The 287,568-nt window shown below is 48.6% G+C and overlaps 2 long non-coding RNA genes across 4 annotated transcripts; both read left to right on the forward strand.

The window, feature by feature from the left end:
• The first annotated feature begins 3,884 nt into the window (after nucleotides 1-3,884).
• Nucleotides 3,885-238,430, forward strand: LOC110598538 (uncharacterized). 3 transcript variants are annotated; one of them, XR_002484390.3, is made up of 8 exons: nucleotides 3,885-4,138; nucleotides 5,741-5,976; nucleotides 90,445-90,492; nucleotides 164,389-164,550; nucleotides 176,335-176,434; nucleotides 195,854-196,514; nucleotides 199,568-199,681; nucleotides 234,851-238,430. It is a non-coding gene; the product is annotated as an uncharacterized LOC110598538 (long non-coding RNA). The 3 variants fall into 3 exon arrangements; XR_013425489.1 differs by lacking the exon at nucleotides 195,854-196,514 and having other exon boundaries at nucleotides 234,851-235,149; nucleotides 237,361-238,430; XR_002484391.3 differs by lacking the exon at nucleotides 195,854-196,514.
• LOC110598539 (uncharacterized) lies at nucleotides 104,403-114,189 on the forward strand. Its single transcript, XR_002484392.3, has 3 exons — nucleotides 104,403-105,597; nucleotides 105,930-106,012; nucleotides 107,023-114,189. It is a non-coding gene; the product is annotated as an uncharacterized LOC110598539 (long non-coding RNA).
• Nucleotides 238,431-287,568: the final 49,138 nt, after the last annotated feature.

The raw sequence follows: 287,568 nt of genomic DNA on the forward strand, positions 1-287,568 counted from the left end.
CAGTTTGTGTCCTGAGAAATTTGCTGAAAGGCACACAGATCTCGTGAGGTCATGTTGTCCAAGATATGCTTGTCCTCCATCTCACTGGACGCTGCATAAAAAGCCCTCTATGTTACTTCTTTTTCACGTGATGCTGGGGATCAAACCCAGAACCTTATGCGTGCTAAGCACGTGCCCAACCACTGAGCTCCACCCCACCTCCCTCCTAAGTGACTTCTAACTCATTTTTCAATAGAAGTGATTTTAATTCCTGGCCCCCAGCATCACATGAAGGGAGTTCTTTGTGTTTGTTATGAATCTGTGGATAAAACTTTCACACATGATATATGATTCTACTTGTGGCTACTTCTGTTTCATCCAGTAAGATATCTGATCCTAAACTATTGCAGAGAAAATGAACTGGATAACTCAAAACACTTTTACTAAAATAACTTCTCTTCTAGGGAAAATCTGAAGTTGCCTTTTCATTCTTCAAGTTGACTGCCCTCCCTCGCTTTAGGAAGAACATACAGGAGAGGTATTCAACTTGGGTTGAGTTCTAAGAAGCTAAGCTTGGACATAGGATTGGGGGCAAGTACTGGGGTCTCTCTGGGATGTGATTCCGGTAGCACCAGCAGTGAAGAGAGAAGGGAAGTGGGTAGGGAAGAGAGGACTGAGAAGGGGAAGGAGGGAAGAAAGGGGCGGGGAGAGGGAAGAGGGGAGGGAAGGAGGAAGGAAACCAGCAAGCCCACAGTGTTCCTTAGAGAGAAGTCACTGCTGTAGGTAACTAAAACTCAAAGCTGAGTCTGTGGGATGCCCTTGACTGTTGTCCCACCTCCCAGTGAGAAACCTATCTTAGGTTGATTGAGGTCCATTCCATTTTCCAGCCCATCCTCTGCATCAGCAACAAGGGGTCTAGAGCCAGAGGAACCCCTAGACAGAGAGGGGAGAGACACGCAGTCAGATGGCCTTGGCGTAAAGTAGGAAGGAAGCCTTGAGGCTCCAGTGCTGTCAATACAGAGCAGATACACCGGCTTCTCAACTATCCATCTTGGAGCACAGATGGTGTTAACTTAAAAAAAAAAAAGTTTAAAATGTGGCATCCAAGCAAGGGCGGCATCCTTTTAAAAGGTAGCCTGAGTAGGCCACGCACTGGTCCACCCAGGAGTGGGCACTGCTATAGAGACAGGAGCTCTGTCCAGCTAAAGACTTGGGCCCTCCATTTTGCTCCCAAGCGGGCTGGGAAAGAGGGAGTCTGCAACACAGTAACAGGAGTATCTCACCCGCAGGAGCGTCGAGAAAGCCGAAGGCGGCCGTCATTTTCACCTAGCAAACGACCCTTATTTCTTGAGAAAAGAGAAACAGTAAATATTTTCAAAGGGTCAGCAATGGTTTCATAGGTTCTCCTGGTGCACCGTAAGTCGGCTACTGGATGTTATTTAGAAGTTAGAAATTATCCTGGTTACTTGACCCTCTCAACTCCAGTACTTCGAGGGGCAGCGGAAAAGCATCGTCTCCAAGTACTGACTTTTCATCATTTTCCACGCGGATCCCTGACGATAGGAGAAGGGAAGGGTTTGTCCGGGGGAGGGTAGACTTCTCCTAAAAAGAGAATTCTGGAAGTCATCTTAATTAAACAAAGAGGAAAAAGCGCCAGACAGGAGTGGGTGGGGGCTGTTTTCTCTGTGTGGTTGGCTGTGGTGCGTTCGAGATTCCCAACCTAAGATGAGCTCCTGCGCTTCCAGTAGGAGAGCTGCTGTCCCAGAGACGGTGCCGGGGAGGAGGCGGCGCAGGTGTCCCGGCTCCCGCAGGTGAGGAGGTGCGGGGTCCCAGTGGGTCCCAGGTTCCGGCGCCGCGGCCTGGTGACGGCTCACGGGGAGCCTGGGGCGGATCGCGGCGCGCAGCTACTCGGCCCGACGGGTGCGGCCCGCGCTCCAACTCCTCCTGCGCCCTCGGCTTCACGCAGCAGCCCGAGCCGCCGCCCTCCGCCTTCCTAGCGGCTGCTCCTTTATCTCTTTGCCACCGTTTCTCTCCGATCCCTCGGCCTAACACTGAGCGCGTCCGAACTGAATAAAACCAAAATAACAATAAAACAAAACTCCTTCTTTTGAGGGAGCTCAGGAAAGCGCGCGCTCCGCGGCCCTAGCATTGGGGACCGACCCGCACGCGGGCTGGGACCGAAGGCGCAAGGGTGGAGGGCATCTTTGGTCCCGGGAGGCGATGATCCGGGTTTCTTGGGGCCCGGGAGCCGCGCGCGTAAACTCTGGGGGAAGTTGGTTACAAAGTTTCCGAGCGCGGCGTGGGCTGGTGCGAGGGAAGCACTGGGCGGGGTGCGCACGCCCAGAGGCCAGGACAGAAGCGCTCCTCGCGCTGTCTTTGTTCTACTCTGGGTAGAGACCTGGCGGGGAGTCGCTGGGCGAGACCCACACCCGCGACATTCCAGACCCAGCGGGAGCCCTTTGCTCCCCGCCCTTGGCATTCCCCCAGCCCAAGCCGGAACACAGCTTCCAAGTCCCCAGGCTTCCCTTTACCCCAACTCTCTGTCCCCAAACTTCACCAGCCCGCTAAGAACTCCAGGGTGGGACTGGGCAAGCAAAGAGGCTGGAAGCCAAGGTGCGCACTGGGTCCTCCGCCAGCCGCCGGGTGGGTGTTCCTTTTGGAATTTTTTTTTCCCCTTTGCCCCAGAAACTGCCTCCCCTGGAGGCCCCCTTTCTCTCCCATTTCTCCCACCTCGCTGCTTTCTTCTTAAATTCTAATGAGATCTAGAAGGAAAATTAGCACTGCCTCCCAGTCAGTCACTCAGCGAGCCAAAGCTGGGGCCCACAGTTGGGCTGAGGTCGAGGGTGGGGGATGACGAAGATGGGGGTCCCCAGTTCCGGAGGTCAAGCAAAAGACTTGGAGAAGGGTGGGGAGTTGTTCCAGGTCCGAGACACCTGATTTTGTTCGGGACAAGGCAGCGGAGGAGGGGATGGTAAGAGGGGATACTGAACTGGGCATTGCCAGTACCAGAGGATGTAAAATGGGGAGGCAGTTAGGTACCCCGAGTTAGGTCTTCTGGGGCGAGGACTAGGTAGTGGGTAGGGAAGGTCACGGGTGCAGAGCGCTTTGCTCTAGGGTCGGAGGAGCGCGGGTATCCTGAGAACCTTCTTTCTTTGGCAGTTTGAGATAGGAAGGGATTTGGGGTCTGAGCGGGTGGGCGCGATGCTGGAGCTGGAAATCCGCCCTTGGGCCCCTGGACCGAGTTGTACAGCGCCTGCAGCAACAGGTAGCCCAAAGAGGTGGGTGAAGGTCCCGCCGGACCCCCAAGCTGGCCTTTGTCCTGCTGATTCGAGGGCGCTCCAAGGGGCCGGCGTGGGTGGCTAGGGGTGGGCGAGGGAGGGAAGGAGGAGAGTTTTCTATCACTTGGAGCCCCTTCGACTTGTTTGGTGTGCTGGGTGGAGGAGGGTGAATCCAGTGGAGGATCGAGGATGGAGAGGCTCGCGTGCGCCCCACCTCTGATTGTGTAAGCGCCTTTATCTTCTAGGGTTGACCCTCGACCCTCCGCATTTTGTCTCTTGAGATGATGAAAAACTGACGGAAACTCGATGCCAAAGTGGATCTTTCACACTGATTGGCAGGGAAAGTGCAAACAAAGAGGTGCATCTCCCGGAAACAATGATTTTGGAGACCCCCCTCCCTCCGTAGACTTGGGCGCGTTGGGAAGCTGGGGGTGGGAAAAAGGGTTGGCGGGGTGGGTACCGGACCCGCTTTTTCTGAGAAAAAAGTTTGGAGCGAGGTGGAGGGAAGACGGGGTCGGGCAGACTGGCTAGCGACGGGGGACTGAGCAGCCCCGGCTCGCCGCGAAGGTTCCCTAGCCGGGCGGGAGATGCGGGAGAGGGAGGGGGCGGGGAGGGAGGGGAGGGAGAGGAAGAAGGGGTGAGAGGGAGAAACCTGCCGCCGCTCGCCGCCTCTTTGTCTGCTCCGGGACTGGGAACAAAAGGGGGAACTCTGATGAACTCTCTCTCCTCCCCTCTCCCCCGGACGCCCGGGTATCTCCCTCTCGCAACTTTGCCTACGCGACTTTCTCTGCTGTCAGGCCACAAAAAAAGTGTCCTAGAGCCTCGCCGACTGCAACAAGGGAAACCACGTCTCTCCAAAGTGCGACCAAGTGGGGAAGAAGGTGAGTGGAGACTGTCGTCTTGTTTACCTCCCGGCCCCTCGCTCGCCCGGCTCCCGCCGGGCACGGTGTAGGCTAGTGGCAAAGTTTGGCCAGGGCACTCGGTACCCCCGTTTCTCCTTCCCTTCTCTTTTGTTCTGTAACGAACTTCCATGGATTGTGCTACTTCATTTTGTGTTTCCAATGGGCAAAACTCAAGCAGGCATTTCCCTCTTGTGCTTCTGCCCTGAAGAGCTGGGGGTGGGGTGGGAGGAGGGTATCCAGAGAGGGGGCACGGGCTCACTTTCTCCCAGTGGCGCACTTACGCGAGGCGCAAAGGCTCATATTGGCGGGGACCAGACCAGTCTCACCCCCCACTCCAGCCTCGATTTTGCTCCTTGAAAAAAGAAGAGGGGCGGATTGGGGGTCATTTCTTCACCCGTTTTATAACTTAACTCTCTGCGGAGCGCTCCCAGTCTTCCACGCACGACACAAAAAGGTTGTAACAATAGAGTGCAGAAGAGGTTTGGTGTCAGGGGCCGCACTGGCACTGTGGTCTCTGCGGTCCAGGGCGTTCCAATAAACAGACGAGAGTTTGGAAAGTTTTCCTGGGGGCCGGGGTGGGGGGGAGGAAGCCCCAGCTCCAGACTGTCAAGAGATGCCGGGATGGAGGGAGGGGATGGGGCCTGGACCACTAGTTGGAGCCGCCATCCTCTGGGCCCCTTTCAGTTTCAGGACCCACCCTGAGTGACCCCTGCTGTCTTTGGGACCCGTCCTCAACTCTCGCTGTGCATACCCCTCCCACTTCAGTGTTCTAGCCTGGAAGGGGGCCCCCGAGTCCCAGGAGCTCCCCCGACCCAGCCCTGCGCTCCGCCTTTTGTGTTTTAACCTTTTGTTTCTACCGGCCACGCCCGCCCAAAAGAGGGATGGTTGTTCCAGCTCCTGCGGGCAGCGCACTTCCCTCGTTCACGGCGAAGGGAGACTCCCTCACTTTGTTCCCCAAGTCGCTTCACTTTGGAAGGTTTCTAGGTTGGTTCTTGCCTCAGATGGAGAGGACTCTCGAAAACTAGCCTACGTCTTCATTTGATCTAGGATCTCTTTCCCTGTGCTTCCCACTTCACTACAAAAGCTGCTGGTCTTTTCACTTGGTTACTACTGCAAGAGGCATCTCGGAGACCTAGGTTGGGGGTTTGCTGGAAGTGAGCCAATGTTTGCTCTAGCTGTTGGGACGCCTTTAAATATTATGAGGTGTATTGGTTCTGCAAGACAAATTTAGGCAGTTATCCTCAGGTGTGTTTTGTGGGTTGGGTCCAAGTAGGGAGCTAATTTATCACCTTCTCCACTTTCCTCCCTCTTCTGTTCCCAGTGCTGGAGGCTTTCTTTGGACTTTTGGATGTGTTCACCCTTGACAGACAAATGAAACGTCAGACCGAAGGCACTGCTAATAACACTCAAACACAGTCTTTTAACTTGTTCAAGTTATGATTTCTTGTGGTGCTAGAGTCGCGCACCAGTGAGTTTTCATGTCAACGACTGAGCTATATTAAGGGACAGCTGCTTTTGTCTGGAAACTGAGTGTAAAGAGAGAGACTTGGAAGCTGACCTTGATTCGTTTTAATTGTGCAGGTGTGATTCTTGTGAGCCTCTAAAAGCATCATGCAGTGGCTGGGGGACCTCTGGAGTTGACCTTCGGTGTCCTGCAGCGTTCTCACTGGATCTATCAGGGGGCCACCTGGATCGCCAGTGCATCAGATCCTTCCTGGATTGGAGTTGCTTCAGAGTTACCCTGTTGGGATTTGGGGCAATGCCTTCCTCCTGTGGATTACTACACCCTGGTGACTGGGAGTCCTCCACCTGGAAAGGTTTGTTCTCACTCTGTGAGCCCTTCCTCTGGGGGTTGAGAGGTCGGCCTGCAGAGAATGGTCTCCCTGTTTTGATCTGTGGCCTCATCAAAGTGGTTTACAACTTCAGATTTCCTTGTTTGGAACTGGTTTTTATTGATCCTTTTTCACTTGCAATGACGATCTGAGTACTTCTGATGAAATTTTATTAACTTTACAATGTGTTCTTTAACATTTGCACATATAATGAATGTGAGTTTATGGCCACTAAGGAGATTTAGCCACGGGTCCAGCAGGCAAATGCCCTGTTTTATTTATGGTTGATTTTCTTCATAAATATCATAGTGGGTGTTTCTCTGTTAGACGAACTTACATGGTAAGCATTATTTATTTTCACTTTGACACTTCATTTTGGTACATGAAATCCAAAAGTGGCCAAAACTAAATGAAATTTTAATAACAAGGAGTCGATGTAAAGTACAGGTTCTATCAGAAAAAAGAAAAAAACTTTGACTAGTGACTGAACCAGTAGATTTGATTGACCTTCACTTTTAGGTTTTATAGTGGCTACCAAGTTTTATATTCTTTCTTTTAAATCTCACAATTTGTTTATTTATTTATTTTATATCTGTGAGAATGCAGTAACGCAAAAAGTTAGTTCTGATATAGTGTTTACTGTCTTTGTTTAAGTGATGGTTTGCTTTAGAAAATGAGAGTTTTCTTTCCATGGTCTGGTCAAAGGAATTACTTAAAACATTTTTATCCTGATATGAGTTAAAAAAGTATTGTGATTTTCTTATTTCGAGTTGTATAAACTTAGCTCCTCGGCCATCCAGAACTTCAGTTTATGATCTCTAAAATGAAGGTTTAGTTAATCTTTACGAAATCTTCTTTGTTGATTGCTTCTATAATTAAGACACATCCTCTCCTGTGAAGTTTATTTTCCAATTGTTGAACAACAGAGGTGCCGACATGGAAACCTTAGTGAGAATTAGTCATAATTATTTTGTATGAATGCTCAGCTACAGGAAGATAACTTTGGGAAACCTACTTTACATTTTCTGTAAAGAATACCTTAGCAAAGTGTGCCCAATGGAATTTCCCTTTATGTGTTTTTACTAAAAGCTTACCTGCTGGAATCTTCTTTTGAGGTGGAGAGTACAGTTTTACTTCCCAGCAGGTGTTTCACCTACCAATATCTGAAGTGGGTATATTTGAATTCGTCTCTAATGGTAGGCCAGGCTTGGTCTCAGAGGCTTAGACAGACTTTGGAATGAAACAGAAGGGACCTGGGAGCCCAGCCTAGGCAATCAGTGTGTACCTTGGCCAGGTTCCTTGATTTCCTTGGGTCTCGGCTTTCTCACTTGTAAAATGAGTATCCTAACACCTATCTCATAGAGTTGTTGAGGGGATTATTATTTTTTGAAAAACACATATGTAAGAAAACACTTTGCGGTGAGGGCTGAGCATCTATAAAATATAATGAAAGATACTGTTATTAGCTTTCACAGTGAATTAGTGATGTTTCAATTCATCAGATTTTCTTTCTTAATTGTCCCACAAACTTCAAACCACATTAACCAGAAATATTCACAGTCAATTTGGACAGTTTGCATGTATTTTAATTAATTTTTCTCTGAACATATATCCTGTCAACTTTTTTATCCAACTCAAAGCCTGTTCATTGAGTTCATCAAACACTCTTGAACTCATCTCCACTACGTGTAAGTAGCCGAAGGTCAGGGCTTCCTCTCAGACCTTGTGGCCATTTTGTTCCCCTACAGGAGAACCTGCAAATTGAGATAATGGCGACTTTCTAGCACTGGTTTACTCCAGTTTACTCAAATACACTATTTCCATTGCTATTGATGAACAAACTTAGGGATAGACTTAACAATTTTATTTATTCACTTGTCAGCCAAAATATAAAGTAATGGCTGAGTTATCAATACTTCTTGATAAGGAGCCCAAGAAGTATTGCTGTGTGTTTTCTAATATTAGTCTTTACTGAATGGTCTTTCTGTAAATAAAAAACAAAAACAAAAAACTCGTGATTAATATGAATGGTACTTGGAAGACTAGTGTATCATTCTGAAATGAAGTTCCAAGTTGCAAATTCCTTTTCTAGATCTGTAATTTACCTAGACGTATTGTTTTCTCTGAGTGATTATTTAGGTTGAAGATTATATTCATTTTACCTTCACAAAGTTTCTGTCAGGTATATTCAAGTATTGCCTCTTCACATTTGTAATCTGCTAGCAGACACTTGCCTAGAGATGATAGTGTTAAAATTTTTTCAAAACATGGACTCGATCACTATCAACATAGGAAAAGATCTTTTGAAAAAAGTCATGTCCAAAACTTTGTTGAAAGCATTTCTTTGACATTAGAAAGTTATATGTTACTCACATAGCAACTGCTAACATAACAGCTTGTAATGTCAGAGTTTAAAATGATGAATTCATTAAGATTCGTCTTTATGTTGTTAATTGTTTAGTTATAAACAAATATACTTAATAACTTTATAATAGATATCAAATTTTATGGTTTTAGATATTTAACACGGCTCATCAACTTGGAATAGTTTAAATTACTGTGATCAGAGTGATCCACCAAGGTGTTTTCAATAAACTTTCACAGGAAGAAAGTCTGATCGTGTAGTTGTGCCTTCAAGAAGTGATGACTATGATACATGCTAAGGATCTTATAAGTTAATAAGAAGCATTTCTTTAACTTTGACTTTCACAATAAGTCTCAGAGGTGATTCTCTGGGTCCTTAGTTGTGTTCTGATTTCTACTTACTTATTTGCTATGAGTTTTTTAAGTTACTTGTTTGTGTTCGAATTTATTTTGTTTTCTCCTCATAGCCTCAAATTTGTCGGTTTCTTAAATGCCAGCCGTCTCTGAGAACTGGGATGATATTTCTGCCTATTATTACTCATTAAAGACATAAGTGTTTAGAACTATATCGATCATGATGTAGGAAACCTACCTTGTTCATTCATCCTCTCTTCATTGATTTTTTTTTTCTGAGCTTAGCCTTAAACTTGCAATTCTCCTGCCTCAGCCTCTCTAGTCACTAGGATTATAGGCATGTGCCACCATCCCAGTTTCATGAATTCTTTTAGGTACTGTTTCTGCAGAGCTCTCGATGTGCCAAGCATTGCTCTAAACATTGGGACCCATAAGTAAACAAAATAAGTAATACCCCCTGCATTCTTAGAGCTTGTACTGGAGACAGTCAGCCCTGTGTTCCCAGGTGACACACTATTGAGGAAAATGGAGCAGGGAAAGGAGACGGGAGCAGGAAGGGAGCAGGAAGGGCAGTTTTCAGTAAGATGGTGAGGGTTGAGCTTCTGGGGAAGGTGGCGCAGAGAAGTGACGTGAAGAAGCAGAGGAAGGAGCTCCAGGCATCAGGGAGAGGAGCCTCAGATGGAGGGAAGGACAAGAGGAAGACTTAACAGGGGACCGCGGGAGGCCAGCTGGCTGGAGTGGGTGAGCGCAGGGTGGAAAGAGGGATGCACTGCAGACAGCAGGGGTCTTGAGGCCAGGCCTGTGGAGTTGACGCCAAGGTTGGTGAGATGCCATTGTCGGGTCTGGACAGTGAATGACCTGATGTAACTCGTGTGTGACAGGGAGACTCTGGCTGGTGGGTGGAGACCAGAACAGAGGTGAGCAAAGGCGAGAGCGGAGACCCCAGTGAGAGGCCATGGTGGTGTGGACCGGGTAAAGGCAGCGTGGAGCAGCGAGGAGTCGGATTCTGAATGCATTTTACAGTTCAGGCCGGAGGAGGTTTTTCTAGTGCCTTGGGTGGGAAGAGAGAGAGAGTTAAAGTCTTGCATGATTCCAAGATTTTTGGCTCAAGTCCCTGGACAGACCGAAAGCCTTTAACAAAGAGGAGTGGGCTTGCAGGCTGGGAGACCAGGAGCTCGGCCGGAACACCTTGGGACTAAGACACTTTTTAAGCGTTTAAGCCATTCGCTAGTCATTGGGGTTTCAGGGAAGTGATCTAGAGGTGCGGCTTTGTGAGTTGGAAGCAATTAAATGGCATTAAAGCCATGAGCCTGGGTGAGATGGGGGGGGACCAGGGGGGAGAGAACAGAGGTGTCAGGGCCTGGGCTTCCAGGGGAGAGGGTGCAGAGAGCAAGGGGAAGGGGCTCCCCCTGGGGAGGAAGCCCGGGGAAGAAGGGGCTTCCCAGGGGAAGGAGGAGGGTGCTGCTGAGCCCGGGAGTGGAGGAGAAGCCAGGACCCATCTTTGGCTGTAGTGTCCTGGAGGGCCTGGCTGGGTGAACTCTGATAACGCAGAGAGCCTGTCCTCGCTCTCAAAGGGATGGTCCATTAGGAACCTTTAAAACGTCTGTTCTAACTCAAATGCGCTGGTACTTTATAATTGATGGAGGTCCTTTCAAACGTCTTATTGCAGGACAGCCTCACAGCAGCCCAAGGGAGATGGGAGGCTCCGTATTTTATCTCATAGGAGAAGAAATCAAGACTCAAAAGTGCCGTGACTTGTCCAAAGTCACCCGAATGTGAGCTAGAGCTGTATTTCGGCTTCAAACCCTTTGTCATTCACAAAAGGGGTCATAGTGACAAGGCACCCAGTTCCCACGCAGTGACTGACGGAGAAGGTGATACACACCGAGTACAGAATTAAAACCGGAGGGGGTCACTATCTGCTGGGGTCAGGGAAGATGGATTTGGAATTAAACAGATGCATAGCTTTTCCTGTTTTCGGTTTTTGCAGTACTAGGGATTGAATTCAGGGCAAGCACTCGACCACTGAGCTACGTCTCCAGCCTTTTACTTATTTATTTATTTATATTTTGAGGCAGGGTCTTGCTAAGTTGCCCAGGCTGACCTTGAACTTGTGATCTCTTTGCTTTAGCCTCCCAAGTTGTTTCGATTGTAGGTGTGGACCTCCTGTGCCCAGCGGAGACGCATAGATAGCCTTTTGGAAGAATATTCTAGGTTTGGAAAATGCAATGTGTGCTATAGGTGTAATCCCACTCCTGAAATCCCAGTGACTGAGGCAGGAGGATCACAAACTTGAGGTCAACGTCAGCAATTTAGCAAGACCCTAGTTTCAAAATAAATAAAAGGGTTTGGGGGGATGTGGCTCAGTGGTAGAGCACCCCTGGGGTTAATCCCTGGTCCCCCAAAGAAAATAACAAGACAAACAGGAAAATAAAAAAGAGAAAAAAATGTCATGTGCAAAAGCCTGGGGGTATGAAGCACACTGGGGGTATAATCCGGTATGGCTGGTATCTGGGTTCTATGCAGGGTGCTGAAACCATTTGCTTCAGGCTTAACATGAAGAGGAGTGGGCGGAGATAGGCTGAGTGACAAGCACCAGTCCAAGCTTGGATTGAAGTTGCCTAGGTAGCATCTTAAGTGTGCCTCAGAACCCCTAATAGCTAATCACAATGTAGTTAGAAATGCTTGAACACACACATCATCACACATGTGTATTTTTAAGATTATATTCTTTGTCCAAAATTAGAGGTGCATCCGAAACACACAACGCTGAGCAGGCTGTGGTGAGGCGATTCTCGTCTGTATGCGTCAGATGCAACTCACAGTGGCTTAGAAAATAAGGATTTTATTTTTCTTTTGGGTTTCTCACTAGAGGAACTCAGAGTGGGACTAACGACGTTCACAACTCAGCAAACTCATGGTTTCGGGGTAGTTGGCACCCTGAGATGGGAGGGGTGAGTCGATATCTTGGAGGTGTTTCAAGCACATAATTCAGGGATTCTGTGATTTGGGGGGTAAGTGTGCAAAGTTGGGCAGCCGTCACCATTTTTGGATCTTTTCACACCCTAAGCCTTTAAGGAACCACCAGTCTTCCGAGTTGGCCCATTCCTGGCATGGCAAGCACTCTGCAGCCACTGCCTCTAGATCAGCTGTCCCTGGTGTCCACCTGAGTGTACCCACACAGTGGCTTTTTGTCTGGCTGCTTTGCTTACCATTGGATTTACGAGGTCCCTCCACATGGTAGCATGTACTGGCCCCTTGGTCCTTTGTAGTGTCTGGTGGTATTCCATGGTAGAGATGTGCCCCTTGGGTGACCTGGTCATCAGGTACTGGTCGTGGGGATTGTTTCTGTTAGCTATCATCAAAAGTACTGCTGTGAACACTCATGCATTAGTCTGGACCTATGCTTTCATTTCTCTTGGGTGATACCTAGGAATTGAACTTGCTGGTTGATGTGATGATTTTTTTAAATATTTATGTTTTAGTTTTAGGTGGACATAGTATCTTTATTTTATTTTTATGTGGTGCTGAGGATCGAACCCAGTGCCTCATGCATGCTAGGTGAGCGCTCTATCACTTGAGCCCCAGCCCCAGCCCTGGTATGGTCATTTTTATTAAGCTTTTAAGAAACTGCCTGTCCTCCAAGTTGGAAATACCATGTTACAGCTTTTTGAGGGCCCCAGTTTCTCCACATCTTGGCCTTTTGTATATTTTTATGAGTGAGAACACCTTTCAGAGAAACCCCAAGATGATTTCCTGAGAACTATAGTAGCCCAAGACAACTGGTCATGGCCAAGGGGATCCTCAGAAAGGCCTGGATTGATGGGCTAGCTCCCTGGCCTGGGAAGCACCCATACTGTGCCAAGTGTCAGAACGAAGTTAGAGAGGACAGCCCCCAGCCGTCCACAGGCTGTGGGGTGGGGAGAGATGTATTATTGATGTAAAAATACAAAATAGAGCCTTGTGCTATGTGTACACAATCATGGCTTTAAAAACCAGCCAGAAACGCAAACCAAAGTCATTGATCTTATGGGGACCCAGGTTATTCAAGTATCCTCTGCTTATTACATTAAGAATTTCTGAAAACTAACCTGTATAAGTGAACAGCAGAACCTGCCCAGCCTGGCCACGCAGGCAGCTGCTAAGCCCAGCATTCCTTTGCCATGAGGCAAATGTAACTTTTCTGGCATTCTGCAACAGTGTTTCATAATCTTGAAGAAGTGTAAACTCACAGCCACTAAATCCTTGGCTTAAGATACAGAAAGATGCTGAGACTGGGTTAAGTGTTGGGCAATTTGGCAACAACTGGGGGAAAGTATTTGAGCATGGATAAAAAATAATGTATTTTCATACTCCTATCCTTATTCTTTTATGTTAAAAAAATACATGTTTTAGTCTAGGACTATGGCTCAGTAGTAGAGCCCTTGCTTATTAACGTGTGTGAGGCCCGGGGTTGGGGGGAGGGGAAGATTATGAGATGTAAGGATTCTCCAGAGATAGAAAATAGTGATGCTTTTTTTTCTCCCCTGCTGGAAAATCCCAGAACATGTGGGTCAACACATTTATGATCAGTGGGATGATGTCCCAAGAGATACATGTAGAGAAGTCTCTGAAAATCGGAAGCAACAATCAAACAAACAAAAAACACAAAAAACTTTATGTTTAGGATACACCAATAAATCATTGTAGTAATTTAGGCTTAGCATCAGATCACTGTGGGGTCTTGAAATGGGTTTCTGGCACACTCGGGCTTTAAAAAAAATTCGGAATAAATACTATATGATGTCAGGCTTGGGATGTGGCTCAAGCAGTAACGCGCTCGCATGGCATCCGCGGGGCGCTGGGTTCGATCCTCAGCACCACATAAAAATAAAGATGTTGATTCCACTGAAAACTGAAAAATAAATATTAAAAAATTCTCTCTTTAAAAAAATACTATATGATGTCAGAAAAGTAGTAATCATTACATAAACTTTGATTTTTGCAACAATGTCTTATTCACGATCTTATTTGGTTCTTCCTGGAATCCCATGTATTAAGTGTTAGTAATATTCTCATTTTACAGGTGATGAAATGGAGGTTCAGAGAAATGTCTGGTTCACGTGGTCAAACGGGTAAATGGCACAATGCCCATCTGTCGACTGCGCTAGATTAGGGATATACAGTGTCCACCAGGAAGGGAGAAAGGTCCCCTTGAAGCACCGACTCCACCTGACCCTTTGTCTGGTTCCATGTTGATCAGATTTCCTCTTATTCTGCAAATACTGTGGATATATTTTGAGGCCTAACTATTTAATCAGGCTTAAAAAGAGGAGGTCTACTCTGCTGGATTTGTGGATTCCTGAGAGGGCAGGTTGCAGGCAGCCTGTGGGTGGGAAGGTGTCATTATTTGTAAGGAACTCTGGGAGCATGATTTGTAACAATGTTCATCCAGTCCTCATTCTACAGCAAAATAAAAATGATTCGGGGATCATCCTTTCTCCTCCCCCCAAGTCAGGTTCCAAAGAAGAGCTGTGGACAGGCTCACAATTCCTCAGTTGAAACTCTTAATTGAAGACTTCTCTTTGGCTCTAGCCTGGTTTTGCCCTGGCTTGGTCCTCCCTGCCCCTCTCTGTCTCTCCCTTGCTCTCTCCCTCTCCCACACAGATAGTACTCTCCAAGGTCTTACCTGTCCAGTACGGGGTTTCTAAAAACCTAGAGCAGAACTGGGCCATGATGGGCCTCCTGCTTTGTCCCCAATTCCTTGGATCTGGGTCACTGCTCTAGTTTAGCGAATCCTACGGTGGTGCGGTGTCTTGGATCGGAAGACTTCTTGAGCCAAGAGAACTTGAACCTCCCTCAGTAGGCCACCCCAGAACTTACGTGGCCAGTGTATTTGCCTTGCTGTGCGTCATTGAGGTTCAAGGTGGCTTGGACCTGGGTCTGTGCAGCTCCTGGCTGGCTTGAAGGGTGGCCTCTAGGTGTTAGAGCAAGTGAGCCAGCCTAGTAGGGTGCTTTATGCAGCTCCTTCCACGCTCCTTCATTGGGGTGCACGGGGTGAGAGAAAAGTCTGAAAACTCAAGACACCCCAGAGTGTCGGTCGGTTCTTTGCTCTCAGGCTCTGTGTGGCAACCCTGGGTGTCTGCTCCTTCTTTTATTCCTTGCCATGAATTGACATTCGGGGGAGCTGTCCTTCCTGTCTGTGTCCTCCTCTGGAGAAGTGTCATATACCACCGGCACTGCCAGGACACTAGTTCCTAAGACGGGTGTGGAATGGAGCAGCCATGAGGGCTGGCACAGTTGCTCATGGGACAACTGTGCTGGAATTATTCCCACTACGTTGGGCCACAGCAATTAGAAGAAAAGAGACGGTAATGTAACCCAAAGCTACAAGCATGTGTGCTGGGCCTCTTTTATTTTACTTTTTGCAGATTGGTATAGTTCAAAGGACAAACAAAATTCACTTGCTGTCATTCTGTCTTTAGGGTAAAGAAACCTTGGTCCTATCGTAACAGGTTTCCAGCATGTGTCTCAGTGTGAGAATTTGGGTGAAAGTTCATGGAATGTTTTTCTTCAAAAACTTCTGTCCATTTCTGCTCAACTCCATAGCCCAATTCAAAATTCCCACTTTTCCATCATCATTAAACTGTGGTACCTAAATATATTGCATCGGTTTCTAGCCAAATGGCAGGAGGAGTGTATTCGTGCAGCAAGCCAACAGACAAGGGCAAGAAGCATCTTGTTGTCAGGATCCCGATGCCAGGACCTGTCTCAGGGCGCATCTCCTGAGCCCCTGGGGCTTGTGCATGCCGAGGCTCTCGAACAGGGGTCTCCCCTGAACACAGGAGGCAATGCAGGTGCCCAGAAAAGGGGATCCGAGGGTGCGTGCAGACTACAAGGTGGGCTCCGTCCTGTTTTCCGACTGGGGTCTGCATCAGTGCCGCCGCCCCTTCCCTGCTGACTGGTCACGCAGTCTCTCGCCTTGTGTCCTCCGAGGCACACCCTGGCCTTCCGGTCCTTCCATTGCTTTTCCACCCAGAATATCTCTGCTGTTCCTATCCAGATGCTGCTTCTTGTCCTTGGTTTTTAATCTTCTTTCAACCTCACTCTTAGGGTCGGTCACCTCCGTGGATCCTGGCCAACCCCAGGGATCTCGGATTCCGCCTCCCCTTCTTATGGAACCATCTTGGATCCTAACATGTTGCTAAAATCCAAAGTCACCCAGCATCAAAACCCCAAACCCAAACTCTTTATTGCTGTCACTTCTGCCCTTCTGTAGGGCGTTGGTTGCTCTGATTCGCCGTGTGGGTGCCATTGAAACATGGTCCTATACCCAGCAGATCTTCTCTCAAAAGCACTGAGCTGTGCTGAGACCCTCTTCCCATCCAACGCATCTCAGTGTTTGTGCTGAGACCGTCTTCACGTCAGATGTATCTCAGTGTTTGTGCTGAGCCTTTGAAAACTGGTCATGGAGGAGTAACTGTGTGGTGGGTCTCTATTAAGCAGACTGCTTGATGAGCCCACAGGAGGGATGGGAACAGCTGGGTGGTGCAGGCTGGCCTTGCTGACAGACCTGGAGTGACTGAAGGACAGTAGAATGCTTTGTTTCGAGTTGCTTAAACCCAGAACAAACAATATTTTATTGTGAACCTAATTTATAAGCAGCTGGCGATGGAAACCCCATTGCTTGTGAAATGGCCTGGGAATCGGGAGCCCAGGGGACAGAAGGAGAGTGTTCCCTCTGTGCTCTTATTTTGAATTTTGAATCAAGCAACTGTATTTATCTAGTTGATACAGGATGATGAAAAGAAGGGAGGGAGGGAGGGAGGAAAGACATTACTAACTATAGGGAATGATACATCAATTAAATGGTGTTTCTCAGTGCCATGCTTATGTCGAGCACTTTGTGCGGATCTTGGGAGATGAAAGTATCTGGTAAAGGGAGCTCTTCAGAGATCCCACCTGCTAGTAGTCTTGGGGGACACGGCCTCTACACCCGTCAGCAGCCCCAGAGAGCAGGGATTGTTACCCACATCTGCACGCGGGCACATGGCAGCTGTGGATGTGGAGCTGGGATTTGAACCCCGCTGCACCTGGCCCCAGACACCCTGCCATGCTGACCCTGCCACAGAGCTGTGCATGGGAATCTGTGAGCTCTCCTCTGGGACCCACCACCTGGTGACAACATTCCCCTGATGACACTGTCTGCATGTCCCAGTGTCTTGCTCCTGTTCTTCTGTGTCCTCCTCCTTTGTTTGGCCATTCAGAGCCGATGGCTCTCTGAGGTTGCCCTTCTTCCCTCTTTCCTTCCGTCCCTCCATCCTTCCCTCCTGTCATCCTCCTTCACATACCATCAAGAACCTTGGTGGGTTAGGACTGGACCCGATGCAGCAGATACAAGGCTGAGCAAAACCAGGCCTGGCTCCTGCATGATGTCACTTAAGGGGACAAGGGGCTTGTCACAAACATATGTGGATTCTTTGAGAATTGACCAGGCCCTCTGAGCCTGGCCCTGAGATGTCTGGTCCTAAAGTTTAACTTTCTTAAAAAAACCTTTTGAATATGGAATCATGCTTTCTGCTAAGTTTTATTTTGTCTGGTTTTGTGAGGATGCTCATTAATAGAACTTTACAGAACCAACCTCTCAATAAACATATTTGGGAAATAATGACTGAATATTTCTTTCATGATTTCATGAACAATCTGAAACTGTGGTTTAATGTATAATCCACCATAAAATTTTTTATATATATATATATATTTTTTTTTTTGAGGGGGGTACCAAGGATTAAACTCAGAGCACTCGGCCACATCCCCAGCCCTATTTTGTATTTTATTTAGAGACAGGGTCTCACAGAGTTGCTTAGTGCCTCACTTTTACTGAGGCTGGCTTTGAACCCACGGTGATCCTCCTGCCTAGCCTCCCGAGCCGCTGGGACTGCAGGTGTGCGCCACCGTGCCTGGTGTACAAAATAATATTTGACTTTTTAAAAGATTTTGATGCTAGTCGTTGAAGCCAGGATCTTGTGTGTTAGGCTCATCTGCCTCTGAGCCACGTCCCCAGCCCTTATATTTTTGATTTTAAAGGGAGAGGGCAGAGGGGAGGAGTTTTAGGCCTTGTGTGGATCCTAAAATACTTTGGAGCAGCAGAGAGCTTCCTGTCTTTCAGGTCTCACAGGGTAGCTGCTCTGTTGGCTGAGCAGAGACAGGCCCCAGACCAACAAGAACACCATGAAGCAATAGCAACAACAAGCCGTGTAGAGTCATGATAGCTGGGACAGACGTGGGAAGCAGAACAATAAAGACAGCATGGCGGGGGGGACCAAGGAAAACAGCCCGAATGACGGCTTCAGCCAGGCTGAGAGTCTGAGAGGAGCTGAGCGGAGCCTCACAGCCCCACAGGACCACGCGCCTGAGCTCGGGTAGAGAGTGCTTGACAACACGCCTGTTGGCACCAAGTTTTGCTCCGCTTTGCTGGGTTTTCAGTTTTTAACTGTCTGGCTGGAAGCCCCACCTTCCCAGGAGGGGGCAGAGCTGCGTTGGGTAAGCCCTCCCCCACCCCCCAGGATGATCAGGTTCTCAGTCCTGGGACCTGTCACTGTTACCAAAGAAGGAGAATCTTGTCTTTGCACCAGTGCTTAAGGTTCTTGCCCTGGGGACATTGTCCTGGGTTTTCTAGGTGGGCCTTCAATCCAATCACAAATGTCCTTAGAAGAGAGGGGCGGGAGCAGGTGTGAGGACAGAGGCAGAGGTGGCAGTGATGTGGCCACAAGCCAAGGAGTGCCACGGAGTGCCACAGAGCCCCCACAAGCCACAAGTGGCAAGGAACACCTTCTTCCCTGAGCGTGGCCCTGCTGACACCAGGAGCCATGACACCTCTGCTGATTTAAGCCCCACAGCCTGGGATCATGCGTCACAGCAGCCCTGAGGAAGTCATCCAGGCCGCAGCCTTGCTGGGGGCCTTCCGCTATGCTCGCTTCTACGCCCTCGGACCCTCCACCATGAGTGTTGGAACTCACTTCTTCATGGGTTCAGAAATTCAGAGCCTGGAGATTAGTATTTGGAGTTTTATTGGAAGGCAGAGAGACAGCGTGATATTGGCATTTATTTGCAAAAGAAGAAATTAGTACCCCTGAGGCTTAGTACCTTATGAGTTTATTGCCACTTGAAGCTTGGATTTACACTGCGTTTTAATGTAGCAATTCCTTTGCTGTGCTAGAATATTAATAAAACTACCAGGAAAGCCTCATCTCGCAGAACAAGACGAGCAAGTCCGTCAGGGCAGGGTTTGATGTCTTAATTAGATACTACCTCGGTGCCTGCTCTCTCTCCTGATCTGACAGTATCTAAATGACAGCGTTCTGGGATTTCTGGATCCAAGCCGAGATGTCTTCTGCTCAAATCTTCCATGAAATGTAATTTTGAAGCTGTGAGCTTGGTTCTTACTCAAGCAGAACCCTTGGTGTATTTACTGGGGCTTCAGCTGGATGGGAACTGTGGGATCTTATTCTTTGGGAAGTATAAACAGTTTGTTTTTATGTATGAGGAAGCCACAGAGAAGTATCTGGGATTTTGGCTTAGTAGCTTGGTCGGGTGGTGAGTATTTTTTTCTTTCTAATAGTATGACATTCTTACAGGATTTTATTTTCTCCTGTAGATTCACAGGGTCTCTGCAGACCATTTATTTAGGAGGCTCAGTTACTTTGTAAACTCCAACTTGGAGTTAAAATAAATTGCTAGAACATTTTACCAGTATTGTTTAAACTAACGACAAAGGCCAGGGAAATCACATACCATGCAGCTTTGTGGTCAACGTGTTGATGATTTTGTTTCTGTTTTTCTATAGAGCATAGCTAGGTTGTTTTTTTTTTTATTTTTACAGATTTACAGTGAGATTTATTTTTTGTTAGTATTTATATTTTTGCCCTTTTCCACATCCAAATATTGGTAACACTACTAGATTTTGCAAAATCTAGTCACTTCATTGTTTTTAGTAATAAAGTGTAGCTGGTACCCACAATAATATGGCTAATGTGCAGCCACTTTGGCTATGCACGTGGGTGGGGCGAGGATCTGATTTGAAAGAGACCTTTCCCCCGATGGAATTGAACTTGTGTTTGACCTTATTTTCTGATTAAGGTTAGATTTGACATTAGGGAGTTTAGCTATAAGGCTCCTCACCTCCATGTCCAATTAATGGCATCCTTGGTTGAGGTTAGCACCAAACCCTTTCTCTCTGCAGTACTTTGATATGTCCCAGTGCCATTTACTTTGGTTACCAATAGCTGCAGCCCTATTAATTACTGAAGAATTAAGTGGGGTGATTCCAGCATTGTCTAAAATATTTTTTATGAAATTCTCTAGAGACAGGTCCATGCGACAAACCTCATATTATTTCACCCCAAATGTAGTAATTGCTCAATAAATTATTATTTGCTGAATGAATCCATGGTTGAATAATGATTAAAGTCAACAAGTTTTGATGTCATCAAGGGCTTACCTAGTAATCTGAGTGTCCTGGGGTCTTGTGTCAATATAATAATGAATCTGTTCTTACCTAGGCTCTGCACTCGCCAGGCAAGTGCTCAGCCACCGAGCTACATCTCAAGCCCCTAATAACCAACCTTGTGTTCCACAGAAGCGTATTCTTAAACAGTTTATTTATGTGTCCTGCAGAAATGTGACCCGAGCTATAAATCTGAACCACGTTATGTGGTTTTAAATTTTCTAATAGCCTCATTAAAAATGAACACGGGTGAAATTATTTTTAATTATATGTTTTATTTAACTCAGTGTACTGAAAACGTCATTTTAACATGTCATCAAGATAAAGATGCTGGTATGTGTTCTTGATACTTCAATATATTTTGTACTCGGGCTACAGCTTCATTTGGCCTAGCCTCATTTCACATGCTCTATAGCCACCTACGTTTAGTGGCTACTGTGTGGACAGCCCACATTTATACCGTCTGGAGGCTCCTATTTTAAGTAATTAGTTTTGCTAGCTAGATGTAAAACTCAGATTTTAGAAGCCATTGAGTGTGGTACATGGATTGTCCCATCAGTGTGCAACTAAAACAAAAATTACACAATTAAAAATTCATTGTTGGCTGGGTGTGGTGGTGCACACCTATAATCCTAGTGGCTTGGGGGGCAGAGGCAGGAGGATCTCAAGTTGAAAGCCAGCCTCAGCAACTTAGTGAGGCCCTAAGCAACTTAGTAAGACCCTGATTCAAAATAAAAATTAAAAGGGCTGGGGATGTGGTTCAGGGGTTAAGCACCCTGGGTTCAATCCTTGTACCAAAAAAAAAAAAAAAAAAAAAAGAAAAGAAACCCACCGTTTGTTTGGATATTATGTAAAGAACATAATACCCTCTAAGTTTGGGGGGCCAGGCAAACTTTCATTGCTCTGAGATTCAGATGTCTCTCTGGTACCTTTGTTGGAACAAGGTTCTTATCCTCTCCGAAGCCTCAGTTTCCTTTTCTGTGGGATGGGAATAATGTTTGTCTCTAAGTATAGAGAGAACATTTGCCAAGGGCTTGAAGCATTGAGTACTCGTTATTAACTGTAATGAACGTTTTATTTAGAATTTTCTTTTACACGCAAAACTATAGAAAAAAAAAAACTGGCTGATTTCCCCTCTATGTATGCTACAAGACGTTTTGTAATATTTTCCCCCCAAAGGCTACCTGCTCTTGCTGTGGCAGGACTTGCTGTGGTTGTTTGATGGAAATGAGGTAATGGACACTGTGAATCAGTCCGCGCTGTCTGCCTCAGGTGGCTTCTGCACAGGGGCCGTGGAGGATGCTAGGGACGAGAAGCCTGGCACTGACAGGTAGGAAAGGCCCGGCAAGGCTCAGTTAAGTTCTTGGAGGTACTGAACAGAATTCAGAGACTCCATTAGTGCGTTTCCATGAAGCATCTGTCAATGTAAAGCCAGATGGAGCATCCAGAGTGGAAAGGTGACCCTGGAGGGGACATGATACAGATATCGTCTGGGCCACGCATTCTGCCTAAGGCTCATCCAGCCCTCTGCTCTCTTCTGATTTTATATATATTTGGCAATATAAGGTTTACGATAGGAAAATGCCGTTAGCCATTGTGGTTTGCCTTGGTTTGGGGAAGGGTGAAACAAATAAATATGAAGTCACTGAAGACAGTCAGCCCACGTGACTGTGGCCTACCAAAGCTCCGAGGCTTGGTGGAACCCGGGTTTTCCTGTCTTTAGGGGGTGCACCTTCTTACAGAGTTTTTGCACAATTGAAGTACCTTTCTTTACTTGATTCTAAGTAAGACGATCTTCATGATGAAGGACTGGTGAGCAGAGGTCTGTGGTTGGGCACCCAGTTGCTGTAGCTTTCACCAATAATTCGGCAATGTTCTCATCTTCCTTTAGTTTTGGAAAAACACTTATCATGGAAAGATTAATAATTTCAATAAAATTTAACAATTCCCTGACAGATTTAGGGAGAAATTATGATTATTGAGGCTGGTGTTGACTAAGGTTCTCCTGCTGTTATTTTTTTTTTTTAAATAAAACCTTTGCCTGATTAATGTCAAATCTCGGTCCACACACAGCACTTGGGAGCCTGAGGCCGGAGGACCACTTGAGGCCAGGATTTGAGAGCAGCTTGGGCAACATGGTGTAACTGTCGGACAGAAATAGACATTCGTGTAAAAGAAGAAACTCTCTTAAGTGTTGCCCTGAACATTTTTTTGGTATTTAGTGATGGTACGATGGTGAGTCTAGACTACCCTGAATTCAAGTACTCGTTCCTTTGAATCTTTGGTTGTTCAAATCTTAGATTTGGCTTATCTTTGAATAGGGAACAGTTGGCAAGCTTAAGGAATTTTCTGTGGAGGAAATCTCCCTGGGTTGCTTTTGCTATGAAGTTAAGGTGGTGTGTGTGTGTGTGTGTGTGTGCGCGTGCACGCGCAGAGCTGGGATTGAACACAGGGAGTCACACATGGTAGGCGAGCACTCTGCCACACCCCCAGCCCTTTGGGTACTTTATTTTGAGGCAGGGTCTTGCTAAGTTTCCCAGGCTGGCCTAGAACTTGGGATCCTCCTGCACCAGCCCCTCAGGTAGCTTAGATTATGACAGGGCACTTTTGCATCTTTCCTTGGTCATAGCCGACCTTACTGGAGGTGTTTGAAAGTCGTTCCTGTTGAGAACACGTTCTGTCTGAGTTGTGTGTAGGAGTGTTGATGGTGCATGCATGTCCCTGGCACCAACCCAGGGACACAGCACTCTACCAGACACTGAGTCTGATTTGGCATCGCCCTGGATTTCTGAAAAGGAGTCCATCTCTGAAGAACCTCTGGGTCACGTGTTCTCTCGTGTTGGAATCAGAAGGGTGAACTGGATGGGTGCAAATTTTCTCTCCCTTGGAAATAAACTCACGCAGGTTCTTGTGAATAGAGAAGCAGTTGCAAAGCTGTAGACATCATCTCCAGCTCAAGACAAGTGAGTTTATTTGGGGGACGAAGAAGTAGGAAAAGTAAGGGGCTGGGGGTGTGACAGCTCAGTGGTAGACCACTCGCCTAGCACGTGTGAGGCACTGGGTTCGATCCTCAGTACCACATATAAATAATTAAAGTAAAGGTATTGTGTCCACCCACAACTAAAAAAAATATTAAAAACAAGAAGTAGGAAAGTTAAAAAGCTGGTGAATTGCAAATAGAGGGGTTTGCTATTTCGTATCTACATGTAAATACAGTTTTTCCTTTATTGTGTTTTTAGAAAAACGTAAGTGGAGTAAACCACTTTTCATCTGGTAATTGTATGTTTGGAACCTCTTTTGGCTTTTCTGTGACAATGACTGGGGATAAAGTAATTTTCTCATCACCAAAGAAGCAAAAAGGCAGGTCTAGTTAGTGCTTGTGGACCTAGGAAATATTTATTATATGAAACATGTTCGACTCCTGGTTCAAATGGAAATCCCGGGGTACCAAGATTCCTTCATGTCTCATGAGGAGCCTACTCAGTTTCTTTTCTCAAGGATTTTTATTTTTGTATTCTGATCAATCATAGATTTGAGATTTTTTTATACTAAATGACAATAATGAATGCCAGTTTTTTTCTTTTGCTTGGAGATACTTGGTTTACTCAACAAATTAATGGTTCATTCTTGAAAATAACCGTGAGTGCAGAACCCTGGGCACTGCTGTATACTGAGTGGTCAAGTTGTATTCATTGGCTCTTAAAAGCTCAGGTAGAAAGCCTGGAGGGTAGGATAGACAAATATGTGGCATGAAGGATTTCAAATCTCTTTCTTGGAAATGGGGTGACTGTCAGCTTACTTATTGGTTGAATCTCTCTTTGGGAATGAAGCGATGGCTGATCTGCTTATTGGTCATCGTGCGCTGTCTCAGCGTCTGAGTTGATGCTCACCGAGCTCAGGGCTCCAGAGGTGGCTCGTCCCAGCCCAGGGGATGAGAGGGAACGAGGGGTCTCTTTCTGCTGAAGCGGAGTGACAGACCTTTCCCCGGCTCCATGGGTGGGGACCCTCACTGGCTAATTTGCAGGGAAACTGTGCAGCAGAAACAGACTGGGGTCACTCTGGGGCCCTCGGGGTGGCTCAGGGCACTCATGGGGCACGCTAGGTGGCTGCAGTCAGGTCAAGCTCAGTTCGTACATTTGCTCCCAGGGAAAGTGGAGTCGATTTTAAGGAATATTTCAGAATAGTCACACAAGTTTTCTCGTAAGTCTCAGTTCATCTACCTTGGCACGACTTGGCCAAATTCATATATATATATATTTTATATATATTTATATATTTATTTATTATTTTTTGGTATTGGGAATTGAACTCAGGGACACTGGACCACTGAGCCACGTCCTCCGTGGTCCTATTTTGTATTTTATTTAGAGACAGAGTCTCACTGAGTTGCTTAGCGCCTCACAATTGCTGAGGCTGGCTTTGAACTCACGATCCTCCTGTCTCAGCCTCCCGAGCCGCTGGGATGACAGGCATGTGCCACTGCTCCTGGCTCCCATATTTTTAAGCATCGTCTCACCCGTGTGGAGTGTGCTGTAAATGTCGTAGTGTTCCGGTGTGCTAAGGTGTTCGTACTCACCACGGCACGCAGTGAAGTCACTTACCCTCCACGAGTTGTGGGGTTTTCCTGGACTCCTTATTGCCTTGGGGAAGACCCTGGCTTCTTGAAGGTCATTTCTGGACTATGTTACTGTTGTCATCTGCTCCATGTTCCCCTGGATAGAAATTCTGTAGCAAGGGTGCTGGCTTAATTTCGGTGATATTTGATTAGACGTAACTTAATTAAAAAGACAGTGGTGAAGTTAAGTCCGACTGAGGATCCAGGATGAGGTGCTGGTGTACCCCGCTGTCTATCAGTGCTCCTGTGGGCTCCTGGCCGGTGATTGAAAGGCTCTGAGTGTGCAGCGCCGCTCCCAGCACTGGAAGTGTGCACCCTGCAGGCAATTTGGATTCTAGCGTGCTGTTTGGGTGGTGTCTAGGAATGTCTGAAGTCCTGTGATTCTGCCCAGGTGGCTACTGAGTGTTAAAAACATATGCCCACCAACATTTTAAAGGCTGCAGAGTGGATGCCTCATTTGTCATTTTAAAACTGAGCGTGCAGACCTGTAAGGGTCCCTCGTTAATTACAGGGCTTGACATTTCTAGGACTCACCGAGGAAGATGCAGCTGGCTGTGAATCACGTCTGCCCGTGCTGAAGCTGCAAGCTTCTGTTTTATGGCACCCAAGATCAAGTTCAATGGAGCAGTCGCTTGGCTCAGCACCGGGATTTTTTTTTTTTTTTTTTTTTTTTGCCTCTATCAACTTGCTGATGCAGCATTTGTATAATAAAAATGGACCTCTGCCCCTCTTGGAAGCGCTTTAAATTTAGACGAATTTATGTTTTATCAAAAGGTTAATCTTGACAAATTATTGTAAATTATTTCCGGAAGGTCTCTCGACAGGTGCAGCTGAATTAATTCTGGACACTTAGGAAAGCTGGGCAGTGTTTTCTGTGGCTGAAGTTGGACTAGGAGACGAGGATGCTCAATAAACCGCCAGGATGAGTCCTTGGTCCTGCCGCGCAGATAAACGATGTTCACGGGAGGTTGGGGTGGAACTTGATACCGCTCGCTCCAGGACTCCACTTTCTAGGGTCATCCATTTTCCCTTCCCGTCTTTGTGGCCCGCCCCTGTTCATTCTTCCTTCCTTCCTTTTTCTGTTTTTGGTGGGAAGGTAAATCCTCTATTCATTTATCCTGTGGACAGAAGTTTTCTTTGTGTTTTCATGACAGGCATTTCTCATACCCATTGTTCTAGAAGCAAGACGACTTTTTCCTCTGACTCTCTGGTCACATGGAGGCAGAAAGAAGATGAAACCAAAGTGGGGCTGGGGGGAGGGCTGTGAGTTGGCGGTTCCAACCGACCAGCCGCAAACAGAAGAGTAAAAAAGTCTGAGTGCACACCTGCAGGATGGGGCTTGATAAACGACACAGGTAAATTCAGCCCTGTGGATGCTGCCCTGCCCTGGGAGCTGATACTCTGAGGATGTGCGCGCGCGCGCGCACACACACACACACACACACACACACACACACACACACACGGCAGCAAAGCACCAACCAGTGCATTTGTTTCTTACCTTTCCGCAGCGCGTGAGCTGCTGGGGCTGCAGTAACAGAACCACAGACTGGGTGGCTCCGACAACAGAGATCAATTTTCTCTGGTTCTGGTGGCTGAAGGCCAAGATCAAGGTGTTGGTAGGGTTGGTTCCTCGCAGGGCTTTGAGGGAAGGGGCTTTTCCTCGCCTCTCCCTGGATTGCAGAGCGCCATTTTCCGTCTTCTCATGGTCTTTCCTCTGCATAACTGTGTCCGGATTTCCTCTTCTGGCAAAGGAACCTGTCACCCTGGATCATGGCCCCCTGTGGGTCCTACAAGAAGCTACTGACCTCTTTAGAGAGTCTCGGGGCCTGGGGATGTGGCTCCGGGTAGAGTGGTTGCCTCGCTGGTACAGGACCTGGGTTTGGTCACTGCAAACAGGCTTCCAGTTGCAGTTCCATCTGGAGGCCCTGGGAGCCGTCTTGAGCCTGTGACCTGATGGGCCCAGTCCATCCCCTGCACTCACCTCTGGTGTTAACCGCCAGCCCTCTCTTCTCATTTCCTGCGGCTGTTCTTCTAAACCTGTAGGAAGACAGCATTGCAGGGTTCTGCTCTTTCTCTTAGACTGCTCCACGCTGAGGATGTGGAAACTGCTTTTAGGATTTCTCAAAAATGTGGCAGCTCTCTGGTGGCCGTCCCTCCTCCGTGAGCCAGATTCGCTGACCTCCCTTGTTGTCTTCCGGTGTCCCCCTTGGCCTGGTTTCTCGTGGTGGATGCTGGGGATGAATCCAGAGCACGGTTCCTCCGACCTCCCCTCTGGACTTCTCCCCTTTTCTATCTTTCACTTTGGGACAGGGTCTCACCGAGTTCCTCCGCTGGCCTCCAACTTGCCAGGTTCCTGTGTCAGCCTCCTGAGCTGCTGGGATCACAGGGGTGAGCCTCGGTTTGTCGTGGAACAGAACAGTGAGTGGAAAAGGAGAAAGGGCCCATGCAGCAGCCAGTCGGTGCTGATAGAGGCCTCTGCATCTTGAACACCGTCCATCACTCCGTCACAGCACGTGCCTGCGGAGTTCAGAACTCCGGGGTGTAAAAAGATATTGTCATTCCTTGGGAATATTGTTTCCTGAACTTAGAGTTAATATGCACAGAGGAAAGCACTCCCCCGCTGAGCGGACTGTTCAACCAGTTACGGAGAAGGGAGCTCTATGGGTTAAGAATGTTGACAGGTCACCTGTGCCTCCTGGTCACTGTTCTCTCAAAGGTGAGTCCCATCAAGACCATTAACCCCCCACACAGAAGTTTCATGATTCTTCCCTGGAATTGTGCTCCGTGGACTGTGCTCCGTGGACTGTGCTCCGTGGACTGTGCTCCGTGGACTGCTGGTGTTTGGCTTCTTTTACTCAACATTTTGCACATGGGGTTTGATCATATCGCTGGGTGTAGCAAGCGGTAGTTTCTCATTGTCACGTGGTGCTCTTTTTGTTTCTGGTACCAAGGATGGAACTCAGGGGCACCAGTCACTGAGCCACACCCCCAGCCCTATTGTGTATTTTATTGAGAGACAGGGTCTCACTGAGTTCCTTAGCACCTTGCTTTTGCTGAGGCTGGCTTTGAACTCATGAACCTCAGCCTCCCAAGCCACTGGGATTACAGGGGTGCGCCACAGCGCCTGGCCTATGTGTGTATTTAAATACACCGCCCCGTGTTTATCTGCTCTGCAACTGGTGAACATTTGGGTTCTTTCTGGTTGCTGATTATTAGGAGTAGAGCTGCTAAGAACGCTAGTTTCGTACAGACACAGTTTTTTAAAACGATTAAGAAATATTAAATTGGCAAGTAAGAATGGTGTTTATTCAATGCGTGTGGCATGATGAATTGATGGATGCAGATGTTGTGACTTCCTGGTGACGTGCCTCTCGTGAACATATGTGTGCATTTCTCTTGTGAAAGGGAGCTGCTGGGCCATGGAGCACTAGTCAGCGTTAGTAGATGTGCCAGAGAGTTTTCCAAAAGCGCCTGCTGCGATTCCCCCCTGGCCAGCAGTGCCTGGAAGGCCCCTGTGTCACTGCAGCTGGGACCATTTTGAAGTCACCTCTCAGAGTAAGAGTGGGATCTCATTGTGGCTGTGTCCTATATTCCCATGCAGACAAGTGGATTTGGGTATCTCTCCGTCTGTTTTACCATTCACGTGTCCTGATCCTGATCCTGGTTTTTGAGTAACCACGGGCACCACACTGTCCCTGACATCCCCAGATTCAGGGACACACAACCTGGCGCTGGGGCAAAGGGTGGCTTGGCTTTGGACAATGGAGGTCTCCACTTACCATGGGAATCCTTGTTCACTCTCTCAAGGGTCAGAATCTGGACAGTTAATTTATAGTCACCCTGTTTATCGTCATCACCTTTTCTGCAGGACTCAATGCTTCTCTGTCTGTCACTCACTCATTTATTCTGTGATGGCCGAGGGCTGACTCTGTGCCAGGTTGTAGAATCCAAAACTGGGGATGGAGAGATGCAAGAGGCATCTCTGCCGCTGCAGTCCCAGTGCTGAGGAAGGAACGGGCCAAGGCAGGGTTTTGAGGACTCAGTCCCAGCTCTGCACTCAGGACCCTGACCTCCAGTGGAGCTGGATTTCTGCAGGACGTCTGTGCTGATGAGATGACCTGTTGGACCCCATAGCCGAGGTCGATCTTTCAGATATGCTGCCAAGAGTGACCCAGCATCCGGTGGGTTCCCAATCTCTCAGAGAACTGGTGGTCGGTTTCCCTCCCTCTCTGTGAAATGCAGCTGGGTATCCTCGGGGGTTCCGTCCCAGGACCCCATCAGATACCATAATCCATGATCTCAAATCCCTGGTGCAAAATGCTGAAGCATTTCCATGCAACTTACCAACTCTTGATGTCCAACCATCTCTAAATTATTTATAATACCTAATACAGCAGAAAAGCCATTACATTAAATATTTGTTACATTAAATTGTTTAGAGAATCATGACAAGAAAAGAGTCTGAGCAAGTTTAGTACAGACACAGTTTCTTTTTTTTCCCCAGAATACTTTGGATCCGCAGGGTGGATCTGTGGCTGTGGACCTTGGGCCCGACTGTGCATGTCCCTTGGGCATCCGTTGTCCTGGGACTTAACCTGAGCTGCCTATTTGTGGTCTCAGCATTCTGCCGTCATTAGCTTCCTACGTCACGTTTGGGGCAGAAGCAGGGAGTATTGGAATGGTGACGGTAAGGGAATCTCGTCAGGTGGAGACGAATGTCTTTAGAGAGACTCTTCTGGTCCTTTGTCCTCTGGCTCGTCTGGCCGTGGGAAGGAGGCCAGTCACCCAGCAGAGCACCCTGCTTTGCCTAGCTGTGCCTGTTGTCACCTCTGCCCAGGTGCCCAGCTGTCACTCTGTGCCCTCCCTGTGGCAGACCGTCAACGCCGTCTTGGAGTTGCCTGCTCACTCGTCCACTCTCCAGGCTAGATCAGCTCAAGATCCCTGGCATCCGGCGCGCGCCTGACACACGGCTGTCCTGGTTGGTGAAAGCCTTTTGAATGAATGAAAATAAGCAAATAATAGTAGACCCCCCCCCACACACACACACACTCAGTCCCTCCGTCTTCTTTCCACGTGTGACGATACACCAAGAACCTGTATGTGGTGTCACGGAGCTGGGTGCTGGGTCATCTGAAAACAGACGTGACAGCTACTCCGAGGGCTTCCTGCTGGGGCCGGGTGAGGGGAGACAGCCCTGCGGGAATCACTGGGAACTGTTTGGTTACAAACTGAGATCATGGGATGCACAAACCTGACCCTGTTCTGGGGGACTGGGAAAGCTTCCTAAAAGAAAAGTGCCTTTAAGATGAGATCTTAAGGATGAACCAAAATGAACTATGGCTGGAGGTAAGAGACAGGAAAGTGTTTCAGGCTGAGGTAATGTCTGTGCAAAGGCACTGTGGCAGGAGGAGGCACAGTATGCTGGACCACTGAAGTTTCCAGAAAAGATAGTCCTGGGGAGGCAGGCCAGGCCCAGGATGCTCATGGCCTGGTGCCCTCTGTGAAGGTGCTGTAGGTTATGGGGGAAGATTTGCACTTTGTAAGGATTATCACTATGCGAAGAACTAGGTCATTATTTTGCAGATGTAAATAAAGAGAAAGAATCCAACCTGCATCCATATTTGACTACATAACTTGTATCTCACAGCAACCAAATAGCAGAAGAGAAGCTTCTAGAAGTGCTCCCGTTCTCCATGAGGAGGAGTATGATCAGTTTCAGTCCTTAATGAACTCATGTGTCTGAGCAGTAATTATCAATAGGTGGTGATTTTTTCAAAAGAGAAACAGACCAGATTCTCGGAAGCACGTTCCTACCACCATGGGGTACAGTTATCAGAAAGTTCAGTCCTGAACCTGACCAAGCTCAAGAACCAGAGTCGCGTGTTTTCAGGAAATTGAGGTGAGATAAATGTGCTGCCCACATCAGGAGGTGCACTCAGTAAATCCAGGTCCTGGGAAACTGGGGGACAAACACTCAGATTAGATCAACAATTGTTTAGCATCCAAACAAGGAAATAACCATAGAGGGAGGAGCGAGGTGGAGGGGGGCGCGTCAGTTAAGAGACTCCCACAACGTGTGGGCCCCTTGGCGATTCCGATTTGGACCCACGGAGTGCTCTGCAAAGCATTTAGGATACAACGGGGACAGCTCCAACCGTGGCCTGGTATTTGGTGACATTAAGGGATCTTCACTGATTATTCTTAAGTGTGAGGGTGTTATTTAGATCATGTTTCACAACAACAGCGAGGAGTCTGCAGTTTAGAAGTCCATTTGGTCCTGAGCAGGCGGTTGTCGAAGCTGAACGGTGGGTGGGTCCGGGGGAGCTCATTTTCTTCCCTTTTCTGCTTTTGTGTGTCGTTGACATTTTTCATTTTAAAGAGTTTGGAAGTTATAGGGAAAGAAGTGATCACTGTGGGTTTGACCCTCCCCACCCCAGAATCCTCCGTATGCTTCCGCTCAACTTTATCAGCTGGTCACATTTTATTGTACTAATATGCTAAAGAGCTTATTTTTAATATCTTAACATATTAGCACATTTTAACAACCACCAGACTGACTGATTTTTTGATAAACATGTTGATATTGGGAAATTTGAATATCTAGGAGAAACTCAGTGAAGACAGCTAGTAGTACCAATAGTCACCCGGTCTTGGAGAGAGCTGTAGTTAATATTTTGGGGTATCCAATCTCATTAGAAACATATGCATATAAAAATAATTTTATCATAAACTGATGAGCCCCTTGATTCTTTTTTTTTTTAAAGTTTAATGTGACCATTTCTCAAGGTATTAGTTCTTTTATAAGCAAATTTCAGTGACTACTTAGTATTATTATTTTTTCTTTCTTTCTTTTTTTTGGTTAATATTTTGTTTTAGTTGTAGTTGGACACAATTCCTTTATTTTTTATTTTTTCATGTGGTGCTGAGGATCAAAGCCAGTGCCTGCTCATGCTAAGCGAGCACTCTACCGCTGAGCCACAACCCCAGCCCATGACTATTTAGTATTATATCAGACAAATATTTATAGCAAAATTTATTTAATCAATTCCTCCTGTTTAACATTCTTTTTTAAAATTTAGTATATAAACAATGCTGCAGTGAGTAGCCACATATATGGGTTGTGTGTGTATATATATATATATTCATATATGGATATCTTTTGTGCCTCCTGATCCTATATTTCCTCAGAGTAAATACACAGTTAAATTACAGGGCCACTGAGCACGTATTTTTGTAGTAATTTTATAGCCTTTGAAGCGTCGTCCCTGACTCGCATCCCCACGAGCTGGCTCTAAGCGTGCTTGTTCACTCTGTGCCCCACCAACTCCGAATATCATCTGTAAAAATTTTTAGATACTTTGTTGATAAAAAATGGCATGAAATAATTTTTATTGTTATTTTTTTATGATTACCATTGAGCCTGAATATTTCCCCCCTCTTTTATTTTTCACTAGTCTTGCAGTTCCTAGACATATCTTATACATTTTTCTATTTGTATACGCTATCTATTCTCTATCTATTAAAGATGTTCACTTTGGGAGTCATTAGCAACAATAGACCCCATGTGCTTTCTGATACATAGATTTATACACACACACACACACAGACAAAAAAAACATGTATACACATATAATGTCTATATACTAATATATATACATACAATGTCTCTGCATATTTACATTATAGATACTAATATACGTGTATATATATATATACACACACACACACACCCACACGCACGTTAGTCTGTTTGCTTATGAATTTTCCTTTGTGTTACCATCTTTTCTGTTTCAGCATGACTGTCTTTATCTGCTTTTTCTTCCCTATTGTTGGCTTCTTTTACTTCTGCATGTCATTTGGATCTATTGCTTAGAACAGGGATTCGCATTATCTTTCAAGGAGGGACCAGTCATCCCAGAAACTGAACAATTCTTGCGACCTCTCTTGTGTGTTAACATCTTCTCCCGTGGGTTTTCAGTACCACTTCAGTGCCTGCCGTCTGTAGTCTTTATGAGTACAGCACACGATTTAAAATCCATGGGTTGTTTCAGACCTAAGCACCTGCCTGGCCCATTGTACTTGGTGATGTTAGGGTGCATCGGCATCGGCTCTCAAAGACGTAAGGGCTTTGGGGCTGGGATTGTGGCTCAGCGGTAGAGCGCTTGCCTAGCAGGGGCAGGACCTGGGTTCGATTCTCAGCACCACATAAAAATAAAGACATTGTGTTGTGTCCATCTACACCTAAAACATACATAAATAAATAAAAGATGTAAGGGTTTTGTCTAGATGTGGTCTACACATCCCCTGGTGGGCTTGATTTCTAACTGGTAGCCACAAAGCATACGTATCGCCTGAGCTACACTTTTATTTCCTATTTCTTCTCCTCAAGCAGGATTCTGACCACCTAGTGTTGTGTATTGCTTTTTAAGACAAGAAACAGCTCTGTGGAGATCTCTGAATTAGGCACACGAACCTCGATTTTGTCATTATCTGGCTGGGCAAAGGCTGTACCATGGAGCTGCCTCCCTGGCTCCAGATCTGCATTTCTAAAGGCACAAGAAGGCCTCAAAACCAAGCCTCCTAATCTGCGTTCTAGAGGAGGGTGGAAATCAGAATGTAAAAGGAACCCTAGGAAGTAAAACGTTATTAAAAGTGAAAACTAAATATATTTTGTGTTTCCTCCTCCTCTCGCCGGGCATGGGCTCCGTTTGGCATTTCATTGTTCAGACTATCGGCTTTGTGTCCCCAGTCTATCAGGCACGATTAGAATAGAGCATGACCTCGCTCTGCAGGGACACGCCACCTTCTATTTCAGACGTTAGTCTTCACACTTCTGAGGGGGAGGACGCAGTTTTATTTTAGGTTTATTTTGATAACAGATGACCCAACCTGAGTATTTTGAACCTGGTCACGTCATTTTCACAGAAGCGGTTTCTTTTCTCCTGACGTAAGAGGTCACTTAAGTCTGAAATGAAGCCTGCAACGCAACTTGAAGTCGAAAATGCTTTTGATTATGGGAAAGGATGGGATATCAATGACTTTGGGAAACCAGGCCACCATCGAGCAGAGTGGTGTGGGGGGTTCTGGGCTTCGTTAGTGGCTCTTGGTTTATGCCACTGTGTATCTAACCACAGGGCTTTCAGAAGCAACTGGACTTGCAGAAATAGCTCATGAAGTCATTTTCTATTTAAATGGTCTGCACTTTTTAGAATAAATACTCTTTAACTAGGACGATATTAATGTATGTCTTTGACAGCGACTGCATTGATAAGGCAGCCTCTGCAAACACTTTTGTCAACCATCCAAGTATGGGCCTCTTATGACAGATTGTTGTGTGTCTGAAGGAGCTATTGTGTCAACAATGGGCATCATAATGAGTCTAAAAATCTGACTCAATGGAACAAATGCATTTTAATGGCATGCCTTTTACTTTAAAAGGATGTACCAAAATAGAGAGAGAGTCTGAAAGCAGGGCATTATTGCATAATGAAAGACTAATATATGGGCAGTTCTTGCTAAAGAACTGGGAATGAAAATCAACTTAGCGGGGACAAAACCTCTTCCATCAGCAAACCACAGATGCAGGGGCAGAGATGCAGGAGCGAGTGGGGCACACAGCTCCCTTCCTGGGTGCTCGAACCTCCTCCAAGCAGCACGTTCTGGCCTCCCTGGGTCACATTTGCTCTGTTTACTAAAAGACCACAGAAGCAATTTAGGAATAAACGGTTTCATTTGACATTTAAATATTACCTGTTAAGCTGGGTATGGTGGTCAGGCACATGCTTGTGATCCCCATGGCTTGGGAGGCTGAGGCAGGAGGATCACAGTTCAAGGCCAGCCTCAGCCACTTAACAAGGTCCTAAGCAATTTAGGGAGACCCTGTCTCTAAACAAAATATTTTAAAAAGGGCTGGGGATGTGACTTGGTGGTTAAGCACCCCTGGGTTCAATCCCCAGTACCCACCCCCCCAAAAAAAAGACCTTTTAAGTGTGCTATTGAGGGAGACAAGAGCAAGTTAGAGATGGAGCTTGTTTAGGAGAGTGCTTGAGGGGTATCGTTTTAGAACCAGGGCCCCAGCTTTTCACATCTAAGGTAAAAGCTACATAATGATAACAATTTCATTGGATATCGACAGCCCTGCACTTCTGGAATTGATTTCCAAGGGCTGAATATTGTTTATATTGTCTGTAAGAGAACTAGAAATTTGTGGAATTGTAATGTGGTACATCTTCTGCATTTATATTACTCTGTTCATCAGGTGCTTCTCCCAAGGCCGCGGAAACCCTGCAACCCTGTATGCAAATACTTCTGCCCTGAAAATACTGGGCGAGTGATGTCAACCTTGGGGCTATTTCTTCTTTCAGTTTTTTTGGTACTGGGGATTGACCCCAAGGGTGCTCTCCACTGAGGCACATCTTCAGCACTCTTATTTTTATTTATTTATTTTTATATTTTTAGTTGTAGACGGACACAACACCTGTTTTTTTTTTTTAATTTAGTTTTTTATGTAGTACTGAGGATTGAACCCAGTGCCTCACACATATTAGGCCAATGCTCTACCACTGAGCCACATCCCCAGCCTCTTTTTTTTTTTTTTTTTTTAGAGACAGGGTTTTGCTAAGCTGCCCAGAATGGCCTTGAACTTGTGACTCTCCCGAGTAGCTGAAACTTTAGGCACGCACCACTGCACCTGCCTGTGATGATCCACATGATTTTTTAATGTGAGATTTGCTGGCTAAAAACAGCAACAACCGTTTCACCCCAGGCCTCTTGGGAGGCTGGACCCCTTGGCAGGTGGAAGAGAGGGAACTGGAAGGGGACTGGCACGTGGCCCTGGGTTGTCCCCGCACACTGCTGGCTCTGACTGCCCGCCGCTGTTCCGTGCTCTGTCCCTCAGATGCATCCTCTTGGCGGCCGGCAGCCTGGCCCAGGCAGAGATGCCTTTAGAAGGAACACTGTGTGACCTGCAGTCTCTGTGGGTGCAGGCTGAGAAGAGATGAACAGCCGTAAGAGTTGGATGAGCCCTGCCAACTGAGCGGGGAGGTAGGGTTGGTGATGGTGGCCTCTGGGTCCTGTGGCATGAAGCATCTGGGTGGCTTGAGGAGTGACACAGAGCAGGAGCTCGGGGATCCGGAGCACACATTTCCTAGTCTCCCAGGCTGAAGGCAATAAGACCCCCCTCGCTCGGGAAGGTGACATGGAACAGCTACTTGGGTGCGAGTGACACGTCCTTAGAGCGCTGCTCTGGGCAGTCCCTCAGACCACGTCACATGGACCTTCCGTTGTGTGCCTCCGGCTGCCCGTGACACAGTGCTGGCCCGGAGCACAGGTGGCTGAGGCTCCATGAGCCCCCAGACTCCGGACGCTGGTGGGTGAAGGAAAGGAGTCACAGAACTGTCCCCTCTCTGCTGTGAGTTCCTGACCTCCAGGCCCCTCTGTGTCCTGTCCCCACTGAAAGAGCCCTGGAATGCCCACACAGCACAAAGAGGACATTCTTTCAGTTGGCTCAAGAGAAAGAGGGGCAGAGGTTACCTAGAGAACAGGGGAAGCCGAGCTTTGGGGCTGAGGTGGGCGGAGCGGTCTGATGGGGAGGGTGGCCCCCGCGGAGAGGTCAGGCTCCTGCCTTGCAGAGGCCCAGGAGCAAGCGTCCTCTCCCGGAATCCCAGTCTGCATGGCAGGGGACAGAAAGGGGTCCTTTGTGTTTGGGCAAACTGTGCATTCCAGAGGCTGACGGGGAGGAGGCCGATTTGTGAGTGATGGAGGGGACCTTCTAGGGGAGGCAGCTTGAGGAAGAGGGAGCAGGGCCAGGGGGGAGGGAGGCGAGGCAGATGCCAGCGGGGACTGCAGCGTCTGGTGCCCAGTGCAGCTGTGGATACAGTAGGCGCCTCATACCTACTCACTGAGTGAATACTTGGTGGCAGTCTTTGGGGCGTTATTTGCTCCATGTGTCTTAGTAACGAAGTATTTTGAAGGAGTCTTACAACTCTCCTGCACCATCTGAGGGCCCCAGCAGCGAGTGGCAGCGTCCCTCCAGAGTGACCCAGAGTGACGCTCACACCAGCAAGGAGCCTGGGTGCTTGAAAATGTGCCGAGGCCCGTTTTCTACTTTGGGTTTTCCTCCTTAGAGGAGATTTCAAAGTGCCCTTGGAGCGGCTGGCCAGAGGAACCGCTGCCGGTGACCGAAGGCCAGCCCTGCCCACGTCTCGCTTAGACAAAGATGGAAAAGTGCGTCTGGGCCTCGCCACCCCCTCCCGGGCCAAAACCACTCACTGGCACCAGAAACTTGTCTCTGTATTTTTGAAGTATCGCAGCCTGTAATTCTCTGCACTAAATTTGCCCGTGTTGACATTGGCAGCAGTCTGAAGCCCTGCAGAACCACCGTGTGACCCAGGAGGGTGGCTTCAGGGTGGAGGCATCCCAGCGCCATGCTCCTTCAGGAGACCTGGGCACACCTGCCAAGCACCCGCTGGCTAGCCTTTGCTGAGATAAGTTTGCCGAACAGTGGACATCACTGGCACAGTGAGGGAGAAACTGGGGACAGGACACGTGGGAAACATGAACTCACAGTTGGCAAGCGCAGGGTGAACCCAGTGCGGTGTCAGGCTCTCTCCTGTGTTTGGGGCTGTGGGTGCGAATCAGGTGGCCACTCTTTAGGGACACGCGGAGTGAACTTCACTCTTCTCTGAGGGAAGTCAGAGCATGGAAAGCAACAAGTTCAGGAGTGGCTTATTTTTTGGGTACCTCTGTGCAAGCCCCTCACATTACCTTTCTCACTAAATGCTCTGGAAATCTCTGGGAGAATTTTTTAGTTGTGGAGACTCAAGTTTTGAGGGTTTGGTTGTCTTGCCAAGGGCCATTTTGACTCTAAACCAGAGAGCCTCTGGCTAGTACATCCCAGGCGCTCCTCCCGATTCTGATGGAATCCACCATGCTCCAGGCCAAGGGGAGAGCTGCGACTCAGTGTATTAAATCCTCCCAGATTCTGTCTCTGCACCTGTTTCTCACTGATGCCTTCAATGGCGGGCTACATCAGTGACTGGGCCACAGTGTTCTCTCTACATGTAGGTCTTGCTTGGAAAAAAAAATCTTTGTTTTTCCTGAGTCCATGGTCAAAAAGTCAATTCTCATAGATAACAAATAAATTAGCCTGATGTCAAAAGAAAACACTTGTTTTATTCTGGGAAAGAAACCTCGGAACTTAAGCCTAAATTTTATTTAAATTATTAAAAATGACATAATTTTTTAGCAGTCATTTCTTCTCAATGTATTGTTTTTTTATTTAAGAATTCAGAGATTGATATTATCTCAGGCGGTCGCATTTCTCTGCTTGAATACTGAATAGCTAGCTATCTGTTTGACAAATTGCATGTTTTGAGTAACTAATAAAATGGCAATATTCACTAGCAAAAAACATTTATCAAGGGTACTACTCATTTCTACTACTCTTACATGTATCTTTGTCCATTAAAAAAATATATATTTTAGGGCTGGGGTTGTGGCTCAGTGGTAGAGCGCTCGCCTAGCGTGTGCGAGGCCCTGGGTTCTATCCTCAGCACCACATATAAATAAATAAATAAATAAAATAAAGGTATTATGTCCAACTACACTTGAAAAATAAATATTTAAAAAATATTTTATTCTAGTAAGAACAATTTACACGAGATCTACCATCTGAAGAAGTTTTGAAGTGCAGGATGCGGTAGCTAGAGGTACAGAGCCATACAAGCAGATCCCTGGAATTCATTCATCTTGCTTAACTGAAGTTTTTATAGCTGCTGCTCAGTAGCTCCCCATTTCTTCCCTCTCTGTCCCCCGGTGACCCCCAATCCACCCCGCATCTCTGAATTTCAACACTGTAGGTGCCTCCGTGAGTGGGATCTGTGGCTTCTGTCTTTGCCTGCCCTAGTTTACTTCCTTCATGGTCTCAGGTCTGTCCATGTTGCTGAATACGGCAGAATCCTTCTTTTTAAAGATATGCACGTATCCACACGGGTCCTCTTTCCTCTGTCCGTTCACCTGTGGGTGACATTTGGGTTGTTTCCACATCTTGGCTGGAGCATGGGAGTGACTCTTGGGCTGCTGGTATGTCTTCGCAATCCTGATTTCGGTTCCTTCGGGTGAATCTCCAGGAGTTGGACTGCAGGTCCCGTGGGAGTTGTGTTTACGCTTTGAAGCTCCTCCGTGTTGGTGTCCACAGTGGCCACCCCAGCTCACATCCCTCCAACAGTGCCCAGGGTTCCACTTCCTCCACAGCCCCACCAACACCTATCTTTCCTTGTCTGAGGATCGCCTCCCTAACGAGCATGACGTGATAGCTCGTTGTGGTTTTTTGATTTGTGTTTTGCATTTCCTGGATGACCAGTGGCATCAGGCAAAAGGCACAGCAGACCAAACGTTCAGCAGAGTGCAAAGGCAGTCCCTGGAATTTGGAAAAGATATTTGCAAACCACACATCTGATAAGGCATTGCTCACCAAAAGAGTTAAGGAACTCCCACAATTCAATGGCCAAAAACCCAACGACAAAGTAAACTGCAAACCCGATTAAAAAATGGGCTAAGGACTTGAACAGACATTTCTTCCAAGATGCACAAATGACCAGCAGGTGTAGGAGAAAATACTCAGCGTCTCCATAATTTCTCTAAAATCTCTTTTTTTTTTCCTTCTTGTACCAGAAATGGAACCCAAAGGCACTCAACCTCTGAGCCACATCCCCAGCCCTTTTTATTCTAATTTTGAGAAAGGGTCTTGCTAAGTTGCTTAGGGCCTCACTAAGTAGTTGAGGCTGGCTTTGAACTTGTGATCCTCCTGCCTCAGCCTCCTGAGCCCTCTAAAATCTTACTACCTGTCCTTAGGTGCACAGTCACAGAATTGGAAGGCGCTTCCTTCACAATCAAGTTGGGCATGCCTGCCTTTCCCTGGAGGCCATGATGCACATTTAATATCAACTACTCCTTTAAAATACACAGTTTTATGTGCATTTTAAAGTGGCAGCTCTTTTGTACCCCACGACTGCTTCACATGAAGAGAAAAGGAACTGTCTTGCTCATCCACCACTGCAAGACGAAGAGTGTGTGTGTGTGTATGTGTGTGAGTGTGTGTGTTTACTGTGCGTGCGTGTGTGTGCACGCTCTTGCCACCAGCGTGGATCCGGCACATGCGTGTGAGCTGGTGTGCTCGGGAGTGAGGAATTCCCTGTGGCTGGAGGATTGCTTCACATGCCTCCTGCACATCTCAGTTTGTCTGGGGACTGCTGCTCAGAACTCTGCCATCTGTAGGGGGTGGGAACCCAGTCTCAGTCCTGAAGAATTCATCTGTTAATTTTCTTTTCTCTCCGACTTGATGACACCATTGTGGTCGCTTCTCCTCCCTTTCCAATCAATAACATCTCATTTCCATTATGACATTTTCGGTTGACTGCAGGGGTGGCAAGCTGTCACACTTTCAGTTTGGAGATGGGATGGCTGGGAAATCAAAGTATCCAGACGGGCTTCCATCTTCCCTGGGGCCCACGAGGCGGGAGCTCACCTCTATCTGCCCACAACCCAGGCCCTGCCGCCAGGTCACAGGTAAGGCCCTGGAGCTCGGGCCTGCTCCTTCCCCCTCTTTAGTGCTGCGTCTGGGCTTCACATTTGAGAGAACGTTGGGGGATCTTGGAAGCAGAGTCTTAGTCCTGTTTGGATATCAGGAAAGAGGTATTTGACCATCGGTAGAAACCACCGAGAATTTTCTCTGCTGCTCTTCTTTGCCTAATTGTGAGAATGACTGGATTGGGGCCACCAGCTGGTCTTTTGGCAAATAGAAGAAATTTCCTGAAGGGTAATTTCCTCTGGGTCTCTTAGAGGTTTCGGTGCTTTGTTTGATCTCTAACCGAAACACTTTTCTGGATGTGGGGTGTGAGTTGGGCCAGTGTTTCCTGCCTTTTACCAGAGCACTTCAGATTTGGGAAAAAACTGAGTGGCCTGTGTTAGAAGGTGGTATGGGACCTCCCTTGTCGAGACATTTAGATGTTAGGGGAACGTGTCCTGGGGTGGAGCAGGAGTGTGGTCTGAGATTGGCCTGGTGAGATTGTGCAGCCTGGGCCTCCAGTTCCAGCAATCTCCGTGGGCCACTGTCCCCAACCGCGGGGTCTCTGGGGTGTCCTCAGAGCTGGGTCTGGGTACGTGGGACTTCCTCTCTCCTTTCCCGCAGGTGTCTGTCTTGGGCCAGTGTGAGCCATGGTGGCTCAGGCTGGGAACAAAGTGGGGAGCAGTGGAAGCTCAACACTTGGACACTCAACAGATTGCTGTTCAGGGAGGTGTGTCCCTGCACTTTGAGTTAAAATGCACATGGGGGGCTTATCTCCTCTGGCAAGGTGCAGTAGGAGACTATGAGACCTTTTTTTAATGACAAAGAAAAACCCTCAGGTGGAGGTTTGGCCTCAAGGAGCAGATGGAACTGATTTCAGCGGTAGGAACTGAGCTAGTCTTGTGGACGTCCATTTCTTCCTTCTGTCTCTTTCTCCTCTGCTTTCCCCTGCTCCTACCTCCTTCAAGGTCATCCTGTCAACCTTAGGCTTTCCTAACATTTGTGTGTGTGTATGTACATCTTTGTGTGTGTGCTGGGGACTGGACCCGGGGCCTTGTGCATGGGAGGCAAGCCTCTCCCCGCTGAGCCACACCCCCAGCCTGTACGTTCCTCTTAATATACATGTAGCCTGTGCACTGTATGGGTTTCCTATGGCTGCTGTAACAAAGTGCCACAACAGAGAGGCACTCCCTCCCAGTCTGAGCACTCCGTGGCTTGTGGCCGTAGTGCTCCGGTCTTCAGGACCAGCATCTTTAGATCTCTGCCTCTCGGTCCCTTGCCCTCTGCCATGTAGCTTATCTTCTCTGGAGCTGCTGTTGAATTGACTGCCCCTGTCCTGGTGGTGGGAGGTGGGGTTACAAGAGGTGGTTGAGCCGTCAAGTTTCCACCTGCTTGGTTATTGCAAGTGGGTTGTTATAAAGTGGGGCTGCCCCTGCTGTTTGTCCCTTTCTTCCGGGGTTCCTGTGGGTGTTGGTGAGTTAGTACCTAGAGACCCCTCAGAATAGGCTGGTGGGCAAGTCTGGGGTTCATCCCCCGGCTATGCCGACTCCCGAGTCTGGGGAAACTTGGCCTCCCCACCTCTCCCCTCCCTCTGGCCTCCCCTCCTCTCCCCTCCCTCTGGCCTCCCCACCTCTCCCCTCCCTCTGGCCTCCCCAGCTCTCCCCTCCCTCTGTGGCCTCCCCACCTCTCCCCTCCCTCTGGCCTCCCCTCCTCTCCCCTCCCTCTGTGGCCTCCCCTCCTCTCCCCTCCCTCTGTGGCCTCCCCTCCTCTCCCCTCCCTCTGGCCTCCCCTCCTCTCCCCTCCCTCTGGCCTCCCCACCTCTCCCCTCCCTCTGTGGCCTCCCCACCTCTCCCCTCCCTCTGGCCTCCCCACCTCTCCCCTCCCTCTGTGGCCTCCCCACCTCTCCCCTCCCTCTGGCCTCCCCACCTCTCCCCTCCCTCTGTGGCCTCCCCACCTCTCCCCTCCCTCTGTGGCCTCCCCACCTCTCCCCTCCCTCTGTGGCCTCCCCACCTCTCCCCTCCCTCTGTGGCCTCCTGCTTCCCAACCCTCTCTCACCTTCCTCTCCCCCCAGCATCCTGCCTACTTATTAAAACAGCTGCAAGGAAGAGAGGGTGGGTTTTGCACCTCTGGTGAGCATGTGTGGCTAGAAAGACTAACGTTCACCTCAGTGAGAAGCGGGCTGGGGGGACCTGCAGCTGCCTGGCCCTGCAGCCTGAGGAAGCTGACCCCCTGAGCTGCCTGCCCCAGGCCTGGTGCCAGCTGGAGAGTCAGCAGAGGTGTCCAGGGCGGAAGTCTGTAAGACAGATTCTACTTGGTGACCTCAAAGAAATTCATCTTCGTTTTGTGGAGAAACCTTGCTGTCGATTCCAGAACTTTCTATCTATATTTGAGTGCACGAACATGTGTTCATATTCTAAAGTCCTTTACTACAGACTTGCTAAATTTAACTGGTGTGTGTTGTTCATCCTAGGGGGTGTTTTAGTACCACACCTTTAAATGTTCTCAGGAAACACAGTGCAACGTTTCTGAATCATCTCTCCTTTTTACGAGTTCTCGTTTCTCTAAACTCCTGACACAGGTGATCTAAGCAGTGCTCTGGCACACCAATATGGCTGCACAAGGTCTGGCTCACGGCTTTTGTTTTCACCTGGTTTCGGGTGACAAAGTCCTACATGCTTTAAAAAAAACAATTTTTTAATCATCTAAAATTAGGGAGACACTGAGGTCTGCAGTCACATCCAGAGCTGAAAATATAAAAAGTGAAGCTACCAGGGCAGCCCTTGGAGTAGGCCAGTGGACGGAGGCCTTCTTTTTGAGATGAGTGGAGATGTCACTGGGGAGGGCAGTGGATTTCTCTGGGAGGCCGGGAGGCGGTCACTTGGTCCCAGAACCGACTGAGAGATGTCTCCTTGGCCTCCCCAGACCTAGAGGGAAGTTCAGGCTCGGCTGGTGTCGGCCCTGTTTGCTGTCCCCGTCCTTTTTCCTGCATTTGATGTGGAGCTGGTGAGGGCAGATCAATAATTCATATCATGGCGTCAGCCTCCTCAGAAACCCAGGCAAGTCTCCTCCAGGTCTGGAGCCAGAATCTTTCTGGATTAAGCCCCGAATCATTATGAATATAAAACTCGGGTGGAGCTCCTGCCTGGGGTGTGTGCACTGCTAGATTCTGAAGCAGAATGATTTGAGGGTCTCTTTACTAGTTCCTCTTTTGGGGTCTAATGCAGATTGCATGGAGGAAATGGGAAGTTCTAGGTCTTTTTTTTTTTTTTTAAACAACCATGACTAAGTGTCTCTTATGGGTCTGATAAAATTCAGTAGACAAAATAAGTGGTGTCTGGAGCGTCAGTTTTCTAATCTGTAAAATTTGGATGTACACAGACGATTCCAGCTTTGAATTCTCTTCTTTGAGAACTCGTGTGTAACGTATCATATTTATGGGACTAAACTTAACCTGCCTTCTTGCCTCTTTTTGGTTTATCAGTCACAGAGTTTTTTTTTTTTATCAGCCTACACTCTGCCAATCCAAACCTTGTCATAGCCACAGTGCGGCAAGATCTGATGTCCCATTATTATTTCTATCACGGGAGGACGCTTCAGCTGGATGGATCTATCATAGCCGTTGGTACGCTGGTGAGCCCCCATATCCATCAGAAGAAAATCCATCACACTTCTGGCTACTTTCTCCTCTCCAAGAAAATGATCTTTAAGAGAATGACAAGTAATATAGACTTTACCGTTCTTAAGGCATTGGAGAAGCTGCATCTGAAATAAAATCAATACATGATGCAGTAGTTTATTTACATTTAAAATATTGAATGGCAAAGCGTTTTATCCAAGATTTTGGTATCAGACACACATCCCAGACCTCGATGCAGTGGAAGGCACATGCGATGGGAATACAGGTGCCCGGTACCTGGTTGTGCTGGGTTAACCCCTCTGTCTAGCTCCACTCGCAGACCAGGTAGACTCTTGAGCACTCAAGTGCGGACGTTAGAGTTGGGACCTTTAGGGACTTGGTGTGTTTGTGTAAATTCCATCCAATAATCTCCTTTTAAATGACAGTAGGGAGAGCCTGAGCTGGCTGTGCCCCGAGTGTGTGCACTTGGTGAAACCTTTTCCTCTCTGGGCTTAGTCCCCACACGCCCATACTCTATGCAAAGTGAGATCCAACACTCTGTTTTATAGGTAGGGCTATAAATTATGTAGTGATTTTGCATCTTTTTAGAAATTTTCTTTTTTTAAAAAAAAGTTCTGTAGCAGTTTATATAGCGTGAAAATGGCTGGTCCTTGAAACTTAGTTTAATTGGCCAATAAAACCAGATGGGGACTGAGGCTTTTGCTTGGTATAAATTACTTTATATACAGCTTTCTTGTGTATTTGTTTGGGAAGGGTTTGTTTCATTTTTTGTTTGATGCTGGGGATTGAACCCAGGGCCTTTCACATCTAGTACTGACTGACACTCCCCAGCCCCTGCTTTCTGTATTTCTTAATTTCTTCTGGATCATTTGTTTACTTTTTCCTTTTTATTAGAGCTGACTGGTTATACATAGTGACTGGGTTGGTCCCGACAAACACTCACATGCATGGGAATCGACTGCAGTTCACGATCCCCCATTTTGTATTGGCTGATTTTTAAGAATTGAAATCTTTATAGAAGGCCACCACTTTCATTAAGATTTAAAACCCTACTGTGAAATTATGCTATGCAATCTTGATTTAAACCAAAAAGAGGCAAGAACGCTGGTTATCAGCCACAGTTTTTTTTTTTAAATCAGCCTATACTCTTCCATCCAAACCCTGTAATAGCCACAGTGTGGCAAGATCTGATGTCCTATTATTATTTCTTTCCTAAATGTTAGACACGTGATCATGCCCACCTCTGCTCTGTGTGGTCTTCAGTCCTGGCCTCCTCCAGCCTTGCTAGTGTAGCCCAGCGGCCTCTGTCCTGAGGTGAGGTGGTGCAGTGGTGTGACCTGCCCCAGCCCATGCATGGTCTCCAGGGCCAGCGTGCGGACACAGGGCCTGGGGAGGTGTGTGGCCTTGTCATGAGAGGTGTCAGCTCCCTCCTGCCGTGTGGTGCCCTTCCTGTGTCACCTCAGTGGGGGGCCCTTGTCAGGTGCCAGCACCATGCTCCTGGCCTTGTACCTTCCAGAGCCAGGAGCCAACTCGCTCTCTGTTCTTTAGGTAGCGCCCAGTCCCAGGTGTCATGGCAACAGGGAATGGACTGGGGATCGCAGTCCCAGGTGGGCCGGACCCACTGGCCCGTGGCCCTCCTGTGGGGCAGCAGGCCCTGGGGCTCCCCTGCGCGTCCTGTCCTTCATCCTGCTCTGGAAGGGTCCTGGATCGGCCACCTTTTATGTCTGTGACGGTTTCCCGCCCAGCCGCGTGGCCTCCTTCAACTCCCAGCGCCCTTGCTCTGTGTGGTCACGGGGCTCACGGCCACCATCACGGCGCAGGCTTCCACGGTGCTCTTCCCCCTTTGATCACTCCGGTGCGAGCTTCCACAGAGACTCTCCCCGGCTTCCTCAAAGCCTTCTGAATCGAGGCTGCCACATTCAACGTGACTTTGTTGAAGGTGGAGGAGAGCAGAGAGCTGAGCGCAGAGGGTCGCCTCCAGCCAGCTGTGTTGGGGGGGGTTGTTATTGGAATGCACAGGCCCAGGCCATCCGTGAGGCCTCTGGACTCAGAGAGAAGCAAGAGTATTCCTTCCTTCACCTCCTCGGTCGAGATCTGTCCCTTCTCAGGATGACTGACGGGAAGAATACCCGTCCTCTTCAAGGAGAGCCCTGGGTTCGCCGCAGAGCTGTTAGCCTGACTGCAGCTCCAGCCAGACACCCCAGTAACGCAGGCCTCCGTGGGGCTTTAGCTCTGAGTGTCCACGTCGAACGTTCAGGGATGTTGATCAGGAGACCTCAGGAGCTGTGTGTGATTCTCTGTGGGGGTGCACTTGGCATTGGGGAGCAGATCTGAGCCCTCATCAGCTTATTACAGCAGTCCAGCACGTGGAGAACACCTCTGGTGTCCCCCGCCAGGCCATTGCTTCAAGTCTGCACCCATCTCGTGGAGCGTCCATGGTCTCATCTAGGAGGAGCTTTGCTTCAGTCCTTGCTCTGTCAGCAAACAGAAGTCCCTTTGTGTCTTCCTGTCACACATCTGTTGCTTCCTGTCTTTGAAGGGCTGCTTGGTGGCAGTTGTCTCTGGGGAGTACTTTGCTGTCAGTACCCTGTTGTCCAGATCCCCACGGCATGGCCTCCGTAGACTCTCCATCTCCTAAGAGGTCTTTGCATAATTAAACTGCACATTGGGTCAGTTTTCTAGGAGAAGGAATAATCTCTACAAAAGGGTATTTAGTTTCTACAAAGAGAGACTTTTCTCCCAAGGAGTAGCCACGTCGTTGCACTATGTATCATACTCTCAAAGAGATTTGAACAACCTCAAAGCCAAGATGATAGTTGGTCTAAATTCTTGCTGCTCTTTTGTAGTGCTGGGGATTGAGCCCAGGACCTTGGCATGTTAGAAAAGTGCTCTGCCACTGAGCCGCGCCCCCAGTTCTTTGTATGTGATTTTATTTTATTTATTTATTTTTTTAAGAGAGAGTAACAGAGGAGAGAGAGAGAGAGAGAGAATTTTTTTAATATTTATTTTTTAGTTCTCGGCGGACACAACATCTTTGTTGGTATGTGGTGCTGAGGATCGAACCCGGGCTGCACGCATGCCAGGAGAGCGCGCTACCGCTTGAGCCACATCCCCAGCCCTGTATGTGATTTTATTTTGAGTCGGGGTCTTGCTCAATTGCCCAGGCTGGCTTTGAACTTGACATCCTCCTGCTTCAGCCTCCTGAATCATGGGGTCCCAGGCGTGCGCCCCCATGGCTGGCATAGCTGGTGTATGTTCTGGAAATCACGCACACTCCCATCTCCCAGCAGCCTTTGCAAGGTGGAAGTTTTCATGGGGACTTGGAGCCTGGCTGGGGGTGGCTTTCCTGTCCTGTCCTGTCCTGTCCTGTTGTTCTAGCTATCTCAACTGTCTCCTGTTATTCTTGGAGCCCAGGCATCCACCCTGGCACCATGTGGGGTTCTCCAGGTCCCTCTCAGTTCCCTGGACGCTCTCCGTCCTGGACTCTCAGGGCAGCTGGTCCGCCTGGCAGTGCCTGGACTAAAGGTTTGAGACTCACGGCTCCTATAGGCAGCGCAGGATGCTCAGTCCAGCCGGGCCTGGTGTGTGGAGGTGGGACAAAGTCATTCATAGGGGGACTGCAGCTTTGGGACTTGGGGACGAAGGCACAGTCTAGAGGCCTCTGCTGCCCGCCTGTGAGCGCAGTGTTTTAGTGTGGGACCAGGTTGCTCTTTGCCATCATGAACTGCTCTTCTGTCTCGTGAGGCTCCCCTTGCCAGGGGCGTGTGCTAGGGCTTGAGAGCAACCAGCTGGACGGTTTCCAAGCCCATTCCTCAAAGAAAACCCAAGGGTGAGGAATTTGGGCCACCGACGTAGCAGGTTGTCCATTTTCTGGGGAATGGAGTGGCCAGGACTCTTACTCCATCTCACACTGTTCCTCAGGGGGCGGTCCGTGCCAGGGAAGATGCTCTTCAGGATTTCCATCCTGAGTGTTGCCCACCTCTGCTCTCCAGGCCAATGTGTCTCTCTTTTCATTGGTATTTTCTAGAAATTTTCATTGACATTTTCTAGAAATTCTAGACTCAAGTTCTGAACTGCACACGTAACTTTGCGGATTTCTAGAAATGTGGATTTTTTTTTTTTTTAATGTGCTGGGGATTTAATCTAGGGGTGCTCTGCCACCAAACTATGTCCCCAATCTTTTTGTTTTTTTGTTTTGAGGCAGGATGTCACTAAGTTGCTCAGGCTGGACTTGTGATCCTCCTGTCTCTCAGCCTCCCGAGTTGCCGGGGTTACGGGCATGGCTCCGACCCCCCAGCTACAAATGTGGATTATATAAATGTATGACTCATGATCATTTGGTTATTATCAGGGAATTCTAGCTAGCTCTGTGTGTCCCTGGGCTGGGGCTACAGCTTGGTGAAAGGGGCTCGTGTGTGCCAGGCATAGGACTCTGGGTTCAATCCTAGCACCGCTCCCACGTGCAAATTTAAGAACAGTCTTTCCCCAGCTTGTTAGCCAGCCTTCCATCACTGTGACAGAACACCTGGGAAAAAACCAATTTAGGGGAAGAAAGGCTTCTCTGGACGGAATGGTGCAGAGGTCTCAGTCCGGGATCACTGGGGCCTGTTCCTTTGGCAAAGCAGAACTTCACAGAGGGAGGGTGGTGGAGCCTCAGTTCATGGCGCGGGAAGCAGGGAGGAACCGGCGGGGTCAAGGGATAACTCCCCCGGACCGGCACCCTCAAGAGGTTCCCACTTCCTGTTTCCTCCTCCTCTCGATAGTCCACTGAACTGTGGGTCCATCAGTGGATTAATCCACTGATGAGGTGGATTAATCCATTGATGGATTAATGATCTTGATCTGATCCCTTTCCCAATCCCCACCCAGGACTTTGCTGCGCTGCGGACCAAACCTTCAACACATGAGCCTTTGGAGCACCCTCCAGATCCAAACCATAGCACCCACTGACTTTCAGAGTGTGAAGCTTCACATAAATTAAGCATAAAACTTGGAAGGATCTAATAGAATTTAAGATGAAAGGCTCTTTCGAGTTTCACGTCAACTTTTAAGTTGCCAGTTATTTTATTATAAAGGACCTGATGGGCCCCTTCAGCACTGTGACGTGTCCTCCTTTGAACCGGATTAGAGTGTTTTGCAACCTTTATCGACACCTTAGTGGAAACCACAGAAGATGTCAAGACATCTAGAAGTCCAAGGCTGGGCACCAGTGCCTCAAACAAAAACTTCACCAAAGCACCCAGGGTTGAGGCCCAGCACGGGTCCCGACGGCCAAAGGCGGAGGCAACGTGGGTTTCTCTTCTGTGCAGTGCAGACTCAGCACAGGGCTGGCCACGCCACCATGATCAACACTCAGAGGACACTCAGTAGCTCCAGGAACTGGGGCCAGGACTGCCACTGGGTCCTGAAAACTCTGCACTGTCCCCTTTTCTTGGAACATAGATTACGAGTGTACTGATCCCAGGTAATCGGGTGAGGAGGGAGTGAAATTGAGCGAGGGACCAAGTTACAAAGTGGCTCACCACAGCCTTGGTCTTCTAGATCCCTCACGGCTGGCCCCTGGCCTCTGGGTAGATGTTTTCTCACGTTCTCTTCTTCCTCAGTTGTACTTTGTCAGGGTGAGGGGATGGTTGGTACCTCGTGTTGCGAGATCTCCCAGACAACGCTTGGGGTGGAGCAGAGAGTCAAGAGCCAGAACCTAAAGGGGCCTGTCACCTCACGGGTCCTGTGCGGTCATCTCCTGAGCGTGCCGACCCGGGCTGGAGAGTCTGGGTGATTGGCACATGGTGACCCAGCTGGTGGCAGCAGAGTAGGCCCCCCCCCCCGGGTTCTTTTCACCCAGAGTGATGCTTAGCCACGTCTCATGCCTGTGCCTGGACTTGTGTGCATCCGTGTGTCGCAACTCCAAGTGCACCCAGATCAACAATGTTCCTCCCCTTGAGGAACACGAGTTACAGCAGGGATTCCGGCTCTTCCTCTTGGGGTTCTTTTGCGTTTTTAATACACGTGATGTAGCATATGCTAGGAGTCTGTGAGGCATTTTCAAATGTAAACCGTTGAATTGTCTCAAGTACATGTGTTGATTTGTGTTCAGAACAAATGCCATTCCTGCCCCTTCAAGTGTGCGAGGCTTGGGTGTGAGTTGGATTTGGTGCCCAGTGTGTGGGTCCCTCTATTCAGAAATCTGTTGTGTGTGTAGTTAACAAAGGTTCAGGGGAAAACCCCTTTCTGAAAGTTTGGCCGAGGTCCTAGGGTGCGGTGTGCCTTTGCCAAGTGTTGGGGCTCTGTCGTGTGTCTCGTGTCCCTAGCTCCTCCCTGGCCTCCTTCAGCTGACCAGGCCAAAGGAAGAGGATTTCTTCTTGGCTGTCGGGGATTTTAGTATGGCAAAATACTTTTTAATAATTTAAAGAGGTTATTGTAAAATGCATACAATCTAAAACCCGCAGTCATAACCATTTTTAAGCGTATAAAATGCATTCAGGCCGCTGGGCTGCCGTACCCCCTCCGTCTCCCCATTTCTCTTCCTCTTATGAAGCTGAAGCTCCACATGGTCAAATATTTCATACATACAAATAAGTCTCTAAGGTGAGGATAGTAAAATTCTTATGGTAGAAGGTGTAATTGTGACTTATCAGTGGTTTATAGTCTCCATTTTTTCAACATTTCAGCATCTTCAAGTACCGGTGATGTGGTGCTTTATTGTAAATATTCTCATTTAATATTCAAAACTCACGTGAGGTAGGCACTGATATTGCCATTTGGTAAATAAAGAAATTGCAGTAGGAAAGAAGAAAGGTAGTGAAGGCGCTGGGGTCCTTGCTTAGTGCTTAGTTTCAATCCTGTGCCCCTTATTCTGCATTTCAAAAGACTGTGATGAATGTGTACTGGGTCGGTCTGTCTGTCTAATCCATTTTGTGGGCATGGGTATGTGTCAGGAGGGAGAATTTCTAGAGTTTTCTTGTGAATCATGGGTCTTGCCCTAACAACAGAGTCTTGTTCATCACGGTGGCATCTCGAGGGATCGGGGATTATTGTGTTTCCCCGGAACACTTAGTGGATGCAGCAGATGTCTATTCAAATATTATTTTAAAAAATGCCTGGGATTGTATTTAAATTGCTTCAATTATTCACTAATTAAATTGCAGATCGTTTCTCCCGGGGATTTTGCACTCGGCTGAGTTTCTTTATTGTTTGTGTTGGACAATGACACAAAGAATCTTTGGCCCTGTAGCATCCTGAAAAATCCTGCGGAATGGGCTAAATAAGTCCACAGTCGTCCCACAACACACTTATTTTTAATACTACCATTTTTTTTCCTTTTTTTTTTCCTGGCAAGACCAAACTTGGACAGATAGTAGGCTTTTGTTTATTTTCATTTCTGTATTTGATTCCGGCCCTTAGATACCTGGAGAGGTCACAGACACAGTGGAGGCCCATGTGTTCTGTGGAAGGGATCGGCGACTTTGCTCTGCCTGGGTTTTACCATGAACAGCACAATGGAATTCAGGCATTTAAAACCACATGTGTGTCTCTCTCATGTGGCCGCCCCAACTGGAGCCTTTAATTGGTCCTTCCAAGAGGCTGGACCCTGCGGTGCCCCAGGAGGACTTCACCCAGAGTTCTTATCATGGCTGATAAGGACTTTACCAAACTTCTCTCCCACGTGCTATTTTCATTTACAGAGAGAGGGGAGGAGAAAACAAAGCTGGGGAAAAGGAAAGAAGCCAGAAATTCAGTATTTCTGCAGACCAAAGGCTTGTCACAATGGACCCTGGGTATTTTTAAACAGGAATGCTTGCTTGCTCTTGGGATGTAAATTAATTGTATATCCCCCCAACCTTTTTTTTTTTTTTTTTTTTTTAAAAAAAGCCCAACAATTTTGAGCTAATATTGACCCTTGTCCACAGTCATGAAGACGTTTCTCAGAATAAGTAAATTCCTAACTCTTGAGAGCATGGCTTTGGGGCACCAGCCATCTCTGCTCAGCCGCTCACAGCCTGGTGAGGAAGGTGTTCTCCCCACTTTGCAGACATGGAAGGAGAGGCTGGGGAGGAGAGAGAGCTGCTCAGTGGTAGGCCTAGGATCACATCCTTTCTGTGATACGAGTGCTCAGAATTTTCAAAAAGCAGTGTTCCATTTTTTCAGGGTTATTCCTGATATGGGTAATCTTTGGCCCAGGGGACTAATGTAGGAGGAGCCCAATCACATGGGTGTGAGCCGCAGACTCAGAGGAGATGGAAACACTGAGCTCCCGCCCCAGCGTGCTAACATTGGCAGAGCCCCAGGGAGAGGCTGGAGGAGGACCAGCATCCTGGGTGGGAAGCTGAATGCGTTTCCAAACCAAGTGCCTCGGAGTGACCCTGTTGGTGAGGAAGAGTCTGTCCGTAACTTGGATCGCGGGAGGAAGCGTTAGACAGGTTTGAAGCCACCAGGAGACTCCCACGTGAAGCTGTGGAGGAGGCGTGCAGTGGGACGAGGTGAAGGTTGCTGGGCCCAGGGGAGAAGACCGCGTGGACCCTGCAGCCACCGAGCCTGACCAGAGACTCCCCTGGGCCTGCCTCCATCCAGGTGCCAGCAGAGCAGATGTCCCTCCCCTGATGGCGAAATCCATCCCACTGCCGGGGGTGGCATCAGGTAGATTGCAGCCCAAGTCACATGGGGGCTCTGCACGTGCAAATCCCTGTGGTGACAGCCCCGAACCACAGAAGCGACAGAGGTCGAGGCCCATTGTGGTCTTAAGTGTCCAGTGCAGCCAAGCCAGCCTCCTCCCCCCTGGAGTCCAGGTGCTTCTCTTCACAGACTCCCCTTTGCTGGGGGGCACAGATTCTCTCTTTGATCCTGGACGGAGGGTAGCTTCCTTCCTCCCGTGGTTGCCCGTGTGGGTTCCAGCAGATGGTGGGGAGGGACCCCCCGGGGTTCTCTGTCGCCCTGGGGCGGGGCTGAGGTTTTCAGTGGCCGTCTGTAGGACGGTGGCGAAACTCGGGCCTGGAAGGTGGTTTCTAGGTCAGTAGGAAGGAGGCCTGGCTGCTTGTTTCTGAAGGTCAAGTCACAGTGACCTAGTTTTTTTTTTTCCTTCTTGGGGATCCAAGCTTTTCAGGCATGAATTATCTGGAGGCCTTTTCTCTTTTTCCTTGCTGCTGCCTCTGCTGGAGTCTTGGGGTTCTGACTCTGGCCTGGTGTGTGATGTGCATCTTGTGGTCATATTTTAAGCTAAAAGCATTTTGCCTCGTTTGACTGGGCAAATGAAAATGGCGTCACGTCGATCTAGGAAGGGGTGTCCCTCACTGGACTAGTGGAGGGTCTCATTTGGAGGTGTGAGAGAGGCTGAGGGGCCCTCTTTTGAGGATTTCTTGAAAGCCATCCTCAAGGGAAAAAAAATCCATATAATTGCATACACACAAGATTTTTTTCCCAGTAATTCCAAATTACGATTCATCCTCAAACTTTTCATTATAAACCCTGTGTTTGAAATATCAATGGTCAGTGTGGATTATGGCTGTGCCTGTGGTCCCCAAGAGGTGGACATTTGAAGTCCCATGACTCCATGGAAGGTGTCTTGACTTCTGTGTGAGCTGCAGGGACCATCGCTGGCCTAACGGAGGGAGACACATCGAGTTTGAGAGAATGCATCGTGGGGACGATGGATCGGTAAAAAATGAGGCTAAAGAAACGTTAAAAAGACAACAAAAGGCTGTCGTGTTTGACTGTTTTCTACAAAATTTGGAGACTGCACACAACCTGAAAACGTGCATTCAATGCATCGAAGACAAATGGAGGTAAATATTCACAGCTTAGACCTTGAGAACGAGAGGGGGGTGGCCCTGGAGGCCGCGGCCACCTCCTGGTGAGGTGTGTTCAGGGAACTCCTCTATGTGAGTAAATAATGGGCTCAGGGTGCAGGGGGCCAGTCCTGCTCAGTGGCTCCCGCAAGCAGGTGACTTTGGGGCCTGAGCTGCAGCTGGAAGTTATCATGTGGCCCGGGGCATCTGGGCGCTGGGCCTCCCAGCCAGAGAGGAAGCCCGAGGGGTCCCAAGGCCCCGGGGCTCCTCCTGCAGGCAGAAGCTCCTCAGCCCTGCACTGCCCTGGTCACCACCCGAGCCGCAGCCAGGCCGCCCTGTACAGGAGCACATGCCCATCTCATCATGCCAGCAATATGTAGGGAGAGCCGCGGCCTCAGCCTCTTGGGTCTCACGATCCATCTGTGTCTGCGACTCACATGACATCCAGAAGTAATGGCGCGGGCGGGTTCCATTCTTTCTCTACACTGAAGACAATGATGTCAAGGCCTGGGGTCTTCTCCAGCATGAGCTGGGAGCCCTCTTACTACGGACACGCTGTGGCTTAACTATGGCCTCCCTACGTTATGTGCTGGGAACTCAGTCCCCAAATTCATATGCACTGGGAGGTAATTGGAAATAGATGACATCATGAGAGCCAAGTCCCCATGAGGGCATTTGTGGCTTTATTAAGTGAGGAAACGAGACTGACTCCGGCTCTGGCTCTGCCTGGCTTTGTGATGCCCCTCACCACACTCTGGCGGCCAGCACAGGCCAGCAGCATGTCCCTGAACTCCTGCCTCTAGAACCACAAGCTAAATGAACCTCCGCTCCTTACAGATACCCAGCCTGTGGTACTCAGTTACAGCAACAGAAAGCACACCAAGACTCGAGGCCAGCCGTGCAGGGTGCTGGTATTCAGCAAATAGTCACTGGGCAAATGTTAAAAAGGCCAGAGAGCCAGAGTTACTTAAAACCTCTAAACTGCCTCTTTTGGGTTATTTCCAACTCCGGAGCAAGTTGGAGCAACAGCTCAAGGTTACGTTGCCAGAGTCTGAATCATTTGCTTATCATTATGACAACTAGTTTTGTAACTTACCCTCAGACTAGGTAGCAAGTTAATTATAGTCCTTGGGTCTTTGGTTCTCTGTTTTGATTTTTAATGCTCTATAGAATAAAGATGGGTGGAGTTTTAGGCTCATTCTGATCATTTCAATGTTTGGCCTTCATCGGGTACAGGGATGGCTATTCATTAAATAACCACCGTTCATTGATCACCATGTTATGGGGATGATTTTCTGCACGGAGGAAATATGGGTATGATATGTGCTTGTAAGAGCTCTCAGCTGGTGGGAGGTGGATACAGAGAGTAGTTGGAACCTCTAATGTGTTGAGGGGCCTGAGACTTCAGAAAACGGCCGGTCAAGGGAGGGACTAACGTATTCTGCTTGGGGGTTGGGAAAGGCCTGAGGTCCAGACAGAGGGTGCTGGGCACCAGACAGGGTGAGGAATGAGACCGGAGAGGTGGCATTCCGAGGGAGGGGCCTGTGGGAAGCAGAGGAGGGCCTGGATCCTTGCCCAGGGCACAGGGGCCAGGGAGCAGGCGGAGGTGAGGTGGAGAGCTGCGGGGACAGGATCGTTGGATTCTCTCTCCTGGCGTTGGGTGCACTTGAAGGGGTAAAAGCAAGTTCTGACTCCTGCTTGTTTTATAGTAAATATCTAAACCCAGATCTCAGGTCTTGCTGAGGCAGGAGCCTGGGGTAAATGGTAAACAGAGACTATAATTGGCCAGAGGAACTATTTCATCACCCTTATTCTTCAAGTTATCAAGGAAGCTGAAACATGCAAAATTCACTGTAGGGCAGGGGTGACTTCAGATGAGCATAGAATCGCCACAGTGCAACGTGGCAAGATCTTCTTGAATTGATTTGAGAGAAGTGGGTGAACTTGGTTTCTCTCATTTTACTCTTTTGGCCTGAGAATCTGTAGAACTAATGGTGCCCTCAGAGCTGTCTTCTCTGAACTGGCATTGTATGGGGCTGACATCTGGACCAGTGGCTGGTAGTATAAATAACAGAGGAGCAACAGCAGAAAGGATCCAGACACCGGATCTAGGCCACCGTGCACTTGGTGAGGGAGGTCTAGTCAGACCCAGCACTCACGTGACCTGCAGGACTGGATTTGTGGGGGGTTATCTAACCCAGACTTAGAGGGAGAACTGGGAGAAAGCGGCATCTCAGCAGAGATTTGAGGAGTTAGGGAAAGTCCAAAGAAGAGGGGAGGGGACTAGCCCAGGGAGGCTGTCACCTGTGTCACAGGGTGTGTGCGTGTGTGCGTGTGTGTGCGAGTGTGTGCGTGCGTGTGTGTGTGTGTGTGTGTGTGTGTGTGTGTGTGTTAGAAGCAGCTAGCCTGGCTGTGGTGTGGGGCTTGAGCAGAAGCGGGAAGTTGGCTGGAATGCTGTGTCGATCCTGGTCCTACTGTAGCACCACTCAGGTGTTCAGAGCTGATCCTGATGCACAGGGTGTGGTGGTGCACACCTGTGGTCCCAGTGACTAGGGAGGCTGAGGCAGGAGGATTGCAAGTTTGAGTCCAGCCTTGGCAACATAGGGAGACCTTGTCTTAAAAATAACAAGGGCCTGGCGTTGTAGTTGAGTGCTCTTAAGCAGTCCTGGGTTCAGTCCCCTGTGTGTGTGTGTCTCTGTGTGTGTGTGTGTGTGTGTGTGTGTGTGTGTGTGTGTGTGTATAGACCTATATAAATCCTAATGCTTCCTAGAAGGATCAGTGTCTCCTCGATGGGAGGAAGGAAGCAGGTAGACTGGTGAGGAGGTTTCTGTCCTACCTGTGTGGGAGTACCCCACACAGGGGACTGGCCACGGCGGGCAGACTGGAGCTGGAGGTCTGGGGAGTGGTAAGAAGGGGATTCCAATCCTTGGGCTGACAGATGCAATACTTCTTTATGGCGTCAGACATTGTTTGATCTAAGAAACCTGGAAATCCCTGCTAGCCCCTCGGCATATGGGAGCCCTGGAGAGAGAGGAGGAATGGATGGGTGGATGCGCTCCTGGTTTGACTCTTCTGTCTTCGACTCTCCAGGCCCTTCCTGTGGCTCATTAACTGGAAGGAGACCTGGATCCTATCATCTTCTCATTTTCAGAGAATGAGGGAGATGTCGGGCTTTCTTGGAGCAGGTGGCTTTCAGCCTTTGGACAGAAGCACTTGAGGGTCCACCCTGAGTTGACCAGTGTTGTTGGACAGCCACCAGAAGCCACCTAAGACTCTCAGGTGCAGGCCACCGGCACTTAGATTTTCACGCCCATCATTTAGAGCCAAGTGGTCTCCAGTGGTTCCCAGCTGCTAGGATCTCAAGGCCGTGTCCTCTGGCGTTTCCAAATTTTTAAAATCGAAAACAAAATCTCTTATAGAAAAGTTCATTTGATTTGTTGCTGAATTCCTAGATTTTTTTCATTCTGATCATGTCATCTAGATCATTCGTGGAAAAAAATGCAGCCCAAGATACCACAGGGCTCGGGCCTTTTAATTTTAATGTTTTAAATATAAAATAACAAAATTGTCTGCGCTCCGTTAAAGAGAATGCAGAGGAATTTTAATTTGATTATCATTCCCAGTTTTCCCAGGCTTTCATAGGCCAGGACTTTGTTTGAACAGCTGTACTCTGGTAAATCTCAGTAACAAATGAATCAGGAGTGATTCTGTGTAGCAAGTCAGATGAAAGGGACTTCCTTAGAAAGATGGGTCATGAAAAGAAGGAAGAAAGAAAAACTAGCCACAATTTGAGACATGTAACCACAAGTTTTCTAAAGATAGAGCAATAGCTCCAAGAATTCTTTTCTAATAATCTTATAATATGCTGTCATTAATAATAAAAATATATCTTGTATCTTTTGATATTTTTATACAGAGGAAAAAGTTGCAATAAAAGTCAATAGGGAAAGGGAAACTGCTAAAAATTAGGAAGCATTAAAAATGGAAACAGAGCAGGGCAGTCAATTTCCTGTCCTCTGTAGGTGAGTTATCATGTGCTCGGGAAGCAGGGAGGGACTTGAGGTGTCTGCCATCAATCACAAAAGGTCAGATCAACCCTGGGAAAAGAGATTCTCGGGAGCTGAGGAGCAGTAGAAGGGCTGTTAGCGCTCACCATCTCACCTGGATAAGTTGGCAAGTGTATAGTGAAGCTGAACTCGGTTCCGGGAAGCATTGATTCGCCCAACTGGATAAACAACAACTGCATTGGCTAATCTAATTAATCAAACTCTACTTCTGTTTTCCAGAGGAGATTCACAGGCAGTAAAGTAAATTAAATCAACATTTCTCCCCCCTCCCCACTTACTAAAAATGAACTTTATTTCCTTGGGTAAATCAGTCATTTAAATTCCCAAGGTTGTCCTCCAGTAGTGGGCTGGCTGGAAGCAATTGTATGGATGTAAAATTGTGTGTAGATTGCATACCAGTTCTGAACGTCATGTCTTGTCTCTACCAGCAAAGCCAATATGAATAAAATGGGTTTTTAACAAGTTATTCTCAGAAATAGTGGCTTGTAGGTGTCGATGTGCAGATCGGGGAACCTGTGTTGGAATGAATTTCTTATGGATCCAAACTATGTTGACGGAAAGAAATAATGACTTTGGGCAAACATCCTGGAAAATTAAGGATACTTAAGGTTTGGAAGTGGTTGCAATTGTGGAAATGCAGTTGCAGGAGTAGTAAGATTCCAGTTTGGTGGTCTGCAGGGCTGGTACTCAGTGTTGGGTGTTCCTAATGCTAGATCACTAGAATGAGATTCAGTTTCCGATGGCACCTCTATGACATATAGGAAGAACTTCACGTACACACCTTCACAGAAATACCACGCCTGGGGAGCGGTGAAGGGCAGCGTAGACGGGGATGGCATCCAATCAAAAGATCACAAAGCGGTGATTGACAGGCTTCCTGTGAGAAAGGGAAAACACAGGGGACGTCCTGGGTGGCATGCTCCGGGAGTCGGGGCTGCTCCCCCAGGGCTGCGGCCTCTTTAGAAGCATGAGGTCGTGGTCAGAGGCAGCCTGCTAGCAGGCCCCGAGACCTCACCAGTGCTCGGTGCTGCCTGGTTCCTGTGCTCTTCACTGTGTCACCAAAGGGCACACTTCCTAGGGAGGATCCTGGGGCGGCTGTTTCTAGCAGGTTCTTGGTGCTTTTCCTGGAGCCCTGGCCTCCGGGATCCCAGGGTCTCCAGGGTCCCCAGGATTTCCTCTCGTCACTTCTCTCCTGTGGGGCTTCCTGCCACTCTCTTGGCCTTGATCGCCCTTGAATATTATGCTCAAAATTCATTTAATCTTCATTCAAATGGAAAGGAAGACCTGGGCCCCGTCACATCGCGCCCTGAATGGTCCTGGATGGTGGGCAGCCGTTTGGCGGATGAAGTGGTTCTTGGAGTGGCTCCTCTTTCCTGAGGACAAGCCTGACTGCCACTGTCATTTCTCCATGGTCACCTCTGGTTCACTTCCCAGGCAGGGCTGAGCGTGTAGACTGACTCTCTGTCCTAGGCCCGCCTCTGCCGTCTGGTCGATGCTGGGAGTGTTTGGACACAGGGCTTGTCCTCGGGCGGGCTGTGGAACCTCCTGTCGTCAGGGCTGCTCCTGGCTGAAGGCGGTGGGTTTCCAGGTAGAGGGAGCGGGGCTGGCCTAGGCAAATCTTTGCAGTTTCCTTCTGAGCCCTGAGTCCTCAGTTGACACGGTTGGGCGTGGTAGGGCAGCCGTCTCAAGTGGAGGACAGAAAAGCAGTTTCTTTTTGATATATTCTCTATTTATTTTTTGTGTGTGTGTGGCGTGGGGGTTGAACCCAGGGCCATTTGCATGCAAGGCGAGCACTCTCCCAGCTGAGCCACATCCCCGGCCCTCTTTTTGATATTTTAAATCCACTGCTTCCAAACTGTTCTGTGGTCAAATATGCTCAAGACCGAAAGAAAGCTTTTGACCAAGTTTATCACGGATGCCATCGCGTAGTCGGCCACACTGGTTTCTGGGAATCCATTTTGTGATGATTAAATTATCCTTAATATTCCTTAATCATCCTTAATATTCAGGTTCAGGAGTTATTTCAGGAGATGCAGGTGAAGACAGCAGATGTCCCCTCTAGTCCTGTGGTGACAGAGCCTGCCCTGAGTCATTCTTGAGAGCTTACCACTGGGCTCGTGACGTCCTCCCCGGCCTCCCTCTCCGCTGCCCAGTGATTAGCACAGGTGAGCAGTGCAGGGGAGTCCCGAGCACAGTGTCCAGGCCCGTGTCATGTGACGCCTTACATCACACCCTCTGTGCTCTTTCCTGGTGACTTGTGTGTCATACGTGGGTTGGGTCAGCCATCGGCTGTCCTTCGTGCCCGCTGTGCTCCGATCCCGTGGATCTGGGTGGCGTGTGGACGGCAGATTCCTGTGTATTTTATGGATTTGGGCAACCTGCCCGGATACTGTAAGTTTATTTTCCTAAGATTATGGATCCAGGAAGGGCAGCCCAAGGGCGTCCACGCAGGTTTCCTCAGTGCAGATCTGCTGTTTCCACCAGTAGACCAGTACAGCCAGAGGGCTACTGGGGGAGTCCACGGCCTGCTGTGCTCCTCTGTGGAACCACTGGACCTGCGGGAATGTCAGGACCGTCTTCACCTGTTTGAAAGCCTTCCCTGCAATGAAGTCTTGGTCCTGCTCTGAAACTTCTTAGGTCGGACTTCAAAGGTATTCTTATGTCTACTTTTATTTTGGCTTTCATAAGGCGATTTCTTTTCATGCCACGCAGGACGAGTCGTGGACTAGCCATGCCTTCTGTGCTGGCCTCTGCCCACTGGTTTGGCTCATTTTATCAGCTTCTTCTCCATCTGTGCCTCTTGCCACGCTAACTCTGGTTGGTCCTGTCTACCGCAGGGCCTTTGCCTAGATACCATCCCATTTCCCCAAAGCTCTGCTTGGTTGCATCTTATGCGTCTTGGAGGACTCTTCTAAAGAGAATGAGGGTCATGAAGTGAGTGTTGGCCCTGGGGTCCCTCGTTGCAAGCAGCAGAAACAGACTGATGAAGACAAGATGGAGTCTGTTGAGTGGCCATTGAGAAGGTCATGGTCGCTCTGAGAACCACAGCCGTGGCAGGAAACTGCCACCTCCCGCGGTGCCCTGCTGAGCGATGGCGGCTGTGGTTTGCGCTGCTGCCAGGAAATCCTCTTTCTTGAGACTGCTCTAGCCCCAGCGCCATTCTGCTCTGGGAACGCAGCCTTGCGGCCATCATTGGGCCTCCGAACTGGACATCTAAGCTGCGTCCTTCCAGGAGAGTCAGATCTGTACTGCGTCCTTCTGCAAACTGCCCACGTGCCGGTGGAATGTTGTGCCAGGCTAACCTGATCGGGGATGCTACTGTCACCTGGGGCCCGCAGAAGTGTTTCCTAAATTCTGTGCTGAGAAAGGAGATGCATTCGCTGAGATTTACCCACCTCCATCAACATGTTCAGAGAGTGCTGGTCAGCAGGGGACTCGGCCCACCTCGCCTGCCCTGAGCCACCTCACAGGGCTGCCCTGAGGACGAATTAAGGCAGTTTATGGTACACTGCTGGGTGCATGGTCCAGAGATGTAGGTGTAAACTAATATTATTCTGGTTTGATTCACGTCTTTGGCCAAAGCATAAAATACAATGCTCAATAAGTTGGCCCGTCTCCAATTCCCTCAGCCTGGTTTGAGAACATGAAGGCTATTCTGCTCCCTCCCCACGGAGGCATTGTGACAACCCAGAAGGAACAGGCAGAGAAAGCTCTCAGATACCTGCGACCCTCATGAATTTCCATCATCCCCACATTTTTATTCTGTAATAGAAACTCTCAAAATGATGCCAAGAAATCGTAGGTTTAAAAATCTGAGTGGGATTCTGGCTCCTTCTGGTTGGTTTCTGAGTCTCAAGGCTTTGTCCTAATCTGCGTTTCACCCTGGCCCCAGGAACACAGCCCTCTTGTTCAGGAGCAGACAATGGGCTCATTCAGCTCTCGGGTCCTCTGCGTGGTTGCTCCGCCGTGGCCGGTGGTGGCTTTCCCAGAGGTATTGTTATCTTGGGGAAAAAACATTAGAGGTGACAACTGAATTTGAGCCGGAGGACAGCGTGGTGTGGAAGGTGCTGGTGTCGATGTGCAAGCCACACGGTGCACGTCACTCACCCACTCGGTGACTGAGGTCCACCCCCACGGCCAGCCTTCCTCCTTGGAAGGGGCGAGGTCAACCTCTCTGTAATTTCAGAGGAGCCACGGCCGTGGGAGGCCTTTTTCCTTTTGACAAACGTTTCCCTGTGTAATGGATCTGAATTCTAAGTGATGCTTAACTTGCGTGCTCCTTGTTTCATCCCCTGCCCCCGCCCTGGTTTTTTGGTAAATATCAAACTAAAATGGCACATTGCTGGTGAAACTGAAGCAGGACCCAGCACTGCAGTCTGAGCTATAATTCTCCCACTTCCATCTCTACCATTTGAAACCGCGTCTTATTCAAGAATGTGGAGAATTCCACTGCAGGTGTTTGCAGACGCTTTATTGCTTAAGAGATCCTTCAGACCGGATTCCACCCACCTGTATTTCCAAAAGGCTCCTGTTGAGTTTGAAGGAATTTCCCCTCAATACCCTCCGATGCTTCTTCAGCATCTTTTCAACCTTTTAAAATTTCCTGTGCACACACGTGGGCACCCACGTTTCCTCATTCACACTTCACCTAGACAGGGTGATTATTTCAGGATGTCGGGAGTCTGGAGTCTACAGTGTGGCTTGCTGAGGGCTGAGTCTAGAAGCAGAGATTCGATTAAAATGAGCCTGTAGTGAACAGAGCTTATTTGGGGTAAACAGAGCACCCTAGGAAGTAGAGTCATTTGGTGATTCAAAATTTAACTTGATTATCTGAAACGTTTAAGTCTGTGTATGACCTGTAGACGTTTTCCCAGCTGCAAAAATTCCAGTTTCGACTTCCCCAGTACACAGCCACGCCCTGCCCCTCTAAGCACAGGAGCTGTGTGTTGTGGGAGAGGCTGAGGGGTGCTGAGGGACACACGGAGAAGTCAGGGCTGGAGCTGTTGCTTTAATTGGCCATGTGGAAGGAACTGGAAGCGTCCCCTTGGTCCTCAAAGGAGTTCTAGGTGACTGGGGGGTGCCTGGCAATGGCCTTTAATTTTATTGACTCACTAAATTCTTAGATTACTCTCAACCATTTGATATTGACAAACCATAAAATTCTTATGGAACCTGCTTGGTAGTGTCTTATAAAGAATTATCTTGTTAATAAGCTCAGCATCATTTGGAATTCAAGTTTAATTAAAATGGAAAAGTAAATGGTGATGTAAAGATTTTTCCTCATTTACGTTTTACATCCTTGTATTATTGTGTCTTGGCCTCTTTTCTCAATTCAAAGACGGGTTTTATTTTAAACCTGTTTTTCTTTTTTTTGCAAGGTGAATGTTTACAGAATCTGTTGTAATGTGTCCTCTGCTATTAGCTTTTGCTTGAAATAAATCTATTTTTTTTTAAATTGGAGAGATTGGGAGGGAATTCTGAGGCAGATTCTGAGGGAGGCCAAAGTGAAAAATCTATGTTATCCAGGGACTTTAGATTTTAGGATCCTGTTTAAAGATAATGATTGTTTATGGATGCTTTAAAGACTTCTCATAAGGGTTGCCCGATAACAGATTAGTTATCAGAGGGAGGTTTGAAAGGCCCTTTGAAATCGCCTGGGTGACAATCCTACCTCATGGTACCAGACAACTCCTTTGAGGGTGGCTTTTCCCATTGGAAAACCAGAAGAGGTTTTGCTTTTATTAAACGGAAAGCAATACGTACACAGACAGATAATCAAATTCAACAGAAGAAGTACACGGGTTGTATTTGTGATGGACTCCAAGTTGTCATCTTTCAGCCTTTGTGGGTTTCAGGGTTTTTCTGAAGTAAGATCTGTAAGATGCAGAGCAGCACTCTGCCGCTCCTACAGAGTTACCAAGTGCACCCAGTTGGACCTCAATTTGGGGGCCTTCCTCTCTTCTCTCTTTGCTCTCCGATACTCCGGTGCAAAGCTTGATGTCGCCATGCTTGGTCGTTAAGAGAACTTGGGATTGAAATAGATGTTGTAGGGCATGTGACATTCCTGCAAAACCTTTGTTATACACAGTCACCCTAAAAGAACAGGGCAAAAGCAGTGGGTTGTTCGGGGGTCAAGGCTGGAAACCCAGAGGCAGATACTGCTGTCTGGGTGAGCAGGAGTTTACGGCTGCCCTCTCCAGTCCAAGCCCCCTGGGCTCACAAAGGAGATTCACGCTCTGTTGCTTTACAAAAGCTATTCGGGCAGGCACTTCTTTTTCCCCCCAACTAGCTTTTAAGTGCTCCTGGGGCCCTCGGGCCTATTCACAGAGGCCTCTTAGATTATGAATGCATAAGCCTTAGTGATTTTGGAGTTCTGAAGGAGGAAGCACTAACCAGTGCATCATCAAAAGACAATTCTGCTAATAGAATGTACAAATACATTTTAGGGTATCACAGATTCACCCGCTTCTAGTAGTGAGGAGAAGTCTTGCAACACTTGGGAAGCACTTATTTTGTCCTAGCATGGATAGGGTGGTTGGTATTGATTTTAAATTTGCATTCAAATAGTGGAAGCAACCGTGTGGGGCCTGTAACTTCCGAGAGCAGCAGAAATGATTTTAGTACTTAATGGCTTGACAAAATATACAAGACATTTGATGAATACGCAAGTCGGTTATTTCAAGCCTTAGAGAGCCCCAGTTCTCTCGGATTCAGCAGTTGTGTGGATCATGCAGTTTGTTTCCCTTTTCCGTTATAATCTTTGAAAATAAGAAATTGTGGTTGTGATTGTTGTAAGCACACTGAGTCTCTTAATACAGTTTGAATACTTGAGTTGTTTCCAGGGGTATTCAACGTAACCTAAATCCAGCTCGGGTCCCTTCATGGGAGGGTGGAAACACTCACTGGCAATTGGTTAGAACCGAATTTAACCTGTGGTGCTCTGGTTCTCTCTTCCCTTCAACTTTCATCAGGTATTTAATGGCCCACCAGATGATTTATTTTAGAATTGGCCTACTTTTTTTTTTCTTGGCCTCGATGCCTGTGGGCAAATGTAAACATGCCTCTGAATTAGCAAACCTGGGATCTCTGTTTCAGTTAATAGCCACAACAGGGAATCCAGGGACTTTGATTTCCCTCCTTTTCTAGATTGGCTGCGGGTATAAGATGGTAGAACCAGGAGTGGGAAGGAAGGGGGAGGTTCTGGGGCCGCGTTTAACTTCAAATGGTTATATTAATCTAAAAGGAACGTGTGTTTTTGGTAGGAAGTACAGAACAGGAGATCCGTCCTTCTTCCACTCACCCATCAGAACGTGAATGTGTTGTACCTTGATTTCAGTCCTCTGCTTTTTTGGAATATTGGTTACATGAAAATGGTACATGAATTTCTGAGATAAAGCCTGGGGAGGTGAGTCTGCGCATCTTCCGTCTGTCCGGTGGCTTTATGTTCCCGTCAGGCCTCCTTACTTTGCCCCCAACCATGCAACTTTTCCTGTTGAAGTTTCTTTTGAAATAAACAATTACTCGGGTCAGGACGGACCCAGTCTGTGGGTCCGTTTCTCATCACCCCGACTTCTCGTTTCTCATGTTCTCGCCCTCTGACTTCGTCGCACCTGTGCGTCCTCACTCACGACTGTTGGATTGTGCACATTTCATTCAGAACTTTACACGGGATGGCCCGTTTCTCCTGGCGTTTGGAGGCCATCACCTGCGTCGTGAGGTGAGCAGCTCAGAGCCTCCCCGTCACCGCCGCCCAGTGCTCCTGGGTACGAAGGTGCTTCCCATCAGCACCCGTTCCCGCGTCAGTCCCCGAGAGCGGCTGCAGCCTCGCCCAGGTCTCTTGGGTCCTTCCTGATGCTCCGTCCAGCTCCAGCTGCTGTCCCCTGCTTCTGTGCCCGAGGGGGCCCCTCTCATTCCTCTGCAGAAAGCTGAGCTGCCAGTGCACATTGCAGAAGGCCGCACGTGCCCTTGGGAGCGGCTCTGCCCGGTGGCTCTGCCCGGCGGCTCTGGGGAGCTGGGGTGTGCCTGCCTGGCCCCTCCGACCCTGCAGTGCCATGGCTTCCCCCGCGATGCCACTCCAGCCACCACCCGGGGTTGGCCTAGTAGTGCATCCCTGATGGCTGCCTCCCACTCCCCTTCCAGCGTCCTGGTCACTATTAGCTTAGGGCCTGTCTGCTTCAGAGGGGAGATAGACCAAGTCAGGCTGTTCGCAGTCTGAACCACTTCAAAGGCTGCTGCGGTGGACAGTCGTAGATCCTGGTCCTGGGGGCGAGTGGATCTCTGGGGTACAGGCCAGGTGGAAGGCCTGGGTTGTGGAACACACACACATTCAACTTTGTTCAACAATACTGGCTTGTTTTCCAAAGTGCTTGGATCAAGTGTTCATGCACAGTGAATAAATATTCCCATTATTTAATATCCTTGCTGATTTACCTTTGCTGTTGTGGTAAGCATAGAGTTTCTCAGGGCTCTCATTTGTACTCCTGGGTAATTAATGAGATTGAATACCTTTATATATTTTATTTGATCTACTTGTTTTTCTTCTGTGAAACCCATTTGCACTTTCATTATTTCCTCTGTACTTTGTTATTTGTACAAACTCTTTATTCTAGTCTTAGTATTTTATGTGCTCTGTGGATATTTCTTCCCTTTGACACACCAGGGATGGAACCCAGGGGTGCTTAGCCACTGAGCCACATCCCCAGACCTTGGTATTTTAAATTTAGAGACAGGGTCTCACTAAGTTGCTTGGGGCCTCGAGAGTTGATGAGGCTGTCTTGCAGACCTCTTGCCTCGGCCTCCTGAGCCACCGACATGACAGGCATGAGCCACCCATGTCTGGCCCAACAAACACTTTAGAAGAACAAGCATTATTATTATTTTGGAGACGGGGGTACACTATATTGCCCAGGTTGGTCTTGAGCTCCCAGGCTCAAGGGATCCTCCTGTCTCACCCTCCTGAGTGGCTGGGACTCTAGTGTAGGCCATGGTGCCCGGCTTCATGACACACATTAATTTAAAATAGGTGAGTTCCACTAGGAGCCTTCATAGTTTCACGATGAAGTCTGACGCTCCCTGTAGGTTGGTCTTGTGTGCCACTTTAACTGGAATGCTTAGGTCATTCGCGTTTCCTGAAGCTTTCCGAATGGTTGGGCTTAAAGTCTGCCATCTCCTTGTTTATTTTCTCCTCCTTCCCTCCTGTCCCCTGTCTCCTCCTCCTCCTCCTGATGCATTTAATACTATGTACACAGAAGCAAAAACCCCAGTGCATTAATCCAGTTAGTCGTGTTTTTATCATGTAGACAGCGGAGGATTCCTTCCTGGGCTGGGATTGCCAGATGTGCCGTGGATAACTGGAATACAGGGTTCCCGACAATATGCATGTGGGCAGGACTTCTATGGCGGTGAGTCTGGGAGGGTGGGTTTGAAATACAGAGCCACTTTCAGCCTGCGCGCGACCCTGTTTGCTAACAAGGTGGTTCTTGAAAAGCCACGTAACCAGCCTAGCATGTTTCAAAGTCCCAAACCTTTTCATGGGATACCTTCCTTTGAAGATGAGGTGAGAGGAGTGAGGGGCAGTCTTCAGAACATCTGTGGATGCAGCTCAGGCCTGCCATCCCCCTGTTGTCACCCGGGGTGCCCCGTGCGGGAGGCCCAGGCCCTGCTCACTCGGTTTCAGCAAACAAGGAGAGGCCCTGCTCAACTCCCCTGGATTAATTTCTCTACAGGTTCAGCAAACTTCACTTTGGTTTTTTTGAAAATGTAATTGAAATTACACAAGAAAGCTTTATCAGTTGACCTGAGTCTTTCTTTCAGCAGCTCAGTGTGGAAAGAGTTTTCCTGGTGTTTACAAGATGAGGTGGTGTGAGGTCACTAGAATGCTGTTTGCCTTCCTGGAGCTGTTTCTGTGGCCGTTCATGTGCTGCCGGCTGAGCTTTGTTTGGGGTGTGCGATACCGTAAGTGTGCACTTCCTGGTCTGTGCCTCTTGAGCCCCGTGTGACTCCAGATAGTGTAGATGGTGTAGTGTAGAATAGTTCTTGTGCCTTTCATAAAAGTCTTTTAATATGTGAGACCCCCAAATGGGTGTTAGACGCCATCCACAGCTGCCTCAACGGGGATGGATAAGTAGGAGAACCTGAAGCACTCAGTTTGCTCTCACCAGCTAGGCCAGCCTGGTAGTCACATAACATGGAGAGCCACTCACAGAATATCAGGATCATCTGGAGCTGAGGAGGTCGGGCTGTTTGAGAACAATGCCTGTTTCCTTGGGGGTGGGGGAGACTGAGACGGTGGAAAAGGTCAAGGACCATAAAATCCAAGTTGACAGGGTCATAGCCAATCTCATGGCTTGTTGAAGGTCAAGTCTCAGGTCTGTCTTTATGCAACCCCCGTCAGTCAGAGACTTCACTTAAGAAAGACCAAAGGCTTAGAAATGGTTAGAGAGGTAAATTCTATGCCATCTGTGTTTTGCTACCATGTAAAATCATTTGGGAATAAAAGAGGTGGCTGTGGGTTTGCCCTGTTTTTCCAATTCCTTGGGGGAAAGGGCAGGTAGGAACCGAGGTCCAGGCAGGGTTCTGTGAACTGTGTAGCATGATCACAGTCCTGTGCTGGGGGGAGGGCTATCCCCAATCCCTACACAAGAAAAGCCAGATTAAGAGAGGTCGGGCGTGCGCTCCACACACACACACACAGAGCGATTCAGAGGGAGAACTGAAGCCCTGTCTCTGCTTTTGCAAGTCAGTCCTCACCTCTCCACCCTGACAGAGCTAATTGCCTCAGATGTTTATTCAACCCAGTTGAAGGAGAGCGAGAATTTAGTACCTGAGACTTGGCACATAGTTTTGCAGGGGAAGTGAGAGTAAGAGGATTTCGCCTGTCATGGAATATTTCACTCATTCATGAGACTTTTAATAGGAATCGCTGTGCCAGGCCTTGTTCTAGATACGGGTGATCCCCAGCCCTGAACAAGACAGATGCAGCGTCTGCCCCCTGGGAATGACCAATTATGAAATTGCTGTGTAAACTGGCTTCATCCGCACGCAAGCATTTATTTGAAAACTAAGGGCAAAAATGGAACTTTTAACCATTTCTGTTACTTACTGCTACCACCGGCATTCACAGGAGCAAAATAGATAAATCCAGGAAAAGGTCTTTCTTTGCGAATCTCTAAACACGCAGATAATGAAAATAAAATGCAGTGGAGTCTCATTATTCTAATAGTTGTATAAAGTCCCTGTGAACACGGAGTTAGTGAAACTGCTCCTCAGGGAATCCAGGCTTGGATTTCTCTGAAACTCTAGCTGCAAATTTGTTTTTGGTACTGGGAGTGAACCCAGAGGCACTTAACCACGGAGACACATCCCAGCCCTTTTTATTTTTTTTCTTTTAAATTTTGAGACAAGGTCTCATAAAGTTGCTTAGGAGGCTGGCCTCAAACTTTTGATCCTCCTGCCTTGGTCTCCCAGATCTCTGGGATTACGGGTGTGCATCACCACCACACTCATCTTGGCAGCAAGAATTTTGTCTACTGATCAATATATAACCTAGTTTTATGTATATTTTTTTTTAAAATAAGGTTTACATTTAATATCTTAATATACATTTAAGATACATATGTTTTATTTAATATACATCATCAATTCATTAGCATTGAACTTGTGGCCAGTGGCACTGTAACTAGGGCCTAAAAATTTATCTAACACAGGCATTTCTCTGTAAGGAACACCCATGTTCCTGCACTCAGGGACATTAGACAGCTTCGGCACTACATGTGAGCCATTTAAAGAGTGAACTCACCAACAAAAAGCACCAAAATGTAAAACAGCACTAAAAAAAAAAAAAATCACTAGGCAGACCACAGGAAGGACAGTGTGAGAGCTGAAATAAGGCCAGGCTGTGTCCTGTTCCATCTCTGCTGGGAATGTGTAGGGGGGACTCAAAACTGTCATCGCTCTGAGTGTGAGTGAAGTGTTGCAAGAGCACTGTGCATGTAGATTGGGGTTAGAGATCAGTCCTAGGCAGGTGCATCTGCAGTACAAAACCTGTGAATGATGGAGACTGCTCTAAGCAACAGCACCGCTTTCAGTAAAAAGTGGAATTACCAAGAAAAATATTGAATAATGCCCTGCAGGGTGGAGGTGGGTGCTGCCGATGGGGTCAGGCAGGGTGTCTGGGAAGAGACCTTCTTGGAGCCCGGCTCTGAATCACCAGCCGTCTGTCCCGGCAGCTCCAGGGGCAGGGCGTCTGAAGTGGGGACCCGCAGGGCAAAGGCCCCGAGGCAGGTCACGTGGATGCCTGGGATGGGGAGGGGGTGCAGGCTGGTCACTGGGGCCTCACAGGCGGGGCCAGGGCTTATTCTAAGTGTGCTGGATGACCACCATGTGAGTGTGGCCTGTGGCTGGCTTTGGGAACAGGAAGTCAGGTTCTCTTCACTTCTGCCCTGGCACCAGGGTCCCCCGCAGCCCCCACCATTGCCCTTCCTTGTTTTCCCAGCAAATCCCCCGGGTCCTTCCCTCCGTGAGGCTCTGCACAGCGACCACCGCCTGGCAGGTCTTCCCCCACGCGCGGGCGCTGCCTGGCTTGGGTTGGTGGTGCCTCTTGGTGGACATGTCTGTCAGTGTCGTGCCAGGAAACCCGGTTCCTCGCCATCCTCGCTGGGTGGAAGGTGGCTTATGACTCCTCTCGGTGTCCTGGATATGGCAGCCCCGCGATGGGTGGGGGCGCCCAGCTTCTGTGTGCTGGAAGGATCTCATCAGCCTGGGACCCCCATCAGGAAGGAGGATGGGCTGTGAGCGGGTGCCATCGTTCGGGGGGACACCTGCAGGCTGGGGAGCGCAGAGAAGGCTCCGCCTGCGTGTTTTCTAATGAGGAGTAGCAGGACAGCCGGAGCACCCCTTATCTGAAATGCCTGGCCTATCTGTAAGAAGATATCCTGGGGGTGGAAGACAAGTCTCCATGTGAAATCCGTTTGTTTTGCGCACACTTACCCACACAGCCTTCGGGTCATTTCTACGGTGTTGTCAGTGCACCTGAGGTCAGCTGTGGACCTTCCCACTTGTGAGCTCATGTCCATGTTCAGATTCACATGTCGGAGCAGGTGCATTTGACTCAACCTGCACCTGCCAGGAGACAAAGGACCAGGCCAGAGGAGCTTTTACAGTCCTTGGTGACTCTCAGTGTCTATGGTTTCATGGAGCTGTGTCGGCAGCTCGAACCCTGCAGGATGGGGCAAGGTGAACAGAAAGGCACTGGACTTGACCACCTGGTGGCCCGTCGGTCACCCGGCACTGCTGCTGTGTGCCAGCCATGCCTCGTTAACCAGCAGGTTGCTTCCCTTCCTTCTGTTTCTTTTAATTCTGGTCAAGGCCAAGGGTTGGGCATGGGCTTCATTCCTCCTCCTGCTTTGGTTAAAAACAGACTGCAGAAGAGTTTTTTTGATTTCATAGAACACCATTTCTGTGCTGTATTTGTTAAGTGTCCTTCAGCCAGTTGGGTGGAGGTGGGAAAATTAAATGTGCCTTTTCCAATATCCTCTGGATTTTTAATGAGCTGTGATGCGTCTTGTCACTTTTTTCTGCCCATAGCTATTGTTTCCAGTCACCATGTTCTAGAATTCTTTTCTTTTCTGCAGGAAAGTGATTGATTTCTTTTACTTTTCAAGATGGCTTCCATTTGTCTGAATGCACGATCCAGATTTAGTATAATACAGGGTTTATGAGACACCTTTTTTTTTTTTTTAAATTGAAAAGCCATGGAATCAATATATCCAGTGATATAGCTGTGACATATTTCTCTGAGAAGGAACATGTTACCACAAAGACTGGGCTTCTTTCCTTTGGGGGAAGTTTTCAAATGTATCAGTGTTTTAAAAATCGTCTTTGTGTTATCCAAATGTGTGGGAGAATGATTTTTTTTTTAGGGAGAAAAAAATGTGTTCTAAATAAATCTTAGGCGATTTTTTTAATAGTGAATTTCATATTATGAGTCCTTTTATTTTTTAACAAGCTGAATGTTTTTACTAAACACTGTGAAAACACAATTATAAGCTACTGTGTCAGGAAAGAGGAGTTCTTAGAACAGTGAATTGTTCTGTAGCTCTGTGAGAGCACTAAGTCTGCATACTAACAGTCCTTTAAACATAATGAAGGACAGAAGTGGAGATTTTAACTCTTTGATTGCCAGCTTTTGACACCATCAACTGTGGTTGAATTTAGTGGGATCAGATAATTGACTAATTTTGCAAAACATCTTTAAAATATGAGACAATAGCTGATTCTAGTTAAAATTCTCCTTCTATACAAACACTACAGTTCAGTTGTGGCAAGCACCTTGATGGATTTGTGCTCCGGTTTTTCAACCCTGGACGGTAGAGTCCAGACCCCTGAAACAGCAGCGCTGATTGAAGAGCCGGTGTCTGTGGATAGCCCTGCCTCACGGGATGTTTGAGAAAAGAGCTGCCCTGGGTATGGGGGGGGGGGGGACAGCTCCGGACCATGGACTAGATGGGAAACCGTGGCCCTGTCCTCACCCTGCTATCCTCCACATACCACCCATCACAACGTCACAGCCCAAGGCCACGTCATACTGAGGACGGGGGAGCATCTGAGAATACGCAGTAGTAATCGCGTCACTCCACGATCAGTTCAGATCCATACGTGATCTGTTAGAGAACTTCTGCTGTCAACATTGTGTCTTTACCCACAGAAGACCGCAGACCTTTGTTGCTGTGGAAGAAGACGGGCAAACCCTATTGTTCTTTTCTTTTTTTTCTTTTTTTTTAATGGTGCTGGGCATTGGACTTAGGCCTCGTGCATGCTAAGCAGGTCCTCTTCCAGTGTGTTACACCCCCTTGTCCCTGTTTCTTTCTTTAAATAAAATGCAGTGTCTGGGTTGGGGCCTGAGTGATATGTGACTTTACGGAAAACACATAAAAAAAGTCGCATCTGGCCTTGAGGGTTTCAATTTGAGAATCTAAGGGAGGCTGCTTAAAAGATTGTGTGGAGTGAAATGGATCCTTATCTTCCATGTGCCACCCATGGTCACGGCAGGAGTGTGTCTCTCACACACGGACATGGACACCCTCTGTGGCTGGCGCTGTGCAGGCCAGGACGGAGCCCTTGACCTTCCTCTTGAGATGCAGACGAGGTTTCCTCGTATCATCCTTTCCTAGATTCCTGGAAGGCTCAAGCCTGCTTCCTCCCCACCCATGTCAAGAGGTCATTGACTGTCCAGCCGTCTTCTGGACACCTGTTGCCTTGCCTCCGTCTCCCACGGAACCTGTCACCTCCTGCCATCTCGGCCTTCTTCGTTGTCTTCTGCTCTGTTTAAACATAAACCGTCGCCTCCTTCTCATGGTTTTCACAGAATGAAACCAAATCACACAAGTATGGGTTTGGCAGCGGTTTGACCAGAGCGAGGGCCTGAGGACCACAGTGACCCCGCTGATTGACAGCTGCAGGCTGAACGTCCCTGTGTCTTGGTTTAAGGCTGTCTTTTCTCCTAGACTTGGCTTTGCTAATTGCCTGGGTTTTCCCTCTGTCCTGTTTATCTCTCCCTCTCGCCCCTTTGTTCTCGAATTTCCACACCATTTTGCAGAGAGGTTCAGCCACAGAGTTTGTTGGCTTTCTCTCCTCCTCCCCTTGCCCTCAAGTGGCTCATAAAGATATTTTCCTAAATAATGTCAGCTCCTCCCCAAAAGCGACTCTGAGATCAGCGATAATAATACTTATTCTCCCCACAATAAATAAACTGGACGTGCAGAATACTCTCTAGTTTTAAGATTAGCTCTCTTTCTCTCTCTTGGAGTGTATCTGTTGGTTGATTTTTTTTTTTTTTTGGTTTTATATTACAGCAGGCTTTGATGACTTTGACCATCTGTGCCTGGGGGAGGAGGGTACTGGTGCTCACTGACCCAGCTGCAACGTGGGAGAGTCGTTCTGGCTACTTCTCATGCTTTTCCACATTATGGCACACGTCAAATGTTTGTAAGGGACACTTGCAAGGGTGAATGGATAAGATTGCTAGTGGCCAAAGATGGCTGGCCCAGGGATTCCCTCCAGCTCTGGCCACTCTGACTCTCTCCAGCCAGTGCAGAACCAAGGGGGTAAATATGGAAGTGCACCTGGAACCATTGAGTAGCCACCTGTTGGGATGCTTTGGAATACAGTAGCCCCGTGCAAGCCAAGGTAAACCAAAGCAGCTCCCCATCTGCTTGGGCCCTATTATTTCCAACTGTGGAACTCTACAATTCACAAAGCCAAAGCCCTGTTTTGTAATATTAAAATTACTAGATTTTATTCCATCGTGATAGTTCTAAATAGACCATATTATCAATGCAGCCTGTGAGTGCACTTGTGTGTTGCTATTTTAACCCTGCACTCATGGCTCATTTTAATGAGCTGGATAATTCAAGGGGGCTTTGGAACATCTGTGGGAAAAGTCACCTGAGCATGTGGGTGGTTGATGCCGAAGCTCACTCTCAATGGTGTGGTGTGCAGTCATTTCTACGTTTCACTCACTTGTCCATTCTAGAAGTTTGGGCTGAGTTTCTGGTATATGATAAGTAGAAAGAAAAAAAAAAGCAAGTGATAAGTTGTCCTTCTGGGAACCTGGAACTCAAACCTGGCCTCAAACCTGGCCTCAAATGGGGAGACACTGGCTGGATATTGGAAGCACTGATGTCAGGGATGACAAAGTTCATGGTTGATTGCTGAGGCTTAGAGCAGGGGTTCCTCACCTAGGTGCTCAGGGTGAGGGGGCACAGTTAGCTAGTGAAGCATGACTTGAGCCCATCTTCCAAAGATGTGTAGGACTTGGAATAGCTAGAAGTACCCCAGGTGTGGCTTCTGGCAGAGCATGGTTTACTATGAAAAAGAGCTTGTTTGAGGATTATCTTCCAGAACATGGGAAAGCAGGAGGACAAAGACTTTTTTTTTCTAGGTAAAGTTTTATTTTTAATTTTGGAAGTGCTGGGGATTAAAACCAGGGGTACTCTACCACTAAGCTCTATTCCAAACCCTTTTTATTTTATTTTGAGATGGGCCTTGCTAAGTTGCTAAGGCTGACCTACACTTGCAATCCTCCTGCCTCAGCCTTCTTAGTCACTTGGATTACAGGCCTGCGCCACGGCACCCAGCAAAATTATATATATTTTTAGTAAAAAGAGAATAGGGAAGAGATGATCAACCAATGCTGGCATAATTCGAGTATAAAGCATTCCAGCATAATTTACTCACTAACTGTTGGCAAAGGGTTGCATTTTAGCTGTTCAGATGGGTGGTTATTGTTCTAATAATGAAGAACAAGTGTCTCTAAATTGTTGTCTGCTGAGAGAACAAAAATAAGAGCAAATATGCATTTTTAAGTTCCTGTAAATATTTTATTTGTTCACAGCCAGTACCTCTATTGAAAGGAAACTCTTTAGCTACTTCTGGGAGGTTTTATCTTGTTAGATGTGCTGTAAGTTCTGATTGGTGACACCAGAACTAAGTTGTCCCTTCCATCCTAATCCCAACCTGGAGCAACTGGTGCACAGGTTATTTGTTTTCTTTTGTTCTCAGAATTACTTTCAGGTCTGCCCTAGAAATGACCTGAAACTGAGTTTTGGCTTCTCCTGGGCTTGGGGGTCCAGACTCTTTTAAATCCCTAGAAAGAAATGCCTAAATTCGGGTTGGTTCTTTCCTGAATATGCTTCTCAGAATAAATTCATGAGTTTTGAAAATTATTTTACATGGGAAAGTTGTTCAAGAGTTGCATTGTGTACATGGCAGTGGGGGTGGGTAGGGAACAAAAAAAAATCTCTTATATTTTTCTCTTTTTAATCAGTAGGAAAGTTAAAAATAGGGGAGAACCTTTTACCGATTTTAAGGAAATGGACTCATACCGGTTAAGGAGGTCGAACTTGCTTCGGAAGAGTTGCAGTGCGTTTTGTAGCCGTAAATCATTTCTTGTGCTATTGGCCAGTTCCAAAAATCCAAATCAGTCACACGAAAGCCAGTTATTCAGTTTATTAATCCATTGTTCACAACATTGGCCACTCATTCATTATTCACTCAATCTGGTTGCTCTTCCGGTGGTCCTCGCCTGCTCACTGACGGGGTAGGACAGCTCGGGAGGGCGAGGGCTCTGGTATGGAAAGGGGGCATTTCCATGAACAAACGGGTCCATATGTTTTAGTTCTTCTGTTAGCTGCTTGGGTCTGCTTGGCAGATAAGGGGGTGGCGTGATGTGCCCCTCACTTCTTTCTTTCAGGGAGAGAAACAGAGTCAGAATTTATTTTTCAGGAGATCTGGACAATAGATTGTTGACTGTGTCCTTCTGTTAGAACTTCCTTTCTGGATTGTGTAGACACTGACTTATTCAGCCACACTGGTGCCCGTGTGCTGAGTACCCTGTCTTCCTGCTGCTTGCCGGATCCCACCTATCCATGATCTGTGATCGTCTGGCTCCTCCTCATTCTTAGGCATAGAATTTGGTGGAACGCAGTGGATGTTTCCTCATTTGTTTAAAGAGTTTCCTTTAAAACGTGTAGCAAGACTGAGCCAGGCACAGTGGCACACGCCTGTAATCCCAGTGCCCTGGGAGGCTGAGGCAGTTCGAGGCCAGCCTCAGCAACTTAGCAAGACTCTGTCTCAAAAAAAAAAAAAAAAAAAAAAAGAGCTGAGGATGCGACTGGGTGTTAAAGTGCCCAGGTCCAATCCCCAGGACCAAATAAATAAATGAAAAGCAGCAAACCTGATCAGTTCTCCTAACTAAGTTAAACTTAGAGAAGGCATTTAGTGTTTGATTTATTTAAAGCATTCCACAAACTCACGAAGGGGTCTCAGGTTTGCAAATGAGGTAAAACGGGACGTTTTTCACATTGAACGTCTGAAGCGAACGTCACATGAAGCCATGACCGGAGAGGCCATACTGTGGCTGTGTGAAGGCCCAGGCAGCTGGGGCTTGTGGTCATCCTTATGGGTACCCCATGGAGGAGACTGGCCTCCGTTGCCTCTGTCCTGTGTGCCTTCAGCACCGAGTGTGTGCTCCATGGTCAAGGATCACTTCCCTGCTGCTTGCATGCCAGAGCACCCTGCAGGTGTGGGGGTGTCCAGGGACCAGAGGAAGCTGCCCGCCTGGGCATCTTTTATTTAGGAAGTATCACGGCGAGTAGACCGGAGCCACTACTCCTCGCTTCCAAGACCTCAGCCCTGGTTTTCTTCCGGCAACCAACGACCTTGACCTCTAGGTCTGCCTACTTGTAGTCAAGTGTGGCTTCATGAGGTGATGGGCTGTGTGAAACACGTCCTTGGGCGATTCTGTCACGTGAACCTCATGGAGTGCAGTTGCGCAAAGTCAGGTCTGTAGCCTGCCACGCACCTGGGCCACGTGGTGTAGCCACCACTGTATGCATGGTCTGTCCTGGACTGGAAGCTGTGGTGTGGCATGACTGTAGAAAGGTTTGATTCTTAAAGATAATATTGATCTGAATGAGAAATTTCAAACTTATCTGTTCAACTTTACATCAGCATCTTTATGTAAAATAAGTGGAAGATCAATTTTTGTGCAATGAGAATAATATATATGTATTTTGGTCTTTAAGATGAGTGACAACTGTTGTAACAAAATAGATTTAGTAGAAAATCAAATTGCCAAGAAGAAAATGTCGTGTGTATCATCCAGTTGGGAGTTTATGAAAAGTCAGTCCCTTTTGTCATCTAAGAAATAAAGCCTCCTCCAGACGCAGACTTTCTCTTAGCTCGGGAATCACGGGAATCACGGGAATCACGCAGTGGGAGAGGACCTTTTTTGTTCAAGGCTCCCTGGCCCAGCCTGCTCTTTTGCTCTGAGTCCACCTGGCTGGGATCTGTGTGACAGCATTGGCGGGCTGCATGCGACCTTGTAGGGCGTGACTCCTATTCCTTTCAAAGGGAAGGAAAGTGGGTCAAAGATAAAAGTTTAATTTCTCTTAAGTAGAGGAACTGGAGAAAACTATGAAGGACCTACCTGAACTTGGATGTTTCCCTGGGATTTGTAGCTAAGTAATTTAAAACAGAAGGGCTTATTTTGAAGTATAGAATATCAGCACTCAGATAAACTGGTAAAATAGAAAGCCTCCTGAAGAGAATGGAGAATTTTACACCATGCCCCCAGGCAATCGTCAGCCCAAACAAACCGTGGAGAGAGAGGAAGGGGAGCTAGCTCGGATCCAGTGGGAGAGGGGGAAATTGGAGAATTATGTGCACTTGGTACAATTCTCCGGGGACTGCTTGGTAGACTGTCTTAGGGCACTTACCCCCAGCTGCAGGAAGCCCAGAACTCCCTGTCACAGTGAGGCTTCCCCCTGATTTTGGCCCAGCTCCCACAATGTCCTATTGTCTTTCTGAGCCAGCTTCATTTCCTGGGGAAGACACAGCTCCTTGAAGACTCGGTTAATTCAAGAGAGAAATGGCCTAAATATTGCATGTCATCAAATGGTTTTGTTTTAGACTCATTTCTTCCCATCATGGTTTTGTGGGAGGTTTATGCAGAAATACCATTTTGACTTCTCTTTCCTGCATTCCTTACACAGAAAAAGGCCACCTTCAATTTATTGTTTTTGTCTAATTCTGGTGTGCTTAAGAATTCCGTCATTTGTCCAGGGATAATCTATGAAGCACCTACTAAGTGCCCGGCACATTATTATGGATTAATCTGACATCGTTTTCAATCCTTTCCAATCATTTATTTGATTTATTTATTTATTTATTTATTTTCAGTCCTGAGAATCAAACCCAGGGCCTCCTGCATACTAGGCAAATGCTCTACCAGGGAGCTACATCCCTAACCTCATTTGTTTTTTAAAGATGCTTATTAATAGAATTTTAGGGTGGAGTTTTTCCTTTACCAGTTGCTTGTTTATTTTAAGGGGAGTTACATAGCTTTCCTTGCCCCATGCCAGCCACCCTTCACACTGTTAAAGGTGCTGCTATGGAATTAAAATGGATGGCTCTCCTGGTTCTGGCCAAACCCCGGCCCAGTGGCTCTCTGATAGTATCGGCTTCTAGTGAACAGAATAAATCTACGGGAAAGTGCTTGTTTCAGGGAGAGAAACAGAGTCAGAATTTATTTTTCAGGAGATCTGCTTGGAGAATGTGTCCCAGGCCTGCTGTGTCCCTGTGTGAGGACCTCCCCAGAGTTATCACTCTTTCCTGTTTGATTTTCCCAAAGGTAGGAAGGGTGGACTTGGGTAGACTTGGAATGTTTTGTGATCATGAAAAAAATAATTCACAGAATTATTATCATCATTTACCTGCTGCATGCGATCACCTGTCTGGCTCCAGCCACTTGGCACAGACAGGCCCGGCAGAGTCTTGCTCTTGGTTAGGGTAAATCGAGGCAGCCCTGAAGTCCTGGGCCTGCCCTTTGCCACGAGAAGTTGTCTGCATGAAATTGGGTTCATATGAAGCAGCTCAGCTTTCGGATGTTAACGGAGGAGCTCACCTTGACTTCCAGCAGCAGTGCACGTCACTGCAGCTTGTGCAATGCACCCTGTCCTAATACTCCCTCCTCCTGGCTTCTCCCCTCCCAGGGATCGCCTTCTCCGCCTGTGTCCAACCTCCTTCTCTCTGCTCATATTTCATTCTCCCAGGATCTGTAGAGTGTCCAAGTTCTCACAGCTCACTTAGAAATGCACCGAGTCCAGAGGGGCCCGTGCTGACTTTTCCTTGGTCTCAGGAATTTCAAATTTACAGACTCGCACCGGGAGAGGAGGGAGAGGGGGAGAAAGAGGAAGGGCCCACCTCCAGCAGAGGAAGGGGCTGCTGCTTTTTCTGCAGGAGGTTGTCCCCTTCAGGCTCTCTGTCACTGTCTGGAGGTGAACTCTGAGCAGAGTGGCGCAGAGATAAATCAGCTTGAATCCGGGGCAGTGAGACAGGAGTTTGGCCAGCGCCCTGTGACAGCTTGTGGTCAAGGGAGAATATGTAAATTCACCGAATTCCCAGGCATTTCAGCCCTAGAAGAGGAGGATGGGGGCATCCAAGAGTCTTGACCTTCCCCTGAGGCTGAATCACAGCTAGTGCTTGTTTTCACCAACGCAGTTTGAGTCTCATACTTGGAAATAATGCTGAAATTTAAAAAAAAAAAAAAAAAAAGACCAAAAAACCTCTCCACTCTTACCATATTCTGATGGGAAATTTGTGGAAGGCGAAAGTCTAATCTGAAAGCAAACATTGCTTTAAATAAATCTGTGCAGCGTCATTTAATAGTGTTTATAACTCGAGCATCGAGGGTCTGGTCCTAGTAACCCACAGGGGAAGGCGTCCCAGGGCCTCCTTTCCAATCTGGCTCTGACTCAGAGTGTATCTGGACTAAGTTTTCCGTCTGAAAGTCGGTGGCATTGTTTAGACTCGGTGTGAATAAACACAGCCATAAACTTCCCCTTCAGGTGAGGTTTGTGTCTCAATCTGGATGGTGGCCTGTCCCCGAAGCCTTTCCTGCAAGGGGGTCACAGAATTCCATTTTGCAGTGTCTTCTGGAGGCCCTACTGTGTGTTGGGTCTCACTGTGTTCTTTTAAGGAGAATGATAATAATAATAAAGAAAACCGCCCCAGACAGAGTTGTCGCCCTTTATGGGAAGGGAGTCAGGTACACATGAATGAAGACACTCATGGAAGAAAATCTCAAACATCTATGGCAGAATGTCATGATGTCACCTGTCACATTCAGCTCCAGCAGATATTATGTGCTTGGTTGTCAAGAAGAAGAAGAAGAAACCTGGGCTTTAGTTGTTATGGGAAGGATTGGTGGAATAAACTGGACCTAGATGGTCCTTGCAGAATGTGTTCCCTCTTGGGTTGCAGGTTTGAAGAGGGGAACCCAGAAAATTTGCAGGGAGCTTCTCATTGAGGGACTGTGCGTGACTGTAGGGGTGCTACATCCATCCCGGCCACCCTAGGCTGGGTCCTGGGTATGGAGTCCCCAGGTTGGGCAGCCCTGCCTCAAACTCTGATCTGTTTCTCCAATAGGATCTACAAATTTCATGATTTTTTTTCTTTGTGTGCATGACATGAATAATCATTAGTAGCACTCAGATTTTATTCGGAAGGTGAGGGGTCTAAAAGCAGGGTCCCCGAGAGGGGTCATTGAGAGATCTTGGTGTGTGAGCTTCCAGAAGAGAGGATTAAGGACAAACATGATCGATGTTTTTAAACCTTGAAAAGACATTTTTTTTAAATATATATTTTTTTAGTTGCCAATGGATTTTTTTACTTTATTTTTTAGTCTATATGTGGTGCTGAGGATCGAACCCAGGGCTTCACACATGCCAGGCAAGCAAGCGCTCTCCCACTGAGCCACAACCCCAGGCCAAATTTTTTTTTTTAATAGAAAAAAATCACTGTAGACCAACCTAAGACACAGAATTGGGCCTGTTGAGTCACCATGTAAGACTCCAGATCAAGTAGAGCTTCCTGACCATGAAACTGCTCAACAGCTCTGCTCTTCCGAGGAGCGAGTCCTGCTTCCCCGGAGGGAGGCACTCAAGAGAAGACGGACGTCTGCAGGGCCGGCTGGGGTGGCAGGGTCACACCCAGGAGGCGCCAAGGTTCTTTTCCACTTGAGGCACCTTGGTCACTGAGTCTGTGTCCAGGGAATCCAGGCAGAAATCCGCGACTTTCTGGGAGCAGGCAGTTGTACATGAACAGACGTGGCGCAGGGGCTGTGAGCTGGGGGTGCACGAGGTGTGACAGAGACCTGGAATGTTCTGCGGGACAGTAGGGACCATCCTGCTTCCCGTCCTGGAGAAGGGCCCTGGCAGCCAGGGCTTGAGGAAGTGCCAGAAGCTGCAGGAGGGAGAGATTCCAGGCCCTGGAGGACCTCGGTTCTTCTGGGAAACAGAAGGAAAGAGCAGAATTGAAGGGAAGAACCAATATGGGTTTCCTCCAGATGGGCCCTGAGATAGAATCCTCCCAATTATTAATGCACGGGTCGGTTCAGTTAGCAGACCGGAATCAAGAATTTACACCTGGGTCTTTCACTTCAGCTGACCAGTGGCCTGAGAAGAGTCGTGGACATTCCTTATACGCTAATTTTCCTGCAGGATTAGCCGCGTTTGAGAAGATGTTCACAATACAGTCTGACTGCCCCCCCCCCCGCGCCCCACCCCATGCAGAGTGCCTTGTGTTCACACCACACTATGATTATTCTTATTCTTGAGGTTACTGTTCTCCATTGCGAGGTGCATGCAGTTTCGTGTTTCCTATCTTAAGGATATTTTTTGTCTTGCAGCAGCATTCTGAAAGTGGCTTTCTTTCTTGGGGGATGTTCTTTGAAAGATTGGCAAATCATTCAAGAATTTGTTTTAATATCACTCCACCAAGGGAAGGTGAAAAATAAATAATATTCAGGATTATCACTCCTATTTCCTAGCCTGAGCTAATATGTGGAATATACTGAAAACACTTGGGCCTCTTCTATTTATAAAGGGCCATAATGGTTTTAGATTGGTGCCGTCCTGAGGTACTGGTTTTTCTTTTTTTTTTTTTTTTCCTATGGAATTCTCTGAACAGGCCTTTCCTGAAAAGAATACATTAAGACTGTCAGAATGATTCTTTTCAGCAGATTAAGCCTTGCAGATGCCCTTTGTTGAGGGGGAAAATGCATTATTCTGAAAGTCCTTCTGATCTTTAGGAAGACTGAAAATTTCAAATGCTCTTCCACCATTTGAACTTCCCTACAAGAAGAAAATCCCAGATATTTTTATTTTCTGGGTTATAAAAATTCAGACTTTGTTGTATTTCAAAATGTGAAGAGATGAGTCTTAAGGAAAAATTAACTTTTTATATATTCATGAAAGATGACCCCCCCCCCAGCTACTCTTGAAAAGCAAAAACCAGAGCGCCCCATTTCTGTTTTTCAGTGAGCTCTCTTTTGTACCTGGACAGTCCCTTAGATGAAGTGATGTGCACGTAAGGTGAAACTGTCCTGGATTATCATCACTTACCGTGTGTCAGTGACGTGGTCCGGGGATTCGGGGAGCTATGGTCAGCAGTGTCCTAAAGGGGACCCCAGTATCTCAGGGACAAAAGCAGCTTCCGTGCATGACAGGAGGAAGAGGGGACATTGCTCAGGAGGGGCTGTTTGGAGATCCCTGCTGGCCCACCGGCCGATGGTGCCCGAGAGGACTCTCTTTGATTTATAGGAGCTTATAACATGTGCTGCGCTTTGTCCCCAAAGCCACAGACCTGCTGTTAACAGGGCATGCACCCTGAGTTTTTCTGGTGGTCAAATTTATAAAAACCCAACACTAATCTCTCTGGGTGGCTTCTCAAAGACGGAGTCTGTGAACTCCGCTCGGACAATGTCTAGTGGAGGGCCACATGTTGACAAGGCTCAGAAATGTCTTTGTTGCTGTTGGTGAATGAAGGACAAGGGTTCCTGGAAGAGCCTGGGGAGCTGCGGGTTTGTTTTCATGATAGATAGGAGGAGAGCTCGCAGATGGGGAGGGGAAAGATAGTCGGGTGGGTCAAGGACACGTTTTGGCAGAAGCTACTGTGACGCTTTATGAAAAAGAGGAAAAAATAAATAGCTCCGGTTCTTTGCAGTGGTGCCCTGGCCCTCTGCTGGGAGACGCATTCACGACGGAAGGTGTCCAGGACTTCCCTGTGGGGAGGGTGCATTCTTGGTGGCTGGGCATTCTGAGCCTGGCTGCCGGCCCCCGCCCCCATCTGTTCAGTCCCTCCCCTTCCTCTCCCTCCCCACTCCTTCCCCCCTCTTCCTTCCTTCCTCAATACTATTCAAACGCCGGCTTCTCTTCCAGGCCAGGCAGATCTCATTCTTTTCCTTCCTGTAGCTGGAAGCCGTTCAGGGCAGGTGGAAAATCATCCCACTTTCATTAGGAGCCAAGTGGATTCTCGAGTGGACAGGCTACAGAAAGTAGTTTCTAATGTGCACTTTGCATATTTGAAGTAGTATCAGATACAGAGAACATCCTGTCTAAAGAAGGAGCCGTTTTATTAGTGTAGCTGTTACTGTATTAAAACCTGTATTTTTTTTTTTTTTGGTTGGGAAGGTGTCTCAGTTTGGGCAGGAAAAGATGGAGTGTGGATTGCAGAATGCATCAGTGATATTGTGAAATAATCCTTCAAGTTGCAAGGAAAGTGAAGTACCACTCTCAGATGGGTCTTTGCAACGGAACTAAAACTCTATTCTGCACGAATGTACCTTTGAAAAGTTAATTAAGGACTGAGAGGCCTTTTGTTGCCGGTCAGCGGTTAACCTGATTCTGGTTTGTATAGAAAAAAAAGGCTTCCAATTGAAGGAAGAAAAGATAGACTTTGTTATGGTTTTAAAAAAGATTTTTGCTTGCAAAAATCATTAGATTTTAATGTCCTTATTGCTGTAGTTTGAATATATTCCCCCAAAGTTCATGTGTGGGAAATGAATCCCCAAATTGATATATTCTTGGTGTTTGGAGGTGAAGTCTGGTGGAGGTGATTGGGATGGAAAGTCATGAGGCGTGGCCCCCTCCATGCCATTAGGGGCCTTTTAAGGAGCGGAGGAGCCCCAAGCTGGCATACCTGCTACCTCGCCACTTGCTGCCCGCTGCCACGGGATGCAGCATGAGGCCCTCACCAGATGCTTAGAGACACCAACACTGTGCTCTTGGAGCCTCCAGAACCATGAGCCAAATAAACCTCCCTTCTTTAAAACTTACCCAGTCTGTGGTATTCAGTCATAGCAACAGAAAACAGACTGAGGCCCTTGTTTTAAAAATGCTTTTCTTTGTCATGTGCTTCCCAGAGCTGTGGCCAGTGGGCACTCTCTATCTGTGTGGAGCAGCATGTACACTGCCCAGCGCGTCTTTGTGTAACGTGAAGCCTCTTGCCTGCACTCTGTCCCTGTCTCCAGTGCAGTGCTTCTTAGGGCAGTTTTTAACTCTGTCCCCCACACTGGGTGGCATTGGGGCCCTCAGAGTCACAGGTGGAGACTGTCACCTGCAGCTGCCCTCCGCCCTCCCAGGGGAGGAGACCTCCTTCAGTTCCAGGCCTATTTTTCCCAGCGTTGGGTTGTGCCCTTGGCCTCTGAAGTTGTCCAGTGACCGTCATCAACATGTCCCCCGCGAACCTGGCTTTTCGTTCTGGCTAAAGTGACTCCATACTCCCTCTGGACAGCTGGGCCTGCAGGACCACCTAGGGAACCCCCTTCCTTTCCCGCTGGGTCTGTTCCCGAGTTCCCGCAGGCGTCAGAGGTGAGGCCAGGCTCTGCTCTGCTGTCACTTTAAGTACCGTTCAGAGGGCCGTCTTATCCCTGGGTTCCACATTCACGGACTCACAATCACAGAGAGAATATTAGTAAGAGTTGCAAATGGATTGAAGAGTACAGGCATTTCTCCTATCATTACCCTGGAAACAATACAGTATCACTGTTACAACTCTTGACATAACATCTGCATTATATCCAGTATTTCAAGTCTCTGGAGCCGATTTAAGTATACAGCAGGGTGTGTGTAGATGCTCAGATAGGGTGTCAATATAAGGAACCGGGAACAATCCCCCGAGGATCCCAGGGACAGCTGTGTGGCTGTGTGGGGAAGAGAAGCCGTTGTCTTCAGAAACCTGGTACAGAGGGCCTGCAGGAAGAGGCCGCTGACCTGGGCACTGTTGTCCCTTATTGATCTAATAGCGGACATTTAAGCTGCCATCCTATTCAGAAAGATCCTGTGCGGGCAAGGCCCCCTCACTGGCCCTCTGAGGCTCCTGGAGTGACGTGACACAGGTGAAAAGTTTGGAACCTTGGGGGCAGTGTAGTGGTCCTCCAATCACATGGGACAGGTTCCAAGACCCCAGGGGATCCTGGACTCCATAACCCTGTACTTTTCCTGGACATCCATATCCATCGCAAAGTTTGACTTGTAAGTTAGGCACGGTGCAGGACTAACAGTGACAACTTCTAATAAAACAGAACATTTATGAGAACAGACTGTAATGAAAGTTATGTGAAAGGGGGTGTCTCTTGAAATGGGCAAGACAGACGCTGATGTGTCAGGCTGCAGGGAGCTGGCCCCGGGGAGGACACAGGAATGACGCAGGGCTGTGCCCACTTGCTCCATGTGCACCATTACCAGTTGCTGGGAACAGCTCTCCACAGCTCCTCTCTGTCCCACAGCACAGACATCTAGGTGCTGTGCTGCCCAGCTCCACGTTCAGGCTGTTTCCAAGTTCTAAGAGGTCTGGAGAGAGGTGGACAAGGTACAGCCAAGTGACAGGATGTTCCCTGTCAGTGTCATGGCCCTGTGGGGGAATCCCAGAACCCCCGAATTGTGGGAAATCCTCTGACGCCCCAGGTCCTAGTTTGGAGCTTCCCTCCACCTGAGAAGTTTGTAGAATTTCCTGAACCTTAGAGAGTGAAGAACATGGACTCCTGTGTTCAGAACCTTCAAATGTCAGTGTCCACCAGGAGCCTTGCCAGCTGCCATTCCACAGTCTTCGCGTTATCTCTGACGGGGTTTTCCATGCTGGCACTGCACTTTACTGAGTAAATGTAGGGACAGATGGAGGTGGCAGGCAGAGAAGAGCAGGAGATGACATTGCACTGGGAGCTCTTCACAGGAGTGTTCATCTGTGGGCTCCCGGGGGAGATGGGCACGTGATTGGCATGTGGGATGGCCACGCAGTGGAGCCTGTGGCATGAAGAAGGCAAAGCTGAGCTGCGTTTCTCTGGGAGGATTTGAAATACAGTTCTACACTCCATTAAGAGACCTGCACTCTAGCTGGGCGTGGTGACCGATGGACACCTGTCATCCCAGCAATTCAGGAGGCTGAGGCAGGAGGATTGCAAGTTCAAAGTTGGCTTCAGCAATTTAGCAAGACTCTGAGCAACTTAGATCCTGTCTCAAAAAAATCAATAGGGCTGGGGATATAGCTGAGCCCTTTGTGTGTAAAACTACCCCTGGGTTCAAGCCAACAAAAAGCAAAACAACAGTTAAAAAAGAATACTAATTCCAGCCCTTTAGCATGGTGGGTTCTCTTGGTATGGACTTTGTAAAGTGTTTTAAAGGAGTAACAGTGAAAGAATTTCAGTAACTGAATGCATGCATGGTGAGGGCAGGTTGTGTTGGTCCCCTGGCCTCTAGGGGATCTGAGATGCTGTAGCTGGCTGCTGGGAGTCTGCCCTGTATATCTTTATGTCTGTCCAGCCATCTGTCCTTCCATGCATCCATCCCATAACCGACTGGTATATCTACCTATTCGACTTGGAGAAGCTGCTGATGCTTGCTGGTAGTATATTTATAGTCTCACTTGGACTTTTTTCTTTCTGTATGAAAAAAAATTCCAGCAGTGTTGAGGTTTCTGAAAGGGTCCTGTTAATTCAGGAATCCTGAGGTTCTGCAGTTCTGTGCAGAGGACTTTGGAAAGAATGCGTTCAACTTGCCACCTCTCCCCGCCAAAGCGGACAGTCTGGTAGGTGTGCTGACATGGAGCGGTATGGTCCTAAGGCCAGTGGAGAGTGACCAGGAATCAGCTTAGCTGCGGCTCAGGTGTGATAGGAGTTTACAGAAGGGGAGATTATTTTTGTCTGCAGATGTTAAGGAAGGCTTAAGGGAGCTGAGGGGCGGGGGCATTGGTGTTGGAGTGGAGCCTGTTAAACCTTAGTAACAGTTTTAGTTGATGAACGCTCTCATTCACTGTTCATGATAGTGAGCATTATTCACTGTTATTCCCGTTGACAGATAAGGAAACTGAGGCAGGAAAAGAGATGAAGGAACTATCCCAAAGCTCTCCTTTGGGGCAGAGCTACAAGGCAGGAGGAGGTTGGTGGACCCCAAACAGAGATGAGAGAGTGAGTCATTTCAGGCCGTCTGCATGCTGGTAGGAGAGGGTAGAGGTGGCCCACACACCCGAGGAGTGGCACCAGTGGAGGCCTGGACGGCGGCGGCGGCTTGGGTTTGGTGGGAGAGGCCCGGGGCTGTCTGATCTTGACTTGGCTCAGATGGAGATTTTGTGCTGGGCAAGATGTGATCAGAGACTGTGGTTCAGGATGTTGATGATTCTAACCCACTTTCCTGCTCCTAAGCTTTGCCATGTGAGGCCCAGGAAGCGGCCATCCCCAGATGGCTCCCGCAGTCTAAGCCCCCGAGCATTTACACCCAGGGTGCTGGGGAGCACGGAGGCCCGGCCCCATCCTCCTCCTATTCTGAGCACCTTGAAAACCCCGCTCAATCCTCGGGATTCTAAGAAGAAAGCTCCTTAATCTTCCCCCTCGCGGCTACTTCCTAGATTTTAACCTATTTTTCTGCTCTTTCAAAATTTCTTCTCCCCAGTAAATGAATAATTAGATCTTTGTGGGCTTCACTAGCAAAGAATATACCATAATATTTAGATTAACACAGTGTAATAGCTATACTAGGAAAACACATCCTGGTTGCAAGATGAATTCCTCCTTTTGCTTTTTATTCCTGGTATCCTGGGGTGGCCTGCTGGAGGAAAAAAATACTATTTGATCCTCCCTGGGTGGTCAGGGAGGACTTGTAAAGACTCTTGTTTGTTTTGTGTGAGCCTTCAAAGGCACTCGGCTTCCCGACATAAAGATGTACTAAGAAAATAGGGATTTTTTTTTTTTGAAGTTGCTACGTATAAAGGGAAATACACAGAGCAACCATCTTCCTGTAGAACTCCAAGCTAATGTGATTAGAGCTCTCTTTCACCAGCCATCTTTGTTATGTCTGTCTCTGGTCATTACCCAGGCTTATGGGGAGATTTATGCTTGCAAAAAACCAACTCCACCTGTTTTTTTTTGAAAAAAAATGAACTCATCACACACAGAGTTTAATTGTAAAATCTACATTTATGATGTTCATCTGGGTTTCTCAAAAAGCTAAGCAGTCGGCTGCTCTGTGTGCATGTGTGTGCACGTGCATGTGATTATGTGTGTGATTGTGTGATTGTGTGTTTGTGTGTGTGTGAGTGTGTGATTGTGTGTGTGTGTAATTGTGTAGTCCAGGATGCTCCCGAGGTGTTTGCTGCTGCAACCAATTTCGGCCACGTTTTATGCACATTCCAATTAGCCAGGGCCTCCTGCTGCGATGGGGAGGAGAGTTTGGGTTGGGGTTGGGGCTGGCGAAGTGTGGGAAGGTTTTTTAATGCAATCTTAGCAGAACTCCCTCATTAGCACCTCGAGGTCAGTGGGAGCCCGGGAAGCTGCTGTCTGAGCACAGTTGGTAGGTTCTGCTGTGCTTGGTGAGTGTCAGCCATTTTATTTACCCGTGCTTATTTTCTCCATTTCCTAACATTAATTGTACTTAATGGGGGAGGTTGATAATGCTGAATGATTTGAAGCCTGGCGGGAGCCGAGCAGCTGGGTCCCACATCAGACCACCGCTCCATCTAATAGGTTGTCGTTTCACCTGATTCACTGGGCGAAGGTGCTTTGCCAATTATGAGCATCCCTGCCACATACAGATGACCTCGTGCCCCAGAGAGTTGCTGAAGCTGCTTTCCCGCCTTGGCCCAAGAGCAGGGCAGGATATTTCTAATCCTTAGATAATTATTTCTCCTTAAAAAAAATAAAACAGCCACTCTGTGCAATAGTTGAATCTTTCATGAATTGCCAAGAACTTTGTTTTTGGAACCAAGTGCTTAAGACATCAGTTCTTTGGAGTGTAGTCTCTAAAAATTCTCAGGGACAGCAAAACTCCCAACTTCCTTTCTTGAATAGAGACATAACCTGTTACCAACTTTTTTTTTTTTTAACTTATAGAGGAAAAATGCAAACTTTTAAGTAAATTAATTTTATAATTAATATAAATTAATTTATAATTAATGTTATAAATTAATTTTGTTAGATATTCTATCGGGAAGTTATTTTGTAACCAAACACATTGGCACAAACGATCAGATGTTTTTTTAGGAGGATGAGGCTAGGCACAGAAAATGGATTGACTCTTGATGTGATCTTGTAGCTCTTCTCAAGACCTGGAGTTGAAGTTCACTGTAGCTTTGAGGTGACGCCAGCCGCAGGGTCTGGTCCGTGGAGTAGCGTGCACAGTCTCTCCTGGAGTGTCAGCTGGCTGGGGTCTTCATTGTTGCTATTGCTAGTTCTGGTTCCTCGCGCAGGTTAGGGCGCACCCTCAGCCACAGTCTCTCGTCTGGAGCTTCCGTGGCTATCCGCCCTTGCTCGCTCTACGGCCCTGTGTTAAAGAATAAGTGACACCAGCTCCATAAAGTAACCCTCTGGGTCTGCGTGCATACCCACACTGGCTGGCTTCTCCGACTGCACCGCATGTGCAGAGCCACCCAGGAGAAGGTGTAAAATCCCTCCTCTTTCCAGATCATGACGTCGGGGCCTGGAAAGGCCTCGTGACGTGCTGGTGCTGCTTTAGAACAGGAGGTCAGAGCTGGTGCTGGACCCTGCCTCTCTGAAGGCTTCCAGCCTTGTCCAGGACTCCACGCTCTGCAGCCCGTCCCTGGCCGGCTCCAGAGTGGCCAGGTGTCCTGCAGTCTAAGGGCAGAGCTTAATAAAGGACCTTCCCTTGCTCCTCGAGGACCTGAGTTCTGCAACCTCCCCTGCTGCGTGTCCCCCTCCTGTTGAGCCTTCACGTTTGACCGGGTTTCCTTTCTCTTCTAGCACCCAGGGGACGGGGACGGCGAAGAGCTCGCACATCGGCCTATCCAGGTAAGAGACTCCGTGGGTGGGATTTCCAGAAGAGAGGTCACACTGATTCTCGGTGGCCGTCTCTGTGGCTGGCTGTTCCTCGGGCTGCCCTGCGTTCCTGACGCCGCCCTCAATTCTCCTTTGGGCATTTACCTATTTCTGGCAGTGACTTGTCTGTGCTGTTTTCCTTTCGTGTTTTTGGTTTTGTCTTTATGTACTCATACGTGTACACGGTGGTGACATAAAATCTGCATGGCTCGTTCAGTACCAACTTCAGGATGAGGGGTACCTCTGAGGAAGGAGGCTGGCTCATGCCTGGGTCAGTCTTATCTGCAGTGTTTACAACTATTTTTTTCAATGTATGTTTCTTCAAAGTAAGGACACTCTTAAAAATCATATATATGACATATACTTTAATGTGGATAATATTTTATATGTATCATTTTATTTATTTATATATAAAATACATATATATCCATACTATTTTCTCATTTTAAACCATAATTCAGAATAAGTCCTTCATATCATATATGGAGGGGTATTCAATATTCCAGTGGTAACTAGAGTTACCATAAAGATCCATTTCTGTTTGTATTTCCAATGTCTGGTGATGTCAGACATGCACCCAGAGAAGGTTTTCTCAAAATGGGGTTCTGAGACTGCAGCATGAGCTCCTCAGGAGCCCTGTCAGAGGAGCACAAAAGTAGACCCTCACCCAGGCTGACTGAGTCGGGGGTCCTGGGAGTGGGCTGGGCACAAGCCTTCCAGGGGATTCTAACTTGGGGTGAGGAATGGAAGCCACTGTGCAAGGCCAAGATTCTGTGCTCTCTGCACACCTGAGTCTGCATCTGCCTTTGTGTGGCACATCATAACTTGTCCTGCGCACTTCAGATACACAGACATGTGCGCTTACACTCCTGGGCACCAGGGTGGGGAACCACCTGCCATTCCTTGTGGGGTCTGCCCCAAGTCAGCCGTGGGGAGCAGCAGGCCCACCTGTTTCTGCACTGTGAAGTGTGCCTGGGAGCAGGGGGGGTGGACGTGGTGACCAACTTTCTGGAACAGGACCGACCAGCGAAAGTAAAGCCCTGGGAGGGTGTGATAGGGAAACGGCTTCTGTTTTCTAACATCGTTTTTAAACCTGTGGTTCTCAATGGCCGATTGGACAAATGGAGTCACCCGAGAGGACTTTGACATTGCCCTCCCTTGACCTCAGGTGATTCTGGCTTTGATGGGTGGTGGGGTGGGGTGGGGAGGAGTTGGGGTCTCTACACCCACAGGGTTTAAAGCCTCTTTCTTTGCTGTCCTGCTTTGGAGCCACTGCTGGGGACTTGCCTTTGATTTGGGGTTCAGGTGGGAGGAGAATGAGCATAGCCCTTGAGCAGGTATGCTGGGGGGCTTACCGTTCCCTATTTACCCCACCAGGGAGCTGACTCGGAGTTTTCCCGCCATCTCTAGCCTTTTGCGGTTTGCTTGGCTCTGGGGCTGACCCTCTCTGCCGTGTCTCTGGCCAGTCTGGGTCTGGGGAGGAGATCTGGCCAGCTCTGTCTGTAGGTGTCTTGGTCAGAAACGTGTGCACTTGGTAGCATGCCAACGACACCCCCTCTGGCCGCGCCGTCCTTCTCTTTCCCGTAAGAGGATATGGCTCCAGGAAAGGAAGCCAGGGACACTGATATTACATTTTGCAGCGTGAGGCATTTTTAATTTTTCAAGATGTCCTTGTGGTCCCCGAGTTAAGAAAGGAAAGGTTGAGCTGCCTTGGTGGCTGGAGTGTTGAAACAGTCTGTGGAAAAGGAAAGGGAAACCAGTCCCACGGATGTTCTTGGCAGGGTTTTTCACCTTTGCCCCCTGGTTTCTGGCAGGCGTGGTTAGAGCTTGACTTGCGGGATTGGCTCACCCTGCCTGCCCGCTGCTGCCCAGGAGCCCCGGTTAGTCTGCTGGCTCTCCCGCATGCTCTCCCCGGATCGCAGCACTCATTAGAAAATGAGCAGCGTGAATTGGGTCGGTCACATTTGGAGGATCAGCCAGATGCAGGTCCAAGTTGCACTTGGGAGGTTTCGTGGGCCTCATTGAAAAATAAATAGAACTTTAGCCTTGAGGAAAAACAGATTTAAGAAAAAAAATGAAATAGCTTACTGGAAAACAAAATTTATTTTTCCAATAAAAAATACGGGGCGGAGGTGTTTTCTTTGATGCCGGTGGTGCTGATTCTGTCTCGTGCCCTTTCCTCCCCTGCTGAGGGCAGATGGGGCGGAAGCGAAGGCCCGATTTCGTTTGCCAAGATGAGGAAGAAATCTAATCAATTCATAAATTTACTTATTCTTAATTGATAGCAGGCGTTTAAAACCTGATTGGTCTCAGTCAACTGTTTCCTTTTAGGACAATAGACCTGCATTTACGCGTTTCCCAAACCGTTTTGTGGACTCTTCACCGTCTGGCAGGTTTTTGGAGAGATGTGGGCCCCAGAGCTCTGATTCCGAGGCCTTTTGAAGAACTGTTTCTCATCTAAGAGACATCGAAAGACCTGTTTCTTGTGTGATTACAATTTATGATTTATGTGATTAGAAAATTTCTGTTTTCTGGCGATATGTAAATTTGCTCCCAGCAATACCAAATATTCATAGACCACCTGTTTCTCATTCTAGCGAAACCTGTAATCAGAATAAATGAAAATCACCTTATCTGATAAGAATCAGAAAAAAAATAATTTGAATCTATTGGAGCTTTCTGTTTATCTTTCCAGATCATTCTAAACCAGGTGAGTGCAGAAAGGCCCAGGGGTGGACTCCATCAGGTAGAGATTGTTTGGCGTGGACGCCTGGGTAGGGATGTGCTAGAGTCCCCAAGAGCTGTTTGGAAAATCCTAGCCTCCAGCCTCCCCAGAGTTGGACACTCACAGATGGGGCTACCTTCTGTATGTGTGTGTGCGCTTTATTATGATCATTTTTTTTAAATGGCTCTTTGGAACCTGCCATCCTAGGACTCTGAGTACCAGGAGAGGCCTTTCCATCGTCCTGTGTGTCTTGCTGCCCACGAAACCATTCGTTTTCCATTCCTCCTTGACGATGAGGTACACCATGTGTGATTCTGCCATTTTCCAGGTCAATGATCATTTGCCTGATCTTTTATTCAGTGTTGCGAAAGAAATAGGTACTCAGACGTGGTGGCAGCCTGGCGCTCGGGGTTCTCCCTGCGCAGTCCTCCAGGGCTGCAGGTGGGAGGAAGGTGGTGTGGATGGAAAACATTCTGCCCGTCTTCACTTCCGAAGAACTACCCTTCCCTTGCGAGCTCTTTGGTGGCAAGGTACAGTAAAATGTCCATCAACGTGACTGCAGGGAGGAAGGGCAAGGAGAAGGAGAAGAAATGTGCCAGGAACAAATAGTTTCATCCATATTCCTATCATGTCTGCAGGCCCCGAGAAACGGGGGCTGAAGCCGGGGAGCCAGACTGCCCCTTCCTTCCTGTGACCTAATTAAATATATTTTCACTTAAAAAAGATAACAGTGTTAGATCTTAATGGGATTAGCCTAACTGGAATTTATCAGGCTCTGCTTGGACAGTAAAGATGACGAATGGCTTGAGTTCCTGCTGGACACTGTGGTGTCTGAGGCTGTTCCCTTCTGATGCAGGTACGGGACTCCTGGGGCGCTGTGCCGGAGGTGCCCAGGTGAACACCCAGAGCTCCGGGGTTCTGGGCTGGGACTGAGAGTCCCATCTCAGCAGCGTGTGATTCGTTTTCCCTTTAATTTTCAAAGTGATTGGGGCTTGTACTATTTTTCTGAATTGAAGTGAGACAGAGGGGAGATTTTTCTCCTCCTCCTTCCTCAGGGCAGGGTCGCAACCTGGTTCCTCGGGAATTCTCTTGCTTGGAATTATCCAAATGAGCTTTCTTTGGCCCAAGGTCGTTGATAGAGACCTGCTCTTCCTTTTCCTCTGAGTTGCAGGTGCTCTCTGATGTTCTCCATTGGGTTAAAATGCACATCACATGGAACTCACTGTGGCGAACATGTAGTTCATGAGCATTAAGTTGGCCTGGTGCTGGGCACAGTTACCACATTCCAGAACGTTTTCATCTTTCCAAGCTGAAATTGCGCCTGTCAAATTCGGGCTCCTGGGTTCCGGCCTCCCGTCAGCTCCTGGCAGCCACCTTTCTTTGTGGAAAGGTACCACTCTGGGCACCTCTCCGAGGTGGAATCACACGATATTGGCTGTTCATCCATGTGGAAGCAGGATGTGCTTCTTAAGGCTGCGTAATATTCCGTCCATGTGTATAAACCACACTCCATTTATCCACAAATGGTGCTTGGGTGGCTTCTGTCTTTCAGCTAATGTGAACATGGGTGCTTAAATCTGAGTCCCTCCATAGTATTTTGGGAATTGTTTGTCCTGGAAAAATATTTTTGTGTGTTTTAATACTCCTTGATGACGACTTAGCGACTTAAAATGCTTTGTTTATAGCAAAACTTTTTATGAAGCCTGATTTGAATGATTGTGGCCAGTGTGGATTATGAAATCCCCCAAGCACATGGGGACAAAAACACATGTGGCTGTTAAAACCCGTTTAGGACACGAGACTAGGTTTCATCACCCTCTTGCTCTGGTAAATACGCACTGGGACAAACATGTTTTTTAAAAAAATCTTATTTATAAAGATCCATGTCTGGGAATTCTTGCTAAGAAACTTTGCTGCCTGACACCCAGAGTAATTGAATGTAAAATGACTTGTAGAATCGGCATCCTCCACAGAGCCTCCAAACAAGGACTCCCTAGGGCTTGGGGTGCAGCCCCCCACTCATCTCTTGGGGAGGAGAGAAGCTGTCCATACTGTTAGGACACAGCACCCACACTACGCGTCCCGCCGTCCTGTTCCTGTGTTTCCAGTGTCTTATTTACGTTTTGGAATAAGTGTGAGCCTCCGATCCTTCCCAAGAGCTAAGCTAAACTAGCAAGAGACAAGCTCCTTCTTGTAGCTAAGTCTGTTTCTGAGTGTGTGCTATGTGTTGAAGATGGGATTTTAGTCCTGATGCTGGGTGCATGTTGAATCCTGTGCCAAGCTCTTCTGTGAGAGAACTTATTTAATCCAACATCTCCATGCATTGCATCTCCACATAACTTCACAAATGATGAAAATGAGATGCAGAGAAGCTAACTTGTCCCAGGACCTGGGAGTTGCTTTAGCTAAAGCCTGCGCCCAGGCATCCGGCCTCAGACCACGCATCTTGGCTGCGTCTCGCTGAGAGGGTGCTCAGCTCTTGATCTCATGGATGTGGGTGTGGGTACCGTTCCCTGGAGATCCAGTCGTCTTTTTTGATGGAAATAGCAGAGCTTTTAACATCTTCACTTCTCTGCGTTTCTCTGGGAACCCATGCTGTACCAGAGTAGCTCAGAAGTCGTCTCAGGATGGAGGTTTCTTCTGAACACAGTGCCCTTTATTTCACCTTGAAAAGTAAATACATTTTATAGAAAAGGCAATTTCAAAAGCCAAGCTTAGGTTGTTTTATAAAAATATTTTACATTATTTTTTAAAGTATGACTGCTTCCTTGTGAATTTGTGTTTTACAAAAGAAGAGAATCTACTAGAAGCACTAGAATCGACCCCGCTTAGAAATGTGGTATTAATGAGTTAGACATCATGACCCCAAGTACATGTATGAAGACAGGAATGGTGTGAAAATACTTGGTGTACAATCAGTGACTTGAGAAATTGTGCTCTATGTGTGTAATATGAAATGAACTGCATTCTGCCAACGGTGTATAACAAGTTAGAACAATTAAATAATTAAAAGAAAGAAATGTGGTATGAAGGAGTTTGTAAGGAATACCTGCATATGCCCATTTATAATAGGTTGTCTTGCTAAAATTCGTTGATATTGTTTTCTGTTTTATTTCAGCTTTATTGAGGAATAGTTGACACATAGACATTGTGTATAGTCACGGTGTAGAGCGTGAGGCTCTGCTGCGTGTTGTGTGGTGATCACAGGGTCAGATAAGGATAATGACACCTCCTGACCACCTGAGTCACCAGGTGGAGGCCAGGACACTGACGACCTGTTGTCTGAGTTCAGGTCACCAGCACAGTCCCGTAACTGCCACGGTGCTGTCATCAGGTCCCGGGAGCTGTTTCTTTGCATTGGAAGTTTGTACCTACCCGTCATGTCACCGGCACCTCTAGCCTCCTGAGAGCCTGACCTTGGTAGCATTCCCAACACTGGAGTTCACACAGCGTGTCTCTGCCTCTCGACACCCAGCGTACCGGCTCCCAGGTCCACGTATGTTGTAAAGGGTGAGGGGTTTGCATTATTTATACCGATGGTGTTTCATGGAGTGTGTGTGTGTGTGTGTGTGTGTGTGTGTGTGTACATACAGATCACATGCTCTGTATTCACCCACCAGAGGCACTGGGACTGTGTCCGTATCTTGGCTGTAGTGAGCCTGGGGTGCAGAAATATTGCTACGAGGGCAGTTTCCTCTCCTCTGGATGTACACCCGGAGGTGTGAGTGCTAGATCACAGAACAGTCCTACGTAGGACGTGGGGAGGACCCTCCTAGCGTTTTCCCAATGGCTCACTGTAAGGTTCTCTTCCTCTGCACACTCCTCTGCCATACGGGGGCTTATGAGGCCTCCGAGAACCACCAGGCTGACGGGTGCTGGGGAATCTCACTGCAGTTGACTCCCTGAGGATTAATGATGACCAATGCCTTTTTAGGTACTTGACGCCATTTGTACCTCTTCTTTGGAGAAGTCTCTATTCAGGTGCTTTGCTGGCGTGTCCCCCCGCCCCCCCCCCCCCCGCTGTTGAGTTGAATGAGCTCCTTATGTCTTTGGGATATTAACCATTTATCAGATACATGGCTTACAGAATTCTCTCCACTTCTGTGGGTCCTCTTCTTGGGTTTTGTTGGTCACCCCCTCTGCTGTGCAGAAGTTCTTTAGTTTGACGTAGTGCCACCTGTTTTCTTCTGTTGTTTGTTTTTGGTTTTGTATTGTAAAAGATCGTTGCCAAGATCAATTCCAGGAGATCTTTCCATAGGTTTCTTCTCGGGGTCTTACATTTTCAAGTGTCACATCTGAGACTTTCTTCTGTTTTGATCTGGTGGTCATGGTGCGACCGCCCAGCCTCCCTCCTTGGCACATGCAGATCCAGATTCCCACTGTCCCGTGACGAGATCACGTCCCTCCAGCATCCTGGCCTGAGGTGGTCGGCCATCCACCCACGGGTTTGTTTCTGGACTTTCTATTCTGTTCCTTCCTTCTGCACCTGTTTCTGTGCTTGGGAGAGACTGTATTGACTAGTGTAAAGGTTGAAATTGGGAAGAGGGCTTCTTAAAAGGGGAAATTAGGGTTCCAAAAGTACATGTAGCCACATCCAAACACCATTCTTTATATCCGCAGCAAGTAAGTGTGAGCTTTTTGATAAAACACCTGAGTTATAAACATCCATAATGAGATTTAAGAGGAGTATTCAGCCAAGGAAGCATTCACTGAGCGACAGTTAGAGTGGCCGGGCAGGTTGCCAGGGTCTGGGGACTTAAAGTTAGGACATAATTACAACATTAAAGGTAGGCCTCACGGAGTGTGAGCTAGACAAATGATTCAGAGAGGAGAATCATTCATTCTGTGGAGGAAAGGGATATGAAGAAAACCAGGTGGACGAGGCCTGAATGTGGTTTAGAGGTCTGACTAGGAGTTCTCCAGCTGACGGAGTGAGGTGGAGGTCGTGAGGGGTTTCGGGCAGAGTGGGAAAGCACGGAGGCACAGCACCTACGTTTATGGCCCAGGGGAGCTGATGGCAGCGTCCATCTCCACATTAACTGTGGTCTAAAAATATTCAATGCAAAACAGTTCATAAGTTTTAAATAACTTTTATGGTAGTGCACTTAAAATTGTTGTATTATCACCTACTGTTTACCTCTGCTGTGCCTAGTTCATGAGTTAGCTTTGACCTTGAGGTTGGGTGCGCGGGAGGAGACAGTTTACGTAGGGCTGCATACTCTGGCTTCAGGCTCCCTGGGGTCCTGGAGTGGCCCCTCCGGGTGAGAGGACCTACTTATCCTTGAGAGTGCGTGTGCTCAGGCACAAGGCTCGAGAGCCAGCTTGGGTCCTGGTTTTGCTCTTTGCGGCAGGGATGTCCACTTTGGCCTCTGTTTTTAGGGTCACAAGTAACATTTTAACTCCTCAGTGTAGAACAGACACACTGCTTCTCCAGATGTCAGTCACTGTCTGCTTTTGTCTGTTGACCTCTTCATACATTTATATTATATTATATTTATTCCTATTAAAGCTGGGGACTGAGCTGGGCCTCGTGCCCATGCCTCCCCTTTCCAGTGGCTGGGGGAGAGGGGTTTTAATACGTCACCCACTCAAGAAAGACAGGCTGCCCCTGTTCCCAGGAGTGGCCCGAGGGCTTTGGAGTCGGCCTGGGTTCTCCGCAAATCCCAGCCATCATCTGGCCACGCTGACCAGGGGCTTGCTGTTTTGTCTATTGACACCTCTATCAAGTGGAGTCTCCGAGGTTCCTCCACTGGGTTGTGGGAATCACGTGGAATAAAGCATGGAAGGCGGCAGCCTGGCACCTGCCAATCCTTCAGTGAACCATGAGCCTCCTGCCATCAGCTCCTCCCACTTCTAGGGTCAAAACGTTAAGCAAATATGTGGATGGCGTCGTGTGGAAAATGGCATGCCACGGGTGGCATTCATGGAGCCACCGGGTAATTTAATTTTTTAAGCTTAAAAGGTATCTAGACATCTAGAAGGCCATCTTGCCCAGCATGCTGTGTTTTCGAATCTTAGGCTGCTGCTTTTTTAAAGTTCCTGATTTGGGTCTGTGAATTTGGATAGATTTCCCAGAAATAAAGATTCTGTAGCAAGTTGACTGAGGTCCTGGCCGCCTTCTCCCTGTCTGACCCAGACACGATCATCACTGGAGACGCGGCGGGATGCAGGGACGGCGTGTGCGCGGGGCAGGGCTCGGTGCACGCGGCCTTGGCTCATACTGACAGCTCCTTGAGCCCAGGAGGGCGCTGCCCCTGTGGGCAGGCCCCTGGTCCCTCAGGGAGCAGGGCACGGCTCTGCCTGGCAGGGTGTGTGTTTGGGGTGAGGCTGACAGTTGAGGTGTCTGTGAGAAGCATGTGGACCAAGTGACAGGCGGTGGTAAGGATTGCTTGGAAGTGGACCAGGACCCCCGGAGAGACCCACCCAGGCCTTCCCTCAAGACGAGCCTGTGACGGACAAGAGAGGGCCGTGGGGGTGGGGAGCTGAGCTTCCCACACGGTGTCACATCCTGTGCAAGTGGCCAAGTGGAACCTGAGTGGAGCCCGGTGCGGGGGGCTCAGATATTCCCGTGAGAGCATCTTGGAGATCCGGGGGAAGGATGATGGAAGACTGGCGTGGCAGGTCACCTCAAAGCCTCCGAGACAGAGTGTCATGATGAGTCAGCGCGGCTGGTGTCAGATGGGGATGGAATGGTGCTCCCAGCTCTGGAACCTCATGGAGACCTGTGGGATTTTTTTTAAGCTTTCCAGATGATTCTTCTGTACAGCTGAAATAAAGAGCCAGCGCCCGACCCAGAGACGCACCGAGAACACAGATGATTCTCGAACCCAAGCGCCCACGTGGGGGGCAGGGCCTCCCGTTTCCCACCGAGACCTTTGCCTTTCCGTTGGCTTGGAGTGGTTTCTTCAGATCCCGAAGATGGTCCCCTGAGCAAATCGCTCCTGGAGGCCGAGTCCGGCCCACTCCCCCATAGCACGGGGGATGCTGCGGCTCAGTGGGAGGGTGCGGGCTCCCTTTGGAATCATTACTCAAAGACTGCGCCTCTGGCTTTAAACAGAGATGCATGTTCTCCTCTGCGGGGCATGGGCTTAAATCTTCATGATGTGTCTCTTTCACAGAGTGAAGTAATGTAGGGTGGACAGAGCCCTCTAAGAAAACCACGTGTTTCACATTTACTGGGAAGGAGCCGTTCCTTCCCTTGCCTTCTCAAACCCGTCCTTTGGAGGCCATTCATTTCCTATGAAAACCGGGGAGCGGCCTCTTCCCGTTAGGAGGCACCGTCCTGGAAGTTCCTTAGGTGAAGGCCTGGCCACCACGCCGTGCCCACCCCCCAGGAAGCCCTGCAAAAGGCCTGGGCAGCAGCTTCTCTTCTCCCTGGAGCTCCCTGTCCACCACGATGTCACCCACGTGTCCAGGGCCTCCCAAGCGCTTTTGCAAGTAGAAGCTCCCGAGGAAACAAAAGTGGGTCGGGTGCGTGATTTAATTCAGGAACGTCCTGACGGGCTTCCTCAGAGGCGCTAAATTCCAGAGTCTTGGCTGGCATTTATCATCCTGCCGCAGATGCCTGAATGTCGTCGATCTGACCCCGTGGTGCAGCGTCTGCGTGGCACAGCCCGGCTGTGCTCTTCACAGCGCCTGGGAATGGGCTTTGCCGAAGCGTCCTGGGCCGGCGAGGTCGCAGCGACTGCTGAGCGCCCTTCAGGAAGGGGGATGCTGCCAGCTTCGTTTGTATTCTGTCTTATCTGGAGTTTTGCTCCTTAATTTTCTATTTCAGTTGAGAGTAATCCCCTTTCATGCTAGTAGCCATAATCATATTATAGGGGATTTAAAATTTGTCATTTCCCAGCAGTATTTCTAACAGTGTAAGCATTTTTTTTTTTAAATTTAATGTGAGATAGCTCTCATTTTATTTTTTCAAACACCGAGACAGGTCAGAGTCATCCTGGTCAAGTGGACAGGTTGAAGGATGACCGCCGGGGTCCTGGACTCCGACCTGGCAGCGGTGTGAGTGGGGATGCCCGGGACGCGGCCTCGCCACAGCCTCACAGGGGTGTCCGAGCATCTGGCTTTGGTTAACGTGGGCTCCAGTGAGGTGATCCTCATTTCTTCCTCTCCTCCAACTCCTCCAGTCACATTTGGTTTCGTGTATTCTGAAATTGACTCTAGAGACAGCTGCCCGGGAGGACAGGCCAGAGGTCCAGGTCAGCTGGCCTTTTACAGATGCCCATTGTCAATCTCTTTCCTGAAGGAAGGCTAAGGGGGGAGGGGGGTGTGCAGCTTTACTTCCCCCCAAACTTAGAACCGCATTTGGCCATAGTGAGCCCCTAGGTTCTGTGAACCACGGCCAACCTCAGACCACTGCGTTAAGGACCGTGGGCCCTCAGGTCCTTGAATAATCCCATTTAACTTTGCATTTCTCCATCTTCTCTTCCATTCCATCTTTCCCTCCCAAAGTATTGTGAGGGGCCTGGTGTTCATGGAGGAAGGCTCTCTATCCTGTGTTTCTTTAGGGTTTTCTCTGTTCAATATAAGACAGTTTGAGGCTCCCTACCTGTTGGTAATATGTGAGATTGCTCAATTGATGACTTGTTTGACTGCTGCATATTGGATTTATAGAGACTGCAGATACGGTAGATGGTTTTGTCACCAGACAGGCAGAGGGAGCCAGTATTTTATTTATTTTTATTTTTTGGTACTGGAGATTGAACCCAGGGATGCTTAACCACTGAGCTACATACGTCCTGAGCCATTTTTACATTTTATTGAGAGACAGGGTCTTGTTGTTTAGGGCCTTGCTAAGTTGCTGAGGCTGGCCTTGAACTTGCAATCCTCCTGCCTCGGCCTCCTGAGTCACTGGGATTATAAGGCTGCATCATTGCACCAGATAAGGAAGCAATATTTTAAAGTAGCAAGTATATAACTTTAGGTGGAGGTCTCTGGGTGAGACTAGGGCTGTTCCAGCCACACCATTAATTTTAAGGAAAAGTGAATTGGAAATTTAATGATATTTGTGTATCTATCTAGTCTTATGGATAAGTGTGTGAGTCAGCTTTGTGTTACTATGATGAGATAACTAACTTATAAAAAGCAAGTGATTATGTTGGATCAGTTTTAAGAGGGTCTAGTTCATGATTGGATGGGACCCATTGCTTTTAGGCCTTGGCTGGTGGTGCTGGATGGCAGTGGCGTGGGCACGTGGCAGATCACTGCTCATCTCCTGGTCAAGTGGCAAAAGAAAAAGGAAGGGGCCAGGTCCCACAGTGCCCTGCAGGGGCATGCTCCCAACGACCTGATGACCTCCTGCAAGGCCCTTCCTCCTAAGAGCCCACGGCACCTCCCAGTAGTGTCACCCTGGGCACCAAGCCTTAGCGCGTGGGCATTTGGGTGACATTCAGTTTCTAAATCATGGCGACGAGTGACGTTGGGTATTCTGAGGGGTCATCTCATGGTGCTTGTCACCTTTAGGCTGCATGATTCTAACTCCATAGAAAGATCTGGAGCACAGGTGCTCACCTCTTTTGGAAGCTTATGTTTTTATTATTTTCCACTTTGGGGGTTCATTTCTCCTGGAGGTTCCAGGGCCTCATGGAGATGAGGTTTTTGGATGTAGTGAAGTTCATAAAAATTCCTGCCCGGTTGCAAATGTGCAGGGTAATGATGGAGGTGAGGGGACCCTGAGCCAGCTGGGGGCGGGGAGGGGAGGAGCCTGGGAGAACTCGGGGGCCTTCCTGGCAATGCATGCAGGTGCATTTCCCATTCCCCACAGTTTGGCCAAGTTCTAGCATCCTAACTGAGGATGCTGATTGGTCTTCTTCTTGTGGTGGTGGATTTGGTGGACAGGCCTGCCTGGGCCTGAGCCTGGGAATTCAAGGCCGTAGCGATGGGGTTTGCAACCCCGACTTGATTCTTTCCTGCCCCTGCCTTCCTTTTAGACCTAACCAGTCCTGGAAATAGAGTAGGAAGGGTCAGGAGAGAATCAGATTTCACTGGTAATCGGGAGTTGGCATCAGTGGCTCTTATTTTTTTTTTTTTTTTAATTTGAAGGATAAACAGAGGGTTGAGTATGGGAGCTATAAACAAACAAATAAAACAGCCCAGGGTGAGCTCAGTTGTAGCAAGTGCATGCGGCATCTGTTTGGGACTAGAAGCCTTCTAGAAATACACTTCAGTTAGTGCCCATCATCCACCAACATGGATGCCATGTTATAGCTCTGGGCTTAAATGAATGCAAACTAAACCTGGATTTTTTTTAAAACAGTTAACCAAGCTGACATTAACATACATTTTCCATCTTTGGTTACTGTTCAATTATTTGAGAAAGGTCTAAGAGGCCTTATGAACATGCATACCCTGGGTTTTAAAGTTGAATGACTGTTCCACAGTAACTCTAATTAAGGGCAGGCAGTAAATGGAATCGTTCTACCAAAATGAACCAGAAAACTCTGAAGAAGTTAAAGACAGACAGAGAGGCCAGCTGGGGACTTGAGGGGCAGTTTGGGTGGGGCCCATTCTCTGGGCAGCAGGGTCCTGCGGCGGGGTCAGGGCTGCACCCTGTACTTTATCTCCCCACTTGGGCAGAAAGGGAGGTGTTGGGCCTGTGATCTGGTCCCTGCCCAGAGCCAAGTGGGAAGGAGGCCGTGTTACTGTTTTGCACACATCTGTCCTTATTTTCCCTCTCTCTGCCTTCCCGCTGGAAGGGAAGGAAGGGATCCGAGGTGGTGCTCGGGCGGGGCTCTTTGATCCAATGCCCCAGGGTTTTCTAGGTTAACAAATTGGAGCCTCTGCTGGGCTGAGTGTGTGTGTGGGGTGCTGCAGCTGCTCTCCCTCCCTTCCTCCCTTCCCACTCCAGGGGGGAACCCAGAGGCCTGTTGCTGACGACAGGCGGCTTGGGGAGCCCAGGGACTGTGGAGAACAGCTGTGTCTTTGGGTGGAGAGAGGGTTCCAGCATATTTGGGAAGGTGTGGGATGGAAAGTGGGCACCTTGTAGTTGGCTCAGTCGGGTCCCCTGTGCCCCTGGGTGGGGACGGGTGGGGGAGGAACCCTCTGGAGACCAGCATCCAAGGAAACGGAGACCACCTCTGGCTTCTGTCCTCCTCCTCCTGGGTGGGTTGAAGAGGCCGTGGTCAGCTGCGTGGGAGCATGGGGAGCGAGGGAGCCAGGGATGAGCCCCGCAGGGACAGGAGGGCGGCCTCCTCGCTCTCTGCTGGGCTGTGCAGACACAGGGCAGGGGGTGGGACGGTTTCTGCTGGAGTTTATTGAAAAAACAGCTGCCCTCTCCATTTCCTCCCTCCCTGGCTCCCTCCCTCTGCCGCCTCCTCTCTGCGGCAGGACAGAGCCATGTGTGAGCCTTGGCAGGGGCGAAGCTGGGTAATAGGGCAGCTTTTTTTTTTTGGCATAGAGCTGTTAGTTTAAAGCTGGGGAAAAAAGGGATAAATAAAACTTGATACAGTCATTCTAGAAAGGATTTGCATGGGTCCAGAAAAGGGTCAGGTTCAATGGCGGAACCCAGAAGAGACCCTGAGAAGATGAGGTCCGGGGCCGTTGTCCACCCTGGCAGACGCACGCCAGGACTCAGGGCCACCGCTCTTCCGTTGTCATCGTAACCTCTCGGACAGAACCCGCCGTTGAAAGACAGTAGACGCTGCTCCGCGGACAAGTTTATGACCCAGTTTCTGACCAAGAGCACTCGGGGGGACGGGCAGCAAGGGCGTAGAACTCAGCTCGGGGCTAATTAGAACCCAGACGCGAAGCAGCAGCTGTTCTTCGGGGTGAACTTTTGCAGGGAGGATTTCAAGAGGCTGATTCTTCTTGGAAGTCTGTTTGCAGAGCGGTTCTTTCCTGGCTGTGGCCCATCCTCCTTTGGAGGCCAAGTTTCACTCAGTGGGAGCCTGTGCCAACCCGGGCCTTGACCTTGAGGCTCTGGGGCTGCCCGCTGCGCTTGACCCTGCAGCCTGGAGGGTGTCGGGCCGAGCAGAACCGGGAGGGAGGAGGGTCAGGGAGGAGGGTCCTCTACAGGCTCCAGGGGGCTTCCCCCTTCAGTCTGGAGCTGAGGAAGAGAAGTGAAGGGCATGTTGGGGACAGAGAGAGAGAGAGGGAGTGCGTGTGTGAGTGTGTGTGAGTGTGTGTGTGTGTGTTTCTCCTGCCCATTTCCTCCCTCATAAACCCTGGGCGGGCCCCTGCCTCCCCCCAGCTTTCCCGTGAACTCCTGGACCCGGCTCGCCCTCTCCTCTGCACTCTGTGAGAGCTGAGCTGGTTTCTCCTTCCCTGTAGGATGTGAGAACGTATTTTTCAGGGAAAATTGTGAGAAGCGAATTAAGAGCGATCTGGAGTTCACGCATGACACAGGCTGCAGGGTATGTGAGCAGATTCCCCTCTCCTGCCTCCCTCCCTTCCCAGTTGTTTTTCTTTCTTTTGATCCTCCCACTTTTATTTGCTTTGACAGTGGAACCTGCTCCACGGAGCTGGCTGAGCCGGGTTTTAGAAAGTCCACAGACATGGTGCAGTTGGGGTCCTGGGGAAGCTGGGGAATCAAAAGGGCCAACTTACTGTCACTTATTAATTGTTGGTTTGTGGTGAGAGTCACTTCAGTAAAGGAGCTGAGATAAACTTCCTATTGCACATTCCTATTTTGGAATGCACATCTTGTGTACCTCAAAATATATACCTATTTTTATCTTCTTGGTAGACACGTGAAATCTACGTGCAAAGAGCTCTTTAAATGGGTGAGGAAAAGAAACCCCTAATGTCCACTCTTAGAGAGAGAATCAGGTAAGTGAAAGTGTGTGAGAGATACTAAACATTGAAGCTGTTTGGGCATTGCTTTAAATTCACAATTTAATTTACATTGGAACGTGTAAAAGAAAATTCAAAGACTGCATGTGTAATAATATCCATGCAAAAAACACAGTTGAAGACATTGTACCAGGGAACAAGCACTGGTTGAATGTGCATTATGAGCCTGGGAGAGCCTTTCCTTGCTGGGTTGAGGTGGAACACACCTGTAATCCCAGTGACTCAGGAGGCTGAGGCAGGAGGATTGCAACTTCAAGGCCAGCCTCAACAAGTTAGCAAGACCGTGTCTCCAGAAGGGCTGGGGATGTGACTTGGAGGTTAAGCACCCCTGGGTTCAAACCCAGTATCCAAAAAAAAAAAAAAAAATGTTTTCACTTTCACATATTTAGAACATCTAACTTTTATGAGAGCACTTTAATAAATGAGAATGAGAAGGACTTCTCTTCCGCTGTGGCTCATAGGAATCAAGGAATTCCAAAACTTCAATAAAGTGTTTTTTTTTTTTTTTAAAGCATATTGGTATTTTGAGCACTTCCGCTTCCACCAAGAGGCAGGCTGCTCCTTGCTTATGGGGGTCTGTTCGCTCCATCCCCTGGTTTCTAAGCAGTTGGTTCCAGGTCTCTGTGCTTAGTGATCCTTTCTGGCCTCAAGGTCGCACCCTCCGGTCCCCACGTGGCCTCTGTTTTCTGCAGGAACCTTGCTCCTCTCCTGCTTTGTCTTGGCTTCTCTGTGTCCCCTTCCCACGGAGGAAGAGGAGGAGACACCCCCCAGTTACTTCCCGGAGGATGACTGACAGGGAGCAGCCAGTCACCATTAAAGTTAATAGTGCTTCTTGGGGAACCCGCTTGTGACATTAAAATTTGCAACGGGGCGTGAGCGATTTCAGTTTACCATACCAAGTTTTAATTGTTCAGAGATGTCTATAAAAATATAGTAGGGCACATTAAAATCGTTATGGGCTGATGAGGTTTTCTTGCCCAGAGCAGGTGTCCCTCGCGAGCGCTTTGCTCTTCACGGTGACGCGTGGCTGCCTGGAACGGCCAAGCTGCCCTGGCCGCGGTGCTGAGGTGCTTCCTGCTTCCCCGCGTGGTTGGTGTGTCACCCAGGTTGGTGACTTCAGCTGAGGGTCTCACCCTGCCTCTGCCTCTTCACGTGCCATCGAAGGAAAGGGAAATGGAGACTATTGGAAAGGGTCTTCCTTCCCGCCTTCCCGCCTCCTCAGTCCTAAAGGTGTATGTACTGCAAGTCAGACCCTGTGGTGGAAGTCTCTCCCTCCCGTTTGTTTCCCAGTCTCCAAAGGTTAGGGGGAAAGAAGTCTTTGAAATGCTGTGCTTTCTCCAGTGACAACATGTGTGGCACAAGGAATGCGCTAGGAGGAGAAAGATGCTCCTTAACTTACAGTGGGGCTACATGTCGAGAAAACCCATCATCGGTTGGAACTATATTAAGTGAAAGATTCATTCCGTGCCCTGGACCCACTGCACATCACGGCTCCGCCTCAGGGCACACTGCCTGTCTCCCTCCTGATCCTGCTGTGGTCTGGGACGTGTGTCTCCCGGACCCAGGAAGCCGTCCAAGTTGTACAATCTGAAGGGCAGTTTGGGCTGGATGCACTTGGCTTTCACGTCATCTGCCAGAAGTCACAAGTGGCACCAGGAGCTCGGGGACCATGGCTCTCTGTCTCTTGCCCCTGTGCCTTACCTTATCTCTCCTCTGTATTGGCATCACCTCTCTTCCGCGACTCCGTTCCTAAATCCTCTCAAGGGCCCATGTCAGTCAGCATCTCGGATTCTGCCTCCTGTAATGCCCTTGATTTCCAGTGATGCTTTACGAGGCCCAAGTCCTCCCACGTGGCCTCGCTAGCTAAGCTCCGGCCTATCAACTAGACCCTGATCTTCTTCCTTCGTGGTGGCCAGTGACTGTCCGGGCTGGATAGACACATTCTGGGTGGAATCCACTGTACTTTCCCTGGAAGGGAGTTGAAGAAGCCAATTGTTAACTGGACACGTTGCATAACTGCCACCCGCTGAAACGTAGCAGAAGGAGCAGGCTGGAAAGGAGCTCTGGAGGACGCTGTCTGTGGCCTGTAGACAGGACACGCAGTTTTGAGTGCTGGTAGGGTGTGATGCCGTCTGTCAGCCACGCCCCAAGAGCAGGAGGGACTTGGAGACCAGCAAGGTGCTTCCTTTGTGGTCACTCTTTCTCGGGAAGAAATGCAGCCTAGAGAAGCTGTGGTGGACCCAGGGACCAGAGAGGTTGCTGGAGAGGAGAGGGAGGGGCATGTTCTCAAGTCCAGCTGGTCCTGTGAGTCACTTGACATCATCTGTGACATGGGGACACCTCACGGGGTTGTCGGCAGTTTACTCTGGGCGTGATTGGGCGACCCCTGCCAGACTGCTTGTGACCTGCAGGCTGGGTGGCGACGACCGCAGAGCGGGTTCCCGCATGGACCTTGGTCTTGGCTCCCTCTGTCCTTGAACCTCTCCGAAGGAGGTAGCTGGCCTTGTTGAAGGAAGTGAGGGTGCTGTGATCTTCTCCCTAAAAACTTGGCTTGAGTCCTAGGTTCAAACTCTGCTTTGTACCCTGACCACCCGGGGACTGACTGAGGGGCCGAGCCAGGGCTGCCGGCCCCCTTCACCGTGTCCACCATGATTAACAGACCAGTGGTGGATCGTAAACCCACGTCCTGGGTCCCCATCACCTCCGGCTTTCTGACACCCTACCTATGTGGTCTTATGACTTGCAAACAGCCAAGGAGATTTCTGAAGGAAGAGCCATCCCTTGTAAATGTTAGAAACACACACACATCCCAGAGGTCTGCAGGTGCTTGTGGACAGCAGGGAAGCCGAGCCCCTGCCCTGGTCACTCTTGCAGTCCCTGGCGGGCCCCGTGGACAGTTTGTTTCCTTCTGGCCTCTGGTTGGACTTGATGCTGAACAGCACGTTGCGGGTGGGGACTGGGTCGCCGTGCTGGGCCCCCGGCTGCACCGCCCCTCCTACCTGAGACCTTTGTTAACTCTGTTTCGTCTTTAAGGAAAGTCTGTGTTCATCAGGATACAGAAAGGAGGAGAGCACTATTCTGTGTCTGCCGAGCGGTTGTGGTCTCTCTGTTGATACCGTCCGTTCTCACCAGTGTCTTCACTTGCCAGTGATAAGGTCAAGCGCCGGGTTGGCAGGGCTTTCCTCCTCTGCCTAAATCCTACCCACCTCCTACCGATCAGATTTCCTAACCTGGAGCACTAAAACTTCTTTTGTGATTTTTGGGATGAATGAATATGACATAGTTTTTGTTTAGCACCTTATTTCAATCAACGGAGAGAGAGCAGGTTTACCTTTGAAAAAGAAAGATCTTACTTTTTTTTTTTTTTTCTCAAATATTTTTTTTCTCCAGCACCTCAGGACGGGGCCTTGTGCAGGGCTGAGGTTCAGCAACCATGTCGTTATCCAGTGAATTAAAGGAGATGTGAAGGGCTCCCTAAACCTTGCCCCCCATTCTGTTATGCCTTTCCTATCACCGAGTGCTTGGAAAACCTCTGCTAAGGTGCACCAATCTCTGTTATTTTTTCCACAAGTGATTTGTTTTCACTTTGCCCAGATTTTCCCCCCCATCCAGTAAATGTGCCTCTGCAAAGTGTAGCTCAGAACCAAACCTTCCCACCGGCCTGTGGGGAGAGGCCCGTCCCCCCACCTCCCTTGTCCTGGCCTCCTCCCAGGGTCACCAGACTGCACGCCCACCCATGAACTACACTTGTGCCCCCGAAGGCTACGTGTACGGGCTGCCATGCACCTGAGGTGGAGCGCATTGCAAGGTGACTCCCGGAGAGGCCTCCTTTCTTTGACACCAGTCATTAAGAGATTAGGTTTCTTGAAATATCAGCATTTGTTGAAGCCCTGCCTGAGTAGAGATCTGTAGCCTCAAGGAGGAGGGAATTTCTCAATAGATTTTCACCACTAAAGAGATGCTGAGCTTTAAAAATAAGCATCCAGTGGTGTAACACTCTTCTATCTGCTGAAGGGCATGTGCTTTTCAAAAAGACGCGGTCAAGGGCACCTGGAGATTTTTCCAAGGCGGGTGGAAAGCGGGAGAGGATTTCTTGTTTCTGACCCTAGCTGGTGACCATCACAGGATATTATCTGAATATCCCAATTATTATCCTGTGTTAACCTTTTATCTGGAAGGGATTGCTCATTATTCAAGATTTACACTTTTTTTTAAAGTCAATGTTTATAGGAGAAGAGCTCAAAGCCTTCTTCATGTATTAAGTGGTTCTCTGGCCTGTTGTTAACAACAAGGAATGCTAGATTGTACAAATGATGGCCCGTGTTACCCAGGCGCCCGCTCACGTCAGAAGGAGAGACATCAGGGTGAAGATTCAAACTCGTGGCAACATCTAGAAGCAGATGGGGTAAAAGTAACATTACTTGGAAGGAGGAGGAATGGGACCACTGATGTCATTCCGAGGTCCTGGCCACTACTGTGAGACAGTTCAACCTGAAACGGGATTAGAGAGGGAGCAAGCCTGGGGACCACGATCCAACTTTGGGGCCCAAAGTAGTTGAGGGTTCTCGCCTGGTTGATATCTCGCCTGGGAATCGCTCTCGGAGGGTCAAGCGGTATTTCCCATCAGCGTCTTGACATGTCTGGCCAGCCGAGCAGACGTGTCTGTGCAGGGCCGGCCTGTGCCGTGAACAGGGCTGGGTCTGGCTGGGTATCCTTGTAATTAAGAACAGTCCACCCTCCCTCTTCATTTTACCAAAATAAATAAATACCCTAAGTGGAATAAAGTCGTGATTAAACAAAGAAAAACACGGATCTCTGGTGCAAGCCCGGTGATGTTACATCCTGTCAGTATGTGGATTTCACGGGAGTTTCTCCCTCTGTGGGATCCGACACTCATTTGAAGGAACTTTGGCAAGAGAACATTAGCTCCTCAGACCTATAAAGGGTATTTTGAGCTGGAATATGAAAAGCACATGTAATAATTAATATAGCTGCAGCTGCAAGTGCCTGAGGACAGTAGTTGCTACATCTATATTGCATGTAAACAAAGTATTAGCCAAAATTACTTTCAGAGGGCCCTAATTACATCTGATTTAATTTAATTTAGTCTGATTTAATGATACCTTTTATATGAATTTGCTTCATGGTTACTCTGCTGATTGCAATTTCCTTTTCCTGGGAAGAATGTGTAAGACGGAGATGGGATCATTGCAAACTCTTTCTGACCATTGATTTTTGGGGACTGTACTAGTGCACAGATCCGTCACAAGAACCTCACCGTATCCACAGGCAAGGTACCTGTTCTGTTTTCCCCCCATCTTAGATTCGCTTGTCCTAGAGCTTCAGGCTAATGCAGTCTCCTAATAAGTCCTCTTTTATTTAAGGCTTATTTCACTCATCAGCTTAGATCCAAGGAGTGGTTTTCCCAGTATGTTCAATGGAGGTTACTTGATAACGGATTGGGAAGGGGAAGAAATGAGCGGCCTGGTTTCAAAGAAGGGAAAAATAAAAAGGTAAAATGAATAAATTATTAAAGTAGCTGTGAGCAAATGCTTGTTTTTGATCTGTTTAATTGAAGTTTTAATTGAGATCATCATTGAGTCACAGTTGTAAGAAACACTATAGCCTGTACCCAGTTCCCTTTCTGGGGACATTTTGCAAAACTGTCCTACAATATTATAACCAGGATGTCGACACTGATGAACCTATCAGTCTCATTCCATTTCTAGTTTTACCTGTCCTCGTGTGTGTGCACTTTGGGTTCCATATAATCTTACCATGTATGTCTGTATTTTTATCACCCCGGCGAAGGACGGTCAAGGTGCTGGGCTGCTCCAACTCCCAAGCACCTCCTTTGCTGCCTCCGCCTACTCTCTCCTACTTTCTTCCCTGAAAGCACCAATTGGTTCTCCATTGCTAAAAAAATCTTTATAGACATAAATGGAATCATACAGTTTGTAACCTGTTGGGGTTGGCTTTTAAAAATCTCCCTCATGCTCTCGAGACTCACACCCATTGTCGATTGCCTCAATAGTTCATCTCTTTTTATCGTGAAACGGTGCTCCATGATCTGTTTAGCCGCTCACCTGTCGAAGGCTATCTGGACTGTTTTCAGATCTTGGTTATGATGAATGAAGCTGCAGTGAACATTTGCATACAGGTTTTGTGTGAACATAAGTTTTCATTTCTCTGGGATAAATGCCCAAGAGTGAAATTGCTGGATCAAATGGTAATTGCATGTTTAGTTTTATAAGAAACTGCCAAACCATTTCCCAGAGTGGCTGTATCATTTTACCTTCCCACCAGCAATACATGCGTGATCCTGTTTCTCTGCAGCCTCACCAGCATTTGGTGTTCTCACCGTTTTTGATTTTCAGCATCCTGACAGATGTGAAGCGGTGTCTCATTGTAGACTTAATTTGCCTTTCCCAGAAAGCTCGCGGTGGGGGAACATCTTGTCATGGGCTTACCTGCCACCTTCAAGTCCCCTTTGGTGAACTCATTCAAGTCTTTTTTTCCCCCACTTCCTAACTGAAAATAAAAATCTGTTTAAGAGACAGACTATAGGAAGCGTGACCCCAAGCAGCTATCAAGAACATTGAAGAAAAATATCTCAAGTTGCATCCCAGTTGGTTTGAGAGATAATATCCGATGAATAAACTGAGTCTCCCGATGGATGGAGACCAGTTCTCAAGGAATGGGTGAAAAGGAGCCTGTGACCTCTTGAGGTCCCCACAGCTCTCTTCTCAATAGCATGGGCCTCCTGTTCCCGGCCCCGCCCCAGGTTTGGGTGCATCTGGGCTTCCCTTCCATCCTAGCCACGGCAGAGACAGATGGATCCCTCTGCTGGATCAACTCTGGAGTGTGTCGACCGATTCCTCAAATGGGTCCTGTGGCCTGAAGTCTGTTATTCTGTACAACTCGGGGTTTGTGCATCTGTCCGTGCAGTTTTGTAGCGTTGGATTCTGTCACTCTAAGAGTGACACAACCTGTCAGAGTTCTCCTGGCGGAAGGGTAAGATAGCGCGGCAAGCCTTTCGACTGCATTGGAAATGGATCTACCCCAGGTGGACACACAGGGGTCACCTGAACCTTGCCCTGAACAGTGCATTTCTGACCAAATAATGGACTAGAAGAAAGCCCATGGCTCTCTTAAAGGCAAAGGACCTGAATTTGGCCCTTGTTCTGCCCTTACCAATTTGGTGACATGGGGCAGATCACGTAACCTCTCTGAGCCTTCACTCAGTTATTTGTGAATGAGGCCTTAATTCACATACTACCTTGCCCAAGGGGTTATTGCAGGGATTAAATGGGATAAAGCAATTACTGTTTGATTAGAGTGACTCTCTCTCTCTCTCTCTTTTTGTTTTTGGTTTGGTAAGTAAGAAACTGCAGGAGGAATGAGTCCACTGGAAGTCACTGCACTTCAGTTAGGCTGTAGGGTGGCCCCTGGGCAGCAGAGATTGAAGAGTTAAAACTCAGTTGCTTTGAGAGTCTTCTGATCTCCCCCAGTTGAATTCCAGTCTTCAAGATGGGTGATGAATCAACTTGCCAGTCAGAGCTCACCTGGGGTCAGAGTCTTCCCACTCCTGTCTTTAATCACTAGCTAGATGAGCCGCATGCTGTGGTGCAGAAGCCGGATGGATCTACATCTGTGCAAGGCCCGCTAAGAACCGCGAGTGACCTTGGACCCAAGATCGGACCCCTCTCTCTACTGGTGTTACACATCCAAATGAAATTGTTCATTTACCACCCACACCCAGACAATTACTTGGACGCCTACCTTTACATACAGGAGCTAGAGGTTTCCCTGTGTGGACCCTGAGAAGTTCACACACAAGGTTTCTGAGGGGCTTCTCTGCGGTGGAAGCATTTTTGTTCTAGAACCTGTTATGGAGGCAACCAGTTCAGGTTTGGGTGAAACCAAAAGCCAGTTTGCACACATGGACTTCTGCAACCCAGAGCTTGGTTTGGAAATGTGTGTCCGTGATTGAGGAAATCTTTATTAGGTCTGAAGGTGGCCGTGAACTTTGGATGAAGTGCCCATGCTTTGGAAATCATGGGCATTTGTGGACAGGGACTGGACTTGTGTCCATCAAGCTCCGAGTCTGTCTTTGTCTAAGGATATTTCCAGTTACTGGACAGTGGGGGAAAGGAGATGTTTTTATTCCCGCTTCACTCAGTTTCTGGACTCCTTGTCTACGGGTGCCACCCTGAACTTGGAAGGCACAGCCAGGAATTGAATCACTGTCTATTTTACATTTTAACAATTCGATTGTATATAGAGACATTTATAAAAATTGTCCCTTAAGTCTGGAAGAACCAATGCAGGGCCTTCAACTGTGCAGCCGAGAGAATCTTAACCTAATGGAAACCCAAGCAGTGATTAGATTAGGTGACAGGAAGGGGTCAGATGGATTATGGAAAAATGAGGAAGGAAGTGGATTGAGTCACTGTGCTTTTAGTTACAGTGTATTTTTACAATTGATTCTGTGGGTGGTATGTTGTTTAATTCATTACAGCTTTTAAGGGCCGATTTCAGATTAAAAGCATGAGTGATTGAAGCCCTAACCAAACTCTAATCCCAGCTCTAGAAAGCAACAACTTTATTGTGTCTTTTAGTCTGAAATAGATTATGGCTTTTCTGTAGCTGTGGACTTTTCAAATGTTTATTTCCTTTAAAATATCAAAGGCTTATTCCACTCTTTGCAAACTTCTAAAGTGTTTGCTTCCTGCCCTTTAATATATGATATTGGTAATTTAAAAAATGTGCATGCTTTAAATGAGAATTACATTGGGGATTGGATGTTTGAAGCTCATCCCTTCTTTATTAAGAATAATAAAAATTGCCTCTGATCATAATGACAATGATACCACTTTTGTAAAATCTTGTAACACGTGTTTATCTGGCATCTGATGCATTTGGACATTGTCTGAAAAAGAGGACTTGAAAGGAATTGATCCAACAGGGGCTTCTCGGCTCCTCGCTTTTCCTCCCGTGGCTGGTTTCACGCAGCCCTCTGCGTCTGAGCCGGCCTGGCGAAGGGTCTTGGCCAGCTCCGGTGCCTGGCCTGATGAAGGGAGGCCCCTCTCCCTTTGCTGGTTGCTGGTCTCTGGAGCAGTTTGGCCTCCTGTCTTTCTTCCTGTCTTTCCTTCAAATTCCTGAGTGTCCTCTAATTCACTGTGTGTAAGCAGTTTGCAGCTTTTCCTACTGACCCACTTTTTAGCAGCTGGGGTGGTGGGGGGGGAGTTAGTATTGTCCTCACAGCTGGATTTGGTCCACATTCAATAGAGCAGCTTCCTAGAAGCTTTTCTGGCCACCTCATTTAAGAGGGCAGGATTGTTTCTGAATACCTGTCACGCTCCGCCCTTATCCTGCGGGGTGCTCCTGTGCACACTCACCCCTGATCCTGGGCTGAGGGTCCTTGCTGACGGGTGACGTTGGCTTCTCTCCTGGGATGCAGGAATCCTTTTGCAAGGACTGAAACTTTATCCACTCAGACGAGCCCCGTGCCTGGCTTGGACCCCAACACGCGCTTGATGAATCCATGTCACCCCAGACCCAGTGACCCGCTGGATTCCCTGACGGGTAGATTTCATAGGCTGGCTGATTTCAAGCCCTAAACTTGGTATCTTTGGGACTATTCTCCTCTCTCTCTGGCCTCGGGAACACCATCTTTTGTCACACGAGAGGAAAATCTCCCCAAAGACATTATTTTGGGAGGAAGAAGGGCACATGCGAATGGGTGTCAGGTTGTCAAGTGAATCTTGGAGCCGTTTGCCGCATACGAGGGGGAGTGTTTGTTTTGTTTGAATGTGCGTTTGGCCTGGCCTGGCCTTAGTTGCTTATGAAGTTGGCTAAATGGTCATGAATGTTTATAATGTGGACTATATGCTGAAAGCTCTTAGAATATAAATATTTAAGCCATATGTTGGAAATAGCTCTTTTGGATTGCGGAGCGAAGTTGCCTGATTTATTGACGAGCGTTGGGCGTTTGGACTCCTGGTTTCTGTTTCCATTCTTGCTTTTGACAGCTGCTCACCCAGTCTATGTGTCATAGATGTCTAGTAGGACAGTGTCGGTTGTGTTCAAAGTCATGCTTTACTCCCACTTGGACTGTGTTTTGTGTGCCAGTTGCCATGACTGGAATGGCTATTTTGTTAGCCCGATCCTCAGATTCTTCTGTCTTGTTTTTCTTTACATCCGTTCGGGTCTCCTCCGCAGCCCAGGCAGGGGTGTGTGTGTGTGTGTGTGTGTGTGTGTCGGGGGGAGTTGGATCCCATCTTCTCATCACACTTCTACCTCACAATGGTATGAAATTCATCTGAGAAAACAAACATGGCACTTAAAAGTTTAAAATAGTGTAGCCGCACAGAGGACGGCGGGTGTGATCTGTGAAAGAACAAAAATAAAGAGGAAATAGGCAGATATTGGTCAGGAATGGAAAAGGCTCTTTAAAATGAAGGTGACTGAGGTGACAGTGTCCCCTGAAGCCGGGAACACAGAGGCTGGGCCTGGACACGTCTGAGGGGAGGTGACCAGCTGGTGCCAGGGCCCTGCCTAGGGAGACCCAGGCGCCACCGTGGGTGTCGGGAGGGCCTGCACCAGCCCTCTCTCTGCCTGTGCTGTGCTCTGTGCAGTTTTCACTGAGTTCACTTTACACTTGGAGCTAAAGGAAGACATGATAAGCCACGGCTAAGCCGCTGGAGGTTTCCGGAGCCCTAAGTCAGCTCCGTCCCTCACTTGGCTCTGTCTCGGCACTTGTCCCTCTGCTGGGCTTTCTCGAGTGTGGTCCTGAGACTACCAGCATCTGATTGCTGTGGCGCTGGATCAAACCGCTCCTGCTGCCCTGCACCATGGACCTGCAGAATCTGAGGCCACCGAGGAGCCTCATTTTCAGGCAGGTCTCGGGTCCGCGGAAGGCAAGGCCACGTCTGAGCCACGTAGAGACATTCTCCGAAGGTGGCCGTTGGCTTTGTCTTCCTCCAGACTTTCTCAAGATGTGAATGGAGGGGATACAACCCAAATAAGAGCAAAGACCTCTCTTCTCCCCTGGATCCAGCTTCTGGAAGTTTGTGGGGGAACGGAGAACCCAGGCACTCTCGTCTTCAAGGTCCCTGCTGTCCAGAGGGACACCGCGAGCCACACCGGGTTTTCTCCTGTTGTCTCACTTAGTCCAGGGACCCGGGTGCCCATCGCTGAGACGTCCTCTGAGCTGCGGGTGCACTTTTCCCGGGAAGGCGTTACCTGGGTGACCCGCCCGGTGTGCTTTGGTTCAGGGTGGGTTGGGCTGAAATCTCAGCACTGGAGATACCAGGGCTTCTCGGGGTGGACACGGGTCTTCCCCCACAAATTCGTGGGGGCTCTTGGGGGAGAGTGGAGTGGAGTTCCAAACCGGAACACTCGTGTGGCGACCTTGCCATGTTCAGAGGACCTCTGCAGCGTCTCTGTTCCCAGTGTGCCAGGGTGGCCCGTCTGAGGCCCGCAGCCCAGGGCCTCGAGCCCCCCGGGGCGAGGCAGAGGAACATGTCCCCCCCAGTGCCGGGGAGCAAGCCCAGGTCCTCGTGCCTGTCAGGCTGACATTCCACAGAGCTGCACCTCGGCCCCGAGGACATGAATCGTGGAGGTTCCAACTCACCGCGGAAAAACTGAGTTTTGCTGCCTGACGTCAGGCACCTGTGGTGAGAGGAAAAAAGGCGGTTTCATTGGTTTTAGTCAAAAAAAAAAAAAAAAAAAAGAGGGTGGCTCGCAGCTTCCATGGCGTCATTCCCGAGGCGGGCTGCGAGCTGGGCCAGCCGGCCGCCTGCAGGAAGTGCCCGGGAGCCGCGGAGCCGCGGGGTGCGTCTGTGCTCTCCGTGGCCATCGGGGTGTGCGGGAGATCCACACCCAGAGCGCAGGTTGGAGAACGAGCAGGGTACCAGGGACCCGGGCCCGAGAGGTGATGTCACGAAACTGCCACAGTAGGAAGTCACCAAAGAAACCTGTTAAAGGGCTCCAAGAGGCCCCGTGACCCAGTGGGCACCTTTCTACCCCTGGTCCCATGACACTGATGGACCCATGGCCTTCAGAACTGGAGAGCCAGACCCGGAGCCTGCAGAGCCGTGCGGAGTCGAGCACGGACCCCACTGGGCGTCCCCCGGGGCCGGGGCTGCCCCTCGCTCCTCTCAGAACCCCCCGCCGCCGTGATTTCAGAAGAGACCCACGGGTTTCCTTCAAGAACCAACCCTGACTTAAGTTCTTGCCGCTCCTTCTAGAATGTGAACCTCCTGTGTCCCAGCTCTGGACCCAGAGTCCGTGCCCACTTTGCAAACGTGGCTTCAAGTGAGTTGGAGCGTATTGATCAGGAGCCCCTCCTCTTCCCGGTGCCAGTTCTTGGCAGAGCAGGGTCCCCTCCCTGATGGGAAACTGATGGAGAAGGGACCCTTCCAGAGAAGCTGCCCGGGGTCTTCGAGTGTCTCCCCGTTTTCCCCTGAACCAAGGGGTCCCTCAGAGTCCCTCTGCCCGTCAGCGACATGCCCACTGGGGGGAGGCAGGACCTCCTGCTTGTCTCCCATGATTCCTTCTTTCTGGAAGGTACCGTCCTGCATAGCAGCCTGGGAGTATGTGCCCTTGAACGCGGGACATGTGGTCAGCCAGTGTCAGGACTCCCGCCCGCGGTGGCGTGACGGGGTCACAGTAAGCGGTGAATCGAAGCCACCCCGGACCTCGGACTCCTTTTCGTTTGTTGCCGTGCTGGGGAGGGACCCGGGGCCTCGTGCAAGCCAGGCACGTTCCGAGCTGCACCCCCGCCCGACCCCCGTTCTAGCAGAACAGCTCCACGTGTCCCCATCCCTGGCCCCGGGACCCTTTGCTTTGCTGCTTTCAGGTTGGGTTCAGGCCAGTGACGGGGCCTTCAGGCCAGAACACTCGCTCAGTGACCTAGCTGGGTCTGGTGCTGGAGAGCCAGCCGCTGCGGGGACGGTGGGGAGGGAGGAAGGACTAGTGGACAGCTGCAGGCTGAGAGGGGTCCTCCACGGAGGCCGTCCTCCTGCAGCACCCAGGTCTGCTCGGCTCCAGGTCTGGGGACGCACAGGTGGACTGAGGTCCGCCACCGCAGCCTCTTCTCTGAACACGCAGCCGCCGTTGGGGACCCAGCGTGACCACCTCGAGGTCCTGAAACCCCTCTTGTCTTCTTGGGTGGCCTGCTCTCGCTCTGAGCCTCCGTGACGTGTGCCTGTGCCGCAAACCAGAAGAGAGACGCCTGCGTCCGTGTAAGGGACGGTGGCCATTCTTCCCGTGGAGCACTGTGCCCGGTCCTCTTGGGGGTCAGGTGGATCAGGAAGACGCACACTTGACTGTCCCTAAGAACCTGTTGGGCAGCCGAGTGCCACTCAGGGTCAGACAGACTACCACAGGCTCCCGGGGCCCCGTGATGGCAGGAGAGGGGCTGGGATGTGCAGAGGGACCCAAGGAGGGTCCTCAATCCAAAGTAAGCGCGCCTCGTCTCGAAGCAGCGCGGGACCCACCTGTGTGTGACTCTGCACGCGGTGGCCTTGCATCAGTGACCGGAGCCCGCCTGGCTTCCTTCCACTGCGTGAACTTGAAGGTGACCTGGAACCTGTTCCCGAGGACTCTGGAGTCGTGTCTGTCTGGCCACCTGCTGTTTGTGTCCCTGGTGTGGTTTACATATGGCTTGAGTTGTCCCCCAAGGCTCCCGTGTTGGGAGCTGGGTCCCCCGAGCGTGGTGTTGAGAGGTGGCGTGACCTTTGTGTGCAACTTGGTGCCAGGTGACCAGGTTGTTGGCCGCTGCCCTGGGAAGGGATTAACACGGAGTCTCAGGATCGGTTAGTCATCCTGAGAGCGAGTTGTGAAGAACAAGTCGGGCCCCATTCCGTTCTCTGGCTTCCTGTCTCACCATGGGATCTTCTCCATATGTACCCCTGCCTTTGTGATGCTATTGTCACCAGGTCCTCACCAGTGACTGAATGGATGTTTTCAACCCTTGTGAGCTAAATAAACCTCTTTTCTTCATATATCACCCAGCCTCAGGCATTTTGTCATAGCAACAGAAAACAAATTAAGAAAGTTACTTTGGAAAAAACACTTCCGATATTCTCCATTCTCAACTTTCTCATCTAGAAAGTGGATATGCTTCCTCCACGGACTGTTACATAATCAAATGAGATGAATTTATGTGGAAATGCCTTTCAAACTTTAAAGGTCCTTGCGGATTGAAGGCTGTAATTAGGCATGCAGAGATGAAGCAGCCTAGACTAAGCAATATCGCACACATGCTGGGTTTTCAAAGTCTAATCACTTATCTTCCAAATAAATATTTTCCAGGGAAAGGTCTCACCTCCAGCGCCCATCCCTGTGCTACAGTCTCCCCTTGACCATCAGATTACCATCTTGTGAGCTGCCGGTGTTATTCTGGGACCTTAGGGGACACTGTTTTTTGGAGCACATTGACAAACTCTTTGAAATCACTGCTGGCTCGGATACCCAGCCAGTTAGTGGAAGCCAACACAGCTTTCTTTCCTTTGTGTCTCCCTTCCTCTTCCTCCGCGTTTGTGAGCACACGTTCTAAAATTCTGCCCATCAGCTCAGAGTCTCAGTAGAAATTGTGGGTCCAGGAATCTGCATCCATTTTACTCCCCCCAAAATGATCCTTTGTGTTTTGTTTTCACAACAGAGAAGCCAGTTGGTCAATGTATTTTTTTTCTGCCTTGAGGCTTAACAACTTGAATACATCTATGTTCCCTCGACCTTGAATCCACTGTGTGTGTTGAAATCGGGTTCCCTGCAGTTGTGTTTGAGTTTTTCCATCATTTTGATCACCGTCTTGCCGCGTGTCGGCTCTCGAAGTCATTGCCACGGTGCGGGTGGCTTGACGCTCCGGTGGCCTCTCGCTTCTCAGGTTAAGAATGGCCCCGCGTCGCACGTGGCGGCCGTGTGCCAGCACCTCGTGAGCCGCGGGTGCTGCAGCACGCCCGTCCCTGGTTGCTGGAGAGGGGTTTTGTTTTGTTCTGTGCAGCATCGAGTTGACACTTGTCCCTTTCTCTTAGAGGCACGTGTGGGAAGAAAGGACGAGATCGTAACGTTGAGATTGAATGTGTCTCAATCTCCACATCCTTAACTGGCTGCTTTGATGCACTTGAGTTTGCTGCAGAACTCGAGGGGAGGAAGGAGGGCGACCGTGACAATCAAAGGGGAAGAAAGAGCAGGGTAGGACTCCGTGACATTTGAGGGTAAGTTTTGGAGCTGTTGCAAGAATTATGGCTGCTGTGACTGTTGGGCCTGGCTGCGTGTCAGAGCCATTAACTTCAGCAGAGCAGAGCCTTTAGGAGAATGGACTCTTTTAGAAAACTCCTCATTAATTTAATTTATGGAAGGGGCGGGAGTTGAGCAAAGAGCTGGAAGCACGGGGTGCCTGGAGTTCGGCTTTAAAAAATGCACACAAGCTGGGAACGCTGGGTATGAGAAGGACGGTGGGACCTGCCCCTCTGCCTCTGGGGGCCTTGGCGGCTGTCCTGCCTGCGGGGAATCGCCCCTTCCCCACGGCTGTTGGAGCCCTGTCTTGGATGGGAATCACCTGCGAGTCTTTGGCCGCCATCTCTCTCCCAGGAAGTGGCTGGCTCCCTGCTCCCCCAGGCCCTGACCACACCAGGGTGGAGGAGGTCGCAGTCACCTCGGTCCTGGAAGAATGGCGACAAGTGGTGTCCAGGAGCCCTGAGAACACACCAGTGCTGGCCGCGCCTCCTCCTCCCAACTCCCCCACCCCCCGAGAGCAGGGACGGAGAAGGAGTGTGTCACATAAGTCACTCAGACCTAAGTGCTGGGCCTCCTGCTGTTTCCCACGGGCTGACCTTCCCCGAGGACGCGGTGCGTCATGCCCAGCCCTGGGGAGGCCACGGAGGCCTCACTGTGTGCTCGAATGGGGGACCCCGAGAGCAAGGAGGAAGGCGCCGGCGTGTGTCCTGTGGGAGGCAAGCACACGAAGCCGAGGGAATGGCATCTGGGTGGAGAATGATGTTTTTGAGTCATGGTAAGGTGTTCGTGGGGAAGGGAGAGTCCGTCCTATGGCACAGAAAAGCCTCTTATTCGTGGAAGTTAAAGCAGTTCACTTTAAAAAGCCATCAATGTGTTCATTTAACAAGCATTCCTGGGCGTACCTGCTTCATCCTGGGGGCTCTGCTCGGCACACGTGGGGCAACGGGTGGACAAGCAGGTGGGCGGTAGAATCTGTGATGGATCCGATGGAGGCGGGTCTTATGGTGACTCCAGGGTATCTCACAGGCAGGACTCGACAGACAGAGGTGCCTTCCTTGGCGTGGGTCGGTGTGGGTGGTGGGTGGGGAGTGATTCAGCTGAGCCTTTTGAGACGTCTGAGGGGGACGTGAGGCTGTGGGTGGAGTCACAGCTGGGGGCTCAGAGCGGAGGCTCAGGTGGGAGAAACATGGTGAAGAGCTGTCGAGACAGTGAGATGGAGGAAGGGCAGAACAGACGAGAGAGGAAGGCGTCTCAGCCAGGCTCCCTGGACCCCAGCTTTTCTGCAAAGGGGGTGAAGAGTGAGGAATGGAGCAAGAAAGCCAGGACAAGGGAGGCCCAGGGAAACACCGACTGCAGCCCCAGGTGGAGGGCTTAGAGATGGAGGCCACTGTCGCTGTGATTGGAGGTGTTCACGTGGAGTGTTCGGGGCTGACTCCAGACTGTTAGGGAGATGAGGTCGCCCACTCTGGGGTTTAATACTTTCTTTGGTCCCAGTGCTTGGAGGCCCACACTGGCCTTCAGGAGCACAGCCCGGGAGGCCGGTGCCTGGGGATGCTCAGGGTGTACCCTGCACAGGGCGAGGAAAGTCCCATGACCTTCCAGCATGTCTAAAGACATTTACAAATAGTTAGAAATAAAACTCGCTGACAGGTGTTTGAGCTGGAACCTAACTTCATCTTACACATAGGCACAAAATACGTGGCATCACATTTTAAAATTCACTGAATTTCCAAGGAATGAAACTGCATAGACCTGCTCTGTTCACTGGGCCATTTGGGGGCAAGTGAATGGCTGCTCATGGCGGTAAACCAGTGCGGTTTCTATTGTGAGGCTGTAGATGAAGATTTGACGGGACACAGAGGTGGTAAACAAGAGGGTAAGGAAGCATGAAAAGTAAGATGGTACCGTACAGCGATGGCTCTGGGTAAGACAAGGAGCAGGGTTGAGCCGTGATGAGATGGCTTCTGGTTGGGTGGGGGGTGGTCTCACTGGTTAAGTTCAGTTGTTCCGGAGGGTGGCTGCTGGGCTGTGGCCGTGGCTTGGGCCATAGACCCACTGTCAGCTGAAACCAGTGTAAGCTAAAGGGGCATTTGAAATACTGGCCTGCTGGAGGTCATGGTAGGAACCCAGAATGGTCTCACTGTCGCTACCCAGCGTCGCTAGAGAGGATTGTGCCGCGGGCCCAGGGAATAGAGCGATTCAAGACAGCAAGTGCTTTTCCTGGGGAATTTGCATTGCTTCTGCCGTCTTGGGAAGTCTAAGACATCATGTCGACCATTGTTCAGTCAGGAACTGGGCACAGTTGATTAATCTGGGAGAGCTGCCTCTTGGGGGGAGGAGAATTTAGGGAGTTCTTAAAAGGAGGCGATTTAAGCTGTTCGTGTGGTGGAGATGGTTCCCGAGGGGATATCCAGAACTTTAACGCAAGGCCGTGTGCGTGTAGAGCGATGTGCACATGTACACACGTATGTGCCTGTATGTGAATACACACCCATATCTGCATATGAACGTCAGTCTGAATGAGGCCTTGCTCTTCTCCCTGTTTCTGAGCACATTTTACTCTGAGAGTGTGGGGCTCCTCTTATTTATTTCTTTGTTTATACGTTGGAAGACAGAAGGACTTGGAAACTCAGAAAGGGAACCTATCTCTGCTGAATCCGCAGAACTGGGGTGCAGCGTGGGAAGCCCATAAACCTTCCGACACATAATGTGCCTCTTGTTTGGCTGCTCGTTCCAGCTCCAGGGACGGAGGAGGTGCCTGGGGGAGCCTAGTGACGTGGTTTATGGCACGGTGAAGAAAGTCATACTGGAACCAGCTGCCTGTCTGCAAGATCAGGGCTGTTTATGGAAATGGCGTCTGTGAGATCTGCTGACCGTGGGGTCCCCCAGCCATTGGGCTTCACTGCTCCACTCTTTCTTTTCCCTGGAGAACACTCAGGCCCTGGTCTTGAGCAGGATTAGAATTTGGGTCAGGAGATCTGAAATGAGGAGGTTCTAGTGCCGATGTTCCACGGCAGTTTCCCACGCGACTCCTTCCTTTTCGCACACTCACATCTAAACTGACAAATAATACGTCAGTGAGACGCGAAGCGACTGCACTTGCTGGGCTCGGCCTTCCTGCCTGTCAGAAACCCAGCCTCCTTCCCTGGGTTTTCTCCTCCTCTTTCCTCTCTCTCACCACGAGAAGCCACACTTTGGTGTTTTTCCTTATGTGAGCCCGTGTTTCTGTTTTCTCTGATCATTTTGGGTGAGTGCCTTTTGAAGTGTGTCTTGGTCCTCACTCCGTGGCTGGAGTAAAAAGTTTTCACTGTTGGTGACTTTTTGCTTTCAGGGCTCAGCGGTCCCGGAGCCCTGGCTCTGGGGACTGAGTGCACAGGGGAGGCCCCAGCCCATTCCAAGCGTTCCTGGAGCACCAGCTGTGGCTGATGTGTCAGGGTTTCCGGCATCGTAATTCCCAACATTCGAGGGTTTATTACGAGACTGTTAAGTCTCACCACAAGCGCTGAGCCTGAAGCTAACTTTTTCATCTAGAAAAAAAAAAAATGTAGTCTCTCTATAAAGCCACTAATAAAAAAGCACAGCCAGCGAAGATTGTCACTGTCCCGGAGCTGCTTGGTTCACTCAATACAGCGGGGACATGAGGCTGTAACGCAAACCAGTCACTCCAGGAGTCTGGGGACGGGCGAATGAAGGCGAGTGGTATGCAAGTTTCAAGGGTGTCTGTTTAAACATTTCCTTCTCGGTTTTAAGATAATTTCCAAGGCTTATTTGCCTAAATGTCCTGCAGGTATATAAAAACATTTGAGGCCCATGGTCTTGAATTCAGTAGAAATGTGCAAATACTTAGGGCCTCCAGCGTGCCCCTTTCCTCCATCTCCCAGGAGAGAAAGGACCTGCTCTGGAGGGAGGCTGCCGCAGTGTGGGGTGGCCCTGGAATGCCGATGGTCTCCATGTAACTATGTGCTTTCGACCCTGGGGGAGGCTGGTCCTGGAGGCCCACATGGGGAGAGCGGTTGCCTGGAGGTGGGTACTTCTGTCTTGGCAGCAGTGCTGATGGTTTTATGGCTCCATCCCCCTTCTCTGGCTCTGGCCTCCCTTGTGACTAGTAGGAGCATATGTGAGATGCTAATTTGAGTTATGCACACAATCTATGGCCCCGAAACAGAAACAGCATGATTCACATATGGACGAACCCATGGCTCTGGCTTTGTTAGTGCCTCATGCTTAGAGCACCTGAAGTCCTCGGCTGGCGTGTTAATGGGATGAGAGTGGAAATGACCTTGGGAGGTGCAGTCTGCCAGCCTGGTCCTCCCTGGGCCTGGCTGTCCAAAGATATTCCTTCCATTTTCTCTTTTCTCTTTTCTCCAGGTTGTTCTTAGCATTTCATTCTGTCCATCTTTTCACCTCTTCTGGGTGAATCGTCTTCTCCTCCTCCTTCCTTACTCCAAGGGATGCAGATTGAGAACTCTGTGATCTCCGTGACAACACCTGCTCAGTGCCAGGTGACCGGCTCAGCTTTTATGTGTATACATTACAAGATCTGAGCCGGATGGAATCAGGTTTATGGATATTGAAATGATATCCAGGCCGAAGATCACTAACCAGAGAATCTGAGATCTAATATATTTCAAAGCCCCAAACCCAAAATGTTTAAACACATACCCTTCAAAATGAAATGCCACTCACACTGATACTTCTTCCTAAACTCCTGGAGTGAGTGGTTTGCATGACACCGATGTGATATCACAAGCAGAAAATCCCACACTGAGAAGCCTTGTTTCACAAGCAAAATTATTAAAAGTATTATATGAAATGATCTTCAGGTTGTCTATATAAACTACATATGAAACATAAATGAATTTGGTGTTTAGACTTGGGTCCAATCCCCAAGATATCTCATTATGTATGTGCAAATATCCCTAAACCTGAAAGAGTTCAAAATACTTCTGGTTCTAAGCATGTTGGATAAGGGATTCTTGACCTGACTATCATTTATAGAAACACATGTGTAAATTACATACGTAATGAGTAGGCATGCCTATTTATAATCTGCAGCGCTCTCTACAGCTACATAACATACTGAGGTATGTGCAGGTTACAGGGTTGCCAACAACTAATGAACTAGAAAAAGGTATTCCTTCTGACTACAGGGCATGGCTTGGCAAGCAGGGCTGCACCTGTGCGCCTCCCCACCTCCCCTCGGTGCAGGGCACGTCTTGCCCAGCTCTGTCAGAGGACCTGGGCTGCCAGTAGTGATCCTTTACTCAGTGTGTGGGGTTTTCTCCATTACTCAAAATCTGACTCCAGCTTTCAGAAGAGTTATCTCAAGGGATAAAAATGTATTGCTCATATAAGGCTGAGTTCTTTTTTAGACTATTAGAAGAAGCAAATGGTCTGAGGTATTGTATCTGGCTGTTCATATTACAGTGATTTGCAGGCAAAAATTGGCTGGGTCTCTTGAGTGTGATCTGGGGTATTTCCACCCCCACCTCCCCAGAATATATAAGATGGATTTCCAGCGTCTGATCTTGTTTTGTACTGAACAGTTATCTAAATGCCATAGCCAGGCCTCTTAGATAGCTGGTCTATGACGGTTGTCAACTGGGATTATATGCTGGAATAAGTATTTTAGTAATAGCTCGATGTTTTATGAAATTCATATTCTAGACCTCTTTCCAAATATTATATTTAGTGATAATTCGGCAGAAGGTGGGAACCAAGGAGCTTCATAAGCCAGGAAAAATCATTGCTTAGGACATTGTATTGATTGGCTCCAGAGTGCAAGTCAAAGGAATGGATCCCCAGCACCATGCACAGGTGTGTGCACACCCATGAGAAGAAATGGGCCTATTAGGCCACCATCACTGTGTCTAGTGCTCCTCCATGCTTTTTTTTTTTAAAACCAATCTATTTAAGAATAATTGACATAGAAGCCTCAATGCATCAAATGTATCGTACAGTGTGCAGCTTGACAAAGGTGGGCGACCGTGCCACCATCACCACAGTCCAGGCCCCGGATGTATCCATCACTCCAAGAGTTACCTCCAACACCTCTGTTCACTTGTAATTAAAAATATTTTCTTTTGTGGTGAGGGTATTTGACATAGATCTACCCACTTAGCAAAAATTTAAGTATGCCATGCAGTACTGTTAACTAGATGCCCTCATTTTCCAGAATTCACCCGTCTCGTGTTGCAGAGGAAAGCTGTACCCTCTGGCCAATTCCTCCCTGTTTCTTCCTCCCCATCCACTGGTTTGGTAACCACTGTTCTATGCTGTGGTTCTATGAGTTTGAGTATTTTAGGTTCCTCATCAACGTGGTGTTGTGTAGTATTTCCCTGTGTCTGGATTATTTTACTAGCATAATGTTCTCCACTTCTATCCATGTGGTTGCGAATGGCGGGATTTCCCACTTCTTCAAGGCTGAGTAACGTTCCGTTCGTGCTCATTTATTTTCTGTTTTTTTTTCTGCTGTGTGAAAAACATGCCTCATTATGCTGATACAACCATATCCTCCTTTAATCTTAGTTAAATTGATGTTATAAACAATTCTCTGTTGACACAGCCTGCAAATATAAGAGAGTGTGTGAATACGAATGTGAGTCTGCTGCTCGCATTTCGAGACCTTAGTTCAACATGGAAAATCAAATCTTATTGAGTGGGATGCAAACCCTTGAGATGAAATGTGGAAGAACTGACCTAGGTCATTATTGCAGAATGAGCAACTTGACGGTCTTGGTGTGCATTGTTTCAGAATAAGAAGCTAACTCTGAAGTTCTGTGTCTTTTCCTTTGAAAACCATAGGGTACTTGTTCAGCTCTGTGACTCACTTCCTGTTTGGGGGGACAGGATGTTGAATGCGCAATGAGGCACATCAAGGTCTGCTAACATTGCAAATGGTTGGAGTTGCCAGTGCGTATCCCAGGGACAGGCACAGTTGCCCCCTGTCAATCTAGGGGAAGTGCTCAGAAGCAGGAGGTGGTGTGTTAATGGTCCTTTTCTATTCTGTGTCTGTGGCTTTACTGGGCTCTTGCAATTTCACCTATAGCCTTGACTTAAGGACTAATCATGTTATCCATGAAAAGAGAAGCGATTCATAGCAGTGTATGTATGTATCTCCCTGGCTGTCTCCCCACCAGAATTGCCAAGGCATCTGAGTCTTTTTAGTGTGATTTTAAAATATTATTGTCCAAAATCTCATGCAGAGTGAAATAATACCTATGTTTGATTTGACCATAGATTTGGATCAAACCTATTTTTTTTTCCCCTAATGGTGGAGACTATAGGGGAAGCAAGAAAAGATATTTGGTGTATTGGGCTCATTTTTTGAGAATACCCCTTCTACACGCATATTTTCCTAAATTTTTCCTTATAAATTTCCTTTGTGAATTTTAGACATGATGCTTCTTCATGCCTCGTGAGGGATTGCATAGCCGGAAAACATGAAATTGAGTGGATTTGGGTGAAAAGAAGAAGTGAGTGAGATAAAGAAGAGCAGAGAAGATATTGCAAATGATACTTAGGTGCCAACTGCTTGGTATCACAGAGGAAATGGAATTCACCATGAAAACAGCCAGGGAAGCAAATGTTGTGATTCATAAACAGATGGTGGGCACTTTCTCTAATTTTCATAAAAAAATACAGTTTTAGCCCTGGTTCACCTTGTCTACTGGGCCCAATCACTAGACACATATTCTAATAGTTTGAGGATTCGTGTGAGTGTTGACTAGGTGTTTAGTCTCCAAAATTGGAATTAGAGTCCAAATTCTACAGGCCACTTGTGACTTTTACGAGGGTGTGCTGTGAGTATGTCTTAGGAGATCTGAGGGATGGCCCTGTCTCTGAAGAGCTGGGGAAAACCCCAGGGTTAGGAGCAGGGGACTTGGATAAGGTGAACCAGGTGGCTTTGATGCATGGCTTTCATTCAGTGGGTCTCGCCTGGCCACATCTGGCCACCCCTTTGCTTGCACCTACATTATTACCCCATTGGCTAACCTAGACCCCTGGACACTTAGTAACATTGGCACCCTGAGCTGAGGCCAGTTGTCACCACCATTAGCTAGGTGTTGGTGACTTATCTAAGACAATTAAAAAACAAAACCTGTGAGTGACTTCTGCCAGCCGGCCACAGTCTGCAGTTGTTGGTTTGTGCTGAGGGAACATGAAAACTTAAAATTTTTCTAAACTAAATTAGGGAGGGGAATGGGAAGCCAACTTACCATTCTCGGGTAGTGCAACTAAAACCAAATGTAAGTGATTTTTGCATGATTCAGATTAGTTCTCCCTTCCGCCAGCTAACATGGAACACCCAAATTGGAGCCACAGCCGGCCTTCTCATAGGGACCTTGTTGGAGGGGATCTCGTTTGCATTAGGGAAGAGCATTGGGAAGAATGCCCTTTAGAAGCATTTGCCTACCTGTTTATTTTTGGATATATGAAACCAGAATACTGACTTTTAACCTGTTCCTTTATGTTGAGTGCTCAGATTTTCACGTCTGGCTTTTTATTTTGTCTTTGATGTGAATTTTTATAACTTCCAAAATGACAGCACCCATTACGTAGCATCTGGGACAAAAGGAACTCTCCCCCCTTTCTCTTGTGCTTTATTATTTTTTTTAAAGGCGTCTGAAAAGCAAAACCCAAACGAGGACTCCCCCAGCCTCTCAGCCCCCGATGGCTGAGGTTCCCGGCCGGATCCTTTGTTTCTTCGTCTCACACCTTGCGTCTCTCTTACCTGGTGATCCTCTGACCCGGGTGGGGCTTCTTCAGGTAGAAGACTGTGGGTGGGGACTGTGTGTGAGATATGTGAGCTGCTGGCCATCCAGAGGAATCTTTAGGCTTTGGCGTGGACGGGTGCGTGTTCAGAGAAATGAGCAGATTCTCATTATTATTTAGCCCCCCAAAGGATGAGGATCCCCATTCCTCTGTTACGTCTCCCTTTGAGCCAGTTTCCCAGTTAACCTTTGAACCACATGAACGGTGGGAAGGGACAAGCTGCACTCATATTATTTAGATGTTTGGGGAAGGCTGGAAAAGTAGGGGGTGGGGGAAGCCTAGTCTGTGGCAAACCAAAGGCAGCTGAGAGGCATGGAATTTGTTCTGAGTGGATTATTAATTTTTCCTCCTTGTACATTGTTAAATCTGTAGGAAAGAAACATCAGCTCAAAATCTGTCACTCACTTTGGCTCCAGGCCAGCTTGCCAAATCCTGTCATCTCTGCTGCATGGCCAGGCATCTTTATTGCATGTTAGAATTCTGATTCTTGAGCTTGATCCAGAGACCCTGATATGCCATCAGATGGTGAAGGGTGTGGGTAAAGAAAGGGCTGCATTCATCCCTCGCTGAGGCCTGGAGCGGCCTGGAACACTTGTCCGGGGCAGGAATTTTTCGTGGATAAATGCAAACACCTCCTTTGTGCATCCTAGTATTTGAGAGCAATGATCAATTTCTGTTCACATGGATTGTTGATTTTAGATTGAAAATTTGAAAACAAATGTCCTGGCCCCATCTCCCAGCAGCTCAGTCATTCATTAGCCCTGGCCCTGAGGACAGGCTCCATCGTAGATGGCAGCGTTTGTCCCTGATTCCCTGTTCCTGGGGTGTGAGGGGGATGCTTGTCCTCTGTAGATCTGGGGGAGTGCTCAGCTGAATGGTCCAGGCTGCTCTTGACCTGGGGTTAACCGGGGCAGGGCTAACTTTCTCTCTGCTCTCTCCAGAACTACCTTAGAGGATCAGGAAGCAGTGGGAGTAGATAATAATTTAAAGTAAAGATGGTTGGGACGGGGAAGCATTGCTTCCATTTCTCCAGTGCCCAGAGTCCTGACCCTTCCTTTGCATAAGGTCTCGCTGGCCGCTGCTGCTCTTGGGGTTGCAGATGAATCCTGGGCTTTGGCTCGCCAGTCAAGGGCTGTTCAGAAGCAGGAAGCAGCGACACAGATCCCAGCCATTCTCCCCCGTCTTCCACTTATTGTTTCAGGATTGCAGAAAACAGGCTGCGATGAGGAGGAAGGGAGACCGTAAGAGATTTTTTTTTTTTTTTTTTTTGGCAGTTTGGCTGTCGAATGAAAGCAGGCACTTTATTTAGAAGTGAGTAGGGAGGGAAATGCAGCTTAGGGTTGACACCCTTCTGGTGCTTATCCATAAATATGAAATGGTGTTAGAACATCAGACACCAGAGAGCTTTCTGATTGGCTGTTGGTGATGTCATCTTGTCATTAATACTGTGCTCAGAAAATAAACTGATCCGCCTATTTTCTTTCTTTCCTTTTTCTTTCTCTCTCTCTCTCTCTCTCCCTCTTAAAAAGCTGAGATGTATGAAATTCATTTTGTAACCTAAAATGAGGCCCTTCAGTGAGGACATGGCAAGAATCGCTGTATTTCTCATGTGCTGGTCACTCTGGCCTTCCTTTGCCCACCACAGCCACACCCACCACTACTCAGCCTGCCTTGCCTTATTGCTGAGAAGTAAGCAGACGCTTTTCACCACCTGGGCACCCACGGTTGACATTTACCCACATCGAGTGCTGATGCAGGGAATGCAAGTTCTTCCCATCAGCTTTTGAATAGCCTAGCAGGTGTGCAGCCAAGGTCGGCACCTTCCTGGTTGTGAGGGATGCCGGGAGATAAGGAAAAGTGCTTTCTTTATTATTTTTTCAAAACGTAGCTTTGTCTCTCCATGTCTGGAAATTCTGCAGTCAGACAGCTAAGGCCATCTGTGACTGTACTTCATGCATGCTCCTCTGAGCTGTAACTTTGTGGGTGTGTGGAACACGCTGTGTGTGCGTGTGTGATGGGCAAGAGTCTCCCCCAACAGGAGTGGAGCTCTCAGGAGGAACGACATTGCCCTGTAAGTCTGACCCCTGCACTGATTTTGGATGCCTGGAGATCTGGAATTTGACACTCCTCCATCCCTACTGGTTCACTCTGACCCAGGGAGAAATACTTTCAATTAACGCTTGGGAAGAATTTTGAATAGCTATACTTGTTAGTTTCCTTTCAGTAGCATATAGCTGTCCTTTAGAAGGAAGGCCATGATTCTTTGCTGAGAGTAGCCTTGTCATTAATACTGTGCTCAGAAAATAAACGGATCCACCTACTTTCTTTCTTTCCTTTTTCTCTGTCTCTCTCTCTTTGCTTAGAGTAGCCTTTCAAATATTCCTGGAATATTTGACTTGGGCTGTGAATAACCATAGTGTGCTCCATGGAATGCCTGGACTGTCCTGTAGAGTCTCTCGATAGCCTGGACAAATGTTATGTAAGTTCTCCTCCCCTTCCAACTCTTTCTTAAGTGGAACTGCCTCTCCCTGTCCATTCCATCATGGACGGAGCGGCTGTCCAGGGTTATTTTACACAGGCTGTGGTCACGTCATTTGGATTAGCAAATGTCTGGCGAGCAGGTGTAGCTGATGTCTGCTGTGCAACTGTATCTCCTGTTATGGGAAGCCGCCACATTCCTTTTAAGGTTTCCCCCTTTTCAAGTTTTTGCAAGGCTAGAAACCATAGATTTAGCAACCTCCGGGGTCAAAGGGAAAAGGGAGAGACAATGAGTCCCATTCATCCTTAGGAGTGCTAATGAGTCAGAGAGATGGTGTATTTTCCAGGTTACAGCTCTGTCTCTAGCAGGCTTTAATTATCTGAGCTGAAACAAGACGTGATATAAACATGCAAAAGCATTTCAGGAACAGGTTTTTGAAGATGAATCACTCCATGTCCTGCTTAGCCCTTTTGCAAGGGGCCGGCTCCCACTGTTCAGCTGCCACTGGATCACGTGACAGCTGTTTGCAGACTAAAGGAAAGAAACAATCATTCACTAGCAGGAAACCTAATCCCGGGCAGGTGCAGTTGGAGTAAGGACTCTGGGCCTGAAGGTCAGAATAGCTGCAGAGACCTGAGCTTTTGCAGATGGTCTGAGTGGGAGGAGCCAGATTCAATCACCCTTCTCCCATCTGCAGCCCCCAGCTCCGTCCCTCCTCGGGGAGCCGGCTCCCACTTGTCCAGATACGGATGAACTTTTGAACCCAAGTACAGTACAGTATTCAGGACATTGTTTATAGGTTTCAGATAAGGCGGTAGCCGATTTTAAGGAAACAGTAGGCAGATCCATTTTCCTCTTCCTCCAGTGGGGCTAGAGATCCAATTAGGAACCAGTGGCTTAGCAGCTTCCTCTGCGTGTGCTCTGGGTCCTTTCTTTCTGGACGGGAACAAAAGCCGGATGTCACACCAGGGCTTCTGATCAAGCCCCGAGTTGGAGATGTCCGGAGCTTACAGACCACGCTTTCCTCTGCTCAGACCAGCGAGATCCTGTGGGGAGTTTCGACTCTCTGTTTTCATCCTGGGGTTCCCTCTCCCCTGTCTCTGGCTGCGTCTCTGCCGTTTTATTTTCTACCCATGACTGACGGCTGCCTCTTCTATTTATAGTGCTCCCTCCTCGGCAGCGTGGAGATGCCAGGTGCAGGGGAATGTCCATTCAGGGGCCTGGGCATTTGGGAAGTAGCAGTGATAATTGTAGAAGAGGTGATCAGCGACCACCATTTCTGGAGGGGGGACCTCCAAAGCCAACCAAAAATCCTCAGAATATAAATTAGGAGGAAAGAGAGAAAGTGAGAGACAGCGAGCGAGAAATGAAGGACGGAGACCAGGCAGAGACCCACTCGAGGGTTTATCTGTCAAAGCTGACAAAGGCCAAAGGCCATTCCTCTGTAGAGAGGAGAGAGGCCCCGAGTGTCGGGTGTTCAGTGTTTGTGGGGCAGGGGTTTGGAGGTTGGCTGTGGCCTAGGGGACAGGCTGGGGGTGCCTGCCTGAGAGCTGGGCGGTGGGAGTCGCATGGGATTGGCTTAGGTCCATGGCACCCTGGGCGTTCCAGAGCCAAGGGGTCGTGTCCTTCTGGGATGGGCTCAGGGTCATGGTACCATGGGGTGGGTCACTAATGGGGGTGGGGGGGTTCAGGTGAGAGGAAGTTTTGCTTTCCTGTACTTATAAGATGGCATTTAGCATAGCATTTAAGATGGCTGCTCAGATGTGAAATCAAGACCCTATAGAAGAGGGAAGAGTCTAACATTCTGCAGTTGCAACCTAATTGATTGGGAAAAAAAAAAGTGGTAATTTTGGGTAAAGTATAGAACATTTGCGAAGCGAATCCACTTCTCTGAATAGCTCCTTCATTTCTTGTGGCTTGGAGACTGAAACTTAGAAATCCACAATTATACCGTATAGACGGGCCTCGTTCTATATTTAGTGTATGATCTCCACACTCAGGGGCTACATATGGCCATGATCACCCACTTTAGAGCTAAAAATGGAAGTTACCTCCCACTTTGTCCTGATTTGGAACCGTACATAATTATGCCATGCTTTAAAAATCTTCCTTTGAGGAAAGAGTTCAAGATCAAGTTGTTAGTGAACAGCTTTTTCTACAAAGCTGAGTGTCAGTCTTGGGAGAAGCTAAGTCAGTTCTTGTGTTGAACAAATAAAATAAATGAAGAAATGACATTTCTGAAAAGAATTCACGCCTCTCATTACTTACTCAGAAGGTGCCGTGGGGCATCCGGAAGCTCTAGGCTTATTGGAGAAGTACACGCCCATCGTGAAATGGGAATGGAGTATCCTGGAACAGGAGCCAAAGGCTGCGCTTCCAGAAATAGTGAAAATGGAAAGTAAGTGAAGGCCAAGGGTTTAGACCTGGCTGATCATCAAAAACAACGCAAGTCAAAACACAGATCACCTGACCTCACCTCCAGAATCTCTCACGCAGAGCTGGGCCGTCCCTGCCTTGGTCTGTAGACAGGCGATGCTGCAGGTGATTTAGAGGGGGGCCTAGGCAGGAAGGTGGCAGGGCTCCTCCTGTGAAGAGCCAAGGAAATGCACCATCCGGAGTTTGTTTCAAGTTGATTCAGCGAGCATTTATTGAGCACCACACATTGCATGACATAATGTGATGGAATCATATGAACAAGACTCACTTCTGCTGACCCAGAGTAGAAATCCTGGGATGGGCTTAGGGTGCTGCTTGCTTCGTGAACCGTGGACCTCAGAGCACAATGGCTGTAGGAACTTGGGGGAGGCTGAGTGACAGGTGGGTTTGAAGACGCCTCTAGAGAAGCCGACTGTCTAAACTGGCGTGCTGAAGCCGAAGAGAGGGAGGTTGGAAGAGTGTTCAGAAGGTGAAAGAGCAGGAAGAGCACGTTCAAGGCCGGGAAGCGAGAAGGCTGCTGTTTGGGAATGGCGCAGAGGGTAGTGGGTGCTGGAGGCCAGAGCTGCCGCTCTTGCCAGTCCCTGTCCCTTCAAGGCCAAGCAGCCTGGGTTGCATGCTGTGCCCAGTGCTTATTCCCCAGGACAGCGTGCTTGCTGACCTGCTGGCTTCCCTGCTTTGGAGTATGAAGAAGCTGGGGGCAGCAGGTTGCCCTCTCCCTCCGGGAGGAGGGGCTGTAACCAGGGAGGTGCAAAGGTCCGTCTCCTAACAGAATGTAAGCCCTCCCAGGGCCGGCAGCTTGACTCGCGGAGTGGTTGTCATCCTCGGCAGCGAGCAGTAGCTACTAATACCTACTCTTTGGTTAATTAAAAGATGTTTAATGTATGCCTCATTAAGCAGAATCATCAGTGTCTCTGAGAATGCCTTTATATTTTATTTTTCTCCCTTTAATAAAAACAAAAATAAGGGGATAAAGATAACGAAGGGCAATCTGTCACCTCCCCCACCCCCCATGATAATTCTCTGTGGTTCTTTTTTCCCCTCCATATCTACATATCACACCTTCTCCCTGGGCCCAGCTTCTACTGATAACATCCAAGTTGGCACCGACCACAGAACCCAGCCAGTGCAGAACTGGCCTGTGTTGCTTCACTTAGCTGTCAAGATGGAGCCACGGGACATGGGAATGGATGGATTTGAAACATTTGTGGTCCTCAACCCCCTCCAAACTGAACACTGCAAGGCCTTCGCAGTCCTTTTAAGATATACAGAGGCCCACAGCCCTAGACAAGGTGCTACTTCTAAATGCTTGCTTTGTGCTTATTTTTATAACAGTTTGCTCCCATTGTCACCATTTAGCCACAGAATCTTCATCTGACAAATTCCAAACTCTGACCCATTGAACACTACCTCTCTGTTCTGCCACCCAACTCCCAGGCAAACGCCATGAATATTCTCTATAGAATATTCATGGGGTAGAAAAAGAATCCCACCATCCCCTTTAAGGATGCCAAATCCAGGTGGGAAGAAGGAGATTTGTTTTTTTTCTTTTGGGTACCAGGGATTGAACACAGGGGATGCTTAACCAACCACTGAACCACATCCCCAGCCCATTTGTAAAGTTTATTTACAGACAGGGCTTCACCAAGTGGTTTAGGGCATTGCTAAGTTGCTGAGGTTGGCTTTGAACTCACCATCCTCCTGGGTCAACCACCCAAGCCATTGGGACTACAGGTGTGTGCCACCACACCCATCAGAGGTAACCATCTTGATGAATTCTATCACTTGTCAGTTTAATTCTATCACTTGTCAGTTTGAAAAATGTTCAGGGAAAATAAATGAAAGGACCAGGATGGGTTTGTTCATATGCGACTGACCACTCTTACTACACTTTGGAAGTTGAGGGTTGGAACTGAGGAATAGACTTCCAAGGTGAAGCATTGTCAAGCCGCAGGGACTGGCTGGGGTCTGATATTTCAACATATATCCTATTTTACTTTCATCTTTGATCACCTCTTCTTACCACACAGGTTTGACCATGTTATTGCTTTCATCTTTCTGTTAAACGTGGACCGTGTCCTGGGAATTACCTCTGGCCTTTTCCTTCTCTGACTAATTTTGTTGGTTGCAAATAAACCTAGACCTGGAGAGTTGAAATATCCTAGTCAGTTCTACTTCTTTTTTTTTTGTTTGTTTGTTTTTTTCCCTTCAAATGTTTCAGTTTTCCCCTGAAATGTGTTCATGGTGCAGAATTTTCATTGTAAGTTAGAATATAATAAAACTTGCTAATCCCCAGTGTGAAGCTCAAGTTTATCTTTTCTTGGCAAACCTTTCTCAGTGCTGCAAATTAGTAGCTAAGTAGTAGTGTGCTGGGTACTGGTGGTGGGGTATTAAAAACCCTAGAGTGTAAGCTGTTTTTAAGTGTCCCCAAGTACTTCCAAAGTCCCTATTTCCATAGTAGCACTTGATATGGTAATTATTAGGATTCTCCTGTGTTCAAGAAAATATGAGCCTAAGGGCTCCTCTGATAATTTGTTAGCTTCCCATAGGTTGAAAGTAATAAAATTGCTTTGCTTAAAAAAAAAAAAAATCTGTAGTTCAGTAGTTTTCCTAATTCAGATGGGTTTTCTCTCCATTCTTTTCCCTGCCAGGTAATGAGAGGATTTTTTTTTTTTAGATAATTACCTCTGAGGACATGAGCATCGTCCAGCCAGGTAGGGAAGAGAAGATGAGGGTGATCTTGGAAGGGACTGTAGTTTTGCTATTGCTTGTATTTTCAAAGGCATGGCAGACTCCTTCATCTTGGTGCCTACAGTCCACCTCTACGCTTATGTTTTTTAGAAGGAAAAATATATTTTGACAAAACCAAAATAAAAGACAACTTTTCAAAAAAATGAAAAAAAAAAGTTTAGAAGCAAATTTAAAAAGTAAAAGCAACCCCAGTATCCACAGGCAGATGAATGGATCGACAGTGTGTGTATGTGTAATACTATGTAGCCTTGAAAAGGAAGGGGATTCTGTGGCCTGCTACACATGGATGAACTTTGTGGACATTTTGCTTCATGGAATAAGTTAGATACAAAATGAAATACCTAGATGAGGCAGATTCATAGACAGAGGCTGGCGTTTGCCTGGGAGTTGGGTGGGAGAACGGAGAGGTAGTGTTCAATGGGTCAGAGTTTGGAATTTGTCAGATGAAGATTCTGTGGCTAAATGGTGACAATGGGAGCCAAATAATGTGAACTTAATGTCACTTAAAAATGGTTAAAATGGCAGACGTTTATTTTACCATAATCAATATAAAAAATTATAAGAGGGGGAAGCTAATATTTTTTAAGCTCATAATCATGTAAAACTAAAATTGGTTATTTTAGCTAATTTGCAATTTTTATAACCTGCAATATAAATTATAAATACGAATACTATCATGTCACTTCCTAAATGAAACTAAAATATAAAGAAAATTTTTATAATAAGTAAAATTATTGCTTAATGTCAGTTAAAAAAAAAAACAAACCCAAAACCAACCAAGTTCAATTAGATTTCGTAACTTGTGGTATTTTTGTGTCTTCCATATAGACAGTTCTTAACTTGGGTTCTAACCTATTGTAAATTGCTATTATTGTTCTTTCTTTGTATTCGAATTCCTGGAACACATGAAAATGGATACACGTTCAAGAACAAAAAATGTTGAAGTAAATGAGAGCCGTGGGCTGTGAGTGCATAGTGTCTGGGGTTTGTGGATGTGGGTGCTCGGAGCTGCTGGCTCGGGGTGGCCTGAGATTCTGCATTTCTGGCCCAGTGCCCAAGCCCCCGCTGTAGAGGCCTTGGGCGCTCTGGGAGGGTTCGTTCTCCTGCTGGTTGAGGCTCCAGGCTGCGCGCTCCAGCAGGCACCTCGCGTCTGTGATGACTCCACAATGGGGACCTGGTCTCTCGGTTCTCAGGGATGGACGTCTGCGTTCTGAGAGGCCCCTCAAGGTTTATCCTAGTGGAGAACAGGAAGGGAAGTGAGGTAGTGCTGCATCTCCTCGGCCTTTCCAACCCCCTTTCCATTTCTGAGACCGTGAACTCACGCAGGGGGACAGCTGACCACGCAGGGGGACAGCAGCTTGGCGGGAAGGTATCAGCATTCTCTCCAACCTGCGGATCATTTAGGTAACTGTTCACTGAGCACCAAGAATCACACTTGTCCTCTGCACTTGTCCTCTGAGTCGATAGGTGTGGCTCCAGGAAACCAGTGGACGTGCCCGAACCCCAAGCAGGGAGGGAAGGGGGAGAGAAGGACCCTCTGGACCAGGCTGACTATCTGTCTGACGTCACGTGCTGTCTGTCTGTCTGGCGTCTCAGATGAGAGCTGCCTGCTGCTGCTGGGCCAGTGAGTTGGCTTCTGTCTCATCTGTCCCTTCCCATGTTCTCCACCTGGTTGCCACATTGATTGAAGTGGAAAGAATCTCACCCCCCCAACCCCGCCCGGCACACACAGCGCCAGCCAACAGAGCGTGCTTGTTCCTGTGAAAGGGCCTTCTAACTTGTGCTCCTGTCACCTCGCCACTCCAAATGCAGACAGAATGACCTTTTGTAATTTGGCAACCTTGGGAGGAAAACAAAGATGTCTTTATAGCGCATGTAGAAGATGGCATTCTAATATGGACCCCCAGCATCCCTTCCCAGATGTGTCTACCTGGAATACTCTCTACACGAGCAGTAGGATGATTTCCCTCCCACCATGAGTTATCTTATATGGCCTCGTTGCTCTAAGATATGGAGATTATCCACGTGAGCCTGCCTGAACATCAACCCTTTAAAAGCAGAGAGTTTTGTCCTGCTGCTTGAAGAAAGTCGGAGATTCAGAGTGCAAGGGCGTTGATGGGCTGTTGCGGGTGGTAAGTTGGAGGTGAGTCACTTCTGCAAGCCGACTGCTTACATGGACATGTGACCATGCTCCTACCACCACCAGGAGCTGGATTCCAACACAGACCAGGACCAGCTCAGAAGTAGAACTTCCCTCCACAGCCTCTCGATAAGAAATCCGACCGGCCAACACTCAGCTTCTGCCTTGTGCGGGGCTGAGTTGGAGCCGAGCCACTGTGGGCTGGACTTCTGACCTAGAGCACTGTGAGCCGGTAAAGGCTCAAGCCACTGGGTTTGGCCGAATCCAAAACAAACGCGTGTGTTGGCGGGGTCAGGCCTTCAAAGCAGTGTGTATAAGACGGCCACAGTTGAGATCCCAGAGGTCCCCAAGGCCCACCTATTCAAGGCCGGTCCTGGAATGGTGCTGTTGGGAAGTGATAGAACCTTTGAGAGCTGGGGCCTGCAGGAGGTCTTGAAGTCACTGGGTTGTGATCTTGACGGGGATCAGGGGACCCTGGTCCTTTCCTCTTTCCACCTTGCTTCCTGGGCATGAGGTGAGTGGTTTTACTCCACCTGCTCTTGCCATGATGTGCCGCCTTGCCACAGGCCCAAGCAATGGGGATCCTAGGTTGAAACCTCTGAAACTGCAAGCCAAAAGACAAACCTTTTTTTCTTTATAAGTTGGTGATGTCAGGTGTTTGTTACAGTGATGGAAAGCTGACAACAGGATCCACAGTGGCGGCATCAAGCTGCTTCAGCTTGGCCAGCCCAACAAGGTGATCCAGGCTGCTTATGTATGATGAAAACTAAAAAGTCTCTGATGCACAGAATTATTAAACTGTGCAAAGAACATACAGTGAGCAAGAGGAACTCTGAGCGAGTCTTGGCTCTATGACTTCCTAGCCAGGAGAGATCACTCACTTGTCTGGGCCTCATCTATAAAACAGCAGGTTGACTATGTGGTATCTCACCACAAGGGAACCTCTTCTTTTCTTTACCGAGCACTCTTTTCCATAATATCCCTTAACCCGGCCATCCTTGACCCACTGTGTCTAATCCGAGGGCTGTCCATTGCATGTTTGTTTTGGAATAGTTTTATAAAAAACAGATAAAAGTGTTCTGAGTTCCTTTATAGAACCCATCCAAAAGATTCCCTGCACCGAAACGTTATGTCAGTACGGCCCGTGGCTTGGAAGCAGTGACGTCTAAGCCCTGTTCTAGTTCCCGCAAAAGTAATGGCTGTGGAAAGTCTTCTCTTTCTTAAAATCCAGGGATTCCCTTTTTGCCTGTTTAAAATGAATGTGTAGAAATCAATCTTTAAAATCTGTTTTCGAAGCCCAGCAGCGTTTCTCTCTCCACGTGGACTCCGGCTCATGGGAATTCGTACTTGGTGTTTCCGACCATGTTTGGGGGAGGACAGGCAGCCCCCTCCCGTGCCTCACTGAGCTCAGGCCTGGTCTCTGAGCATGGAGACATGTTTATATCCCCGCCCGCCCGCCTGCCTGCTGGGGTTCTCAAGAAGTGGCGCTCGGAGCTGAGTTGCTCGTGCTTTTCCTACGGGATGACTCTTCCCTGCACTCAAAGATCTCATTCACATGGCAAAATAAAAATCTGCAGAAAATTAAGGGCCCTCGAGTTATAATATTTCAGTCATCTGATATGGCAAAGGGAAGATGCTGATTACGGAGAGCTTTCTTTCCCCCAACACCTGGACCTTCTTTCCTGCCATCAGACTAGCTGCTGATGTGCACAAATTGGAGTGTCAGAGGGGGGACTCCAGCAGCTCAGCCACCAGGAGGAGGTGGGGAAGTCCCTGTCAGTCATTAGGGAGGGAGGGAGGGCACTGCGGCTCCCTCCCCACAGAGGGGCCTGGGCCAGGCCTGGACGTGGAAAACAGTCCCCTACCTGGAGCGTCTTACAAGAATGCCCTCTGGGTCCCTCTCTCCTGGGTGTTCTAGAACACTCTGGACAGGTCAGAGGTCCAGCTCCACCACAGACACCAGTGAGTCCCTCCCATGCCCCAGGGCCATCCTCTCTGCCCACACAAGTGCCCCCCATCGGGGCAGACCTGGGGTGGGGGTTGTGTCCTGAATCTTGCCTGGCCTCACCCGTCCTCACTTGACATTTGGCTTCTAGAAATGGCTGTGTCTTGCTGGCTATTGTTTTTAAACAATAGCAGAGGGCCGTTGGGGGCGGGGGCTGCGTGCCCCACAGGGCAGAGGCCTGCTGGAGAGGGGCAAAGCAGTGTGGTGGCTTTCGGGGAATCACAGTCTCCGATCTCTTCTTTGCCCATTCTTCACAGTCAGGACCAGCGACATTTTCTGACATTGATTCCCCAACCCAAACCTCAGGCCACTCACGATCTGTCACATTTTTGAGACTTCTGTCCTATGAATGTTCCCCAGGACAGTCCTGGGCTCCTCCTGCCATTCTGTCCTAGTCAAGGCTCTCCAGTGCTCTCTGCTTGAAGGGTTGCAGTAGAATCCTTTGGATTTGTAGTTTGGCCATAGCTTCACAAAGGCTTAAGCCCAGTGCAAGTGACGTGTCGGTCATTTTTAAAATTTTCAATTGACAGTTTGCCCTTAATCCTCCTTATTCTTCATTTCGTTATGAAATTGAGGGAAACTTAGGTTTGCAAAAGTGGCTTATGCACTTAATTCTGTGCAGAATCTCTCATGGTCTACTCCCGCCACCTTAACCATGGGATGGCTCCACTCCTGGGACACTGCGTGCACATCATGCACTTGGGTACCGTCTCCTCTCACGGCCTCCAGATACTCTGCCTGAAGCTACTTACAGTAGGATGTGGAAAGGTGGTAATTTGGGCAGAGAGCACCCCCCACACCCCCACCACTGCTCTATGTATTGATTCTGACTTTGACTTTGAATGTGCAAGATCCCCGTGGGGGAAGCCGAGAGAGGGAAGTTATGACCTGGTCTCAATTTATATGGAAGATAAATTGGACTTAAAATCAACATGATGAACACAGGAGACCAAAGGCTGGGGAGCGGGGCTGGGTGGAGGTCGGCAGGGGGTGCACTGGAAATTAACTGAAAGTTTAAAAGCTTGTTTTTCAAATCAAAGGGCTGTAAAAATGGACACCTGGAGACCATCACCCACTCCTACCCCAGCCTCTCAGGATTTATCTGAAAAGGAGAAAAAATTACCCCAAAGTGGTTGGTAGAGCGCCAGAGAGGAGTATCGTGTGACAAATCATTGACCGGCTGCAGGTCTGTTTTGGGGGTAGCCTCCTGGGGACCCTCCAGCGCCTCTTCTGTTTCATATGCTTACACCCTCCCCCGTCCCGCGTGGTGAAGCAGAGTTAGGGGGCATCCAGAAGCTCCTCTGATTGCTCCTGTGGGTGGTGGGCACCTAGTCCTGCATCTCCACGTGGCAGGAGAGCCAACTGCAGCTGGGCAGTGAGGGGTCACCCCAAATGGGGACCCAGCCCCCTGAGGCCGGTGCATGCCTGGAGTCCCACAGGTTGCCCGACTGTCCACACTGCGCTTCTAAAGCCAGAGCTGTGACCTGCGCCCTCTCTCCTCAGTTTGCTTCTATGTAAAGTGAGGACCAGGAGTTATCAACCCTGCTCCTTGCAGGGTTGAAGGTCATTGTGGATCAGCTCCTTAGACTCGCCTCTAAGCTGCTTTCATTTGGTTTCTTTAACATTTCCTCAACATTACACTGCATTCCAACGGCATCCTCTTGAACTCTCCTCTGTATTCTGTTCCTGGTGAAGGTGTGGCCCTGGAGCTGGAGTGCCGCTTCAAAGGCTCTGGCCCTTTGAAGTCCTGATCTGGGAGGATTTCCTCTGATGGTGTGAGGCTGCTGTCTGTGCAGCTGAGCTGGTCTTCCAGCGGTTCCCGACTCTAGGCCAGCTATTTCAAGTTTCCTTATGTGGGAAACGGGGATAATGAGAGTGGCCTTGCCGTGTGTTGAGTGAAGGCCAAGGGTGGGCTCAGAGCCAGGTGCATGGGACGTAGGTGTGACTTAGCGCATCCTTCCAGGCCGGCTTTTGTAAATACCATTTTAGGGGTTGGGGGTGTGGCTCAGTGGTGGAGCCCTGCCTGGGGCCCTGGGTGTGATTCCAGTGCTCTGGGGTTGGGGGTTGCTTATCTACAAGTTGACTTGTTTTCCTGCAGATGTGCTATAGGTTGGATCTGGAATGTCCCCCGAAGGCCCTGGTTAAGGACTTGGTCCCCAGTGTGGCCCTATTGGGAGGTGGTAGGACCTAGTGGGAGGTCGTAGTTCACTGGGTTGAGTCCTTAAAGGGCATTGTGGGGTCTTGCTTTCCTCTTCTACCCTTCCTTGGTTTCACAGCCTCATTGCCATGAGACAGTGAACAGCTTACCTCTGCCACCTGTCCCCCACCATGATGTCATGTACTTGCAATGGGGCCGATCCGCCTAGAGCCAAAATCCCCCAAACTGTGAGCCAGATTAAACTTTTCCTCTTGGTAATTTGACTTATCACAGGTATTTGTTGTAGTAATAGAAAGCAGACTAACACAGGATGACAATGAACAAAAGCAAGACCAAGTTGTATCCTATCTGATGATTTTTTTTTTTTTTTTCTGGTGGTGCTGGGGATTGAATCCAGGGCCTTGGGCATCCAACTGAGCTACATCCCAGCCCCCTTGTCTGAGGTTTTACGTGCATGAGTTTTGATATTGAATTTCCACCAATATCCACTTACAAGTGTTTCCCTTCTCTTCCTTGTGGTATTTCTAAGAATTACTTTGGGCAAGTCACCAAGGGCTTGGTCAAGAAGGTTCTCAATAAGGATCTGCCACACCTTTGAGTGGAGGACCACATACTGGACATTTCTGGCTGGGCACCTTCTCCATCTAAGCAGCAGTGTCACCCAGCTTGCTGAGAATAGAAAAATTTTCACTCTTCTGGAGGTTGGGAAGTTGAAGATCAAGGTGCTGGCGGATCCAGTGTCTCTTGACAGTTTCCAAGATGGTACCTTGTTGCTTTGGCCTCGCATGCTGGAAAGCAGAAGGGCAAAGGGGCTGAGTGCTGTGTCCTCACGTGATGGAAAAGGCAGAGGAGGCGTCTGCTCTCCAAAGCCTGTTGGTGGACATTAACGCCACTCACAGTCATGGAGCCCTCACGGCCTGATCACCTCCCAAGGGCCCCATGTCTATGACCTTGACCTTGAGGATTAAGTTTCAAGGTGTGAACTTTGGAGGGATACATGCAAACGGTAGCAGTGTCTCGTCTGACCTGTGCCCTCTGCTGCTGGCCATTCCAGTTTCCTTTGTCTTGCAGAGATGCACGGTCTCCCTGGGCCCAGTGCTGTCCCCTTCCCTGTGGCATGTCATGTTGTGTTTCATGGCTGGAGTCCTTTCCTTACCTCATTCTTACCCCCGCCTCATGTCAAACCCCTCACTTCTTGTGGCCCAGAGCAGGTGGGCATGCTCACGGGGATCTTCACGTCCACTGGCTCGTCCACCAGCTCGTCCACCAGCTCCTTGGACTCCAGGCCTTGCCTGACGTGCTCATCGCTCCCTCTTTTGATTTCCTTGGGTTCTGCACCAAAGGGCCAGCACTCACACCTCAGAAGTGAGTGGTCTGTTGGACGGTGGGGCGAATGTCCAGTGGAGGGGAAGTTGGAAGTCTGGCTCCTAGCCCCCACCCCCTGCTATTTTGAAAAACCTTTGACAAGCGAGCTTTTTTAAGCTTCAAATTCTTCATCTTTAAAATAGACTGAATATCTATCTTATCTTACATCTGGGGCCGCTGGGGAAATCCCATGAGATAAGGTCCTACTGAGAACTTGTAAGTAAATGGGAATGAATAACTAGTCCCCCGGGCGCCGCCCGGGCAATATGCTAAATGTCAGGGGAGAACTCTTCCACCCGTAAGGGCAAAAGCCACGCAAGATTTAAAGCGAAAAGATCTGGGTTTGAGTCCCAAAAGTGGCATGCAGTAGCTGTGAGACTTTCAGTAAATCATTCAGCCTCTTAAAGTGACTTTCCTCATTTCTAAAATTAGGGATATTAACGTGAGGCAAACTGTGAACATAGATCCTTACAAATCAAAAATTGATTGCCATGTCTGGTGGCGCATGCCTGTAATCCCAGTGGCTTGGGAGGCTGAGGCAGGAGGATTGTGAGTTTAAAGCCAGCCTCAGGGAGGCACTAAGGGAGGCACTAAGCAATTCAGTGAGACCCTGCCTCTAAATAAAATAAAAAAAATAAAAGCTCTGGGGATGTGGCTCAGTGGTCCAGTGCCCCTGAGTTCAGTCTCTGGTACCAAATAAATATATAAATACAATTATTACCTGTGGTGCAACCCTTAACCATTTCACTATTATTCTTCAAAATTGTTTATGTAGTGATTCAAAAGAACACATTTGGAATATACCTGGAAATAGAGTATGTTGGGATCTTGGGAAGGGAGTGTTTCTTGGAATCCAGGTTGCAACTGACATAGAGGAAGGGACCTCTTTTGGGATCTAATCACAAACAGAAGAACCCTGGCTAAGTTTCTTTAGCTTCTACGTAGATACCAGCACTCTCCAGTGCATTCTAGTTGTGTTTTTTTGGTGGCTCTTGAGATAAAGGAAAAATTCCCTCCTTCATCCCTCCTCATATCCAGCAAACCTAACTGGTTCCCTGTGATAAACTTTCCAACCTCTTGGTATACAAATATGTGTCTTACTGTCAGGCAAGATGGTTATAAACACAAAGTGAAATCATTCAAAAGCAGATTTGGGAAAATCAAAGACTCACAAACATACTACTGTCATCTTTTCAATATATTTATTACTAAGCAAGGCTTTTGTATAATAGGGGCTGTGTTTGGGCCAGGCTTAAAATTACCAAAATGAATTGGTCGTTTAAACTTTGTACATAACAGAAACAGGGGTTATAATACTGAAACTTTATTGGTAGCGTAACCTAGTAGCACACCTTAGTGCTGGAACCAGAAACATGATGAGATACACACACACACACACACACACACACACACACACACAAAGAAATCAACAATAACTCAGTTTGCAGGAACAGGCCAAGCCTGGTTATCTGCTGAGTCAGATGACCAGATACCAAGCATGGGATACAGAGGGTCTGATCATGGTCACTCACAAGCAGGGCCAAGGGATGTCGCACTCTGTGGCCCTGGAGTGGCCCTGGAGTGGACCTTTTTCGCCCACCAGACCTACCTCCCCAGCCCAACATCTCAGTGTCTGCCTGTCTGGATACAGGGGTGTTCTGCGCCATGGCGTGTGGGGCGGCTGAGTAGCCCCTTCTTGCCCGCTTATGATAGGTGGTCAGGACAGTTGATAAAGAGGAGACTTTGGAAACTGCACTGTCTAAAGAGAGCCATGCCCACTCAGGGCCAGCGTCCTCCCTGGGAACTGAACAGAGGGAAAGCCAAGCTGACCCCTCTCCTTCCCTGCATGCACTTTATGCAGGAGGCGGAAGGGACAAGTCCAGAGGACACACCCACAGACTCAGGGTTGCCTGGCAGAGGGATGCCCAGCGGTGACTCCCCTGTCCCACGCCTGCTGGGCCAGGCTTCCCGACCTGCCCTGGGTGGGAGAGGAGGGAAGCAGAGAGGAGGACAGGAAGAGGGACACCCCCACGTCTCCCGTTGGCTCATAAGCAAGTTCTCCTGGGGTGAAGTGGACGCTGAGTGGCAGGTCCCGAGCCATCTGCGGGCACCATTCCTGTAGAAGCTGGCTTCGTGATTGGGAGCCCAGGGGTAGAGGGAGAGGCTGAGCCGGAGCAGAGGTCGGATGTCTCCAGAGGGAGCTGTGTGGTGAAGCTGGACCTCGGCACAGGTGCCACCAGGCAGCAGGAGCCTGAGACACAATCCTGGCTGGTCCTGGCTGGTCCCGGAGGGGGACAACTTGCCCTTTCTCTCCTTCCTAGCTCCTGCCTGGTCTTGCAGGGAGCAAGCAGGAGAGGAGAAGCCAGCCCTCCGCGCTCAGAGTCCAGCTCACAGCTTTGCCTGGTCAGGGCAGGGGCTGGTATCAGGTCAAAATTGAATTTGAGAATAAAACTTGAAAATGACACCTAGATTGTCATCACCAAAAATGAGCCTCACATTATGGGATTGGCCCAGGATGGTATCCAGATGGGAAAGGGGTTCAATAACAGCAGTTCGGCTGCTCCAGCGAGAGTAGAAATCGCTGACCGAGATGGAAACACTCAACCCAGTTTTGCAGATCCTCCTTCCTGTGGCGTGATGACATCGGATACGCATCCTCTGTCCAGAGGCACCCCAGAAGTGTTGGCAGTAAGCGGCCAGCGCCTAGAAAATGTAGTGTCCCGGGGCTTGTCCTCCTAGCTCTTCTCCGCTGTTGTGGGTGAGATGAAAAGGTGGCCCGAAGGCCCCGGCCATCCCCTTCAGTGGGTTGTTTGTGGAAGCTGCATGGCCTCCCTGTGCACAAATGGAAGAGGGTTCCTTTTAAGAATGGAATTTCCATTGTCAGCTGTGAGTAAGGCCGTTCCCTGAGCCCCACAAAAGACAGACACTAGACAAAGCAACCCCGAGGCGTGTGCTCCCGTACTGTGTGGAAGGAGGCTCCTGCCCCTGATTTGCTTAAGGACAACTGTGAGCATGATGTGACACAAGGTCCGCGCACTGTAACAGAAACCTGCTTCAGAGAGGAATACACAGATACAAGAAATCTTCCCTAATGTTTTCCAGACTCAGGGAACCGTTTGAGAAGTGGATGCAGCATTTTGTGTATCAGCACCCTAGGCTTTTTTTTGGTGTGTGTGATAATTTATATAATCCTTTTTTCTGTTTGTCAAGATTTTAAAGGAGGATTATGGTTTGAGTTGAAGAGAGTATGTGATTCAGGCACACCACACCAAGTTGTTAAATCTCAGAGGCTTGAGATGGCTTGGCTCCTTTCAAGTTTGGAAGCAGAGCTCTCCGAGGGAATGCTATTAGAAGAGGCTTCATGGAGAAAATGTAGCTTTGGGGCAGTTACCCTTTGAAGCTGACAGAGGATAATAGGTTGGTGCACAAGAAGGGGAAAGTTGCTCTGGGTTTAGGAAATAAAGGAGCGAGGAGGTGACAGTCTTGTGCGGGGCTCTTATTGTAATGGTTCTTTGCAGGACCAAGTGGTTCTCCAGCCCGAGCTCAATTTTCCACTGAGTGCCTTTTCTGAGTAGTGATGAAGTCCAGGTAACCCTCTTATGAAGCATAAGATCTTTGTGCCCAGATTGCTAGGGCTGGGCTGTCATCTTGGCCAGCTGCCCACTTCCTTTGGGTTTGAAAAGAGTAGTTCATTTTAAATCAGATTGATCAGATTTAGGGCTCAGGGGGAAAAGAAAAGAATCTGCAGAGACTCTTTTTCTTTGTGTACCTCCCACTATCGGAGGGCCCACGTCCCGTGGATGAATTGGAACGCAGGTCACGCAGAGAAGCCAACCCCGCAGGCCTGAGGGGCAGAAGGGCAGAGAGGAGAGCTCACCCATACTCCCCCATCCTGAGCGGGAAGTGTGATTCCCCGCCTCTGCAGAATAAGGAACAGGGAAGCGCAGGGGAACAGAGGGGTAGGACTGGTTAGGGAGGGCATCCCGGGACAGTTTCCTCCACTGGCAAGATTACAGGACTCCCCGGAAAAACTGGAGCACCTCCGGAGGCCCCTCCTGAGGCTCTGCCGACTCATGTTCTGGTTGCCCAACAGTGATGAGTCACCCTCTTAAATGCCCTCCGTAATAGAGAGGTGGACGCATGCCTTGCCCCAGAGCTACGGGGCGCCTCTTGGGGAGACACGTACGTAACACACAGGTACCAACAGCACCGGAGGACGGTGTGCTGTCACTGGTAAGTGGCACGTCAGGTGGAATGAAGTCACCTTGCTGGGAGTCCTCGGCCAGAGGCCTCCCCCCGGAGGGTGGTTGGAGGCGGCCACATCTCCTCACTAGCCACGGACCGTGCTCCTCCTGCTTCACCAGAGGCATAGCGGGACAGAGCTAAGGCCTCGCCTGCGGGCGCTCAGTGTGGGGATCTTTCCTTTTTCCTCAGGATGGCATCTGGAGGAGTTGTAAGAACAGTGCTCTATGCATAGCTGCATTCGGAAGCCACCCTATTAAGTCATCTTAAAGGCCCGTGGATGTGCTCCTCAGTGTATCCTGGAGGCTCCCTGTGCCAGACCGAGGGCCACACCGAGAGCTTCGCGTTTCAGTGTTCATGTCAGTCGGGATTCTGTGTTCGGGGAGGGCATCTGCTCTCCATTTTACAGATGAGGAGGTTTCCTCCCAGAGAGAGCGCGATTTGTCCCTTCCCCGGAGATGGCCCGGCAGAGTCGCTATGAGGACTCTAGGTCTTCCGATCCAGCCCAGTGCCTTTCCCAGTGTGTCACATGGTTCCCTCATTATCTGGAGATTTGCTGGAGCCACGGACCACATAATGCTGCTGCATGTGTGGATTCAGCTACAGCTGGATCGACTCGTCACGTCAGCCTGCACGGGGAGCCCGCGCCCCTCCACGTGGTCCGCGTCACTCCTGTGGTCCAGGCTTGGGTGCCAGAGGAGATCACATCGCCCAGGAGACTGCTCTCTGCCGCCGCTGGTGCACAGGTCTGTGCTTGAACTTGTCTGGAGCCGGAGGGGCGGAGCCCGGGAGCATGGGTAAAGGCACGCAGCCCAAGCCGCGCCCAATTTGAGCCCATGGAGTGGTGTTAGCTTTGACTTAGTGTATGTTTGCAAATCCAGGGCGTCGTTTGAAGGAAGACTGAGTTCCACTTTACCCACACTGCTTTCAGGTGCTCTGAGCCGCCTGGGAGGGCTCTGACCTGTGGCCTTGCTGAAGGCAGTGCTGCCTCGCAGCTGGCTCGCGCTTCACGGTCAGGACCACCCCCTTTATTGGTTGGTGGGTTTTGTGCATTTTATTTATAAGGAACTGAACTTTATTCTTGAAAAAATATGCTATAAGCACTTCAAGGGACTTTCACTGTTTTCACTATCATCAAATAGATTCCAGGCCCTGCCCCGATCTATGAGCCTGGAGAACTCGGAGTCTTTCAGTCCCGACGGGTCCCCATGTCTAGAGGAACAGTTCCTCTAACGCAGAGCACAGAAGCCTCAAGACAAGCAGCTGGACTTGGGCATTCAAGTTCTGGAAAATGATCTGCTCCTCTGTAAAGCGCGCTAGGCCTTGAGTTCTGCTAGCCCACGACCAGCCCGTCCACTGTACGCCCACTGTTCCCAGAGAGAATGGTCCGTTGGCTAGAAGCACTGCCTAGCCTTTCCAGGGGCCGGCCGCAGTTTGCTGCCATCACTTTCGTGCACGGAGGCCCAGGTGCCCACAGCTGGAGGAAGGAGCGGGCCCACGGGGGGCTGGCCCAGGCATTCGAGCTCCAGGTGTGGTGTCCGGAGCCTTCTGCTCCTGCTTCCTGCCACAGCCACTGTGCCCCACGTTTCCTGCCCCCTTGGCAGGTCCTGGTGGCTCATTTGGCCTGGTTGCCTCTTGGAGGTGTGGGCCCTTGGAGGCTGGGATGCCTCTGTCTCTGCTTCCGCCTCCTCTCCCACGAGGACTGGTACTGAGGAGGAGCTGGGTGTGCGGGGAGGCAGAGGGCAGCTGGCGTGACCAGGGCCCTGACCTTCGCTGGAGCTCCGAGGCGCAGGGAGAAGGGCCACTGGGAGTGGCCCCTGAGAGTCTCCTCCGTCTCTCTCCTGCCCCAGGCCCTTCCCTCCTCCTTCTGCCTTTGGTTCCATACACTGCAGTATTTATTACCTCAGGTGAATGTGGACATTTAAAAACATGTTTCTAGAGGCTGCTCTGGAAACCTAATCCCTATTTACGGTATCATCTCGATGAGGAGCTGTGTTCTGAGTTTCAAATAAACGGTGAACATTCCTCAGGAATATGAACCATCTGGGCGTCCACGCACCCTTTGTTTCTGGGTCTTTTGAAGTTTGTCTGCACTTCATTTTGGAATCTGGAGTTGTGACATACAGTTCTGAAGACACCAGAAGGGCACCAAACAGATTCTTCTCCAGCGCCGAGTCTCTTGTGCCACCTCCCTCTTAGAACTGAGACCTCCATGTTTTCCTGGTGGCGAGGGTCCCTCCCAGGAGTGAGCCTTGGCCTGTGCATAGTTCTGCCTTCAGAGCTCAGTGCCTCGCCGGGGACTTGCCTTTCAAGTACCGCACAGTTTTCTCCGTTTGGAACACGTTTCCCCCTCCCGGCTGCCTTCACTGCTTACTGCAAACCCGTGAAGAGTTCCATGGTTGCAGATCTGGTATCGATTATCATTAATTCTTCCCTTTATGACTTTGCCACTTAAATACACATTTAGAAACAAACCAAATAAACATTAAATGGAATAACTAGATTTTTTTAACTTGGGTGGTCCGGTTAGTTTCAACATGTGCTTAGCTTTCAAAGGTGGTTATAAAAACACTATTTGACTAAGGATTGCCATACTTTTCTTATTTTTAAATGTACAAATTCAGATTTTTTAAAAAAGAAACCTCGGGCTGTTTACAATGTATTGCTAGACAGATGACTGTGGACAGGTCCCTTGGCGAAGCTTTGCCATCTTTGTCTGTGACAAGGAAGATTTCCCAGCGGAGTCCCGGGTCCTTCTGCACTTCTGAAATGCTGCAACTCTGCAGTTCTGTGAATGGACAAGTGATGTTTCCGGGGATGCCCAGGTTCTCGAGGGATGAGGAAAGTCTTCGTTGCAGCGTAGGATCCTCAGCCTCCTTTGAAAGTCGGCTGATTGGGGTCGCCCTGTTGATTGAACTGTGCATGTGGTTGGGAACATCGATGGGGCATCTGGAAGAAATGTCTTACTTTAAAAATAGTTCGGGGAGAGATGGTGCCTCAGCACCTCCACGATGGTGTGGCGCCCTGGCCTCCTTCCGCTGCCGAGTGCAGTGTGGCCGCGTGGGTCGGCTCTGTGACGACCCCTTGGGATCTGGCCCCGCAGTGTTTTGGGGGTTTCTGGATTGTGTGGTGGACGTCGGATCCTTACTCGGGCAGCTTGGCATTGGCATGTCTCTCCGCAGCACAGAGAGAAACCCTTTCCTTTGCGATTTTGCTTCTCTTTCCGCTTCTCAGGCTCATCTTTGCTCCTCTCCTTAACCATCCAGCCCACCTGGTGATCTGCTTCCTGCAGTGAGCGTGTCTCAGGTGTAATGGGGTGTCCTCAGTGACGTCCACCGAGGGGTCCCAGCTGGCTTCCTTGAGTCAGAATGGGGGATCGGATGCTGATCTCAAAACCAGTGTAGAGGGTGGCTTTACCTGGAGTGAGGGTATTAATGTTAAAGAAAATTGGCACTTTTACCATTTATGGGTTCTCACCATCAGACCTCGACTGTAATTTGAATCTGGTTCCTGTGAGCCTGGGGCAAGCCATTTTGACTTGTCACAGAGGTAGCCCTTGGGCAGATGCTAAGGGCACCTGAAGGAACAGTGACCACAACATTTCATTTGGGGTCCTTTGATCCATCTTCCTGCTGGATTGGGTCCCTAAGTCTCCTGTAGGAGTTTTCCTTTAGAATCTTGCTACACCAGATAAAATCTAAGTGGTCAGAGAAGTCAGAGAGGAAGATAAAGCTTGTTTCTTCTTTTCACCGATTCTGTCAAGGTAGCCTCAGCGTGAAGGTTTGTACGTGTGTGTGTGTGTGTGTGTATGTGTGTGTGTGCACTGGGGCTGGAACCTGGGGCCTCCTGCATGCTAAACAAGTGCTACCACTGATCTCCAACCCCAGCCTGTTTATGCTTCAGCCGTCACACCCAGTGATGGAGAGTTGACCAGGGAGCGGATACATGCAGACCCTGCTTCTTGGTAACAGGCTGGTGAGTGCGATCACATGCTTAGAAATCAAACAGAAGCAGGCCAGACTGAAGGTGCCGTCTGTCCTTGCCAGGAGAGTGAGTCGCCCCCAGTGGTGGGGCTTCCTTCTCGGGCTGTTTGGGAGACAGGGTTGGTCACCATCTCCACTTGACCTTGGTCACTGGATGCATTTCTGAGTTTTATAGGCAAACTTTGGTCACTGTTTGGCTACCTTCTTGCTTCGATGGGTCTTTTCAGGCCTCTCAAGGATTTTTTGTTCTGCCCCCGGCTTCTTGATTCTGATCAGTCTGCCTGCAGCCTCTGCTCCGAGCCGCCGCCACCGCCACCGCCACCGGAAGCCCAGGCCTGTGCAGGTTATCCCTGCACCTGGCACCTGCAGTGCTCCAAGGCTCAGCTTGTGTTTGTAGTTGGTGGTTTAAACAAGTTACAGGTAAAACCCTACAAAAGCCTCTGTCTAGATTCTTATCTCTCTCCAGCAGAACCAGACGGAGATAAATGAAGCTGAAGGCTGGGCGGTCTTTGTTTAAACAGGAGTCGCTGGTGGCCAGCATGATGAAGACACAGCCTGATTAGGGGCTGGAGATGGGGAAGGAGGTCTCAAGGCTTGGCGTGAAGAGCCTCATGTGTGAACTCAGACCTTGCAAGATGATTCCTGAAAGGCCCCAGGAGCCACCCTGGGGTGTGGAGAGGTTAACTTCCTAAGCTAAATGGAGTGAGATCTCTTGTAGGGCCCCTGAGTTCCCAGGAGTTTGGAAAGGCAGAGTAAGTTTGAAACGCGATCACACCTAGCGCTCCTATTCCACTGCTCTCTGGTGTGTTGTGCAGCCTCCAGGCCAGGCAGGTAGCCATGATTCTGCAACATGGAATAGCTGGAGAGGATCCAGATGACCGTGTGGCTTATTTTTGGATGATACAGAGCCATCCTTTTAAGAGGCAGAATTGGGAAGGACGGATGGGTCAGTAGCCAAGCTACCTGGGAGTTATCTCTAGTTGCCCGGAGCTTGAAAGAGCTAGAAGAAGGAATTATTCAACAGGAGCTCATGTAAAACCTGCTTCTCTGATTCTACCCCAGTGGCGGAGTCTGATTGGCAAATCTTCCAGCGTCACCCTTCACAGGACCAGTTTTATAAGGAGAGTGATCTGGGTTGGAGAAACTATTACTTATATTTTAGCTCACCAATTCCTTCTGCTCCTACCTCTTTTGCCCAGTTTAAACTCTATTAAGTTTTTGTTAAGAAACTGATATCTAAGCAAGAGGAAGATGAGGTCACTTATCTCACCATTTCTTTAAACCTTTAATTATTGTAAACAAAAGATCCAGTTTCTTCAGAGCTTATAGCAATGCCTCGGTTTTGTGGCTGTTGGAGTTTTGATTATCGGATTGAGTCATAGTTTGACTTGAAGATCTAGAATAACATTGTCTACAAAGAAGCGATTACAGTAATTGGCCATGACACCCCACAGGAAAAAAAAATTTTACTTACAGAATTATATAAAGGGTCTTCTATTTCATTACTGCAACAAGCCTGGAATGAGCTTGCCGGTGCTTGATGGTGGCACTTTGAAGACAGGGTTGACGTGATTCTGTCTCAGGGGGCCCTTGGACCTGTCTGGCCCGCTCTCTGTGTACTAGACTCCGAGTCATCCTGTCCCTTGGTGAAAGAAAGATGCTCAGGGGCCTACGGAGCCCTTGGCACACAGTGGAGGCTTGGTAAGCACTTGATGGGCAGTGGGTGACAGGTGGCAGCCCTGGGGGGTGGACTCTGGAGTAGACGGGGAGTGAGGCCGGGTTTGGAGTTACCGGTTCTGGTTACACTGCCCGGGCTCACATGGTCCGTTTCTGCTAGGCTGACTGTAAACAGGCTTTTATGATTCTTTTGCAGACTCAGCTAAGAGGACTTAGAGTTGACTTTGAGTGTTGTCCCATGACGTCCTTCCCTGGGGTCACGATTTTAAAGGCTTTTGCTGCCTGATGAAAGTTGTCCTCCTGGCCTGGTCACCAAATCCTGGCCAAGGATCAATGTGGGAGCCTCCTGCTCCAAAGGTGTCATGTGACTGAAGTAGTATCTGGACGCTGATGACATGCAAGCGATTCCCACACTAAGAGCTTTAAAGATGAGATTTTTTTTTCTTTGAAATTTAAAAGAACGTGAAATGAAAACATGCTGGCTTTCCAACTTAGATTGATTAGCTGGCGTGGAGGGAAGGCTGGCCTTTGAAATCCATAGGCATCCTGTGGCAGGCTGACCCTGCTGACCCTGGCAGATTAGTAATGGTCTACGCAGCCTGCTCTGTCAGCAAGTCTGGCAGGGCGTGCGCAGATGGTGCCAGTTGGAGAAAATCACTGCCGAACCCTGGGCTCAAGCCTCTGCCTCCTTGGAGGAGCTGAGCCGCCCGAGACTGGCTTGTTTACAGATGTGGGCCTGCCCATGCCTCGGAGGAGACCCCGGGAGGTGCCGGTCTGGGTTGAGGATGCATGGGCCGCTTATTACTTAAGTAGTGCTTTCTTGTTGAGCCCAGGCCTTCCTGAGCTGTTAGGCATCTGGGGTTTTTACAGGGTCTATGGCCTTGGGGTTGTTCTGCAAGGGAATCTGAAACCAGAACTGATCTCATTCCAAGGAGTCAGGCATAATGCAATACTTGTTTTCCTAGAGTCGGTCAGCCTAAGGAAAATGCGAGTGGGCCGGAGGGGTGAGGAGGAGTCTCCAGAGTTTGAGTAATCACCTTAACCCAGGGGGAAAAAGAATTTTATTACAGAAGGCAGCACACACAAGCTCTGTCCTTCCAGCTGCGGGTTTCTGGGCTGTCCAGGGATGCCCAGAGAGTTTATAGTCCACACTTCTTGTGTGGTTCACGCCTGGAAATGGTGACTCTACTCCCAAAGAGAGCAAGGAAAAGCAGCTCAGTGACACGGAGCCCTTGACCAAAACCTTCCTTCCCCCAAGGTTGAACTGAGTCGTGCCTGGTAGCTGGCCCCTCCTAACTCGATGCTTTATTCTTAGAAATTTTCACTACGAGTTGCGTGGAAAGACTGAGGCTGGGGCAGTGCATCCTCCTGAAATGCTTCCAACTGCGCTGCACCGCAGCAGGGGGAGGGCAGGCTGGAAGAATTTGGGTGTCGAAGGGACCCCGAGTGTGCCTGGCTGTCATCGTCGAGGGCCACTAGATCCATGGTGGGCTGTCAGCACTGCTGACGTCCTGGGTACTGGCTCCGGCCTCCTTTGCCTCCTAAGTCTCCGACCAGGTCCATTCTGGCTCTGCGTCTCGTTCCTGGGCAACTGACGTGCTGCTCTGTGTGAAGGAAGCGTGTTCATGCTTCTTTCTGGATGACTTGTCCCTGGACACACTGCTGCGGTGAAACGTGAGCACCTTTCTCTGGCCCGGACTTCAGACAGGTTTATAGTGGCATCCACCACTAAAGTGCGTCTCGTCCCCTCCCGCATCGTGCACAGAACAGACCCTGCTGGATGCCCTCTAGTGCTTCTGAAATTGGGAGAGAGGAGAGTTGAGAGAATAAAGATGTGCCCCCAGGGTGGGCCCGCAGGGAATTAAGCACCACTTGCTGCAGTCTGCGGAGAGGTGCTCAGAGGCCCTTCGGTGTGACGGAGGCCTTCTCTGGCTATCATAGCAGAGCTGGGCATGAGGGCCTTCCTGGCTCTATGTGAGGCCGTGGGAGAGAGCTGGGTCAAGAAGGACTCGAGCTGGTGGTCAGTGTCACAAGCAGCTCAACTTCAAGCAGGTGGCTCTTGAAGCGTCCAGGACGTCCACAGATACCTGGCTCTGGGCTTGATCAGAGCAGCCAGGGAGAGTGATTTGGGGGTTGTTGTCACATGTGAGCAGGGTGGTGGTGAAGGAGGGGAGTGGACGGTGTGGTGTGGCGCAGAACTGGGAGCTCACTGTGGTTCCCCCACGGCAGCGGCTGAGTGACGTGAGTCTCCCCGTTGAAGCCGATGAGCAAAGATTCGTTATGGATCGCGTTAGGCCCTCGCTGGCTGTGTGCATTTGACGGGAACCTTCACCATGAGCTCTGGAGATGGAGAAATGAGTTCTTGGATCTAATGCTGCAGTCGTTTTGGGGAGCTCGGGTCCGTTTCACAAAGGCTCTGCCAACAACCCAGCAGACTGGTAGCTGGGGTTCGTGATATGGGGAGCAGGTCACCACTGGTGTATTTAGTAGTGGGAGGAGGAAGAGCTGGGGACCAGAGTGCAGCAGAAGCCAAGAGCCCAACCTGGTCAAGAGGCCACATCAGCCAGGCTTGGCAGACGTGCTGGTGGCTTTGGTAATTACCCTGGTGCCTGCTGGATGTGCGCCTTTTCCACTGAGTTTAAAAAAGACTTTCTCTAACTACCGGTCTCCCAGGAGTTGGGCCGCCTTTGCCGGTGGTGGTTTTCCCTGCGGGTCTTTGCTGTGTCTGAGCCCGGCTGTCTGCTGACTCCACGGTAATACCCTGGCCTTCTGCTTCCCGGACTCCTGCCCTCTCCTGCTCTGGGCTGAGCTCACAGGAGGTTTATGAGGACGTGCCCCTCGGGAGAGGGCCAGCAGAAGCCACGTGACTGCATGGCCAGACTCGCACACGTGGACTTGACAAAGCCCCGTCTCCCTCTCCCCTCTCCTGACCCCTCTCCTTTTTTCTGTTATTATTTTTGGCATAAATGCTGGCAAACTTAGATCTCTACAGAGTTTGTTGAGCCTGTTTGGGGTTGCTAATAACACGATACCACAGGTTGGGTAAGTTGTAAAGCGTTTGTTCTGGCTCACACTTCTAGTCCAAGGTTGAGGGACTGTGTCCGGTGGTGGGCTTCATGCAGGCAGAGTTCCGAGGAGGTGCAGACCATCCGTGGAGAGAGACAGGGAGTCCGAGAGAGAGAGGCAGATAGATGGCTATCACCTGGTGAGGCAGGAGGGCCAGCCTCCTCCTTCTGCAACAACCTTCTCCTTGGGAACTTGCCCACTCTGAGAGATTAGCAGTGACCCCTGCAGGAGGGCAGTCACTCTGAAGTCCCATCACCTTCAGTACTGCCACCGGGGACCGGACACGTACCTTCAGGGATAAGCCATAACCAACAATTGCAAATTTTATGGCAAGGCTTCTAACTGGGGAGGAAGGCCCACTCCACGCTGGCTTCTCCTTTGGATTCGTACTTTCATTATGAATAAGATTCCCTCTGGACCCCATGTTCCCCACCAAGTCTCATTTAAGCAATCCAACTGTGGTAATGACACGGGAAGAAAATAGACCCTAAGATGCAGGGGAAATGAATATCGAAAGCAGTGTGGGTAAGTAGGCAGAAGACGCTTTCATGTTTATCCACAGCCAGGGGTTTGCTTCCTAGGGAGACTGCCACACCACTGGCCTAGGATGCACTGTGGCTCCCTGTCACTCCTTACAGCCTCTGGAAGGGACACAGACTTCACTGAGGCCAGGACACCCTCACTCTTTGCAGCTGGAAATACTTCTGGCGTTTGTTGAAGTCTCTGTTGTTTTAAAACTGCATTCTGTTGTTCAAAAGTTTGCTTTTTCTTTTTGCCACAGTGTTATTTTTTAAAAACACTCTCCCACAGTCTCCTCTCTATAAATATCAGGCAATGATAAATGATGAAGCTGAGCCTTTTTATTTCCCCTTCCATCATCTGCGAGGTACCACTGTGCTACCTTCTGGAACTCGAGGGTACATGGGAAATGGTCTCCATCTTTAAGGAGCTCTGAATCCAGAGAGTGGGGTGCTTTGAGACGTAAATGGCCTTTTAGGAAGGTGTGGTAAAGGCTGGGGAGTGCAACTGCTCCGTTCTTCAGGGGCTGGAATCAGAGCACCGTATGCTCTCTGCCTCTTAAGAATGAAGTGGAATTAATCCTCCCTAGGAAGAGGGGCTGTCCCCGGGCAGGAGGGGATAGAGCTTTGGACATCACCGAGTAGGTAGGCCAGCGATGGCAGGCATCTCGCTTTGGTGGGTTAGAAGAGGGGCACTGGTTGAAGAGGAGGCTGCGGAGCAAAGCCAAGGTCAGGTCTTGATCTAGGGGTCATATGTATGGTGGTGAGGTGTGCATGGTAGCAGAATTCCTCTTCCGACAGCACGGAGGGTGGAGGGAATTGGGGAATGGGGAGACTTGCAGTAGCACTTCCAAACAGGATGAAGGCCTGGACGGAGGCAGGGGCCTGGGCTGCTTGGGAGAGCTGTATCAGAGGACTGTTTGGAGGTGGAGTGGGTGGGGCTTGGTGATGGTGTGGTGTGAGGCGCAGGGCTGTCATCTGTCTAGTGGAGATGGTTGAGTAGCTGTCCCCAGCTGGGACTGGAGATGAAGGAGGAAGGGCAGTTAGGAGGTGGGGTGCCCACTGTGAGTTTCTGTTATTTCCACTTTTTCTTCAACCTTTGAACTGCTCATGGGGCACGTTTACTTCTCCCTTATAAAAGTTGAAGTGCAGGTTCAAGCCTGGTGGCAGTGGTTTTGACAACTCGGGGCCAATAGACGTCACTAGGCGTATGTGCTGCGGATCTCCGTCTAGAGACGGGAGCTGAGGAGGATGGAGTGGCGGTTTCCACCGTCTGGTAAGCTGCTGTGATTCAGGAGCAGGCCCTGGACCTGGCCGGGTAGCCGATGGTAGCCACAGCGTCCACTGCACTGCACGCAGGACTCTGAGGTCCAGGGATCTGCTCCCGCTGAGGCTGGAGTTTCTGCACTTCTGCTGGCAGGTGGGGTGTGCACAATGTGAAGGCCCCGAAATGGGCTGCAGCTCTGGTGGCGGCCACCCGCCCCAGCGTTGAGCAGACCCCAGCAGCTCACTGCCGGCTTCTCTCTGGGTTCTTGTCTCACGAATCCAAAAACTGAGATCCACAGACAAGGATGAGTGGCCCTAAGAGCAGGGTTTATTAACACCCCACATGACGAGAGGGGATCCAGGAGGGCTCGTCACTTGAGTCTGCTGGTCTAGGGGTTTCCAAGGCGCTTGGGTCAACACTGTTGGCCCAAATCTATGCCATCAGGGTTTGGAAAAGGAGCAGTGGTTCTGGTCAGCCCCACAACCCCGTTATTCTGTCCTACCTCGGTGTCTGCTTGTGGGAAGCAGGAGGTTGAGGTCATGAGCTGTGGGTGCTCGGGGTTCTGGGTTGTGGTGCTGTGAGGAGCAGGCATCTGCCCCAGACCCTGGTGGCACTCCACCTTTGGGACAGGTGAGCCCCCACCTCCCAGCTTGACTCTGCCCTGGATCGCTGCTCCTCGGGCCCACTCTGGCTCGGTGAGCTCCATATGGCCAGGTCCCTTGCTCACCACCCGCTGCCCCTCAGCGGCTCCACCAGGGCTTCTGGGCAGGGTTGGCGGGAGTCAGGTCATCACTACCTCTGTGACCTCTGCCATTTCCTCTCTACCTGCTTGCTGTAGCCACCTCGTCCAGCTTGTAGGTGTCGCTTGGATGTGTCCAGGCCAATGAGGTGCTATTCCAGGGCTCCTGACCTTCCTCTGTTCTGTCGGAATGTCACCTTACTCTAGAGGGCTCCCCGGATGATGGATTGTGGCCACCTCCTCAGAGGCTTTCCATCCCCATACCCTGGTGACACCGACACCGTGCACAGTTAGAGGACTCTGCCTCCTCCCTGGCAGGAGGGTGGTCTCTCGTTTGAGTGCGCGAATGGGCGGTGCTCTTCACGTGTTTTGAAGGTCATTCTAGGGAGCGTGTCCTCTAAGGTCGTGCTGCTCCTTAGGAAAAGTGGACATTGAAAGATTTGAAAGGGCAAGTGGAGTGTGAAGTAAGGGAGTTGTAGATGTTTAGGACTGACGATGACGAGTCTCTTATATCGGTGACTTCACCTAGAATATTTCAGATGTCATGAGATTTACAAAAAAGGACCTTGCACATAGGTCCAAATCAACTCTATGTTGTGAGGTGTAGTAGATTTTTTTTATTGCAATACAGTCTTACCATGGGGCATGCTTCCATTAAGATGATCATGTATTCATCTAGAAGCAGGAATTATGCTATTATCAATAATTCAGGAGAGTTTCCAATTAAGCTTTGACAACATCATTGTCTTTTGGTCTGATCTGACTCCTTGTTACATCAATAGTAACATCAAATTATTTTTTTTTTCAGTGAAGATAAAATTAAACCCCAGATAAACAGAATCCAAAAATCATTGGTCTTTAACCAATCTGGCTTCCTTTGAGCATCTCTTAGAAGACAGAGACATATTAAGGATTTTAAATTTTATATGTTTTCCTGGACATGAGATTTGTGTTCCTTTGCCTCTGTGTACCTGGATCACATCTCCTGTAGCTCCCAGTACTTGAGAGATTGATTCCAAACGTAACCGTGTGCCACCTGAAAATTCTTTATCATCAAAGAAAGATGAAGTGTGTTCATTCTGTGGAAACTTGGACTTTTAATGCATTTCCTCAGGGTCTCAGTGGTAGCCACAGAAAGGCTCCTTTCATTGGGGGGGGCTTTCACTGACCTGTGCTCTCCCAGCTAACTCTCACATTCTCCAATCCCCCAACCCGCTCCAGTCGAAAGGCGCGAACCACTGATAGTTTCTAATTGACCTTTAATGAATCTGAAATCTGGTTCAAAGCACCCCATTCAGGTTAGGGGGTCTAATAATAGTTTAGTGCATGCGCTTTTGTCAGAAGAATTACAAAGTACGGTGTTTGTAGACATGAGGAGGAGTCTTTTTAGTTTGCTAGAGCAAGAGTTGACACGTCTGCGTTTCAGTGACCGTGGTGTGACTCTGCAGGTTTCCATCAGCCTCAGAGGTACTTTTGTTACTTGGCATGCTTCTGTGTGTCTGAGTGTGCGTGTGTGTGTGTGTGTGTGTGTGTGTGTGTGTGTGTGTAGAACGACACAGACAGTGTTGCTCTTGTTGATTTCACGATTCTTTTGGGCTAGGGAACGGGTTTCCCTCTCGTGCACTTCCCATAGGCCGGGGTCACTCTGGATCCTTCCCATTCACCCCTAAGCGTTTTAGAAGACGTTTTCCCACCTCAGACACTAATTATTAAAGTCGCCTGATTTGCCAGACAAACACAACTCAGTCGTGGTATTTGAGCAACAGATCAATGAGCAAATATTGATGCGACACACATGCCGCAGAAACCCGGCACCATCTGGGCTCGGCGGGCGCGTGATGCACACGGGGAGCCGCCTTCCCATGGCGCAAGCGATGGAGGAGGAAAAGCAGAAACTCCTGAGCAGCTTCCACAGGGCAGTGGGGCCTCGTGCGTTCATTCACGACTCATCCTGCTACCGGTCACAAAGCGTGCCCAGGACCAGGGTGGCCGAAGTGTGTGACATTCTGGCCCTCCCAGAGCTTGGGGAGCAGGGCTTCTGTCTTGGACAGGATGTTAGTGAGCTGGGGGAGCCGCTCCAGAGTCGAGGGGCCATGAGTGCGTGATGCAGAGCACCGGCAGGCCACTGTCGGAAGGTCTGCCCCTGCCTTCTGTAGGACGGGTAGTCTTCGTTGGCAGTGACTGGTTGATTGGCCTGTGGAACCCCAAAACGTAGGGGTGCAAGGGGGGGGGTGGGGCGTGGTTGGGGAGAGGACTTGTGTTGCACCTGGGTGTTCGGTGTGTTTCCAGCTCTGTGTCCCGTGTCTCCTCTTGAGGTGGTGTGCCGTCCTTAGAACCTGCTGTTGACCTTGCAGTCCGTGACTCTCCTGCTAGTTTGACCTTATAATTTACCCACTGCATAAAATGACCTGACCGCTCTGAGCCTCCACTTAGCATCTATAGACACAAGATACTAGGAATCCCAGCCCCCTGCATCAGCTGCCATGTGAGGGTTCACATGCGGGAACACGAGTGAAATGAAAGGATTTTGAGGCTGCAATCGTTCCGAGGATGGGCGCTGTTGTTAGAATTAGTGGTGGTGGAGGAAGCCTGGTCCTCAGCATCTCTCCCAGCATGCTTTTCTGGTTTGTTTTTGGTGGTGGTGGGAATTGAACCCAGGGCCTTATGCATGCAAAGCCAGCACTCTACCACCTGAGCTCTATCCCAGCCCTCACTTTCCCAGTTTTGAGGATGACCGTGGCTGCCTCAGAGTAGACGTTCCAGCGTGTGGTCTGAATGATGGTCCGATGGCAACACGGGGGTCCCATCTCCCGTCTTTTGATATTGGTTGTTGATAAAGGACATGAACAGGTCCACTCATAACTCTAGGACTCTGATCGGGCTTGGACTTCGGGTTCCTAATTGTAGAGATTTGTAACTGCAGGTCAGGGGCAAGGTTTACTTCTTTCTCTGAATAAGATCTCCAAGTGTCAAGGAGAGAAGGAACTGGTTCTCTAGTAGCCTTCTGTCCACCCGTAGGAACATGGTGGAGCGTCAGCTTGCCCAAACTGACCCTGGTGTGTGTTTCCTTCACTGCCACCACCCCGGCTCCCAGAGCAGGGCCTGGTTCATTCCAGGTGCAGCACGGATTTTCCTTAAATTAGGGGCCATATCGAGGACCTGTTGTGCTGGGGGCACTGGGAAATGTTGGGAAGGTCAAGTCAGGGTCTGCGACCTTCAGGACCGCACAGGCCAGCAGGGAAGAAGGAAAGTAACAGAAAACGGGGGTCGTGGGACAGGTGCTGACTGCAGGAGCTATGGGCATGCTGAGGGGGTAGCAGGGTGGCAGCTCGGTGACCCCACAAAGGCAGTGGCAGAGTTAGGTCCAAATGTGCTCTTGAGGTCTCCAGAACAGGGCGGTGGGAGTGCGAGCCCCCTCTGCAGACAGCAAGAGGGTCCACTGCAGGGAATTTGGAGACAATAATATTGACCAAATCAGTCAGTTTTCTTTTGTTGTCACACACAGGGAACCCCGCTGAAGAGAGGGTGTGCGAGTCTTCCCCAGGGGCTCTGAAGTCCGCCCGCCTCACCCTCTGGGCGCCCGTACCTTCTCTGGGTGGCATTTGTTCCAGTGACATACTCGGACTTCAGAGACCACAGCCTTCTGAAAGCAGAGCCTTTAGACCGGGTAAGATAATCAACAAGAGCAGCGAAACATTGAGAAAGCCTGAACTCTGGGTACGGGCGTCATGGAAGACAACCGCGGGATGAAAAGAAAACGTGTCTCTGTCACTCTCAGAAGTGTAGACAGGCTCTTCTTTCCTCCTTCTTTCAAAGAGAGATGATCTTTTAAGGCATCTTCTCCATCCTAAAAAGGGAGGCTTCCTTGGGTCAGCGTCTTGGGCCATCACACTTGTGTTATCAAAGAGTGACCTTTCGTTTGTTGAAAAACAATTTTTCTCAAAAATTGATATTGCATTCCATGTTCCTTGTAAGGCCCCATTTCAATCTACCAGTGTGTTACGGTGAGAGTTGGTTCTTTTATCCATCTAGACTTAAAAGAAATTATCCCCTCTCTCGTAGCAGCCAGCTTCCCAAATTCACAACACAACTCTGTAATCACGTTTCTTTCTTTCTTTGGTGAAATTTTATCTTTTTTACATTGTGCAATATTTTAGATGTTGTCCATATTACAAGTTTGTAAGAAATTGCTACTTTAGTATTTTTGAGGTATTTTAAATAAGGTGGGAAATTAGTCTCAATACCTAAATCAAACACACAAAAAAAACCCATTTAAAGAAGATCTGAGTGAATCCACATGGAGACCAGTGGGATAGTATACAAGACAGTCAGAGCCACATACCTACAGTCATCGGACCCTTGACAAAGGTGCCCAAAACACACATTGGAGGAAAGACAACCTTTTAAACAAACGGCGCTGGGAGGACTGGAAATCCATATGTAGGAGAATGAAACGAGACCCCTGTCTCTCACCCTGCACAAGAGTCAGATCAAAACGGATGGAAGACTTAGGAATTAGGCCAGAAACCTTGTAACTGCTGGAAAAGAACCTAGGGTCAGCACTTCATCATATAAGTGCAGGCGTTGACTTCCTCGGCAAGACCCCTAAAGCTCAAGAAATAAAACCAGGAATCAATAAAGTGGGATGCCATCACATTAAAAAGCTTTGAGCAACAAAGAGAGGAAAGAGAGAGAGCCTATGGAACGGGAAGACAAATCCTTGCCAGCTACTTCTCCGATGGGGGATTAATATCCAGGACATTAAAAAAAACCTCAATGCTAAAAACAAACAAAAAACCCAATCAATAAATGACAGATATGAAAAATGTTCAATATCTCTAGGAATCAGAGATATTGAGATTTCATCTCACTTCAGTCAGATTGGCAATTATCAAGAATACAAAATAAATAAATAGATGTTGGTGAGGAGGTGGAGAAAAAGGTGTACTCCTTCATTGTTGGCCGGGCGGAAAATTAATCCAACCACTTTGGAAAGCAGTGTGAAGATTCTTCCAAAAACTAGAAACGGACCCACCATATGACTAGCTATCTTTCCTCTTTGGTATTTATGCAAAAGGACTAAAACCAGCATAGTGTAGGGACACAGTCACTAGGATGTCTACAGCACCTCAGACATGGAGCCAGTCAGATGCCTGTCAACTGAGGAATGGAGCAAGAACATGTGGCACATTCACACAGCGGAGTTTTACTCAGCCACAAAGAAGGAGGAAATAATGGCATTTGCCGATAAATGGATGGAAATGGAGAAAATCATGCTAAATGAAATAAGCCAGACTCAGAAAATCAAGTCAAATGTTTTCCATCCTATGTGGAAGCTAGAGCAAAATGGAGGAAAGAGGGAGGAGGGGACCAGATAGGATGAAGATAAGGTAAGAGAGTAGGAGGAGAAGGAGAGGAAGGGAGGGAGGGAAAGGGGAGGAAACATGGAGTGAATCCAACAGAGTCCTGTCATATACACACATGAATGTACCCAGGGGGATTCCACCTTTATGTACATGTAGAAGGTGCCATTGAAAAATAAATGAATAAAGGAGTGAAAGGAAGATCAGTGGAGTAGAGGAGGGAATAATGGGGTGGAGGAGTAGGAATAGAAATCAAATTCCTTGCATGTCAGTCTTGTCAATGGGAATCCAAACATTATGTATGATTATAATGCTCTAATAAAAAAATGAAGGCCAGCTCTGAGCTCCCTAGGGTAAAGGTCCGTTCCTTGGAGCAGTGACTTACCCAGTGGTACCCGTGCTGTGTGCATTGCCGCACCCACTGGAGCAGCTGAGTTGCCCTGCTGGGTCTACAACATTGATTTTTGCAGAGCGAATCCTAGCAGCCTATTAGGATTCCATTATGCTGGGCAGAGAACTAATAGGAGAACATTCCTATTTCCTGAGGTCAGAGATCAGAAGTAGACTTCCGCATGTCCTGTTCAAAAAAGGATGAAGTACAAAGGAAGATGTAGGGCCCGCCTCGGGTGTGTCACCTACAGAGGGTGCTGGTGAAGCAGCCTGTTATTTTAAGGAAATAACAGGATAAAAGTGGACTGTTGTGTAACTTGCTGTGCAGGGACATGGTGGGGTGAATTTAATCTACAGCTAAGTGAACATACTCTTCACCAAAATCTAGCTGACTGGAATGATCACACTTTTCGAGTTTCCTCTAATTTCTTGTGTTAGGGTTTCAAGTATTTAGTTCAATTAGTAGGTGGACATGTAGGAAAATTGGAATATTCTAATTTCATTTAATGATTTTGTACTGGGGTGAGATATGGCAGGGATCTGAGAAGTAACGCTGTGAAGCTTTTCAACTGCTTTAGATCTTCCCTGGAGCCCGTGATAAACCCCATCTGGCCTTGGAGTGAGGGTGACAGCTAAGTAGTTGGGGACATTTTCTCATTGAATCTGGAAGAGTGCTGGGAAAAGTGGTTTTGAACCCAAGGGTTTGGTTATATGAAGATCAAATTTAATAATTCTTTGTGAAATTGACTACATGTCATTTATTACCCTCGGCTTTGAGAGGTGTATGGTAAGTCAAATAGACTCCCCACCTTCATGGACAACTCTAGAGAACCTGTCTCCGGAGATCTAGAACAGATAACAGAAACAACCCTGAGAATGTGTGAAATGAATTCAAAGTACTGTAACTAGTCACTACTTATTGAGTCATTGATTAGCCCTTGTTTTGGCGGAAATTGAGGAAGACTCTGTTTCTTAAGAACATGATAAGGAAGGAGTGGTCAGACAGCAGGATTACCAGGAGAAGGCGGAGGGAAGAGACTGTGTCCAGAAGGCCAGGGCGGGTCAGTCTGCATCACCTACCACAGAAGCCCAGTGTGGATAAGCCCACCAAGCCTAGGAATGGAACCCGGAGGTGACTGTGACCTTTGGGAGAGCCTTAGGAGGGTTGGGTGGGGGAAGCCTGCTTGCAGGAATGGTATGGTCATCTAGGGGGAAGAGCAGGCTCCGTAAGACAAGCTGAGATGGGGCACCCTTCATTCATCCGTGAGGGTGCCATCTTGCCAAGACATTGAGTCACTCTGGACCTCCCTCCGCCTGCTCATCTGTAAAGTAAGCAGCGATGCTAGTACCTGTTATTTCAGGGGGGTCCCATGGGTGCCATATGAGGCAAGTGATTCTTGCCAATTAGCCCCTGAGGATTCAGGGGTAGTTTAGAAGAGAAAGCAACTGATTCCAGTTTGTGGGCTAAATATATGTCTTTTTAATTTATTTTTTTAAAATTATGATTTACAAACATATAACTTAAAATTTACCATTTTCATTCTTTTCAAGTGTGTAGCTGACTAGTGTTGAGAATATTCCCATCCTTGTGCACCCAATCTCCAGAGCCTTACATCTTGCAAAACTCGTGAAACAACTCCTTGTTCCCCTCCCCACAGCCCCTAGAACTGCCATTTCTTCTATTCCTGTGAGTTTGGAATCACAAAACCTTGTTCCATTGGTGACTGGCTGATTTCGCTTAGCGCCATACCTTCAGGATTCCTCCGTGCTGTGGCAGATGTCAGAATCCACCCCACCGTCCTTAAGGCTGATAATAACCTATTGTGCATGTCACGCTGCATCCGTTCATCTGGTGATGGGCACTTGGGTTGCTTCCATGCGTGGGCTCTTATCACCATTATTTTGTGAGTGTTGCTCTATGAACAAGGGTGTGCAGACATCTATCTATCTATCTATCTATCTCTATCTATATATATATTTATTTAAGCAAGTGATGAGTTCACTCTTGGGCTGTGGGTCAGGGCCGGTGCGAGAAGGGATCTTACAGAGGAGGTGGCCTGGCCTTCAGAAGAGACCCAGAATGGAAAGGCTTTTTCCCTCTGGAACGTGGAAACAGGATTCAGGAGAGCGCTGTGCTTGCTGCGATGCTTTGGGTGGGTTCCCTTGACCCTAGGAGGGTTGTTGGAGCGTGTCCTGTCCTGTCCGGCTGTGGCTTTTCCTTACTGTGCAGCTGATGTTTTCTTGTGTCCTATGGAGCAACGCTGATGAGGCTGCGGGAGGGTAAGAGGTGAGAGCAGGTGAGGGAAGTCCTGCTGTGAGCCGCCTGCAGAGCTGTGCATCCCCTGGCTGTTGGGGTCCACCCCCACGGTGCCTGCTCACCTTCTGGTGGTGTCTGGCCTTGTCTTATTTAATTCTCACTCCTTTTCACAATAAGGAGTGGTACCAGAAGGAGAGCGGAAATTGTCTTCACTCACCTTTAAAACCCGCGTCTGTGTCCAGTGCCTGAGGGGAGGAGGCGGAACTCCCTGCCAGCTCTCAGGCCAGCCGAGTCCCAGGACTTTCTCAGACCACAGGGAGCGTGTGCATCCAAGACCAGTGAGGTCAAAATGTCTTCTTCAGCTTCCTCCAGGAGGAAAGAGCAGCTGGTCTTCAGGTTCCTTTAAGTGGCTTGATGTGGCACAGGTGGTTGGGATCGTCATTTCTAGGTAAAAAGGAAGAAGGAAAGGTGGGAATTGGCCACTTGGACCACCCACCAACTTGGTGCTGATTTTATGGTCAGTTAGCTTTCCAGAGCAGGCCTCCTGCCATTCCCTGACTCATCTCTGCTCCTTGGAACTTTTGTTGACCCTGCCCGGAGACGTTGGCCACTGGATCCCTACATGAAACAACTTCATGTGAAGGGTTTAATGGCTAGGAATTTGTTTTGGGTGTGCGGGTACCAGGGATTGAACTCAAGAGCACTCAACCGCTGAGCCACATCCCAGCCCTATGTTGTATTTTATTTAGACACAGGGTCTCACAGATTTGCCTAGTGCCTTGCCGTTGCTGAGGCGGGCTTTGAACTTGGGATCCTCCTGCCTTGACCTCCTGAGCCAACAGGATCACAGGCCTGTGCCACTGTGCCCAGAAATAGCTAGGAATTTTACCCAGGGGATTTGACCACCTACGTCATGCAGCAGTGGTGGGGATTTGGGTTGTGATTAGCAGCCCACACAGTCTTGGTGCTCCTGAAATCTTGTGGGTATCTGCTTAGTGGGACAAACTCACGGCTTTGGACACACTTCCATACTTTCCATGTAGCAAGACTATCTGTAAAAATACAGAGTTTTCTGTTACTTAACTTTAGAGACTTTCATTAAGCGTGAGAGCTGGAAAGAACCAATATTAGTCACACGTGTTCTTTTGAGAGTTGGTGTAGGTGGTGTCCCTTGTAGTCTGTGGACTCGGAGAAGGGGACAGAAGTTCCTGGGGTGGCCCGGTGACATGGCATGGGCTATTTATTGTCTGAGAATGTCACCGATTTGGTAGAGATGTGTTTTTGTGCTCAGGTTGTTTATGTAGCTGGCATTCATCTGGGGCCTGAGTTCCGTTTGTTAATTGTGAAGGTTGTTGAGCATTTGTTTAGTACCAACAAAGATATTTATAGAAATCCAGCATTCCAGCCTTAGCAGGGACAAGATATTTGGTATAAAAGATGTTTCCAGACATTAATCCAAGATACATAAAAGAAGGGCAAAGTGTCTCTGGGAGGGAAAATTTCAAATTAATGGATCAGTTTTTTAAGTTTATTATTCTGTTTTGGCAGAATACTAGTGTATTTCTGAATATAAATGAAGTAAAGTTGTAATTAAGACATTTGCAACATGCGGTGGAAGATATAAAATTTCAGTTTGCCAATTGATAATAAAACGAGAGAACAACTTGAGAAGACTTTGATGACAGTCATTTAGACCTTCCTGTTCTTGCTGCAGGAAGAGGAGCAGGCCGAGGCATTTTTGAATAAGTACACAAAGTTTTATTTAATCTATTATTATGCCGGAAGAGGGTACTAGAACTTTTCCTAGTCGTGTTTCTGCCCTTCAGTAACTTAGGGGCTTGGTTTGGATTTCATTACCATCTAAAGGGATTTCGATTTTCATCACAAAACTGTGCAAGACAAGAGCTTAATTGGGCTCGAACTTCAGAATTGGCTGGAGTTACCTGAAGCGCCTGCTGATGGGTGGCCGTTGTGAACATTGATTGAAACATGCCAGTAGCGGGGCCAACTTTCATAAGAAGAGGGGTGCGGAAAAGGGTTATTTGAATGACTAGAAAATGGTATTTCCTTTTTGACTTTTGCTTCATCGAGGACTTCAACGCCTCCTCCCAGCTGGTCAGGTTCTTTGAATGTGGCATTTAAGTCTTGAATTGTTGTCGGTCAGCAAATGGACAACAGCAAATGTTCAGCCATCTTTCTGGTGTCCAGCCCAGCAAACTGGCAAATTCCACGAACACGCCAAATGCATAAATAAGTTCGCATGTATGCAGAAAGGGGACAGCAGCTGCCGGCTGTGTCCTGAAGAATAGAAATGCCCCTCATCTTCTGATCTGTTCTTGCCCCCGATTGGGAGATGCTAGCTGTGAGATTTCTAAACTCAGGGCTCTGGAATCACACGGTGTCTCTTTGAACTTCTTTAGCCGCTTGTGATACAAAAGGACAAAGATACAGAGACATGTTTATGCTTCCCCGCCTGGCTCTCGAGTCATTCACGTTTTTGGTGGGTGGTGGGCGAAACCTGTGTATATTCGACGGACACACAACACTCACCAGTAACCCACGATGATTTTCGGCTGAAAACTCACACTGATACCTTGAAGGCAAGGCTAGCACTGGGCCGTTTTTCAGTCTGAGCTTCACGAAACCTAAAAAATACCCTTAGGGCCATGTAAAAAGGTTCCTCTCTGCTTCTACACACCACCAACCCTTCTCATTCCTCCCCCCAAATTTATCACCTGGGAGCTAGAAATACGGCTTTATGCTCTGGAAGATGGTGATTTTCTGGTGGAGTGTCTGTGGTTTATTGTTTGGTGCCGAAGTGGACACAGGAAACACATTCTGGGTCAGTGGTGGACCCAGCCTCTGTATAGCCTAGGAACAGCCAAGTGGCAGGTAGGAGGGCCTCGTGACCTAGTCGTCCTTTAACTGCTCTGGAGCAAAAAGAGTTGGTGAACCACTCTGTCTATAAATCTCCTGTGCTTCCATTGTGTCCGGAGAACATTTCCAGGGACATTTTATGTAGACAGAAAAATGAAACCCGAATCTCCAGCCACCATTTATAGAACCCACAAGCTCTATCTAGGCTGTCATTTTGGCTGCAGGCTGGGGGCCCCCTTTCTGGTGCCTTCTGTGTGGTGGGCGCAGGGTGTCTGAGGGCTGCGTTTTAAGAGCAGGACAGAGTCAAGGAGGTGACTTACTGACATTTTGCTGACTGCACTCTGGCCCTCCTTGTGTCTTTATGGATCTTGCTATTTTAAGGACGCTCAGTTACTCTTGGTCCCGCTTGGGGCAGGCCTCACAGTTTCAGGACAGTTCCGTGCACACATAATGGCTCAGTCAACATGTCTGCCACGGCGCTGGCTGCTCTCTGTCAGCTGTAGTCCTATTTTTTGACTGTGTGTGTGAATCAGAGTGCACTTAACGAGTGAGCTGACTAACTGCCGTTAAATGAGGCGTCCTTATTTTGGTTTATGTCCTGCCCCAATTTTAAACTTTTAAGTTGAGATCTAGCACTTAACTACCACTTTTAACTCTCTGCCTTTTAATTTTGAATACCAAATATGGTAGAGTTATTCAGGTGGCCAAGTACACTTTTTCTGACCTTGACTGTGGTTGACTGCTATTACATTAAAGGAAAAGGAAAAAAAAAAAAAAAAAAGCATGTATTTGCTGTTTTAGGGAGCATAAGCCCTTGAGATTTCCCAAGGATCATTTTTAAAGTCTGACAAGCAGCTGCCTGACATCTCCATTTTTAGCTAAAAGGCGTCTTCCCTCTGTCGGCTTGTGAGTGCATCGGGGGTGCCGTGCAGGGGTAGGCGGCCACGGGTTAATCTGTGGCCACTCCGTGCCTGACAGACACGAGCATCTGTGGTTCCTGTTGCATTGTTCTTTGGGTCTGGAAATGACATTCTCCTCACCCCAACGAGAGTCGGGGGAGTGTTTACCCAGATGGCCTCCTTCCATTGGATGGGTTTTAAAGCTGGAGGTGGAATAAAAATGTGATGGAAAACGTAGGTAGAGCGTCCACAAAGTCATTCCTGCCCCGGGTAGGGTCAAAGTGACCCCAGGCACTCGGGTTTCATGGCCATCGAGGTCATCTCCGTGCGTTTTAGTGTGGATGCTTTTCATGAGCCGGCCTGGGCTTCGTCGGGGGGCAAGGTGTCTGTGTGAGCATCCCACCCAGGCTACAGTGCGGTCAGTAGTGTTCGCACAGCACATCCCCCGGGGCCGCCGAGAGGCTTCTGTTTTAGCATAAGGATGACGCAGTCTGGGTGAGAGAGTCTCGTGCTGAAAGTGGAGCAGACCGCAGCTCTTTCCCATGCAGTCAGAGAGCTTTTGGCCTTACCACGGAGGACGGGTAATCTTATTAGAAAGCCCTTTAAAATCAATAAGATAAATAAATAAATAATGCGAACCTAAAAGGGTGGTCGCATTGAGTTCATTCTTTTACAGAAAAAAAAAATCTATTTTCAATTACCTTACTCTGTTTAAATGTGCCACGCTGGTTCTTATTTAGAGCAGACTTTTATCCTATGTGTATATATATATGCACAGCTGTCAAAAATACATGTTGTTCTTTGTCTTGCAAATCCCCGCCCTTGGCCAGCTCAGAGGCTGATCTTTGGGGCAACCATCTCGCTGAAGGCAGAGTAGAACCTTCTGTCCATCTGGCCCAATCCTCACTCAGACAGCATCATTTCTTCCCCCAGTGTGTGAGTTTTTGTCCCAAAAGTTTGAATGATGTAAAACACACACGTCACGGAGTCAAATGTAAAAAGTAAGTGTCGCGGTGTAAAGGTTGAGTAGAGCCTGCAGGAGGGGTTTCCTATCATCTGGTCTTGTTCTGTTGGCATGTGCCTGGCAGGAGCAGGGCCGGGCGCTGGCTTACCTCTGCAGCTAGAGATCTGTGCTTACGGTCACTGAGCAGGTGCTTCTGCGACAGGTTCTCCCAAGACCAGTGGAAGCGGTGGCCTCCTGTACTGCATGGGACAGTCCATACCGACTTGTACCATTCACACCAACCTGGAAGCAATTAGCATTCTTTTGTAATTGGAGTAAAAGAAGGCTCTTTGATGATTGAAAACCCCCTTTCCTCTTTCTGCTCCAGATGTAGTGAATGGGCGCATCCATCGTCTTAGAAGACAGGGTAACCTCAAATATTTTTTCTCCAGTTTTGATGGCATGTTTTAATTCCTTCCTGCTTCTCTGTAAAGTTAGATGAGCTCTTGATTATAGTTAGGTGGCATCTTAAAACATCTGATTGGTCATGTGTCGACCCTGAAGAGTTTGAGAGGGTGGTCAGCTAGCTCAACCGTAGGACCGATGGTCCTAACTAAAGTCATGCCCGGGTGGGTGAATACAGTGCCAATGTTTAGCTTTAGAAGAGCTTAGAAAAGGGTACTGAGTCCTGGAATCTGTTTGGAAAGCTCTGCTCTATAAAATCTGCCTTTAACATGGCTGATGACCCTTAATCAGAAGGACACACTTGCCGGAGTGATGGCTGTCAGGGAAGAGCCAGCCCTGGTTGGCCTCAGTTGGTTAATTTTCCTGTGTCCAGGTGCCTTTCTCTTGGCACGGTACTTCTCAGTACCTGTCGTCTCTGCTCTTTGCAGGTGTGAATCATGGTGATGTGTGCAGGACGGTGATTTACTGCCTTGCAGGGCATGCCTGGGTATGATTAAGGGATATAAGTGCACCACTCCAAGATTTACTTCCTTCCTGTTGCAGCAGGGTTACCTGAGGGAGTGAGTAATGGGATAATTTATAACACCACGAGCCTTCGTCAAGAGCCCACTAGTCAAAACAGGAAGATAAAATTTGGGTTTCAAATGGGAGAACACAACTCTTGATGCTGTCTGGACATACCTCTTAATTGCAAGCAGAAGAGTCTTCTGAATTTCCCTTTTTATTTTCTCCAGGAGATAGATATCTGTTGACAGGTTAGTGTCTCGGTCCTGGTCAAAGCCGGGGACACTGTGATGGCGTTTGTAGCTCTCCTCCTGCTCTTTGTTTCCTGAGATTCTTGGGTTGTTGGAAAACTTAGTGGCCTAATTATTGAACCAGAATTCTTTTTTTTTTAAAGTCAAAGAATTATTGTCATTTGGAGTGTGATGACAGATTCAGCAACATGTTTTGAGGGATGGAGTGTCCTTACCATACTGGCCTCTGATTCTCGGGCTCTTCCATTTACACAAACTTCAGTTTTGAGTAGATGCAGTTGGGGGGATGGATAAAGAGTTTGTTTTCTGGGCTGGGGTGTGGCTCAGGAATAGAGTATGTGCCTAGCATACACAAGACCCTGGTTCAGTCCCTAGCACCTCTCCCACCCTCACAAAAGACTCCAGACTTTCTTTCCTGTGTATTTAGGGGGAAGATATTTAGCTGGCCTTGGCGAGGGCAACATCTGGGGATTCTTTTCATAATGCAGAACCGCTCTAGGAGAGTTGCGTAGGGCATTTGAAAATGTTCAGGTGGTTTGTTTTGTTACCACTGGCTCTAGATATAGGCTTCCGTGCTTTATTTTTATACTTGGAAAAAATTCCAGATCTGGCATCCAGAAACAAAAATTACCCCACAGTTAAAAGGACATCACCACTTTGGAGCTGCTCATTATTTGGAGGTTTGGTTCATGGCATAGTGTCACGGGAGGGTCTTCTGACTCGTGGTGGTGAGAACATGAGATTCTTGCACATGGACTGCCATAAGCGATGTTTTTATGCTAAAAGTATTAATTTCACCTTTCACTTTGGAATGCCTTAGCAGTCCGCAGTCAACTTCTTCTATTAGAGGTTGTAAAGATAAAATGGGAACAGGTCCAAGCCCTTCCTTTCTCCCATCTGCCCTAGGTGACTAAGGCACTCCCATAAATAACCAGTGCCCTTTTGAACTGACCTTCAGGTTCACGAGATGTAAATATCAACGGCCTTGACGTTTATTTATTTATTTATTTTGGTATGTGCGCCCTTCGGGAGGCAGGATCTCTCGGGATAACAGAAAGCAGGTGGATGGGTGGGTAGACAGCCCTGGACTCTCCCTGATCCCATCATCCCAAGGGAAGCTGGCCAGAGCCCCGATTCAAGGAGAAAATGTCTCATCGGCAAAGTTCAAGTCTTTACGGTATATTTATAGCCAACTCTTTTAGGATTGAATGCTGTTAGTCAGGCCTTTGTAATAAGACTTAGGGCAAATAATAGGTGAAGCTCCCTCCCTTTTGCAGACATAGGCTCTACCACTGAGCTATACCCACTCCCTCTCCCTTTTGAAATTAAGGATCCTGTACTACTTCCAGGGAGCAGAGTTCTCAGGTTCAGATTCAACTCTGACCGCTTACTAGCAATGTGATCTTTGGCAAATTATTTTACCTCTCTGCCTCAATTTCCTCAACTGGAAATGAGGATGATAATAAGTTGTCTTTGATTGCCTTTTCTTTTTTGTTTTTCAGGAATTAAATAAGAGCTGTCCAGTTGTGGTGAGCCTCTGAGTAGAGATTTCTTGCATGTATACCTGACAAGCTGTACCCATGAGAATGATCTCCAACGCTGGTAAGAAACCTACAGCTTAAGAAAATCTTCTGTCGGAGGTTCACACTCTTGGAGTGGATGTTCAGCTACATGAAAATCATGTTCTGGATTAAAAAAAAAAACAGAAAGAAAACAAAATAGCACTGATTTTGCAAAAATGGTTTAACAATTTTATTTCGCTACTGGTTGTAATTTTTCTGGTTTTATGTGTGTACTAGAGCAGGGAATATTACTGTGTTCACTTCATTGTATTGTCAAGCGTTATTGGTGGTCTTAATTTATATATCCGTGGTGCTGCAGAACTACCCCCTGCAGAGATGATTATAGCACTTGAGGGGGTGGAATCGCTGCACTCGGTTTTGGGTGCTTTTCTCACTAAGAGGCATGGGCACCAGGAGATGGTACTTGCCCATCTGTCTGTCGAAGCATTTGTATGTATATTACCTGAGCACTTAGGCACACCACCGAGAGAGGGGATTGAAGACCGAGGGGGAAGGGGAAAATTTGAAAATAAATTAACATGATGGAAACAACAAGAGTCTCCTCGAGAGTAATACCCAAACTATTCTTGAAAGCAGACTTAATAGCCAGTAGCAAACCCATTCACTATTGTTTTTTAGAAACAAAATTCAATCCTCACAGTTGAGACTGAAGTGCGGATCTGGAGGGTTTCCAGGGAAGTCTAGCAACACCCTCTTCCAGGTCTCAAATTCACGGGGGAGGAATCCATTTTAGAGAGTGGCTTCTTGCATTGGTGGCGAGCTGTCAGTGTTGGACGGGTGGATCCTGAGACATTGACTGATTAAGTTCCTCCAGGCTGGGCCGTCACGCTGTGGCCCCCTCTGCTCTGAGCTTCCTTCCCAGGTTGTGTGTCCACACTGGAGACTTCACAGCGAGGAGTGGGAAAGCCAAGCAGCCCGCTTTGGCATCAGTGAGAACCTAATGAGAACCTGGGGAAAGAGGCTGGGTTCCATTGAAACATTATTTATTGATTACTTGTGTTTTATAGCACCTAATAAATTGTCCATTCCCTTAAAAACACCCTGTCTGCCCAATTTGCTTTTCCAATCACAAAAGATACAAAAATACCCGGCCTGACGCCATGGGATGATGTCGGGGCCCTTTACAGGTCGCCGGGCTCCTCGCCAGCTCTGTCCCCAGGTGCTTGTGAGCACTCACACTTTTCAGTTCCACTAGGGGTTGAGAGGTGGGTTCTCCCACCTGCAGTTGCCTTGATCTTTTTTCCAAAGGTGGACCCTGCACCCACACGGGAATGCTTCTCAGAGGTCACACCGGGTGCTGGGAGTGGGGTCAGCCCTTTTGGAGTCTGTGTTTTGCTCTGTATCTGAATCCCTGTGGGTTAATGACCTTGTGAGAATTTGGGTGGTCAAGGTCTTCAGAGCATAGCTTCATTTTATGGATGCAGAAACTTAGGCCCAGAAAAGCAGAGAGATTTGCTCAATATCATTCAGCTAACAAAGGCAGGGCAATGCATCCACGCCTTGGAATTGTAGCTTCCCCTCTCAGGCATACTGATAGATATCCTGTAGAGAGCTGGGGTGCACTGCAATTAGTGGGTTGCAGCAGGTTGATGGATAGATGAAAGAAAGAAGAAAGTAAACTTAGAACAAGAAATCGAGGCTTGGGATGGGGCTTGTTTGAGGTTGTATTAGAGAGATACCCTTTGGTCCGGAAGCAGGAATATTCTTTCTCTGATATAAGAGAAACGGAAGAGATTAAAAGCATGACAAAGATCAGATCCTTTTTAGTAGCTGTTTACTTTCTATTGAAACCAGGGAACAATGAATATTTATTCATCGTCAGGTAATTTAGGGTAATGGAGTGTGGACAGTTTTTGATCGTACCTTCGTGTCTCCTGTGGTCTGTGCTACCTTTTGTTTTGCTAAAAATGGGCTAAAAGAGAAAGCAAGTAAAGCACTTTGCAGATCTGATAACCTCAGAGATCTCGGGAGAAACCTCTGGCTCGCGTCCCAGGGTGAGATCACACAGTCTGGTATGAGCTGGATTTATGCTGGGGTGTCAACCCAAACGCAAGACATGCTGTCGCGATTCCCGAGCAGCCCTTGAGTGGGGGGAAGGAGCAGCCCGGGTCAGCTGGAGGCTTCCTGTTGCTGTGCAGAAGCACAGCCCGCCCATCCACGGCACATGCATCTTTTCCAGGTGGCAGTTCTAAATTCATGGAGAAACATGACTTTTCATGGTTACGGTATTAGGTATTAGGGGTTGGGCCTTATCTCTGCTCATTCATACTTTTGAATCCAGACATATTTGAACCTGTCTGAAGGTCTGGTGTTTTATGTTCCACAAGTTTCTTTTTTGTGACTGCCCAAGGACCTTTGGAAAGACCTCATTTTTATGGGATGACATAGTTGAGTTGGACAGGAGATATGCAAAAGGTAAGTAGCGGTCGCTTGTGCCTATGGAATCGAAACAAAAAGTGCCAGGGCTGCACCTGAAGTCCCAGTTGCTCAGGAGGCTGAGGTAGGAGGATCACTTGAACCCAGGAGTCCCAGACCAGCCTGGGCAATGTAGCCAGATGTATCTCAATGAATCAACAGAAAAACAATGAATCCATGCATGTGCATGCAGACACATATGCATGTGTATACGTCTGTGTCAACTGTATGTGTATGGAATTATGTTCACGATAGCAATTAGTGTTTTTGAGTGCTTACTGTGTGCTATGGATTGCTCTAAGAGCCTTCCCAGTCTTACAGCGTCTCTGTGGAGTTCATACTGTCAGCCCATTTTCTAGACAAGGAACCGAGGAACAGAGAAGTAAAAAGAGCCGAATACAGTCTCAGAGAGCTCACAAGGGGATTAGAAGGTTCATACTCCATGCACTGACCCGAAAAGCCAATGCCACTAGCAACCTGCATCTGTGAATGTCACACCTCCTAGTGCTTGCCTAAAGGAGTCCCCGGTCAAATGGAGCAGTGCCGACATAAACCAGGCTTTAATAGGTGTTAAGGCGGAGATGGATCCAGGGCAGCGGTTAGACAACTCCCTGGATGACTTTCCAGGTCAACTCCTCCTGGAGTCGTGTTGGAAACCCAAGAAGACTGCAGCGTATTAAGAATAAAAGCAAAAAGCTCAAGAGAACTGACTCACAGAGGAGGTGTGGCCTGTGGAGTCTGTAGGTGACGTCCTCAGGACTGCCTCGGGTGGGGTTGGTGGCACAGGAGAGTTGGTGGCAGCTGAGGAGAGTTCCATCTTGGTGTCTTGGCAGCTGATTGAACATCTTGGGGGCGTTAGCAGCTGGGACGTGCGTGCTCAGTGGCAGATGTCATTGGACGGGCCCAGGTAGGAGGAGAGGCAGAGGCAGAGGCCACGCCATGGCTGAGAAGCTGGCTCATGAGCTTTGTGTCCTCTCCCGGGAGTCTGTGGCATCCCGTCATGGTGGTGGAGAAGGAGCCTGCTCACTGTTAGGGACACAGAAGACGCCTAGCCACCTGATCTTGTACTGACGTTTGGCATGTTTCTGTGGGGACGTGAATTTCACGAGGTGTCCTTTAGCAGATGCGTGTCTGGCCTCAGCCCTCCTCTTTGTAAAATGGGGCTGGTCAATAGACTTGACTCGTTGGGCCCTTCTGACGTGTCAGCAGGCTAATAGAAATGAAGCGCTACCCGTAGTTCCTGCAGCCACCCTCTCAGGGCCAGCTCTGAGCACACTGATGGAGAAGAAATAACTGCTCTTGGGGATTGAGGTGAAGTCATTTCAGGCAGACGCCACTCTGCTAGAATCCAGGGCGAGGCTCTTGGCCTCACGGAGGTCTTGGCCTCGTGCCTGGCTGGAGAAATTAGACGGACCCAGTTGCAGACTTGATTCTTGATGTCTAACTCCTGTGCACTGCGCTGGTCCAGCTCCAGGGTCCCCCACTAGCTGCTTGTGTCCTCATTCTCTGGGGATAACCTAGAGATCCAGGTTAAGCCCTCTTCTGTCTTTATGCACCTGCAGAAGCCACCATCAGTTCAGGCCCCCTCCATCTGCCTGTCCCCCCTGCAGTGTCCCTCCTATTGCTGCCGGACCCTCCCTCCTTCTGTTGCCCACTGCATGGCCATGTCACCTTCTCCATGTCTCTGGGATGTTGGTTTATCTGTGTATTTTGTTACTGGGTTGTAAATTCTTTAGACATTTTTACAGATTTTCCTATCTCAGATTCTCTATAGCTGGGTGTATTGAATGAGCACTTTTCTAACTCTGCTGTAAGCTCTATGAGATGGTCTGTACCCGCTTTTCTGAACCTCAGTTTGCTGGCCTGTGCAATAGGTTACTTAATGTGCAGATAATGCTGTGGGTGGCGCACAGTAGGCCCTCACTAGATGTGGCTGTGATGAACCTGACCGTCAGGTACGCACATCGGTGCCAGCTAGCTATTTTGGTCATGTGAAGATAACAGCAGTAGTGACTTACAGGCTTCCTTCTTCCCGAGCCCTGACCTCCCTTATCTGTGAGCATACTCTTCTTCCACTTCTCTCAGACAGCTTCCCTGGGGCCATTTACCTCCCACGAAAAAGCCAATGTGTCCAGTCTCCAGGGCTGGATATTGATTCCATCTGGTCCAGAGAGAATATGCTAATCACCTTGGCTAAGTGCTTTTTGGTCAAAGGTGTAAAAGCCCGACTCCATTTGGGGAAAAAAAAAAAAGTTGAAATTTCTGTCTTAAAATTTGTGATTATGGAATTTACCTCTCGAAAGGCAGTCGTATCTCAAATTTAACGATAAGCCATTTGCAGTGGACTGAGCATAAATTTTTCATGGCCCGTTTGGTTGAAAGAAGTACAGCAAGGTCTAGGTTTTTGTAGCATGGTATTTAATTTTGTTACGTTCAATCTGATTGCCAAGAAAATAGTGCGAAATCCTTTTTCCTGGTATTTCAGTGGCTTGTTTCTGGTTCGTGTTTAAAGCTATCCATTTTCAAGAAGCAAAGATGGTTGTAAAGAACTGTACTTAAGATTGTCAGCTGCCTCAGTTTCTTCGTGAGTTGAGTATGACCCTGGCCACCTGCACACAGCTCTGGAGTGTTTACAGGATTGGCTCTGAGTCTGTAAAGTGCTTTGAATTTCTTGGATGAAAGGTCCCTGTGAGCACAGGTCTTAAGGAGGTATTATTCCTGGGCTTTCTTGACTGCCGCACGGCCTGTTTGGCAAGAACGCTAATGCACTTCTGAGTTTAGAGTTGTAAAGAGGTACATTCAGAAGCCTCAGGCTTCATCTTGTGAGGTTCCTGGGGCCTGTGCTGCTGCTTGCTCACCTCTAGCATGGATTCCGTCTGCCGCCGCGCAGGATCTGCAAGTGTGCACACGCAGGGCGACTGTTGAGACAGCCATCTCCTGCGCTGGAACAGCACAGATGCTAGGCAGAGGGTGGACCCTGAGTTACTGGACCCCTGGCTTCCCCTCTGGGAGCCTCCACGGTTGCTATAATTATGCCCCGGGGGAGAACGTGCCAGCACTTTGTACAAGGTCACCTTGAGGGAGGGATTTGCCTCCTCACCGATACCTACATTGTGAAGAGCTGGACTTGGGTTCTGGGTCTTCTGGTCCTCGGTCACGTCAGCTGGCCACCCTGAACCTTTCTTGGCCTTCCTCCCAGGCCACCATGCAGCTAAGGTTTGTATGGCCCAGGGAATGTGAACGAATACGCAAGTACTCTATACTTAAATGTTTGGAAGTTATTGATCAAACTAAAGAACTTCCCAAGAAATCATACTCAGAAGTTCTGCACTGACAGCCACCTTTTTAAAGGAACGTGAAGGCCAAATTTGAATTTTGGGGTTTCAGCCTCTCAGAGCCTGGCTGGAGGATGTGGGGAGAGACCCCATCCACCCCAGGGTGGAGACGGTGCCTGGGGGCGGGTGCCTTCTCAGGCCTGATGAGCCAGCTCAGGCTGTTGGGACAGGAACGCCAGTATCTGGCAGGAGACCTCGGGGCACTTTGGGTTCTGGCACCCATGTGCCTTTGGTCCTTGTAGCCCTTCCTATGTGGGCAAAATCAAGACAGGGTCGAGGTGTCTCTTGCCCAGGTCTTGGTGATATTGCAAACAGGGTTGGAGAAGTCATCATAAAAGGCGCAATTGTGCTTTTATAGATGGTTACTATCACATATATGAAAAGAAGTTTCCTTAACGGAAGGCTTCAGGTTGGCCTTAGTCACATCCACCTTCAGCAGGGGCCACGGGAGAGCATGTTCTGTGAAGAGGTCGATGCATTCTTTCCCTGTCTCTGGGTCTGGCCCAGTGTTCTGGTGTTGCACATTTAATTCATTAGTCCTGAAACACAAAGTCAGTCAACATGGATGCGCTACTTCTTTCCTACGCATTATTTGCGTTGTCCCAGGTATGTTGGGAGTCACAGTAAACAAACATGCAATTTCCTATCCTCATGGAGCTAACACTTCGGTAGAAGGAAACAGAAAATAAAAGGATAAATAAGCAAAGTAGTTCCATGAAGGTGGCTGTGTCTGCAGGCAGGGGCCAGACACTCTGCCCCGACAGAGACGAAAGTGGGAGAGTGTTCACAGAGCAGGAGGGCGGCTGTGCTGGGGGTGAGGCCTGGGGCTTTCTGTGGAGCACTGTTAAGATACTCAGGTAGTCATGGAGGAAGTTCTCCTGTTTGTTGGAACTGTGCCCCAGAATTTTCCTTCCACCCACCGAACGTTCATCCCATCTCTGCGGGACGTATAAAGACGTCTAAGGGAAGTGTGGTAGGGCATATGTGAAAGCCTTAGGTGTTCACTGTTCTCACTGCAGCCCTGCCCGCCTGGGTCCCTGACCTGAAGGGGCTCTGCCCTCTGCTCCCCTGCTCTTGCAGTGGGCGGGAGAGATCCTGCCCGAACCCTGTGCGTGTGCCCTGAAAGGGTGCTTTTCAGCACCCTGGAACGCTGCCCTTGGGGTTTAGCCTGCTTCTCTCCACGGGGACTCCTGCATCAAGTGGGCCGTCGTACAATTGTCTCAGCTCCCGGAAGGCTGCTGGGAAGAAGGCTGCTCGCCCCATCTGGATGTCAACTTGTTGTAGGATTTAACAAAGGAAAAGTCACCTCCTTCTTTTCCTCTCTTCCCTAGACTCAAATTGCCTTTTGGAAACCTCTGGTTAGGGTGAATGCCTGCTATCTGATCTGCTACACAAGGGCCTGGCTTCCTGGTTCAGGATGTGTAAACAGCACCCTGAAGGGATGAGCCTGCCTCCTGACGCCCAGGGGTGCCTGGGTCTTGGATTTCGACAATTAGAAATAAAATGAAACAGCTGTAAAGGGAAGGACAGCAAACTGTGGTCACCTTAGTTCTGACACAGTGGGACCTCTGGCTGTGGGTGAGGCGCTGGCCCGTGTGCACTGTGTAGTTTTGATAATGAATTCCCCACCGTGGTGTGTCCCTGTGAACACGGTCACTCCAGCCTTCAGGTAGATACAGGTGGATTTTTGCCACTGAGCTGCAAAGACGGCCGACTTCCGTGAGAGAAGAGACGCAGGAGGTGGGAGAGGACTGAGGAGAAAGAGGACTGGGCAACCCAATTTTGTGATTTTTGAAAAATAAAAATTGTGATTGTAAAAAACTTACAGCAGTGTGTGTTGGACCTTGTTTGTAAGGAGCTAGCCAGTCCTGCCAGCTGCTCAGCGGATCTGGCTCCGAGCTGGAAGAGGAGTGGGCTGTTTTTCTGAGCTCTAGCCGTTCTCCCAGGTTTCAAGTTCAGTGATTAAATAAAAATAAAAAGACTAATGAAGGGGAGCTGCCGTGTGTGTTTCTGAACCCTAGTTATCTATTATAATTCCTCGGGCTTTTTATTTTATTTTTATTTTTTCAAATCCCATTCCTGAATCCCGTCACTATTGTATTTGAGTTTATTCTAGTGTGGGCTTCGGATGTGTGCTTTTTATAAAATCTCTCCAAAGATTCTTCTGATTCACAGCAAGAATTGAGAACCACTTGTGGGCTATCAGGGACTCTAAAATGGGTAGGGTTGTACGAGTCTGCAAATTTAGGAACCCTGAAATATTCTGTCCCGAGAAAAGTGGTTATGTGCAGAAATTTAAAAACCATAACTTCAAGGTGTCCACGAACCACCTGTATTGAACAATCTTGGATTAACAAGTGCCTGATCCGAAAGCCCCCACTGTCTTTATGAACTTTTACTAACTGAATATGTTACGCCACACAGGACACAATTGCAGCGAATACTGATGTGTGTCTGGTAGGAAATTCCATTGAGGGTGGGAGGCCCAGGTATCTGTGTTGAAATAGGGGATTTTGAGGGTGGGGGCTCGGCCTTATTTACCAAGATTTGACCTTTCTGATAGGTGTCTTGACTTCGCAGGAATGCAGAGTTAGGGATCCTAAGATTTGCCACTGGGTAATATTTATTTAGTGATGTGAGAACCCTGAGCTTTAGTTGACTGCAAGTGTGATCATTAACAGGACCCAGGGACATGCTACCACAAATAATGGCACCTTTGTTATCACAGTGACTATTTTTTTTTTTCGCCTCACCAGTGGAACGGAGGGAAAAGTGGTATTTGTTATCACATCAGGCAGGGAATTTACAAACGATAAAGAGTTAGAGAGGCTGCATTCCTTCCAGGATCTGACTCCTCTGGTCACAAGTATCTTGCTCAGTGGAAAGATAAAAACACTTGACCGGGGCCATAAATTTGCTGTGTCTTCTCACCGAGGCCTTCGGAAGTCCTGAACAGCCTTGACCGCCCCCACTCCTGCTTTTATTGAAAGGATGCTTATTACGTGCTGAGAGTTTAAGGAGGGCTGAGGACAAACAGCAGAGACACCAGCACAGCTTCCCCAGGAGAGAAGGCTCAAGCGAATGCTTGCTGGTGTGGTGGCGGAAACTGCCAATCCCCTCTCGCCCCACAGTTCACACCAGAGCCTTGTGCGTAGAACAACACCTTAATCGGTTTGGCCAAGAGTAAGTATTAAAGGCCAACGATTAAAAAGAGCTCACGTTCCCCCATTTTTATGATTGATGACCACATTTCTGCTTTCCATCAACACCCTTGCTTCAGTTGCTGCTGGAGGTCGCCATTTGGCCTCCCCCTGGCCAGGATGGGGGGCCTCATGGTGGCGATGCAGGGGTTCTGAAGGGCTTCGATACTTTGGAAGTGCCTGCGTGTTCCTTGATGGCACCCTCTGGGATTTGCATTGGGTTTCTCCTGTGTATGTTCGGGACCAGCTTTTGAAATGGCAGAACCAGTTGGGCGGTTTGTCATGGCACTCTGCACTGTGGGATTGTTGTTCCCGCAGGTCATGAGCAAGGCTGCAGACCTGACGGGGAGGGTCCTGGGGGACTGGGCCTTCTCATCCCTGTCCTTAGCTTCCTGTGGCACTGGAGCTGACCTGAGACCGCCGGCTGGCATGACTCCATCATGGGGCTGGGGAGCACACTTTTCTTTTCTCAGTCGATCTGTACTAAACTATTTTTGCCTTTTCAGAACACAGAACTAGGAGACTGTTGGCCTGCTTTGCATACCCTATAGGTATGTCTGGCTGTTTCTGATGAGTGAGGTATTGTCCTCTGGTTACCTGCTTTGCAAGACAGGGTCTGTTGACACGATATGCATTTCAATCATCTTTATTACACCGCAGTCTGAAAACCCTTAGGGCAAGTCAGGAAAGTTCCCCACCCCACCACCTCTGAGTCCCTAAGACAGGCAAAGCAGACACCGGCAGTTCATATTTCTGTCTTTTTAGAGATTTCTCTAGTGATAATGAAAGGCCTCACCAAATAGTCAAACATTTCGTTTGAATTGCGCGGTAGGTGAGGGAGCCAAGTCCCCAGGTGTTGTTCCTCCTCTCTGAGTACATCAATCTTGCTGCCACAGAGGTGCCCCGGGACGGCTTTGAGGGACGAAAGAAGGAGGCACCGGAGCCCAGGTAGCCTAGGATTTGGGCCTCCTGCCCTCTGCTCCTCCCCATTCCTGATCCCTCGGGTTCTTGACAGGCCTTTGCTGTTGAAGGTTTGGCTAGAAAGTGCGCTGCTGATAATTTCAATTCAGAACGCTTAGCACATCGGTCTCCCTGGGTTCTGGCAGCAGCTGAACGCCAGCTTCTCTGTGGGCAGGGCCAGGGGCTGCTCGGGCTTTAGGTTGGCTCCTGAGCAGCTAAGGCTGGCAGGGTCCTCCCGCACTGTCCCCCCGCCCCCGCCTCAGTCCTCCTGCACTGTCCCCTCCACCTCAGTCCTCCCGCACTGTCCCCTTCACCTCAGTCCTCCCGCACTGTCCCCTCCACCTCAGTCCTCCAGCACTGTCCCCTCCACCTCAGTCCTCCCGCACTGTCCCCTCCACCTCAGTCCTCCCGCACTGTCCCCTCCACCTCAGTCCTCCCGCACTGTCCCCTCCACCTCAGTCCTCCCGCACTGTCCCCTCCACCTCAGTCCTCCCGCACTGTCCCCTCCACCTCAGTCCTCCCGCACTGTCCCCTCCACCTCAGTCCTCCAGCACTGTCCCCTCCACCTCAGTCCTCCAGCACTGTCCCCTCCACCTCAGTCCTCCCGCCCTTGGAAGAAAGTTGGCTGGACTTGGAGACCCTGACATTTGCCAGTGAGGAAACCATTTTTACTTGGATCACGTGGTATTTCCTGCTGTAGTTCTGACTTCTCATTTGCCTTCCCGTAGCTATCGAAATCATTTTCCCTTTCCGTATTTATTTCTTTATAAATGTACTGCATTCAGTTTTTGCATCATCTGGTTTAAGAAGTGCTAAGGGGCATATGGATATATTCCACCCTCCAAATAAAGCAGGGGAAGGGCCCAGGTCATGGGTGGGAATCAGGGTGGGTGTGTTGGGTTTCCGTGGAGCTCAAGTGTGAGGTGCATGCCACCTGTGGGCTCAGCTTCCCGGCTGTCGGAGGGGTGGCTGGTGAGCCAGATTCTCATTTCCCCTGGGAGGTGGGGTCCACTGTCGCGGTAGACGGTTGTCCACGATGGACTCTTTGAAGATCACTTTGGACTGTGTGTGCAAACTCATAGAAATAATAGAAACTTTACAGTTAATCGTTAAATCCACTTTCCCGTCAGTGCTTGCTAAGAAAGCGTTTCTTACAATCATCCTAAAAATACTTTTGCCATGTTTGATGTCTCCTGTCCCAGGGACTCGAATTCCTATAGACCACTGACTCCTAAACCTCGACTTCCCGTTGTCTTCCTGTCCTAGAATCCGCCTCCACGTTCCCATAGTTTTGCTGTGAGACTCCGGCGTGCTGAACTCCGAGGCCTTCAGAGCGAATCCGTCCCCTGCTTTACTCAGCCTTGTGTCCTCACGTCCTCTCCACCTTTAGGTCATCCAGGTGGAGGCTGCGATGACCGACTCCTGATTCCTCGGGCGGAGGGCACCCACCAGGAGTCTTTCCCACTTGCTCTGCTGAACGTCCCTGGAAGAAGCCCTCTCCGCTCCGTTTCCGGGCTTTCGTTTAGCTCCACCTCCGATTTCTATCTCCTCTTTCTTGCTGGATGACTGCAAGAGATCTGCCTGACTCTAGAGCTAGGATATTTGGGGGGATTTCTTATACTTCTCTCCCCTGCCTCAGAGCCTCTAGGAGGTTGGGGACCCTGGGCTTTCCTTTGTCCTCCTCCTGTGTTCAGGGTCGCTCCACATTCTGAGGGTGCAGCACGCTTCTCTGGCTTCTCTGGCTCCCTGACTGTGGGAATTGACTCTTTCTTCCCACTCAGAAGCCTGGCCAACGGGTCTCTGTCAATATACCGTTGTCTGGGGCCCCTTTGTCCCAGCAAACACGGTGAGCTGTAATAGTTTGTTTATGTCTGTGTCCCCCACTGGATCAGGTATTGCCCAAGAGCAATGACTGTATCGCGTCTGGCACCCAATAGACAGTCACTAAATATTTGTCGAGTGAGTGTCAATTGCAGATGGAGGCTGTGGTGCTGACACGGCTTCTTGATGTGGTCCCTGGTAAGAAGGCTTCGTATGTCTGTTAGTAGGCTCATACTGTTTACTTTTTCGCTTATTTTCCTTTTACCTTTAACATAGCTGCACTGCTACCTGTTGGAGATAAGCGTAGAAGTTAAAATTAGAAAATTCAGGAGGAACCCTGGCTTACATATCACAGCCAACTTCTCTGACAGTTTACAGAGTGTCTCCGCCCTGACCTCCGCTTATGAGGTCCAGCCTTACTGCCTCCAGACCAGAAAGTCTCCTCCCCGTCTCAAGTGTCTGAAAGGCACTCATGTTTTAGAAAAGGAGGGTCTTGCAACCCTGAAGTGTCTACACTTACCTAAGGGGAGTTGCAGCTGGGCCGACTGGTTGGGGCAGATAGCATCTCAGTCTGGATTTAACTATGTTTTACAGCACTGAGTCCTTCAGTCCATGTTTTTGCTAATGACAGATTGCAGGGGGAGGAAGAGAAAAATGAGGGTAAAGAGGCCCTATTAAAAACCAGTCATTTCTGATGACTTCTAAGCAGCGAGGCACCTGCCTAGCCAGAGCTTGCATTTCTAGAACCTGGTTCTCCGTGGTCGCACTGTGCTGTGCAGCATTGCTGGCTGCACAAGAGTGGGCAGACTCCGTTGAGTCTGCGATTTCCAGACAATTGGAGCCATTCCAGGCTTAATCCCAACGCATAGATAAGATTTCAAATATTAAGATAATACACATAGCTGGGTGAGGTGGCGCACGCCTGTCATCCCAGCGGCTTGGGAGGCTGAGGCAGGAGGATCGCGAGTTCAAAGCCAAGCCTTAGCAAAAGCGAGGCACCAAGCAACTCAGTGAGACCCTGTCTCTAAATAAAATACAAAATAGGGCTGGGGATGTGGGCCAGGGGGCGAGTGCCCCCAAATTCAATCCCTGGTATTCCCCCTCCCCAAAAATAGATAATACATAGAGTAAAGAAACTAGGTTAGGGATTTTCATGTTGATATTAAATCTCTAGCTGTTCCTGTAAATCACTGATCTTGTTCATGTTCTCCCGGTTTTACGTGTACTGTGTGTGTGTGTGTGTGTGTCTCCAGCTCAGGGCATCTTGCCACACCTTTGTGTGTCCATCACAGTCAGGGTACAGAGCTGTTCCCAGGCGAAGGGCCCTTTGTCCTGTCCTGTGATGGCCAGGCTGATCTCTTCCCCCACACCCTGACCTTGGCAACAACTCATCTGTTGGCCTTTCCTATAATCATGTCATTCCAAACAGGCTATACAAACGGAGTCACCCAGCATGTGACTTTTAAAGATTGTCTTTCTTCTCTGTGTAATTCCCTGGAGGGATCCGACTTGTGGGTTTCAATAATTTGTTCAGTTTTATTGCTGATTGATTTGCTGATCTCCCATTCTGTGAGAAGCTATTTTCCAGAGCAGCTGACTCGTGTCTGTCCCACCAGCCGGGGATGAGTGTCCAGTTTCTCCGCACTTTTGCCAGAATGAAGTTTTGCTGCTGTGTTTTATTCTCACCCTTCCGAGAGGGGGTGTGGTAATGTCTCCTTGTGGTTTCAGTTGCATTTCTCTGATGGTTGACGGTGCTGAGGATCTTTGCATGTGCTCATTTATTATCCGTGTAGCCTCTTTGCTAAAACGTCTCTCCCTGTCTTTTGCCATTTTTAAAAACTGGATTGTTTTTCTAGCTTTCTAAAATTTTTGTTTTTGCATCATATCTTTTCCAATCCTACATAAATATATTTGGAGTGATTTTCTATGGCTGTCGTATAATTGAATTGTGTCTGTCTGTGGAGCTGGGGATGGAACCCAGGGCCTCATGCATGCTGGACAGGCGCTCTTCCACAGAGCTACACTCCCCTACAAACTGTCTTTTGTCAATCCCATCCGACAGCCGCTGGCTTTTAGCTCTGTATCTAGGTGGTGTACGTGTAATATGATCATGATAGATTCTGTTTGAGATCCACCATTCCATCTCTTTTTTTCTTCTTCTTCTTTACTTTTGCTGCCGTACTTAGGTTCCTTTCTAGCATTGCGTACCAACTAGACGGCTGTGATTGTGACCTTCCTGTCTCTGTGTAGCGTTTGAGTGCTGCTCCGTAGAGTCCGACACACGGGGATTTTTAGCATCCACCTGTAGTTCTTAGTGCCTCCCTTCCTCGGGCACAGAGTCTTCACCCCTCACAGTCCCTCTGTGAGTCCTCCTCTGTGCCACGGCTGTCTTCATGGGACATTGACTGCAGAGGAGTCCCATCAGGCCCTTTCTGCTTCTGACCTTCACTCCCACTTTGAAGGGCTCAGGGGGATCACGGGTCTGCTTCAGTGGGCCAGATACTGCCCATCTCTCTGGCTCTTCCTTTGATGCGGTTAGTCAGGTTCCTTCTGGTATCAGCTTCCTCTGTCTGAAGAACTTCCTCTAGCAATCCTGCCGAAACAGAATTCTGCAATCCATTCTGAAAGTTTTCTTCCCCCACGATTGCCTTCATCCACCTTTATTCCTGACAGAGGATCTCATGGTGATAGATCTGGGGTGACTGGTCTTCAAGGGTGGGTTCTGGTTTGCTCTGGTCTCCAGGTTTGTACAAGAGGTCCGGGGTCCTTCTGATTACTTCCCTACACGGAACAAATCATTTCACACTAGCTGCTTTGAAAGGCATTTCTTGATGGTTTTAATTGTAAAATACACATTCAACGTGCCACTTCAGCATTTAGAATGAACAATTCAGTCGCATTGGTTGCACCTGTGGTATCATAAGCTGTCACCCTGTCCAGGGTTGCAACTCTTCGTTCCAAATTCGGTGTCCTTCATATTTAGCGGTTTGTTTGGGGTTCTCTGGGTTCACCCTGTTTAGGGTTTGCTCAGATTCTTCAAACTATATAGGTTCGTATCTTTGGCCAAACGGCCAACTTTTCCAGTGTTCTTTCTTCACATACGTTTTTAGCACACATTCTTCCTCCACTGCTTTGGGGACCTCATGGACATGAATGTTAGGTCTCTGGTTGTTGAGTCGCATGTCTCTGAAGCCTGGTTTTTTTGATTTCCCAACCTTCTCCTCTCTCTCGTTCGGGTTGGATTGAAGTCTGTTGATTTCTCTCCAAGTCCAGGGACTCTGTCCTCTGTCAGTCTTCATGCCGCTCTCGAGTCCATCCAGTGGATTTCAAATTTTGATCAGTGCCTTTTGCGTGTTAAGGTTTCCATTGGTTTCTTCTTCTTGTGGTTTAGATAGGAGGTGTCCCCCAAAAACTCCTATGTGAGACAATGCAAGAAACCAGAGGTGAAATGATGGGGTTAAGAGAGCCTTAATCTAACCAGTACATCAATCCCCTTGAATGGATGAACTGGGGGTGGCCCTGGGCAGGGAGGGGGTGGCTGGAGGAGATGGGTCATGGGGGCCCGCCTTTGGGTCTGTCTTGCTCCTGGTGAGCAGAGCTTCCTGGTTACGGTACCCTTAGCTCCTCCAGCACCACGCCCTTCCACCATGGTGCTCTGCCTCCCCGTGGGCCAGAGCCATGCAGTCAGCCACCTATGGACTGAGACCTCTGAAACCTCTTCTCATTGTTCTTGTCAGGCCTTTTGGTCACAGTGACAAAAAAGGAAAAAAAAAGCACTCTGTATTTTCTGTTTCCTTGCTAATACTTTTAATTTAAACATTTGTTTCAAGAATGCTCACGATTTGTAACGTGTAAGTGCATTTCAGGGTCGAGGCCGAGTCTTTGAATGTCTCCCCATAACCTCAGCCTCCGCGCCATGTTGGAGCGTCTGTGGAGCCTCTTCCTGTGGGAGCTGAAGTTCTCGTGGCTCTCTGTGTGCAGTAATCTTGGGAACTTTCCTGGGGACGCTGAAGATCGCGTTAGGAGGCCGAGTCGTGAGGAACCTGTTGGAGGCGTGGATTCTTTTCTCTTTCTGTTTTAAGGCAGGCCTTCGACGGGGTTGGGTTCAGGCTGCAATTTCTAACCTACCCGCAGGGGTGCTTTCAATTTCAGCTTAATTTTCAAAGTCCTTGGGCTCTTGACTCTGTTCTGGGTGGACTCCCCACTTAGGTCAGTCAGGGACCTCTTTGGGGTCGGTCTGTCCTCATGCCTCGGGGGGCATGGTGTGCAATGGCAGCTTCACCCACGCCTTATGGTTTGGTCATGACCTCTGCAACTCATAAACAATGTTATGGACCACTTTCCTGTGGACACGCTCCCTGATGCTCTTGGTTCCCTGGGGCTCTCCACGTTGGTCCTCCGGGTTCTGCTGTGCATGTCCTTATCTGAGCCTCTGCTGGACCCTAGGGACAGGATGACAGAGGGGACCAAAGCAGAGGAGGTTGGCCTCCTGGGTCCTCCAGCAGCTGGGGAGCAGCTTCCCCTCCATGAACATATCATTACGGTCTCTGCTCTTGCTGCCCTGGGACTGTGTGGGGTCCAGGGCACAAGAGCTGACCCCAAGACCAAGCCAGGGATCCGGACTCGTCCTGCTATGGGCCCTTCGTTGGTGGCATGAGCCAGCACTAGAGCTCCCGTCACTGCTGTTTCCAGGGTTCCCACTGCCTCAAGTTGTGACCAGAGGCCACAGTTGGAGTGCGGGTGTGGGGGGACTCTCAGCTAGGTTGATCGTAGCTTTGATTTCAGGCATCGTCTGTGATTTCCCTGATGCCAGTTGCTTTTCTGTGTCTCCAAACTCTCTGTCTTGTGCTCAGGCGTGTAGTTCTGTGCAGGGGGATAGACCAGGAGTCCCACCCGACCCTGCCTCCCTCTCCCCACCTGCAGGATCCTGAGTGATGGTCCTGGAGCATCGTTACTTCTGTGCTGTTCATGAACCCTGCATGGTCTTAGGTGCTTTATGGTGAAATTTAGTTAAGTTTCGTATATGTCAAATTATGATGTAAACCTAGAGAGAGAAACAAATTAAAAGGGTATTTGATATCGATGTGTGTGTGCACCCGCACACTCCTGCGCACAACCATGATTTCCGTAGGTGATTCAGAGCCCGGCCAGCCCTGCAGTGGTGACAGAACCGTCCTCAGCTCTGGGGACATGGTGCTGGACTTAATGTGTTATTGTGTTCTTACAGATAAACATTACTAATCCAAGAGAGTATGAATCTCTGTCAAATGTTGGAGATACAAATTTTAATTTTTCTGTCATCTTGTTCCAGTCTTTACAATCAACAGAAAACGCACGATCATGGTAAAATTAGCTAAAAGGAGTTGGTGTGGAATGAGCAAGCTGTGTGTGTGTGTGTGTGTGTGTGTGTGTGTGTGTGTGTGTCTAGGAAGATCTCACCTGTTTCAAAGAGGGACCAGTAGCAGAAATTCCTGGTCACTCTGAGTCAAGGGTCAGTCAGGGAAACTGAGCCTGGTTTATGTCCAGCAGAGAAGGACTGAAGGCAAAGGATTGGAGAGTGAGGTCACAATCGTCCGAAGGATCTGAGGAACCAGTGGACAGCGAGCTGGTGCTCACCCAGGTCAGGGCCTGCAGGGAGCGATGGTCTCCAAGGGAAGAGAGTGTGCTCCCCACAGCACTGTCACTCAGTCCCCACGGGAGCCACGGTTCACTGCTGCTGCCACTTCATGACATGGGTCATCAGACTGTGCACAAATCTGTGGCCACTGTGGCTACCGGAGTCGGAGGGCATGGGTGCTGCCGTTTTCCAGAGTGCCTCTCCTGGAAAGAGCCCAGTCCAGCCTCCAAGCCCCCGAGAGGCCAGAGCTGAGGAAAAGAGCGATGCTGCTCAGCGTCACAGATGCACAGTTCATTTCCATCTTATTGTTTGGCTTTGATGGTGCACTGAATGTGGTGCCCAAGATTCTCAGCTGTGTGAGGGTAGAAATAGACTCCATAGTCTTAAAATACCCCATGGAGCACAGCACAGCCCATGCTTGTTTCTATCCTTGTCACATCACGATGACCAGAACACCAAGCACATCTTCCTATGAAAGATGGATCTTCCCTACTTCTGGGGCCACTGGCAAAAGACCACCGAGGTGGTGTCACAAGTATACTTTTTATAGCTGTGTAATATTTCACTGAGCCGTTCTGCCATAAGTTACATGTCCTTATTGTTGAACTTTCCCTTTTCACCATTATGAATAATGCTGCATGACATACTGTGCCTAGAAATTTTTGTGTCTGTGATCATTTCCTTAAGATAGGAATTGCCAAGCAGATTTTGAAACTAACTATACTCTTTTGCCCGACCACTGAAGCACATGAATCTTCTTGCCTACATTTGCGTCAGTGCTTGGCATTATCCGTCCTTCACATTAGCGGCCCTGGTGGGTGTGCTGTAGCATCTCATCCTAGTTTTGATTTGCATTTCTTCCTAATGACTAATGAAGTTTGCAGCTTCCTCTGGTGCCTAGTGGACATTTGGAGATCCTCTTTCTGAAGAGCTTATTCAGCCTGTTTTGGGGGGTGGATTTTATTTTTCCTTTTGACATCTGAGAGTTCTTTGTATGCTTTGGAAATGAGCCCTTTGACAGTTCTGCGAGTCTCAAACATCCTTGCCCACTCTGTGGTTTGTCTTTTGTGCTCACAAAGCTGGCTTTTGGTGAACAGAAGGTTTGAGTATTCGTATAGTCAGACTCGTCATTCGCCTTCCCTCCGAGGAGGTGCTTCTGTGTTCTGTGTAGGAGCCTCCTCCTCTCTCCCATGCCAGTTTCTGGAAGCCTCATTGTTCTCCGTCCACTGGAAGTCCTGCAGTCCACCGGGACTAACTCTATGTATGTTGTGACGGAAAGATCTTTTTTTTTTTTTTTTAAATCACCAGATAGATGGGAAGATTGAGCCAGCTGTTTGTTGGAAATAACTCCCTGCAGGGCACCCCGAGTCAGCTTCGGGGGTCTGAGGGTCCTTTCCCAGGTCCGCTGGGTGTTTCTGGCTGACTCCTCGGGCTGCTGCCTCCTGACTTCTCTCCCAGGATGGGGCCCCAGGTACGGATGGGATGCTCTTAGCTGTCTTTGGTCTTGAGCTTGTACTTACAACACCAGCGGTTACGTCTCCAACAAAACGCACGCGGTGTCACTGTCTGTTCACACATTTAACATTCAGATTTGGTCTCTGGGCATCAAAACGTGACTGACGGGACCCGCTTCCTGATGGTGATATGCTTTGCATTATTTATTAAACCCGGGTTAACTCAAATAATTCTACGCCCTTGTTTTTAGCTATTAGTTATTTCCTCCTCCTTCTAAACTTTTATCAGAACTATCTGAAAATAGAAAGCAAGACTAACACACACACACACACACACACACACTTAAGTATATATTTCCTTCTTGTGACCCCTTTCCCTGTGTGCTTTGGTAAAGGAGGTTTACAATCAATAAAATTATCAGAAGTAAAAGAGACCGGGAAAGTTGTGACTAGTCACCGGAATGGAAGATTTGACTAATCCACAAAGCAATTAACCTCTTTTTAAGTAATCTGGAGCCAGCCTAGAGAGTGGATTAGGAGTGCCAAGGAGGGTTTATTTTAGGAAACTGACTTTAAAATAACCCATTTTCCCTTCCTATATCTGTATCCTCTGACTTTGCTTTTGCATTCCCACAGCCTCCGTCTCTTCCCATGTCCTGAGATGAGTTTTCAGAAAAGAAACTTCATCAAAAAGTTTATCCTGAGTTTGCCACAATTTAAAAAAATAACCAAGAGCAATAAAAAAGAAAGCTCAACATGACCCAGAAGCTCTGCAGGGAAGCCGGACCAGCTCGTAGCTGCACAAGCGGGTGTGAGCACGCTCCTCATGAGCAGGTGTGAGCACGCTCCTCATGAGCAGGTGTGAGCACGCTCCTCCTTGCTGATGGTCAGCTAGACTGTTTAGACATCTCAATGGCTGCACACCGTCCACTGTACCTGGCTGATAAGTGTGCAAATGTCCTGGAGAAAATTCCTTTAATTCCTTATTATGAACCAAGAGCAGCTCATTTTGTAAAGGAAATTGCCGCTGGAAGTTCTTGGCCCCTCACGGAGTTCACCAGCATCGACTTCTACAGGAACCAGGGCTCCTACTTCTTTGAGAGACAGCAGTACAGAACGCAGCTGTGTGACTGCTGGGGCCGCAGTACGGCCATTTATGAAGCCATTTCCCTTTTATTTTCTCCCACAAACCACCCAGTGATGTTATGAAGACGGGGATATTATGTTTCCAGAAGAAGGAGGCAGAGGCTCAGGGATTTCAAGGACGAGGGCCCAGAGGCACTGAGCGCGCAGGCTGGTAATGAGAACCGCTCCCGTTTATTGAGCGCTCAGTGTTTTCTGAGAACTTTTCTAAGTGCTCTGCACATATTAAATTTTTAAATGTTCACATTAGTCCTGCGAGGGAGCGCTATTCTTATCTACATTTCACCCGTGGGGACGCCGAGGCACGAGGAGGCGAAGGAAGTATTCAGGATCCTGGTAAAAGGGCAGAACCCGCAGTCCCAGGAGCCCAGGCCGTGCCCTACCCAGGGGGCTTCACCCCAGCGCTGGGCGCCAGGGCTCCTGCTCCTTCACCTGTGGCTAGTGCGTGGGATCCAGAGCTCAGTGCTCAGGCTGGGCCAAGCTGGTGGCTGTGTTTCTGCTCCTGGCCTAGCGGAGGTGGGGTGGACTCGCCTCTGGATTCCAGGGATCCTGGTGGAAATCCAGCTCGGCTTCCCCATCTCCTCTTTGTGTCCACTGTTAACCAAGGGCAGTCTTGTCCTGCTCCCAGATCCCCTCTTACACCTCTCGATGGTCACCCACGTGTCCTTGACCCTGATCCGTCACAGCCCACCACATGGAAAGGCGCATGTCTTTCCCACCACACAGGGACTTCCAGCTCCCAGTTCTCTGTGTTTGCCGGCTGAGCGTCTCTGGTCTTCCCGGACCTCAGGCTCAGGCTTTGCAGAGCCGCCCCCGTGTCCTGGAGTTCCCTGTGTTTGTGAATCTTGGCTGGGAGTCTCATCCTGTCCCATGGTCACCTGCCCAGTGACTGTGCTTTGTGGAGTTTTGTTCCCTTGTAGGTAACGTCTCCCCAATTTTTTGCTCTTGTGCAATTTCGTACTGGCTCTTGGCTTTTGGATTACAGACATTTTAAGACGGCGTATCATACGCCCCACACCACAGGTGGTTTTTTTAGCACTGCATTTAATGTGTAGGTTAATTTGAGGTGAGTTAAGATTGTTTTTCAATTTCGAATCTATTCATGAATGCAATATCTATCTCCACTTACTGTGATTTCCATTTATTTTTAAACAGAGTAATTTTATACATATTTTGTTGAATTTCTAAGAATTTTATATTATGGGTTGCTATCGTGAATAGGTTCATTTTTGCTTTTGTTATGTTTTCTGCATGATTTTACTGGTTTACAACAATGTTTCTCAATTTTTAATATTCATTTTGTATACAGGATCCTTATTAAACTCTTCCTAATTCTTATAATTTTTAGATTCTCTTGATTGTCTATGTAGATAACATACTAATATGAGCTTCAGAGTTTTGATTTCTAGTTCAACTTTGTTACTACTGTTATTATTATCTTAGTTCATTGGCTAGCACTTTTCATACAAAGTTGGAAATATTGTGTTTTATCAATAATGTTACCATAATTTTTCGTATTAAAATTGTACATTTGAAATGTAGTAGAAGATATAAGAGTATATAAATCTGCCTCTCAAAATTTTCCAACCTCTAGTGGGAAGTACCATGAAGAACTTGTTGATTTCCTCCTGTTTTCCAAGTTTCTGTGGCTGTATCTGTTCCCATATATATGCATTCACACACAAAAAAAAGATTGCAAGATACATAGAATATTTATACACATGAAGCTCTACCTGTTTTTATTCTCACTGAAATTTAGCACATTTAGAGAATTTCTTCTTTTTACAGCTGAGTAATGCACCATGGTGTGGGTGTACCATTTACCTGTTAGTGCACTTTTACTTTTTTGTATCTGCAAACAGCACTTAAACAAACTAACCTGAATTAATGGGCAAATTAAATGCAATGCCAATCACTTCATTTATTTCCAGATTTATGTTTTAGGGAAATGTATTCCTAAAAGTGAAGACTTTGAGTAAAATGATAACCTTGTACTTTTATTTATTTTTATTTTTATTTTTTAGAGAGAGAGAGAGAGAGAGAGAGAGAGAGAGAGAGAGAGAGAGAGAGAGAACTTTGTGTATGGGAAACAAGTCCTGCACTACAGTAGGGTGGCCACTGTGGTGGACCTTCCTGTGCTCTTTGCCCACTCTGGTCAATTCATGGTCCATCTAGTGGCAGGTATTTCTGTTCCCCTCCACAACCGGAATATGTGCAAGTGTTTTAATGTGTTATCTAAAAAAGATAGTTTGTTTTTAGACACATACACAGTACCATTATCATATCTTTAAAATTAACAGCATTCCTTAGTAGTTCCAAATAGCCCGTCAGTGTTCACGTTTCTGGTGGTCTTGATTTTATTTACACTTTAAAAAAAAATCTGGATCTAAATAAAGTCTGTGTATTGAGTCAGTTACCCTGTCTCTTAGACTGTATTAACCCACAGATTCCCCCTGCCTCTGTCCATTTTTTTCATTTTGTTCAGAATGTGCTACAGAACTTCCCATTGTTTCAATTTGTTAATTTCATTGTTTTCTCTTATTCTCTGCATGTCCTATAAATTGTAATTAGATGTCAAACTGCACTGTCCCATAAAGTGGACATGGGCCCCATGTGATTATTTTAAGCTACATAGCTCAGTTGGTAGAGTGCTTGCCTCCCATGCACAAGGCCCCGGGTTCTAATCACCAGCACCACACACACACACACACACACACACACACACACACATAAACAGCTTGAAACTTTAGTTCTTAAGTTGCACCAGCAACATTTCAGAAACTTATTGGCCATTTGTAGCTCGTGGCTACCGCCCAGGACAGTGCAGATGAGATTCCCGTTGTTCCTGGGAATTCTGTGCTGCACAGCGCTGGTTGGGAGGCTTGCTTGGTTGGGTTGATCGATGTCCTCCCTCCCTTTTCCTCAGGAGGACCCTAACGTCTGGTTGTCCTTATATGACTTTAGCAGCCATGGGTGATCATTGCTCAGCCGCACTATTTCCTTGGGATTTCCAAATGACGATGCCCTTCCTCCTGGATTATTAGTGGGATTCTGATTAAGGGAGACGTACATACACACTGTGGTGTTAAAAGCAGGTTTCAGTAGCCTTTAAACACACATACAACAGGTTTAAGGTTGCGTGTACTTGAACGTGGTAAAAGCACTTTCTCGTTGTACACTGTGTTCTGAAACTTCTCCTTTTTCCAGAATCCTGTTTCCGAGTCCCCTCCGTGTGGCCTGGAGCAGGAGCAGGCTCCTCCTAGGCAGATGGCTGGATGGATGTCACAGGCCCGCGAGCCGCTGTACATGGAGCCCTTCACGGTGGGTCCTTGTGTTTTCCATTTGTGCCCTCAGCAGTGCTGTTAGGGACACCCTCCTCTGTGCCAGCGGTACCCACATTGCTGCTCCACTCTGGGGCACCCACCTTGGAGTGACCCAGCCTGGGATGGGGGCTGTGTCCCTAGAGCCGTAGCGAGTGGCTACGGCCCAGGACAGCACGGATTAGATTCCCGAGCCCCTGGCTCCCACTCTGGTTCCCCCAGCCTGTGGCTCCACATTTCTGGGACACGAGGAGGACCATGGGGGCTGTGTCTGGGGATTTCTCCTTTAGTCTGTGCGGTGGTTTGGGGACCATGGCGTATGTCACTTGTGATCTCAAGCCACTGTCATGAAGTGAAGGTGGCATCGTTATGTGCTCAGGTTTGGTGATCAGAATGCAGACCTTGCTGGAATTCTAGAGGGAATCCTCTGCTTGATGAGGTGGCTGGGTGTTTATTTATCCATTTTACCACTTGTTATTGTGGGTGTGAGGCTCAGGGACGCCGCTTTCTGTTCTGAGTTTAATGTACATCAGTGATTTTCATCCAAAGTGGTTCCCCTGCGGGGGGCGGGGGTGTACTTGCCCGTGTCCAGAGATGCTTTGTTTGTGGGGATCAGAGGTTGAAGATACCCTGGCCTCCAGGGGGCTGAGGCCGTGAGTGTGGCCAGACTTTCCCCAGGACGGTCCCCAGCACAGCAAAGAATTATTGGGCTTGGTGTGTTCACAATGGTCAGATAAAAAAACAAATCATGGAAAGCAAACACCTCGCTACCACGTGGAGGACAGCCTCCCGAAAGGGAGAATTTGGAGGTCGAATGTGTCAATGACGGTAGGAGCGGGTCCTGGTGCGTTTGAAGGCGATGGGTCGGGGTGTTCTGGAAGCCCACACAAACGTTTGGAAAGTCGTACCGTGAGACACGAAGGATGGGTCATCACGAAGTAGCATGTACCGACAGGCCCAGTGCCGTGGAAACCGCCTGCTTTAATTTCTGTTCCTCTCTATGAATAGATCTTGGTCACTGCTGTGGGCCTGCTTCCCTCCCGGGCTCTGGAATGGCCTGCTCCCAGCCACCACCCTCCTTGGTGAGGAAGGGAAGGAGAGGGAGTCCCGGGCTCCTCAGGAGCAGTGCAGCAGGAGCTGGTCTCAGTTCTGGAACTTGGGAGGAGAACCAGACCCACCTCCCAGCCCTGCAGAGGGCTAATCAGGGATTCCCACAGGCCGCTCTGGCCCTGCTGGGTCCGGTCCCCCCCCACCCCCCAGGAACTGCTGAAACCCTGTGGGCTCTGACAAAGGGAGCCAGGGAGGGGCGCAGGAGGGAGGCAGATAACAGCCCAATGTAATCAGCATTTTATTACCGTCCTCAGGAAGTAGGAATAGGAAAAAAAGTAGGTTGGAGCAAGGAAAGTTAATTATGTGAGGTTATTTGACAGGAAATTACTAAATACAAACAGACAGAAGAAACACATTTTAAAGCAGCCTAGGAAATCTCAAGTTACTCTGCTGTGTGCATTCAAAACCCCCAAAGCAAATTCTGAAAATAGCAGTTTAAACAAAAGCTATCTTATCTGATAAAAGTATTTCAAACACAAAGGGAAATTTATATATTGGGCAGGCAATCTTAAAATAAACCGATTTTGTTGATAGCACTGCAAATTTAATTGTGGGAAAACCCCCTTCAGATATCTGAATTTATCTTGTAAATGTTTTGAATTTATTTTGAATCCTGGCATTTCAGTTCTATGAAGGTGTGTTGGTGTGCTTCCACCCTGGAAAATGAGGGATAGCCGAAGTAAAATGAAAAGTACTTGTGTTGCTATTTCTTTTCAGTATGATTTCAAAATTCAAATTGTGAGTTCAGTATGCATCTTGTTTTTCAGAAGAACGTTGTATCAATAACAGAAGAACTGAGAAAGTGTTATCTACGATACTCATTTCCAGAGGTCCGATATTTAAAGCCTTTTAATTATTCTGTAAATGATCAACTTAATCTCATTTATTAAGTTGCAACAGTTGGCAAAATTTGCAAAACTTCTGTGCACTAGCCAAACATATTTGGTAGTGTTTTTCTTTACAAAGCTAAGGGATTAAAGAGCAGGACCTTCTCCTGCTACTGAATGGTCACTGCAAGAGCAGAGAAAGTCTGGCCAGAGTGGCTGCTGAAGAATCTGGCACTCATAATTAAGGCTGTCGTCCTTGAGAAAATAAGTATGCACACATATACATAGTTATATATGACTTTTCCACAGAAAAGTTATCTCTAGACATTTATAGTGGGATTCTTTAAGGACATTTTTTGGACAGCTGAAATATTGAAAAGTCATATAAAAACTGGGTGGCTCTGAAATTGCCTGTCTGTGAATAAAGTCACACATTCCATGCTAGTTCAAAGAAAAAGCAGTATTTTGAAAACAAATGGAGCTCAAAGTCTGCATTCCTTTTCAAAGGCCAACACCTGTGGAAGGAATGCAGGTTGATTCCACTTGACCTTCCACTGTGGAGCTGGGGGGGGGGGCACTTCAGGGCTGAGGGTGGCTGAGGAGGACCCTCCTCTCAGCCTGGAAGGGGAACAAGCAGGAGCAGTCAGGAGTGCATCCTGCCTCTTGCTCTGTATGCCCTGAAGTCACGGGGTGATGGATGGGCAGCTGCAGAGACATGCAATAAGCCACAACCCCTCTGAGCAACCAGGCCTACAGTTTTGCAGGTCCTGGGAAACCCCGGGCAGACAGTATCAGCAACTGGGTCCTGGTGTGAGAGAAAGCATTCTGGATGCTCTAGACAACAGATCCTCATGGTGCATTAACAGTTTTTTCGGCCGGAATCCGTTGCCTTGAGTGGTTCTTCCTCTCCTTTAGCCACTCACTGTAGTTCAGCAGTTTACTGTGGTGTCTGAGGAGCTAAATGTGCAATTCAACATCAGGATGAAAGTCGGAATATTCTTTTGGAACAAAGAATGCATTTGTCCACGCACCTTTCGATGGGAAAGCTCAGCGGCCTGGCCTCTCTTCCCTCCGTCGTTGATTCTTTATTCCTTTATTCAACAAGTCTTTCCTGATTGCCTGTTAGGGGCCAGGAAGGAGGGTCAAAGCTGAGGACTGAGCGCTGGGCCACGCGGATGTGGGGCCTCCTTGTTAGAGCTTACAGTTTACTGTCATGTGGTCACACCTGCCCTACATCCTAGCTGAGTGATGTCGGGCAAGTGACAGTTCCGCTCCTCCTTAAAGTTCATTTTTTTGTTGTGTACGTTAAAGGGTTCCTCCACACGAGCTGTAAGATCCTGTTCAGTGCAGATTTCTTCTGGAGACAGACTTTTTCACGTATTTTGATCTCTGTGACGCTCCAGGTCGTGACCAGTGGTGGGGGACGGAGTTGATCAGCCTCGATGTCTATATGCAGATTGGAGTGCTGCTTTGATTTCCAGGCCAGGCTTACCTTCTGTGTACCTCCAACCTGTCCGGCTAGCGGACACACAACGCGGTTTCCGAAGACTTGGGTTACTTTAAAGCGGGGGCCTGGGTTCCATCCATACAGGAGACGTTTCAGTCAGCGCTGATGGCCTTCAGTCCCCGGAGAGCCTGGTTCCTGTTGTCCCTTACTGAGCCACGGACCAGGCAGAGCTGGCAGACAAACCACGCTCCAGGTGGGACAACAGAGAGCCGTTTCACACAGTCTAACGCCATTGGTGATGTCCGTGGGCTCAGCCTTGGCCTGTGTCATCTGTTTGTGTAAATAAAGTTTTATAGGAACAGCCGCGTCCATCAGTGGATGCACTTGGTGACTGCAGCTGCTTTGGGGCTTCAGGGCACATCGGGCGGCTAGGACAGGGACTGTCTGTCCCTTAACAGGGAGAATTGGCTGAACCGGGGTTATAGGACGCATCGGAAGAACTCGGGGCTCCCTTCTCTAGATTTTAAGGTGTGTGGGCTGCTTCAGGAAGAAGAGTCTTTCTGTGTTTTTTGCAATATGCCTCTGAGGGTTGAGCTGCCTCTGTGATGTGGATTCCATGCCGTGGAGAGAGCAGAGTTTGCTTGTTACCCGTTTGGAGGACTCGGTTTCCACGGCTGGAGTCAGCAGTATCTGGCCTAAGCCTAAGTTATTCTATTAAATATGGATCCTTTTCCTCTGCGCTTCTGTGATGAGGAAGGATCAGACCAAACTTCAACCTGCACAAGCCCCCAGGGCCACATTGCCTACCATTTCCTTCTATTTCCCTGTGGTCGGGTGCTCGGCATCTGCAGCAGGGCTGAGGTCAAGTGCGGGAAGTCCTGACATCGACTGGACCAAGGCAGCAAGCTTAAAGGCAACGTCACCAGACTAGGACGGCCAGGGACAGGCAGGCCCAGCGACCAGGAGGGCACGGGGAGAGCAGGAGTCTGTCCTGGGCACCTCCACAGGGCCGCGGATGGGTTTCTGTACCAGGGTCGGTGTCCCTGCGAAGGTTTTAAAAGGGAGGTTGACAGTTACTCAGTAAAGACTCATCACAATACAGTATGTCAAAATCGGGGGGAATAAAGGAGTTTAGGAGCCAACCAGGGCTACTTTTACAGGTTCGGATGTGCCCACTAAGACCAGTGCTAGCACAGAATGGTTTCTGATTGAATGTGGGCTCCTTTGATGTGTCAACTCTTTGGAATTCAAAGTGGACCCGTGAAAAATCCATGTGTGTGACTGAGGCTGCTGGAGAGTCCACTGACTTCATCCACATGAAACACCCACCATGTGCCAGACGTTGGGCTGTGGTCAGGGGTGGACTTCCTGCTCCGAGGGCCCTGGGAGTGACCGTCCCCCAAGGCAGATGTGCAGGGGAACACGGTGTGAAGGGGCGCATTTTGGGGAGAGAGTAGAAAAGGCTACTCAAAAAGGGTCCCCGTGAAAGGACCTGTTCTAGCTGCTGTAGTGTCCCTCCTCAAGCCACATGTGACTTAATCTCCACTGCCCACTGCATTCAGAGACAGCCTCTGGAGGTCACAGGTGGGAAGGGCTCTTACCATGGATGGGATCAGATGAAGGGCACTGCCCTGCTCCTCCTGTCCCAGGTCAGCAGGGGCCACCTGTGGATGGAGCTCCAGCCCTTCCTTGCTGGGGTCACATTGGCGGGCGCCTTGGCCGTGGGCCTCCCAGCCCCCAGACTCCAAGGAATCAGTTTCTTTATTGATCAACTCCCCAGTCCGAGGGGTTTTGTTATAGCAGCAGGAGTGGACCCACACTGGCCACATCCTTGTCCTCCAGAGGGGAGTGTGTGCAGAGGCCTCTGAGGCCGGCCTCCCTCACCCACTGGAGCCTGACGTTGCTAGCTTCACAGCTGTCCCTAAGCTCTGTCCTGGGGAGGGAAAAGAGACCCCAGCCGCCTAAAGAGAATGGCTTCCACCAGAGAGGGAGGGAGATGGGGTCGCGTGGGACCCAAGGCGCCATCCTGCAGAGGCCTGCGCAGACCCTAGGCCACCAGCCTCAGCCTCCCTCCTCAGGGCAGCTGGGCTTTCCCTAAGGGTTCTGCCCCTTCCTTTGGCATCTCAGACTCCTTCCCTTCTTCCCGGGAGACTTTATGATTAACAGAGATAAAGGCAGGAAATCTGTACTACAGCACCGACTTCCACCTTCGCCAGATCACACCCACACACACACACTCACACACACCCACACTCACACATACACACACACCCACACTCACCCACACACATACTCACATACACACACACACCCCACTCACACTCACACACACATACACACACACTTACACCCACACTCACACACACTCACACACCCACCCTCACACACACACCCACACACACTCACACACCCACACACACCCCCCCACACACACCCACATACACACCCACACTCACACACACCCACACACATACTCACATACACACACACACCCACTCACACTCACACACACATACACACACTCACACTCACACCCACACACCCACTCACACTCACACACACATACACACACTCACACTCACACCCACACACCCACACACACTCACACACCCACCCTCACACACACACCCACACACACTCACACACACACATACACACACCCCACACACATACACACCCACACCCAGACTCACATGCACACACACACTCACACCCACATACATACACACACATACCCACACACACACTCACACCCACACACCCACACACACTCACACACCCACCCTCACACACACACCCACTCACACACACACACTCCCCACACACATACACACATACACACCCACACCCAGACTCACATGCACACACACACTCACACCCACATACATACATACACACACATACCCACACACACTCACATACCCACCCTCACACACACACCCACACACACTCACACACCCACACACACCCACACACCCACACCCACATACACACACACACTCACACTCACACCCACACACCCACACACACACATACACCCACCCTCACACACACACCCACACACACTCACACACACACACACATACATACATACACACACACCCACACACACATACTCACACACACACTCACACACACACATACACATATTCACACACACACACACACAGACTCACATGCACACACACCCACCCACACATATACATACATACACACACACTCACATACCCACACTCACACACACACCCCCCACACACTCACATGTACCCACCCACACACACACCCATTCATACACCCCCCCACACACACACCCATTCACACACCCCCACACACCCACATACACACCCACACTCACACCAACACACACACACTCACACACACACTCACACACACATACCAACACACACACACTCACACACCAACACACTCACACACCAACACACACACACACACTCATACACCACATACACACCCACACTCACACGCACCCCCCCACACACATACACACCCACACCCACACTCACATGCACACACACCCACCCACACACATACATACATACACTCACACACTCACACACCCACACTCACACACACTCACACCCCCACACACTCACATGTACCCACACCCACTCACACACACACTCACACACCCACACACCCACTCACACACCCATACACACACTCACACACCCACACACACACTCACACACCCACATACACACCCACACTCACACGCACCCACACACACTCACACACACACTCACACACCAACACACACACACACTGACACACCAACACACACACTCACACACCCACATACACACCCACACTCACACACACCCACACACACACTCACACACCCACACTCACACCCACACTCACACACCAACACACACACACTCACACACCAACACACACACACACTCACACCCACATACACACCCACACTCACACGCACCCCCCCCCACACACACCCACACACACTCACACACCAACACACACACACTCACACACCAACACACACACACTCACACATTCACACACCCACACACACACATATACACCCCCCACACACATACACACCCACACTCACACGCACTCCCCCACACACGCACTCCCCCACACACTCACACACCCACATACACACCCACACTCACACACACCCACACACACACTCACACACCCACACTCACACCCACACTCACACACCAACACACACACACTCACACACCAACACACACACACTCACACACCCACATACACACTCACACGCACCCACACACACACTCACACACCCACACTCACACCCACACTCACACACCAACACACACACTGACACACCAACACACACACTCACACCCACATACACACCCACACTCACACGCACACACCCACACACACACCCACACACACTCACACACCAACACACACACACTCACACACCCACACACACTCACACATTCACACACCCACACACACACATATACACCCCCCACACACATACACACCCACACTCACACGCACTCCCCCACACACGCACTCCCCCACACACTCACACACCCACATACACACCCACACTCACACACACCCACACACACTCACACACCAACACACACACACTCACACTCACACTCACACACTTGGCCTGCAGCCCACAGAACAGTCCAGTCTGGAGGGAGGAGATCTGAGGCCAGCCTTGTGCCTGGGCCCTCCGAGGGCCCTTTCCCAGACAGTCCACACCCTGCCCTCGCAGGCCTGAGCCTGGCAGAGGAGGAAGTGGGTGCCTGCTTCTCAGGGACGTGGTCTTCCTTATTCCAGGCCTCAGAGAGAGAGCTGGTGTGGTTTTAAATCACCAGAGGACCAGCTAGGCCTCGCCTGGATCCCTGTAAAGATGGCAGCTACAGGTAGACCCAGGGCAGGGCCCTATCACACAAGCCCGGATCCCATAGCCAGAGGCCTGGGGTGGGGATGAAACAGGACACCCTAATCTTGATTCCTTTGGGCTTCCTCTCCCTAAAAGGGTGGGATTGGATTGGGGTGGGAGGAGAGCGTGGAGCTGCTCACACCCTGTAAGGAGAACCCCGGGGCTGCAGGTCCTGTCTGGAGGCTGGGCAGAAGGGAGTGAGCCAGAGGCCACTGTTAGTCCCCCAGGGGCTGCGGCCTGGGGCCCCGCTGGGCCCTCTTCAGAGGAAGGGAAACTCCTGGGCTGTGCTCAGGGGCCTCTGCCTGGAGGGGCAGGCCGGCCAGGTGGCTGGGCGGGGCTGGGTCCAGCTGCAGGTGACCGCCTCCGCTGGGCCCCTGCTGAGTGTCCAGGGCAGGGGATTATGCGTCCTCTGGGGCCTCTCAGCCTGTAGATAAACTTAGCAATTACAGCGCTGGTTTGGGAATTTCCCTAGGACGAGCCAGGACTTGTTTCCAAAATAGCACCTTTCAAAGCAGGCAGAGACTTTCAGAAATTAGATAATTGTGTGATACTTATAAAACGAATTACGTTGTGCTAACGAAGTCCGGGCAGATGGTTCTGATGCCGAAGTGAACAACACCTTATGATTCATCGAGGTTGGGGGGAAAGAGCTTTCTAAAAAGTTCCTCCTTTACAGCTGAGTCTGAACAGGGAATGGAGACAACTCACAAAGTAGGTGATGCATCTTCAGGGCGTGTGCGGTGTGCTCAGATGCGTTTAAAATGTGCTTGCCCCTGTGCACTGAGAGAGACAGAGATAATACTTCTTGCTTTTGTCCGCCATGGAGCCTCAGTCTACTGGGGGAGACAGATGTATAAACAGATAATTGCAATACAGTGAGCTAAGTGCTAGCAGAAGGGTGGAAGAGTACCATAATGGAACGAGGGGTGTCAGTTTACAGTGCCAATGGAGAGGAGAGAACAGCCCCACAGGAGAAGCTACATTTGAGCAGTAGGAAGAGGAGGGATTTTGAAAGCAGAGAAGGTTATTATCTTCTTTTGGCCCCTATATTCATCACCCCAGGGCCTTTGCACATCCTCATTCACGTTTGCCTCCTCCTACGTACTGCCTCCCGTTAGCCAGAAGCCTTCTGCCTGAAAAACACCACCCACCTCTCTTAGCTGGTGTGATGCAGTAGACATTCCCTGGGAGAAGCCTGACTTCTCTAGGTCAGTTGCTTCCACCCCTGTGTTCATTCTTCAGGCCCTTTGCCCCCAGCACAGCTGCAGGGTGCATCAGTTGCATGATGATTTGAAGGAGACCGGCTCTCTCATCAGGCAGAGGCTACATCTCTTTGTTCAACTCTGGTTCCTGACTAAGTCATCATCTGTTGCGTGAATTAGAGGAAGGGCATCCCAGCTTCGGGGAATGGCAGGTAGCTAGGTCCGCTGGATCTTGGGCTGCGTGAGTTGAGGGAGGCTAGAGATTGACTGTTCTGAATACCTGAACTTTGTTTGTGTGTGAGCTCAGTGAGTTATTAATTATTATTAATACTTAATTATTATTATTATCATTTTTCGTCCCAGAGATTGAACCCAGGGGAGCTTAACCACTGAGCCACATCCTCAGCCCTTTTGGTTTCTATTTTATTTTGAGACAGGGTCTCGCTGAGTTGCTTAGAGCCTTGCTGAGTTGCCAAGGCTGGCTTTGAACTCACGACCCTCCTGCTGCCTCCGCCTCCCAGAGCCCCTGGGGTCACAGGCCTGGGTCACTGTGCTCAGCTAATATACTTAATTATTAAGACACCAAAATCTGCTACTTGATTAAGGTTTCTGTATCAGACGCTTTCAGCTGAAGACAAGGTATAAAAATGTTTTGGCGTATGGTATTGGGACTTAGTATGCTTTTCCAAAAAAAAAAAAGGTAGAATAGAACGGACCTGCAGGTGAGTACACAACCCACAGTTGTGTGGCCAGAAGGATTGTCCCACACGGACCTAGACGGGACTCTCACCAGGTCGAGAAGTCGGCCAACTCCCGGAGCCTGCACTGACACCGTTGGCACTCGTGTGCCTCAGAAACGGAGAGGATGGACAGCGGCCACTCCTCTGGGTCTCTGAAGAACAGGAGCCCCCAGTGCTTCCAGACCCACCCTGGAGCTTGAGAACCCGATGGGCGTCTCTCCTGTCCCAGAGGGGGCTGGAGCCAGCAGGGTGGACGGTGGGCAGAGCTGCAGAATTCCCTGGGACTGTGAGTCCTGCCTGACCTCACCAGGGGAGCTGCTTCCTTGGTGAGCTCCTGGGTGTGGCTCCTGGAGGTGGGCGTACATCTGTCCCCCAGTGTGGTGCCCGGATCCCTGATGATGCAACCAGCGTCTACACCATCTCTGGGGTCCCACGCAGCCGGGGAGTGGGTGCCTGCTCTGTGGTTCACCAGCTGCGTCCCGGGGCCAGCTTGACTTGATGTCTGTGTTCTGCTGCGCTCATCTGTTGTATGGGGATGAGGCAATCTGTCTCCTAGGACTGTCTGTGTGGCTTTGATGCATCCTGGACCTGAAGTGCTTCCAATGAGACCTGGCCTGGAGTACTAAGCACTCAAGAAAAACGGAAGTTGCTCTGGTTGAAAAGACCTTCTTTTTAGACATGAATGGTATGACTCTACCTTGTGTGCAATCAGAGATGTGAAAAATTGTGCACTATATGTGTAACATGAATGGAAATGCATTCTGCTGCCATATATGACAAACTAGAATAAATTTTAAAAATAAAAATAAATAAGAGAAAGAAAAGACCTTCTTTTTTTAACTAAGAATGTGTGTATGCCTCAGGGGTTACCAATAAGGACTTTTGAGAGAGACTTCTGCATGTAAGAAAATGCTTTCTTATTGAGGCGGACCATGAGACGATGCTTGTGCATGGCTTAGTCTTACTGTACCTGCCCTGGAGTGTAAGCAAGGTTGGGATTTCATCGTCGGCTAAACCAGAGTGCTATTCCTTTTGTAGAAATAGTGGAAAAACGCAAGGGGTCCTTTCACAGACTATCTTAAAATACTCTGCAGTTTTAATTGAAATTACTGCTCTGGAAGAATTATTTAGAAATATGTCGTGGTTTGCTATTCTTTGAATTGATGATTGATTGATTGTGGCTATTTTCATACTGGATTCGGTAAATATTTTTTCCTTTTTGGTGATGGGGATGGAGCTTTGCATGTGCTAAGCGTGTATTCTACCACTGAGCTGGGCCCCTAATGCCTAGTGAATACTTTTCTCATTCACACGATCGCAACTTGACCGCATTTGCCCTTGATTTTCTGACCCTCGGTTCATTGAGCCTTCTCTCTTGGTGACGGCTGAGTCCTTGGGGGTGTATGAGGGACCCCTGATTGACAGCTCCCGACTCCCCGTGCTGCCCGAGGTGCCACCTTTGAGGTGGCAGTGCCTTGCTGGCTCAGTGTGACCCTCCTGTGAGGCTGATTTCATAAGATGGCAGGAGAGTCACCACGGACGCTGTGGGAGAGAAAAGAGGAATATACCAAAGGAGTAGCTCTTTGCAGACAGCGCTAAGAGCCGACTATGGTTTTGACCACTCTCTTATACGTGGAGGAGGCCTGGATCTGGACGGACGCCATGTCGGGAAGAAACAGGAGGGACGCGCAGTGAGAGGGGACTTCAGGATCACCTTCAAGGTCGTGGGCCAGCACGTGGGCGTGTTTGGGGGAGGGACCTGAGAGAGTGGGGAGGTCGGAAGAGGGGTCCAGACGAAGCAGCACCTGGAAGGCAGCCCCCAAGGAGCAGAGATGAGTAGGAAGGACTCAGGGCGAGGGTCAGGGTTAGAGCAGGAGAACTGGAAATCAATGGAGAGGGGTCAAGGGTCGGCTCAGAGGCACTGTGGTAGAGCGCCTTCTCCTGGGCTGGGAAATGGGTGCCCAGTGGCTCTCAGGCTGGGCGGGGAGGTTTCTGAGACCCCTTGCAAGCCGTGCGGGCCACCTAGTTTCCGTGGGTGTTTGGCTGGGTGGCGGGCCTCGTGCATGATGATTCTCTCCTGCCCACCAAGAACAGCATGCAACCTCGGGAAGACCTTTGCACTCCACCCGGCTTTCTATTAGCTAACGCACTGTCCATCACCAGCCAAGGCCCACCCACCCAAGAGTTCTCGAGTTCACTTTTGAAATCTTAAAGGTGCCTGTTGTCTTTGTCGACTGAACTCCATCGCTACAGTTGGATCCCCCCTCCCTGCTCGGTGGATCTCCATGGACCCGCGATGGGGTGAGACCTGCGGGCTGTGTCCTGGCTGGAGGACTCCAGTGTCCGTCTCAGGGAGACTCTGGTTACTGAGGTGACAGATGAGAGCAGCTGAAGGTCGTGGGCGCTGTAGGACAGAAGGTGCCTACACTCAGTTGGGTGCAATTGGGAGAGAACCAGGAAACCTCTACACTTAGAAGGCAAGGAATATGATCTATCTTTCTGCCCTAGAAACTAACACAGCGCCTGGCCATAATGGGAACAGGAGGCGTGTAATAGATGGCAGGTCAGGGGTAGCTGGAGGAATTGCAAAGGGGCTTCCAGGAAGGAAAGGTTTTGACAGTTTGGAAATGATGGGGTGGGAATGCAGGGTGTTAAAGGGCAGGCCTAGACAAATACACCTCTAAATCATAAGGGTTTTTTGGTATGGGGAATCATTTTGTTTTCATGGTGCACGGGAGCACATTTTTGATCCTTAAATATCACTGAGCATTTAGAATTTCCTATTTTCTGTGTTTATTTTCTATGAGTGGCCACTCAGGTGACTGACGCAAACACTGAACAGGACAGATCAGTGGAGACCTAGAGATCCCCTTCAGCCTTCAGATCTTTAATCTCTATTTCCACATCTACGTGAAAGTACTCCCTGGAAAAGTCGTACAGAGAACTGTCTTTTAAAATGGGCCCCATGTTAACGGGGTTCAGTGTGATGGCCCCACTCACACACGGAGCAGGAGTGGGTGACACCCAGCCATCCGCCCTCCACGCCTCACCCGCCAGTCCCCCCGCACCCGCACCGTCCCTCGCACTCACTGCTTCACTGTGTGGGGTTGATGATTTAGTCTCCACCTGGGAGAGAAGGTGTGGTACCTGCCCTGGTGGCCTCCCTCGCTGTGCATGACGTCTTCCAGTTCTGCTTGTTCTGCAGAACACGGCAGGAGTTCTCCGTGCTGCATGGCTGAATGACACTCATCCTGGTTATCTTTCACATTCTCGTCTTTCACCTGTTGATGGCCCCTAAGCGGATCCCACGTTTTAGCTGTGGGCACAACGCTGCAGGAGACGCAGGGTGGAATGTGTCTCCTTTTCTTTCCTGTACATCCTCGGGGTGGGGAGCTGCATCACTGGTGGTACTCTGTTTTAGTTTCTTAAAGAAATTGTTTTCCGTAGTGGCAGTTTATGTAATTTAGAATCCCGCCAACAGAGAGTAGGGTTCCCTTTTCCCACATCCTCACCGGCATTTGTTATTATTTTTTTCCTTTCTTCTTTCTTTCTTTGATAGTGGCCATTCTGACCCCGGTGGGATGGCTTCTTGTCGAATTTGGTAATGACGTTGAGCATTTTTTCCTAGGTTGGCCATTTGCAGTTCTTCTTTCGAGATGTGTCTATTCCAGATCATTTTCCCATTTCTAAATGGGATTACTTTTTTTTTATCATTGAGTTTTTTGAGTTGTTTAGAAATTCAGGAGGTGGACTCTCTGTGGCCAGGACCCCTCTGTCCCACAGGCTGTCACTGCACTCTGTATGACACCCTTCTGTCTGCAGGGGCTTCCCTTCTGCCCACACAGGCCCCCTTTGGGTCTCCCCGGCTACCACGTTCCTTCCGAGAGTCTGAGGTCCTGCTGTTGGCATTTGAAATACGGGTCTTACCATAGAATCCCAGGTGTCTGGTGGTTTTAAAAGTGCCCTGCCTGCAGTGGAGTCCGCCGTGGGTTAGGGAGAGGTCGGATGTCACTTCTCTGCAGTCCCCACCCATCACAGAACCTTGGCAGGCCGTTCCTGTAACCACCTGCCTTCTCCTGGTTACTCCAGTCCTCTGTGGGAAGGTGGGTCTGATCTGCTCTGCTCCACGATATTCAAGTAGAAGCTGAAGGACTTTTGGAAAGAGGTCTGATCCTATGTGTTCTCAGGCCTGGATGCCGTGTTCCAGTCATTTCAGATGACACCAGCCTCACCCTGGCTGCCACCCGGGGCCCTTGTTTCTCAGATGCTCTTGATCAGGCTGGTGAGAAGGTTTACAGTCGCCATGAGAAAACACCTCCATGCCAGGCTGTATGTTTGCGCTCCGTTTACAGATCTCACTTACACGAGTGCTTTTAATCTTGACTAATGCGATGATGCTCAACTCTATGATTCAGTGCTCCATGGTGACTTCTCTGTAATTTTACTTATTGAATAAATTGTATCTGTATTGATTTATCTCCTGACAATGAAATGAATATTCTGGAAAATGGGGATGAAGAGAAAAGGGGGATATGAGAGCAATTTAAAAGATTAGAATCGAGATTAAGGGGTTTGGTGACCAACTGACTGCAGAACAAGGAGGGAAGGGTTATTTTGGTTGGGAAAACTGGGGGAATGGTGATTCTGCTTTTATGTGAGCAGAACTAAGTTTCATGATGGTTCATAATGAATGGAGAATCTTCATACTGGATTATGCTTCCAGAAAGGAGAGGGAGAGTGTGCTCAGAAGAGCTCTCTGGTAGTGCTCGTCTTAAGGAGGAGGAGAGGACAGTTACTGTCCTGGTCACTTACTGTTCCCTGTATCGTACTTCTGTCCACTGGTCAGGAAACGAAGCCACTGCCCTCGGTGGAGCCAGGTGGGGGAGTAAAGCTGACTGAGATTCACGTAGTTCACCAAGATCCTGGATCTGCCTCCGTTCTTCCTCTTTCTCTTTTACAAATGAAATGCTTTGAGGATTTCAGTATATCTCACCTCTGAGGACACCGTACAGTGACGGTCAAATGCACACACTGCATGCTTCAAGACAGTGATAACCAAGAAAATCAACAACAACAGAGACTGCAGGATTATTGATGGGTTCTTCTGTTCCCCGTGGTAACTGCTCATTTCTTTTGACAACTGATAGCATCGCATCTTGTCCCGATATCCGCTTGACTAAGGTTTTGCTTGAGTGATGTTCCTGTGAATTAAAATACCCAAAAATCCGGCAGAGGAAGGGAGGGAAGGAAAGGAGGCTGTTCCTCAGATGACTGGAGGGGTCGAAGGTCTCGGGGTCCTAGGGCGGAACGGCCTGGTTGGAACGTGGATGGAACACGGGCTTGCAGAGCCCTTGAGACGTAAGAGGGGGACCGTGGGATGGAGGTGTAACAACATCCACGAAGTTAGATCCAGATAGAGAATCTGTATACTGGGAAAACAGGCTGATAAAGACAGTTTGCTGCCTCATCTCAATCCAGCATCCTGAGCTTAAAACCACTGACCCTTCGGCCATTAGCCGGCCTCTCCTGGAGGTCCGCCTTGTGCTGGGGAACCACAGGGCCACGGCGGCAGCGTCTCCCTGTTTCTGGAAGGAGCTATGCACTCTCGGCATTTTGTGTCATGATTCAACCATGACTTCTCAGGCAGCAGTGTTAGCATGTGCTTAATAACTTTTAAGCCTCTGGGACCAGACTGGAATTGATTTTATCTGCAGTTTGTCTGGTTACGAGGATGCTGTTGAAGAAAAATAAATATTCACTGTAGTTTTTCTTCGTTCATGGCCCATCGTAAGTCAAAGCTGTGAGAAGAGTTTCAGTGGCTTCCCCCAGTCCCTGGGATTCATGGCTCTCAGTTATCATGGGAACCAAGGTGTGTGTCTGGACACGGGCGATACTCTGGGGTGGCCGCTCACAGGGCCTGGGCCTTTCCTTCCATCCAGCTGTAAAACACAATGCTCTTGTGAGATGGGGGAGAGCGGACTTTTCAGGTTAAATCCTCCTTTTCCCTTGGGTAGGACTCCAAATTTTAGATTTCATGGATGAATAAGTGACCTTAGCGAGTGATTTGAGACTACAGTACATAAAAACGTGTCAATAGTCCAGGAAGACTGATGGCTCCCTTGTAACCAAAGCCACCTGCAATTTTTTATAGTCTTGCAACCTAAGCCATCCTGAGCAGATAATCAATTCTGTTGCACAAACAGCCACTTCTGCCCACCGAGGAGGCAGACTTCCTCCCCAAGTAGGACTATAAAAAAAAAATAACCTACATAATCCAAACGATCAAAACTTCTGAAATACAAGGCTACTCGTGAAGCCAGCCTTCTGCTCCTCCTCTCCACACCTACCCCACTCTGCTGCCGTGAGCGAAGGAACAGGGGAAGGCTTCTGCAGCCAACAGGGAGCGTGAGAACAGGTGCAGCATGCAGCTACATGTGCACACAACTACACACAGTTACACAAACCACACACACAACCACACACAAATTGCAAATGACTACATACATGACTACACACACAATATGCCCACAACCACACACACACACACACACACACACACAACACACACTTGAAAAGGGAGTATTTTAGTCAAAGTGTGGTTTCTTGCCCAACTTTGACAGAAGTTTGATCTTTAAAGGATCATTTATTTTTCTCCTTAAGTAGAGGATCAGGTTGCACTGCAACAACAGCCTATTTGCAGCAGGATTTTGTTCTTTAGTGACTTTCTGCATCTCATTGAATTAAAAATAGTTAGGGGTTGAATTTGAAATCCGAGTTTCTAAAGGGCACGAGGGCCTCACTACAAACACAGCCGTGGATTAAGTAGTTCCAGTTAAAGCCAAGCTGGCTTACCGATAGATAGTTGTCTCTTCTTCCCTCTCTGTTCCAACGTCACTGTACCCTGGAGGTCGAGGGCTGGGTTGGCCGTTTCTCAGTGTGCACCTAGGTGCTGGCATTTACCAGGAGCCTGTTGACAGTGTTCAGATCTACACTGATTCATCCGATTTTCTAAAGAGCTTTCCTTTCTGAACAGGGACAGGCCCTGCGGGTAGGCACTGGGACACAGGAGTGAGCAGAAGAAGTCAGGAACCTGCTGTAGGAGTTAGCATTGAAGATGGAGGAGAATGGTCTAGACCAGAAACTAGACTTCTCCAACAGCAGTTGGGGTGCCCTAGATGAGTGGCAGGGTCCCTAACCTCAGAATGTAGCAGAGAGGTGAAATGCCAGTAGTCAAGGGCTCTGGCTTACTGTCCTGAGACCTGTAAGGGTTCAGCTTTGGGCTCTCCAGGGGGGTGGTTGCTGAACTCACATGAATTCAGGGCGTCATCAAATCCAGCGAGTTTCTTCTGCCTTGAGCAGAAGGCCCGGGAGCCCTGGGGATCGGCCTGTTTAGAAGGAAGCCAGCCTGGGGCACGTTTCACCTTCGAGTCCTTTGGCCCAAGAACCCCTTCTGACCCAGAAAACTCCTGCACGTTCTCAGACCCTGTTTGGGGGCAGCTGCGTGAGCTATTGGTAGTTCTTGAAGTGGTCTCTCTGACCTTCCCGGTGGTCTTCACAGGCAAACCTTTCCGTGATAATTATGGGATGGTGTTTGCCTTTCTTATCACTCTCTCCCCAAGATCACAGTGAAGTGTTCCCTGTGCATCTGGGGCCTCTGTACAGACCAGGGAATCCACGTTTCATTAATGATCGGTCATGATGCGGAATCCGGTGTGGACGAGGGATCCATGCGAAGTGCTAGATGGATGGATGGGTGTGCATAGAGCCGACTGTGGGAGGCTCACTGAGAGTTGTTGAGATGCCCGTGGAAACTACCATACGGTTGGGTGTTGGTGATCAGACAGAGAACATCCACAATTACCTGCAAAGGCTATTTTGTGATTTCTCCATTTGCCAATGACGTGATTACTGCCGCAGGTAGGCGACTCCGGCTGTCTACTGTGAAGACCAATATTAAACATGCCCCACCAGCATGCAGCAGTACTACTCTTGCCACTAATCATTTTGGAAAAATCTCATGGTTCATAAAAATATATCAATTATGCTAACAATAATGGGTTGTAAATTATTTATTTTTAATTTTTTTTTTAGTTGTTGATAGACCTTTGTTTTATTCAATTATTTATATGTGGTGCTGAGAATCAAACCCAGTGGCTCACACGTGCACGGCAAGTGCTCTACCGCTGAGTCACAACCTTAGCCCTGGATTTGTAAATAATCTTAAGGAATAGTACATATGAAACATTTCTCAGTGCCAGCTTGTCACATGGTAGATATTCCTTAGTATGACCTGTGTAAACCAAAGCTTCTTGGAAGCACAGTGATTTTTGAGGTTCATGAAAGCATCCCGAGATTAGCCAATTTATCTGAGGCAATGTGTCGGCGAGCACATCTTGCAGCAAGCTGTAGGGTGGGGATCTGCCCTCCTTGCAGGCACAGGGTCCGGGATCTGCTCCCAGGTCTCATTTGAGCAGAACTTCAGGAAGCTTAGGTGGGGTGCCCTGGCTGGCTGGGGACTCCCTGTTCTGTACGGAGTGACAGAGGGAAGCAATGGAAGGGTCACGGCGGACAGAGTTGGGCCTTCACTTCCAGGCTCTCAGGTCCCAAGGTCGCGCAGGGACCACCCTGAGTTTTAGTCCACAGCTCCTGACGAGGCCACACGTCACAGGGGGGGGGGCGTGACACTGGTTCCTTTTGGGGATGCAGCTTTCGGCTCCATGTGCAAAAGGGAAATCCGAGCTGCTCATCGGAACCGTCTGTATCTTCCCTGTGGGAGTGGACGCCCCCCCTCGGGAAGCCACACCCAGGCGGCTTCTCAGTCTCCACTGTCCTCAAGGTCACCCATGCCATTTCCCCCAAAGCCCTGATGTCCTTAGTCTTCTCAGAGATAATAGCACCAAAGCCATCAGTCATCATTTTCTCCTCCTCAATTTTCTTTTTGGCTCCCTGCAATTTTCCACCCCAGCTTCTGCAATTCCTTTCCGTGGAGCCCGAAGTCGCTGCGTTTACGACCAATTTCCAGCTCATACTTGATGCATTCTTTAAAAATCAACCCAATGGTCCTTGCTGAACAGGATTTGTACCTTTGGGCTTCATAACACCCAAGGGCCCATAGAAGAATAAAATGATGTTTTTCTGTTGTTGTTGTTGTTGTTTGTTTCATGATTTTCGAGACAGAGATCTTTAGAAATGGGAGGAGGAGATTTTTTTTTTTTCCTGAAGGGTTAATTTCAAGAATCCAGTGCTGCTGTGAACAAAGGGAAAGACAGAGGTGGTTCTTTCTTCCAGTTCTTATAAAGAAGACAAGGGGAGGGGCAGGGGGTGGATGAGGAAAAAAAAATCAGATTTTTCGAGGCGGCTTCCTTCTGGCCTCTGTTGGGTGCCTTATCGTGGCCCCTCTGTAAGCCGATCCAGCTCATGTCCACATGACACATGAACCATGCAAAGCTTCCTTTTAAAGAGATTTTAATTCCCGCTTGACAGGCCAGACTGAAGCCCTGAGCAACAATAGTGTTTTGTTTTGTTTTTAAACTAGAGAGAAAGCCACCGTGCACCTGGTATTCCGCTGAATCTCTCACCCTAACCCCCCACTTACTTATTTTCTGGAGGGGAGGGGAGAAAAAGTGTTTAAAAAAAAAAAAAAAAGCCAACCTTTAAATAATAAAACCCAGCCCCCTCGGCCAGGAGTCCTGCTTTATGAAGAGACATCCACCATTTTTGGCCTGCCTGAAGACTGTTTATGTCTGTGATCTGTTTTAGATCTCTTAAGAGTCTTGCCATTTCCCTCTCTATAATATTAGCTCATTTATTAATTTGTGAATCTATTCTTAAATTTCATCCTTAACTACCCGCTTTGTGGCAGAGGACCAGAGGATCATTTTGGGTGATGGATTCTGTCTCTCATACATACCCTTGCTGTTGGGTGAACTGACCTCCTGCGGCATCTGGGGATGGAGGGCTAGAACTGGGGTCGTCTGGAAGGAGAGTGTGAGGTCAAATCCAGAAACCAATGACGGGTCCAGGATTTGCCTACACATCCTGTTGCACATGGAAGCTCTGTTTTATTTATGTCTGGCTTGTCAGCTGGGGAGCTATAATAAAGTCCCCTGGGTATTTAGCTTCACGGCACAGGTTCATGGCTGACTGTCCCGGAGGCTGGAAGTCGGGATCAGGGTGGCAGCAGGTTCCAGTTTGGGAGGACCCCCCTCTGGGCTTCAGCCTGCTGACTTCCTTGTGTGGTTACGTGGTGGAAATCGCACAGGACAGCTCCTCCGTGTCCCTTTTGAAGAACTCCACTGCTATCTCTGAGGACTCGGCCCTGATGACTTAATCCTTCTCAAAGGCCCCACCTCCAGACAGGAACACCACAGGTCAGGATTTCAACACGTGGATCCCGGAGGGTCACAGAGTTCAGTCTAGAACAACGACCATCGTTCATCTCACACAGCCTTCGCCTCCCACGATGCACCCTGCGAGTGAGCGCTGAAGGTACTAGTGATGATTGCGGTAATGGCGATGGCGGTGGGATGGGGAGGGTGGTGGCGACTGGGAGCTGCCATTTATTATGCGGAGGACCATCAGCACGTGAAGTGCCATTTATGCTTTCTTGCTTGATTCGCTCACCGGCTCTGAGACAAGGTGCCACCGTCTCTGTTGGATGAATAAGGAGTGGAGGTTTGGAAGAGTTAAAGTTCCCGCCAACGCCACTCATCTCAGAATTGGGGAACAGGATGACAATTCACTGTGCACCATGACAAAGCCTCCCCTCCTCACCCGGCTCGTCTCCACGGGGACAGGGACTTAATTTCTCTTGCACTGGGAATCTGAATGGCCTGCCCACTGAGGTCCGCTTGATGCTGGAGCAGAGACCATGTTGCAAAAAGTTGGTTCAGTCCCGTTCCTAGCAGGTGCTCTCTGTCCACGGAGGGATCCAGTGTGGCTGCCGCGTGGTGCTCACGTGGACACAGCCGCCACACTGTCTCCATCCTCCCCATAGCCAAGGTGGGCTTCCTGCTTGTCCCAGTTCTCCTTTCTCTCTGTTTCCCCTGTGATGCTAACTATGGTGACCGGAGAAATCGCTGAATCCCAAAGTCAGGACGTGTTGGTGGCATATGGGAACCATCTTCAGGGTGAAGCATCCGCGTGTCTCTTCACACATCCTCCTGCATGGCGGTGCTCTTCTGACTGCTCAAGGTAGGCTGCGACACTTGTCCTTGGACGTTTTTCTCTGGGGACTTGGTGGCATTGCATATTTCTCAGTGGACACATTTTCAAGTTGTATGTTGGTTCCTTGGGAAGCATTTTCGAAGGTGACGTGGCACCGTGATGGAGAGGGTCATGAGCTCAGAAGCGGGACTGCTTTGCTACTGATTGTTTCAGGGCCTGTCTCTCCTTTTGTGACCCCACTTTCCCCATTATTTGCTCGGTGAGGATGTACCTGGGTTTATCATTTTTTGCAACTCACACCTGGTGCTTAAAATTCATATTCCTCTGTAACACTCTTCCATACATCAAAACCCTAGTGTGTGAGCAGTTGTGTTTCTTCACCCATCGATGACAGCAGGGTGTCAGAAGACGGCTCTCTACTGATGTGTGCGGCTGGCGGCCTGGAGGGGTTTGCATCATGAACGGACGGACAGATCTGGAGACGCTGGGACAGGCCACCTGCCTTGCTTGCTTCTTCCCTCCATTTCCCTCCTTTCTTCCTTCCTTTCTGCCTTAGTAACTTAGTGAGAAAGCCATTAGGTAGATCTGGGCAAAGAGGCCCCGGGAGGCCAAGAAGCCAGCACGTCGAAGGTACTGGGGGCTCACCTTCCCGTCATGAGGGGAGAGTTAGAGAGACTAAGAGAGGCGAGTGGGGCTGACCCTTGTGCTGTGGGTGGGAGTTAGAGGATCAGTGTGAACGTACGTGGGTTTCAGGATTGGGGAAAACATGTGCATTGACATAAATGCTCAAGTAGAATTAGACGTTTGACTGGATCCGCGCACATCCTCCACACGCATTTTCAAATCCCACTCAACCAACAGGCCAATGAGTGACTCTCAGGAGACAGGAGCAGATGGACCGCCTTCTCCTAAATGCCCATCTTTGCTAAAGGGATCTACAGGTCTTTGAGAAAGGTCTTTGAGAGTTGGACAGAGAAGGTGCGAGAGGACTGCAGTGTCTAATTGTGCCAGAAAATACAGAAGTACTCAACAGACGGGGGGATGCCCAGAGCACCCAGCCGCCAGCCTGAGGGGTCCTGTTAATCTCTTGTCCAACGCGGGGCCATCTGAGCCTTGAGATTATAGAGACTGTGTCCTCCAAATAGAGGAGGACTCCAGGAGTCCACACTGGGGTAAATGAGTAAGCGCTTCCTTGGGACAGAATGCCATCCGCTAGAAGGATCACCACTGGGCAGGCGCCGTGGCAATGCCCCTGGGGAGGGCATCTCCGGTGCTACCAGTGACAGAAGCCGGCGGAGGGCCTGTCTCTGTAACCACCAGGTGCCATGGAGAAGCACGGCAGTTTTCCTAGAGTGACCTGGAAGGCATGACCTCCTGCCAGTGGTCCCAGGTCACATCACCCACGAGGGGCAAAGGGGCATCTCGGCAGCCTGAGGGAATGTCACTCTGCGGGAGTGAGGGGCTGACCATGGACTGAAACCACAACGGATCTTTCCTCCCAGAGTAGCCCTGACAAGGTGCTTTAGTCTCACAGTGACAAAAGGCTGGCACCCCACTCATGCAGCATTTCTGCAAGTTTGAAATTCTTTTGAAATAAAAAGTAAAAAATGACTAGGATGGAAATGCTTAGCTTTTTGTTTTTTATTTTATCGTACAAAGTTAAAAGGCATAAGCACCCGGATTCTCTCTCGTTTTATTTGGTGAGAGACTTACCGGGGTGTCGTCCTCAAATCAGACTCTGAGGTCTGGAGGTTCTGTGAAATTGTTGGACAGGAAAAGATACGGTTTTGTACATCAGGACTTTCCTGACTCCTGGTGTGACTCGTGTACCCACACAGATCCACTCATTTGTGACGGAGAAGGCAACCAGGACGTTGGACTACCTTAGGGTCATTGTCACGGGTGTCCTGTCTGTGGCTAGTCATTTTAGGTCAATGGGAGAGGGAGTGGCTCCAGTCTGCCTTTCCCACCTACCAGCAGGTGACGGAGCAAGTGAATCGCCCTTCCTGCCTCTGTCTTCACCTGTAACACACACATCACTAAGTGCCCCTCACGTGGGGACTGTGAGGACCGCGCCATTCAGGCCAGTAAAGGTGCTTACAAGGGATCCTGGCTCGGGGTGAATTTTATGTTGCTTTTACTCCACGTGTGACTATTGCGCCTGTGATGACGTCTATCACATACGTATCACTTATGACGTCTGTCACTTATCACCAGAGGGATGGTGAGGGGCAGCTGCCCTGTGGAGGGGTCCCTTGTCCTACTCTGCTGATGGAGATGCAGCAAGGCCATGATTGGACACTAACACCGTGCACTGACCCTTCAAGATGCTTCTCTGAGCCCCCAAACCAGTCCCAACACCCACACATCCCAGGGTTCTCCACTCCTCGGTGAGAGGACAGGCACACCTTTTGACTCTCCAGGAAAAACAGTGGAACAAAGATGGTATTATCCAGACCAAATACAAAAGAAACGAGATCCAAGAATCAGGATCCAAGGTGGACATGTTGGCTTCGGCAGAAACACACGGGGCGAAGAGTGACCGCAGGCCTCGCTTCACGTTCGTGCGTTGAACCTCAGCATGTTCACATGTTTGCAAGGAGTTGGGAAACTCAGCCCCTCCCAACGGACAGCATCCTGCCACCTGCTCGGGGCTCTGCAGACTGTGTCCTGTCCCTGAAGGGTTCCCAGTGGAGCTTGGGACACACTGTACATGACATTTGCATAGTGTTGTGTGTGTGTGTGTGGACATGTACACACAAATATCTATATATTCAATAGATATATCTGCTTCCTTCTTAAAGGCTATAAAAGAACAAATGGAATCATCTCTTATCCTAATAAATGCTTATTGTCCAGGACAGAGCTGAATTCATGGTAAAAAGTGAAAGAAGAGGTTGATTGGCCATGAGTGAGAGAAGGAGGAGGTTTGATCAGAGCCCGGGTGGGTTGTGCATGACGAGGGCAGGAAACACACTAACAGTGGAAGAGGTGAAGGTCACATTGAGGTGGCCGTTCCTGTTTGGTTCTGTGGAGTTCAGACCCATCAGCACATGGCGGTCACCTAGCTCACTAATTGGCATTTCTCCTACAATGGAAGCTGCCTCCCCTTGATTCAGCCTCTTCTTACTGTATCCGCGGACTAGGTATTTTGAGTTTCGGACACGTTTACCTATTTAGGAAAGCACTAGCAACACAGTGGGGTGAGCTGTCTGACGTTCCTCATGCCTCTAGGATTTGGGACTTCCATAGAGTACAGGAGGCATGTGCAGTGATAAGAACTTGGATCTTAGAGTCAGACCCTGCTGGGTCCGAGTCCTGCTCTGTTGGTTCCTAGGCAATCCGTTCTCTTCATCTGTAAAATATCATAAAAAATGCGGATGTATGTGAAAAAGTACCTGCTCGATAGGAAGCTTTCAGAAAATGCTCGATAGTATATACTTATGTCTAGAAACAGGGACTTCAATATTTTTGGAAGCCTTGGTGTAGAGTCCTCCCGCCTTAGCCATGGGAGATAATACCAAGGCCTTCTGTCTGTACACACAGATCGAAATAGGACGTTTCCTATACAAACATAGCAGAATTTAATTTGTTCTTAGGCACGCTAAGAGAACAACAATAACTAGAAATGGAACAATCATGACAATCGAATAAGAATTATTTAACACCTCTGAATTGTGTAAGGGACTTTTCCAACTCACCTGCGCAGATGGATCGGCTGCAGGTAACTGAGGTGGGAAGAACGTGGGGTCGGGGGCCACTGTCTGCAGGAAGGGAACCTGTGACTCCTGCCGCACTCTCAGCTCTAGTCGGCACCGACTTTTCCATAGGTGAACCACCTGGGTACTTCCATTACCACTGGTGGAAATCCCCATCTTGATGGGGACATTTCTGACAAGATCTTCCAGTTCAGACTGTGTCAACCTCAAAAACTACAGGCAAAAGTGGACATTATTTATTTACACATGAATTACTAGTTTTTCAGCATGGAGAAAAAAAGTTATGAACCTGTCTTGAGATCTAAAAGATACCGGTCTTTGTTTTTTTTTTTTTTTTTTCCGCCCCTACTGGAGATCAAACCCAGGGCCTTGCACATTTGTGCTAGCAGGTGCTCTACCTTGGAGCTACACCCCCAGCCCAGAATTCTGGTTTCTTCATGTTGAAGAAGTCATTATAAAATGCCGGTAGAGAAAGAGAAGATGGAATGAAGGAGGGGGGAGGTTTGTTTTGCCTGAGGGTTTCGAAAGGCTTCCTACTAAGAATCATCACATCCATTTTTTATGTCTGCAGTATCCAGTTGTTAAAATGGTCTCACAAAATGCAAGAAAACAAACTCAGACGCATCCCACCGCAGGACTGAAGCGATGGAAAAACTGAACAGGAAGCCTTGAAAAGGATGCACATGTTGCCATAAGAAGCAGCGGGAAATAAGCTGGGGTCCACTCAGACCTAGGGATCCCAGAGGCCGAGCAGAGGAGAAAATCTCTTCTAAGATGCCCCCTTTCATTTGTGCCTAGGAGAATTGTTGTGCCGTGTCTGATATGGAGATGTGCTTACGGGGCGGGTGTGAGAAACTCCAGGACCTGGCCTATTTACCAGTCAGATGCCCTCTCCCTCTCTGTTCTTAACAGAGGTGGGTCTAGCTCCACGATTGACCTTGGACTTCCCTCCCTCCACTCAGGGCAGAAGCTGTGGCACTGGCTCCCTCACCCTGTCTGCGCCCAGCCCTGCCCCGCCCTGGCAATGCCTTTGCCTGATGCAGGACTGGCCACTGGCTGCCCTCTGGGTTCTGGACGGCACCACCCCCTCACCCAACAGGCCGCCCTCCTCCCCCTCCCCCTTCCCTCTTCCTGACCCCTGAGTTGTTGGTCTTGCTTCCTCTTATTTCCTTTTTCTCCCTTTTCAAAGTCGAGAGATGATTCTTAGGCCTTGCGATGTGGCATTTTAAAGTTTGCTGTTCGGTGTCCTTCGGCCCATTCACAGAATGGCACGGCCGTCACCACGATCGAATTCCAGAACCTGGTCTTCTCCAGAGAGAGCCCCGCGCCTTTAGAACTCACCCCCATCCTTGCCCCCATAACTCCTGGTCTGCCTTCTGCACTTGAGAATGTGCCTGCTCTGCAGATTTCAGCCACGTGGAATCACAGACTGTGGGGCCCTTGGCCTCTGGCTTCCTTCAGAGAGCACCGAGTCCCGGGGGTTGTGGTATTCCTAGACGTCATAACTTCATTCACAGCAAGACGTTCCGGAATGTGCCACGTCTGGTCTGTCCACCCATCAGTCGAACACGCTGAGTCCTTTCCACTTGGTGGCTATCTGGAACAGGCCACTGTGCACACTCGTGGGCGGCTGTTGTGTGGACATGTGTTGGGCTTCTCCTGGATGTAGCCCTAGTGTGGAACTTTTCGTCCTGGGGAAATTCTATGCTGGATCCTTTGAGGAACTGCCAGACTGTTTTCCCACGTGGCAGTAGGTACCCTTTTACCTTCCCCCGGCCACCACCAGGGCTCCCACTTCTGCACATCCTCCAACTCTCGTGGTGGTCAGTCATTTTTAGGACCTCCCTGGATGCAGACTGTCCACTTGCCTAGACCCTGGGTGCTCTTGCTCTGGGGAACACTTGTCAGTGCCCACACTCCTCTCTCAGGCCCCTCTACACACTCCCTGGCAACCTGTGCTGGTCTGGTGACATTCCACATCACGCTGAATTCTAATAGTCTGCTGACTTGATTGCATCCGAGTGTGAACCTGTTAGAGAGGGCACTAAAATATTTCCCGTGGTTTCTCCCGGGTTAGCACAGCCTGACGCAGCTATTTTGGTCACATCCTATTTCTGCTTTCTTTTCTGAGGTGGGGGACTGAACTTCAGAGCATGACCGCCTGAGCTTGGGGCAGGAGAAGGACACTGTGGGGTGGGGTTCACCAAGCCATGCCTGGCTGGTAAGGACAACAGGCAGGCTTTGTAGCCTGTGTATCTGTTTTTCTAGAAAGTTGTGTTTTCCTTCCCATTTTACTAATTTAGGTCTGTCTCTAATTCACCAGGAAGTTTGTAAGGAAAGCACTGGGGGTGCCATGGAATCTCACCGTGTAGGGAACGTGGTAGGGTGACTTACAAAAAGACAAACCAAGCACCCACCTCTTCACTGACCCTTTGAAAAGCAAGACTGAGTGCAAACTAGGTGTTCCTTTTATAAAATAACCAGTTATGCAGAGTGGCCCCCAAGTGTGGAGGGAAGTCAAGGTCAGCGTGATGAAGTCTGCTGACCTTCAAAAACAATGCTTAGTTCTGATGGTGCTTAATTTTAAGCATAAGAAATCTGAGGTTCATTGGCATCAGAGTTGAATAGATAGGAATCAGTGCTGGGGAACAAAGGCTGGAAGCAGAATTAAATGTAATTACAGACTTAACATATAAGTTTGAATTAAAAAGTATATCCAGCTTGAAGGTTGAATCACACGAAATTACAACGTCCCGTGCATCAGTACAGATGAAAAGGCAAGTTTAATTAGTTCTCTTTAACTGTTTCTCCCCCAGATATATTTGTTTGTACAACCAATATTGAGATGTTTCTTGTCACGCGGGGCCCCCCCGTAAGGATCTGCTTCAGGTGCTCAGAGTCTTCCTGATTGGAACGCAGCTCCGCGGGGACAGAGAGCCACTCCCGTGTTGGCCAGTGTTTCAGAGTGCTCTTGGAAACTCTACCCAGCTTCTTTGCTATGCTTTTTATATGCTTCTGGAATACAGAGGAAGTGGGGGAGGGAAAGATGGAGAGAAACAAATGTAAGTTGGACTCAGATCAGTGAGATAGTATCAAATGGGGCCAAAACGAACTTGGCAGCAGCTCCTCTCCGGTCTCCCGCTTGAGCGTGCACACGTTGCTTGGAATACACTCGCATTTCTTTCGTTCTTCTAGGATTTTTCTTCAGCTGTAGGAACCAACTTTTTCTTTAAATAGGAGCCAGGAATGAATATTAAGAATTTTTTTTTTTAAATGTGTGAACGTGCGTGGAATGGATATTCTGCCTTTAGGACTTGGTGGGTAGCGGATACAATCGATGTTTCTCGAACAGGAGTGAATGTGTAGCAGAGCAGAGGTACATGGGAGGTGTATTATCTTTAGAGATCTGGGTTTCCATCCTCACTTTGCCTCTTAATAGCTGTGTGACTTTGGCAAATCAGTCTTTCATAGTCTATTTTTCCTTCTATGTAAAATTGGTATTTTTTTTGTTTCATAATGTTGTGACAGTAAATTTATTGACAAGAAGGCATTTAATAAATGCTGCTTCAAAATTGTCCCATTTATTGAAAAAAAAAAGTAGCTTAAGAATTCGTAGGATAAATGCAGACATTTTGTGACCAAATTGTCCTTATGAAGGCTTTGACTCTTGGGTTCAACTTGGACGTGGCTGTAGCTGTACCTCCTTGGTATCTGTAGGCAAAAGGTGGTGGGCAAAGAAGGAATGTGAAGAAGACAGAGCACAGCCCCATGCGGTAAGACACACCGAGAGAAGCTTATGGAACTGAAGGGATAGAAGGGGTCCGGCATCGTTTATCACCTCAGGTCTCTGCAGACAGTTGAGAACTCGCCTTCAAAACACTCGTGCAGGCACACCTACAGGTATCCAAAGAGAAATTACCATACAACCTTCCCAAACGTCCACTCCCATTGTTCTGTAAACTGATGTGAGGTCATGAGTCAGGTCGCACACGGTTCTCACGTACCTTCATCCAACTTCCCAAAGATACTGTCCTTGATAACCACAGGACGACCTCAAAACCATGACTCTGACACGGGTTCTTTTCCAGAGCTGAGCCCATTTTTGTGTTTGTTCTTAATTGATTAGTTCATTTCTGTTGCTCAGTGCAGAACCAGGGACTCGCCTGCTCTCGTTGCGTGCTCCGTGGACACAGGGCTGCACCCCCAGCCTTCTAGTGTGTTTTTAGATGGAGGGATTTTTCTTTTTGGGGCTTCATCTGTTTTCACTTAGGTTTACTTCTGGAATAAGTAAGCTTCCTGAAAAGACAATTTGAAGTCAGGAAGCCCCGGCTTTAGTTTCCAGTCTCGGTTCTGCCCCTTAATCCTGATGTCTGTTTCTTCATGGGCAGAAAAGGGACAGTCCTTGTCCTCCAGAGCTGCGGGGTGAGCCGGTGGGCAGCTGAAGAGACTTTGCGACAGTGGCTGGCCAGTGTGTCCCGTGTGGTATGCGTACTGTGGGATCACCTGTCACTTAAGGACCGTAAACTGGCAAATGAATTCAACCCCAGTCCGGCTCCTCTGCGTCTGCCCTCCTTCCTGTGGCTGGCCGCAGTGCCTTCCCGTCTCACCTGCACGGCCATGTATTCACTTCTCCACCTTTCCTACCGTACCGACTCAAAGCCAGTCCTTTCCATACGTGGATTATCCTTCTTCTTCAGGTCACTTTGGGGATTCTATGGAAAATAGTTCTTTATAGCCTTTTGCTTTGTTTTGTTCTAAATAGCGCCTCACTGAGTCCTCCGTGGACCCCTTCAAACCCAAGCTCTGGTGGCTGGCTCTCGGGGACCCTCCACAATGGTGGCCCCCCAGGCACTGGGACGGGGCTTAAAATGCGGCTTCCTCTCCTCTGCTGACAACCAGGGCCGCATGCCTCCTCACCTCTGCATGTGGGCACAGCTGTGGAGAGAGAGCCCATGTCCAGTACCAGCAGCTCTTCACCAGCCTCGTTTCCCCCAGGAGTGTCCAGCCCTGTTGAGCTCAGCAGTCTCCACGTCTGTCAGACCACTTAAAAATGGATGTTTGCAGTACTGGTCCCCAAAATGTGCTTCGGGGCAGACCTTCTCCTAGAAGGGGGACCTGGAGCTGTCCCCAGAAGCTGACAGTCACTTGCTTCGGGGGAGACATTCTTGTGTCCTTTTAATTTCTGTTCATTGACCCGAGGGCTGGGAGCAGCCTGTGGACTCTTCTGATCTCCTGCCTGGCTCTCCCCCTCCTCGGACAGCTTCCTGCTCTCTCTGCGCCTGTGCGACCCACTCCTGTCCTTGGTCATTGAGGACCTTCGTACTGCAACCCTGTTGGCAAACTTTCCGATTCCAAGAGAAGGACCCTATTTTCACGGTTCTCCGTCTCATTTTAGTGTGTTTAAGGAATGCTTCAAAGTGTCCCTCGATGTTTTAAAACCTCCCTTTGTGCCTTAGCAACTGGCATATTGTTTCCTGCCCGAGTTTTGGCCTCTGTCCCACAAGGCAGGGCTGAAGCAGGGGTGAAAAGTTCACCCTCCGGAAGTGCCTGTTAGGTCAGCGTCACGTGACGAGCGGTCCCAGCCCCCTGCGACTCCAGGGACAGGAACCCCTGGAGAAGGCTGCCCGAGAACGGGCTCCTCTCCGCTCTGCTGCCGGTGCCTGCGGTGTCCTTGAGGGTTCCAGGCTCGGGGGGAGTGGGGGGCGCTCCTGTGACGCACCCTGCCAGCACCCTGCCAGCACCCTGCCAGCACCCTGCCAGCACCCTGCCAGCACCCCCCATGATTGTCTGCATCAGGGCTTTAAAGTGGGAAGTCGTGACCCGTTGGCAGGTCAGCCAGCCGATGTAGAGGCCAGAGATCAGCGTCAAAAAATAAGAAATAGGGGCTGGATGGGGTGGCCCCCCGCCTGTCAACCCAGTGGCTCAGGAGGCTGAGGCAGGAGGAGAGGCTGAAAGTCGGCCTCAGCAACTTAGTGAGGACCTAAGCAACTTGACCCTGTCTCCAAAAATCAAGAGCTGGGAATGTGGCCCAGTGGCCATGCTCTGCTGGGTTCAATCCCCAGAACCAAAAGAAAGAAAGAAAAGGTCAGTATCAAGAGAACCTTCCACGTAAACGACAGCGTGCTACGTCGGGAGGCTCCTGTTGGACACATGTGTACACACAGACATCCGCGTCTGCTGGTTGCACATGTGGGCACCCGTGCGTGCTGGCAGGCACACACTCCCCTTCTTTCTATCTATTCAAGAGCCCGACCATTCAAAGTGCTTGCCCTGGTCAGTGGGCATGTTCTGAAATGTACACAGCACCCTACTTTACATTCACAGTGACGGCATTTTAGTTTATATGGGTTGTGTACCCCATTTTCTTTCTTAGTATTTCCTCCCCTCTGCCCTGTTTCCAAGGGCACAGAATTGCTGTGGGTACACCAAGTTCATGGGATCCACGCGCTCCAGGGTGTTACCGTGTGCCCGAGTCACGTTGTACTGCCACGCTTCCCCCAGGGCTGGGCATCAGCATTGTCTCTGTCTGACCCCGCACACACCCCTGACTAGAAAGCACCAGGGGGATTTAATCGGGGATCTGGACTAACAGTCGATTCACTGGGCCGTGGTGCGTGTGGACGCAGCGCAGATGTGTATGCAAGTAACTTCCCCCAGGCTTCACCCAGGATGTACTCAGGCCCCAGCAGCAGCATGGGGGGTAGATACCCACCTTCCCACCAGTACTCGGCATTGTAAGGTTTCTGGTGTTCCTACTTCTGAATACTGCTTGTAAAACATCTTTTTGTTTTAGTTTCCTCTCATCGGATTGTTGATGAATTTTATTATTTCTTCATATGCTTCTTTTATGGATTTTTTTCCTTATGCAAATTTTCCTTAAATTCACTGTACAGTTTTCCATTGGAAGCTTTTTTGTACTTTAACCACAGCCTCATCCACACCCGACACTTTTCTATTAACTCTGTCCAGTATATTCTTCTTTTTTTTTTTTTAATCAAACAGAACTCTTTAATTTGGATGTAATTCATTTCATTAATATTTTACTTTGGGAGTTTTGCAAAGTAAATTTTTCTCTATCTTTTATAAAAATTGCCTTTTTTAATGTAGACTTTATCATCGTATTTTTTACATTTAGGTCTTTCACCCGTTCCATTAAGTTCCTGTGTTTCGGGTGGTTGGCGGGAACCTAGGGTGATCTTTTTTCTTCAAGTTCATGGGGGGACACTTTGACCCTCTGATCTTTTTTTTAAAAACTGGAGTTCAGTGTCTTGTTAATAAAGCTCGTTATTTTAATGCAACATCTGGTACAGTAGGTCCTGCTTGTTTTTCTTCTTTTTCAAGGTGGACTTAGGTGTCTGTGCACTTGGCTTTTCCATATGAATTTTGAAATAAATACACGCGTTAGGTGCTTCAAACTAAAATCGCATTTTCACGCAGGTGACACTCGTTTGTAAATTGAAAGTCACTTTTTAGAACAGTAGCTTCCCTGCTCTCCATTTAGCTCATCATCTTCTGTGTACCTTATTGAAGCACAAATGATTCCCCACGGGGAGAGAACACTGCTGGCATGTGGGTGGCCAGCGTCCCCTAAGGCTGCGTGTTCCAGGCGTGGCCGCAGGCAGGGTGCTCCTGGGGAGCAGTGAGCCCCGAGGCTGTAGGCAAGGCTGGCGGGAGGTCTTTGGTCATTGCGTTGATACACTTGAAGGATGTCACAGGGCTGCAGTCACCTCCACATGGTCTTTTGCTTCTGGGCCACGGGGTCAGTGGCTTTTTTCTGCCACCTTCTCCTGCCCTGTCGTGGTCCCAAAGCAGTGGGGCCAAGGAATCATGGGCTGGAACCAAACTCTAAGCCAAAGTCAACATTTTGTCTTTATAAATTGATTTTCTCAGGTATTTCATGATAGCAACAGAAAGCTGACGAACACATAAGTATTCTTGTCCGCCCTCGGAACCCATAAAAGATGAAGATGATACAGACATTCATAAAATGGCTCTAAAGTCATTATAGATCTTAACAGGACTGAACAGGTGTGAATGTAGTATACTTCTTGCTCACGGATTGATTCTGGTACAAAATACCAGATAAATACTTAAAGGTGATATCAGGTACCACAACACACTGTAAATAAGAAAGTCCTTCTCAGTGAGGTGAGATGCGCCCTCAGGGTCACAGAGGCAGAACGGGGACAAGTTCACCGTGAGCCACGTCGTGTGATCCCTGGTCCACTTCCTTTGCCAACAAGCAGCGTCCACAACACCACGGTCCCCCGACAGGCTGGCTTTCTGCGGGCTTCCCTCGTGGAGTTAAAGGAAGGTCTGCTTGTTAGGAAAACTGGACTCTTGTGCGGCTCACAAAGAGGATTCCATGGCTGAAGTCACAAGATAGAAGGGGAAGAGGATGTCCTGCGCATCTTGTTGGTTTCTGGTTAATAATGGCGTGAGCTCGCGTTTGGTCTTTTCACAGCTGTGCCCCTGTGTTGTGGCTGTGGTGGGTACTGACTTTCAGAAGTTCACAGTGTTCTTGGCACAGAACAGCAGCCAGCCGCGCGTTTGCGTGCTGGCAGAGTGCTGGGGCGGTAGGCCAGGTGAAGGCCCAGGCAGGAGGGGAGGGATTGGCCCTCTCTGGTGTGGCCACCGGATTCCGAGCTCCGGATGGGCGGTCGGTGTGGTGAGGGACCGTAGTCCTTACCGACGTGCGTTTTCTCCCTCTTCCCATGTGAACGTTGAGACATGACTTTTGAGGTCTTTATCGCAACTAATTTCCCCCTCAATAAGATGGCTTGGGACAGAAGTGAGTGCTCTTTCTTTTTTTAAAGACAGACAGCCAAACTCAGAGGGGAATGATTACAAGACTAATTCTGCTCTCTTAATGACATCAATTGAATGACATAAAAAAAAAAAAGCGAAGCCCACGTGATTTCACAGCATTTTAACACTATGCATTTGAATCCCAGCAGAATGTCATTCTGCATGTCTTTTTGGACTCTCCGTAATAGGGCCATTACTTAAAGTTAAATTCATCGTGGGGGTGTGTGTGTGTGTGTGTGTGTTTCTGTGTGTTTCTGGGGTGAGTCATGTTGGGGGGTGGCTCCGTGTGGCCTGAGGTTAGAGAGAGATGGACGGGCTCTTGGAGCCAACGTGGATGCCACACTCTGTGGGACGGCACAGAGACGCTCTGAGCTGCCCAGGGCCGGGCAATTCCTCCCCTTTCCTCTGAAGCTCATATTTCCACCCACCTGTCACGATGTCAGTGTCCAGCTGTCCCGAGCCCCCCTGCCCTCATCAGCTGACACATCCAAGGCACTCCACGGTCTTTGTCCAAAGCCTCTGAGCCACGTGTTCCCCTGAGCGTCCGCAGCCCTCTCCCAAGGCTCAGGGTGAAGCCGCCGTCTCACCTGCGAGTCCTGCCTGCCCCTGGCTCTGAGGCCTTTCCTCAGCACCTGCCTCTGTCTCTGTGGGGTTCTGGTCACCGACACCCCCACGCAGGCTGCTGCTGCCTTCACCAAACCTCCTTCCAGGCTGCTTCTCAACCCCTCCCTGGACAGACTTGGAGGTGACTGTCCTGTCTCCACCTTGGGCAGCTGGCCTCACCTGCGTGCACCTGGCTTTCTTCTCACCTGTCCAAGTGTGAGCAGTCACAGGGAGCCCAAGACCCGTGCTGAGGACCAGGGGCCTAATGAGTGCCAGGTGGTGGGCACGGTGCCTGGCACAAACCAGAGCTTAGCTCATTGCACTCCCCTTTGATTTCTTCAAACAACATTTGTTTTGCTTTAAAGAAACACCAGAGGGTCCGTTTTGCTGTGGGTGTCCAGAGCACCTTGTTCTTCTCAGCCCAGGTTTCCCTTCTCTGGTCATGCTGTCCAAAGTCACCTGGCCCTGCCTGGCTCTGCCTGGTCCTGCCCGGCCCTGCCCTGTCCGGCCCTGCCTGTCACTCTTAGCACGTCACTTTTATGTTTTCGCCTCTTTAATCTCTTTGACATTATCTTTCACTTCTTTGGCTAATTTCTTACGTGTCCTGTCCTACTTCTGTCCTAGGATATAAGCTCTACAAAAGCAAGGCCCATGCCACAGGATGACTGAGAGCCCGACAGACGTTTCCAGGCCTCTGAGTGGACACTCAGTCTTCACACAGAGGCGCCGGCCCTTAAGCCATTCAGAATCCCCAGCAGCTGCACCAGGAAACAGCTGGAGAAGACTCTGCCCAGCACCAGCTAGGCGGTCTCGTGGGAGAGGAGAAGCTGCCTCCATAGGCTTTGGTTGCAAACCCAGGAGACACGACTTTGGGGACAGATCTAGCAACGCCACAGAGTTAAATTTTCCTTTGATGGGATCTGGTAGGTTTTCCTGGGATGATTCTTTATGGCGCCCTATTATTGACCTTGGTGTCCGTCACTGGGCTCCCAGAACCTGCTCCTGCTTCAGCCTACCGCAGGACCTCCATCTGCGTTTACACCCCTGATTCGGGCCTCTTTATTCTGCTTTGAGTGAGCACAGATTCCGTCTCCTCCTGGCCACGGGGGTCCCTCGCCTGTTTCTCCTGGTCACTTCTTGTGTCCCTGTAACCCCAAGGAGACCTGCACCCCCTAAGCCATCCTTTCTATCCTTTGGTAGACAGAACAAGCACTCGGTTACTCTTCCATTCTCTCCCATTCAAGACCAGTGTGTTAAAACAGTGGAACTACACATCGAGCCGGCCCACCCTGTCGGCCCTAATCGCCTCCATGTCTCCGTGACCTCTCCTCCCGCCCACCTCCAGACTCTCCGGCCATTGCACTCATTGCTGGCCCACCATGGTGTGCATATTGCTGTGCTGCTGAGAAGTGCTCTGTGCCGCCCGGCCACTGCGGGACAGGCTGGGAGGTCGCGGGAGTCCAGGCTGCCCTGTACAAATGACACTTAGTCGTCCGTCGTGATTCCAGAGTGAACACTGGGACTACCACCCCCCACCCCCTTTAGGGCAAGTGCAAATGTAGCTTTAGGTTCTTACTGAAAAGGAGAAGGATATGAGTGCAATTTCTAAATAAGTTGCTGAGAAACTAAAGCAATAAAATTCTAAGCATTGAACTTGTCTTTAATATCCAACAGACTAATACATTTATCTTTTGTGCTTTTTTTGAAGACAATGTTTTTAAAACCATTGTGTTTATTCAAACCATTGACTTGGGCCATTTATGTCTTAAGTAAAACCCCGTTTGCCCTTAATAATAACGGTCCATGCTCGATATGCATTTTCACGTACACATTATAATTTGCTGTAGTTGTTGCTATCATCACTTAAAAGGGCTCCAGTAAACCAATACGAGGATCACAGAACTACTGACCTCTAAGTAAATATTAACGTCCATTTTTTACCCTCTAGAGCCCAGGTATCCAGAAACAAAACCAAGGGCATAGACTGCGTGGCCTCTGAAGTCCCCTCAGCTTATCACGTTTTAGAATCTTGATTTCATGGGCACTTCTTGCCTCATTAATCTCTCTTGCAGAAGAAAACGAGTGTCCGGTAACATCTGAGCATGTTTATGAGAGTTGGAAGACTGCTGGGGTAAAGTGGCTGTTTCCTTCTCTGTATTGAAGACGACATCATCCTGAGCATCTGGACAGGATGCATCTGAGCCTCACCTGTCCTGTGTGGTTAAAACAAAACAAAACAAAACAAAACTGGATAATAAGATTTTCCCTGTTCATGCAGAGCCAAGAATGAGTTGAAATTGGGTGGGGGTTGCATCAGAGATCTTGTAATTTGAAATGGACAAAGATAACCTCATCATGCTCCTGGGGTTAGTAGAGCGTACACCTACTGTTTGCTTTCTGCTCGCGGGACGTTCTGCCCAGGGCTGACGGAGCGTTGAGTCGTGCTGTTATCCCCGTTTTTCGGTCAGAGAAGCCAGCTGAGGCTGACTGAGATGTGGTCCCGCCTGGCCTGCAGAGGAGGGTTGTGGAGCCTGACCAGTGTGTCCAGGTGACCACTGATCGTGGGCTGCTGGCCCTGTGTTCGTTCCTGCCGATGCCAGGTGTCGGACAGGAATACCATTTACAGGGTGGGGATCCACCTCTGTCTCTGTCACTTGGGGCAGGTAGAGCGGGTGCTGCAACTCACAGCCAGATCTTTGCTGGTGTTTTGACTTAATTAAATGTTGAATGATAACGAAGGCGCACTTCTATAGGAAGTGTGAAAACACTGTTTACACCTGACAGGATCAGCTCCTTGTTGTGTCTGTCGAGGTATGAGCATGCAGATTGGGAAGTGCTAGACGCAGGCAGGAGCTCTCAGCTCTCCATTCTTAAAGACAGGGACCAGTAGTACCCACAGAGCAAAACGAATATTTTTTTCAGTGGTACTTTACCTTCCTGAATACTCACGGGGTGGCCTGAGTCCCATTTTCAACACGATTCCTTGCCTGTTTTTACATCCTAATGTGGTGTGCAAAATAGTCTAGTTTACAGAAAATCAACTGAGCAGAATTTTAAGATGCAGACCTTTAGATCTTTTACCTTATTCTAAGGATGGATCGTAATTCTAGTTTCAATTTTTTTTTTTCTTTCAGGATCTTAACATTATTTGGAGCCAGGGTTCAATGGTAAATTTTTTTTTTCCTTTAAATTTTTTTTTTTTTAACTTTGCCCTGGGGATCACACCGTGGCCTTGTGCGCGGCTGACAAGAGCCCCCCACGACTGTTCCACCCCCAAGCTGAGTGGTCACTTTTTTATTCCTACCGATTGGACCCCGAGAGCCCTGGTGTCCAGTATGAGGGTGCTCAAGGAAACAGAAGCACAGCCGACGGAAGCTTCAGTTCCTCGGTGGCGGTGGCCTCAGTTGAGATGTCTGGTGTCTGGTGGCTGCGCAGCCAGGGTGGAGAGGCTGGTACGCAGCACTTGTATCACTGCAGAAAGTTCCGCGGGACAGCGGCGCTCCAGGTCGTTTTAATGGTCTGCTTTTGATCCTCTGTTTATTTGGATGAAAACATGATGCATCGGGTATCACCCGCCAGACCTCATAGCTGGACGAGGATCTGGGGTACGGAGTGTGCTTGGGAACTCTGGGAGGGCTGCTCCTTATGTCCTGCGCCATACAACACCTAACAGCGAAGACCACTGTGATTTTACCTTGTTTCCAACTCTGTGTTCTGGATAATCATCATTTTGTTAAATACACCGACGGCGGTGCTGGTTTTGATGGGTTGTACGTTTGATGGATGAACTGGGTGAGAAGCAGCCTCAAACTCAGACTAATTTAGTATAAAATCGAACACAGGGAATCTTAAGTTACAGAGCGACTTGTTTAAAGTTCACTCTGCAGACAGGAGACTGTCCTCTAGAAATTCACCCTTGCGGGCCAGGGAGTTGAGCCCTGTCTGGTGGCTGTCTGTCCAAGTTCCTCAAGGCAAAGAAAGGAGACAATGGAGCCTTGTTTTTTGACAGCTTGATTGAATGTATTCAGTCCCAAGTTTTGAATAATCTGTTTAACTGGAGATATTTTGCACAGTGAATACAATTTCATTTGGTATGAAATTTAATCCTCAGAGTATCTTCAGCATAATTTTAATGCTTGCCAGATCTCTCTATCTGCTACCCAGCTCTGGGTTGGTGTCCAAATGCCTTTACTTGTTAAGAAAACCTCTACTCTGCATTGCTGATTTGTTATCGGTAGTAACAGCTAGGAAACACAGAAAATATATGTGTTTTAAAAAGTATGGAAGATGATTGGTTTCCGTGTTCCTCTGGATGGCTTGATCCATTTTCTCTCCTAACTCTTCTGTTTCTCATTCACTGATGAACACTACATAAAAGACAAGGTACAAACTGAACAATGAGTTCCATGGTATTAAAAGAACAGGCCACCACCAAGCGCTCCTGTGAGATTAAAAATGAATTTGGTGAACCATTTTGTTATTTTGATTTGGCTGGCTCTGATTGTTCTTCAACGTCTTTTGCAATTATGAATATCTTCACTTAAAATGGTGTGCTATAGGTATAAGTTTTATCATGAAGCATGCTCTCTCTCTCTCTCTCTCTCTCTCTCTCTCTCTTTTTTTTAAGCAGACCCCCATGTATGTCACAACCACATCACCTCCGAGTCCTCCCATGAGCCTTCCTTTAAGAGAGCTATTTATGGAAAAGCCTAAAGCGGCAGTGAGTGGGTGGGTGGGTGCCTCCAGTGATAGAATCTCAGCCTCCTGTTTATCATCCTTCACAGTCTGTCCCCCACCCCCAGAGCTCTCTTGGGCTGAGACTCAGCAAGCTTCTGTAGTCAATCAAGAGTGCCTGCCAGCGTCAGTCCTGCAGATGGACCTCACCACACTGGCGAGCCTAAGTTCTCTCTGCTTAAATTACAACCTCAGCGACGCTGGTTGCCGTGCTTGAGATCGGCTCTTCTGGAAGTGGCAAGTGGCTTAGGCTGCGTGTGCTGCCTCGGCCAGTTAGGTTTTTAAATAGCTTGGAGGGTGGGCGTAGTTGGTACGATTCTCTCTGTTCACCTCTGGGTTCAGTGGTTTCCCAGGACTCGCACAGTCCCTGCGTCACTCTTCCTGAAGAAAGGGGAGGAAAGTCTTTCTTTTTGCAGGAGGGTGGACTTTTAAAGTTTTGTTTTGCTCAGGTGTTCAGAATGGAAATGTAAAATGGTGGGGAGGGGTGCTAGGTTCCCAAGTGGCCGTTGGCCCTCGGTTAACCGGGCCAAGATACTTTCTGAATATAAGGGTGTGGAGGAGCAAAGGAAAGAGGACAGCAAAAGGCTGAGGGCCCCTCACTGAAATGGCATCTTGGGCACTGAAATGGCATCGTTGGGCTTCTAGATACTTCTCATGGCGTGGCAAGGAAGCTGGGAGGTTACGAGGAGGTCTCATGGTGTGGCTTCAGAAATGCCAAGTCCTTTGTTCCTCGTCCCTGCTGGGGATTACGATTTGGGACAAAACAAGTGTATATTTCTATTTTCTATTTTTATGTCTCTTGATTTTCTAATCTTTCCTATTTGGCCAGCTTCACTCTGAGAACATATTGTACACATGTTCTGGGCCGTTTGAAGGCCCTCCGAGAGCCGGGAGTTGATTGAAAGCTCTCAGTTCTATGAAGTGGGTGGCCAGAGAACTGGGGCTGAACAGCTGGCACACACTCCTTGAACTTTTGTCATTTATAAATTATTTTCCATGCCATCTGGAGCAAGAACGTTGCCATGGCTTAGAGCTGCTCTGGGTGGGGTGCGCTCAGACAGCTTGCTCGCTGCCGCAGACGGAATCCGCTCGCTCGGAGGCCTGAGGACGCGGGGACCCGTGAGTGGCCCCTCTAACTGTCCTGTGACAGAGGCCACCTCCACGGACAGTTTTCCCTCCCTCTCCCTGTTCCAGTGACTCCCTCCGGCCTGCCTCCAGCCCAGCTCCAGTGGAAAACACATTAATCCCAGAGTCTCTGTGAGGCTTCCTGTTGGATGACATAATCAGAAAACTCTCCTTACATTGCCCTTGGGGTTGCTGTCTGGATGCTCTGTCTTGGTGGGCGTAAGGCTGCCATCAGGAAAATCAGCACAGACCGTAAACTAGGGGACTGAGATGCGCTCCTATAACGTTAAAAGGAGTAAAGCCGTGGCAGGTCTGCGGCTGGGAGGAGTGGCATTAATCTGCAGATTCTCGCTGGCATTCAGAGGCACTGGCTGGTGACCGGGTGCATATGGCAGGAGAGGCTGCCCAGGTCCCAGCAGGAGGTATTTGAACCGCTCTGGAGTAAGCTGTAGCCTCCCCCTCCTGGAGAAACACCAGGAGCAGCGGGTGTGGTGGTGTGGGTTTTAGTTAGTTCCTCCCCCGCCCCCTCTGGGGCAGCCTGTTTACTTAATGAGTTTCGCCCTGGGTGTTGATCACAGGAAGCTGGGAACAAGGAAACTCGTGGGAAGAGTCAGAAATAGAAGAGGAGGAGACATTTCAAGATGAGAACAGCAGAAGATGGTACCATGTAAAGTGGTTTTCAAAGTTCTGAGGATATTAGGAGGCAAAAGTTTAGTAGCTGCGGATTAGTTAGAAGGAACTTTGGTACCAAAGTAGAAGCGAGCGAGCTGTATTCTGTTTGGATGCCAGAGGGCAGGCACAGGTTGACAAGTTTAGAAGCTATTGGCATAGGAAATGGAGCATATGCTTAAATATGGATTTCCTGCGCTATTTGGAGAATCTTGCCTATTTTCTGATGCCGTCTTGGTAGGCTGCCATACCCCTCCATTTGGTTGGCTGGATGGAGTTTCTCCTGCCTTTGGAAATCCATGCCCTGGGGCACTTGGTCAAAATGAGAAGGGAGAGCAGGTCCCTTAGGAAGATTCACAAGTTCTGGACACAAGAACCTCCAGGCATCTCCTTCTGCAGGGACCCCAAAGATGCAGCTGGGCAGAACTTCACGGAGAGGGTGGAGAGCAGCCAAGGCCTGGGAATGGCTCCCCCATTTCTGCCTCCTGGTGTCCAGAATGTCCCTTGGGTTTCCATATTGTACTCCAGGTAGTGCTGGATACCTTGTTCAGATGGGACCCCTGTGGTCGGGAGTCTGTGCTAAGATTGTGTGTGGTGTATACACGGCTATTGTGAACTTTTTTTTAAAATAACTACTCCATAAACTTGGCATTCTGGGATTTAGGCTCTCTGATCTATTTCCCTGTGTGATGTCCTAGTGATCATACGATGGAGCTGTTAGCATTCACTTTAAAATATGTTTATTTAGCCATCATATACCTTACACCTGAATACTGAGCCCCAAGGTTGAAAGGATCTTAAATATCACATCTGCTGGATAAATCTCTTTACCCAGTGGGTTGTGACCTACAGAGAGAAGGGAGAATTGTAATCCTTTTTATTCTGAATTACAAAATGCAGGTTGGTGGGATGAGCTAACTTGCCATCCTGTAAGTCAGACGGTGTGTTTCAGGACCTCCGTGTGAACGGGGACCCCACCCCGGTGCCCTGCTCCAAGTCGATTCTCAGATCCTGCTTCTCCCTTCTGCTTGTCAAGATTTTTATTTATTTATTTATTTTGAATCTTGCATCTCTGGTTGTTGCCTGTCTCAGATTTTGGTCAAAAATGTAAAGTTGAGACTTGAGACTTGAGGCTGAATTCCAGCTCTGCTATTTTCTTGCTTTGTTACACCAAACGAGTCCTTTACTGCCCTGGGTCTCAGTTTCCTCGTTTCCAAAATGGAAGAGTGGACGTCCTGACTCCCTTTGGAATAGCTGTGAGGGTCAGGGACACTGGATGTAGAGACAGTGGGGACAGAAGGGAGAGGATAAAGCACCGCACAGACATTGGATTTTAATTGTTCATATGAATATTGAACAGATATTCCTCAGGCTTCATCCTGGTCCTTGGTTAAGAAATAAAAAGGTGACGCAGAGGGACCCGGGACAAGACCCAGGGACCTTCCCTAGTCCGCCCACCACTGGATGCCGACAGCAGGCCTTGTTGGCCCTCTGGCCACTGGACTGGCATCCTCCTGCGTTTTAAAATCTTGTCCTTTAAGTTGTCATGAGAGCCCTTGTCACCTTCTCTGCTCACGTCCAAACGTGCGGTGGCCACTGTATTTCCCTGGTGTGCCCGGCTGCTCGGCTGCCCAAGGAGGAGAGGCTCTGCCCTGTCCCTGCTGACCCCGTGCCGCCGGCCAGGACGGCTGCCTGCTTCTCTGGAGCCGTCACAAAGCGTCCTTTGAACGTGCTGCCAAGAACCTGGTCCAGGATCAACAGCAACAGCCGCGGGGGCCTGGAGGGTTGGGACTCTCCCTTTTTGTTTTTCTTTCTTGTCTTCTTGAAAGTGGGACCTTCCTTTCCCTCATCTCCAGTCCTCCTTTTCTTTCTCCGAAAGTATTTACAAGAACGGCAACTGAAGAGCAGTCCTCCTGTCCACATCCGGGTGCCCCCCACTGGGCAGCTCTGGTGGCTCTCTTGTTCTTGCCGAGGTGGTCGCGGGCACTTAGCCGTCGTGCCGTGGGCTCATGATTAGAAAGGCCTTGGAAGTGTGTTCTTAAATACGATAAATGCATCTTTGAACCCAGTGTAGTCCATTACTCGTCCGGGGCGGGAGGCGGGGTTTTGCAGATTTGGAGATGAGTAAATAGCCTCTTGACAGCTTTGATAAAGTCTTCAAGTGCTGAGCTGGAGTTTGGATTTAGACCTCCTGACTGCAGAGCCTCCGAGTTGCCACTGTGTCACCGTGTCACTCTAAGTGATGTTTTCCATTTGACTTTGGCTTTTCTTTTACTTATCATTACGATGACCCTGCAGAGTGTGACCTTTAATGTGGGCTGTGTCCGTGGGAATTGCTGTAATAAAGCTGTAATTTATTAATAAGTTGAGGGAATGTTGACGTGGGCTTCTTCATGAATTTTAAAGAAATTTACTGATGAAAAAGTGCTGTCTTTATGGATTGCTAGTCACAAGTAGAGATTTTGCTTTGTTTATTTCAAATCAATTGATGGTTCCTTCCTCTGATACCTGTCAATCAGTGCATAGCAGTTTCCATGGGTAAGGATACCGCACCCAAAGAAATCAATTCTCCTTTGTCATTTTGACAAGAATGAGCCATAAAGGTGGTGATATGATAGGAAAGTACCCACAGGCTAAGGCCAAGAGTAATTTTATAAAAATCAAAATTGTCCCAAGAATATTTTGCAATCCATGGTAACAGAAGGCTTTGCCCCTGGTTCCTAGAGTGAGGATTCGCTTCTTTCTAGTATAAGACGATGTCATTACAACACTCTGGTCCCACTGCAGATGCTGTAGAAGGGCCCAAGATCCCATACGCTCTGTTTCCCAAGGCTTGGGTTGGAATCTAAACCATTTTAATAAGGAACCGTATAAGAAAAACCTGGTGTAATGCCTGAGAAATGTACAGTTAACGACCTGGTGCATGAGGCTCTCTGCTGGCTCGGAGACAGGATTTCCGTGGGGCTGGCCCCAAAGGGTCTTTGCAAAGGAGAACTCTCCTCAACACAGGCTGGCCCGCGGAAAGTTTGCACTAGCAGGAATCCGGTCAGACCACAGCTCTGTGTACACGGTGTTACTCAGAGCGTGTTAGAAGGCAGCGGCCCCCAGATGTTGGATCCGTGGGTCTTATCTGAAAAGGTCACAGCTGGCACATGAATATGGCCGTGAATGGGGCCAGAATTAGGGCATCCCAGCTCCAGGCTACTCACAGGAAACTCCCTTTAAAAGTTTGAAAATTAGGCATTGAATGTCTTCCCTGCTTAGCTGAGTGATACAATGTATTCAGGAAAATTTATACTTCTTTTGGCTCATGTTTATCTATCCCAAGGCTGAACAATTTTAAACCGCTTTTGGCCCCTGCCTTGGAGGATGCTGCCTGGTTTTTGATTTATATAACTTATGTAGGTCAAATCCTTGACTAAGAAAGTCCTCTAAATAAGGTTTACTTCTGAATCTCAGGGTTTAAATAGATTTGGAGGAAAATGTGCTTAACTAAATGGTTTCCCTAAAGTAAGGCAGTAAGAACTGAGTATTTTTTCATTTGGAACTTTTTTATATATATTTAGGTTACCATCTTTTTAGAAACACAAATGTAGTTTTATATGCTTGTTTCTCCTAGGGTATACTTGGGAATCTCTGAAAAAGTGGCTTGAATATCTACTATATATTGTCTTTCTAATATAAGCCTTGGGGCTAGACAATCTCCTTTTTCTGGACATTTCTCAAGGAAATGTCAAATAGCTAGCTATTCAGTTCAATTTGCTACAGGGTAAGTCCTAAACTCTTTTTAAAATCTCTCTTACTACACTCTTAATTGCTAGAAATAAAGTAAGCGATTAATATTTGGTTTGGAAATTGTGTGGGATTGTCTTCCAAAGAAAGGGTATGACTGTAACATTGAGCATCTTTTTGTTACCACTTTGAGTGAAAAAGAATCCTTGGGTTCCTAAAAATAAATTCTTTGTCCATTTTCCCATGGGTGGTAATCAGACTTTCACCTAAAAAACAAAACAAAACAAACAAAAACTTTGAGTTTGCTATTATTTGCTTCTGTAATCCTATAATATTTTGAGTCAACAGCCACAGTGGCTGTACCTGTGGTTTTAAATTATGCTATTATCAACTTTATTATTTTCATTCCGAATGTAAGACCATATGCTGAGCCATTAAATGAGTCTCCATAATTTAAAAAAGATTGAGATCATACAAAGGATTTTCTCTCACAATGGCAAAGTTAGAAGTTAATAACACAAAGCCATCAAGACACACCCCCCATCTGGAAGTTAAACCACACACTTCCCTGTAGCCCATAGGCCAGAGAAGGAATCAAAGGGGAGACCAGAGCACATTTTGAAATGATGAAATTATGTGTAGCCAATATATCAAAATCTGTCGGAGGTGTGGCCTAAGCTCTGCTGAGAAGGAAATTTATTGCTTTGAATGGTTCTGTAAGATTTTTAAAATGTGCAAATGTGGTTGGTAAAGTCATCAAGTGCAGGATAGCAATCGGAAGAGCAGTTACCCCCGGGCCCTGGAGGGAATGGGACCTGGAGGGAGCCAGCCACAGGGGGGGCTTCAGGGCGGCCATGTCTTCTGTCCCCCTGGTGTGTGCTGGGGCCTGAGCGCTTTCTCTCCAGGCCTCCCGTGTCGAAGTCCCACCCCCAGAGCCCCAGAGTGGGGCTGTATGTGGAGCTGTGGCCCCAGTGAAAAGGGGGAGCTGCCTGAGCCCTCGGGGGTGAGCCTGTTCCTGGCTGAATGCTGTCCTGGAAAGCGCAGTTAGGGGACAGCAGCACTTTCAGACCAAACCTGCCTGCCACACCTTCTCAGAAGTCCAGCCTCCAGAGCCCTGAGACCGTGGGTGACTGTCGCGTATTCCCCGTCTGCGGAATTCTCACAGAGCAGCCCTTGCAAACTAGTGGCGGTAGTTTACGAGAACACCCTTCCACCTCTCCTGCGTCACAAACAGTTTTGTATCTACTCAATTCTTTTTTTTTTGGCAGGGGGTGGGGGATAGAACTCAAGGGCACTGGACCACTAAGCCACACCCCGAGCCCTATTTTGTATTTTATTTAGAGACAGGGTCTCACTGAGTTGCTTCCTGCTTCATCATTGCTGAGGCTGGCTTTGAACTCACCATCCTCCTGCTTCAGCCTCCGGAGCCGGGGGGCTTACAGGCATGGGCCATTGGGGCCCAGCACGTAGTCAGTTCTTTGCAAGTCCGTTGCACGTGGATGATTGTATGTCATACTGAGCCCTTCTGTGTCAGAGCATGGTAAGGACTTTCCCAGGGTTCCAGTCTTAATGGTTATAGGAATAGCTCTTGATAAATATTTAAATGTCATAGATGTCACTATCTTCTCCGGTAATTTTACATGTTTCATAGTCATGAGGTTAAAAAAGAAATCTCAGTAGCTCTCTTATCCTCTGTGCCGGGCACTACACATGCGAGCTGTTATTATCGCCAGCACTGCTGCTGATGGTGATTATTTCCCTGCAGTATAGTTTTCCTGAAATGTGTAGGCTCCAGAATAAGTCTCACCGGATAGACCCTGGGAAAAGGCTGGTGAGTTCCATTTGTTGAGAGCGTAGCTGTTTCCTGCTGTCTGAGGTTGAACATTGTGAGTGTGACTGTGAGCATCCTCCTAGGGATGGATACCTCTCTGCTTTCCTTCAGCTCAAGCCGTTCTCTGCCTTTGAGGGTCGGGCCCTAGCAGCAAAAGACATGGCAGAACTTGTCATTGCGGGGTTGCTTGCTGTAGGACGAAATCTGTGCTTTCTCCAAAGGCAGGTAGAAAAGACTGGGGAGGGTTGCTGCTTTTGAGCTCTGTGGGCGTAACTCTGTGGACCGTGGAGCGCCCGTGCTTGAGCGACACCAGGGAAGTGGTTTTTTTCTGAAGAGGCCTGGCATTTTAAAAGAAGGTTCCACGGTGGCTCCCCTTGCCTTACCACCCCCTCCCTGGTTTCTCTCTCCCCTCTTTCCCTCCAGCTGGCTCCGATACAGTGATCCTAAAGTTAGACGTTGGCCTCTTCCAAGAGCTTCTTTTTAAGAGCAGAATATTCTTAGTAGTGAAAGCCAGAATTTTAAGATGGAACTCGATTCTCCGCTTCTGCAGCCGAGAAGCGCTGCAGCTCCTAACCACAGGCCGTGCCCCCCAGTTTCGTAACGGACCCTAGCAGTTCACCCTCAGTTCCTTTTTCTTCCAGGGCTCTTTGGTGAACTTGAAGAATGAAACACACAGACCAGAATGAACCAGGTGTGAGAGTCAAGATTTTGTGACCCACGGAAACGAAAACCCACTTGCCAGGCAGAAGGCACCTCAACAGGAAGTCGTGTCTGCAGGAGTGGTTTAGTCTAGGGCTTTAGAGAGCACTCGGGTCATGGCTATTGGCCCAAACCTATGCTAATTAGGGTTTGGAAGAAGTATCAATGCTACTGGTCCAAAATCATGCTAATTAAGGCTGGAAACATAGTAACTGCTGTTGGTCAAGTCTCCAGTCTGGACTCCCATTCAGGTCTGCCCGGTTCCAGTCTCTCCACGCAAGCCAGGAAGTGGGAGGTGAGGTGGTGGGATGGGTGGAGCGGGCTTCTGCAGCAGGCACCCTACGATGCTCAGGCCTGGCCACGGAAGGGTGACAGGCTGTCCCACGTTGGCTTGGCTGGGCACGGGCTCCCCATGCCTCAGATCTGCTGTGCCTGTGTGGAGGTGCCACGTGGCCACGCGCTCCACCCCCCAGTGGTGACTCCCCTGCCCACTGCTGCTTCCCAAGGGTCCAGCAGGCCGGCCGCAGGCCTCGGCAGCCCGGGGGCCATGTCAGTAAGACAGGGCTTGGTGCACCGCATTGCCTTGGCACTCTGGTTGGGTTGCAAGTAGGGGAAGAAGTGTCGCCTTTGGGGCTCCGTAGCCCTCACTGCCGCACATCCACACACAGGGGTTTGTCCACCAGAACAGGTCAACGTTGGCTTTCATTTTGACGACAATAATAAACTGGCAGAAACGCCTTCTGAATCCTCTGAAGGCAACTTTATAACCAGGTCAACCCCCGAGGCCTGAGCACCTGTGTTTACGGTGTGCCTGCCTCTCAGGACCGGTCTTTGTTTCTGGCTCATGGTGGATTTGTAAATGATGGCTTCCCGCCAACATTAGCCAGCTGACATCATTTTCTGATGGAGGTCTAATAGAAAAAGTGATGGGAGAATCCGGCCATCCTGCTGCCCATCAGCTCAAAGGACGTGACCTAGTGGGTGCCAAGATCACGCCAAAAGCCGCAAATCGCCTGTAGCAAAGCCTCGTCTGTTGCATTCAGTCAGTATTGTTAAATTTTGGTTTTTTGTAGAGCTTTTCTTGAATTTTTAAATTACATTTGTTTTGATTTTCTAGTTGTAAGGGAGTTATAAGCAGAAGAAGTTTATTCCTTGTTGTGTTTCTGTGTGTATTTTGAAAATGTAATAAAATATAATCAGCTCTCCATAGCCACAAATTTTACATCTGTATGTTCAACTGCAGGCTAAAAATATTCAGGGGTAAAAAATAGAGTCTGTATTGAAAATATACAGACTTTTTCCCATGTCATTCATTTTTCCTTAAACTATACAGTACAACAACTACTCAGGTAGCATTATATTGTATTAGGTATTATAAGAAATTTAGAAATGACAAAATATTCAGGAGAATGAATGTAAGTTATATGCAAATACCTTGCCATTTCAAACAAGGGACTGAGCATCTATGGATTTTGGTGACTACGGAGGTACTCCTCTGATAGTGATGACTGTGATTTAAGTCAATACTGGGAATATGAGTATATTAGTTCATTTCCTGTTACTATAATAAAATGCCAGAGGCCGAGTTCTTTATACAGAAAAGGTGTTTTTTAATTTTTTTTTTGTTGTAGATGGACATAATACCTTTATTTTACTTATTTATTTATATGTAGTATTGAGGATCAAACTCAGGGCCTCACGCCTGCAAGGTTCCACCACGGAGCCACAACCCCAGCCCAAGAAAATATGTTCATTTAATTCACCATTTAGAGGTCTGAAGTCATGCTTGCTTTGTGAGGGTCTCATGGTAGGTGCGTCACAAAGACAGACTGTGCAGGAGGGTCGAATGCAGAGACAGGAAGCCAGACAGTGACCAGGAGGAGTCCTGTCTTGTGGCCTCCCCCTTATCCAGCTTCACTTCTTGAAGGTTCCACCACCTCTTAACATGGCTCACTGGGGACCATGCCCCCAACACAGGAGGCCTCGGAGATCCCACCATGTCCAGACCAGAGCAGGAGTGGGTTTGTAGACCACAGAGTTTAAGAAGCAGGGGTCTAGCTCAAGGTGAAGGTGTCCAGCCAGGCATGTGCTGCAGTGAGGGGTTCAGGACAGGGATGGACGTCAGGGTGAGGCTCTTGGAGGCCAAGGGGTCAAAGCCTGGCTGTTTTGTAGGTGTTTGGGATACAGAAAGAGGAGCTAGATCGGGATTCCAGAGTGCCACCTGCCTAGCCCGCTCCAAACCCGATCGCCTTCAGGATTTGCCTAGGCTGGCTGTCGGAGTGGATTGTTAAATAACGGAAGAATTATCCCAGAAATCCCTAGTGATTCTTTCCTTGATTACTTAAAACAAAACACATGCATTTCTGAAGTGACTCATTATGAAAATTGGGGTCTGTGACCCTGACGGAGCGAGGTGAAGTGGTGTGAGACCCCCTTCATTTAGCCATCAGAGGGTCCACCGGCCAGCTGTGGGGTCTGCACCAGCAATCAGAGTGAGCAGCAGTTATGCAGGAGGATGGAGAGACCAGGAGGGTGGCCAGAGGGAGTGACCCTCGTCCCTGGATGACTGCAGGAACTGCTGGCCGGTACGAATCCACAGGCTTCAAAGCTCTGAGATGGAACAACAGTGATTTTGTATCCAAAGATGAACCAGTTGGGGGTCCAATTCAAAGTTGGGGAGTTGTATCCCCAAGATTCTTCTGTGGTAGACATGTTTAAAGGAGAGGAACTTGAGCTAAATGCCCTTAAGTTCTCTTTAATTTAATAGGAGGTAAAAACGCCAAGGCCCTTGGGTTGGAGGTTGACCTGTTGGTGATTATCTCCTTGAAACGTCGCCAGGTGGGAATAACAGGGGCAGCCTCGTGGGCAGCGTGGGGTGTGCTCTCCAGGCCTCTGGGCGGGTTAGCACCATAGGCCACCACCTTTCCTGCAAAACTCGGGCATTTTTCAATCCCAGAACACCAAGGGCCTAATGTTCTCTCTGGTAATGATCCATAATGAGGGGCCATGGGAAAATGGAGGAGATTCGATGGGGCAAAGGAGAGGGAGGGGTGGGGAGGGGACACGAGGGTAGGAAAGATGGCGGAATGAGATGGACATCATGACCCTGGGGACATATATGACTGCGCATCGTGCACAACCATAGAAATGTAATGTTGTGCTGCAGCTGTGTACAATGAATCAAAATGCATTCTGCTGCCATACATACCTGATTAAAATAAATTTTAAAAAATGCTGGTTGGGGTGCTTCAGCACACCCAACACTTTTTGCATTAATTATTTATGTTTGATGATTGGTGTGATTGAAATACACTTGCATTAAATAAATAAAAAAAAAAGACTTAGGCATTTTTATAAAATACGGATGTGAATCAGACCAAAACAAAAGTCCAGGATCTCATTTTTAATAATAGAGTCACCCCCCGATTTCACTGGGGAAGATGCCCGGTTTCCTATGTTTCTTTTTCTGTGTATAAATACTCGTCCACCTTCCATTACATATCTCACTGTGCCTATAATGAGAAATGCTCTGGGTGAATTTGTGCATTCCGTAGGGTACATGTGTGATGAGAAGCTTTTGGACACGTGCCGTAGTAGTGCGAGATGTTTTTCGGGTTGTGTATTTTGCCATCCCTCTGGATAGCTTTCCCCAACCTTGGCTCTTCAGGGAGTAAGCAGGCCGGGCTCTGAGGGAGAGCAGCGGCCGCAGCACTGACCTGAATCTGGATGGAGTTTGCCGTTTCTAGTCTGCTGCTTCCACTTTACATCAACAATCACACACCAAAGGCCAGTCCTCAAAGGATAAGGGCAGGCCGGGGGCGAGCCTTGCTTGTGGAGTAACAGTGGTGAAAATTATTATGTTCAATTAATGACCACAAGATTAAGTCAGTCTAACGAAACGGTTAAAAAAAAAGGCATTTCAGAAGACATGAAAGAAGTATGAAATCCCAGGGTAAAAAGGAAGCCACCTGAGCGAGCGTGTGTTGTAGGGAGCCTTAGCAAGCAGGTTGGGTTCCAGAGCTTTCCGTAAGTGACACCTTTTAAGTCTCTGTTGAACTAAGTTACATTTACTTGGTAATGAAAGAACTTGTGAATGTGTTAAGAGGGTTTTTTTTTTTAAAAAGCTATAATAAGATAAAAATGTGTGCTCCCTCTTTGTCCCATAAAGCATTCATTAATGTGTTAAAGGAAAGAATTATTAAAACCTGGATTTTCTTTCGCAACTTCTTTCTTTGATCCAAGAAAGACAGGAAAGTGTTGATGTGTTTCGTATTCAAAGTGGGTCTCCGAATGACCTGCTCATCTTGTATACCTTGCCAAAACTATGTGCAGATAAAGACGTGGCGAATTCGGGCTTGTGAATGACAGTGTGACACCCACCCTTCACTTCCACAGATTGTCGCATCAGAATTGTAATTTAGGTTCCTTACTGGATTGTCCAGCGATGACAATCTCTTGTCTCTGCGAGGGGTGCACTTCTCCTGTTTGTAGGGACGGGTGTACCACGTCATTTCCACAACGCTTGGAGAGGCACGTGTCATCGGAGGCCCCTCCCATGGCTGTCCTGGACAGGGAGTAAAGGAAGACTTGTTGATGTACTACCCAAATATGCCCGAAGTGGTGATTTTTGACTCGCAGAATAGACAGTAAGGAATGAATCCTGTTATCACAGATGGTAGGGTGGTTCCTGTGCTCTTCATTTCTTAAGGGCTGAGCATGTTGCCTGCTAAATCCACGTGCATTGATTAATTCTTAAAGGTTTCCTTTGGGATTTCAATTTGGAAACCTGAGTTCTTATTCTTTACTAAGACAGAAGGTTTTCCAGTAAATAAAATGTGCCCAGCTCTTAACATATTTTTGAGTCATGCTATTGTCAGTTGGTAATTTAATTCTGAAAGCTATGTGTGTGGCATTGAAATACCTTTGGGTGGATACTGGCATGGATTTCCCAATTGGTCTACATTTAGGTATGGAATATCTGCTCTGTTTCGAGCAAAATACCATGTGTTAGATATTTCTAGCAGAAGCCAATAGCTCCGAGCCATTCTCAGCCAGTTCTTTGAAGTTGGGCGACCAGTGTACATTCAGCAAATGAGGACTTGTAAGATGGGCAGCGAGTAAGTCCCCCACAAGCACCATTCTATTTGAAGTGCGCATTCAGGAAAGGGAAGGTGATGTTTGGAGGAGTCTCGGAGGAGGCGGGGTTTTATCTCAAGAATTGAGGGATTAAATTGAGCCAAATAATTCAGTGTAGATATTCTCAAATAGGGAGTGCTGATCCCAATGGTGGGACGAGTCTCTGTTTGAAACCAAGGAGATGAACTGGACTGGAGGAGAGGTTTGCTGTGTAGGGGAAGCTGAGGCATAAGGTCCACTGTGCGATGGATGTTGTTGAACAGGATTAAGGGTCACTGGAGTCAGATTGTTAAATCGTGAATGCTGAGCTTGGCATAGAACATTTCGCACACCCTGTGCCGTGCAGTCTGTGTACCCCCACTTAGGAATTTGTGAAAATGCATTGAGCAGGCAAATAAGGGCAGGCGACGTCACAGTTCACAAAGTTTCCCTGGGCTTCTCAGGGTCTTGAATGTGCTGATACGCACTGTGCATTCCCAAGGAGGAAGAATCAGAGCATGGCATCTCTCTCACTTGGAGCATGTGAACAGCTAGTTTTCTGTGTCATGGTGTTTGGAAAACACTGGCTCACACCATTATGTGTAGGAGGAGGCATTAAGCAACATTTTTGGAAGAAGGCAGAAAGAAGAAAGTGTGGTCAGGGAAGTATTGTGTCACTGACGTTGGAGTCCGGGTTTCTACTCCTTCCGGTTTTTATTCTGTGCAGCGGAGACTTTAAAAGTGTAGAGAGGTCCTAAAATACCATGCCATCCCACTGCCATTGATAGTAACTAATTTTAAAAAAGGAGTTGTTAAGACGCTGTGCTGATGGCTTCCTTTTTTCTCAGTGACACGGAGTGTGAAGTCTTCTTGGAGGTTGTATGTATCCAGCTGCACTCATATGGCGCCCATCTTGATGGTGACTCCACCCGGCCTTGCTCCTGTCAGAGGTGTGAGGCCAGGAAAGAGCATGGTGGCTTCCCCAACCCCTGTCACATTCCCCAGGCCTCCGTGGGCTGAAGGGAGGGTTTGCCAGGACTCTGTGGGACCCCTAAGGACACGGTGAGTTCAGATGCTGCACTCTGAGATCCAATTTGGTGATGTGGCCTGGGAGAAGGGAGTGCCGTGCTGAATACTCGTGTTCCGTGTTGTCAGCCTCTGGATCACCAAGGGGTCCAGACTGCATCACAAGTTCATTTTGTCCTCTCTCCATATTCGAAAGAGAATTAGATGGAAACTACCATTGGTTCAGTAGCTGGTTGGCTGCATTTTTCTCTGCCTTTTACGAACTCAGTTCGGGAGCACTTCTTCCGCTAAATTTTGGCATAAGGTGGCAAATAAGTATGTCTTAGGTAGAGTTAGCCAAACAAGAGCAGGGGTCCAGAGAAATGTTAGGAGGAGTCATAACACTAGACATGTGGCTGTTCACTGTGAAGGCTGTCCATTAAAACCTGTTCCTCACAAATTCAGGCTGAAACATCAACTTTAAAGAAAGTTTCTGGGCTTGGCAAAGATCATGCATCAGATCGATGTGAAATTCTTGTAAACTCAGTTTTAAATGAAGATTAGGGAAAGTTAGGACAGTAAGCTGCAAAACACATCATGAGGTTATCATAAGATAACCTCATGCAGTCCAAAATCCATGGTAAATCCATGTGAGTCCGGCGGGAGAATCTTTTGAAAAATCTTTGTCCAGCAGTGGACACTTCCAATTTTTCTTCTAGTTCACTCATTTCATTTTTCTTCTCGTCACCCTACATGGTCAAAAGTTTCTCTGCATCCAAACGGAGTCTGTTTGAAGGAAAGCTATCCTCAGAAAGTTGTGTGTATGTGTTACTCTTCTCTTTGGATTTGTTTGGGTCGGGTCCTCTTGGAGATTTTTGCAATAATCAAAAAACACTTAGGTCAGAGACAGTGTTTACTGTCTTTAAACAATGGTTTATTTTAGCAGACGATGTGTCAGGGCACGGATCTGTGGAGCAGTATGGAGGCAGGGGGTGGAGTGTGAGAGGCGGCAGTCATTGTCTCTGGATTCCAGTCCTGAAGTGGTGGGCTTGGGGTCCCGGATCTACGTGCCTTGGTTTCTCCTTATGTAAAACCAAGTAGATAACAGCAACACTGCTGCCCACTTTGGTGTGTGTGAAGATCGAAGAGCTTAGAACAGTACCAGGTACATAATCAGTCTTAAAGAAATATCAGCCATTCTTCTTAGATTGTATTGCTTAAAAAAGTGGTTTCCTCTTTATTCTGGTGCACACTGGAAGATGCAGGGGAGAGAGGGAAGCAGGAGGGCAACATGATCTTTGTTTCTGATAGGATCCCTGGGACGTCTCTGGCAGGTAGGACCTGCCTGTTGCTGAAGCTGCATTATTTCCTCCATTGAAGGCCACACTCCAGAACCCTCTGTCTGCAAAGCTTAGGAAATGGCTCTGGCTTCATGTCCTCCACCAGAAGCTGGAAAACAACTGAGGAGAATATTTGGTTTACTTTCCTCGTGTCAGAAACCCAGTGTGGCTCTTTGTCACAGAAGTTTGTCCTGTTTAGGGCCCGAGGAACCCATCAACATGGATTTCAACGGTGGTGGGTAGAGTGTGAGTGAGAGGGCTAACAGTACAGGCCCTGGTACCTACAGGAGACGGTGGCCCCTGTTTCCTGTCACGGTGTTAAGCGATTGAAGTCAGCTTCTTAGTTGGCTGCCATTTATTTACACAGTCAGATTCCACAGAACTCGACTCCGTGTCGCCATTGACGGTGAAATCAACCGTTTGATATTTCAGGGTGACTTTTGCTTGGTAGATGTTTGTCTTTGGAATGTTTTGAGAACTGTAGTCCCCCTGTAAGTCCAATCCCATCTCTGAAGTGCTTCCAAGTTCTTTGGTTTCGAATTTTTCCTGATCGTCTGCCACTAAAATCAAAAGCTATGATGTGTGTTTGAGAAGTTGCAAGACTTGCTTCGCCCTTCACTTGTGCATTCTCTCTCTCAAGGGTTTCTCTCGGCCTATGTTATTACTTCAGCTTCCTTCCAGATTAATGACTTCCAACCCACCCTCCGGCTAGACCGCTCCTGTTCATCCCCGTCCTCTCGGGAGGTGTTGCTTCTGTGTCACCCTTCCCCGGCTCAGATTGAAGAGTCTTCAAAGGACAGTCATTTCCCCACCCAGCTCCTCTCTTTCCTTCCCATGGCTTATTGATGATGGCTGTACGCACCTGCTCTTTGAGGCGCAGTCCTGACTTTAGCTTTCCCCTGCCCTCTACCCCCCTTATCCAAGCAGACAGGCAAACCTCCCGTTCTTCACTGGCTGCTCTTTCTGCCACCTGTCCCTCAGTGTTGCCATAGCCTCCGCGCCTCCCAGGAGTTCATGTTCTCAAATTCACATTAGTGTAGCTAACTAGTCTTCCAAACATAGTTATCTAGTCTTGTCTTCCCTGATGTATTAGTCAGCTTCCTGCTGCTATGACAAAATATCCCAGAAAATTAATTTAGAAAAGGAAGGGTTTGTTTTGGCTCATGGTTGGGTTCATGGTTATTTGGCCCTCTTGGCTGGGGCCTTTTAAGAGGCAGAATGTCCTAGCAGAGAGCACCTGGTGGAGCAAAGCTACTCACCTGATGGCGACCAGGAAGCAGAGGGGACAGGTAAGAGGTCCAGGGACAAGATATGGCCTTCAAGGTCACGTCGTGGTGACCTACTTCTCCAGGAAGGCCCCAGCTCCTGCAGCTTCCACCTCCTCCCGTAGCAGGACCAGCTGGACTCAGGCCTTGAGCACAGGAGTCTCAGCGGAACCTCCCAGACCCCTAGGCCTGGGTGACTTCCTCCCTAGCCCCCAAGGCCCATGTTCTAGCTTTCTTCCCTGATGCAGGACTCCCAGGGGTTCCAGTTAGAGCCCAGGTCCCTAGGTCAGCTGGCCTCCTCTCAGCAGCAGGAATTCCCTTTTCATGTTTATTTGATGGTTTCCATCACATCCGGCTCCCTTTTAATCTGTTCCGGTCTTCTTCACCCGTATTTGCATTCAGCCGTCTTTCTCCTATTTGATGACCCTCAGCCTGCCTTCCCACCCTCCTTCCCACCACCCCTGCACTGAAAGCCCAGCAGTGCCCGCTCCCCGGGTGCCTCATTTCTTGCCTTAACTGTTACCTGTCCATTTCTGACTCCCCAAGGGCAGGTGTTGTTTCTTACCTCTCTGTGTCCTTGGGATGACTCAAGGGTCGTCACTAAGGAGTGGAGAGTGAAGTGAATCCAGGGTCAAAACCTGGGGCTGTCAACACATGCAGGGTCCTGCTTGGGATCCAAGGAGACGTCACCTTGGGCCGCGTTCCTGAGATCCTGTGCCAACGTAACGTGGTGCGGTGATTTGTTGGGCAGGTTGGACTTGTGCCGACTCTGTCCTGGAACAGCAGCCTGCCGCCTGGGTTTCTCCCGAGCTTCGAGTGTAATGGGAGACACTGAGCTGCGGTTCTGTAGCGGGGCTTACGCACGAGGCCTGTGCTCCTGCTTGCTGTCTATTTACACACGTGCTCCCTGGTCTTTTATGTTTACCATGGGTATTTACGGGGCTTTCTTAGCTAAGAGCTGACAGAGGCGGGTGCCCTTTCCGTGTCTCTTCTGCCCTGTCGGGTTTCTGTCACCAGGCCAAGCGGCTTATCTATCTTCTCATGCACAATTGCTGAGCACAGAGCATCCTCTGCATGTTTGCGTGACACCCTGCTCCCTTCCCACATGCCCACGGACTCTGATCTGGACCACCACACATTGCCCCTCAAAGCCATTTCCATGTCATGGTGAGCACTAGCTGTGACAAGGCACGGGCTAGAGCAGGTTGCAGCTCGTACTCTTCAATAGGGCACCACTGTATACCCAGCGTTTTGGTAGCGAGTTTGTGGCTTTGGAGCACAGGGAGTCTTTTCCACAGCTGATGAGCATAATTTTCTTCCTGGATCTTCGTGAACATAGCACCTTTCCCTTCTTTCTCAATCCACCTTTCCTGCTCCAACCACACCTGACTCGACGTCCGCTGCACATCTGAACAATGTGCCTTCTTTTCTATCATCATCATTCTTGGGGTCACTACTGAACTTCCTTCGCAGTCTCCCCAGTCCCTGGGTGGCCATGCCTGGTGCTGTGTCCTGCCAGTTGTCCACAAAACTAACAGAAAAAGGAAATGGCTAATGACAAGAGTTTGAACCCCCTTCTTAGAAAATTCATGATACATTTACTTTAAAGCATCAGAGAGATGTGAAGTTGCTTTTTCTTTTTTTGGGGGGGGGTTGGTTTTTTTTTAAGTGGGTGATCTGAGTACAGTTTAAACAGTTTGTGTTTTAGGATGTTAAAAATTTAGGACTCTTTTTATGGTTTCTTTCATTGTGATAAATTGGAAGGGAAATGTTGAGAGGCAGCTCATTGCAAGTAACTTTTCAAACGCTTGAACGATTCTTTCATTCTCTCAGTTTTGGGTCCCCGCATTGCATTCTGTTGGCTGCCCCCATCACTCCTGATAGGACCTGGCCACATCTTGAAGGCCATACAGTAAGAACAAAGCTCATTCTCTCTGCTCAACTCTAACCTTTTCCTTTGCATTTGTATCTCAAAGAGTGTGGCTGCCCCTTGCCCGCAGCCCCCTCGCCCTCAGCCCCCTCCCCCTCCCCCTCAGCCCCTGTCCAGGTGACTTGACACACCCTCTAGACATTTCTCCACCCTGCCTCCTTTTTGTTCTCACCTGCGAATCTGGTCCTGGTCATCCCCAGTCCTGCTCTGCCACCTTGGTGGGCCATGGCATCTGCTGTGGAGACCCCACTCCACTGCCCCCCTTCTGGGCTGGGTCTCCTGTGCTTTCTCCCATTGGCTGAAGAGCACAATGCAACTTTTGAGCATCTTGAGCAGCCTGTGCCCTACCCCGTCTGTCTCATTGCCATAATGTTCCCACCCCCGTGTTTACCAATGTCCTGGATTTGATGGTCTCACCCTGGTACAGTTCCCGGGTCAGTGCTGATGGGGATGGGGTGGATGTAAGTGTTTCCCACCCCCCTCACTTCTTCCCTAGCCACTGGGCACTGACAGTGAGGAGCCCGGACCAGATTTGGTGGCTTCGTGACGACCTCTGATTGTCCCCAGTACTTTCAGACTCAGTTCCCTCCCCTTGGGCACATTTCTTGGCTGTGCTTTGCGGTTCCTCCATCTCCAGTGACCTAACCTGGGCTTTTACCTGGATTCCTGTGGCTGAATCCGGAGCAGTGGCTCAGTTTAATAATCGCGTCTTCCTCTAAGGCTTCTGCTTGGACTTCAACTTCTACACAGCTGGAGCGTCTTCCCGCTGAGTTGTTCTTATCAGGACTGGTGATGTGACACCCAGGGACACCTGGAGGGGTGAGTTTTTGGTCACTATCGATTTCCTCTGGCTGCTATAACACATTACCCCAAGTGGGGTGGCTTAAAGCCAGAGCACGGTGTTGGCAACGCTGAGCTCCCGCCAGGGCCGTAGGCGACAGTCCCAGCCACTGCTGACCTTGCTTGGCTGTGGCTGCACGACCCCAGCAGCTGCCTGCTCCGTGAGCAAGTCGCCTGCCTGAAGCGCAACTGCCGTGGCCTCCCTCTGGTAAGCACACTCATGATGGCACCCAGGGCCTGGCGGGACAATCCAGAACAGCCTCCCCTTCTTGAGACGGTCAACCCTATCACATCTATAAAGTCTTTGCCAAAGAAATCACACGTCTGTGTCCGGGATTGGGATCCTTGGAAGCCATTATTTCCACCTTGTATCCCCCCCTTCCACCCGGCCCCATGTGGGTCCTCCCGCTACTTCTCCAGGAGCGGCGGGTGCCAGCGTTTCCGAATCCCAGGTCCGCGTGGCGGGCTCTGCGCATCTCCACTCCTCCCCTGGGTGGACTGGCCTCAGCCCTGCTGCTAGTTTTAAACTGATAACGAACAATGTGTATCTCAGGCCACAGGTCAGTGCCCCTCCCCATCCTGCCAGTTCACCTCTCTCATCCACATCCAAGTCCCCTTAAGGGAAATTTCATCCCGTGACACTGCTTTCCCCACAGAGGCTTTGGGACCAACTCAGGCCCGTCCTGACGATTGAGCCCATGTGTCTCATTTTACGAGGACACTCCTTGATGTGCGTGGGATGTGGCTGCCATCGATGAATCTAGAATGGCCTTTGCCCTTGTTCTCTGTGTATGAAACATTATTCATTTGCAAGATCTCCTTCTGGTGACAAGTTCCCTGGAGTGCTCCTAGACCCTCCCTCTCTCCTTCCCATGCAGAATCAATTACTCTGCCCTCTGCTCTCCCTTAGTGCTCTGTTTATGCCTGATACAAACTCTCCCCAGATTGCACGATATTTTGTTTTGTCTATGACTTTCTTGCTAGGCTTTGAGTTTCATGAGAACAACGAGGGATTGGGTGTTATTTATCTTTATATTGTAACCTGACACATGATCCAAAAGTGCTTGATATAATAAAAATACATAATGTGCTTTATTAATGGATAAATTCAAATTGTAAGCTTTTCATAATTCAGAATATCTTAGGATACATATGAATACTTGATGATATTCTTCCAATTTCCTATGGACCATAAGTAACTCCATATATGACTAGATACAGGCAAGTATAGCCTTTGTTTCCTGTATAGACTAATTAGAAATACTCTAATTTATGTGTTATATGCTCTACATATTGTTTAGAGTGTGTGTGAGGGGGCTATTTTCCCTCTAGAGAACCAATTTGCTTTAATAAGAGACTTTTCATGGCCTGAAAACCTGCCTGTGTTATATTGTCACTTGATTGTCTTCTTGCAAATCTAGAATTTTAAGGAAAAAAATAGGAATTTCGTCCTGAGCACTTCTTCTTTGCATGGAATGGCAGTCTGTTGAAATTGGTCTGTTTTTCTTTCCCTTTTTTCTGGATGTTGTGTTTAGTCTGCATAGATGTGAATTTCAGTTTCCCCACTGAGTCCCTGGGAGCCGAGGACAGCGTTGCCCACCCTCCCTGATCACTGCGCTGGGCCCAGGGAGCGCCTGCCCTGTGGCTGGCGGGCGTCTGTTTTCTATTTCCATGGCTGAGCGTCTCTCGGGACTTGGAGAGAGGGCTGGTATTTCATTACGTTGCGTGTCATATTTATGAGCAACTCAAAGGGCTTTGAGGATTTTCTTTTTTCATTCCTAATCTTCTAACAGCTCTCTGAGGTAGGTAGCAGGAGGTGTTATCTCCATTTTGCAGATGTTATGGTGGAGGTGTAGCCCAACCTGATGTAGGCCCCCAAGCAAATCAAGGGCCGAGCTGAGCCTTTCAACCTCCATTTCAGTGATCTTGATGCCAGATGACTCGAATTTAATTTTTACCACCTAGGTCCGTGTTGGTTTTGCGTGAAATATTATTGTCAGCACTAACTTGGTGGCCAGTACTCCAATTTCAGCATTAATTTTCTGCCTACTGTATCCTATAATCCCTTCTTGGTCAGTATGCACACAATCTTCAATGGCCTTTTCTTTGTGTACATATATATAAATAAAATAGATATATTCTTCCAAAAGAATTTGTATGCAGCACTGGGTTCTGTAGAGGGGTGACTTGTTTTGGGACTCTATGCATATGTGTAAGATTACATTATTTTATCAGCTGATTTATCTGATACTTTCTGACTTCTTGTTGGTGCAGCATTCTACACAGTAACTACAGGCAAGAAAATATTTTTTTTTAATGGAGACAATAGGAATATAAGAAAGCAAGAGGTACCATAAAACTGGTTCTCAGATACTACTAAATAAGTGAAAGGAATGTTTTTATTGAGGTCAATTTTTTATACAAATCATGATATCTCCAAAGAGCTTCTACTGCAACTTGCATACACTTTTCCTAGAATGTCAAGATCTTTTTTCTTTTTCTTTTTTTTAAAGAGAGAGAGAGAGAGAGAGAGAGAGAGAGAGAGAGAGAGAGAGAGAGAATTTTAATATTTATTTTTTAGTTATTGGCGGACAACATCTTTGTTTGTATGTGGTGCTGAGGATCGAACCCGGGCCACACGCAAGCCAGGCGAGCGTGCTACCGCTTGAGCCACCTCCCCAGCTCCAAGATCTTTTTTCTTAGAGGACAGTTAAGTCTAAAATACTCTTGCACACGTAAGTTCTTGATCCAATCTGGCTGTGTCTCTCAAATGGGACTGTGCATCTGTGTGCAGGGCCGGTGAGGTTTCTTTCTCATTTCCAGCTGAATTTGGAATGCCCCTCTCTTTCGCCAACTGGTAATAATTACCCTCTTCCTCATGGAGCACCAGGAACTGCCTCCCAGGGAAATCTCTGCAGCGTTTCCAGGGTCTCCCGGACACAGTCTGCCTTTATTGCTGTGGGCTGGTGAGGAGGCCTGCTCCCACAGAGGCCCTTGCCAGGAGTCAGCCGGAGACCTCTCTGATGGCCTGGAGCCCCAAGCGGGGCTGGAGAGCACCTGTGGGAGGCAGCTGCCCCTCCGTGGGGCCGGCCCCTCCCTCCACCCCTGCACTTGGGAGCGCCACCCTGCAGCAGTGAGTTTTTTTTTTTTTTTGCCTTGAAGCCATTTGGAGCCGCGGGATGGAAGGCCACCCAGCGCTTCTGTGAGCAGCTGTGGTTGCAGGTCTCCCATTGGCCAGAGCAGAGAATGTTCTCACTTATCTACACTGAGCATGGGTGGCCACATCCCGTAGGATAATGCAATTTCTCACTGTCTGGAGGTGGAAGCTCTCCTCGTCCAGCTTGTTTGAAGTAGTTTTTAAGGCTTCCGGCTTCCGCTGACTCACACAGACAGACAGACAGACAGACACAAACACACACGCACACACATGCACACACACATACACCCAGAACCTGCTCTGCCGCCTTGCTCTTTAGCCACTGTCGTGACTTTGGAAATGGCTGTGGAGACAGTAAGCCTGCCCTGCCAAGGTTAAGGGCTTCAATCGGACCTAGAAAGAGCTGTTTTCTGCAGGTCTACAAAGCCCAAGAAACCCTCCTTCCTCTCTGACTGCTAACTCCCTTTCCTTCCTCTTCCTGCCCACGGAGCCCCCCTTCGCGAGTCCCGGGCTGAGCCAGGAGCCTAATGTGGCTTGCATGTGACTACAAAAGGGCTAGTTCACATTTGGGGAAGTTTTTCAGACTAACAAGATGAAGGATGCCTTTTTTGTTTCCCTGCTAGAAAATTGCCATTTCTAATGAACATTTGATGAAGATCCCTTCTCTTGCCTCAGTCACTCATGCTAAACTGCAATTAAAACATGTAAAGAGCTTGCTGCACAGAGCAGGCACCTGGGCTTTGTTGGCTCTTAGGGAGATGCCCCAAGAACAGGCAGGCTGGTTGCAGATGGAGTCCGGAAGCAGAAAGTGAAGCTTATTCACAGTGGAAGCTTATAGGTTTTGAAATGCACATGGAGATCAGTGCTGTAGTTTTGCAAGATTTGGCAGGCAGCAGTGAACCCAGTAGCCACAGTGACGGAGACTGAATCTGTGGAAGGTCAGCTTTCTTTTTAATGACTTTTCAACTATGTTAGCAAAGTTCCAGGGTCAGAGCAACTGTCTCAATACTTGATTGTAGTGATATTTTTTTCATGTATGAAATGATGTTCTTCTATTGTGTTAACATTAAGTGGAACTTTTTATTAAGGGAAAAAATGAGGGAGTGTGTAGACAGCATTCCCACCTGGTATCAGGAATAAACTTCTCATAGGTAGCAACATGCATAATTGTGTCTTTGAAAAATTCAAGTGACAATAAGTCCCCTATGTTGTGTGGGTCAGTACTTGCCCAGCTGAACACATAATTGATAACATTTACACATTTCTTGATAATACTCTACATAAATACCAAGATACAAAAATAACCCCTGTCCTCTCTTTTAATGTCATTAGTTCATGAAAATACTGCTGAAGATCTGGAAAACAAAAATTTCTCATATTTTACAACACAGCTCCCCTGGGCCTCTGAGCTTAATTTGTTCTTAATAATTTTCAAAAAGAGACTCTGTTTTTTAGCTTCCAGCAATATCTGGTCCATCTTAAAGCAAGCTGCAGCCTGATACAGAAACTCTGCCAATCTGTAGGCTGTGGAAGTTCCTTGAAAATAGATTATTTTCCCCCTGTGGTAGTCAGGATGTAAGTTTTAGATGTGGGATGGTGAGTGTGTGTGTGTGTGTGGGGGTGGTGTGTGTGTGTTTGTCCATTGACATATACACATATAGCTCCTCGTGTAGGAATCACAAACCCTCCAATTTCCCAGGGCTTGTCTTCGGTGCTGTGCCTGGAATGCAGATTCTGACAGATAGAGGCAGCCTCTGTGTGCAGACACTGGGCATCTCTGCCCGAGTTACAGCTCTTGTTCCAGGCCGCGGGATAAAGACAGAGCGTCACTTTCCAGCTTGCCCCAGAGCTCCTGAGCCCTGCAGATTGACGTCGCTGCCTTCTGTGTGTGCAGAGGCTTGTCTCCAGCCTCCCACAGTGTGGTGAGGGAGCCGAGGGAGAGCGGGAGGTGAAGTGTTCAGCATCATCCAGATTTTGCTAAATGTCAGGCACTGTGCCGGGTGCGCCAGCACAACTCTCGCTGGAAAGGAAGTAGTTTCCAAGTGGTGCAGCGTGAAGCTTCAGAGGTCAGACTTTGGAGCCAGACTACTGAGATTCAAATCATAACTTAGCCACTTTAAGGACACAGGACCTCTTGGTGCCTCAGTTTCCCCATTTGTGAAGTGTGGCAACCCACCTCACCTGCTTGGAGAAGTGTTTGTATTTGGTAACTCTCCCAGTTCAACCAGCAGGTGGCTGGGGCAGCATCTGATCTCGGATCCCGCGGTTTAAATGAGGTGGAGCTTCCATGTCGCTGGACACTGCTGCCTCCTTTCCCTGAAGTTACGGTCAAGTTGGTGTCGCGAGTCGGCGCGCTCATTCTCTCCCAGCTCACCCGATCAGGGTGGGTTTGATTCTCCCCTCTTCTTGCCCCAGAGACAAAATAGAACCCTCGACTCAGAACGTAAAAACCTACAGCTGTCCTTGCAGGCTTTGCAGTTGGAGGGATCCTGTTAGTTGCGTGGCTCACCTTTTAGGAAGGAGCAGGTGACCTGTGATGCTCTTTGCTGTGGTTGTTTCTTGCTCTTGTTTTTCTCTGGAAGATGGAAGCACTCTGGGTGCAGAACTGAGGTCACTTACTTCTGCTGTCCTCGCCCCAGGCAGTGCCTGGCAGGGGGCACAGCTCCAAGGTGTTTGAACTGATGCCAAGGAGCACCACATCCTCACTCCCCCACCGTCTTTAAACATAAAATGTCACGTGCCTGTGATTTCTCGTTTCTTGTTGGCAGGTCAAGAGTGTATGGTCTAGATCTGGGGATCCTGGATTTGGGCATTACCTCCTCTGGGCTTTTCCGTTCCAAGCTTCCATTCTTCTATCTCCCTGTCCCTGTAACTGTTGAGGAGTTGGCTTGAACCTGTGCTGTCCTGTGCCAAGTTTCCTCTCCTAAGGAATGCTGCTGCTGGAGATGCAGAACGTATTTACAGGTTGATGATGGGGACATGGCTTTGGGTCTCCAGTAAGGACAGTGGACAGGGTCTGCCCTATTAACTCACTACGGCGCAGGTCCAGCTTTCCTTGGGTGGAGTTTTCAATAAGGTTAGGGTTTAGATATGCAGTGGGGGTTTTGACTAAGGGCGCAGGGTCTTCGGGGCAAGACAGTGTTATTAATAGAATATGGATGTGTGTGGTTTATTTTTGTTTTCAAAATGGAAATGTTTCCCTGGGGTTTTGGCATGCTCCTTGATATGTTGAAAGATGAGAAAACATCATTTTGGAAAGTCAGCACTTATACCATATTAGGAAATCTACAGAGCCTCGGGTTTCACATTGAATGTTTTAATTGCCTGGTTTGGTCACAGGAGCATTTCAGGCTTCTCTCTTTCATTTAGAGTTACCACCACTTATTTCCCCCTTTGCAGCGGTGGGCTGCTGCCAGCTTTGACTTCCTGTCCCAGCCCCACTGTGGACTGTGTTGCTCTGAACCAGGAGCGCATCACATGTCATCTGAAATGCATGCCGTATTGACTTGTGACATTCCGCTGGCCCTCTCTTTTGATCCCACACAGGCGGGCTGTTTCCTGTGGTGCTTGTAAATAGTCTAAGAGGGCAACTCGCATTGAGTTGTGTTTTTGAAACTTTTAGGTTGTGTTGGGGCAGAGGGTCCTCTTCTGAACATGCTGCAAAGCACAGAAGGAGGGAGAGAAAATGCTGCCCTCTGGGTCTGCTGGCGGTGGTGAAGCCAGAGCCGGGGACAGAGAGACAGAGACGGGAGAGTGGTGGGTCGCAGGGCCACAGAGGTTTGGATTCCTGGAAAGGTCAAGTCTCGAAGCAGGTTGGCGCTCGTTCTTCCTACAACTGTGTTCTCATGGAGAAAGCAGTGAAGAACAGACTCCTAAAAGCCATTTCTGTGAACAGTACAATGTGGAGGAAACAACCACACACACCATTTTTCAGAGGACAGGAAGTTATAGGGTTTAGAGAAAAGTCCTTTTATCCAGGGAATTAAGGCTGTGTCACCAGGTAGCTGAAGAACGTAGATTATTCTCAATCTCCCTTGACAGCTCTCTGTAATTATTATTTTAAATTAGTATTCATTTCATTTTTATTATTCAAATATAATTTAGCATTTGTTTGTCCATTTGGAGAGGGGTTCCTTGCTATGTTGCCCAGGCTGCTCTGAAAACTCTTGGACTCGGGCAATTCTCCTGGATCGGCCTCCCAAGTAGCCCCTGCACCTGGGAATTTCGAACCTAATTTTAAATTATATGGTAATCAGTCCTGATGAGAGATGCTGCGCTGACGTGCACATATTCCAAAATCTAAAAATCTAAAAATTAAGAACCTCTGAAATCTGAAGCACTTCTGGTGCCATTTGGAATTGAGACATTCAACTTGTAGTCATATTTAATCGAAATGAACAAGGTATGTAAGTGAGAAGTTGTGGATAACACAATGTCTGGATCCAAAATGGGTGGGAGCAGGACATGGTTATTTCTCAGGCACACAGTCCGTGTGTGCTACTGCAGGTGGAAGCCTGCTCTGGTGACCTTAGTGCTCTTGGTGGGTCCCGTTGCTGCTGCCCCAAGCTCCAGGTTTCTCCCTATAATGTAACCTCCTGCTGGGAAGCACTACATATAGAGACTTATTACAGTCCTCCCAGAGAATTTCCCAAACGTTTTCTGGTTCGATGCTCGTGACGATGTAGATGTAGATGTGGTTGGTGCTGTTTGAGATTGGTCCTGCCCCTCCAGCCACCATCCACCCCCTGCTCTGTCCTTTCACAAATTCATTTACCCATCCATTATTTTTTGGCTCGTCTCCCTTGACCCTCTGCTTTATGCCGTTCCCCAAGTTAAGTCAATGACCCTCTCATTCCCTCCTGCAGCGGGATGGGCATCATGGAGAGAAGAGGCTTTGCAGTCTTGGGCGGTGACTGCTGTGACGGGGAAGCTGAGCTCCCTGTGCACCTTGGAAGGACCCTAAGGCTGGGAGTCGGCTGGGACTGGGCTTCCTTGGGGAAGTGATCCTCCACGCTGAGATACGGAAAGGGCCATTCCTTACAGGAATTAGGAACTTAAAAGACCATGAGGGGGGAGGGAGGGAGGGAGAAAGGGGGAAAATAATGCATACTATAGTCCCCCTTACCTGAGGCTTCGAGTTCTGAGTTCTCTGTTACAGGTGATCGACCATATTTCAAAAATAATACAGTACACTAAGGAGTAAGCTAAAGACCACATTCGTGACACCTTTATTGCAGTGCATTGTTATCACTGTTGTATTTTATTATTAGTCATTGTCACTGTGCCTGATTTGTAGAGGGCCATGGGTGCAGGGGGAAGAGGCTGGGGGTGTCATAGGGAGATGGTGGCAGGTGTCCATGGGCCTGTGGCTGAATGTCTTAGAGCAGCTTCTCTCTTCTTCATTTCTAGCCATCAATGCGTTTTCCTCCCAAGCAGCTCACTTTAGAGAATCCTTTCCCTCCCCAAGAAGAGCCGACAAATGATCCAAGGAACCCAGGGCTGGGGTGGGAGTGGGAGCCAAGCAGACCCCGGTCCTTGTCCTCCCTGGGGAGCTCTGAGCTGGGCTGACCCTCAGGTGGCACAGTGGCTTCTGTGACCTTGGTGGAAAGAGTCTGCCAGGGCCCTGCCTGCCTGGCTGTCTCGTTGCCATGGAAACCTCCATTCCACACACCTGAATCACCCATCCCGCTTGGCCAAGCCCAGACGGGGGTCACAGCCTGGCCTTTGCCCTCTGTTTCCCCTTCTTAAAAAGGGATGCAGACAGGAGAGGTGGGCAGAGCTGGAGGAGGGCTTGGTTGTCAGGGGAGACGTTTGAGAGTTTCAGCACCAAACCCCATGCCTGGAAAGGGAAGAGCCGGGCTGCTGGGAGGCTGGGTAGTTAGCACCTCCTGTGAGGCGAGGTGCGGAGCCGGCGGTGCCTCTGAAGGTGATTTTCTGGGTTTCCGGGCGAGTTTGGAAATGAGTACAGCAGATGCGGGAGCTCACGGCTCCTCGGAGGGTTTTCAGTCCCGTTTCGCGGAATTGCCTAATAATCCGAGCTCCAGGGTGTGCGTGTGAGGATGGCAACCTGGGTCGCTGCAGCATCAGTCACAGCTGTGTGTTAAGAACCAGATGATTCGATGGTGCTTCCAGTGTCGCGGCTTTCCCTGCCCATGAAGCCCGTTAGAAGGAGATGCGCTCTGGAGAAGGCTGTTTGCCGTTCAGGGCAGCACCTGCGCTGAGGAAGCCTTCCGTTTCCATTCTGATTCTTTTTCTTCTCATGTCATTCTTTTGCCCTGTCGTGTAGAAAAGAGGACTCCAGGAAAGGACAGATTTTTGTCCCTTGTGTCCTTGGTCGAGCCATTTTATTTCCTTCAGGGTTCTCATCTGAGAAATGGAGTTCACAGTATGCGGTTGTTGTGGAAAATGTAACCCTCAATGTGCTCCGTGCAGTGCCCTCTATGTTATGAATAATTATTGTTGTTGTAATTATCAATATACACTGTTATTAATAATCATCTTATGATTATTAGATCAGTGTAGCAATAACACTTTATCATCTGCAGGACTATGCTTGTGGTTTGCCTTGCTGGTTTTTCTTGTTCCTGACTTGGGCAGGACTTGGGTGGGGACTGGTGAGGGACTTAGAATACGGAAGGTGGGTTGAAAGAACAGGTAATTCTTAACACAAACAGAACGTGCACACTCACCCCCTCATTTTTGTGTGTCCGTCTACGTGGTCTGTTTTGTGGATCTCCCTGCGGGTTTCTGTGTCCAGATGCAGAGGTGTAGGTGCATCGGAAGTCACGCCATCATCCCAGAGGCCGACTGACTCCCGGGGCAGTGGCACTCCACCGCTATTTGCAGGAAGTCACGAGGCACATGTGCAGATTCCCACTTGGATGACTGAAGGCCATTTCTGTCTCCTGCCCCGCTGGCTTCTTACCTCCTCCTCCTCTTACTCTCCTCACATTTTGTTCTCTTCTTCTTTCTCCCCCACCCCTCCCTCCCTCTCCCCCTCTTTTGGTAACATACATATACCCTCCGCCATCTTCAGTGTACAGCCCCTGGACGTTAGGTACTGTCCCTGCTGAGCAGCCCTGGCCACCCAACATCTCCAGAACCGTTTGATCTTTGAAAACCAAAACTCTGGACCCTGGAGCACTGGCCATCTCTCCCACCTCCCAGCAGCCCCCGAGCTCACCACTCGACTGACTGCCCTAGGCACCGGGGTGAGTCCTCCGGGGAAGGGCTTATCTCCTTCACAGAATGTCTTTGGGGTTCATCCGTGTTGCAGACTGTGTCCGGATTTTCTCCCTTTTTGAGAGAGACCCATATTCTATTACGTGGACCTGCCACATTTGGCCCATCCATCCATCCCTCCACGGACAGACTCCTGATTTACTTCCACATTTTTGTGTTTGTGAAAAACGCTCCTGGAATCACGGGGATACCGATATGTCTTCAAGGTTCTGCTTCCGGTTCTGTTAAGTGTCTCCAGAGTGAAAGGGGCGAATGATGTGGAAATTCCATTGGCACGGGGGGACGGCCACCCTGGTTCCCACGGTGGCTCTTCCATTTCACACCCCACTAGTGGTGCACAAGTGGTTCAGTTTCCCATATTTTCACCAGCATTTATTTTCCGGCTTTTTTGTTTTTGTTGTTGAAATAGTGACCGTACATACGGGTATGAAGTGGTATCTCGTTGTCGTTTTGCTTTGTATCACCTAATAATTAGTGATTTGGGGCATCTGTTCATTTATGTATTTTCCTTTGAGAAATAGATATTCAAATTCTTTTACCCTTTGTCACTTTTATTCAGGTGGTTTGATTTGCTGTAGATTTTGGGTGTTTCGTTTATTTTGAATATCAATCCCTTATGGTATACACGATTTACAAACATTGTCTTTCATTCCTTGGGCTCCACTTTTACCCCTTTGCTTGTGTCATCGGATGCACAAAGTTTTGAAAGTGTTCATGCAGTTGTTTATTTTTGTTGTTGTGACCATGGCTTTGGTGTCATGGCCAAGAAACCACTGCCACATTGGACACCATGAAGGTTCTGCCCTCCGTTGTGACCTCTTCAGAATTTGGTAGTTTCAGGTCTGTCTCTAGGTCTTTGATCCATTCTGAGTTAATTTTTTTTATGTGCTGTTAAAGGAGAGAAGGACTTCATTCTTTTTCATGTGGGTGTCTAGTCTTCTCGGCACCATTGGTTGAAAAGGTCATCCTTTCCCTGTTGAAGAGTCTTGACGCCCCGCCAAGATTCATTTGCCCAAATATGGGAGGATTTTTTTCCCGTGCTCTCTATTCAGTTCTCTATTCAGTTCAAAAGTCATGTGTATGTCTCTATTTTCCCAACACCACCCTAGTTGATGACTGTAGCTTTGTGTAAGTTTTGAAATCAGCAACTGTGGGACCTCTAGATTTGTTTTTCTACATCAGGGTTGTTTGGACTCTTTTGTGGTTCTTTGAGATTCCATATAAATTTTAGTGTGGGCTTTTTCATTTCTGCAAAAATTGTCATTGGGATTTTGATGTGGATTGCATTGAATCTGTTGATCACCTTGACCTCTTAATAAGGTTAAATTTTCCCATCCATGAATATGGGATGCATTTCCATTTGTTTATGTATTTAATTTATTTTATCAATGTTTTGTAGTTTTCATTGTATCTTTTACCTCTGATAAAATCCCCAGTGTTTCTTTATTTATGATATACTATTATAAATGGAATTCTACTTGTGTTTCCTTTTGAAATTGTTTATTGTCCAAGACAGAAATGCAACTGGTATTTTAAAAATATTTTCAGTTGTTGATGGACACAATACTTTTACTTTATTTATTTATTTTTATGTGGTGCTGAGGATCAAATCCAGTGCCTCACATGTGCTAGGCAAGTGCTCTACCACTGAGCTACAAACCCAGCCCTGAAACTGACTTTTATTTTGACTTTATGTCTTGCTATCTTGCTATTTTGATGAATTCATTTATTAATGTAAACGACCATGTGAATGTGTGTGTGTGTGTGTGTGTGTGTGTAATATTTTGGGTTTCTATATATAAGATCATGACATCTGCAAACAAACATAATTTTCTTTCTTTTCTGTTTAGATGCCTTTTGTCCCATTCTTACCCCAACCTTCTAGTACCATAAGGAATAAAGTGGTGAAAGCAGACATCCTTGCCTTGTTCCTTATCTTAGAGGGAAGGATTTTAATCTTTCATCCTTGAGCCTGATGTTCCTGGTGGGTTTTTCAGACATGATTTTTACTATGTGGAGATAACTCCCTTCTCTTCCTAGTTTGTGGAGTGTTTTCTTCACGGATGGTTGTGAAATTTTGTCAGGTGCCTTTTCTGCACCATTTGACATGACCATGTGTCTTCTCCCTTTATTATGCTAATTCCTCCTGTGACATTAATTGATTTTGTACGTCGAACCATCCTTGCACTCCGGGAATTATTCCACTTGGTTGTGATGTACAATCTATTTAATATGCTGCTGAACTCAGTCTGTTAGCATTTTGTTAGAACTTTGCTTCAGTGCTCTTCAGGGATATTGTCTGTGGTTTTCAGTTCTAGTAGTGTCTTGGTCTGATTTTTTTTATCAGAGTAATACCAGCATCAAAGGATGAGTTAGGAAGTATTCTTTGCTCTTCAGTTTTTTGAAGAGTTTAATAAGGATTGAAGTTAGTCATGTTTTATATATTTGGTAGAGGCCAGGTACGCTGGCTTGGGAGGCTGAGGCAGGAGGATCATAAGTTCAAAGCCAGCTTCCCCAATCTAGTGAGCCTTCAGCAACTTATCAAGACCCTGTCTCAAAATAAAAAATAAAAAGGGCTGGGGATATGGCTCAATGGTTAAGTGCCCCTAGGCTTAATCCTTGGTACCAAAAAAAAAATGGTAGAAAGCTGTGCATTTTAAAAAACAATTTAAAAGAATATATTTAAAGCAATCGGTTGAACTGAGGGTACAGTGTTGTTCAGGATGAAGAGAAGCTTGGAAATTTGTTGGCTGGTTGTTTCATCTCTGACAATCCCTCACAGTGTGTGAGCTGGTTGTTCTGCTCTTCTCAGTCCTTAACCCAGTCCTGATGGCTGAGTTTGGCCTCCATGGTGTGGCCTGGCTCAGAGTCTGTTGCTGTCTCATTTTTTAAGAGGCCTGGGTGATTAGTAAGCATTTTCTCATAGCATATGACTCAGAATAAAACATAGCTCCAGATTCAGAGGTTATTTCAAAAAAAGTTTTGCCTCACTTATTTTACAACATTTCTATGTCTAGTTCTATACTGACTTTGAAAACATTGATGCTAATGTTAATTCAGCTTTTTTATTATTAGTTTCCATTCTTTCCTTCAACAGCATTTATGGGATTCTTGGAATGGTGCAGTCCAATATAAATACAATGCAAGCCACAGGTATAATTAAACAAAGAGAGAAATTGGTAAATCCATTTTAACAATACAATTTACTTATTTAACCTATTATATCAAAATATTTCCATATTGTATGAATCAAAGAATGAATGAGATGTTTGCTTTATTTTCCATGCTGAGTTTTGAAATCCACTGTGCATTTTGAACTTGTGGTGTGTCTCAATTTGAATTGACAGATTTCAGGGACTCAAGAGCCACTGCATTTGACGGTAGGGACACAGCATAGTCAATGCTGAGGACCTAAAGTCCAGAAGAGGCCCACCTTCAACTCTGCCTAGTGGACAGGATGATCAGTGAAACTCTGCAAATGTCAAGTCCCTGGGGAGGAGCCAGCCTGCTGTGTCCAGACACCCAGAGGACGGCTCCAACGTCTGACCTGTGAGCTAGGCTTTCTTGCAGCTGGCACAAATTGTTTTGCTACATCTCATTTCTTTGAACTAGTCCCCCGTGGGGAGGCCACTGAGCTGAAGTCTGGCATGGGTCCCAGTCTATCAAACATTGACTCTTTGCCTCGTGTGTGAGGAGAGCCACTAGCAAGTTCACATTTAATCACAGGCCTATGAGTTGGGCTTCCAGTATCCCAGCCTCCCTGCCGTTCACTGCAGCCTGCCTATGTTCCCACAGGCAGGAGTGCTCCCCTGGCCTGGAGAGTGCTCCCCTGGCCTGGAGAGTGCTCCCTGGCCTGGAGAGTGCTCCTCTGGCCTGGAGAGTGCTCCCCTGGACTGAAGAGTGCTTCCCTGGCCTGGAGTGTGCTCCCCTGGCCTGGAGAGTGCTCCCCTGGCCTGGAGAGTGCTCCCCTGGCCTGGAGAGTGCTCCCCTGGCCTGGAGTGTGCGCCTCTGGCCTGGAGAGTGCTCCCCTGGCCTGGAGAGTGCTCCCTGGCCTGGAGTGTGCTCCCCTGGCCTGGAGAGTGCTCCCCTGGCCTGGAGAGTGCTCCCTGGCCTGGAGTGTGCTCCCCTGGCCTGGAGAGTGCTCCCCTGGCCTGGAGAGTGCTCCCTGGCCTGGAGAGTGCTCCTCTGGCCTGGAGAGTGCTCCCCTGGCCTGGAGAGTGCTCCCCTGGCCTGGAGTGTGTGCCTCTGGCCTGGAGAGTGCTCCCCTGGCCTGGAGAGTGCTCCTCTGGCCTGGAGAGGGCTCCTCCGGCCTAGAGAATGCTCCCTTGGTCTGGAGAGTGCTCCCTTGGCCTGGAGTGTGTGCCCCTGGCCTGGAGAGTGCTCCCCTGGCCTGGAGAGTGCTCCCCTGGCCTGGAGAGTGCTCCCCTGGCCTGGAGTGTGTGCCCCTGGCCTGGAGTGTGCTCCTCTGGCCTGGAGAGTGCTCCCCTGGCCTGGAGAGTGCTCCCCTGGCCTGGAGTGTGCTCCCCCACAGGTACACCACTTTGCCCCTCTGTGCAGCCCAGCAGGACGGCTGAAATGGTGGTGCTGGAAGAAAACACTTGGGTTTTCCTCTTTCCCCAGACTCCCCCCCACTTACCTCTAGAAAGCAGCCCCAAGAGCTCTGGTTGTCATTGGAAAGTCACTGTATGGACTTTCATCCAGCCTCACTGACCCCATGTTGGTCAGAGTACATGTCCGTCTTCTGAGGGGGATACGGGGACACCTGGAGTGGCTGGCATGGCCGCCATGGTCAGGCAAGTCCATGCCTCTCCCCAGGCTCCCTGCGGGGTGTGGTGCTGTAGAGAAGGTGGCCTTTCCCAGCCAGAAGGCCAAGGGAAGGGCAGTGCTCCCACTCACCCTCCACGGCCTGCTGGCCTTCTCTGACACTGCTTAGCCAGAGAGGGATGGGAGCTTGCAAAGCGGGAGGACCTCAGGGCACTTCCTCGCCCCCAGTGTCACCTCCCTCCCACACCTTCTTGTGTCCCGGTCACTTAGCTCTCAGAGCTGCAAATTCCTTCCTACTGCTGATGTGGAAGAGGCTTGGAGACACACCCCGCTCCAGGAGATGAGCAATGTCCACAGAGGCAGGGTCAGGTGAGGTCACGAGACTGGACCCAGAATCTTACCAGACTCTTGCAGGCAGCTCTTGGGGCCTGCCAGCGAGGTGCGCTGAAGAAAGAGAGGACCCGGCTCTGCTCTGTGTAGGCTCCATGTTGACAGGTGGAGTCAAGGTGGGCTGGGGACTGTGCGGGAGGAACAGATAGGCTAGCCCTTCTGGAGAATTTACCAGCACAAGTTAGTATTCAGTAAATCATCGTCTGATTGATGTTGCTGGCCTTCTGCAAAGCGCTGGTGCTCTGACATCAATCTCTCAGTCATTTTAAAACCTTACACTATTGATATAGATTTCTTTGGGAATTCTATAATCTTTCTATCTGGAGAAATCAGATTAAGATTATGAAAGTCCCAAGAATCTCAATTAGAACCTCAATTAAAGAGGAGGCCAAAGTAAAATTATGACTTTTCCTGGGACAGTGAAAGAGCTAGCGGTAGAGCAGTAGTTCTCTCTACCCCAGGGTCAGTGTCTCCTAGCTCTCAGTGCGGACCTTGGCTGCTGCGATTTTGACTGAAAGGCAGCCGCAAGTTAAGGAGCCAGCAGAAGGAGGTTGGAGCTGGTGAAGACCACACAGAAGGCCCTAAGTTGTTTAAATGTCGCAGGTGCGTGCTTTTTACATGCTGGAGATAACGAAAAAAGAGAGCATCAACGGTACCTACGGACAAAGGCATTTTGGCATAAAAATATTTTGCACTTTGCATAGTTTTATTAGGTAAACCAATAATAATTTGAGTTCCTTCGGCAGGTCAGTAGCCAGACCAGGTCTGACTGTTACAAGGGGCTGGTGATCAGGCAGCTCTGGGTGTGAATTCTGATGCTATTACTAATTGGCACTGGCTAACTGACTCAGCTTCTCATGACCTCATTTATTTTCTGTAAAAGTGGAATTTCAAATTTCTATTTATGGAGATTATATAAGATGTAGAATATTCAATCCCTAGTGATTGATAAATACCAAATTATTTAAAAAATTTTTTTATTTGATCTTTGTAGGTATACATGACAATAGACTGTATGAGGAAAAATGAGTAGCTATTATTTTTTATTTCCACAAAAAATATTTCGTTGGCAATATGTTTGTGATAAATAGCTTTCTTTTACTTCCGCCAGTAGCAAAGCAATACCTTGGTTGTTTAATACTTGCTTAGCTTATTGGAAACTTAGTGTGTACTTTCCCTGTGTGGCACAGCAGGGGGGTAGTGTGTGTGCACACATGCGCACTTGGAGGCCAGGAACTGCCCCATGCAGACTGAGCTACCCAGACACAGCCTTCCCATGGCAGCTGAAAAGATCAAGGCTAAAAATCTGAGGTTGGTAATTGCCCCCAGTGAACTAGGAGCGTGTGGCCTTGGCGGAGTTGTCTGTGGGTTCTGGTTTTCTCATGGCCGAAGGTGTTGGGTGCAGGTGTGGAGGTCCCAGGGAGTAGCTGAGCAGGGTGCTGGTGCCTGCTGTGGAGTGAGTAGGTTGGGCAGGGCGGAGGCAGGAGGGAAGCTGAGGTTTGGTGAAGGAACGTCGTCATAAATGTTTCCATGGCTCCAGCAGTTTGGAAGTTGGGAGTTTAAGTAAGGTTGTTGGTTGTGGGGAAAGTGGCCCACAGACATTCAGACGAGGTTGAAGCTTAGTCACTCGGTCTTTATTTTAATCTGAAAATAGAGAGCCAGGGCTTCTGAATCACAGAGCAAAGGGATCGCTCCATGACTTTGAGTCTGAGTGCTAATTATTGCACGCTGATAGGATCTGGAGCGCTCGCCATTCTGCTCACGTCTTAATTATCTGCAGATTGCTTTTCTTGGGAGAAGAAAGAATATCATGATTTTGAATTTTTAAAAAGCTATTCTTCCAAAACCTTTTATGTTCATTCATCCCCCAAACCTCGGAGTGACCTAAAACATAAAGATCTGGAGAGCAGGGGTCTTCCCTGCCCTCCATGTGCCTTTCTTTGTGTTTTACAGGTCTCGACCTGCAAGGCTGGGTTTGTATGATTGGAGAGTAGGATTGGCTTTTCCACCTGAGGTTTGTTCCTTTTGATTCTAAGACAGAGATAGGTAAAACTATTAGTTTCTCCCTGCCCCCTAAAAACATATGCTACAATCATATTTTTTAATTTCCAAAAGTTAGGTTGTTTTCCCCCATGAGAGAACCAAAAGATAATATAAAGCCAACGCTGTGTTATCAGTAAGAATTTGGAGTAGAGTGTGTGGACAACTGAAATGATGAATTCCCTTCATAAGTAACATTCAAAAACCTTTTATGCTCAGCTCTTCAAATCTCAGCAAGGGAAAGAAAAGTAAGAAGTAAGATTTGTTTCGTTTTTTTTTTTTTTTTTTGGAGCATTATAATTATACACAGTATTTGGGTTCGTTTTGACAAAAATCACACATGGAAGGAATTTGATTTCAGGGAGAGGGGTCCCCCACCCTGTCCTCCCCTCCTCCTCTCTTTTCTCCCTCCTCCACTCATCTTCCTTTCACTCCTTTATTCATTTCTTTTTTGAATAAGTTATTTATTTATTCTAATTTGTTATACACGATGGCAGAATGCGATTCAGGTCATATTACACATACCGAGCACGACTTTTCAAGTCACTGATTGTACACAGGTATCCTCACGTGTCTTCATACATGTCTAACTCATTCCACCACCATCCTTACCCCCTTGCCCCTCCTTTCCCTATTCATTTATTTTTGATTGGCACCTTCTACATTTACCCCAAGGTGGGACCCCCTTTGCCCTTTATGTATGTATATGGCAGGATTCTGATACATTCATCCCATGTCCCCCTCCCTCCCTCCCTCCCTCCCTCTGTTCCCCTTCTACTCACTGATCTTCCCTTATCTTTATGATATAGCATCCCCTCCCCCACTGCCTTCTTTCCCTTATTTCGCTCTAACTTCCACCTATGAGAGAGAACATTCAGTCCTTCACCGAGTCTGGCTTATTTCACTCCGCATGATTTTCTCCATTTCTGTTCATTTACCAGTAAATGCCATTATTTCATTCTTCTCTATGGCTGAGTCAAACTCCATTGTGTGTATACCACATTTTCTTGTTCTAGTCCGGGCATCTGGGTTGATTCCTTAACGTGGCTCTTGTGGATTTTGCTGCTGTAAACACTGACGTGCCTGTATCGAGTAGTATACTGACTTTAGATCTTTTGGATAAATGCCAAGGGGAGGGATAGCTGGGTTGTGGGGTGGTTCCACCCCCTAGTTTTGTGAGGAAGAGAGATATTAAGTACACACACATGGGTTAGGGCACTTGGCATCAGGAACTCTGGATTGGGATCCAGCCTCTTTCTTTGTGGCTTGAGTGTGGGGAAATTTTTATAACTGCTTCTCTTTTCATCATTTGTCAAATGCTGAGACATTTTGGTTCTCTGGTGGTTTTTCTAGATGAGGTAGCTGCATGTCACAATCTGTAATCTGTTCAGCTTGCTTCCTGGGTGAACTTACTTCTGCACTTGGTGGAAGAAGCACATAGAACTGTGGTCTAAGTGAATATTCATACCATTCTCCTCTAAAATATCAAGAGCAAGCTACAAACAAACAATCTTCATTTTCTGATCTCCATCCACTGGAATTGTCCCAAGATCCAAAAACTACTAATGGTAGAGCTAAAAAACAATAAAAGCCAAATCCATATTGGTAGCCTTCTTGCTCAATTTTCTCCAGTTCTGGTGGTGAGTTGGGAAATATCAACCTAACTTTGACCTGGAAAGCTAAACAAGGAGAGTGCTTCTGTTGTTGTTGTTTTAAAACTCCTTTCTGGGAATTCTGTATTACCAGTGTCGGTCTGGGTCGATTGTGGGAGCTGGGAATTTCTTTCTCCATGGCTCTGACTTCTCACAATGACAAACTGGGAAATAAATTTGGAAATCTGGAAAGGAAACAGTGGCTATTTCCTCTAACCTGAGGAGCGTGGGACTTTTGCAGAAGCCCTTCTCCAAGCATCTGCTCTGCTTGCTGTACCTGGAACTTAGAGAGAGAAGCTCCGTCTTCCATTCGCCTTATTTTCTGGTAGCAGGAGTAACTCTTCACTAATGGTGCTGCCTGACCTATTTCCTTTCCTTGACATGCTCTTCACTGAGGGGTGAGTGGCTTATCTCACTGCCCTTGCAGCTGGTTTGCGTCCAGCAGTGCTGGGAAGTCAGTCTGTCTTGTGTGCCCCTCAGTGTCCCCACGGCTGCCCTGCCTGTCACTCCAGGACACCAGCCAGTGCCCTCAGGTCCAGGAGGCCTTGCTCCTGCTCAGCCCTGAGCAACGACTTTGCAATATAAGGATGCTGGATGAAGTCTGGAAAAAAGTCACTAACATCCAACCAAAGAAATGAGGAACAAGTAGGGCTGAGTGAAAAACGGTAGGCATGGTGTAAACATTCATCCCAGTGCCATAGTAAAAAACTTGTCAGAAGTCAAGTTTGGAAGTCTAGTCTTGGTTTTGCTGCTCAGTAGGATCATGTTTAGGGTCAGTTTCTGGGTGTCTATGGACTTCACATCCTTATTTACGGAATAAGATGTGGCCTTGCTCGTCATGAAGGCTTCTATCAGCATTGCCATTCTGTGTCCTTAAGTCCAACACATCTATCAATAGTTTAGTTATTTTATTATGGATTATCCTATTTGTATCTTTTATTGTCCCCAAAATATCACATGTTATTCAGGCCAGTTATTTCCCTTAACATGGTCCACACACAAAGTGCACAGTCTGCCCCACCCAGCGGAGGAGACTGGTCAAGCCAGAATCCTGGAAAGCCCTGGAAGAAAATGAGGCAAAAGGCTCAGCATCCTATCTTCTACTAGGTCTTCGGAAAGGAGGCTCTGTAGAATTAAAAACACACACACACACACACACACGTAAGATGAGTTCAAGACTAGATGTTGATTTTGGAATTGCTTCTTTTGGAAACTTCAAAAATGGAAGCAGAATGTATTTGGGTATTATCTAAAGACAGGAGAATTTTAATTGCCCTTCTAACGTCTGTCTCTCAAAGTTAGCAAGTTCGTGGATCTCTTGATGGTTCGTGGATGCTTTTCAGAAGAAGTGTAGCTGCTTATGAAGTCCAACAACATTTTGTTGGAAGGGAGAAGTCTGACTTTATTATATGAAGGCCTGCTCCTCAGAGGGCGAGCAGCAAGCCAGACTGTCCTTATTCTTGTTTTAAAGTACACTTACTTGTGGACTTGTCATGGACTCCTCATCATGGACCACAGGTGGAGCCATTGAAGGTGTGAACTTTGTGTTGGTGTGAAACAGCTGAATAAATCTGTTTATAACGCTGCATGCCTTGTAACGTAAATACCCAGAATCCGTCATTGTTACATTAGTTTATATGTAACATCGTACGCAAGCTTTCCTTTTCACAGTTTGTCTGACCTAGATTCTTAGCCAGGCATCCATATTTCCTGACGGTGTTTTGTGTTGTCCTTTTACTCCAAATTGGAGTAAATCAGATTTCTTACATTTGGCACTTGCCCAGGAATAACAGTAATGCTACACTGTATCATAACCAGGGCTCTTCCCCCAGCTTTTTTTTTTTTTTTTTGGTACTGAGGATTGAACCCAGAGGTGAGCTACACCCCTAGCCCTCTTTATTTTATTTTATTTATTTATTTTTGAGACAGGGTCTTGCTAAAAAATTCCCCAGGCTGACTTTGAACTTGAGCTCCTCCAGCCTCAGACTTCTGCGTTGCTGGGATCACAGGCCTGTGCCAACAGTTTAGTAATCCAAGTACATTTTAAAGCTGTCTCTACTTTCCACCTCTGTATGGAGATGACTCTTTTAAGCGAGTGCTTCGTGTTGGGGAACAAGGCCTTGTTTGGGGGCAGATTGTGTCTCACCTTACCCTCATTACTTTCTCGCCTGAAACAGTTCAATTCTCTAGAGCACCTCGGCACCTCTCTAGAAGCAGAGCCACCCACAAAGACGTGTGTCCCTGACTGCGGCAGGTTCCCCGTAAATGTGAATATGGCTTTTGTTCACTGTATCTAAGAGGATAAGGAGTACTATGCATTTTTTAAGACTCAAATCGCCAGTGTCAGTCCAATCATATTTTTCTTCTTGTTGTGCATTGAGTGGACTGTACAAAAGCTGACCTTGGATCTTCATGACATAGGAAAGTGAAATTTTTTGAGGGGAAGTGCCTGGATGCAGTGAAAATCAGCATAAACGTGATATCACCTCGGGATTGGGGAGGTTGGAGTGACTCGTTGGCAGAGCTCAGGTGAATGCTGTATCTGCACCTGGAAGTCAGCGCGGCACCCAGCCAGGAAGCCTCGGGAGAGGGAAGAGGGTGTCAAAAGTGCCTCTGAGTTTTATGTCTGTAACTGCTTCCCTTTGACAAGCAGATTCAATGGCTCCGTGCACCTACAGCCCCAAACGCAGCGCCTCTGGTCTCCCTGGTGGGGCCCACTCTGCTCTCTGCAGCTCTCCTCCTGAGGTTCTGAAAGTTGGAAACTCAGGGTTCCAGTTCCTCCTTCATAGGAAGTACCAGCTTCATCCGATCACATGACCTCTCTGACCCTTCATCCCCTAAAGGGTAAAAAAATGCAAAAAAACGATTGACTTTTTATTCACCTGTGATACCGTGTGAGTTTTCTCTAGGGACTTGCATGTAGAGCTACTCTGTGGACACTCTGTAGGGCTCATTTGGAGGTGCAGTATGTGACCATGGGGTATTGGGAGTTGAAATAATTGTAACCTTTCCTTGAGTCCTTGTGAGGTGCTGAATTCTTCTCTTCCTGTTGTCTAATATCAAAACCTTTCGGCCACAAGCAAAGATAATTTGAATAATAGATTTGGGGTAAAAGGGCTCCATATAAATCCTTTTGAAATTTTGTCCATCCTTTAATTTTTTATGTTGCTTAGTTATGGAGAGGGGAGAGAACATAAAATCTGATTTTTATTAGATGACTTATGTATGCTCAATATTTTACTCTAGGAGGATATAAAATTCCCTGTTCTCAGATGCCGCATGCCAGCTGTCTCCAGAGTGAAAAGTGAACAGCATCTTACACTTCTACTGGCCTTTGAGTGCCAGGACCCAGCCTAGGGAAGAGAGCAGCATCCGTCTCTTCAGAGCTGACCGGACGTGGGCACTGCCTTCCACCTTCTGTCTCCTAGGTACAGTTTTGTCGTCAACACCTGCTCTTCCTTGGCCTCCTCCTCCTAATGCAGCGGATTTTCTTGGTTTAAAAATGAAACAACAGAGAACTTTTCCATCAACCGTGTTTGAATTATTTTTCCCCCAGAAAACAAAAATAATTCTACTTTCTTTGATTATTATTATTTTTTTCTTTCAAAAGGGAGAGGAAGCTGGGCTGGGAATGTGGCTCCCTGGTAGTGGGGTTGCCTAGCATGCCCAGGGCCCTGGCTTCAGTACCCAGCACTGGAGAGGGAAACGAGGTGGGGAAAGGAGTATCTATGTACCATGGAGTGTCTGTGTACTGGGCGCTCCCTTACATATTCGTTCATCTACCTTTTACCCAAGGCATTAGTGATGGTGAAGATGCTCGTGACAATAACTGTTCTGACTGGACAGAGTATCAGGTAACCTGGCTCCAAACATGCTAATAAGCATCCATAATTGCTGCAGTCTGGCTGGACACAAATCAGGAGCCACTCAAGCAGGAACAAACTTTATTTCCGAACTCCCGAAAACACCACGCATGCAACCTTCTCCGGGGACATACCACACACTGGAAAATCCCTCCTCCGGCACTTCCCCAACCAATGGGAACTCTCCAGGAATCCTCTGAGAACTCCAAAGTAGCAGGCTGAGGCGGACAGCAGGGGTCTGATATACAATTGAATACACAGCTTAACATAACCATCATCATCTCAATGGCTGCTGGCATCACCTCGAAACCACTCCTTTCTGGCAAAAATGCCCTGCGTCATTCCCACTCAGCTATGGCTCTCAGCACATAGTAGGCTCCTTAATTATTATCATGCCTGTGGCTCAAAAAGTGTTTTGTGTGTATGCCAGCACGCGGGTCACAGTGAAACCCGTGGGGTTTTGGTGAAGGCAGTTGTGATTTCTCACCCTTCAATGATTTCATGTCCTATAGGAACACATTCAGGAACCGACTTAGAGATGGTTCAGTGTGATGTCTTAGTTTTCTGATGGTGCGGAAGCGATGTTCATGCAATAGAAAGTACAGCTCAAGATACTGAATTTCCATCTGGTCCTGGGTTGGCAGTAGGCAGTGTGATACCCTGGTGACGCTGCGCGGTGGCCGCGAGCTCTGCTCCAGGGCATCCTGAGGAGATGGCCTGGCAGCTCGTGGATTGGGGTGTGGCCGAGCTATGGTGTTCTGTAGGTGAGGTATTCTGAATGTCTTCCACTTTGGATACTTTTATTTCACAGTGGATTTACTGGGAGGTTACCTCATCGTCAGCCAATGAGCATCTGTATTCTGGGATCCAGTTCTTACATTGCTTTCTGTGCGCAACACAGCCCTGACATCATGGCAGAGATGGGCCCCTGGGGAGCGTTTTCTCATCTTTAGGAATGTTTTTTTTGAAAATAACTGAAAAGTCAAGGCCATATGAAGATGGTTCCGCAGCAAAACCCTGGACATTATGGGATGCCTAGGTCCCGCACACCTCTGTGTCCCGCACAGAGCACCAGCTGCTCTCCCCTTGACCCCGCGTGATGCGACTGTGCAGTAGATGCCATTCCTTTGCTGCAGAACGGGAGGACTCGTCAGTTGTCAGCGTCCCAGGGTGAGCGTGGTCGGGTGCAGACGGCCTGGCTCCTCAGCATTCTGCAGCCCGATGAGCTCATGGTGTGCGGCTCCCTGAGAACTTTGACGTTGGCCTCAGTTGACTTAGGAAATATTTCTGTGTGTGTGTATTTATTTCCAAGCTTATATTTTTTTTATTAATTATAAGTAGTGGACATTTTTTGAGGACAGTGGTTGTAAATATATAACTCCAGGCAGAGGGAGAGGCTGGGGGAGGATTTCAGTCACTTGGAACCCATAGGAGAAGCTCTCTGGCAGCCTTCCAGGAGCCCAGAACTTCAGCAGGGCCCAGTGAGTGCTGAGAATGTGGGAGATTCTGTGTCTCTGTACACGGGGGGCCCGTGTCATCTTGGTCTTCGGCCTGAACCACACTCATGGTGAGAAGCACATCTTGGGAGAGATGAGCAGGACTTTACGTACAGAGGACTGGAGTTTCGGGGCTGTGACTTGACAAGTCCACTCCTCATGATCATTTACAGGAGGCTGCCTACCTTTTCTGTTTGGGGCTTTATTTTCTTTTAGAGTTGAAAATACTCTGTCTTTACAGTCCTTTTAAGTGGATGGTAGAAGGTAGGGAATATGCAAATGAGACTCTTCAGTCTGGCCTTCTTGGCGTCCTTGGGTAGTTTTGATGCTGCTGTGCCCATCCGCTGGTTCAGCAGGTGTACGGGGCACCTGCTCTATTCCAGACCCTCCCTCATCCTTGGGGATAAAAGAGGACAAGAGTCTGAATCTGTCCTCAAGGCGTTTGGCTTTGGTGGCAGGAATTCCTGTTCCCAGGAAGTCCCCAGACAGTGTAGAGAGGGCTCCATTAGCAGAAGGAACCTTCTACAGACACACGAAGGAGGAGGCAGTAATTACGGTGAATATGAGCGGATATGTGAGCTGAATCTTTCAAAGGATGCGTAGTAGGGCAGGAAGATGGGGGCGAGGAGGGAAGCCCAGGAGGTGGCGAGCCGGGAAAGGGCTGGAATCCTCGCATTATTATCTCACAGTCAGGAAAACGGACACTGGGAGCTCGATGGACTCCAAAAGAGATGCCACTGTGCCCAGATCCCTCAACCCATCGCTGGGCCACTCTGATTACGGGTCAAATTGGGAGGTGATCCTGTCCCCCCCTCCCGCTCCCTCTCTCCGGCTCTCTCTGGTTGGCCTGGGGGACATCTTCCCTAGCAGCCTGGCATGCTGCAGAGGGAGAAGGAGAAGGTCAGGTTTTCTGCCATGTGTCTCCAGGGTCTCCTCAGGGTTTCTGTTTCTCTGTGACTGCCTTAGAATCCGGCTCTTGGGTCACTACCCAAGAGCCTACGTCACTGCTTCTCTCTGCTTTATTGAGACTTGACCTCGATTCAACATGACTCTATAGTGTGGGGACTTCCTCAATTGAGCACCTGAAATTTGCTAATTTGGGGTTTTTACGGGGACAGCAAAATGCTCACGTTTTAATCATGTAGGATTCCTGGGGACATCATGAAGCTGCTGACGTGATGCTAAGTGGTTTGTGCTTATAAGAAACTTTGCAGATGGCTAAGATAAGTGTGAAGGGTGTTTTATATGGTTTGACTTACTGTTTCTGCAGTGGAAGAAAATCCGGCAGACTTTGTCCAGGATCGTGAGGAAGATGAGTGATTTTCCTGTGGTAAATCACTAATACCACAAATGACACGGACTGTTCTTGATAAATACCAGCAAGTGAAGTCTATTTACATTCTCCAAGAAGATGCATGGGAATGTAGCGCCTACCATGTTCATTTAGGAAAAAAAAATTTTTTTTAAATGAAGAAAATTTTCCTGACACTAGTTATTATAGTTAAGCAACTTAATTGTGAACCCTAACTTTTCTTAGTAAACTGGGCAGCTAACGCAGCAAGAAGCCATAAATCAATCACTCAGGACCCAGTTAGACCCACCATTCCTGGAGATCTGATTTGAGGAGGTGGGGGAAGATTTGGAGATACTAAGATCGACTTCACGTTCAATCCAGGGATAGAGAAAGCGCCAAGTTCTTGGTGTGTGAAGGGAGCCTGTCTTTTGTTATGAGATTCATTCTGTGATTCGAATCTTTATAATTTTTCAATCAACCTGATAACCAAGGAGCGCAGCACAGTGCGTGAATGTAGCTCCGTGAGTCCCAAGGGCCTGAGGGACCTGGTTCTGTACAAAAGCAGGTGCGGGCTGCGGGTGTGGCTTGGGGCGTCTGCTGTCTCCCCTGTTCTGTTGGGTCTGTCCAGGCCCCCTGCCTTCCCTAACCCCTTGGATCCAAGGAGGGCACCTTCAGGACAGGCACCTTCAGGAGTTGTGTTGTGTTCAGGATGAGAGTCTGGCCAACCCGACCCTCTGGGGGGTGTTCTGCCGGGACCTGCACGCTCTCCTGGTGCCCTGCGTGCAGCGTTGCTGACCCCTCCTCCTGCCCTCTGGGTTTGACGGGGCAGGACTTTGGTTTTTAATACGTTCCAATGGGTAGAAGTCTCTTGGCAGGTAGGAGTCCTCCTGATTGACCTGGTTATAAAACAGATGATCCCATCCCTCTGCCCCTAACGTTCCTCCCTCCTCACAGCAGACATGAATCACCTGCTGTCGCCTCCAGCATGCTGGTGAGAAATTCTGCCAGCGGCGGTTACAGCAGCAGCTTTGGGGTAGATCTGGGAAGTGGGCAGAGTTGTGGCAACACCGGGCCCTCGTTTTCCTTTTAAATCACCCCAGGGACAGTTTCATACACGAAGTTGCCCAATTCATCCTCTGTTTTCTACACACATGAAAGGGAACATTTAGCTGAAAAACAGCAGGTTCACACTCTCTTTGGGTATTTTCTCCTCCTCTGAGGGCACCCCCCGCCTGTCTCCAGTCTATCCTCCGTGCTCCCAGGCCACAGTCCCTGAATGAACCCTTTGCCATCTTGTGTCTGCTCTGTCCAGGGGAAATCTACCCGGGGACAACAGCTGGAGGACGGTCTGCAGCCTGGGTAGACTCCGGAAGCTGCTCCCTTCCCGACAGGGCAGGACACGCGCTCTCCCGGGGCTGGAGGTCCCAGGTCCACCCCGTCCCAGCCTGCACGCGCTCCTCGTTGCCTTCCCAGGAGCTGCAAGTGGGACTGCCAGGAGGACTGCAGGAAAGCCGGGAGCTGGCACGGCAGCCCTCCCACAGGGGCCACACAGGGAGCCCGGAGGAAGCCAGGAGGGTGGGCAGGGAGGGCAGCCAGGTGGGAACCACAGCAGGGCCAGCAGGCGGGGCGTCCTGGGCAAGATGAGGACGCGACCTGAGCTCACACTGAGTTACCTCAGAGCCCTGTAAATGTCGGGGTGACTCCCAGCTCCTGGGTGAGGACAGTGAGCACATCAAAGGACTGCTACTTCATCTCCAGGTGTGCTGGGGAGAAGGGGGTGGGCTCTTCCTTCAGGAAAGGGTCAAGCCCCGACTCCCTCCCCTCCACCCCTCAGGTGAGTTTCTTTTATTTCAAGCCAATTTGATTTTTACACAGAGCCATTTTACCTGCAGTCGGTTGACTTAGAGTCTCGGATTTCAGGGTGGGCTGGGGAGGGTGTGCTTTTGTGCATGTGGCGAAGGGGTTTTTCTTCTTCATAAACATAACATTCATGCTGGAGTCTTTGGGTCCGCATGTTTGGAAGCATCCTTCTGGGTGAATTAAATCACACTCTGGGATTTAATTTCCCTTGGACATTTGAGCCATTAAATCACTGGTTGGAGCCTGGGCAGAGTCTGGCGCTATAGAAGGATTCAGAGGGCTCCCACTGTGGTTCTGTGTTAGTGTTCAACTTCTGCTCCTTGGCCCCCTTTTCATTGATGTCAAATGCTGTTACTCTCTGGAGAGAAGCTATTTTAATGATAGGAAGATGTCAATTCGAATCCTCCTCTGCTGGACAATAAAAACCATATAGGACATTGGAATGTGGGGGGCGGATTTCTGACTAAGTCTCTGGAGCATTTCTCAACCTCCGCACGGCTGACATTTTGGGGTGGATAATTCCTGCTGGGGAGGGGTGCTGTCCTGTGCTTGGCCTCTGCCCCTAGATGCCCATCTCCAGCTGTGACAACCAAAAGTAGTATCCTGGAGAACCCCATGGCCCCCAGCTGGGTACCACTGCTGGGGGAGGGATTTCACTAAGCAGAAGTAAAGAGTGAGAGCTGCTGTTTTTGTTACAGTTCATTATCTATGCATTTCCAAAGGAGGTGAATCTCCAGGAGAAGGACCCGCCTGTGGAACTGCCGTTTTGCTACCAATTTTCTACTCACTTATTGACTGGAATTTGGTTTTGATTAAGGAGATGATTGCAACCCAGTCCTTGAGGCTGCTGATATCGCCTCAAGAGCTCCCAGGTGTGTCTATAACAGGCAGAACTTTCTGGGTAGGGGACTCGGATCACAGGGTGCTTTCCCAGTGCTGGTCTGGGGGAGTGTCTGGGGAACAAGATTCAAACGAGACTCACGTTAAGCCTTTAATAACCAAGTGCATGAGTTGAGAGGAAAGCACACTGTGATTCAGCGTCTGTGTGAATGGCAGGTCAGATGCATGACTTGAGTGCAGGTGTCACTGAATTCACGGTGCTCCAGTGTGAAGGTGTCTAGGTGTCACATGTTCCTGTGGGAGACTGCCGCACCCCCCTCTGCCCCCTGTCCCCACCAGTCTACCTGCAACGCTGTAGTGGAATGCGAGCTGCCAGACACGCAGAGTCATGTCACCGCTGTGACTTCACGTTAATGTCCCCTTGTCTCTGTCTCACGGTTCCCTTTTGCTCTCTGGTCT

This window comes from Ictidomys tridecemlineatus, chromosome 8 (genome assembly GCF_052094955.1).
Source record: "Ictidomys tridecemlineatus isolate mIctTri1 chromosome 8, mIctTri1.hap1, whole genome shotgun sequence".
Classification (NCBI taxonomy): domain Eukaryota; kingdom Metazoa; phylum Chordata; class Mammalia; order Rodentia; family Sciuridae; genus Ictidomys; species Ictidomys tridecemlineatus.